The following is a 211,943-nucleotide window of genomic DNA, read 5'->3' as shown; positions in this document are numbered from 1 at the left end:
GCTGAAATTAACAAACAATGAACAATAGTATTACGATAAATTAAAAATAACTAAAGTTAACAAATGCAACCTTAATGTAAGGTAATGGATTTCATCAACGACAATAGCCCTGCCTCTCTCATGTTGTAGATGCAATGGCAAAAATACAGGCGCTACTCTAAATTCAGCATGAACTTCGTAACATTTTGGTTATTCAGTACAATTATAAAAGGCTGCACATATGAGCCAAACAATGACCAATGTGGTCTGGAGCCTGTTTCCTGGGCCTGAGAGCTTTAACCTGGCCAGAAATCACACACAGAAGGCTGGAAACATGACCATGCCTTGCTGCCTTGCATCGCCGTTGCAGCAAAGCTCTCCACACCATTGCACTCTCAGGTTTCCACAATCTGTTAAAACTGATGAAGAGGTCACTTTCTCTCTTGCTCCCTCTCTCAGAAAACCCAGCCCCTTGCTTCGCCGCACAGCTGTCTTTCGTTTGGATTAAGCCAAGAATAAAGCAGGAAGTGGAAATTAAACAAGGGCAGAGGGGGGGAAAAACAACATTGGTCATGTAAGTTAACAGGGATGAAGAAACCTGTATCCACCAGCCCATGGAGTGGGTGGGACAGTAACTGAATTTATAACAAAAAGAAGAAAATTGTGCACAGTAAAAAAAAAATTATTACTACGTGATTATTTACTCATGCTCATTTTACTTTTTTAATTATGTGGAACACAAAAGTTTCTCATTTTGCCAGACTACTACTTGACTGTGAAAGGGGGCATATTTTGTACTAAAGATTGTATAAAGATTCTTGAAATACATACATAATCTATTTGCTATCATTCTATGTCCAGCTGGTATGAAATGCATCTAAAAGTAATGAAGACGGTCATGTCTGAAGCACAAACTTCTGGAAGTGACTGAAAAAAAGAGAACTTTAAAAGATTTCATGAATAAAAAAAAGTACACAGTAGGTTTACATATTAACATGGATCAAATACTTTCACCGAGCTCTACTGCTGGGTGATTAGATTATTCCAAACAATCCAAATCAGATACAGATCAGATGCAAAAAGAAGGCAATTTGTGATTAGGCAAACCGGAGACATGTTATAAGATGTTAATAAGATAATTCTACATCCTCTGGCTCAACCTAAGAATACGTGTGCAGTGTGTTCCTCTTATTCTATTCATTTGCTGTGTTTTCTTTGGCTGGCTATCACTGAAGGAAAAGGATCCTTTTTTCCCCCACAAGTCTGGAGAAGGCCTGCATACTTGTGTCTCTCTCTGCTAAAGTGTGAAGTTGGCCAACACTGCCTCTCTTGTTCTCTCTGCCTCTGTGTTAGCAGAGGTCATGGGATGAGTCATACATTAAGGCAATGTGTAGCGGCAACAGAATATTTTTACAGCCTCTCCAGGTGGATAAATACTACATAAGAGTTATATATAAAATGTATGTGTGTACGTTTGTGGTACTCTCCTTCATAGAACACAGGAGGGTTTAACTATTACAGACGGCAATGTACAGGAAGTTTTTTTTTTCAAACTCCTAAATAGTGATGATATTGTAAATATTCTTTCCCTGCAACAATCTTTAGAGGGACTAATGAGCTTTTAGACATAAAAAAAAATACATTAAGACATATTTCTATGTTCTTCAATGGTTCTCAACTGGTGTGTTATGACCCAAAAATGGATTTCAGGTCTTTTCTGATAAGGTTGTGGACATTAGGGATAAAACAATGCTAACTGCAAATAATAAAATGCAAATAACTATATTATCCTGTACAAGATAATGAAATAAATAGTCATAGGTGAACATTCAGTACAGACCAGTAACCTCATAAAAGCTGTTTTATTCTAATGGAGAGAGACTTATCATGGAGGATGCCATGTTAGGATCACATGACCAGCTGAATTCAACTCGCTTAATCTGAGTAACAACCCTTTTATTGGACACTTTTACTCATGCATTCACATTTTCGGAGTGAATATTCGCACTAGGATTATATAGCACCTGCTACATAGCGGTGGAAACTTAGAAGTTATCCCTATAACGCCGTGTATCAAAAATGATACACAATGTTTGACGGCTCCCATTTCACTCTCTGGTAAAGCTGACGAGCCAAACAACCTATTGTATGTAAGTTTCACACGTTTATGGCACCATCTAGTGGTTGTTAAAAAAAGTGGTTTCAATGTTTATATCGATCTATTTTCACTTACTTGTGTGAAAAGCGACTATAATGTTGGGATAAATGACAGCTTATCATAATAAAGTAAAAGTGACAGAAATGATTATATTGTTACTGATATTTTAAAATGAATATAAGAAACTTGTGCTAAAAAATTTGTGCTTAAAATTTATATAATTATTTATATAATATTTATATAATATATAATATTATATATTATATTTATATAATTTATATAATAATTATATAAAAGGCATATCTCTCAATCACCATTACATTTCATTATTGCCCACCACAAAAAACAATAAAAGAATCACAGAGCTTTGAAAATTCTGACATATACATTTTATAAGATTTATATTGTGAACTAATATTTCTATGTATTTTCATATATGCAGCCTGCTCAGTCATTATTTTACAAGCTATTATGATGTCATCTTACTATAAGTTCCATAAGAGACCCAGCGAAAAAAATGTTTTACAATTTCCCTTTTAAATGTCAATATAGAGTTTGGTGCATAAAATACATATGATAAAAATTGTTTATTGAAAAAGAATATTTTATTCATATTGTATCTGATGAATTGAACTATGATACATTTAAATCCATATCTATAGACCAAGGAGAGGAAGTTGTCATGGCCAAGCTCTCAAACATCTGGTGTCTCTGAAAAGTCCAGGGAGTCCTCTGATAATAGAGGAAGTCTTTATTCTGTCACACATTATACATTTGCATACATACAGTGAAATTCTTTTTTTTTTTTTTTTTTTCACATATCCCAGCTAAGCTGGGGTCAGAGTGCAGGGTCAGCCATGATAGGGTCAAGGGCCCAACAGTGACATCTTGTTGGTGCTGGGGCTTGAACCCCCAATCTTCTGGTCAGTAACCCAGAGCATTAACTGCTGAGCCACCAACAAATGTCCTACATAAAAATGAATTGCTGGGCCTCAGGAGGATAATGACCTTTAAAGCCTAATGTATCAAATATGATACATAAAAAAATAAATAAAAAAAACGTGCAAAAAACGTTTATTTCAGGATTTCTTTTTATAGTTTGTCTAATGGTACTAAAAACAGTTTAAATGTCAAAAAATTAGATTTTTCTGACAATTCATTCATATGCTTTACAGGCTTAAAGACAAACTGTATGCCCAACATTTGCTGCAATGGTGTAGTATGTAAGGATAGTGTTGATGTGCTTATATTGTGTGAACGACCCAGGTTCAATTCCCACTTTTACCCATCCTGTCTCATCTCTTAATATTTCCTTTAATACTATTTATAATAACAAATAAAATAAACATTTAAAGGTGATTTGGTCACGGTGAAGGTTGGGGAGTAGAGAGAAAGGTTAGATCCGGGTAAAATTAACCATGGTGTTACTACAACCCCAATTCCCAAAAAGTTGGGACAGTATAAAAAATGTTAATAAAAACAAAAAGATGTGGTTTATAAATTATATTCACCCTTTGCTATTTTGTAAGCACCACAACTACACATTATATGATGATTTAACTTGTGAATTTCATTTTTTTTTTTTTTTTTTTTAAATGTACAGTAAGTTTAAATCAGATGATTGCAACACACTCACAAAGTTGAGACAGGGGCAATTTAAGACTAATAACAATCTGACGAGTTGAAATAAGGCGATGTGAAACAGGAGATGTTAAACAGGTCAGGCAATTGTGTCATAGTACTGCTGTATACTGTATAAGGAGCCTCCAAAAACAGCCTAGTCCTTCAAGAGCAAGGATCATTCGAGACTTGTCAGTTTGCCAAGAGATGCTTCAGCAAATAATCCAGCACTTTGAGAACAATGTTCCCTAAAGACAAATTGGAAGGATTTTGGGCATTTCACCCTCTACAGTGCACAATATAGTTAAAAGATTCAAGGAATCTGGTCAAATCTCGGTGTGTAAAGGGAAAGACGAAAACCACTTCTGAATGTGCGTAATCTCTGATCCCTCAGACGTCACTGTCTTAAAAAACATCATTTATCTGTAATGGATATAATGAACATGGGCTTTGGATTACTTTAATAAACCTTCGTTAGTCAACACCACTCGCCGCTACATCCACAGATGCAAGTTAAGACCCTACATCAACACTGTCCAGAAGTGCTGTCGACTTCTCTGGGCTCGGTCTCATCTTAGATGGAAAGCAGAACAGTGGAACTGTGTTTTTTGGTCCGAAGAGTCCACATTTAAAAAAGTTTTTGAAAAACACAGCCGTCGTGTTCTCCCGGCCAAAGAGGAAAATTAACATCCAAGCTGTTATCAGCATCAGGTCCAAAAGCCAGTGTCTGTATGGGCCAAGGTTGTGTCAGTGCCAATGGCACGGGTAACTCGCACATCTGTGAGAACACCACGAATGCAGACAGATATGTAAAAATTTTGGAGCAGCATATACTGCCATCCAGCACCATCTTTACCAGGGACATCCCTGCATTTTCCAGCAGGACAACTTCAAACCACATACTGCCCGGATTACAAGTGCATGGCTGTGTAAGCAGAGAGTGTGGGTGCTAGACTGGCCTGCCTGCAGTCCTGACCTGTCTTCAATTGAGAATGTGTGGTGCATTATAAAGCACACCATACGGCAACGAAGACCCCGTACAATTGTGCAGCTTAAGATCTACATAATGGATGATTGGGGGAAAATTGCACTTTTTAAACTTGACAAACTTGTGTCTTCAGTGCCCAAATGCTTAATAAGTGTAATTAGAAGAAATGGTGATGTTTCACAGTGGAAAACATTCTACTGTCCAAACTTTTTTAAAGCTTGTTGCAATCATCTAATTTGAAATTACTGTACATAAAAAATAAAAAAAAAATAATTAATTCACAAGGTAAAACATCATATAATGTGTAGTTGTAGTGCTTTCAATATAGCAAAGGGTGAATATAATTTACAAATCACAAATTTTTGTTTTTATTAGCAATTTTCATACTGTCCCAACTTTTTCAGAATTGGGGTTGTACAATAACATGGTCTTCATATAGTAATCATGTTTAATTTTGTGGTTACTATAATTTTCCTACAAAATACCATGGTGATACTATGGTTACTGTAGTAAAACCATGGTTCATTTTTGTAAGGGAAAGTTAGGGTAATGTTTGGTGTAGGATATCTAAATAAACACAATAAACATTCTGCAGTCATGTCACTATACTATATGTTAGTATTTCATTAGGTGTTGCCATTTACACTTAGTACAAATAGCCTCTGCCTTTAATTAATCATGGCTGACTGTGAATTGTGAAATTCTACAATGGCATCTGTAACTGAAAACATGTCAATGTAAGTCTAAAATGACATATTCAAACATTACTGAGTGCACCTTTAAAAGGTAGAAAAAAAAACACTTTCTATATCTTTTGTTGTTGATGTCAAAAGTCACTGGTAACACTTTCCAATAAGGTTCCATTTGTTAACATTAGTTAATGCATTATGTATCATGAACTAACAATGAACAATATATTTTTACAGTATTTATTAATCATTGTTAATGCTAGTTAATAAAATACAATTGTTCATAGTTAGTTCATAATCCTAATGTTAACATATACAACTTTGAATTTTAAAAATGTAATACTATATGTTGAAATTAACATTAACCAAGATGAATAAATGCTGTAAATGTATTTATTGTTCATTGTTAGTTCATGTTAACTAATGTTGTTAACTAATGGAACCTTATTGTAATGCGTTACCAATTCATTGGTTCAATCAACTTGGTATATTGGTGCAAGATCACCTTTCCTAGGTAATATGGCTCAGTGTTTGTCCCAGGTGTTAGGCTGGTGAATCACACTTCTGCTGTTGTTCATGCATTTACACAATTATAAATGTATTGAGCTGTTAGGCCTACTGTATGCCATTCATAGTTTGATTTAAATAATTATTATTCTTTTTTTTTTTTACTTTTACCCAGATAACACTTTTGTTACTGTGTTATGTCGCCACTTGATGTCCAATGAAAAATCTGCCCTGAAGCAAAACCAGTTGAGATCCTCTGCATTTGCACTGTACAGTATGAATCAAAATCATACAGCCTTCAGCAGCCTTTGAATACAAACAGCACTACACATGGATACATAAGAGACTAAAAACGGCTAAACTTTGACACTTGAACTTGACAGTTCAAATGTAATCAATAGTTTCACCGTAGTTTTACGTCTTTTGTCTGGTACATCTCCTGAGCATAGTTTTAGAAATGAATAGAGCTGGATCTGTGTTTGACTCTGTGCCCTTAAAACCAGGATGAACCAAAAGAACTCCAGTCTTTGGTGAACCCCACCACTCCCCTGACAATTAATATAACCTCCCCGTTCCATGTGTGTCTCAAAGTTCACTGCTAGTGCACCAGAAATAGAAAGAAACAGCATGTGTCTCGTGTGTGTTTGTAAACAGCATTAACCATATGAAAAACAAGACAAACTGGACTTCTTGGTGGTTTCCTGGTGTTTCTTTCATACAGAAGCTGCTGTTATAATTTGGATAGTGATAACATGCTAGTTACAGTTTTCTAGAACTTAAGTTTCTTTGCGTCACTTCATATCTATGGCGCATAGAATAGGACTAGTAAATGCAAAAAAATACGACAGCATTTAAAGGGTTAGTTCACAAAATAAAAATTCTGTCCTTATTTACTCACCACATTGTTCCAAATCTGTATGACTTTGGAACTGTGGAACACAAAAGAGGTTGTTAGGCCGTTTGTTTCTCTCAGTCACCATTCGCTTTCATTGGATTTTTTTTTTTACTATGAAAGTGAATGACACACCTTTTCTGTTCCATGGATGAAAGTAAGTCATGCAGGCTTGGAACAACATCAGGGTCAGTAAATAAATTTTCATATTTTTTAATGATAGTGAATATTAAGTGGTTGTTGCTATCTACAATGTCTAAAGCTGCTTTTTTCCTTGTGAGAAATATTAGAGTGACTCTGAAGGCCAAGTGCAGTGGGGTGTGGGGTGATGGCAAAGGTTGATGAGAATGGGGGGGTTTAATGTACATATATTAGTGTGTGAAAGGGTTAAAGAGGTTTTATTCAGGGAGCACAACCCCAGATTAAATGGACTCTAGAACAATACAACAGATTTAGTTCAGATAACCCATATTAACAAACAGCGAGATGGAACCTTTTAGCCCCGAAACAAAATAATAATTATCTTTACAAGCAGCCTATTAACTGCCATCTGTTGGGCTGCTGACCAGATCCACTGGCTGCAGAGAGCGTGTCGTTTAGCATGAGAGGGAGAAGTGGCTGGAGGGGAAGAATAAAGAGAAGAGGAGATAAAGTGAAGAAGACAATCTGTTTTACAAAGGCGATTTGTTTATAATGCCATTTATATATATAAAAAAGAGCCAAGTATGACTGTCAGTGAAAGCATGTTTTCTGGGTTTCTTTTAAATAGTGCTTTAATAAAGCTTAAATGCAGTAGGTGGGGGAAAATGTATATATAAAGTATTATGATATGTACCTTATATGACTGTATTGATATTTAAAAGCCACATGAATTTTTAAAGATGAAATTATTTTTAGCATGATCTTTCACATGATGCTGGTTAACCAAGGAAATCTTGCTGGTTAACCTAGTTAAGAATCCTATTGGGAACCAACATGATCACACAGGAGGAAATCGACATGTTGCTTTCAAATTTTTATGTACCCTGAAATCGACTCATTCTGCCGAATTAAGGCCACGATATACTTTCAGAGGAGTTCTTCTTCGTTCTTCATTCAGAAGTCAAAAGAATTTAGAAACAGCCAAGCAAAGGTGTACTGTTTGCGAACATTCAGACACCTGCCACACCACTATGGGAGATGTTTAGAGGAGCATTTAAATATGTGGACACTCTGTAAAACCTTAATTAATGAGACATTAAAATGTGTTACCAATGACTTTATGCCTCATTCTATGGTCAGTAAAAGAAGCTGTTTTAACCACTCGAAGACAATTTACAGTAATAAATATGCAGTAAAAAAAAATGTATTTGTCTTGTTTACATTCTGAATTCATGATGCAAATGCGCTAACATGCAATACGCGGCCATAATATACACTGATTACACTCTGTTAATGTAATTTATGATGACACTGACCCTGTTGAAAAGATTAGTGTATAAAAGTGCTAATGTGCAGAATACAGATAAAAGAATGCTGATAGGCATATCTGCCATTGGGCAGATGAGTGAATGGGCACTTGAAAGTATTTGAGTAGATTTGATTCCTTTTGTAGACTAATTAAACAAAAACAAGAAAATCAGATGACATGGTCTTGGAAAATGTCTCGTCTCGAACGATCATACAGATGTAGGTAAATTTGCACCAGCTCGCTAATAACTCCAGTGTGTTCATGTTGACTGATCTTGACTGACTGAACAATGGAAACAAAGTAGGTGGAGCTTCAGATGTTGGCCAGATTTTGTTCTGAATGATGTCACACCCATTCATTCTTCGATTTAGTATGATGTATATCGGGGACTTAACTGACAAGTGCCATCTTTGCTCAGACATTTTTGCATTAGTTTAAGTGTGATCACCTTTCCCTGTGGCTCTACTGATAGCATGTTGCATGGGCAACCTCTGGTCCCATGCCAACCAGGAAGTAATCACGTTCACATAAACAATGGTAAGCACAATTTGAAGGTGCATTTTCACTCTAAAATTACATTTTTACTCCACTGATGGTTAGGTTTAGGGTTGGGATTTGGGTGAGAGTTAATAAAAATATGTATTTCAGTTGACTGTATTACATCATTTACAACTAAAAATACAATTCGCTTTTAGCGGCACTCACCAAGAAACTGGATTTCACATGTGCCCATTCGTTAAATAACACTTCCAGCTTTGGCCAGTGGGGGCAGTGGTTTACATTTTGATAAGTGTGATCAGTGTGTGGGAACACTGGTATCCAAAGCACAACATATGCTGGTGACCAGCTACTTTATGTTGGACATTTCTAGAGGATATTGATATTAATAATAAGAATAATTATTTGTATTTTTTATTTTTATTTTTACAACAATGCTGTTTACAGATGCCAAACAACGTACCAGCTTGGTGCATTACTATACAGTGTGCATCCGTAGGTTATGTTTGTAAGCATTTTATAACAGCTTCGATCACAGCTCATCCAATCACAATTTAGAGTCAGAGCTATCCACTTTATAAGTCTTCGTTAACAACAGCATAATTACAAGTAACAGCCCAGTGCCTGTATGCTTATAAGTATACAATCATTTTGTCATTAACTGAAGGTCTGTGCACTTCATCCCAGGCAGAGATAGTGGGGCCAAATACGGTTTAACCCACTTTTCCAGACTCCCTGTGGTTGTCCACTACCTAGCCCTGTTACCCCATGTTGCCATCTGTCACAGCTTGATGGCCAATCCTGTCCTCTCTCTCCCAATTTATCACTTTCTCACAAACACATACACACTCGCTTTCAGGTGTGAGAGCCTACAAGTGGTAGTGGGGCAAAGGTGGAAAAACCTCCACTCTTAAGGGATGACAAACATCTGTGTAAGCAATCAAAATAGCCTTGTTCTTTCTCCATTGTCTGCGTAAAGCAAGACCAAGCTCAGTGCCTCCACCACTCCCACCGCTGCTTAAACAGCTGTTTGTCTAAAACCCCTGAAGACTTCCATCCAGGCCTCGGCACAGGACAAGAGCAAACGAGAAATTCATCATTGCAGGAAGTTGGGACCGATCAAAGCTGTACACAGTTCTTCTAAGTGTCTTTTAAGTTCTACAATCTAGGGCCCATGTCACAGGGTCCTCCTCAAATCCTTCTACTCACATGAACTCGAGATTGCAGTTTGTCGTAAGGATAATTACTTCACCAGTCATTAATGCTGCTTCTTATAGAGTGAGATTGTTTTAATATTAATGGTCGAAGGGGATGTGGAATCAAAAACGCAGCTCTTCTCTGGCGCTATGATCAGAGGGTCTGACGTGTGGAGTGAGAAGAGTCTCTTTGATTCTCTCCTGAGTTTTACAGTCCAGCGACCACACTGTTATTCCTGAGTTGTTTGCTAATGAGATTTTCAGTCAAGTTGAAGCCATGTTGTTCTTGTTCCATCTTATAAAACTTAAAGGGACAGTTCACCCAAAGATCTTACCCTCATGTTGTTCCAAACCCATATAGTTTTCTTTCCTTAGAAAAAAGGGGATGTTAGGCAGAATGCTAGTCACCAAATACTTTCATTGCATCTTTTTTCATATTTTAACAATTATGCATGTCATAAACTATCGATATATCGATTATTGATTGGCACGTTATTTTATCGATATTTTTGAGTCCGATGTATTAACATTATCCTAAATTTGAATTAGAAGCCTAATTTGCATGCTTTCCTATTCACTCAGTTGGGCTTATGTTAAATGTCTGGCATAATAGCGTTGGGAGACCACAAGGGGGTGATAAAACATTTCATGAAGCAGGTTGCAAGGCAAAGGTATCACAACATAGGATGGGTATTTTAGAGCTCCTTGCACAGGACGCATACACAAAAGTTACAAAGGGAGCTGGAGCTCCCTTAAGCGGGAGCTAAGGGAGCGAATGCTGGCGCGTGTTGGCTGCCGCTGTTCCCTGGGGATATCTGACTTGTATATCTACAGTCGCAATCAAAATTATTCAACCCCCCAAGACAGTAAGGATTTACATAGGTAAGCTTTTCTGATGACCCAGAATTTTACACTTTACATGGGTTTTACATCTAAAACCACATCTTAACTTTACATCTATATCAGTTGAGTGACACATTCAAAATCATAGTGTGAATAGATAACCTAATATTTCTAAAAAGCAGGATTTTTTAAAAATACAGCCATGTCATAATTATTCAACCCCTATTGCATGTAGCTGTTTCTTAAATATGTAAGGCTACACAAGTAATTGTTTTAAAACAAAATTAAGTCATCAATCTGCAATGGAACTTATTTAAGTTTTAAAATGTAAGTTTAGCGTTGTAAGCAAAAATGTATTTCTATGCAAAAAATGCAACTAAAAATAAGATGTCTCAAAAGCTAATAGAGGAGATTATTTCATTTCACAAGAAAGGTCATGGCTAAAAGTAAATTTTCAAGGCACTTCAATTTCCAATAGACAAAGATGGCAGCACCATTCATACATTTTTTAAATATGGTACAGCAGCAACCTTCTTGTGGTGTGGAAGAAAGCAAAACTTCACCAAGGGAAATGTTGACTCCAGTTGACTGAATATTCAAGAAGTAATTAGGAAAGACCTGTGGAGTCCTGGAAGAAGGTTTTATACACATATGACACTAAACTGAAAATGAATATTTAGACCCACGGGTCAGCAGTACGTCTGGAGTAAGATGACAAGGTGATGACAAGAACGACACCATCCCCATAGTCAAGCATGGAGATGGGTCAGTCCTGTTATGGGGGTGTTTTATGGCTGCAGGAAACGGCTATCCTGACTATGTGACTGACACCATAGATTCTTCCAGGTATCAGGCCATTTTGGCATGAAAAATGTGATGCCTTCAGTGTGTAAATTGAAGCTCGGTGATCACTGGATTTTCCAGCAAGACAATAACACCAAAGATACATCCAGATTGTCCAAAATCTGGTTCAGGGATAGGTCATGGAATGTCCTTAAATGGCCCTTTCAGTCCATCATTAAAATCCCATTGCAAACCTTTGTTGGGATTTCAAGGAAGCAGTGGCAGCACAGAAACCAAAGAATGTCAATGAGCTGGAAGCTTTAACTCATGAGAAATGTGTAAAAATTCTGATAGAGACGTGTCTGAAGCCTGAGAACACTTACCTGAAACATTTATTTGCTGTTATTAAGGATAAAGGATGCTCCACAAATGATTGACTTTGGGGGTTGAATATTTTTTACATGACATTTGTAGAGAATTAGTTATTTTTTTATTTTAAAATTTAGGTAAACTGAACTCTTTGTTCTCAAAATCACTCAAATGTGTATTAAAAACTTACTTTGTTTTAGTTGATGTGTTTTAATTCACATCACCAGAATGTATTGCTGGTAAGGGGGGTTGAATAATTTTGATTGCAACTGTATTTTAGTAGTTTTAGTAGAAGTTTAAGTCACAAAGAACATTGGTGGACATTACTAACATTCTGTTTGCTTAATTTTGGCCAAATCTGACTAAATTTGGCTAATTTTGGAGTTAAAAGAAGCGGGCATTTACCTCGTCTGTGGATAACTGTGTCCTCGCCACTTTTGTACGTTGTAGCAGCTTTCTACGGCTGTCTCTATCCTGGTGTTTGGTCCTGAGGTCAGCTAACAATGAGGATCAACGAGGTACTTTCATGGAGTATCCTTAGCTGGATGATTTTTACTATCATTTACCACCCTGCTGCATCGATACTTCAATATACAGCGGTTGAGCTACTTCAATTGCGATTCCATATCGCTGAGTCTTCTCCGGATTTGCACCTCTATACAGATATTTATAAGCCTCGTCGCAAATATATCCACCGTGGGTCAAGACGGAATTACAACTTTGACGATTTAAACTCTATTCGGTCCTTATGATCATCTTCATCACGTCCTATTAGGAAATCAGCATGGACTGTTGACCACACTGTGCTATCTGATCTAGGCAGATCAACTATCACTAGAACTTGTAAGTATACTCTCACTTTTGGATTATTCAACATCTGCTCAATCAACAACAAAGGACCATTAGTTTATGATCTACTGAATGATCGTAAATTTGACTTTCTTTGTCTAACTGAAACTTGGCAGCAACAAAATGACTTTTTAGAGCTTAATCATTCAGTTCCTTGGGGTTTTGTTTATATCTGTCAACCACGTGTTTCTGGTTGAGGGGGTGGTCTTGCAATGCTTTATAATGAGAAATAGAAAGTGTCTAATATATCTGTACCTTCTTATGTCTCATTTGAATCAATGGCTTTACAAGTCAATGGGCCAGTACTTACTATTTTAACTACTATATATCGCCCTCCTAAGGTAAACACTAGCTTTTTAACTGAACTTTCATCTTTTTTAACTTTACTATGTTCAATTACTTAAAATGTGATCATGGTCAGTGATTTTAACATACATGTTGATAAGGCAACCAGCACTGATACAAAAGAATGTTTATCATGCTTAGACAGCTTTGGACTGAAAAATGTATTGATTTTCCAACTCACACCAAGGGTCATACACTTGATCTTATTTGCTGTTCTGGAATAACACCTTTTTATTGTAATGCACTTGACGTGTCAATATCTGATCACAAATTGGTGTCTTTTAATTCCAATTTAGCAGTATCAAAGGTACTATCTCTTTCCGTAACATTAAGAATATTAATTTATCAGCATTTTCTAATGAACTTGACAACCTTCCGAGTAAAGATGAGCTATCTAGTCTGGATGAACTGTTTCTTCACTATTATAATCGATTACAGAATATTTTGGATGCTGTTGCTCCTGTGAGAACATGGACTGTGTCATTTGTTCATACTGCTCCCTGGTTTAATCAAGAATTACGTCAATTAAAAGGAAAAGGACGACGACTGGAATGTTTGCATGTAAAGTCTTACTGTGCATAAGGACATGTATTATGATCACATCAGACAGTATAAGGAAGCCCTTTCCATGGCAAAATCAAAATATTATGCTGATTTAATTAATGCTGAAGAAGACAATACAAGAACATTGTTCTCCACAGTGAATAATATTCTAAGACCACATGATACTTTTATGGCTCATTTTAACGATAAAATCGAAAATATTCACCAACAACTGTTGACACAAAATGATGGGGCATGTAGTGCATTTTATTGTTCAATTAGATTCTTCTTTAATTACTCTCTCTAGTTTCTATCTGCCTACTATGGATGAGATAACTAAGTGTGTTCAAAAATATCTACTACTTGTCAGTTAGATCCCATTCCTACACATTTGGTCAAGTTTTGCTTACCGTCTTTGTTATCGCTAATAACTCAAATTATACATTCTTCTCTTACCACTGGTACTATTCCTTCATCTCTTAAAGTAGCTGCTATTACCCCTATACTTAAGAAACCTGGTGCAGATCATAATAACCCAGAAAATTTCCAGCCCATCTCTAATTTACCTTTCCTTTCCAAATTGTTGCTCAGCAGGTACATGCTCATCTTGTAGATAATAACTTATGAGCAATTTCAGTCTGGCTATCGCCCATTTCACAACACAGAGACTGCACTAATTAGAGTTACTAATGATCTATTGATGGCTTCTGGACTTCTATCAATACTGGTTTTTCTTGATTTAAGTGCAGCTTTTCATACAGTTTCACATAGCATTCTACTGGAGAGATTGGCTTCCATTGGTCTTACTGGTATTCGTTTTACTTGGTTTAGATCATATCTATCGGGTCGAACCCAGTTTGTTCAAATGAAAAGTTTTAGATCACAGACCTCAGAGATTATTACTGGTGTGCCTCAGGGCTCAGTCTTGGGCCCTCTTTTGTTTATTATTTACCTTTTACCTTTAGGACATATTTTTCGTAAAATTCAATCTACAGCCTGTGTCACTATTGGCCTGTTTATCAGAAATTAAATCATGGTTAACATGTAATTTTCTTAAACTTAACAGCGACAAAACTGAGATCCCACTAAGGGGCACCAAATCTAAATTGAAATATTGTGACAACTTCTCACTGACTATCGAAAATTCTGATGTTTTTCCTTCAGTTCATGTTAAGAGTCTGGGTGTCATATTAGATAGTACTCTAACATTTGAAGCACACATAAATAACAGTATTCGGTCAGTGTACTATAATTTACATAACATAAATCACCTTCGACCATCTCTAACGGCTATTGGCACTGCTGTTCTTGTACATGCGTTAGTCATATCTCTCTTCTTAGCGGTGTCCCACAAAAACTTCTTCACAAACTTCAAATGGTCCAAAATTCTGCAGCTCGGATCATTATGCGAACACCTTCAATAGAGCACATTTCTCCAGTACTCCAACAACTTCATTGGCTGCCAGTCAAATACCGGATAGAATTTAAGATTTAACCTTTTACTTACAAGGCTCTTCATAATTTAGCCCCTTCATATCTACGTGATCTTCTTCATGTTTCCTCACCAAACCGATCCCTTAGATCTTCTACTTCCCTTACTCTTACTGTACCCTCTATACGTTTGACTACTATGAGCTTTTAGTTATACTGCTCCTTGTCTATGGAATTCTCTACGACAAGATGTTTGAAATAGCCCTACTCTGCTAACTTTTAAATCACGTCTCAAAACCCATTATTTTAGATGATCTTATTTCTGATTTTTAAGGATTGCATTTGTTGTTCTTTGTGTATTTGTATTTGTTTCTTTTATCCTGTTAGATAATGTTATGCAATTATTGTTTGTGTATTTTAATGTACATGCAAGGTGTCCTTGAGTGTCCTGAAAGGCGCCCACAAATAAAATTTATTATTATTATTATTATTATTATTATTACTACTTCAAGAATGAAAGTGGCATTGATGAGTTTGCAGGTTAGCGTATGAAACTGGTTTAACTGCGCAAACTGAACAATTAGAAATTATTATGCAATTTCTCTGGTTTCATTAAAGCTGTCAAACCACAAGAAGACATAATTGTAACTGAAAATACATAGTATTTAGGCTATAAGAAAGATACATATACACAATATATCATCCAGTGATGGCTAGAGTAAATAATAATTGTCCTTTGATAATGATTTGGGTCGAATTGATTGAAAAAAAATAGGGTTACGCTCAGTGGCACTTAAGATTTTTGATTGTCCTTGAGAGACGGCGAGACCGCACTGTGTATGTACCTTCATAGAAAATAATTATTTCGAATAGAAAATAATTATTTCGAATTTTAGTACGCGCCTTGTCGTCCACCAGATGCGTCCAGTGAGTAACCCCCTTTAATTTACCCTGTCGCAAAGTTATATGAAATATGTTTGAAAACACAAAGACTATTGTGCAACAGGTAGCCCTATTTATACCTAAAAAAATCCATATTATATATATATATATATATATCAATAATCATCATCAAATCTTCAGATTATTGATGCGTGGAAAAGGCATCGACCCCAAGCCAAATAACAATAAATGGTGACTGAGACTAACAATTTTTGTGTTTGCTATGTATTTTTTATGCTTTTTAGAGTACCATGCCATTAGCTTAGCAACATGCTAACATCAAACTCTACTGAAATCAATTGAGAGCAGAGTCTCCCATACGGAGGGCTTATTGTGTTGCACACGGAGTTGTAAATCGTTCCGGATCGGTCGCTTATGAGGTTCAATTTCAGTTAAGACAGCTCACTAGGTTTTGAAACCCAGAGTAGCAGAGTGGCTAGTTCCTGCACTACCAAGCAAATGGGACTCTGTCCCACTCAAGGCAAAGGTTAAGGCAGGGAAGGGGTGTACAAACGGAGAGTGCATATTCCCCAGACTGCAGTTGAGCCACAGTGGGAAGTTAATGAAAGTAAACAGCATGTGGAGGGAAAAATATGCTGAAATCACTTTCTTTAAAAAAAAAAAAAAAGATGTCTGACGAAATTTGGGTGACCTCCTGGCCTTTCCCACAGCCATAAAAGCCCCAGTGTCTGTAGGCCACAGCCCTGCCACTACAGCGGCTAAACCACGATACAGTCTTTTGCTCTTTCTCAGTGACGTGCACAGACCTTAGCAGGGGCAGGAGCGAAAGGACATGGACAGAGTGTGAAGAGAAATAATTGTTGTCGAGTCGGGGTGCAGCAATAGTTGTTGAGCTGGGGGGGGTGGGGGTGTGCTGTAGTAAAGACAACTCCACTTAAATCTCCGCGCTCTTAAAGGCACGTCCGCTTTACATTTGTGAAGGGCACTTTTAGATTTGTGAAAGGGCCACTGTAGCCCCCGTTCTGTGTACATCAGTGCTTTTTCTGACTCTCTCCATCATGCTGTTGCATTCTTTTCTCTTCTTTCCTCCACTACTCCTACATGTCCTAATTACTTTCCTTCTATGAAGATAATGTGTCTTTCTGTACAGCATGAATTTTGGAATATGGTCACCAGTCACAATAAAATGATATAGAACAAAAACGATGTGCAGATGTCGACTAGAACTGCATTTCCTGACGGAAATACCAGTGCCTGCAAAGCAGCAAAATAATTCAAGTTAAAGAGTTAAAGCCATTGGAAAGCTTAGTTGTAGGCTTTGGTTTTGTGTAAATGAAGATAAATTGCCATAATGGCACACACAACTAACTAGGTCAGTTACATTTTGAATGCTGTACATTCTATCAGTGTAAGTGGGAAATTTTCAAACTTTAATCTAAGGCCACATTCACGTTAATACATGCTCAGTAAAAAAAAATGTATTGATTTTGCTATGTTTACACCTCTTATCCAAACTGGAACGGCAGTTTACTCTTAATTAAGACTTTCATAAACGCTGTGTTGTACTGCATACTTTTGGAAAACCAAGTCCATGCAGAAGTCAACAGTATAGTACAGTATCCTGCGGAAAAGCATGCAGGCTTGCAGACTGAAATATTGTGATGGTTATTTAATAAAGCCTTTGACTCTTTAGGCCTATAACCCCAAAGCAGTACAGGTGTACTATAAAAAAACCTTTGTTCCATGTTCACAAAGACAAATTACAAAGTGAGAGAAAGTCCTTGATGACCAAAAATCCATGACGAGTTGTTCATTGGTTGTCGAATCCAAAACATCTGTAACTATGACATCCTGACTGTAGCAAAGGGAACAAAACTAACAAATAGCAAACAGTTGGAGAAAAAGAGTGTTTTTCATATTCAACCAACAGTGACCTAAATGTGCCTGCTTTATATGTTTAATTTGTTCACTCACCTTTCACATAAAAAAAAAGAGAGAGATTGTGGTTAACACCAAACCTTCAACATGACTGTGGGGATGGGGGCGTGGTCATGTGTCTGTCTGCAGGAGAGGGGGAGTGGTAAGGCTTATCACCTGGGTTGTAATTATCTCTAACACCTGTCTCTTGTTATAGTGATGGCGGAGGGAGACTTGAAAAGGCGCACCAATGCATCAGTTGGGGAGAGAGAGAGCAACCCGAGAGCACGGTGTCGACATGTATTGAGTGCATTAAAAGTTTATGCTATCTTATTGAGCATTGTGAAGAATCTACATGAATTGAGTGTCATTAAATACAAGTCGCTGAAGGCAGAAAATAAAAGACTTGCCTGCACTCCTCCATTGCCCGAAGAACTGAACTTTCCACAATGACAAAAAATATTTCCCATTACTGCATCATCTGAAAGCCACAGACAGAAAGAGATAGATAGTTCTGGGTAGAATAATCCTTTGCATTTCATTTCTTGTGCTACATAATTCTCCATTAAATTAGTAGCAAACTTTAGGAGGACTGAATATATCACCCAAACTCCACAATCAAGTTTAAACTAGATTTGGTATATGAATGTTGCATAAGTGATTTTACACCGCCTCCAAGTTAATTATGAAAACAATTCCGTACTGCCTCGTACAGTCATGCATAATCAGATGTGTACTTGAAGAATGCATTTAATTTTCAGACTGAAGTTGATGTTCACAACTACCACAAATAAGTGCATCAGGACTCATGGGGTTCAGGTCAGTTCAGACGGTCTCAGAAAACTTTACAAGCAGACAAAGACTGAACAGAGACAACTGAATTCTTCTCCATCTGATTCTTTTATATTCAAGGCTGTCTGAAATGCAATAGACTATACATGCTCCATTCTACTGAAAGCAATATACCTCTGAACATCTAAATGAATAATACACTGCATATGAGAAAAGGCAGAGGATATTGAGTGTTTCTGTGGCATTGAGCAGAGGGGAATGATGGGAAATTTATGTGACCAGTCAAAACAAAGCAACAGACGTGTCCTCACATCTGATTGGATGTGCCTCCCAGGCTCTCTCTCTCTCTCTCTTGCTCGCTCGCTCGCTCTCTTTCTCTCTCTTCCTTCCCCCACTCAACCCAAAAACGAACAGAAGTGCTCACACCAGCTCTCCCAGATTTCTGCCCTCTTTTCTGCAGTCTAAAGTCCAAAGCTGTAACAGATTTACAACTAGGGGAGAGCTATTGTGTACAGTACAGAACGCTGCTCTAATCTGAGCTGAAAAGGCTTTAGCAAAGCGTTAGATTGTCCTGCTCACAACTCTTCCCAAGGAATGCACTCCTTCTATACACAAGCCCTTTATAAACCTGATTAATGAGAGAAAGAAAGAGATGGACTATAAAATGTCTAGCGCTGAGCAAATGAGCACTCAGACAGCATGTTAGGCTTTCAGGAAGTTAAAGTAGGTCCAGACCAAATTTCTACATGGGGGCTGCTCAAAATGGTGCATTGATCTCTATATTAGTGTTGTGAGATGGCCTAGGAAATGATTATGAGAACCCCTCCATAAAAAGAGTAAAACAACTTTAAAGGCATCGTTCACCCAAAATTAAAACAAATTTATGTGGGTTTGGAACAACATGAGGGTGAGTAAATGTTGACTGAATTTCCATTTTTAGGTAAACTATCCCTTTAATGAATAGAAATGTCTGGCTGCAGTCTGAAAGGAAGGTATGTGGCGTTTCAGGCTTACAGACATTAATGGATGTGTGTGTGTTTGTGTGTGTGTGTGACATGACTCCACTCCCCTGAGAGAATGAGTGCGCACACTTCCCCTAGAAGTTAAGGGTTAGGGTGTGCCACTATCACAGTACATGAACAGTACAGCCAACCCTCTCCATAAGGCAGTTCACCATACACTTAACCTGTCACTGAGTTCATACCAGACACATATGTATTTGCATAACGTCTGGGTCTAATTCATATGCACAAATATTCTTTAAGTACATACCGTGCATTTACTCACTAACACTGCCTGCAACACACACTCAGTACAAAATGTACTGTATTTTTCCTTGGTAATACTTGGTAATATGGCTAATACTAATACAAATTTTAGGCCAGATTTTGTTTATTCAATTTGTTAGGTATTGTGGGTTGCACTGTCATTTTTATAATGCAGTTCATGGTCATTTTAATGCATTTCAATATTTGATTTTAAAGGAATAGTTTAATAAAAAAAATTAAAAATCTGTCACAAATTACTATTCCCATGTCTTTCCAAACCTGAAGAACTTTCTTATGCGGAACACAAGAGATGCTTTAATGAATATCTTGTACCATCTTTTCGATACAATGGCAGTGGACAGTGCCTCAATTTAAAGCTTAAAAAGGGACCCAAAAGTAAAATTAAAGTAGTCCATATGACTTGTGCATCATATTCCAAGTTTTCTGAAGGCATATCACAGGTCTGGTGAGAAACAATCCAGAATTGAAGTCATTTTTCAGTGAAAATCGTGGTGTTGCTCATTCATGAATGCGTTTATGAGAAATAAAGCAAGTTGTGAACAAATTAAAATTTTTGGGCCAACTATTCCTTTAAGGATATTTTTGTTTACTTGTGTACAATAAACAACTTTTCTATTGTGTTGTGTTGTCACTTGATGTCCAATGTAAAATCTGGGTCCTGAAGCAAAACCAGTTGATAACCACTGAGTTAGGCTTTGTCCACATCCAGATACATTTGAAAACAAATTTTTGTTCTTGAAACGCCCTCCATCCACGCTGCCATTTTCAAGCATTTTCCAAAAGTTTCTCAACCACACTGAAACGTATGAAAAGGCTTAAATCCCCTAACTGCGCATGCAAAAAATATATGCTCCATGTACGGTCTGAAACGCAATTGTCCTAATGTTCTGTCGTCGGACAGCAATTCTGAATAAATTCCTGTCGCCTTAGAAGGAATGCCTTGTGAAGGTTGTACAAAGTAACATTTATCTTTAACAATGCTATCAAAGTGAATAGCTGGTACAACAACGTCGCTACAACGTGGGCCGCCATAATGGTTGTTTGGGTTGAATGGATCAAATGACTGCATCCCATCACAAAAAATACATCATAGTTTTCAGATATCTCCATTTTCCCTGTACACAGGGAAAGGGGAAGACGGCATTTTCAAATTTATCCACTTGGGAGAGCATTTTTGAAAACCTCCGTTTTCGCTGTCAAAAATGCCATCTCAGTGTGGATGGAAGGCCAAAACGTAGAGAAAAAGATGCGTTTTCAAACTAAAACATATTTGTGTGGACGTAGCCTTAGAGTAGATCATTTCAGAAACGTTCCTTGGATTTTACGTCAGCACTGAAAAGAGGCCTCTAAAAGCAAGAGAGCCTTCACTTCCTGTGGAGCAGTGTACAGTGTCTGTCCATTCTTGACGTTTTGGAGCTCAAAGCACATCTGCTCTCCAAGCTCATTGATCTGAGAGCTTTTTTCTTATTACAACACAACTAGATGAAACTCCAAAGATGTTGAACAATCATTTTAAAGACTCAAATCTGCATTTGGGCTTTGATGCCAATATAGACAATGAGCATCTCTTTGATAGCTCAGAAGACAAAAAGGAGTCGTCAGATGTAAACTTTGTAACTTTTATAAAAACTTATCAACTTTGTCTCAGATGATTCACCTAAAACTCTTCATGAGAAATAAAAATAGATATGGATAAGACCACTGACTGACTGACTTACACCAGCAAGAATTGGCCAATGATGGATTATGTAGGTTTTGGTTCTGCTTTGGTTGTGGACCAGCATTGCCACCCTGTTCACCAGCAAAACCTAGCTGATTGCTCTGGATGACCAAAAAAGTATGTCTGGTTTAGCTAGTTAAGAAGCCTGGCGGGAATACCAGCGGACAAGCATCCATTCCAAATCACAACTTGTCAGTTGACATACAGAAAAAGTATAGAGCTATAAAAATAAATGTGGATAGCATAGCTTAGATAATTTGTTTTGGGGAAAATTTGAAATTTTTGAGTTTATATTGAAATGTTTGACCATTGGATTGCAGACTTTGGTATCTTGGCAAATCTGAGCACAGTTTGAGACATTGGTTAGATCCCTTATGAAACTCCAGAGGAGACACGTGAAATTACTTTTCTCAGCAAGGACTCCCATTTTGTTCTCCATTTAATCTCATTACTGTCTAGGAGAAAAAAAAGATATATTAAGGAGGTCTCATTTGTGATTTTTCTAAAATAAGACCTCTGACAAGGCCTAATTTGTGATGTGGCACCATTTCACCAGTTACAGATGGCGCCGATCCTGGTAGCATTGTGCAAAGCATAAGGGTTGTTAATGACTCTCTGCACTCTCAAAATAATTCCTGAGAAGAGCCCAGGCAGGAGGGTTGCGCTCAAGTCACCTTGACGTCTAAGTGCTTTCGGAGCCTGTTGGTGGGCAGGACAGACGACAGAAGTGGCAGTTTAATCTGCAGTAGCTAATACAAGATTGACAACTGCCATGCCACTATGCCCTTCCTTCTAACTTGCTTTAGTGACCTTTAAAAATGTGTTGTTTTAAGTACTGTAATATGATGTAAACACAGTAATCTGCTCGGCAAGTTAGAGCCATCTGTCTATAGCTGCGTCCAAATTTGCATACTTCTGCACTATTCTATGCCATTTTGTAGTGTGAGTAGTGTCTTTACACTGAAAATACTAGTAGAAGAGTACTACGAGTGCACAAATGGTGTACTTATTCAATCGAAATAACGGAGTGTGTATTATTGTGTGGCCGCGGCTTACTTTTGTCGGCTTAAGTACTAAATAAACTTTCCATTTGAGACTTTGAAAATTAATTGACGAGATGGCATAGAGTAAGTGTACACTGCATCATTTGCAGTGTTGGGTGTGATCTGATAAAGTAATTAGTTACTGCAATATAATATCTTTTGTTAAAAATAGTGTAACATTACATTTTAAGTTCTTGTAATTAGATTACAGTAACTGACTTTCAATTAAGTTAATTACTTTACTCAAACACATTACTTGAGTCACACATATTTCTAAAATAATATTATGTATGTAGAATACATTTACAACATGAGATGTTCATATGTACGTCTGTTTGCATTTCTGAAGGGCCATATAATGAAACATTGTAAGGGAGAAATGTGTGCGACAATGAACAAGAAGGAAATATAGACATTATTTTTAATTATTTGAATGAAAAAAACTTTTCTGTGAAGTGTTTAGAAAGTAGCTTAAAAGTAATTAGTAATGTGATTACTTCTCAATGAAGTAATCAGTAATCTGTACTCTAGTAAGGAGTACTCAAGTAATCTGATTAAAATTTTTTGAGAAGGAATTAGTAATTTGTAGTGGATTTCTTTTTCGTGTAACTTACCAAACACTGGTCATTTGAGACAGCTCATGTCTGTGGATAAAGGATTGAGCCCTACATCTAAAGTTGCGCTTCAGCTAAGGGTACCTTGTTGCCATGTGGGTAAAGCCTTCCCTCCCTAATCAATGGAGAACTTTTGGGTATTGACTGCTGAGAATGCCATGCTGTTGAGCCTGTGAAGAGAAAAAGACAGGGGCCGATGACGTCAGCACCCATTACCCGTGGCACCACCCCTTTAATTAAACAAGCCTGAGCTCCCTTGAGGTCTGAGAGAAGGAGTCTAAACATCCCAATCTCCTGTCTGCCTCTCTCACACATACACAGTATCCTCATATCCCCAAATCTCCTTTCATTTCCTCCCAGAAAACATCTCTCCCTCTACTAGTGAATCCAGCTACAAATGCTTCCCCATTCTCAGTGTAAGTGAGGGCCTAAGCACTTAACATATGATGCCAGGGCTGTTTATCCACTTCTAGGGGGGTCCACCTAAAGAGGATACACATGAGCGCTGTTCTACTCAAAGTGGGGGGAAGGGATTGTGTATGATGTTGAGAAGGATTGTGTCTATTGGGTAAGGATTAGCCTACTGCTATCTCGTCAACCTCTGGTGCCATCTGCCAGTGACTTAGCAAAAATGCAAATCAGATACTCGCAATGCACAGCAGCCGGATCGGAATAGCCTGTAAAAATAGGTCAGTAGAGCTCTGATCCTTGCATCTTTATTATAGCACATGTCTAGAAAAGATGGGACCGACGAGCAGTCTGGGGTGAAGAGAGAGTCTTGGCTTGTGTGCATGTAAAATGTCACCCGGGATGGAAAAAAGGAGGATAAAAGAGCAATAAGATTTCATACAGGGATGAAAGTACCAAGTGAAAGTAGTCAGGGGCACATTTGAAATGAATCTTGGCAGCAAAACAAAGGTATCGACTGACTATGCCATCTACCAAGTGCACAAGCAGCCAGCGAGAGTGGCACAATTCTATACGATACAACATTCACAATCGCCCCCTGATGCCCGTCCATCAGTCTACTGTGCTTAAGATGGCCATTAACAACCTAAATCAAATCACCAACAATTTCAGTCCGGAGCGTTCAACCATAGCCCGTTCTTTTTATCGACTGCTAAAAAAAGATTAAAGACCTCTAGTCGGTAATATGCGTATTAGCAGAGATGTTCACAAGTCTTTAAGCTGGATTCCGAGTCAAGTCTGGAGTCTTCCGTCATGAGTCAAGTCTCAAGTCACTAAACGTTATATCTTTTATTTTTATTTATTTATTTATTTAAATACTCTGCTTAAAAATGATAAATGTATGATCTTTGAAAAATCAAGGAGACTAATAGGATTCTACCTGAACTTATAAAAATGTTTTATTTATTTATTTATTTTTATTTTATGATTTCACAGGCTTATTCTGTACTGTTTTTTGTAATAAAGGTGCCACAGTTTTTCCTCAAGGTCAGTTCAACAAGGCTCAGAACGTGCACACAAGCAATGCAATATGACATTTGCAATGTAATGCGACATCATTGACAAAAAACTTCCCAGCTGTTTTAAGTCCACAAAAAAACTACACATGCTGAAAACTAGGGCTGGTAGCATCATGGTGACAACTGCCCCATCGCGGTGGTACAGTGCCACCGGCGGTTATGCATGTGACACATCAACTTACATAAAAGACCTTACGTAAACTTGAAATAAATTTCTGAAATAATGTAATTTAATGAGTATAATAAAGTATTATATCTTTATTTTCAGCGTTGTGGATTATTTATCATAGGGACATATAATTTTCAGTTTTTTAGAGATTTTGCGCTACAGAGCGCATTGTTCTAATAACGGTGCATTCACAAGATACTCATAGCGCACAACTCAAGACAAACGCACACCACAACTAGATGTCCCCGACTGAAGTTACAATTCCTAAATTCCTTCAAAAACTGACACGCAGGAGAGTTTATTTGTGATAACATGTCAACAAACAACATTAAAAAAAGGGTTCGTGCCCGTTAATGTGCTCTATCTAGAACTCAAGCTCCGTTGTGCATTCGCTGCCTTTATTCATTGATTTAAGTTATAATACACTGATCAGCCACAACATTAAAACCACTTGCCTAATATTGTGTAGGTCCCCCTCATGCTGCCAAAACAGTGCCAACCAGGCACTATACTTCTCACCACAATTGTACAGAGCGGTTATCTGAGTTACCATAGACTTTGTCAGTTCTAACCAGTCTGGCCATTCTCCGTTGACCTCTCCCATCAACAAGGCATTTCCGTCCACAGAACTGCCACTCACTGGATGTTTTTGGTACCATTCCGAGTAAATTCTAGAGACTGTTGTGTGTGAAAATCCCAGGAGATCAGCAGTTAAAAAAATACTCAAACCAGCCCATCTACTTTGGCCCGCCCTCAAACAAACGTAGTTATAACAGAGGCCAGGATGAGTTTGGTTAGTGTTGTCGCCATGTCGAGAAGATGCTATTTTCTTCACTGCGGAAGCAAAACCTCTTCGTTTGGACTTCCAAAGGTAGATGAATTAAAGTATCAATGGTTAAAATTTATTTTTACCACTATTTCTCAGCAGTACAACCACAACCAATGCCAGATTTTCAAGATGGTTACTCCTGAAAGACAGTGCAGTTCCCAATTTGTTGGGACAATATGATGCTTCAGGATCACAACCTGTAAGTATGCTTGATTATTTGTGGATTTATCTGCTACCGAGAGTTCATATGCAGAGTTTTGTGTTGTAGCTACGGTGTACACCCACTGCACAGCTGTAGACCTCTGCTAACCTGATAGCTATGTTATTGTGGTGAAATAGTTTTGCTAATCACTTTTACCTACAATTGTGTAGAATTATGCAGATTGTTTGTCATTCTTACTATCATGAATAGTGATCAAGTGTGGATATGGATTTATTTTTACAAAATAATCCACGGTAGTGCTCAGCTGACCTGCTATGTAACGTTTTTGTTTTGGTAAGGGTTTACTATTCAGCTGTGGGCCAGCTTTTACCTAAAACTGTGTAAAAAAATGGTCGATCTCAAGAGTCTTATATAATTATATAATTACAAGCTGTAATGTTATGGCCGCTATCCACGGTAGTCCACGGCTAACTTGCTCACTAACTCTCTAATGTCTTTTACTTGAAGCTTTGTTAGGTTCACAATAATCAACAGTGTACCTGAAAAAAAGCTACAAAATTAAAACTTACCACTGTGAAACATCCTGCTCAAGTCGTGCTTGCGAATGTGTTTCAGGTCGATCAGCTTGTTCTTCCAAACTTTCATTATTTCATTCATTATCGGACTCGGGCTAGAGCTGGTATGGCAAAAACCGATGCCACTGTTACCATAGTTACAGTAGTGTTTACAAAGCTGCCCAGGAAGACTCAGGAGCTGAAACTCGGTTATGGTAAGGGCCGTTACATTTCCAACACACACTCTACGTGGTTGACCAATCACAACAGTCTAGGCCAGCTGACCAATCAGAGCAGACTGGGCTTTTCGGAACGGGGGGCTTTAAAGAGACAGGAGGTAAATCAGAGCATTTGAAAATTGGATTACACCAATTTGTGACGCTTCCTTTCGGTAAGTTTGGGGTCCCAGCTACGTTTCTGCGGCTCATGGACCGAATCCTCAGACCACAAGCTGCATACGCCGCTGCCTATCTGGATGATATCATTATTTACAGTAATGATTGGTAGCAGCACATGCAGCATCTGAAGGCTGTCCTGAGGTCGTTAAGATGAGCAAGACTCACGGTAAACCCAAAGAAGTGCACAACTGGGCGGGTGGAAGTATGGTATCTGGGCTTCCACTTGGGCAGGTGCGGCCCCAAATTGATAAAACTGCAGCGACTGCAGCCTGCCCGGGACCTAAGACCAAAAAGGAGGTGAGACAGTTCCTGGGGCTGGCTATTATCGTAGGTTTGTGCCTAATTATTTGACCATCACCAGCCCGCTGACTGATCTCACTAAAAAGGGGGCACCAGATCCAGTCCAGTGGACGGAGCCGTGTCAGCAGGCGTTCACGCGGGTAAAACCTGCACTTTGCGGTGTACCGCTCTTGCATTCCCCTGACTTCTCTCTCCCTTTTTTGTTCCAGACGGACATGTCGGACATGGGGTTGGGGGCTGTATTATCCCAGATAGTGGAGGGGGAGGAGCGCCCCATGCTGTACATCAGCAGGAAGCTCTCAGTGTGGGAGACGAAGTACAGCATGACTGAGAAGGAGTGCCTCACCATCAAATGGGAAGTCCTCACCCTCCAGTACCACCTGCTTGGGAGGGACTTCACCATCTGTTCAGACCACGCCCCACTGGCTGTGGTGGATTTCCTCTCTAGAAATGGGGTGGGAGGGTGTTGGTCACAGGCCAGATGGCTCCCCGGCCTGAGTCAGTTGATGGGGGTATGTGGTGATGTGGGAGTGGCCGAGTAAAGTCTGTACGGTAAGGACTGACAGGATTGAAATTATCTCTAACAGCTGTTCTGTGTTTCAGTGAGAGCTGGAGGGGGATAAAAAGGGTGTCCAGACTGCCGGAGGGGAGAGAGTGAGAGAGATGCAGGACGCTGGCTGTGTCTCCATACATTTTATGTTGTGCTGAAAAGCAAGTTGTTAATGCTGAAAAGTGATTAAAAATAAAACTCACATTGGATTGTTTACCCGACTCCCGCTTCTTCCTTCAGAGAGAACTCAAAGTCAGAGACTTTGTCACAGTTACATATTTAAAATTATTTTCTTTAAATGGTTTCAACATACTGAGCTACTTTTTGTTGGTAACTTGAAGTGTAAACAAATTTTTAAAAGTGTACTGTAGCTCATGAGCAGTTTCAAAGTAGCTTCCCGAACACTGCTCGAGACACCTGTATTTTACTCCATTCAGCATCCTCTAGTTTTTTAAATGAAGGAATTCGTCCTGTGCAAACGACCCCTTACACATACAGACACCCAAACACAAGCAGGTTCTAACTGTTTTATTAATCCAACACAAATCACAGGAGAAGGTTGAGAACACCTGAATGTATACATAATATTTATTGCACTTGAGAAAACTGTGGTTCAAGACTGCATTGTGCTGTTTGCAAGTCCAGTATGAGGCATCAGCCTCTGTCAACTGAACTTGCAAAGTTCTTTAATCCCCAGCATCCGGCACAGACAGTATAATTGGTTTTGGTAACAAAATGCATGTCTACAGACACAGACGAGACAGTTCTACCGTGCTTTGTGCAGTACATCCATCTTCCTGTGGGGAGGGGCTTAAATCTAAATCAATGTTGGCATCCTCAATAAAAACAGCAAAAATAAGTGTATTTCTTCCCAACCCCCTTCAGAGAGAAGACTTCAGAACCTCAAAGACCTTCAGGGCAGACTCGACGCAGCCGTCAAAATTGGAGTGTGTGAAGCCGTCACCCCCACACACCAGCAGAGGCTGGGAGAGCAATGTCATCTGCCCCGGGCAATCAGCCACCGATCTTGTCACCTAATTAGAGAACAACAAAACTGAGTGATTGGACTTCCAATAGCTGATGCAACCTCATTCTTACACTAATATTGAGTTGTTAACCCTCAGAGTCCCAAATAGAGCACATACATTAAATAAGTGCTAGTTCCCTATTTGAGCAATGGGTGGGTGTGTATACAAATGTGTCCATTTAAAGCTGAAGTGTTAAAATACTTCAATCCCAGCGGTATGCAGAAACAACTCTAAGTAAGCCACTCGTAGGTTGATTCCCCAGAAAAGTGTTAACACTGTGGCTCTGCAGCACTATTATCTGTTTAAGCATCCTAACACAGCAACATTGGCGACAATGGCCCGAGTTTGAAGTGGGACTATCTGTTTGTCTGACCAATGGCCTATGGAGGGTGTGTTTGAGAAACCTGTTTAAAAACAGTGATTATTTTCACAAATCACTGCAGAACGAGTTTTCCCAGAGCAGAACCATACTGCCAACACCAACAGATTGCTTCAATTGTCTATAAGTGAAAAAAAGGATTCATTGAAAGAATTCATTTGACGGAAGTGGTCCAGAGTTCAGCTCTGTTTGGTGATGCTATGGGCACAGAAATTACACACCACACCTTTAAATAAGATTTTTTCATTGTCATTAAAAAACATAGCTTTGGTTGTCCTGATGTTAAGGCATTCTAGAAAGTTCTACCTTTCATAAGGGAAATTCTCACATGAGATGTGAGAGGGAGGGGGCTGTTAATTTGGTTTATTATATTATATTTTAATAGCAGTGGAGTGGCCTTCATTGGGTTAACCAGGGCCAAGAATAGACTTTTTGGTAAAATGGGTTAAATTTGGATGACACGTTCTCTCTGCCAGTTCTGGACAGCAAGTGGTATGTGTGACCTGTAAGTAACCCAGGTTATAATGCTCTTGTTTAATCTAGCAATATTTTTAAACCCAAAGCCTGAAATAGAAAATTGTCCTGCCAAATATATCAGGAGACAATGCAAAGCTCTCTTGACTTTAGAATCAGTATCAGAATGAGCTTCATTGCCAAGTATACTTACACATACAAGGAATTTGACTTGTAGACAAAAATAATAAAAAATAGAATAAAGAATAAAAATAAGTGAATAGAAAATAAAGTTTATATAAAAATACACAATAAGACACAAAAATATACATATAAACAAATACAATGTTATATACAGTGCAAGGGAATGTAATGTGCAGAAGAGGTAGGATATGTAAAAAATAATTGACTAAGATTGTTATTGCACAGAATTATTGCTCAGTGGGGCAGTTTTAACTGTTCATGAGATGGATGGTCTGAGGGAAAAAGCTGTTTCTGTGCCTGGCTGTTCTGGTGCTCAATGCTCTGTAGCGAAGGCCAGAAGGCAACAGTTCAAAGAGGTAGTGGGCTGGGTGAGTGGGGTCCAGGATGATTGTTATGCGTCTGTGACTAGGAGGAGGGCGTGGCCGGGCCGTGACGACGCACGCCCGGTGCTGAAATGTCGTAATCAGCTGGGAGGGGGAAAAGACAAGCCGGGAGCGCCAGTTTGAGAGCGAGAGAGACACACGCGGCTGGTGTGTGTGTGTGTGTGTGTGTGTGTGTATATGTTTCTTTTAAGTTCTTTTATGTCATTAAAGTTATGTTGACTGTTCTGCCGGTTCCTGCCTCCTTCTTGCCCATCCTATACCCGTTACAGTGTCTTCATGTTATGTGTCTACTCTGCTGAATAAATGATGGATTCATTGTAACTGTTCACCCAAAATTCTGTCATCATTTACTCACCCTCATATGTTGTTTCAAACCCATATGACTTACTTCCATGAAACACAAAAGGAGATTTTAGACATTGTTAGGCTCAGTCACCATTCACTTTAATTGTATCTTTTTTTTCCATACAATGAAAGTGAATGGTGACTGAGGCTGTCAGTCCCTAACATTCTGCCCAACATTTCCTTTCGTGTTCCACACACTCAAAAAATTTAAATGTTGGATATAATTAACTTTTTTGTGTCAACAGTTTCCACATAACTGGGTTAAGTTACACAGCAGTATCACTATTTACTTCAATAAACCTATGTTAATTACATTTGTTTTACCCAGTGCAATTTAGTAGAGTCAAGTTAAAATATCTACTTTTGTCCAAAACTATTAAGCTGCTTAAGTTCAATTATCCTAAAATCAAGATTCTCACTTTCTGCCGAAGCAAACATTTTGATTTTGACTGTTTATTCAATTAATAATGCTCTAACATGGAAAAAAATAAGTGAAAGTGTGCCTTTACCAACGCAATTGTTTAGAGTACAGAAGAAGAAAAAAATCTTATGAGTTTGTAACAATGTGAGGGTGAGGAAATGAAGACTTTTTGATAAATCCCTTTTATGATTTTTTTTTTTTTTTTGCAATTTCCTTTGTTACAGGGGACACATGTCTAGTACTTCTAATAAATATATGGGTTTAATATTTTTATAAACTGCCTTGGTGTATGCATTCAGCAATGAACAGTATATGATATAAAGTAGGTACTCTCTGCAAATCTCACCAGTCAAAATCAAGAACTTTGGTTGCAGGAACTGTAACTCAAAAAGAGCCACAGCTCAAAACAGCATCTCTGTACAATGTTTAAATGTAGAAATACAGCATGTAAAGGACTACCGAAAGTAAACACATTCTGTGCATGGCCCATTACAAAGGATTCAGCCAGCCACATCGCTCCAGCAGATAAACATTGAGGTGCAACGCTAGGAAACAGTGTCCATTTCCTGGGGCTTTTACTAGGCATCATAACAGACGGAGCTCTATCACCATTCTGTTCAAATCTCCCCCTCCCCCCTTGTATCTTTAAATGGTAATCTGTGTGGAAATCAGTTGATAAACTTTTGGCCTGAAACATGGCCAAGAACAAATAGTTTGGTTTATTCAAGAGGTAAGCCGATGTAAGCAGGACTGAACACCTCCATGTTCCACTGGTGTTCTTTCATTGCACTAAAGTGAATCCAGCATATCAGAACATGGGTTAAGCAAGCTACAGAGCTTTAAATCTCATGTCATTTTTTTCAATGTTGAAATACTTTTTTTACATTCTGCCATCTTATGTGCAGTCAACTGTAAGCAAGCAACTGGTAGGTCGCTTTTCCTGAAAATGTAAATAAAGTGGGTTTGTGGCAAACATTGCTTTGATTGTTTGAGCATCCCAACCAGTCTGAAATAACAACACTGGCTCAACCAATGGTGTGAGATTGGGGTGGGTCTCTCTGTTGTTTCCAACCAATGGAAGAAGGGGTAGTGTTTATTATTTTTACAATTCGTTTGGTGAAGATAGTGATGTTGAAATTACACACTTCACCTTTAACAAGTCTTTGTCACTAAACAAAATTTGGAGAGCATCAAAATTTTAAGGTATGAAACCTTTATAGTACATAGACACTTTCATTCAACTTTCATAAACAATAATTTCATAAATGCTCAGTGGTCTCTAAATATAACAATTGTTTATAGACAGGCTAAAATTCTGTATTCAGCCCAAAATGTATACATTAGCATGAAACTGAAGAAAGCATTTTGTAGGCAGCGTGTTAAGCCAAGCACATCACACAGGAAGTTGCATGATTGAATCACAGCACTTATCAATGCTGTGGAATGAACAGTCGGTGAAAAGAATCCTTGTAAGTCTCTTGATAAATAACAAAACCTGCATATTTATTTGAACTATTTTTTATGCCATTTATTATACACAGATCACACTGGATATTTTGATGGTGGGCACACTTTTCACTATGCCTATTAAGTTCCCCCAAAAATGAAAATTCTGTCATTATTTACTCAACCTCATGTAGCTCCAAACCCATATGCTGTTAGTTTTTATGTGAAACACAGATGTATTTTAAAGAATCTTCACACTGCTCTTTTCTATACAAAAGACTGCCTGTCAAGCTTAAAAAAAAAAAAAAAAAGGACAAAAAAAACAAAACAAAAAAAACAGAAAAGCATGAAAAAAGGACCATAAACTTATTCCATTTGACTCTTGTGCTACATTCCAAGGCTTCTGAAGTCTTGTGATAGCTTTATGTGAGAAACAGACTGAATTTTAAGTCTCTGTTATTCACCAAGTTGTTATTCACTGACAGTTATGTGGACGCTTGACAGATGTGGACACTATTAGCTAGAGACGCACCGGTATCGATCAGTATCGACAGATAAAAGCAGTTATCTCTACTGGCTGATTGTTTAAAAACAGCCGATGATGAGAGCCAATTATTTCCAGACAAAATGGGGTGGAAAAATGTGTTGGACAATTAGCCTACAACTCATGATGTGTGTGTGAAAAGAAAATCTCTCTTGTTGCAATTTGCAAGCTATGCACTAGTATATCACGAGGTGGAACTACCATTAAAACTTTTTAAAACAACTAATTTGATTACTCCTCTTAAAGCTCAACACAGCAAGAAATATGATGAGTTTGTTAAATCTAAAAGGGAGGCTGCTTCAGTTAAAAAAGGCAAGCTTCATCATTCAGAATTCAGATACTGTAATGGGAGTTAATAATGTGCTTTTTGTTTCAGTGTTTTGTTTATATCTGAGGCCAGTTCCTCTGAAACATGCAAAACATGTAGAGACTAAAGAATAAAGTTATTATTAAAATTTATTTTGAAGTTGCGTGATTAATCATCAGTGATTTAAAACAAGGTTGCATAAAAAATGCAGACCCACCAAACTATTAAATGGCAGATGTTGTTTAAATAATCAGATATCAGTATCAGGAGTGCAGTTAGGATTTTTAGGCCCCCTGACAACTTTATACACTAGGCCCCCATCTTATCGCAACACGTAACAGCATTTTTTTCATAGTCTAAACATCATCGTTATTAATACACGTAAACATAAGTATGGTTGCACATTCAATAAGAACCAAAAAAACAATTTAAATTTGAATAATTTATTAAAAATAATCAAATGATGCATTTAATAAAAATAACTGCAGTATATAGCTATAATAAATAAACATACAAATGTTCATTAGGTTTAGCGAGTTGGAACTGTGCTTCTAATGTAAAAATGTTGACTTTTTATGTTTTAAATATTGTATGTCTTAAGAGTAATCTCTTGGAATATCTGATAGCTAACAAAACCAGATTTTCCCCTGCAACCAGAGAGCATTAGAATAGAACAGATGAATAGTCCAGGTTTTATTTTATTTTATTTATTATTTTAATTTGTAAGAATGGCTCGCCATTGAGTAAGTCAATGTAACTATTCTATAAAATAAACTATAGCATTTTGTTATGGAAAAACAAATGAGTCAAAACACATTTAGAATATATATCTAAAACAGCCTTAATTATAATACCAACGGAGTAGACATCTCCTTCCTTATTCCAACTCCGTCTACTCCATATTATATGAATCTATAACATTTCTTTCGAAATACCAGTTATTAGAATTAGAGTTATTAGAAATACAGAGTATTAGAGATATAAAAAATACAGTTTGTTTCTACAGTAATGGCATGCATTGTGTTTTCTCATCTTTTACCTCGTCAGCGCTGTTTAGAACATCTGGGCTGTATGGCCTTATAAGATGTTTGATATACTCCAAAGTGCTTCAAAGTAGAAAATTCTCGGTTTAATTCGAATGAGTCTCACAGGTTTTGTGGTCTGCACCACGCTGTTTAGTTTAATCCGCTCTGCATGATCCAGTCAAGCCTGATATATGACGTGTCCACACAAGCGCGAGGATGCGCACAAGTCCCAGCACACAAATGGGAAGAATTAATATAAAAAGCGTTTTTGGGATAAAAAACTGAACGTCTTGAGGAGCCAACACACTTGATCATCTTTTATCATCAAGTAAGAGCAGTCTTCATTCTATCTTACCTATGGAAAGTGACCATTTATCACAAAATCATGCAGGAAAACATTTGGGGGTTCTGCTGGGCCCCTGTCTGTCCAGGTAGCCCCCCACCCCGGCACCCCTGATCGGTATCGGCATGCAAATTTTGTATCTGTACATCCCTACTATGAACTGTTGTTGTGTGGAAAAGAGCAGTGTGAAGCTTCTTCAAAATTTCTCCTTTTGTGTTTCACAGATTTTTATTGAACTATTCCTTTAAACATGAATGAGGGAATTCACACATTCTGCACTCAAACAATGTACTGCCTGTTGAAAAAAGCAGTGTACATTTGCAGTAGATTGAAAGTCATGACTCATGAAGAGTCTTTCCAGCCATTTGAGAGCAGAGAAGTCAATGACTTTGACATGTGGTGTGTGTGTGTGCTGGTTTCTGCTCAGCAAACTGTGATGTGGCAAATGACTGGAATCAGCCTCAGAGAGATCTGAGTAACACTGACTCCTGCTCTGTGCCCTCTGTGTGTGTTTGACCGGGAGCTGGCACGTGCACAGGTGTGTGTACGTGTGTGAGAGTGAGCGTTCTGTTCCTGCCTGTGTAGTCTAAACGGGCCTGAGCCCACTCTCTGGTGATCTCTGTGCTCCCACACAGATGTTCTATGTCCTCTGACCTTAAACTGAGGCCCAGCGCTGCGTGTTACAGAGCAGCTGAGAGTGTGGGGGCTTCGAAAGAGAACGTCTCTGTCTGTGTGTGTGTGAGAATGCAACTGTGCGAGAAAGGGCGCAGTCCCACACAGTGTGTGAATACATAAAGTACTCCTGTTAGTGTGTGTGTATGAGCCAAGTGAGTGGGGGAAGAGCATGAATTCGTGTGTGCGCTCTGATAGAGTTAGACTAGTTTTTTTCTTCCAGAACATTTCTCCATTCACCATTGCAGTCTGAAGACCTCCATTAGTCCACTTGATTAAAAAAAAAGGAATGTATTTTGCTGTATAGCAGGGAGGCTTTTTATTAGTGGCACTTGCTTGAATAAGCCAAGGCCTAAAAATGTTTCTTTTCACTCTTGTTATACATGATCACATTGATTACTGTTGACCTTCAAGATAAATGAACAATAATTCAGCTCCAAATTCAAAATGTAGTAGAAGGAAACGGAATGATATTTAATTGAAATTCAGAATGGAATTTGAAAGTCTTAGAAAATGCTTCTCCTTTGAATTTTTCTAATATTATGTTTTTTCTCCCCCATTAAATATTATAAAATGTATAATTTCTTGGATGGACTCCACAAGTTTGTGCAAAACCTGATGATCCATGTTAACAAGCATGATTTGAAAATGTTTCAAAGAGCATCTTGTGTTCTTCATTGGAATAAAAGAAAATCTGATCTTTTGCACAAAGAAGTCAGCATAGGGTAATGTCACAAATTTGCTTACATTTGATTACTGACCTAGATATACTGTAGTTCAGAAATATAAATATTTCCTATTAATTTTACACAACTTTTCAGTGTTTGCATTTAGTAAAAAAACAAAAAACAAACAAAACATATACATATGGAGTAATTTTTCATGTTATTAATGTCCTGACTATACATTGTGATCAGTTGAATGCCACTTTGGTGAATAAAAGTACCAACTTCTTTCCATAAGAGCAAAATCTGTACATTATTCCAAACTTCTGGCCACCAGTGTGTGTGTATATTATATATATAATGTAAAGATTTTGCTCTTATGGAAAGAAACTGGTACTTTTATTCACCAAAGTGGCATTCAACAGATCACAATGTATAGTCAGGACATTAATAATGTGAAAATTAACTATTACAATTTGAAAAAAAGGTTCAGAACTTCTTAAACTACTTCAAAGATGTCTCATCAAATAATCCTCCACGTGCAGCAATGACAGCTTTGCAGATCCTTGGCATTCTAGCTGTCAGTTTGTCCAGATACTCAGGTGACATTTCACCCCACGCTTCCGGAAGCACTTGCCACAGATGTTGCTGTCTTGTCGGGCACTTCTCATGCACCTTACAGTCTAGCTGATCCCACAAAAGCTCAATGGGTTTAAGATCCATAACACTCTTTTCCAATTATCTGTTGTCCAATGTCTGTGTTTCTTTGCCCACTAGAACCTTTTCTTTTTGTTTTTCTGTTTCAAAAGTGGCTTTTTCTTTGCAATTCTTCCCATAAGGCCTGCACCCCTGAGTCTTCTCTTTACTGTTGTACATGAAACTGGTGTTGAGCAGGTAGAATTCAATGAAGCTGTCAGCTGAGGATATGTGAGGCGTCTATTTCTCAAACTAGAGACTGTGTTTGATTTAATGGCAAGTGATTTTCTAGTACCAAATTAGCAATTTATCATGATTACTCAAGGATAAGGTGTTGGAGTGATGGCTGCTGGAAATGGGGTCTGTCTAGATTTGGTCAAAAATGACTTTTTTCAAATAGTGATGGTGCTGTTTTTTTACATCAGTAATGTCCTGACTACATTTTGTGATCAGCTGAATGCCACTTTGGTGAATTAAAGTACCAATTTCCTTCCGAAACAGCAAAATCTGTACATTATTCCAAACTTTTGGCCACCAGTGTATATATCATTCTTAATCCTTTCATTCTCATTGACCTTTTTGTCTATGTATTTTCAATCGCTTCCCACTCAAAATTAATCTACAAACGAATAGCAAAAAACAAAAAAAATGTATCCAATCAGAATTTATTCCTTGATGCTTACAAGCAAAGTGTGACAACTGTTTCACAAATCGCATGCCCAAAGCCATGCTTGTTAGCCGAAGCAGCGCGCGAGTTTGAGCTCCACCCCGTCAGGCCTTCAGAATTTCCACAGAATCCCTCAACAGTATAAGTGAATAGGCATCTGAAGTCAGATTGTCAGATTAATCAGCCAATCAGATTGATTTATTTGTTCTTGTGTGTGTGGTCTTTAGGATATGTCCCAGTCCAGGCCTTCTAGCTTGCCTTGAGTGACGCAATTACGCTTTAAGTGATGAATGTAATTTGAAAGCGAAGAGCGCGAGATCTAACTGACGAGTCGGCTGTCACTGCTGTTATTGCAGTTGAGAAAGAGATCCTTATGAATTTAAAAACCTAAGATGTTCTGCATGATCATGCGATTGATTGATTAAACAGGAAAGGAGGACTGATTTTCACCAAGCAAATTGGTAAATGCTTTTTGCATTGTTATAGCAACATCAGGAGTTTTCTAAGTGTAAATTAGGCTGCTTGAGTATTCAGTGTCAGATCAAGTTTTGAAAAGTAACCGTGTACCCTGATGAAACAATTAATTGCAAGCAAAATGTAATTCACAAATATTATTAGAAAGCTTTTTCTTGGTATTAGACCTCCTTGGTTCTGGCTTTCGTGCATGGACATTTTTTAAAATTTCAATTGGTATTATTAGTTGACTGCCACGTAATATATGATAGGCATATGGTGTCTTATTAATTGTGAAACTGTGTTTTCTTAATGGCATGAATCGCACTGAAGGACTAGACTTAAAATGAACGGGCCGCAGCTGGTGTGTGTGTGTGTGTATATATACATATATATATATATATATATATATATATATATATATATATATATACACACACACACACATACATACATACATACATGAGTTTGAATCCAAAATTTTAAAATGTAGACTTTTAAGCCCCACTGTAAATATAATAAAATATTATGTGAACCAGAATACTTTTGGATATCAGGGTTGCTTCATTTGGTTGGTGTGACTGCATTTTTTCCAAACTTGGCTGCACACCAGTGAACCACACCCGACTCTACTTAAAAAAAATTTGGTCTGGGGTATGGTTACTCTGGTATGGTTTGCAATTGGTATGAAAGTAATCCGTCCCTACTCACAAGGTAATCTGTCCTTATTTGCGAAAGTGAACAGCTATAGACTGCAACAGTGCCCACCCACTTTTTCAGCCCCTCTCGGTTTCCGGAAGTATTTTTCCCATTCTTTTTTCCATAGTGATTTCATAAAATCCTTCATAAAAGAGTTCTAAGCCATGAACCAAACCAACCAACTCTGAGGTGAATTGCAACATTACAAACTTTGATTTGAAGCAAAAAGCATTTGAAAATTGGACAAAAATTCAAAAGGTACAAGTACAAATGAACTTCAATCCCATGAAGCGTTGCAAATGAAACAACTGAATTAAAAACAATGGAAATATATAAAACTGTTGATTAAAGCCTTTGATTATAAGTATAGTAGTGTTTTTGGCACCATTCCGAGTAAACTCTAGAGACTGTTGTGTGTGAAAATCCCAGGATATCAGCAGTTACTCTGGCACCAACAATCATGCTATGGTCGAAATAACTAAGATAAATTTTTTTCCCCATTCTGATGGTTGATGTGAACATAAACTAAAGCTCCTGACCCTTATCTGAATGATGTTCTGCACTGCTCTGCTGCCACACGATTGGCTGATTAGATAATCACATGAATAAGTAGGTGTACAGGTGTTCCTAATAAAGTACTGAGTGAGTGCATAAGTAGTTTGAGAGTGTAGGACGACCAACTTTATTGTGTCATTTGCAGTGCGTCATGGGAGAGGGAGATCGTTGCTGGGATTTTTTGGTGCGCTTTGTTGGCCGTGATTCTATGATTAGTGGATTGTTTCCCTTCAGGATTCATGGATAGTTCTTCACCAGGAATTTTGTTATATAACACAATTTTTAGTTGAAATAAGCTGAAATAACAGACTGATGGCTTCAAGAGAAGCATATACAGTACTATCAATTAACAACCTCGGAGCTCACAGTAGGTCTGTCTTTAAAGGTTTATATGTTTTTGTTAAAAATCAATTCACCTATGGAGAAAATTAATGGGATTTTTTTTTCTTCCCAACCTAGGCATGACATATAATTTGCATATTTGCATGCTCTGTCACATTTATTATAAAATTATGCATCTCTTATGGCTGCTTGCCTCAGAATAAATTGCCTTCAAAGAATGGCTTGCATTCTTCAGATTTCTACTAACATCTGAGTTTCTCAGTCAAACCAACAGTTCGCAAATACACTATGTCGTCTCACCTGGGAGTACCTCCACTTCTGACACTTGATGCTGTCTGGTTGAGGTAGTCCTGGCATCACCTTCTCTAGCTCTTCAAGGATGATGGGCTGCACTGCATCCTTCTCCTCTTCCAGGTGCTGGATGCCAAAGGACACACTGGTGTGGACCACCATGGAAGGTCCACAGTCCTTCAACTCTGCAGAGAGATACAGGCATGTTATCAACCTGATGTGTTGGGGCTGCTCATGAGGTCATTCACAAACATACACGATTCACAGATCACAGACTCCAGATCGCAGGCTACAGCACGAGTGGATGAGCCAAGGACTGAGAAAATTCAAAGTAAAGAAATTTCAAGTGGATGGAGAAATGAGGGTGAGATAAACAGCAATGAAAGCTGCAGAAAAATAGTAGATACAAGCTGAAAATGCCACAAATTTAAAGGTGAAGAGTATTATTTTTTTTATTTTATTTTTTTGAGTCAGCTATAAGAGGAGTTTAATTGGCATTTCAGACACACACAAAAAACATGTACCCTCACACATACCCAAAAAAGCATATTTACTTTTTATAATTTAACACAAACTTTTTTATATTTGTAACGTTCGGACAAGGCAGGAGAGGCTGAACACAGGAATGGATGAGGACGACGTGAGAACCCAAGTGCATTTTTAATTACAAAGTGCCGGTATCCAAAAACGTGAATCCAAAGTGAAAACAAACATAAATGACTTGACTAACAGCATGAAGACTAGCACAACATTACACCAACACAATACTTGACAACAGACAATGGAAAACATGAGGGCTTAAATACATGGACATGGGAAACCACATGACAGACAACCAATGACAAGACTAAACTAATGAACATGATACAAGATTACTAAGACACATGAACATGGAGGGAAACAGGATATCACATGACCTAAATTTTCAAAATAAAAGACATGAACACAAAAAAAGAACAAAAACACATTTAAACATGACATATTTGTAACAAGGGGCGGCTCCCGACGCCAAAACAAAAACAAAACTAACAAGAGTACAATAGGGAGCTGGGGGGGTGGGATCCTTGAGGCATGGCCTGGCGAGACAGGGTGTGGAGCATGGCCTGGTGAGACAGGGTGTGGAGCAGGAGACAAGTGCGTTGCCAGTGGCCAGAGAAGTGGCTCCATGAAGGGAGCGGGGTCTGGCGGTTTGGGTGGTGGCTCCAGAAATGTAGTGGGGTCAGGCGGTTTGGGGGGCGACCACAGGGCAGGGACAGGGTCCTGGGCTGCAGACGCTGGACAGGGTTCAGGAGGGAGTGGCTCAGAGAACGGAGCCATGGAAGTCTCAGTGATTGGCCTCAACAGGGGAATGGTCTTAGTGGCTGCGAGCACAGGCAGTGGCATGGTAACAGTCTCCATGGTCATGAGCACAGACAGTGATGAGGGAACGACCTCCGTGGTCATGGCACTGGCATTGATGGGGGAACAGCCTTTGTGGCTGTGAGTACAGGTAGGGACAGGGGAACGATCTCTGTGGTCGTGGAAACTGGCAGTGACAGAGAAACGACCTCCGTGGCCGTGAACACTGGCAGTGACAGGAACAACCTTCGTGGTCATGAACACTGGCAGTGCCTGGGGAGTAGGAGTTCTTCTTCTCTTCCGCTTCCGGAAGGCCGTGAGCACAGTTGTGGGAGAATCGGAAGGTGGAGCCGTGGGAGGCTCGATGAAGGAATGCGGAGCCGTGGGAGGGTCGATGAAGGAAGGTGGAACTGTGGGAGGCTCAGGGGATGGAGCCGTGGCAGACTCAAGGGACAGAACCGTGGCAGACTCAAGGGACAGAGCCGTGGCAGACTCAGGGGTCATAGCGACTTGGCATGATGGGATAGGCGTGCCAACTTGACAAGGCGAGGCCGATGTGGCGACATGGCAAGGCAGGGCTGCTTGACTAGGCATGGCAGGCATAGCGGCTTGGCTTGACATGGCAGGCGGGACAGCATGGCGAGGCAGACGTGGCTGCATGGCATAATGTAGTTGACGTAGCAACAAGGCAAGGCAGGGCCTCTTGACTAGGCATGGCAGGTGTGGTAACATGGCATGATGTGGCAGACGTGGCAACATGGCATGACGAAGTAGAAATGGCAGGTGTGGTAACATGATGTGTTGTGGCATACATGGCAACATGGCATGACAAGGTATGAATGGTAGGCGTGGCAACATGGCATGATGTGGCAGACATGGCAACATGGCATGACGAGGCAGGAATGGCAGGTGTGGCAACATGGCATGACAAGGCAGGAATTGCAGGTGGGGAAACATGGCATGACAAGGCAGGAATTGCAGGTGGGGAAACATGGCATGATGTGGCAGGCGTGGACGCTGGCTCGTGGACCGCGGATGATGGTTTGTGGACTGTGGCAGACGACTCAGATGTGGCAGCCTTTGTGGGAGTGCTGAGTCCCTCATCAGCCACTCCCACAGTAAACGGTGAACCACTAAGGCACAGGGCAAAATCAATGTTCTGTTCCAGATTCCAAGAAATTCCACCTCCTGGTAGCATGGAATACAAAGGCTCATTTACGCCCGCATGGAAAAAGTCCTTCAGAGCCACATCATTAAAATCCACCTTGCTGGCCAGAGCGCAGAAGTCTTCCACATATTCCTCTATGGAACGGTTTTCCTGGCGGAGACGCAGGAGTGCAACTGCTGGGTTCATGTTGAGGTCAAATATTCTGTAACGTTCGGGCAGGCTGAACACAGGAACAGACGAGGACGATGATGATGAGAGAACCCAAATGCAGTTTTAGTTACAAAGTGCTGGTATCCAAAAACGAGAATCCAAAGTGAAAACAAACATAAACGTCTTGACTAACAGCATGAAGACTAGCACGACATTACACCAACACAATACTTGACAACAGATAATGGAAAACATGAGGGCTTAAATACATGGACATGGGAAACCACATGTCAGACAACCAATGACAAGACTAAACTAATGAAAATGATAACAAGATTACTCAAATGTGAACCAATGACATGACAAGGCAATAATCCAATGAAAACAAGACACATGAACTTGGAGGGAAACTGGATATCACATGACCTAAATTTTCAAAATAAAAGACACTAACAAAAACACATTTAAACATAACAATATTTACAACGATGCTGCTCGCGAATATGCTGCCTCTACCAGCGTCCGCAAATGACTAGAGTGAAACATAATGAACTTGAAAGGAAGTCCACTCACTAAATGGAGACGAATGTGTGAAATGAATGAAACATAAACGGAAGCGTACAAGAAGTGACGTGGATTAACAAACAAGCTGCCTCTTTTTTTCTTGTTTGAATCGAAGGTGCCCGAATGCCGTTCCGAACTATTCCAGCCCCATTTAACCCCAGACTACAAGTAATCCATTCTCAGGATGATTAACACTGTGGCTCTGTGGGGCTATCAAAACACTGATCTGTTTGTTTGAGCATCCTAACCAGACCGACACAGGAACATTAAACTCAACCAATGAACTGAGTTTGGGGCAGGAATATCCGTTTTGTTGACCAATGAAAGACAGGTGGGAGTGTTTGAGAAAACTGTTTGAAAACATTATTGTTGCAATTACATTTGGTGAAGTTAGTGTCACAGAAATGACCCCAGAAAAGGAAACCTTCTCAGATAAGTCTTCTTCGTGAAAACTGAACACATGCACATATCAAATTAAGCTTTGACACAATGTGATATATGTTTTTAACAAGGCAAACTAGCTGTGGCATTTTCATTGTTAATGTGACATGATCAACATTATTTTTTTGTCATAATACTCCAGTCAGCCGAGGTTGGTTAGCGTGAATGGAGTTAAGTAACTGTTCCAAACAGTTTACAGCCTTCTCTTCTCCAGACCACGGTTTCTCGGTGATATCATCTATGGGCACACCAAATCCCATGATCTAATACTTTACAGGCGAAGCTGATTGGCAGAGCCATGACCCATGAATGAGACCAGGCCTGATATATTAGCCTTGCACATAGTGTAGTCATCCCTCTAATGACAATACTTTAAAACACATATTTAACAGGATTGGGGGAAATAATGCTTTATTGGGTTCAATAAACATAGGCTGTGATTAAGCAGCTGGAGATGGAGTGACTTGGGTCAATAAATGAAAATGGGATGATGATGTTTTATCTCATCATGGACTAAAACCTGAGAATCAAGGGCTGGGTCTGAATAAGACCAGAGAGACTGGATAAATCGTAATATTAAAGCCACTGGCAGATTCACATGGTTAACACATCGGCTTTATTGTTACTTATAAGGAGGGGCTTTATAGTAAATACAGTCAGTTAAAATATCTATTCTATTCAGTAACATTTTGTGGATCAACAGGGAACAATGAGCCATTTAAATCATGACTACTGGCGTGCACCAAGAGAACATGGTGTTTGAGGATGTATGATTGAAGGAAAATCTTCCAAATATTAGCTGCGAAGCTGGCATGGTTCTAGTGAAGGAAAGAGGAAGTCATTTTTTCAGTTGTAATCATTTGCTTATATAAGAGTTTACTAGCATTTCAGCGAAGTGAAAGAGAGCACTACCTAACTTTCTGATTTCACTTACAAATAATCAGTTATAATCAGCAAAATTTAACAAAGGAAGGAATAATTGGCATGGCCCAAAAAAGTATTGTTTCCTAAGCTAAAATTATTGTTCTAACCAGTCAATATGAGGTTCACTTTTTATATATCAAGTAAATTAACTCTCATTTTGGACGATGGTGGAAGAAAACTTTTTTTTTTTTTTTTCAGAATACACAAACGTCTTTAAGATGGTGCCAAATATACAAAGTTCTCTGAAAACTACAGTATGTGGTGGACATTTTGTTTCAAATTCTGAAAGAGTGCACCACCTATCTTTTTGATTTCACTACAAATTACATAAGCAAAATTTAATGAAAGGATTAACTTTACAATTATGGACATGACATAAAGGTTTAGTGTTGATTTCTATGTGTGAAAATAACTCAAATGAATGCTCTAACCAGTCAGTATTAGGTTGACTTTAGCTGACCAACTCAACAGTTTTATGTATACCAGCATAGGGCCAAAAACACAGAGGCATGGTCATTTTCCATAAGCAGAACATTCAGATTATATGTGGTTGGCACAGGGCCAGGCAAAGAGGAGAAGAAAAGGAGAAGCAGAGGATGTGTGTGTGTGTGTGTGTGTGTGTGTGAGAGAGTGAGAGAGAGACGGACGAAAGAGAGGCCATCCTAAAAAAAAATTATGTATATGTAAGTGTGCATGTGCCAGAATGTGACCATGTGCGCGCAAGAGAAAGAAGCCATGGAGCGTGGGGAGAGGGTTGGCATCGGGCCTGCTGGTTGAGTCACTTATTTCTTAGTGGGCGCAGAGCTTGTCGCAAAGTTCACAGGGTAAATAGGACAACGCATGTACTATCTGACAGAAAATAACTTACATTTCCAGAATTACCACCTAATTATTACATTTGAATTAATTCCACTTTACAAATAAATTGATATTTTATAGCCCCATTTGGAAGGGATGAGTTTTCCTGGTGGTACTTTAAAGGAATATTCTGGGTTCAAAACAAGTTAAGCTCAATCGACAGCATTTGTGGCATAATGTTGATTACCACAAAAATGTATTTTCGATTTGTACCTCCTTTTCTTAAAAAAAAAAAAAAAGCACAAAATCTAGGTTACAGTGAGGCAGTTAAAATAAAAGTGAATAGAGATGGTTTAAAGGTAGAAATGCGAACTTTATCACTTAATAAAATTTATAAAAGCACTTTAATTCTTCTGTTAAAACCCATTCATTATTTGAGCTGTAAAGTTGTTTAAATCTTCATTTTTACAGTCATTTTAGGGTTTGTTGACATTACATCATCATGGTAAAGAAGTTGTAAAATTGGATATAACTTTACACAGAAAAGGTTAATAAGTGAATTTATCACGCTAAAATCATGTTTACATGTATATTGTTTATTGTGGACATATTTTTAAACAGTATTTTAACATTTACAGACTGGCACCATTGACTTCCATTGTAAGTGCCTCGTAACCCAGATATTTGCTTTTTTTAAAGAAAAGGAGGGGCAAGTCAAAAATAATTTATGTAGTAATAAATATTATTCCACAAATGCTATCGAATTAGTTTAACTTGTATTGAACCCAGAATATTCCTTTAAATATACTCAAATTCAATTTTCACAATTCTAGTTACAACCACAAAACCTATTTTTTACATACAAATTAACAAATAAATTAATATTCTATAGCCCTATTCGGACAGGACTATTTTCCTTAAGGCAGTTAGCACATTTTTGTTTTCAAGCCGTACTGGGATTTCAAACCCGTCCGAATCGAAAACTTCTGTAAAAATTGTAAACATTCTGTAAAATTGAATTATTTTCAGCCAACTTGGCCATCCGAGAAATCTAATGCTGTCTGGATAGGACTGTCTGTGACCTTTGTTGAACACCATATGTAAAGCAGATCTTCTGTCTGCCTGGTGCACCTTTCGTATATACAGTATTTATGCTTAATAATATATGTGCACACATCCAGAGGACATGACCTTCCTCAGTAATGCCCACATCCAGATTAACAGATACTCCCACCTCAGTAATAACTACAGAGATCCCGATTCCATTCAAATCAGTACATGAAATAACAGACACCTCTATGCAGACAACTGTAACTTAAAAGTCGTTTAGAAAAAAAATTCCATCTGAATAGATAGAATACATTTTCGTGGTCATTCTAGTATTTTGGCAAGTATTACACTTTTCTAATAAGTTTCAGGTTTCTTTAAGTAATCAACCTCGCATCATTAACGAACCAATTCTGATTTTGGCAAACCATCATCTAGCCCTGATCTAGCTCACTTTCGATTTACCTAACTGCACTAATGTGCTCCTTGCCAGACACTAAGGAACACAATAATAGCTTATCTAGCAGACAGCCAAAAAGTTTTCAAAAAGAGCTTGGGGTGCTCTGTGAAATCAGGCGCAGACCTACTTTACTGGAACTACAAGGTAAACAATACAGAAATGAAAATGAAGATTAAAGTATGGCCGTGTGAAGGCTGAGGAGGGTGGAAGGAGCTTTCTGGCCTGTAAGAACAGCACAGCAGAATGCAAAATTTAACAGCTCTCCTAATTATGATGCTGCCCTCGGAAACACTGGAGTGAATGGAAGGTGACACATGCAGAGGCTGTTTTCATGAGACCAATTCCAGTGGGCTCTTGCAGATACATGGTCGTGAACTGAAACAAAGTTTCTGAGAAAAATATTCGCTAACACAACCACATGTAAAACTGTAACATACACAAACTTTTGTAGAACACATGAGTTTGTTCCATAACCTAGTGAGCTGCCTCACTTCCTACTGTCCACAAACAGCTACTGTCTTTTGTAGCATCCTTACTAATGTGCTGTTTATTTATTGTTAATTATAATGGATTTTAAATAGACTGATAAATGGTTATAATTAAACAATATATCCTTAGAAATCACAAAAAATTACATTAATTATCTGCAATATTGGCCTTGATAGTGCTTTGGATCGAATTGAAAAGAAGACAATGAACATCCATGAGATAAATAAAAACACTACTATCACCTCTAACATTAGCTTTCATATAATCCTTTATTCTCATTGGCTGATGCATGTTCCAAGTGTGTGACAACTGACAATTCTAAATTTCTAAATGAGATACTTAATCAGAGGGTGTAAGGAAATAGGAAAACGCACACAGGAGAGTTTTAAGGATGAAAACCTGAAAAATGTCTTTAGATAAGCACATGTAAAAAAAAAAAAAAATCAGTAATTTAATAGTCTCTCATAAATTACATAACACGCATGTCCCCACACAAACCAGGCAGCTCTATGATAGCCCTAGAGAGCAGGGCTTGTGGGAGCAACTATGGAGGAGAGAGATCGTATCAAAATTTGCAAATGAAAATCACATACCTCTGTTGTTTCTGTGATTTTATAGCACAATAAGAAATCAGTGTCCAGAAAAGTGTGCCTAAATTTATCAGGTGTGAATTCGGTTGTAGAATGTGTTTGTCACTATCTGAATTTTTCAGAGGTTAATTTGGTTGTAGAATGCATTTGTAACTACCTGAATTTTTCAGGAGTGAATTCAGTTGTAGAATGCATTTGTCATTACCTGATTTTTTGGGTGTGAATTTGCTTGTAAATTTACTACCTGTATTTATCAGGAGTGAATTCGGTTGTAGACTGTGGTTGTCATTGCCTGATTTTCGAATGTGAATTCGGTTGTAAATTTACTACCTGAATCTATCAAGAGTGAATGCGGTTGTAGAATACAGTTGTCATTACCTAAATTTTCGGGTATGAATTTGGTTGTGAATTTACTACCTGAATTTTTCAGGAGTGAATTCAGTTGTAAAATGCAGTTGTCAATACCTGAATTTTTCGGGAAGTAATTCTATTGTAAAATGCACTTGTCATTACCTGAATTTTTTTGGGAAGTAATTAAATTGTAGAATGCAGTTACCATTACCTGAATTTTTCAGGAGGTAATTCAATTGTAAAATGCAGTTGTCATTAACTACATTTTTGGGTTTGAATTTGGTTGTAAATGTACTACCTGTATTTTACAGGATTGAATTCGGTTGTAAATTTACTACCTGTATATTTCAAGAGTGAATTCGGTTGTAGAATGCGGTTGTCATTGCCTGATTTTCGGATGTGAATTTGGTTGTAAATTTACTACCTGAATTTTTCAGGATTGAATTCGGTTATAAAATGTAGTTGTCAATACCTGAATTTTTTGGGAAGTAATTCAATTGTAGAATGCAGTTGTCATTTCCTAAATTTTTGGGTGTGAATTCGATTTAAATTTACTACCTGTATTTTTCAGGAGTGAATTTGGTTGTAGAATGCAGTGGTCATTGCCTGATTTTCGGGTGTGAATTCGGTTGTAAATTTACCACCTGAATTTTCAGGAGTGAATTCGGTTGTAAAATGCAATTGTCAATACCTGAATTTTTCGGGAGGTAAGTCAATTGTAGAATGAAGCTGTCATTACCTGAATGTTTTGGGAAGTAATTCAACAGTAGAATGCAGTTGTCATTACCTGAATTTTTCGGGAGGTAATTCGACTGTAGAATGCATTTGTCATTACCTGAATTTTTCGAGAGGTAATTCGATTGTAGAATGCAGTTGTCATTACCTGAATGTTTTGGAAAGTAATTCAATAGTAGAATGCAGTTGTCATTACCTGAATTTTTCGAGAGGTAATTCGATTGTAGAATGCAGTTGTCATTACCTGAATGTTTTGGGAAGTAATTCAATAGTAGAATGCAGTTGTCATTACCTGAATTTTTCGAGAGGTAATTCGATTGTAGAATGCAGTTGTCATTACCTGAATGTTTTGGAAAGTAATTCAATAGTAGAATGCAGTTGTCATTACCTGAATTTTTCGGGAGGTAATTCGATTGTAGAATGCAGTTGTCATTACCTGAATGTTTTGGGAAGTAATTCAATAGTAGAATGCAGTTGTCATTACCTGAATGTTTTGGGAAGTAATTCAATAGTAGAATGCAGTTGTCATTACCTGAATTTTTCGGGAGGTAATTCGATTGTAGAATGCAGTTGTCATTACCTGAATGTTTTGGGAATTAATTCAATAGTAGAATGCATTTGTCATTACCTGAATTTTTCGAGAGGTAATTCGATTGTAGAATGCAGTTGTCATTACCTGAAGTTTTTAGAAAGTAACTCAATTGTAAAATGCAGTTGTCATTACCTGAATTTTTCAGGAGGTAAGATTGTAGAATGAAGCTGTCATTACTTGAATTTTTCAGGAATTAATTCCTTTTTAGAATTCAGTTGTCATTACCTGATTTTTCAGGTGTGAATTCGGTTGTAAATTTACTACCTGAGTTTTTCACAAGTGAATTCAGTTGTAGAATGCAGTTATCATTACCTGAATTTTTCAGGAGGTAATTCGATTATAGAATGCGGTTGCCATTACCTGAATTTTTCAGGAGATAATTCAATTATAGAATGCAGTTGCCATTACCTGAATTTTTCAGGAATGAATTCGGTCATAGATTGCAGTTGTCATTACCTACATTTTTCAGGACTGAATTTGGTTGTATAATGCAATTGCCATTACTTGAATTATACAGGAGTGACTTTGGTTGTTGTCACTTACTGAAAGTTTCAGGAGTGAATTTGGTTATAGAATGCTTTTGTCACTCCCGTTAATAACCAAACTATGCGTGTACACAACGGAATTAAGAACTCAAAAGAGGAGTGACAACCGTGTTTATCTGCAGTGTGTACGTGGCTGGTGAATGAAAGAAACATGAAAGCAAGAAGACACCAAAAAGACAGAAAAACCAAAAGATGTGAGTCAAAGCAGGAGATAGAGATGAGAGGGGGAAAATATAAAGGCACTGACCTAAATTGCGCTTTTTATCATCTATAGCGATGAAGCGAATGCAGGGATTATTGGAGACATACTGGGCCGCCCAAGGGACGTCGATCCGCACGGCAGCTTTGTAGAAGAGTCCAAGTGCATAGCGGGAAGAATAACTGACAGCCTCCAGCTTTCTCCGCTGATTCTCCCCCATCACTGCACAGACACAAACACAGCAGCACAGAATAAAGCCTCTGGGCTCCTGTTAGCTCATCTCATTTACACTTCTCTCTGTTCAATTCAGACAGACACCAGCAACAGTGTTTGTGAAGAACTGGCCTTCAGATCGCACAGATCAAATGAGAGAAACGCTGTGCCACTAACTCACAGAGCTTCCACAGCACCAGGTCTGACAACATACTTCCCTGCTAACAAGACCAGCAAGTTTGATGCTTGAACCAGTGCTTGAACCACAACAGCCATGCTGTTCACCAGTAAAAAATCATGGCCTTGCTGGTTAAGTCAGTTAAAGGATAGTTCAACCAAAAATGAAAATTCTGTCATCATTTGCTCACCTTCCTGTTGTTCTATACCCATATGACTTTCTTCTAAGGAACAGAAAAGATGATGTTTAGCAGAATGTTAGCTCACTATTTACTTCAATTTCATCTTTTTTTTTCATACAATGGACTGAGGCTAACATCTCCATTTGTGTTCCACAGAAGTAAGAAAGTCAAATGGGTTTGGGACAAGTACTCTTTGCAGATGAGGTTTAAACAGACAGTGAGTGATGCTGAAATGAGAAAACAGTGAAAGAATGCCACTTGAGCTTTTGGGATTCATTCTCAGTCTTTTTTAAGATTTTTATTCTGCCCTTGTTTCCCGTCTGGAACATCTGTTATTTATTGGAAATAAGCAGTCACACTAAGGCCTGCTTTAGTTATTTAGGGCCCACAGGTACTGAGTATAGTAACGGTTAAAGGTCACCCCTGTGGAATCAAATGCATATTTCTATGCCAAGATACCCGTTTGCAGTGAGAAAAAAAGGATGTTCAGAGAATGGCAACAAGAGAAAAAGTAGGATCTGATCATCATTATTCTAATAAGCAGTATCTTCCCCTAAAGCAACGAAGATGTTTGGTCAAAAGAGATGAACAAAACGCTAACCCATCATTTTCCCTTTACACATGTGCAATCCAGGAGCGGTTCTAAGGGGCCAGTGCTTGTGTGTCAACGGGTGGCAAATTCCTGGAGATACTGGTGAAAGTTTTGGCTTGGTTTAGCACCTTTGGACCTGAGAGCTCCTGTAACTATGTGCTTCAGTTCTAAAATAAATAAATAAATAAATTATAAAAAATTCTTTACATGTTTGTTGTGAGCTTTTTATTTAATGGTCTTGATCAGTCATTTTTGTTGTCTTGTTCATTGCATGACATTTGATTTATAGTTTTACATATACATCCACTACCATTCAAAGGTTTGGAATCACTATGAACTTTTATTTTTTTGAAAGAATATGATCATTCTATTTACAAAGGATGCTTTAAATTCATCAAGAATACAGTAAAGACATTTTTAATGTTTAACCAACTTACCATTTCTATTTAAAAAAATCCTGTCTTCTTCAAACTTTGTTCATCCAGGAATCCTCCACTTACAGCAATGATACTTCAGGCATTTTAGCAGTCAGTTTATTCTATATCTTCAGGTAAAGTTTAATCTTATGCTTTCTGCAGCACTTACCAAAGATGTAATTGGCCTGTATGACACTTCTCATGGACCTTATGATTAAACTTTTCTAACAACAGCTCAACACCTCAAACTTAGATACTTCCATCCATAATACACATTTTTAATATTTTACCATCCAATCATTAAGTTATTTTACTCATTCTACACTTCTCTCTTTATATGTCAGTTTCAAATGTTTTTTCTTTTTTGAAACTCTGGGCCTTATTTTCGTGACAACGCTAGGCACAGTGCTACACTCAACGCTATGCACAGCGACTTATCCAATTTTAATGAGAGCAGTAACTGTAAGCTAAATTTTCATGCCAGGGCAAATGCAAGTGGCCGTGGGTGGGAATACTTGCACTATATGTGGGAGTATGTGTGCAAAGCATAATTTGCTATTTTCCTGAGAAATATGTCATGGTACAAAGACATCTGAGAACCACGTCTACTCTCGCCGCAAAGTCTAAACTCAGTTCCTGCATTTGCCATTTGGGGATTTCACCAGTAGATGATATCAAAGAGCTATTGATCACTAGAGAACACATACAACACATACATCGTGGTCCAGAGTAGTGCAGCCGACAATACAGTCATAGAGCAGGGGATTCGTTGTGGCAGGAGGAAACAAACATTCTCGGTAGTATTTCACCACTAAACACCATAGCACTGGAACGATGGCAAACAAAACAGAATGGGCTGTCTTCATTTACAATTGTGCTCAAAAGTTTGCATACCCTTGGAGAATTGGTAATATATGTACCATTTTTAAAGAAAACATGAGTGACCAGGCAAAACACATTTCTTTTATTTCTTATGGGATTCATATTCAACTGTAGGTTATAACAGAATGGCACAATCATAAAACAAAACATGGCAACAAAGAAAAAAATGAAATGACCCCTGTTCAAAAGTCTTCATACCCTTAGGTCTTAATACAGTGTATTGCCCACTTTAGCATCAATGACAGCATGCAGTCTTTTGTAATAGTTGTCTATGAGGCCCCAAAGTCTTGCAGGTGGTATAGCTGCCCATTTGTCTTGGCAAAATGCCTCCAGGTCATGCAAAGTCTTTGGTCGTCTTGCATGAACTGCACGTTTGAGATCTCTCCAGAGTGGCTTGATGATATTAAGGTCAGGAGACTGTGATGGCCACTCCAGAACCTTCACCTTTTTCTGCTGTAACCACTGGAGGGTCAACTTGGCCTTGTGCTTAGGGTCATTGTCATGCTGGAAAGTCCAAGAGTGTCCCATGAGCAGCGTCCCATATTGTAACCAGGTTTTTTTTTTGTGGCATTGGCGAAGTAAAGGCTTCTTTCTGGCAACTCGACCATGCAGCTCATTTTTGTTCAAGTATCGTCATATTGTGCTCCTTGAAACAACCACACCGTCTTTTTCCAGAGCAGCCTGTATTTCTCCTGAGGTTACCTGTGGGTTTTTCTTTGTATCCCGAACAATTCTTCTGGCAGTTGTGGCTGAAATCTTTCTTGGTCTACCTGACCTTGGCTTGGTATCAAGAGATCCCCGAATTTTCCACTTCTTAATAAGTGATTGAACAGTACTGAATGGCATTTTCAAGGCTTTGGATATCTTTTTACATCTTTATAAAAGTTCCATTACCTTGTTACACAGGTCTTTTGACAGTTCTTTTCTGCTCCCCATGGCTCAGTATCTAGCCTGCTCACTGCATCCATGTGAGAGCTAACAAACTCATTGACTATTTATACACAGACACTAATTAAATGTAAAAAGCCATAGGTGTGGAAAATTAACCTTTAATTGCCATTTAAACCTGTGTGTGTCACCTTGTGTGTCTGTAACAAGACCAAACATTCAAGGGTATGTAAACTTTTGATCAGGGCCATTTGGGTGATTTCTGTTATCATTATGATTTAAAAAGGAGCCAAACAACTATGTGATAATAAATGGCTTCATATGATCACGATCCTTAAATAAGAGACAGTTTTTTTGCATGATCAGTCATATTTTCAAAATCAATGCCAAAATTTCACAATTTCTGCCAGGGTATGCAAACTTTTGAGCACAACTGTATATCGACATTGCTTGACATGAAATGGAATATATAATAGGATGCAGATGGTGCAATAACTGGAGAAAAACCTTAGACTCTAATTGCACTTAACCTAGCCCATTAGCACTTTGTGTGCACACTATTTAGCCAAACCACTTGCCCCAGACTTAGCACATGCTTGCATGAAAATATTAAAACTTCATGGCCAGGCCCACTGACTGCACATATGACGTATCGCATAGCGCTGCACTTAAGACGTAGCGCTCTTAAAATAGGGCCCTCTGTGTAAAAGACTTCACTGTTGCAGATGAAACTGGTGTTTGGCATGTACTGTTCATCAAAGCTGCTAGTTTAGGACATTTGACGAGTCTGTTTCTCTATACTATAGATTCTGATGTACTTGTCCTCTTGATGTTGTACATCTGGGACGTCTGCCTCCCTCTTTGTCATGGTTAGATCCAGTATGCTTTGTTTTTTAAGAGAGCAATGTATGGATTAACCTTTATCTCTTAAAAGGGATGGGTGGATAAATCCTAATGTATCAATACTTCTGACAGTGATGAATTTATAGAGAATTTTGATCCTCACATAAAAACATAGATTATGTTTTTTTAAACTAGTGATATTATTATTCAGTTACTATTTTTTCTTCCGCTCATCTTAAAACGAGAACTGCTGAAAGACACAAGCAGTCACAAATGACGAATCAGCTCAGTTCTCATTCAAACAGAGGGAGCAGTGCTTAGCTGAGGTAATGACAGAACAACAAACTGCAGCTGGAGTTAATTCACATTAAAAAAGGACAAATCTAAACATGACATTTATTAGATTGTTTGCAAGTTTATTTACATTAAACATTGTTAAAGCATTCAGAATGTTCTGTAATTGTTGTTAATAAATTATACCATTACAAAAATAAACCATGGGTTTACTATAGTTACTTCAGTAACCATGACTATATAAACCATGGTTTTGTGGCGCAAACTATGGTTTTACTTTAGTAATATTGTAGTAACCTTGACTGTACTATCTGTGACTGCAGACATGTTTTTTTGTTTGTTTGTTTTTTGGCCAAAACTATGCTTTTACTACAGTAATATTGTAGTAACCATGACTGTAGTAACCATGTTTTTTGGTGGAAACCACATTTTTGATACAATTAACAATGGTTTTACTATAGTAATACTGTAGTATTCATTAGTAACCATGGTTTTATTTGTGGTGACTAACCATGACTGTAGTAACCATGGTTAATTTTGTTATTATGGTTTTACTACAAATACCATGGTTAAACTATGGTTATTATCACAGACCTACAGTATAATACTGTAGAGCTGAGGAGGGCGGGGCCGGGCTGGAATGAGACACAGCCGGTCCCCAATCAGCCTGATGGGGCGCGCGAGCGATAAAGGCGGCCGGGGACGACAGTTCGAGAGAGAGAGAGAATTGCAGACAGCTGTACTGTGTGTTTTTAGTTGTGTGTTTTGTTTAAATTTTTTATTTAAGTTGTCAAGCCGGTTCTCGCCTCCTCCTTTCCACTGAACCCCCTTACACTGGTGCCGAAACCCGGGAAGGAGGAGGGATTAGCCCGACGGAGTAGCCCGACCACCCGGACGCGGGGAACGGCCGCCGTCCACGAGGCGAGTGGGGACGGGACTCCCCGACCGCCTGGAGCGAGGGAGCCGCTGCCGGGGGCGGAGGAGTGCCCTGCCGTCCCCCGGGAATGCGGAGGGGTCGAGAGAAGACCGCTGTCCGTGGGGGGAGGAGGGAAGCGACTCCCCGACTGCCTGGAGTGGTAGGGCCGCTGCCAGGGGCAGAGGAGAGTCCCCACGGGACACCGGGAACGCGGAGGGGCGTTCTGTCCGCTGGGGGTCGGAGATCTGACTCCGGTCCGCCCGGGGAGGAGCGGCTGCAGTCCTCCTGAGAGGGTGGGGTAGTCATCGAGGACCACGCGACGGCGCATCAGAGAACCGGTGAGTTTCTTTTTCTCTCTCTCCTTTCTCTCTCTCTGTCGCTCCGTGTTGGCCTTTCCCTCACCATTTTGTGTTGTTTTTTCCCCTCCTGTCTCCTCCCAGGTCGAGGAAGGCGGGGAGGACCCGCCGGCAGGCGGGGCATAAGGCACGCCCCCCCCCCCCCGGAGAGGAAGGGTGGGGGGGGGGATGTACGTCATGCCAGGGGCTCCCCGGCCTGAGGCAACGCCGGGAGGAGTGTAGAGCCGAGGAGGTCGGGGCCGGGCTGGAATGAAACACACCCGGTCCCAATCAGCCTGATGGGGCGCGCGAGGGATAAAGGTGGCCGGGGACGACAGTTCGAGAGAGAGAGAATTGCAGACAGCTGTACTGTGTGTTTTCAGTTGTGTGTTTTGTTAATGTTTTTTGGTTAATAAATTGTTATTTAAGTTGTCAAGCCGGTTCTCGCCTCCTCCTTTCCACTAAACCCCCTTACAAATACATATACAGAATAAAGATAAGTGGTTACTGTAGAAAATCCATGCTTAATACAAAGGTTAAAAAAAAAAAAACAGAAGTCTAATAATTTTCCATTTTAGGCCTATAAATGTAAAATCTATGGGTTGTAAAAATAATCGTTTTTTCCAAGAATTTGCAAAAACAAAAAATTCCATCTAACAGAGGTATCGGTAAGGGCGATATTGGCCTTGGTAGTACTTGGTATCGAATTGAAAAGAAGATAAGTGGTATCGACCATCACTACAATAGACTGATGAGTTTCTAAAGGAAAATTAATTCCATTCTTTGGCCATTCTTAAAGCCAAAATTCTACTTCTATGTGTAAAACGACTTGTAATAAATGCAAGAGCACTCAATACTTCAGCAACTGAAAAAAGACTGCATCGCAACTTCATGAAATAACACAACCATTTTTAACTGTTTTAATAATAAGAAAAGTTTCTTAAAAATTAGCACATTAGAATGATTTCGTAAGAATTAGGTGACACAGTGTTTACTGGAGTACTGAATGCTAAAAAATGGGGCTTTGCCATCACAGATAAAAGTTTAATTTTAAAATAAATTAAAATATAAAACATTAATAACGGACAATAATAATAATTTGCAACATTACTAATGGTTTTGGCACTATTTTTATTTATTTTTGTATCATTTTATGAAAAATTGTATGAAAATTATTAGATTTTTTTTTTCAAAAGCAAAAATTACTTCATGATTCCAAACTTTTGAACATCCGTGACATAGGATAGGACATGGTGTAAAGGTATAATGTAGTTGCCCCCTACTAGCACAAAACTAGCCTCAGCCTGAACCAAAACGTTTTGTTTTTGTTCAATCAAAAACTTACGCTTCTCTTGTTCTTTGAAAGTATCAACAGATCATATGAAAATACATGGCCGTGTCGTTTGCCAAATGACAGAGATGCCATGCAATCCCCTCACATTCTTGGTCGCTGTAATTTTGTTGTCACAGCGAACACTTCAGAACACTGAACACTAGTTCAATTAGGAAGCAACCGACTGATGATGATGGAATACGACAACAGAGGTGAAGCAGTCACATGACTATGCCCGGACATGTCCCTTTTATCACTTTCTATGTCACTGCGGAACATCTGGGGAAGATTAGGAACATGTAAATGTGCCCCTTGGTACAGAGACAATCTGGTGCAGCATCTGAGCGTGGAAGGCCCAGGGATAATGCAAACCCTGTCTGCTGAATCCATAAAAAGGCTTTCTTTTTTCTCATGGTAATGGAATCTGGTTACAGAACATGCCATTGTTAATCGGCATAAAAGATCCCGATGCAGGAAGGGTTATCTAATGAAATGGATACGAGAACACTTTTTACCACATTAAACCATTTAAGTTGTCAGAAATCAGTTTCGGTAGAGCTGGACAATGAGTACGGATCCACATTAATGAATCATCCCTTTCAAAAGGTATGTGACCCTATTCAACTTCAATTTCAAGTAAAACGAGACCACCTATTTGGTGGTCTGAATGACTTCAACTTAGCCACAACTATTGAGATTTTTTTTTTTTTATTTTTTTTTTTAAGTATAGCTCTAAAAACAAGTACAGGCTATGTATTTTATGGCTGCAACACTAAGTAAAGCTCTGAGTCATGGTGTAAAGTGGATACTGCCCTACATTACTCCCCCACCCACTTCCTGCCGGCTCAGGTTGGTAGCACAGGTTTGTACAGTGGGTCTTCTTGATTTCAGCTCAAGCACACACCACATGCTTTGTGCTTTCTGTCAGATCAGCTGGTAAGCTCTAAGCCAAAAAAACAAAACAAAAAAAAAATCTACTGCTATTTTCCACAAGAAGGTTGTTGTAAAACTCCATAAAAACTCAGATACATAGTTTAAAATTGTATTATTTATAGGCACAATATTTCATGTTTCAGTAGGCATGTACACAGTGGCCCCAAAAAGTATTTTGATGCTTAAGCCACATTTAAAAATGTTTGACTGTTATTGCATTACATAACATTGAAGCAAGTGTCATTTTACAAAAAGAAGTTTGCTATATTTCAAATTACAAAACAACAGAAATACTGGTCAAAATGAAGACAAAAAGGTTTTTTTACACTTTCACATTGTCAAAAGTGGAACATGTTTATAGTTAATGTGATGAGCTACAGCTGTGGTTACACTTCTAGCCTGCTGAGACCCAAGCGTGACTGCTGTGTGCATTTTCCATTTCCCTTTTTGATTTGTCACTAGTAGCACCTAATAAGCATGCAAAAAAAAAAAAAAAACCTAGAGCAAATAGTTAGTCAAAATAGTCAAAACTGATGGCAACACATGTGGACAGCATGACTAAGTTGAGAAATTTTAATAATACCAAGCTATATAAAGTCTTTTTTTAAAAAAATATTTTATCAAATTGTTTATGTTTCCAGGAGTGTTGGTTATTCATGTTTTTGAGACGTTACAGACATTACATCAGAAATTTTCAAGCCGGCATCTTCCAATCACTACCAACCATGTTAAAATAAAATAATACATTATATATTCTGAATCTGTGTACTGATTACCATTGTCCCATGTCCACCAAACATGTTGAGTGGTCCAAACATCATCTGCAGCCTGAAACTGAACTTTTTATCAGATTTTAGGATTAAATGCACTTGTGTTTACAAGGGTGGTGTTTTGTGATAAATTGCTCAAATTTATAAAATGGCATACTGGATGAAACTAGAGACTCTAATCTTTTAACTCAAACATGTTTCAATGTAAAAACTACCAGATGTAGTTTTGTTGGCATTTCTCCCAAAGACAAACTCCGCTGTGGTCGGCACCATGTTGTTTTTTCAATGTTTAACCATTTACTTTCAACACAGAGTCTCATAAACTGAGATCAGTTGGTTTAAATTCATTTAAATTATGCGTTGCGTTATTATGCGCATTACAAATGACGTAATCTATTTAAAAATGATGGAAAAATATACAACTTTTAAAAGGGTCATCACATGAGCAATTAAATGTTCCTTGATCTTTTGACATATAAGTGTTCATTGTACTATAAAAACATACTGTAAGTTTCAGAACTCAAAACTTCCTCCTCAATAAAAGTGATTTGATTCATTTGTTGAAACCAAGCTGCCAAAACGACTCTTTCTCTACTTCCTCCACAGTGTGATGGCACACTGTTGTGGACATTTACATCTGACCACCTCCACAACAACACATCAACGAACGCTTACTTTACCTTTAAAAACTTCCGTAGCCCAGTAACAGTGAGCAGTGAGATGGCAAGAAGAGAGCAGGTCAGTCAAGAACAGAGAGCCAATCATAACAGTGGCCGTTTACTGTCAAGTCTTAAAGGAGAAGCAGGACCAAAACTGAGCATTTTTGACAGAGGGTCAGAATGAGGGTGGAAAATTATCATGTTTTACAAATATATGACTGGTTTTTGTGCAAAAGAAACTTTACTAATATTATTAGTAAACCTCAAGGGACATATTAAAATAATAAAAAAAGGCATATCATGACCCCTTTAAAGTTGTTGATTATAAGTATATAAACAATATATTTTAATTATTTTGCAAAATATTCAGATCTATACAAATATACAAGTAGTTTTAGAGTGTAGGGAGACCAACTTGATTGCGTCATTCACAGTGCATCATGGGAGTGGGCAGTCCCTGTTTAGCATGATTTGTTGGTGCAATTTTCCAATTGGTGGAAGGTTTTCCCTATAGGATCATGGGAATCTTAGTTCTTCACCAGAAATTCTGCTATTACACATGATTTAAAAAATAAAAAAAATTAAGATAACATAACAGACAGATGGCTTCATCAGAAGAATATATCATATTTTAACAACCTCAGAGCTCATGGCAGGTCTGTCTTTAAAGGTTCATAAGTTATTGTTAATAATAAATTCTCCTATGGCGAAAATGAATGGGATTTTTACTCCGACTGTTGCGTTCTATTAACATTGCACTATTACAGCTCACTGATAAATAGCCGATAAACAGAATTTTACTTAAAACAGATGCTTGTGTACATTTTCTAGAGATCATGGTAGCAGTAATTCATTAAATGATGGAGAAGAGCATTATAAACAGGCAAATATCCAGACCTATGGTGCAGTCGAGCATGCTTATGGCATTTTAAAGAGCTGATTCAGGTGCCTGGATTACAGTAGTGAAGCGATGTTGTACAATCCCAGTAAATTTTGCCGCATCCTCTACAACCTAGCACTAGAACTGACTCACAAGATCAGGAATTATTCCACGCAAACTGCATTCAAAACGACCGTTTTGCACATATTTGCATAGTTTCTTTACTGAATCAAATACCAAAACAATACAAAAATCAACGCTATCAGCGGGCGCAATTAATTTTTAGTGAATTCCACTATGAGAGACATAAGCCTGGATTTCAAGTTACTCCCAGTAAATACCAAAGCTGCATAAACTGCCAGCAAATTAGCCATCACCTGTCTGTGAGCATTTCACTCGTCTAACCTGAAAAAGCCAACCATCTGCAGCTCTACGGCAGGAACCAGAGGCTAGCCATTGACACGTTTTTGGCTGTGAGAGTGACTACATTAGTATCTGTGAGTGTGTGCGTGCAGCTCTGGGATGAGAAGGTTAACTTTTTCCATTTGGCCGCTCGGGGGCATCTGTTAAACTCTGTGCTCGTGGCCCCTGGATCTTTGATGTGGGAGTGGGTGAAATGTTCACTCTAACTCAGCATGTAGACAGACCAATGCTTAATCAATGCAGGCCACAGCAGACAGTGACTCCTACAGTACCCTGTCTTCAACTTCAACTTCAACTCGCCCAAAAAGCGACTGCACATATTCCGGATTCAATACAAGTTAAGCTTAAACGACAGCATTTGTGGCATAATGTTGATTACCATAAAAAATGTATTTCGACTCATCCCTCCTTTTTTTTTTTTTTTAAAGCAAAAATCATGGTTACAATGAGGCACTTACAATGGAAGTGAATGGGGCCAAGGGTTTAAAGGAAGAAATGTGAAGTTTATAATTTTATAAAAGCACTTACATTAATTCTTTTAAAACTTGTGTATTATTTGAGCTGTAAAGTTCTTCAAATCATTGTTTTTAAGGTCTTTTTAGGGTTTTAGGGTTTGTTGACATTACATCATCATTGCAACAAAGTTGTAAAATTGGCTATAACTTTACACAGAAAAGTTTAGTAAGCGATTTTATTACACTGAAATCATGTTAACACACTTATTGCTTAGGACTTATGGTTATACTTTGGAAAAAGTATTTTAACGTTCAAAAACTGGCCCCCATTCACTTCCATGGTAAGTGCCTCACTGTAACCCAGATTTTTATCTTCATGTGAGGAACAGACGGAAATGCAAGCAATTTTTTTTATTGATAATCTTCCCCTTCACCAAAGCTCCGAAATGGACTACAAAAGACATATGGACTTCAAAAATGGCACGCTAACAGAATTGCTGCTAATGCTGTGTTCCATACAACTCAGAAAGTTGGAATTTCCAGCTTCCTACTTGGAACAGTGCAATGAAATACCACATAAATCAGACTTCCAACTTGAACACTTGGGCGGAAATTCTCAACTCTGATTTTGCAGAGATGCAAACATTTCGGCACCCAGAGATATTTACATAGTTATTGATAAACATTAACTTTTAAGCAAAGAGAAAACATCAATGAGTTTAAGTTCCTACATTTGATGATGATAAAACTTAAGCAAACTTTTGCAGAGACAGGTGAGTAAAATTCGGTACATTATACTCACTTTTTATAATCGTACACAAGTAGAACAAATGTTAGTGATGCACAGAATAGTTTATTCTCCGCAATTTGGTCATCTCCGCTGACAGTCAAACACTTACTAACATAAAGGAAGCATTGCAGTTTTGTTTCCTTGTACATAATTTTCAGAGCATAGCATGTATGAATCCAACTTTGAAATGGAATGCAGCATAAATGTCACTGGTTCTCATTTTCATTGCTGTCAAACCATATTTGATTTGAGAGCTATGCAAAGTAAGATTTTAAGTGAATAACAACTTAAATGTCTGTTTTTTCTCACTCAAATCTATGATACTGCTTTAAAATATTATTTTCATTTTGGGTGAATTATTCCTTTAACCAAAAGCAACGACATGCCATGTCATTACCATGAAAAACTTCTAATGTATATTTATTAGAGAAGGGCATGTGAAAACTGTGAATGTAGTGGTTTCAATCTTTTATCAAAACAAGGCTCTCCTTTTTTACACAACGTGCTATATATCAAAAGAAACTTTAGACACAAAATCTAGAACTTAAATGCAGAAGTTGTGTGAACAATACCAAAGCATGAGGTCTGGTGGTCTCATGTTAAAGCATGAGATATGAGACTTCCTTCTTGAGCTTCCTCTCACAAGCATGTGTGCATGTTCAAATCAGGGGGCGGAGAATTACTGAGCTACGGGGTGATTAGAAAAGTAAGGACTTAGGGGAGCCTGTAGGAGTGAGTCTGGCTCAAGCCCAGGTACTTATGCACATCTGCCTTACATCCACACACACACACACACACACACACACACACACACACACACACACCTTTTTTCACATTCAAATCCTTATGTTCAGTGTTTTCATTATAAATCAATGAGAACATATTTTAAATGAATAAATAAATACAAACTTGTTTTCCTATTGGCACAGATATTGGCTATGTTCCAAAACCTAGAAAGCTGCCTAAGGTAGCAGCATTTTAAGGCATCATAGCCACACTCTCGATGTTAAGTGTGTTCCAAAAGGTAGGCAGAATGATCATCCTGCCTTCTGGCCAAATTCTGAGGCGGCAATGTATGTATCCTTCATGGAGAAGGCAATTACAGAGTGCATTGCAACAAGCTATGCACTATTTTTATACTTATCAGAGTATTACTGTGTTAGCTTAGCAACATGCTAACACCATACTATTGGAAACGATGGTGAGTCGAATCTCCTGTGAGTTTTGCAAGTGGAAAGCTATCTATTTGACTCAAGAGTTGCAGTGTATGTAGAGCATTCCAAATCAGTCACTTATGAGGTTTTCAGTTAGGATACTGCCTTAAAGCCAAAGTATACTTAGGTTTTCCAATGTGCCGCTACGTCTTACATTACATGTTACAAAATTAATCACAGTATGCACATAAATGGACTGTTCACATTTACATTTGCGGACAGTCTGCTTTTGCGTGCGACGTCTGCACATGTGCCTGCCATTAACTGTACTAAAGAGTATCACAAAGCAATCACAGTGCGTATGTGGTGAACTCGTCCATACAGGCTTGCGTTCAAAAGTCTATACTTTGAAAGGCTTGGGCACTTAACCATGTGCAAGACGTAACGATATGCAGAAAAACTAAGAATATCCTAATCTTTAGAAGGTACCTGTCTATATAGGCAATAGATAGCAAGGCAGCTCACTAGGTTTTGGATCAGAGCCATAGTTTTAAAAAACACCTCTTGCTTACATCAGGCTTTTATTTTTTAACAAGGAAATGCTAAATTTTCAAATTGATTTTGTTTCGATATAATTAGCACACATTAACACAACGAGCTCAAAAAAAGTGATGTTTGCATTTTGTAAACGTTTGGGCAGTGATATAGCAGAGTTGCATGTCATTTGCTGGACTGGTTACACACACACACACACACAAATTAAACATAAATGCTATTTGACTTATAAAATAAATCCAGTACTATTGTGCAACAGGATCTTGGGTTCACATGCAACCAATGAAGGGTAAAAGGGAGAAGGTGATGAATTACAATACAAGGGCATTTTCTCAATTTCAACAATGCATATTTTGGCTGCTAAATTGTCATCTCTATGAGCACACAAAGTCAGCCAGCACTGTTCCAACAATGGCCATGGATGTGTGAATATTCCTAGGAATGGGTCTTAGGGACTTGGCCTAATTGTAGATATCAGTGGAGGGTGTCGGGGCAATGTGATGTAAGCATTGTTCAGTTTTAGGAGGTGTGACTGTCCCATAGTCAAGTAGAGTTACTAGGTCTTGCTGGTGTTAAGGGCAGAATAAGTTAATCAAAAGAACCTGATATCTGAGACCCTCGTCTCCAAATGAGATACTCTGCTGTGCTTGAGTCTGAGGGGATTGTAAGAGCACAGCAATATCAACCCTCAGTCAAAATCTCTTAACCATAACCAGTGGTCATTTGCCCAAACTTTCAGAAATGTGACAAATAAAGACCAAGTTAACCCTTTAAGCTCTGAATGTGTTTTTACAGATTTCCTGTTTCAGTGGCATGCCCAAAATTGAAGGCTTATAATGCTACAAAAAACCCCAAAGTGATCTTAGTATCATTTAAAAAAAACTTTTCACATTTTTTAATTATATAGATTATGATGAATAAAACTCTCAGCCTAAGAAACTGCAGAAAAATCACAAAAAAATCTGTCAAAAATTTAATTTTTTTTTTCTTTCTTATTTTCTGATTTGACATTATATATCTCTGGGTGTAAATTAGGTATCTCTGAAAAACTAAAGCTTTTGTTTTGTTCCCAATCATGTCAACTGTGAGTAAAATGTTGTGTTGATATGAAAAAGCAATCAAAAGTTATAGCATTACAAAAATTATTTATCCTAGCATACAAAAATGTCTCCACGTTTTCAAAAATCTCTCTAACAAATAAAACATAAAAACTGTACATAATAACTATTTACACATACAAATACAACAATCACCAAGGGTATGTTCTCCACCCAAAGCATGCAGGCATGAGTAACGAGATCTCATTCAGTTCCATTCTGTGTCATTTAAGCCATCATTGAGTCTGTGTCATGTACTTGGTGCCATTTCCTGGTGGCCATATATAATTAGATCCTCTCTGCCCATATTTGGATGACTTTTACCTCTGATTGCAACATTTTGAATACTAATACGTTTGGTTTAGCGTTCCATGACGCTGACAATGTACTACATAAATTCAGATGAAGTTATCTGATCCAGGAGAGCTAATGTGTTTTTAGCCAGATAGCACATTATGTCCATATGTATCGTTTTAAAGATAATTGCCTCCTCCAAGTAACATTGTGATATTTTATGTTCCATTAATTTTTCATGAAGTTATAAGCGAAAACACAGCTTATAAGTAACACCCGTTTACATGTAACATGTATGTCAAAGACATATACTTAACTATTACTCGCTATATTTTTGTGAGTAAAACAAATAGGCTCTACTTTATGAGAGCTTTCCAGCGACATATGACAAATGGCTATTTGATCAGTTTGATATTTTTACCGATTACGATAATATGTACAGCAGAGTTTCCCCTAGGATTGTTTTCAGCAGCGGTGCTGTTGTGCGTGCATCCATGAGCCCGTAACGCCAGACCCGTATTTACACACGTCGGTGGAGAAATAGCATAAAACGACCTTAGAATCATTATAGATGGGTTATTCATTTTCGCCTTGTGTTACAATTCTTACCTCTAGTTTTATTCAGATAGAATGATTTTTAAAGTATATAACCTAATTATGGTCCCCTGCTTCAGTTACTTGTTTCTCAGCAAGATGTGATGCAATCATGTGCTGACTTAAATTTATGTTGCACTTGGCAGATACCTTTAACACTATAACAGGTAGTTGATGGGCAGTTCACCCAAAAATGAAATTTGTCATTACTCACCCCCAAGCCTGTATGAATTTCTCTCTTCTGTGGAACACAAAAGGAGATGTTAGGAAGAATGTTAGTTGCAGTCACCATGCACTGTCACTATTTTTTTCCCCCTATACATTCTCCCTAACATCTCCTTTTGAGTTTCACTGTAAAAAGAAAATCATAAAAGTTTGCAAGTGATGACAGAATTACTATCACTTTAAGAGTATAAGTCAATACTCACAAGTTACATTAAATTGGCTGTTTAATTTTGACAAAATGCATTGAAAATATTAACAGATGAAAACCTGAGAGAGAACCTTGCTTATATTATATGTATATTAATGACAGAAAAGGATGTTTGTTCATATTATGTATATTATTAATATTATAGTGTTTATATTACTATATTATTATTATTTATGCATATTTTTACATACTAATTAAAACTGACTGATTTATAGGGCAGAGAAAATACCTGTACAGGTCAGATTGGGCTCCAGATAGATGGAGATGACAGATGTAACAGGTGTTTAATTGTTTCTCTTCTCCCTGCAGTAGGTTCTCTTCACTCATAGTAGTTCTGGTAGCAGTTTACACTAAGCATATTTGCTGTGTCTGCCTTTCTTGTCAAAGGTTCTGTAATATGATATGAGGGAGCGATATAAAACGCGGCGATATGAAAGGCGCGAAAGCTAGATCGCTATAACGTTGCGCATTTGCAATGTTGACAGCTTTGCTTTGTTGATTTTAAACAGGAGCAATAGTTTTATTACTGCATCGCTTGCTTTCAGAGACACAGTACAATGCCATTTGCATGTCGAATACGAAGTTCAGTAAATATGCGACAAACGTATTTGTGACATTCTCTCTGCGCTTGCGTTTACACAAAACTCAACAAGTGTTCAGTGAGGTGCACGAGAGAGGGAGAGAGGGATGTGGAAGTGCTGATTTACTCGCACAGATTCTGAAATTACAGTTTGATACAAACACAAGATTACTGATTTGTTTATCTGTATGGATTGGTTTACCAATTCGCAGCTACATGTTAAAGTGAATGAAAGTGTGCGGTAATTCCCTGCATTCTGAATGTGGAACATGCGGGAATGATTACATTTGTGCGCAATACATGCAATCCCGTGCTGATATTCAGACCCTGCGGGTATCCTGCTTCTCCATTGCAGGACACGCTCACATTGGACTGCTATACAGTGACGTCAATGTGGTTACATGCGTGTATTTGTGTGGTTGGATCCCTTTCGTTTCATAGTACCAGCGCCATTCAACAGCGTGCAGTGTAAAAAGCGCACAGCTGACTGGACCTAGCAAGAGTTATGTTGCGTAAAGAATATTAACGATTCATACGAAATCTCAGCAGTGGCGCTCATAAATTAGTGGTGCGCTGCTGCTGAATGCATATAGGGGAAACACTGTACAGTGCAAAATGATTAATAAATTATAAAAACAGGGGGCCTGGGTAGCTCAGCGAGTAAAGATGCTGACTACCACCCCTGAAGTCGTGAGTTCGAATCCAGGACGTGCTGAGTGACTCCAGCCAGGTCTCCTAAGTCTCCTAAGCCAGTTTCTAGGAAGGGTAGATTCACATGGGGTAACCTCCTAATGTGGTTTGCTCTCGGTGGGGCGCGTGGTGAGTTGTGCGTGGATGCAGCGGAGAATAGCGTGAGCCTCCACATGCGCTACGTCTTCGCGGTAACGTGCTCAACAAGCCACGTGATAAGATGCATAGATTGATGCGGTGGCAACTAAGATTTGTCCTCCACCACCCAGATTGAGGCAAGCTACTATGCAACCACAAGGACCTAGAGCGCATTGGGAATTGGGCATTCCAAATTGGGGAGAAAAGGGAAAAAAATAAATAAAACAAATTATAAAAACGGAACACTTCTGATTTGTCTGCAAATTTCAAAGAATTTTTCAGTTTTGGTCATAATCCCTACATGCATTGTAAAGTACAGCTTCTAAGCTTTAAAACTATTTTGTGTTGGTCAAGATTGTATTTATTTATATTTTGATAATTATTTTTTCTTTTGCCGGGCCTGCCGGCAGGTCGATCCAAGCTTAAAGCGTAAGCTTTTTACCAAAAAATAAAGATGCCTAATTTCCTTTTGTGTTACATGGAACAAAGAAAGTGGGTTTGGAATGACATGAAGGTGAGTACATAAATGGTGACAGTATGATTCGGAGGAAACACCATTTACAAAATGGAGTTTGTGTCCTGCCTTATCTTCTCCTTTTCTTTTGAGATCAAGCTGTACCGTCGAGGGTGTATTGGTAACTGGTATTTTAATGAGGTTCCATTTGTTAACATCCGTTAACAACATTAGTTAACATGAACGAACAATGAACAATACTTTTACAGCATTCATTCATCTTGGTTAATGTTAATTTCAACATATAGTTATACATTTTTAAAATCGAAAGTTGTATATGTTAACATTAGTTATTTGCTATGAACCAACATGAACTAACAATGAACAATTGTATTTTTATTAGGCAAGGCAAGTTTATTTATATAGCACATTTCATACACAATGGCAATTCAAAATGTGTTATATATAAATGATAAAGAATATACAAGATCAAATTAATTTTAAAACCAATTAAGAATAAGAAATGAGATTAAAAAGTAATAAAATGAATTTAAAAAATAAGTATAAGTAATTATTAAAATGAATAAAAGAGAAAAAGAATACAGAAATAAAATTATGCAGTGCAATCAGTAAGTGCAGCACAGTGCTCAATCAGTAAGTGCAGCACAGTGCTCAATCAGTAAACGCACAGTTAAACAGATGTGTTTTCAGTCTGGACTTGAATGGTCTACTGTTGGAGCACATCTGACCTCTTCTGGAAGCTGGTTCCAGCTGCAGGTGGCATGATAGGTAAACGCTGTCTCACCTTGTTTTGGATGAACCCTCTGTATGTCTAACTGACTTGGTCCTAATGATCTGAGAGGTCTGTTAGGTTTATATTCAACAAGCATATCTGAAATGTATTTAGGTCCTAGGCTTTTGAGCGATTTATAAACGAGTAATAGCACTTTCAAACCAATTCTAAATGTAACTGGAAGCCAGTGTAGAAGCCTGAGGACTGGAATAATATGCTCTGATTTTTGGTTCGGGTGAGAATCCTGGCAGTGGCATTCTGAATGAGCTGCAGGTGTCCAGTGGTCTTTTTGGGAAGGCCGGTGAGGAGTCCATTGCAGTAGTCTATTGCAGTAGTCCACCCTACAGGTGATGAATGCATGAACAAGTTTCTCTAAATCTTTTGTTACTAACAATTTTATCGATTCCAAACATAAAACATACAAACACAACATAAAAAATGGAATCAATTATTCACATTAAACCCCCTCCCCCCGAACATTCCCCACCCGACACAAACACACCCTGCTGTGGTCACCAACAACTAGAACATAAAAACAAGATATACATTCAAACAACATCTATAATACTAATATACAACTAAATTTCAAATCTCTCTCCACAGCCCCTCCCCGAGAACCCTCCACAAATGCCAAATAACCCCTCCACTTCTTGACAAACAAATCCCATTTACCAAGCCTTCCAAAAAACATCTCCTCAAACACCGCCACCTCGCCCCGCACCACTACCTAAATGAGGGTGCCCCAGCCGACTTCCATCCCCTGAGGATGATTTTTCTGCCAATCATGACTCCGGCTTTTTAAATATCTGTCCCCAATATAAACAGCTGTCCCATCACCCAGGATACAGAGTCTGGGGCTAAATGAAAATTCAGTGTCCAATACCTCACACATAAAGTTCTGAACTCCCAGTCAAAATTATTGGATCTTTACACATCCCCAAAAAACATGTGTTGTGTCCCCATCTTCTAATTGGCACCACCAGCAGGTGGGTGTGTCTTTAAGATCCAACCTATACAATCTAGAGGGGGTCCAGTAGAACTGATGCAAAATCTTAAATTGCATCAGACGGATCCTTGCATCTCTAGATGCAGACTTGATGCTTTTTAGAATCCTAGCCCACACTCCCTCCTCCAATACCAAGTTTAAATCTTTCTCCCATAATCTCTTGAGAGAAGACGAAGCTCAGTCCCCCAGACTCTGAATTAACAAACGTATTTAAAATACAAAATATAAGTAATTATTATAAAAAACTGTATTCCACTACAGTTACAGTTTAAATAATTGGTATTTAGAATAAAGTTACATTCAAAAAGTATTTTGATTACTGAAGAGATTACTTTGCATTTTATTGTCATTTGTCTCATTTAATATTTAGTCCTTTCAGATGGAAAAATTTATCCAAAGTGCATTTGAACAGTGGTGAAACACTTTCTTATGATGTGTTACATTCATACGAGCAGACAGAGAAGTAAGTTTGAAGTAAGTTTGGAGCAGAAGAAATCAAAATAAACCTTGTGTAAATTATCAGCTTTACGTTAAGCTAAAATTTTATTTCTAGCCATTTTACATGCACGTTACCAGGCATGATCATATTTTTTTTTATCAAGAAAATTCACGTTAGATCATAATTTCTTTTTTTCTAATAAGACCTTTGATATTAGGGCAAAAATCATATTTTTTAATAATTATTTTTGTATTGTTTTCCTGTAAAAATATCTAAAAATCCTTAAAACAAGATCAATTTGATTTATCTTGTTTTAGAAACAACACTGCATAAGATATTTAGGTTTTTCAGAGAATGTATTTTTAACATGTGTATTTTGTCTTACTGTACTGGCAGAGTTTTTATTGTCAAAACAAGTGAAAAAATCTACCAGTGCTGAAGAAGTAATCCAAAGTATTTAGAATACATTACTGACCTTGAGTAATCTAACTGAATATGTTACAAATTACATTTTACAGCATGTATTCTGTAATCTGTAGTGGAATACATTTCAAAAGTAACCCTCCCAACCCTGCCTAGCCCACCTTTATCAATTGGCCTATGTAACTTGTTGAAATGTAATCTGATACGTTTACCATTCCAAATGAAGGACTTCGCTATGCTATCAAATAATAAGAGAGGGGGACATCTACAGGGAGAGACTGTAGCAGGTAGTTAAATTTTGGAATACAATTCATTTTAATAACATTAACCTTTCCAATCATAGATAAATGTCATGAAGCCCACCTGCCCACATCGCTCAAAAAACTTTAATTAAAGGGTCGACATTAACTAACTAAATCACACAAATTAGCTGGGAATAAAATGCCCAAATACTTAATGCCCTGTTTGGGCTACTGGAAGGCACCCGGTTGAAAAGCCGTTACTGGGCAGTACGCTGTCAGAGCCAAAGCTTCGGATTTAGACCAACTGACTCTGTAACCTGAGAACTTAGAAAAGGAATTAATAATTCTGTAGAGACAAGACATATATCTAATGGTGTCAGAGACGAATAATAAAATATCATCTGTGTAAAGCAAAAGCTTATGCACCACACCTCCCGCCATCACCCCTGGAAAATCATCCTCCTTTCTTATCGTGGTTGCTAATGGTTCCAGGGCAAGACAGAGCAATAATGGGGAAAGAGGGGCCGGGTGCCACTATCCAGAGTAAAATAATCTGAAATTAATCCATTTGTTTATACCGCTGCTACAGGGTGTCTATAAAAGTAACTTAATCCAACCAATGAATGTACTCCCGAACCCATACATTTCTAAAATCTTAAAGATAATCCCATTCTACCATATCAAACGCCTTTTCGGCGTCAAGTGAAATGGCAGCGACCGGAGATTGTTCATTCGCTACTGACCACATGATATTGATGAAACGCCTAATGTTATCAGAAGAGCTGCGGCCCTGAATAAACCCCACCTGATCTATATGTATAAGAGATGTCATAACTTTACTTAAACAATTAGCCAAAATTTTGGACAAAATGTTTACATCTAGCTGGATCAGGGATATTGGACGGTAACTTTTACACACACTTGGATCTTTGTCCTTTTTAAGAATCAGACTGATCCGGGCTTGTGTCATAGTTGGAGGAAGCTTTCCGTTCTTTAATGATTCCGTATAAACTTCTAACAAATGTGGAGCCAGTTCTGTAGCATAAGACCTAAAAAATTCAGCAGCAAATCCATCTGGCCCCGGAGCTTTGCCTGTAGGTAAGGCCTTAATTACCTCGTCATGTTCCTCCAAGGTTATCAAAGTAATGTTTTTGCTCAGTCATCATTTTAGGAAGTTCTAATGGTTCCACAAAGTTTCTAATATCTTCATCAGTGGATGAAGACGTGGAACTATAAAGATCAAGATAGAACTCTTTAAAAGCATTATTAATATCAGTGGCTGAGGTAAAAATTTCACCACCAGCAGATTTGGTAGAAAAGGAATGGTAGAAAAAGACTCTCTCTGCTTTATCTATCTAGCCAAAAGCTTCCCTGCTTTGTCCCCCGACTCAAAATATGTCTGTCTTGCCCTGAATAACCAAAACTCCACTTTCCGCGACAAAATAGCTTTATATCTGTATTTCAGTCGAGTCAATTCTCTGAGGCCATCAGATGACATACGGCGCTTCAGCTCTGCACTTTTAATATTCCCTTCCAACTCCATAAGTTCTCGTGCTTTGGATTTTTTGGTGAATCAGGCATACCGTATGATCCGACCCCTAAGAACTGCCTTAAGTGCCTCCCAAGCCACGCCCACAGAGGATACTGAGGACCAGTTGGTCTCCATATAAACATTGATTTCAGTCTTTAACATATGTTGGAATTCAGGATTTGGCAAAAGGGATACTTTCAAGCGCCAACTATATGATTTCTTTTTCTCCGTATGTGGCAACATCTCCAAACTCACCAGGGCGTGATCCAAGACTAAGATGTTTCCAATTAAGCAGTCAACAACAGATGAAATGAGGGACTTAGATATATAAAAAAAAAATCTATTCTAGAATAAATCTGATGGACTGATGAAAAAAATGTATAGTCTCTACCAGATGGGTTCAAAAGTCTCCATATATCTGCAAGACCAATATTTTTACACATCCTGTGAAGCATCACTGTTGCTCTAGGGAGCTTACACACTTTTGCTTCACTATGATCAAGGACTGAGTCCATCAAAAGATATGTCTCCTCCAATATTATATCATGAGGGGTGCCAGCGGTTTGCAGCATCCCTTCAAGATCTATAAAAAAGCCCTGATCATCAACGTTAGGCGCATAAATATTAGCCAAAATAAACCTTTGCCCCTGAATTTCTGCTAAAACAATAATGACTCTTCCTAATTTATCTTTAATCTGTTTGAGAAATTTGAATTGTAGATGTTTACTTATCAATATAAATGACTCCCTTGCTCTTACTTGAGTCAGCACTGAAGAAAACATGTCCACCCCATATCTTCCCAAATTTTTCAGCTTCCTGCAGGGAAAGATGTGTTTCTTGAAGAAACACTATATCATATTGCTTACGTTTAAGAAAAGAATAACCTTCCATCTTTTTATGGGGTGCCCCAACCCATTCACATTCCATGTGGAGAGAGACAACTTATTCATATTAACATTTGACATTTTTATATAATAACAAAATAAATTGTGTGTCAAAAACAAGATTACACAGACCACATTCCCCATTAATGCAACAATCAAACCCTGAACTTCCCCCCGAACAAAACAAACAGAAAAAAGAAAAGCGTGCGCATTAACCCCGCACACGACAACGCCAACCGGCGTCAATCCCTCTAAACTCAAAGAGTCCATGTATGCCTACGAGAACCCCCGCGACAACTTTGCCATTGGATTGCTCAAGTCCGGTGCTTCTATACAAATTTTGTGAGGCAAAATTACATAACAGAAAATACTTTGTAAAACAGACCCCATTCAACAGGCAGAATAACAGAAAAAACATGTAGACTCATTCACAGAACCGTCTCGAAGGTGTGATTCTCCGCAAAACAAACTCCAGCTGATATAAAGCCGTTCAGTTTCCTTGGACAGACAAACAATTGTTCAGTGAGCCGGCTGTTATGAGTTCAGCAGATGACAATCATTCTACTGTCCCTTAAAAATACTCCACAAAAAACAAACTCCAGCCAACAGGAGGCATAAGCACAAAGAACGAACAGATTTATCCACAGCTGTTCCAAAGGAGTGTTATTCAACAGAACAAGCTCCAACCGCTAGGTGGAGCCAGCACGAAAAACAAAAAACCGGCATTCCGGTTCCTCGGATGATCAAGAGCCAAACAAACTCGGAGGCCGCACAAAAAAACCCCCCAAAAAACACCATAACTTACTTAGCCTGTCAACTTTATAAAAGACATGTGGGCATGTAGATATTTTGCAGTCATCCATAGTGTCCATTCTCGATCTGGCCGGGAACTTCAGTGTAAAAAACTATCTTCCGTCAATGCAAAAGTTTCTTGGAGTCATGCCACAAAACAAACTCCAGCCGCTAGGCGGAGCCAGCGCAAAAAGAAACAAAAATGGCACCCAGCTTCCTCAGATAATAGAGTCCCTGAACCGTGAGTCAGTCCACTAATATAAGAAACATCAAATGGCTTACTCCAATGTATTTATGAAGGAGAGTGCCTGTTTTGGACATGTAAATACTTTGCAACCATTCTTCATTTCTATTCTCAGTTTGGCTGGGAACACCAGTGCAAAAGTGATCTTCTGTTGGTGTAAGAGTTTCTTACATTCCTTGAACCGATCGCATTTCTCTCGTCAAATTCGCAAAGTCCGGGAACAAGAAAATATTGTGATTCTTCCAAGAAAGCTTTCCTTTGCTCCTCGCCTGGCGCAACACGAGATCTTTATCGGTTGATTTCAGAAATTTGGCCAGAATCGATCGGGGCCTGTCTCCATCAGCAGTTCTGCAAGCAGGGACTCTGTGAGCTCGCTTGATTTCCAGTTTATGACCTGTTATGTCGAGCAGACTCGGGAAGAACTCGTCCAAGAATTTCACCATATCTCTGCCCTCTTCATGCTCAGGTATGTTATTCCTTTGGCTCATATTTTCGAAATATTCCAGTTTTTCCTAAATTAATTCCAAATCTGTTTTGGACACGGGCAGATTAGAGGATAATTCCCTTTCTGATGACTCAAGATAATCGATACGTCTTTCAACTTCTGTCACTCTTGTAACCAACTCAGAGAATTTTGTTTCCATCGCCGTAATCGATCGACGTATTACAGCGAGATCCTCCAAGTCAGCAACAACCTTCGTCAGCATTACTGAGATGTTGGACATTTCACGCTGAATTTCATCTACCGACGTGCCATCCAAATCAAGTCCCCGGTCTGCAGGCCCGTCAGAGGCTTCAGCTTGAACACGTAAGTGTCTTATAATGTCTCCAGAGTCTGAGGATTTTGACTTCTTTGCCATGTTTACCTCAAAGAGCAAGTATGTAACTGGGTGTATCGAATCTCACCGGATTATAACATGAAAATAATTAAAAAAACAAAGTTCGCAGAGCTCGTGTCTCACACGTCTGCTTCTCGCATGGCGTCCGTGGACCAACCTGTTTGAGACATTTGAATTGTAGATGCTTACTTATCAATGTAATGACTCCCCTGCTCTTATTGAGCCAGCACTAAAGAAAACATGTCCACCCCATATCTTCCCAAACTTTTCAGCTTGAAAACACTATCATATTTCTTAAGTTTAAGAAAAGAAATAACCTTCCCTCTTTTTATAGGGTGCCCCAACCAATTCACATTCCACGTAGAGAGAGACAATCCACTCATATTAACATTTGACATTTTGACATATTAGAGAAATTAGATTGTGTGTCAAAAATAAAATTATAAAGACCACATTCCACATTAGTGCAACAAACAACCCCCGAACTTTCCGCAGAACAGAAAAAAACAGAAAAAAGAAAAACGTGCGCATTAACCCTGTGCACAACAGCCCCAACCGGCGCCCATCCCTCTAAACTCAAACAGTCCATGTACGCCTACTAGAGCCCCCACGACAACTTTGCCATCGGATTGCTCAAGTCCGGTGCTTCTATAAAAAAATTTGTAATACAGAATTACACAACAGTAGGGCTGCCCCCTGATAGTCGACCAAACGTTGGTCGATGAGAAGAGTCTTGGTTGACCAAGTTTTGATTGGTCGGCTGGTTGCAGAAAAAACTCCACATAAAAACGGCGAACACCGGTATTAGCACTGTTTGGACGCTAGGTGATACTATGGGGTAATTTTCGTTAAGCAGGGTTGGGGTTAAGCCTACACAATAAAGACACCTTGATTTCAAACTTAGAACTTAATTTTGTATTTATTTTAACTAAAAACTTAAATGAAACTGGAAAAAAATAAATAAGTGCAATTAAAATGTGTGTTGTTCAACTTTTTGAATGATGGCTTTACAACATCTCTCTGGCAAAGAACCTATTTCATCTGTGCATTCTCTACCGGTCGGGTATTTCGTTATCCGGAAAATACATCATGTGAGTAAATTCGTTTTGCTCCCTCCTTCACGATATATATATATATATATATATATATATATATATATATATATATATATATATATATATATATATATATATATACATACATACATACATACATACACACACACACTTCCAGTCAAAAGTTTTGAAACACTTGACTGAAATGTTTCTCATGATCTTAAAAATCTTTTGATCTGAACGCGTATGCTTAAATGTTTGAAATTAGTTTTGTAGACAAAAATATAATTGTGCCACCATATTATTTCATTATAAAACTAAAATGTAATTTAAAAAAGGAAGTTTTTGATTTTGATTTTGAAGAAATTGATGACTTGGACCAAATAATAAAGAAAAGCAGCCAATAAGTGCCCAACATAGATGGGGACACCTTCAATACTGTTTAAAAATCATCCCAGGGTGATACCTCAAGAAGTTGGTTGAGAAAATGTCAAGAGTACATGTCTGCAAATTCTAGACAAAGGGTGACTACTTTGAAGATGCTAAAATAAAACACAGTTTTGATTTATTTTGGATTTTGTTTAGTCACAACATAATTCCCATAGTTCCATTTATGTTATTCCATAGTTTTGATGACTTTATTATTATTCTAAATGTGAAAAAAAAAAAAAAAAAAAAAAAAGTATAATAAAGAATGTGTTTCAAAACTTTTGACCGGTAGTGTGTATATATATATATATATATATATATATATATATATATATATATACACATACATACACACACACATACATACTAATATATATATATATATATATATATATATATATATATATATATATATATATATATACACATATATATATTAGTATGTATGTGTGTGTGTGTGTGTGTGTGTGTGTGTGTGTGTGTATGTATGTATATATATATATATATATATATATATATATATATATATACACACACACACACACACACACACACATACACACACACATACATACTAATATATATATATTATATATATATATATTGCAATATCCAATTACATCGGCAACCCCTGGGCTGAGGGATCGGTGAATACTCTTGATTTAGCGATTTTGCATTGAAAATTTAATTTATTTAAAAAACGAAAAACTTAAATCAATTACATTTCTAAATTCAAACTGCACTCCAAACAAAACGTAAAAGCAATTAAAATAATGAAGTGATAAAAGAATAATATATATATATATATATATATATACACACACACACACACACACACACACACCTTTCCATTTACCATCAGGCAAGAATCCGTCTTAACATCACTCTGACCATCGTCGATTCCCGAGATCATTGTCTATCGGCACAACCCTAATGTGCATTTCTCTCTATAAATTAACAAAATGTTCAGACAGTCTCCTTGCTGGTTTTTCCGACACATTCAGAATCATTACCGCTTTTGCACTGCGGATCGCTTCGTGCATGCGCTTGTAAAATTAATTAATTACGGTTTAGTATTTCTCTGTAATGCAGAACAGTGTTAGCAATATTACTTATACTTTCTCAGCCCTGGAACTCAAACCATTTTCTGATGCCCCCGAAAATATATATATTTAAGTAATTAATTAATATCATAAATGTGCGACTAGCAGACTAATGGCTTAAATTAACTCCTACTAGTCGACTAGGAAAATCTTTGGTTGGGGGCAGCCCTACACAACAGAAGATAATCTATAAAACAAACTCCAGCCCATAAGCGGAATAAACACAAAAAAACGTGTAGATTAATCCACTTAATTGTCTTGAAGGTGGGTGCCTCCACAAAACAAGCTCCAGCCGCTAGGCGGAACCAGCAATAAACTAAATGAAAGTGTCACCAAATGGCTTACTCACTCCAATGACTTGATGTAGGCCAATGCTTGCTTTGGGCATGCAAATATTTTACGGCCATCCTTAGTATCTATTCTCAGTTTGGCCAGAAACATCAGAGCAAAAGCAACCTTCCATTGATGTAAAAGATTCTTGCATTCCCTGAATAATTTACGTTTCTCTCGTCAAATTCTCAAAGTCTGGGAGTAAGAAAATGCTGTGGTTCTTCCAAGAGAGCTTTCCTTTACTCCTCGCCTCATAAAACACGAGATCTTTATCGGATGATCTCAGGAATTCGGCCAGAATTGATTGGGGCCTGTCTCCCTCTGTGGATCTCCGAGCTGGGACCCTGTGAGCTCGCTCGATTTCCAGCTTATGGCCTGTTATGTCAAGCAGACGAGGGAGGAGCTCATCTAGGAATTTCACCATATCTCGGCCTTCCTCATGCTCAGGAATTCCAACAATTCGGACGTTGCTTCGCCGGCTACGATTCTCAAGGTCTTCCAATTTTTCCAAAACGCGTTCCAAATCTACTTTGGTCCCTAGTGTATTAGCAGCTAATTCCCTTTCTGATAACTCCAGATATTCGATCCGTCTCTCGACGTCTGTCAATCTTGTAACCAACTCAGAGAATTTAGTCTCAATGGAAGTGATTGATCAACATATTACAGCAAGATCCTCCAAGTCTGCAACAACCTTCATCAGCATTGCCGACACATTTATCAATTCATGCCGGATTTCCTTCAGTTCACCGTCTGAATTGAGTCCGGGGCTTTCGGCCTGCCACTGAGGGGAATCAGCTTGAGCACGTAAGTGTCTTTTAATATCTTCAGAGCCCAAGGATTTTGAATTCTTTGACATATTGTCTTCTTCGAACAATTAAGAATCAGGGTGTATCGAAACTCACAGGTTTATGACACAAATAGTATTAAAACTAGCAAAGTGCGCAGAGCTCGTCATTCACACGTCCGCTCCTCGCATGGCGTCATGTGACTCCCAAGTTTCTCTAAGTCTTGACTGGATACAAAACATCTAATTCTGGCTATATTTTTGAGATGATAGTAGGCTGATTTAGTTATTGTTTTGATGTGACTACTGAAACTAAGGTCTGACTCCAAAATGACACCAAGATTCCTTACTTGATTTTATGTCTTTAGACCCTTGGATTCAAGGTATGTATTCACCTTAGGAATTTCACCTTTGTTGCTAAATACAATGACATCTGTCTTGTCATAGTTTAACTGAAGGAAGCTTTGGCACATCCAACACGAGTGTCATCTATTTCGAGATTAATAATTTGTTCAGCTTATTGAAAACAATCTTTTCAATGATTTTGCCTATGAAAGGAAGATTTGAGATGGGTCTGTAGTTGTTTAATAGAGAGTTATCCAGATTGCTCTTTTTAAGAAGGGGCTTGACATCTGCAGTTTTCAGGGACTTCGGAAACGTGCCTGAAAGGAGTGACACGTTTACTATTTCTAACTGATCTTTTTCCAGACAGTTAAACACATATTTGAAAAATGATGTGGGGAGTGTGTCAAGACAGCAGGTTTACGTTTTAAGATGCTGTACCATTTCTTCCAGGGTTTTGCCATCAATTGCCTCAAAATCAGGCATAGTGACTAATGTCTGAAGTTTTTGTGGTGGGTGTTGTGCAACATGATATCATTGATCTTCTCCATGAAAAAAGATGCAAACTTGTTGCATTTGCTGTCAGAGAGCATTTCACAGGGAACCTGTGTTAGGGGGTTTGTTAGTCTCTCTACAGTAGCAAAAAGAGTGCGGGTGTTGTTTATATTGCTGTTAATAATGTTTGAGATGAAGGTCTGCCTAGCTGTGCCTTGTTCCAAATTTAAAGATTTATGCCTACCTGTGATCATCCTGACCTTTACAGGAGCAATGCCATCAATAGCATTTTTAACTTTTGAGTTAACGTTATCGAGAAGAACATCAACACAGTCTGCAGATATACTCAGCTTCAAAGATATAGCCTTGATAAATTGCACACTAATGTTCTCATTTATGTACCTCTTTTTGACAGAGACAGATCTAACTTCAGTGGCAGAAGAAATCAATATTTCAAAGAAAATACAGAAGTGGTCAGATAGCGCGACGTCCTTAATAACTGTGGAGAAATGGTCAGACCTTTACTAGTGAGCAGACCAAGAGTGTGTCTGCGATTGTGTGAGGGTCCATCCACATGCTGAGTCAGACAAAAAAAAAAAAAAAAAAAAAAAAAAAAAAGTTGTTTAAAACTGTTATGCGTTCTTTGGCACTGTTGTGTTGAGGATTATCTATATGAGTGTTGAAATCCCCAGCAATAACAAAACAGTCAAATTCAGGGGAAGTTGTTGATAACAGTTCTGTAAAATCATCGGCAAAGCCAGGAGAGTATTTTGGAGGCCTATAAATAATTATAAATAGAATGAGTGGAGCACCTTTCAGTACAATACTTAGAAATTCAAAGGTCAAGTAATCACCAAGTGACACTTGCATTGAAAGACATCTTTAAATATTGCAGCTAATCTTCCACCTCTCCTAACAGCTCTACAGACACTCATAAAAGTAAAGTTTGGAGGGGCTGATTCATTGAGGAATGTTGCACTGCAGCTGTTATCTAACAAAGTCTAATTTAGAAACATAAATTCCAGGTTGTTTGTGGTGATGAGGTCACTGACTAAAAATGACCTGTTCTTTAGTGAGCGGATGTTTAAAAGTGCTAACTTGACAGTATCTGTTTTTGGCCCCACAGCAATGTCGTATTGACGTCTAATGGGCAACAGATTAGATCGGTTCCCTACATCTTGAGAAGGCCTTAGTTTTCCTATCACAACATAACAGATATTGAAAAAGCTACTGGCACAGCGGGGTCCCGCTTGTTCTGCAAACATTTGTGAGTGTTGCTGCTACCATAGCGGGGACCCGACACATATCACTGAGAGCTGTTATCAGTTGTTTGTTGTTCACCGAGAGCATAAGGACGATGTGTACCCTTGCATTGCGGCAGTGGCCAGAGAGCTCTCTCAGAGGAAGGATGAGATGGGCCTACAGGCTTTGGTGGTAGAGGGGCCCACTGTTTTTTGGTTGGTATCTGGGGGCTCGCAGCAATGGAGTGGGAGAGCTTTCTTCCAGCATACACTAGTTCCTCCATTTTCTCAGAGAGGCTCTGAAGTTGGGATGTTGATGAGAGGGAGAAAGTGTGTGGTGACAGAGACTGTGGCTCTGGTGTTTCTGGAGGCTGATGTATGTTATCTTGTCTCCTTTGGCTTTTTTCCAGGAAATCATCCTTGGGTCCTGTATCTTGCAGCAGTTCTAAGTCATCACAGTCTGACTGTAGTATGCTGTGTGTGTGGGGCTCAGCCTGGATTGGGGCTCAGCCTGGATTTAGTCCCTGAGCAATGGATGTTGTGTCTTCACTGTGTTATTGAGGGATTTGTCGATCAAATGTCCATCCAGGTGCTCAAGTGCAATCCTGTGGTCATCCTGACACTGCGGTGGTGTTTGTGTGCCATCCAGGTTGTGTGGATTTGTGCACGATTTTTGGGTGGAGGTCATCTAATTTAAACAGTTCTCTTTGCCTCCAGAAAAGATTTAGGTTATCAATGCAGTTCAGTCCTCTCATGTTGCAGGTTTTGTGCAGCCAAGTGTTTAGATTTGGCAACCGAGAAAACATATTTGTTCCTCAGGCTGGGAGTGGCCCACTGATGAATGACTGAACTTTCAATCTCCCAAGTGTTTCAAAGACTTTATTGAAATCCCTCTTAAGGAGTTCTGACTGCTCTTTCTGAATATCATTTTTCCCCACATATATAATAACCTGATTCACAGTCTTATGGTTCATCAGAATGTTCAAAAGTTCATTATTTACCTCAGAAACAGTTGCTGTCCCCCACTATCAGTGCTGGGCTCGGCTGTGATCTCAGCCGAATGCTGCTGCCTGCTCGAACTTGAGCGCCTGCCAGCTGCAATGTTAGCTGCTGGCTGATGTGATCTATGCTTGATCACGTTTGGGGTTTCTTCCTCCACATTCATTTATGGTTCAATTTTTTATGGTTTATTTTCAAGACATATCGGAGGTGGAAGAATACCAGTATTGGTTAGTAGAGTCATAACTGGAGTGGAAGATGCCAATACTGCAATATGCGTTGCCTGTGATTGTCTGATATGTCGAGCACCTTTGGGTCTAGTTCCCTGTTTATGCCATTAATTTTTGCTCTCACTTTCATCGGTCACTTTTGCCACCTGTTCTGCTGGGTTTTCTAAGATCATTATAGCCTGTCGAGGAACAATTGATTCACAGGACTCACTGGCTGTAGGCTGAGGGGGTCCACGGTGACGCTCTCCTGTGTATTCCTTCAAGGGTGGCAGTACTGCAAGTAGTTTTGTTTCAAGAACTGTGATTTTTTGTAGAAGTCTATGGCAGTTTGTGCAGCAAGTGGAGTTTGATCTGAAAGGAGGCATTTTCTTTCTCGTCTGTCTGTGTGAAGGCATCTTGTCCCTTTTCAGGAATGTAAACTGCCAGTAGGAGGAGGTTGGTAGACTACTTTCACAGAAAATCCCCTTTTTGTAGTAATATTTCAGTCCCAAAAGTCTCTGGTTGTAGTGTGGGTGCCAAATTAGGTCGTTTTGAGCACAGTGCTGAAATTCTGATATGAAAATTAGAGATTAAAATGCAAAAGCAAGGGAGTGAAGCGCGGAGCAGTAAGCAAATGCGTCTGAACAGTAGCAAAGCAGGAAGCACAGTAAGTCTAACATTAACTAACATTAACAAAGATTAATAAATGCTATAAAAATATATTGTTCATTGTAAGTTCATGATGCCTAATGCATTAATGTTAATGAATGGAACCTTATTTTAAATGATTAATCTGGCTATATTATATGATAGAAGGCCTACTGGACTGATTTTAATTCAAGCTGAAAAACTGAATGAAAAACCATAACTAACATGTGCATAAATTCAAAACAAGTTTATTTTTGAATGTGGGTGGTACATTTTTTTGGGGTTGGCATTGTTTGATTGTTTGTTGCTAGCACACCAACTCCCATGCATTCATCATTGTTCCCTGGAAGGTCTGGCCTTCACGGCTACCCTTTGGGACTCTGCACAGCAGTGTAGCATACTGGAAGGCTATATAGAGAGCTGAACCATTTCCCAATTTATGATCTTTTAGCCCTTTAAAGGTTGATTTAATATTTGCCTGAAAGGTTCTGGAAAGCTTCCAAAAAAAAAAAAAAAAAAAAAAAAAGGGAGTCGAGTGTTGTTTAGCTAACTTTTAATGCACTTGTTGGTGAACTGTGTCCAACAATAAGAAGTATTTATTAGTCCGGAATGAAGTGTTGCAGTGAGTTGGGAGGGGGCTCAACACCATTCAGCTTTTAGGGGGCTTTGCACAGGAGCGCGAGGTCCATCATTAGCATTGCTCCTAATGGACCCTGTTTCAACAAGCATTTGCTGAGATGACATGTGATGGTGGTGATATACAGCATGTTGGGAGGGAAGAGACCCGAATTGCTTTTCCAACTGCTCACCGAGAGCCAGGTTATATTCAAGTCACTTGGAAAAATAAAACGCTCCCATATAGCCGATGAGATCTGTGTGCACTCTGCCAAGGCAAGCCGAATCCACCACTGCCAAACCACCTGGACACGAAAGCACTTTATCTCATGTATGCAATTAAAGCAGTGAAGGCCAGCAGCGTTATAGATGCCTCCAAGTTGTCTGAAAACATTTAGCAAGCAGCTGATGAATCCAAACGCCAATAAATCACCACTCTTATTTGCCACGTGACTTCATTAAAGGTGACTCACAAATAGTTTGTTAGAGCTTCCATGTAGGCTGGCTTCACTTAAATGCTTTTGATGCTTTGCCCTTCAAGCTTTAGCCTTAACGACAAACCCAGCCTCAACTGATGGCAATTCTGCTTTTAAATGTGCCAAAACCTTTAACACATACTCAATCATTTCATAGGTCTGGCAAAATTGTCAACAAAAGTATACAATTACAAATCGGGGCTCAACATTGTCTATTGGAAAAGTAAAACTAATCCTGTATACATATATTGGCTAGAATAAACTGAATAAATGATCAACTACAAAATTAAAGAATTAAGGTAAGACATGATGCATGCTACAATTACATAACTATGAAAATGTGATTGACCTCAGATTGCTCGTTTAAGGGTGTGTGAATTCTGCAATGAGAGACAAAGTGTTGAGTTGAAATTTTGGAGCGTATGTCAGCGGAGATGTATTAGGAATTAGGAAGCGGCACATTTAATTTTTGCAATTTGATAACTTTGCCTGTAATGTGCACTATTAAAATTAACCAATCCTCCTTGATTCTGGCTTCTAGCAGGTGAGGTTTTTTCTCAGGATAGATAGCAGCAGTGGTGGGAGAGGGCGGAGGTGAGAGAAGTTTAGCACAGAAAGCTGCACGGAGAAAGTTACCCTGTTTAAATTTGCGTGAATGAGCGATTCTATCAGTACTCTCTGCTGTATACTCATGACAGAAAAAGCACGAAGTGCAGCCATTTTTAATTTAAAATGCTTATTTAATGTTATCAAACTACAGCTTAGAATAATTATTGGGACAAAAGGCGGCTTTAACTCCGTCGAGACATGGGACATGGCTTGTAAAATCAAGACTGTCCTGGTTTTATCGGGACGTCTGGTCACACTAATGTCACTTGACCAAAACAATTTCTTTAACAATAGTATGGCTTCAGTACACAAATGTGGTAGTAAAATGAACCCAGAGCATGGTGTACTTCATCTCCAAAACGGTTGGTCAAGATTATGATCAAAGAACATAATAAATCTGACAACACTGGAATCATAAATTGTGCTTCTTTACCTCCAATTACGCAAAAAATAAAAAAAATAAAAATTTCCCCGCTTGTATACCTAATGAACATGCGATGTCTGTATCTAAAAGGTGATTGGCTCTTTTACCTATAAGGCGAGACTTCTTTTTTACATCCGTCGACCATTGGGTATTCCAATTTCTCCCATTCATTTTAATAGAAGTGGCCCATCTCTGCTAAATAGTCTCTGGTTATTTACTAACTGGGCCATGGGCAAAATAACGGTTCTGCACGAGAATCCACAATCAGCATTTGAGCGCGTTACATTGTTTACTGTGATAGTGATTACAGCATAAAAACATGTATGCCACATTGCGATCGGACAACCGCATTGAGGCTGGTCTCATGAAAATTACGTCACTGTGGCAACATTTTTGCTAAACCTTAATCCTTAAACCTAAACTTAGTGTCAAAACAATCAAATGTAAGATGAAAAAAGCAATTGCTAAAGCGACCACGTAATTTTGCGTTGCTTCTATAAGACTTTCGGCACACGTGTCGACTTGTGCTCTTCAGAAATTACTCTCCGGTCCTTTGCAATAGCAATTGAAATGCTTTATCAGTTGAGCTACAGCACAAATCGACTGCACTCAAAGAAGCTTGTCAGTGTAGTTGATAAGTTGATATGTAATGAAAACATTAAAAAGCATCACCAACAGCACTATAGTAAAAGTGTTTTTAGATGCAGTGTTGTGTAAGTTACTAAAAAAACTACTTCTCTAAAATTATAATCAGATTACTGATTACTTCATTGAAATCACATTACTAATTACTTTACTTTTAAGTTACTTTGTAAAACACTTGTCACAAACATTTTTTTGTTTTTCCGCTTGACAAATTCAAAATAAATGTCTATTTTCTCCTTGTTCATTGTCGCACACCCTTCAGCTGTCACAGAAATGCAAACAGACATACATGTGAACATATGAATTCACAGTTTATTTGTATTACACATAAATAATGTTTTAAATTTACCGGAAAACGTACAAGTCAAAAATTATTTTGAAAAAATCTAGGTATAGTAATATGTATCTATGGGACCAGGTTGACCTCATCCAATGTTTCAGTTGTCTGAATTTTGTTTGTGGTTGTCTCAGACAAGCGTTAATATCGAGTCATGCACACACACACACACACACACACACACCACATAGTACCAGAAACTGCACTTAGCCTGTGGAATTAAATGTGCAAAGAGCTGGTGAAATTTATGCCATAATTCCTCTAAAACAAAATGCTCTTGAGAATTTTCTCAATGTATTAAAGAAGCTTAGATAAATATTAGTGATAATGGGGCTACACTATAACATGGATCCACGTTTTCTTTTAAATCACTGGTCCAGAACACTGAGTAATCTGTGGGCCAACTACAGATCATCCATAAACCACAGGCTTTGGCCAAAGCTATAAATGAAAACTTCTCAGCTCTTTATATCCTGAGTTTGAGCCCAGGTCGCAAAAGATGGATGTGATTTCACAGTTGTAGGCCACTTTAAAGAGGCACAGGTTTTCAGGGATGTTTATTAATGTCTTCACTAAAGGGACTTTTTTCGGTTTCTCTGCAAACAGGGCTATAATGAACACTTTTGTGTAGCCAGGTAAACAAAGATGAAGTTGCTCTGATGTCAGCTAAAATATCTGGTGGATAAACAAAGTGACAGTCAGCACGACTGCACGGTTTGTTTCATAGATAGCTCGAGTGTAATTTGGGACCAAACACAGACATTTAGGGCAGCCACCTAAGGGCTTCAGCAATGACGTCAAGCCACAGAGGTTATTTTAAGCAGTGAGTCAAAGGTGGCCTATTTATTTTACAGAATATTTTGCCCCAACATGATGAGTTGTACATCCAAACCTACAGTATGTTAAGGCATAAAGCTCTGTTTTTGACTAATGGGCAATGTGAAAACCTTTCATTATAAACTTGTATAATGTGTGGCATTGCAGGGATGTAGTATAGGAAATCAATATGTCCCATTTCTAACTCCAGACTCATTCAGAGAGCAAATAAAAGCTGCTTTAGTGTGGCAATGCAATACATTTTGTTATATAAATTATAGTAAATTACATCAGGAGTGCAATTACTCAGAATTCTTGATGTAATGCAACATTTTATCAAACTATCTGGATTCATGATTACTGATCTATAACATATTTGATGATGAATTGACCAATCCACAGCAGGATTTGGCAATAATGATGTCCCGAGGCCAGTATGAGAGAGTTTTGGAACAATTGACAGAACTGTCATTACATCTTACTTTGGTTAAAAATGTATACAGTATGTGTTTTTATGCCTTGCAAACTTTAACTTTTCTGTGGTGTATTAAACATTATTGCTGATTTAACCCTTGTGCTGTTAGTTCTGTGCAAACACATTTTGTTTTCTCGGTCAAAAATGACTGGCCCACTAAGATTGTTTATAAATCTCTCATATTGCATATAAACTCAGCAAAAAAGACAAGTCCCTTTTTCATGACAATGTATTTTAAAGAATATTGTAAAAATCCAAGTAACTTTACAGATCATTATTGTAAAGGGTTTAAACAATGTTTTCCATGCTTGTTCAATGAACCATAAACAATTAATGAACATACACCTGTGGAACGGTCGTTAAGACACTTACAGCTTACAGATGGTAAGCAATTAAGGTCTAAGTTATAAAAACTTAGGACACTAAAGAGACCTTTCTACTGACTCTAAAAAACACCAAAAGAAAGATGCCCAGGGTCCCTACTCATCTGCGTTAACGTGCCTTAGGCATGCTGCATGGAGGCATGAAGACTGCAGATGTGGCCACGGCAATAAATTGCAATGTCCGTACTGTGAGACGCCTAATACAGTGCTACAGGGAGACAGGAAAGACAGCTGATCGTCCTCGCAGTGGCAGACCAAGTGTAACAACACCTGCACAGGATCAGTACATCCGAATATCACACCTGCAGGACAGGTAGAGGATGGCAACAACAACTACCCGAGTTACACCAGGAACGCACAATCCCTCCATCAGTGCTCAGACTGTCCGCCATAGGTTGAGACAGGCTGAACTGAAGTCTTGTAAGCCTGTTGTAAGGCAGGTCCTTAACAGACATCACCAGCAACGTCACCTATGGGCACAAACCCACCTTTGCTGGACCAGACAGGACTGGCAAAAAGTGCTCTTCACTGACGAGTCATGGTTTTGTCTCACCAGGTGTGATGGTCGGACTTGCGTTTATCGTCAATGGAATGAGCGTTACACCGAGGCCTGTACTCTGGAGTAGGATTGATTTGGAGGTGGAGGGTCCATCATGGTCTGGGGCGGTGTGTCACAGCATCATCGGACAGATTTTTCACTGCAGGCAATTTCAGTGCTGTGCGTTACAGGGAAGACATCCTCCTCCCTCATGTGGTACCCTTCCTGCAGGCTCATCCTGTCCTGAACCTCCAGCATGACAATGCCACCAGCCATACTGCTCGTTCTGTGCGTGATTTCCTGCAAGACAGAAATGTCAGTGTTCTGCCATGGCCAGCGAAGAGCCTGGATCTCAATCCCATTGAGCACATCTGGGACCTGTTGGATCGGAGGATGAGGGCTAGGGCCATTTCCCCCAGAAATGTCCAGGAACTTGCAAGTGCCTTGGTGGAAGAGTGGGGTAACATCTCAAAGCAAGAACTTGCAAATCTGGTGCAGTCCATGAGGAGGAGATGCACTGCAGTACTTAATGCAGCTGGTGGCCACACCAGATACTGACTGTTACTTTTGATTTTGACGCCCCCCCCCCCTTTGTTCAGGGGACACATTATTCCATTTCTGTTAGTCACATGTCTGTGAAACTTGTTCAGTTTATGTCTTAGTTGTTGAATCTTTTTATGTTCATACAAATATTTACACATGTTAAGTTTGCTGAAAATAAAAGCAGTTGAAAGTGAAAGGATGTTTCTTTTTTGCTGAATTTATTATGACAAGATCTTGCAGTAGATCTTTTTATCAACTTATTTTTTAGTAAATATGACAGGTTTTGTACTTTTTTTTTTTTTTTTTTTAAAAACACAATTTAAACTTATTTTAAAAAATATACATTTTTGTTTATAGAAGGATTAATTGAACTGATTTCATACCGGGCTAGTGGGGGGCATTCCCTGCAGAAAAAAATAAAATAAATAATAAATCACATAATATATTATTAAACTCTTGCATGATCTAAACAAAATAGTTGTCATTTTAAAGCTTAGAAACTGGACTATATAATGCATGAAGCTGATCCTACCAATTCTTAAATAACGCTTTTTAATTTGCTGAGAAATAAGAACTGTTTTGTTCTTATCATTTGCAAATTTGTTATCACAACAATGATATTCAGAGTTGGTAAACCATGAAAAAGATGAGATAGCCATGTGTTATATATCGTTGGGAAGGTCTCAATTTGTAGAATGCAATGAGCAATTTTTTTCACTGAGAGGCCAAAGTACAGTGAGTATTAGTGCATGAAATTCCTACAGACACACATAAATATAATAGACAGGAGTGTCTTTTTGTCATGTTTTTCCTTATTACTTCCTGAAACATACAGATAACAAAGAAAATTACATATTCCAACTTACAGCAGACTATCTTGATTCAAACAAGCCCAAACACAACATAATATGATAATTAGATCTTAAAATATACCTCAAAGAGAATACATGGAAAGACAATGCACAAAAGGGTGCACAGCACACATCCTGAACACTTCATATTTTGTAGTCTAATCCATACATTTCCAATGACCGGTCATTTTTGATGGGGAACACAACAGGTGTAACAAAGTGAAATAAAACCCCCCAAAAAAATGTAAAGAAAATTTGCATTTTTTTGTGTTTTCTAAGATACCATATGTGAACAAAGTCAAGGAATTTGATTCTAATAGGATTAAGTATAAAAAAAAAAAAAAAACACAACATAAGGGTTAAATACGTCACTGTGGAGGCGAGGGCATGGTCGAGCGTTCGTCTGGAACAGTACGGTAAGGGTCCTCACCTGAGATGAATTGCTGGTAATTGCTTGTTTCTGTGTTCGCAGTGAGTGACGAGGGAAATAAAAAGGGCCAGTCCTCAAAGTGTGAGGGAAGAGAAAGTGAGACCGACACCTGAAGCTGTGTGTGTGTTGGCCGCTGCCACTCCACAACAGATTGAAGCTTCTCTGGTAGCAGAGAACCCTCACGTGTTGCTCATAAAGATGGGGCCTCAAGATGATCCGGAGGCCTACCTCGAGCTCTTTGAGAACACGGCCAAATCCCTGAGATGGCCGCAGGAGCAATGGGCTGTGCATCTTCTGCTGCTGCTGACCGGGAAGCCCAGATCGCAGCACAACAAAGTCCGGTCGCCGACCTCCTGGATATGCATTGTTGAAGTAGTCCACGCTGCAACAGGTCGGCTGCAGCCCAGAAGAACTCCGCCAGCGTATCCGCTCCTTGACCCTGAGCGAGGTTGGCCGTCCATTTGCCTTTTCTCAGCAGCTCCGTGACGCCTGCCGGTGGTGGGTGCTGGCTAGGGAGAACAGAGACGCAGACGACATGATCAACTTGGTGGTTTGTCTCCTGGCTGCTGAAGGGGACGGCCGAGTGGGTCCAGTGCCACCGGCCGTGGGTCCTTCCACCCTGTTCCGTTCCCCCGAAACTGGCTCCCTGGTCTTGGGGGTTCCCTGTACCACCATACCCTGTCTCTCCCCTCTTTTCATCCCAGGTGAGGGAACCTGCTGCCACAGGTGTGGGCGGGAAACTTGGGCTGGTCTGCTGGAGTTGTGGGGAGCCAGGTCATGTCTGATATCTGTGCCCAGTAATGGAGGTGGTGGCCTTGATCCGGATTCTTGACACTCCACAGACCACCCCCAATCGAGCTGGGACATACCAGATACCGGTGAGTGTTAAGGGTGGTACATACCAAGCCTTGGTGGATTCAGGTAGTAATCAAACCTCCATTCATCAATGCTTGGTTCAAAACGGGGCACTGGATGCAAATAATCGTGTGAGGGTGAGGTGTGTGCACGGGGATATTCAGGATTATCCTGAAGTGACTGTCACGATAATGTTCCGGGGACAAAAGCATAATGTCGAGGTGGTGGTTAGTCCTCGCCTCACCCATCCACTAATTTTGGGAACTAAATGGCCAGCGATTTTCGATTTTTGATTATTATTGAAGGGGTTGTGTGTGGATCGATCCTTTAAGAAAGTGAGTCAGTGTGAGATGGGCGAAGCGCTGGCTGGGGAGGCGTGGCCTGGCCCATCTGCTCCACGTCAGGCTGGCGCCGGGGAAGGGGAGGTGTCATCCTCCCCCGCCCTTATGGAATTCCCGATAGAGGATTTCCCTCTAGCGCAGTCACGAGACGAAACCCTGAAGCATGCATTTGACCAAGTGATAGTGATTGATAGTCAACGCCTCCAGCCGGCATCGCACTCGCATTTACATATTTTTGTAAAAGATTGGTTGTATAGAGTGACATTGGATGCTCGGACAAATGAAAATACAACCCAGTTGTTGGTACCAAAGAGCCGTCAGGAAATGTTATTCCAGGCGGCTCATCATATTTCTGATGGCAGGTCACTTGGGACAGGGAAACACACTAAGCCGTCTCGTGGCCCGTTTCTATTGGCCGGGCATTCACGGGGATGTTCGCCGGTGGTGTGCAGCATGCCGTGAATATCAGCTGATGAATCCACTGGCTGCTGCAAAAGCGTCATTGTGCCCCCTCCTGTTGATTAAGGTCCCCTTCAAATGAATTGGCATGGACCTCATCAGGCTATTAGAACAGACAGCACGCGGGCATTGCTTAGTCCTGGTGGATTACGCAACTCGATATCCAGAAGCAGTACCTCTGCGCAACATCTCAGCACGTAGTGTTGCGGAGGCACTCTTCAGAATTATCTCCTGAGTGGGGATTCCGAAAGAAATCCTCACTGATCAGGGCACTGCTTTTATGTCACGTACACTATGCGAGCTGTACAAATTATTGGGTATTAAATTGATTCGGACAAGCGTGTAACATCCACAAATGGATGGCTTGGTCAAACGATTTAATCAGACCTTAAAGATTATGATTCGTAAGTTCGGGCACGAAGATGCTCAGAACTGGGATAAGTGGCTCAAACCCCTGTTATTTGCAGTGCGAGAGGTCCCACAAGCCTCCACGGGGTTTTCCCCGTTTGAACTGTTATATGGGGGTAAGCCCTGTGGCGTTAGACGTCATGAAGGAAAATTTGGGGGACGGTAGTTCCGGAGAGGGAGGAACTCGGACTGGAGGTGAATCTAAAAGCCAATCAGTTCACTCCGGTCCCTTGTGGAGACCACCTCTCGCTGTCACAACGTACGGAGGTTGCCAGGTTGCAAAAGGATTTTTTGGATGTGTTCTCGCCTCTCCCTGTCTTATCTCATAGAACACCATACTGAGACAACCCCCAGGGTAGTTGTAAGTAGTCGTCCCTAACGCCTACCCGAACACAAGAAACAGGTAGTACGGGAAGTATTAAAGGCCATGCTCGATATGGGATACTAGAAGAATCCCACAGTGATTGGGTTCTGGTGCCTAAGAGCGATGGCTCGGTCTGGTTCTGTGTGGATTATAGCAAAGTCAATGCGGTGTCGAAATTTGATGCATATCTGATGCCTCGTATTGACTAACTGCTTGATTGGTTGGGCGCGGCTCACGTTTATTCGACATTGGATTTAACAAAAGGATATTGGCAGATCCCCTTAATGCTGATGTCCTGTGAAAAAACTGCCTTCTCCACACCGTTTGGTTTACACCAATTTGTGACCCTTCCGTTCGGTTTGTTTGGGGCACCGGCTACATTTCAGTGTCTTATGGACAGGGTCCTCAGATTGCACGCTGCATATGCCGCTGCCTATTTGGATGACATCATTATTTAAAGTAATGATTGGCAGCGGCACATGCATCTGGGGGCCATTCTGAGGGCGCTGCAATGAGCGGAGCTTACTGTAAACCCAAAGAAGTGCGCAACTGGGCGGGTGGAGGTACGGTATCTAGGGTTCCACTTGGGTCACGGGCAGGTGCGCCCCAAATTGATAAAACCGCAGCGACTGCATCCTGCCCGAGACCTAAGACCAAAAAAGGAGGGGAGACAGTTCCTGGGGCTATTATCAAAGGTTTGTGTCTAATTATTCGGACGTCACCAGCCCGCTGACTGATCTCACTAGAAAGGGAGCTCCAGATCCGGTCCAGTGGACAGAGCCATGCCAACAAGCATTCACGCAGGTAAAAGACGCACTTTGTGGCAGGCCGCTTCTGCATTCACCTGACTTCTCTCTCCCTTAGTTTTGCAGAAGGATGCATCGGACAGGGAGCTGGGTGCTGTACTGTCCAGGTGGTGGAGGGGGAGGAGCGCCCGGTGCTGTACATTAGTCAGAAGCTCTCTATGAGAGAGACTAAGTACAGCACCATAGATAAGGAGTGCTTGACAATCAAGTGGGCGGTCCTCACTCTCCACTACTATTTGTTAGGATGAGCTTACATCCTCTGTTCGCACCAGGCCCCACTCCAGTGGCTCAACTGCATGAATTATGCCAAAGGCTGGATAACCAATTGGTACCTGGCACTCCAGCCGTTTAAGTTCAAAGTGGTCCACACACTGGGGGTGCAGATGGCGGTCACGGACTTCCTCTCCAGAAGGGGTGGGGGGGGGGCGTTGGCAGTCTGGATGGTTGGGGGTATGTGAAGGCAAGGGCATGGTCGAATGTTTGTCTGGAAAGAGAGTAAGCGGTAAGTGTTCTCACCTGAGATAAAGTGCTGGTAATTGCTTGTTTCTGTGTTCGCAGTGAGAGATGGGGGAAATAAAAAGTGCCAGTCCTCAGAGTGTGAGGGAAGAGAGAGTGAGAAGCTGTGTGTGTTGGCTGCTGTCACTCCACAACAGATTGAAGCTTCTCTGTTACGCCTTATGTGAAAGAGTTTTTTTATTTTTTGTGCATTAATAACAAGTGACATTCCTGAGTTGGAATTGCCATCTCCCGCTTCCTCATTCCACTGAACTGTAACAGTCACCAAGGTTATCTAGCTGGCTAACACAGATGAGGTTTTGTCAAAATATCAATCGTGATTTATGGTAGTCTTGGAAGCATCGCTTAGGACAGGGCTCGAAAAGTAAACAAATCATTGCATTCTAGTTTTTCCAGCAAAAGTGTGTGTAAATTCATAGAACTGTTTTGGAGTTACATTATAGCCTATAATTTATTATTGCTTAAAAACCTAATAACATATGTATTTTTTGTGTGTGTAAACTTTCAATTAAAAATATAAATATATTTCTTTATGAAACATATTAAAATAATTTTTGAGGTTGGGCCAGTGTGTGGTAAGATGTGCTTCCTCAAATGTATGACTAAATTAGTGTAAAACACTCATTGTTCCTGTATTTCAGAGAAAAAAATATTTGTATCTCACGGGACAGGCTCTGTATTTTATAAGATCATTGTTTTCGAGGCAGACGTTTCTTTTTTTTCACGCAGTGTGGCTGAAGTTAAAAAAAGGAGTGCATGATGAAACAGATGAAGCAGCGAATTGACACGCAAATGTGCGAGAGCCACTATTACTCATAAAAGATCATTTCAGTTTTAAGATGGCTCGGCAAGGGAACTGCTACTAGGAGCACGATTTAGCCCAAGCCTTTCCTGGCCTTGTCAACAAAGCCTCTTTCTCTCCAAGTCAGAGACATGAATCACAAATTCCTCTTAATTTAGAGGGCAATTCACAGCTCATTCATCTTCTGTTCTAATCCAAATACAGATCATGGCACTACCCAAAAATGGCATTCGCTCTTGGCACAGCAGGGGTGAGATTATCTCGAGCCTCTGAAATCATAGCAAGCTTTCTTGAGGCATGTGAGAAAAGCAAATTTCTCACATGCTTTACTTTGGTATCTTCTTCTCTGGGTGCAATTCTAATTTCAGTAGTTTTGTGCACCTTACCTCTTCCCTTTTTTTCTCGAGATGATACAATCTAGCCAAACACTGAAACAAATGTACTGTATGCGAGGCATGTTATATAGATCGATTTCCCCTCCTCAAAAATCCCAATTTAACCCCTGGCTATACATACATTTTTGCAAAATGATTTTAACGTGGCTCACTGTGGCAGTTTCCTGGTTAAAAAAAAAACAAACAAACAAAAAAAAAAAACACTAGAGGCGCTACAACAACAACAAAGACTTTTATTCAATTTCACACAAATCATGAGTAAAACAGCAGATTATCAGTTCATAAACACATAATATTCATGAGATCAGGATGGTTTTTGCTGGGGTCAAACTGACACCAAACAGAAGCAATATTGCTATACTGAATAAAAATCACCTGTCTAAAAATGTGCATGCCTGTGGTCAAACAGAGGGGTAAAGCTTAAATTATATCAGTTTACTGGTTTTTGATTAGGTCAGAAAACAAAAAAATAATTTGAAGGGAAAATAATTGGTAAATTATTAGGGGTGTAACAGTTTACCGTGGCACGATACATCATAGTTCAAAAATGTGACAACGCGCATCGTGGAGATGAGACTTTTTTTATTTTTATTTTAGCGTCTGTTCTATCCAATATGCACGTCGTCCTACACCTATGTAACACGGGCATACAAATGGAAATCGCTTCATTGCACACAAGGAGCTATAAAATACGTCTGCACACTAGTAGCCACGATAAATTCGGATGAAACTGCGAAAACTGAAACTGAATCTAGCAGTGTGAGAGAGAAGCGCCTTTTCTGCGCTGAGGGATCGAATGTCTGTTTGAAGTGCAAGAATGATCTGCTCTGACATAATTTAAGTTTACAGAGGTTTAAAGGAGCACTCAGTAATTTTTTTCCACATGAAAAAGTTTAACTCCTAAAGACATGAATTGTAATTCTGCAATATATGTAGGAAATCAAGTACTCTTATAAAAACTGCTTTATTCTACATGGAGAGGGTCTACACATGGGGGCTGCCATGTTAGAATCACATGACCAGCCGAAAACTACTCGCTTAATCTCAGTATCCATCCAGTTATTTGACACTTTCACTCACTGATTTAAGCAATCATGGCCGACTGTGAATACTAAATTACTACAAAGGCATCAGTAACTAAAAACTACTGATTTTAAATTATGCTGCATCCAAGCCGCTAGGTGTCAGTGTCCAAGATCACACAAAGACAAAAGTAACTTAGTGCACCTTTAATGAGAGTGCCATATTAATCTACTATATATAATGCTGAATATTATGTATAATAATGCTATGGGGAAATATAATCCTAAAGTCATGTCTGATTTGATTTCATCAGTAAATTATTATTATTAAATGGATAAGCATGCAATTCCATTAAATATGTATTTTTGAAAAAAATATTTAGATGTAAACAGAGACAATACCAGAGACAAAAATAACATTTTTAATGTAAAATATTTTAAATGAATCAGTGATAGTGTGTAAGCAGCATATGTATCTAACATCCATATTTTCAGTAAGTGGAATTATTAGCTAATATTTCCACTTGGTGTCACCATTGCCATGTTCTGGGCGGATACATTTTTAAGGAAACAAACTGTATTGCATGTCTAAAAAGTAATAATAAAAAAAATAAAGAAAACTTTCAATCGAACCGTGAATTCAGTATCGTGAACCGAATCGTGAATCGTTACACCCCTATAAATGATTATTAGCACTATAATTATTTGTACACATATTGCATTGCAGTGGCGCCTGCAGCTGTACGGCCGTACGCACTGTGTGTACCATGAGAGCCCCAACTGGCCTGAGAAGCATTATCTCTGAGAATATTTCAGCAATAATGAAGTGTGTACAAATATTTTGAGAACTAGCAATGCACGGTTCGTGAATGAATCATTCTTTTGAGTCAGTTCTTTTCAGTGAACTGGCCAAACGGGCTTGTAAAACAGTCTAAATCAATTCGTGATTCAGTACAATTCGTTCGGACTGCTCTCTCACGGAAACATTTGGAGCGGTTTCTCACACAGTAAAACAGTATTGTTATATTTACGAACACAGAACAAACAGCTCTGGATAAAGTGGATATTTACCTACAATCAACTAAAAATGAAATGCTGCCTTTTTGAGAGGTACATTTGAGAAACTTAAGCTAGTGCTGTGTCATGAGAATAAGGGGCTGCTCACACCAAACAAGTTTTTGCATCCACTCGTGCTGTTTTTCAACCATTTGTTTTTTTCATAAACATTAGCAAGATAGATGTTTTTGACCACTACATCACTTTTACTACGTTTTGGCATCTCTGCATGTTAAGAAGCCGTGTCAAGTTAAAAGGAACTTCAACTGTTAAAAACAAGTCTCGAGACACCTCTTCTGCTCTTGTCATTGCGCTGCGTCTTGCTTTTGTACTGTTACTCTATTTTAAGTTTTAGCCAGTGCTACACATACTTGAGAAAATTAATAAATGCTTCTCTCAAAGTCACCAGAATTGAATGCTTTGGTGTTGTTTTTGCAAATAAATAAATCAATCAATCAATCAATCAATCTCCTGGGGGAGCATGCCCCCCCCCAAAAAAAAATCCTCCCATTGTTTGGTCTCCTGAGTGCTTTTGAGAGAGCCGTGGAGAGAGAGGACTAAGTATCCATTTAGCACACAACACCCAGACAGTGCAGGGGAAATAAGCATGCATTTCTGTCAGGAGTGAGAATGAGGGATTACATCACACCAGACTTGAAAGCAGCAAACCCAGACAGCCACTCGATGGGAGACAAAAAGAGAATCTCTAACCGAGAGGAGGATGATGTAACTCGACACATTTATTGTATTCCGGGCACGGGATGCAGCTCGAGGTAATTGCTAGCAAAATGATACACTAGGATATTTATGTTTGGTGTTGGGGAACAAAAGGAGCTCCGTTTTAAGTTTAATGATGCATCGTGTCATACCTTTTATCATCAACTGCTCTTAAAAGGCAACAAAGAAAAAAAAAAAGGAAATAATCAGCATGCTACCTATCATGTGCAACCAGACCCCAAATCAAATAACACAGCAGGGAGACTGTTTACCACATGAGAGAGCGAGTCTGTCAAAAATAGAGCTTTAATTTAATTAGAAATTAATCATGTTTTTCAACATCAGCAAAGTTTCAAGGCCATCAGGGGATCGGGGTCGTGGAAAAGATCCACACGAGTGTAACTGGTGGCCACATGGAGGTTAGCAGCAAAAATGCCCTATTTCAGCACAGTGATGTAATCACTTATGGGCACAAAGGCTCACTAAGTTTAGAGCACCCTGATGGACAGGAAGTAAAAGCAGGGACTTTACAATAGGAAAGGGTGTGGGCACACCATCTCTCATTGAGAGTAATGGAATGGCTCAAACTATTATATGCAGATGCCGTTTACAGTGACAGCAATATTCCTTTTTCATTCTCAACTATCAAGCTGCAGCTGGAGATATGCATAAATGCATCTGTAAGTGGCCCATAAAGTGCAGCTGAGTGAATCAGAGGTTATGATTCACAGCTTGTTGGAGGTTTTAGTCTCATATAAAAAGGTTAGATGTGGTAAATTTTGAACTTCATAGATCTGAGGCTCATTTTTTTTTTCTGCAACTGTAAAACTAGAGAAGTGCCTGGAATCAAGAGGAAACAACCACAATATCCAAATGCTGAAATACGAGAAATAATTGTTTTAAAAGAATTTCGATTTCATAGAAGCCACGGGAAAAAAAAAATATCTAAAATGTAATATCGAATTTCCACTATCACAGCAGAGACTGAGCACATTGAAGTACATCATGAAAAATAATAACGTTTGGGAAATAACGATTCTTGTTTTACACAAGAATACTTATTCAGCATAGAAAATCTAAACAGTTTTCACTGGCATCGAGTCAGCTTCCTCTTTTGGGTCTTCTCTTTATTTTAACCACAAAAAGCAGAAATGTTCTTCATAAGGTTAGGCAAGCTTGTCAAAGTGGAAGTGCATTTTGATCAGATTCTAATTTTGAAATGAACTTATTCAGCCTCTCACTGCATAGTTAGATGTTATAGATCACATCCTATGATGCACAGAAAGAGCCAGTGCTGCACTCCTGGCTTGTGCTCAGCATACACAGTGTTTTATGTTAGGCAAGATGTTGGAGGATGTTGGTGTGTGCATGCCTGCATGTGTTTCCTGGGCTAGAAGGTGTCCCTCTCTGCAAAAAGTTGTTTTGTTTATCTGTTTCTTTTGCCTTATTTTTCATTAAAAGTATCTTAATGTGCTTGAAACAATATACAAGTAACACTTTAGAGTAAAGTTACATTAGTTTTTATGAACAATGAACAATACATTTTTACAGCAGTTATAAAAATGTTAGTTCATAAAAATACAATTGTTCACTGTTAGTTCATAATGCATTAATATTAATGTATACAACTATTAATTTACAAACATTATTCATATATTGAAATGAATATTAACCAAGAATAATAAATACTGTAAAATTGTTGTTCATTGTTAATTCATGTTAACTATAGTAAACTAATATTAACAAATGTACCTGAGAAGCTAAATTGATTAAGATTTTAAAGGAACAGTTCTCCCAAAAATGAAAATTGTCATTATTTACACACCTTAATGTCAGTCCAAACCCGTCTGACTGTCTTTCTCCCATGGAACACAAAAGGAAACATGTTTCTTTAAATCTTCACATGGCTTTTTGCACATGGTTTATATTAAAATTACTGTATGCGTTTTGAGTGTAATTTTGTCCTTTGACATCACCTGCCCAGGGACAGCAGATGAAAATTAGCCTGACACATTTACATAAGTGAGATGTTTGATTAATGTTTATTGTCCCTGACAAAAAATAAATAAATGAAATTAGGAAATGAAAAAATAATAAAAGTGAATGGTGACTCATGAAAAAAAAAGAAAGAAAGAAAAGCCACAAAACCAAAGTAAAAGTAACAACTTGGACACTATTTCCCAAGTCTTTAAGGCTGTATTTATACTTCTGCGTCGAACCTACGCCGTAGACGTGCACCTTTTCAAAAACATAACTGTGTGTCACGTCGATGCAGACGACAACTGTGATTGGTCTGCTGTGTTACCAGAGACCACCCTCAGCATGACAAGAAATAATCTGTGGTAGCATTTTCTCCAAGATTATTTTATCTATGCATCTATATTCACTGATCAGTGATTGTGTAACATTGTGTTTGGACCCGTTTAATTTTTTGTGAGCATCTGCTCTTTTTATATTCTGTTTTATATGAACAAGTCAAGTGAAAACACGACAAAAGACACATCTGTTTACATCTAATAAACTTTATGCTTTTTTCTATGGTCTTTTACTCTCTATATATCAGGTATACGAGTGGAATAACATTTGTCATATTCTACTCAAGAACTTTCTGATCTGTATGATGTTTTGACTGTATGTTTTACTGTATGGTATAAATAATCATATTTCATAAGTTATGAAAACGGAACACTTTAATTTGTCAGCAGATTTAAAAAGCACCTGTTAAAAGTTGGTTATTTTGCCTAAATGCAGAGTAAAGTGTTTCAGCTTTAAAACGACACCCATTGTGTGTTGGTCATGCAAGCAGTTATTGATTAATTTGATTATTATTTTCAGCACGGAGCATCAAAATATGCAAAGCATGTAAGAGTCAAAAGCAAGCATACAGTCTAGGCCTGATTTATTGTCTCTCTACATGGCAGGCAACATGTATAATAATAATAATAATAATAATAATAATAATAATATGTACCTAAATACTACATTAACTTGTTTTTAATGTTTCAATAATTTAATATATAATTTGAATACACAAATACCATTGCATTGCCATCGTTTATTTATAAAAATGTACAGTTATTTTAGAAATTAAGGCATTTTTGTCTCAATACAATAGCATTTTGGCTGTGTACTCACAAAACGACGCAGACACAACAATGTAGGACTATAAATACAAACCAAAGTGTTGGCCACTACGCAGAGCATACGCAGTAGGTTTGACGCAGAAGTATAAACTGGCCTTTAGAGTCACAATTCACTTTCATTATATGGCAAAAAGACGTGATGATTTTTAAACAATTTTCCTTGAAAGATAGAAAGATTATATGAGTTTGGAACGACGTGAAGGTTAATAAATAATGACAAAATTTTCATTTTTGGGTGAACTGTTCCTTAAAGATTTGTTTTCATAATATATCTTGATTTATGTATGACTAATACTTAGTTCACTAATACTTTAACACAACATTTAGTCAGATTTATACTTGAAACAAGAAATGTTTTTTGCCAAAAGCATAAGATTAATTCACACAATCTCTGAAAATGTAATATCTCATGCAATTTTGCTTCACAGGTAAATGTATATTGGGTTACACTTTACAATAAGATTCCATTTGTTAACATTAGTTAATGCATTAGGTAATGCATTAGGTATCAAGAACAAACTAAATAAAAAAATATTTTTTACAGCATTTATTAATATTTTGTTAACGTTATTTAATAAAAATACAATCATCAATTTTTAGTTCATGTTAGTTCATAGTACATTAACTAATGCTAACTAATACAACTTTTGATTTTAAAAAATGTATTAGTGTATGTTGAAATTAACATTAAGATTAATAAATGCTATAAAATTATTGTTCATTGTTAGTTCATGATAACTAATGGGGAGTGGTGATGGCGTAGTGGGCTAAAGCACATAACTGGTAATCCAAAGGTTGCTGGTTCAATCCCCAAAACCATCACCATTGTGTCCTTGAGCAAGGCACTTAACTCCAGGTTGCTCTGGGGGGATCGTCCCTGTAATAAGTGCACTGTAAGTCGCTTTGGATAAAAGCGTCTGCCAAATGCATAAATGTAAATGTAATGTTATCTAATGTTAACCAGTGGAACCTTATTGTAAAGTGTTACTGTATCTCGTTTTAAAGGAGGCTTAGACATTTTTACTAGCAAAATTATTCTTTGCATTGCTCTTTTGTGATTGTAGAGTTTCTACAAAGGAAAATCAGAGTCTTGAGAACACTTGAACGTTTTATGTCACTCCAATTCTGATTGTGCCAGTGCTCGCAAAAGATGCATTCCACTCTGTCTGTTAATTTCTGGCAGCTGGTGAAGCATGTCAGTGACAACAGACAGCTAAAATGAAAGAATAAAGGACAAAAGTAGTGCAATAAATAAATGTAAAACATCCAAACATTGAGGGGAATTTCTGTCCAAGAACCAAGCAGAATCTGTTGGCAATTGGCTGCAAGGAAATGAATTAAGGTTTTGGCACCAGAGTTGGCACGGCTTGCTCATGTGAAAGAACACCTCTGCCCTAAACTTATGTAACCCCAGTCAAACCGCTAACCCTAAATGTTCAGTAATATATTAGAGGGAACAAATCAGTCCAGAGAGTGCTTTGATCCACATCAGGCATGCCACAGCCCAGCAGCGCTCATGGAGCTCATTCATCTTTTGCAAATGATACACACTCATATTTCCTCCTCATTTCCCCTGCACAAGGAAAGCCAATAGGGAAGCCAAAGTCCATTGAATGGAAGGGTAAGGCTGTAAGGACATGACTGTTACTGCATTCAGGTTAAAAGAAATATTGCTGTTTGCATGGTTCAGTCCTAAACTAATATAATACTACTACCACTAATAAAAATATGAGCTGATGTAACTGACATGTAAAGAACTATATGTTCCAGGCCATCTTACATGCTGTTCATTTTGATCTATGCAGTGTTTAAAAGAATCAAAACCTGCAATTATCAGCATGATGTAAAAAATATCCCTTTTGTTGCTGTTCTGCAAGATATACTGTATACACAATCCTCACTGAAAGCAATACCAAATATAGCTGCAAGCAGCGATGATGGGCCCAAGCACCATGGGTCCATTTCCACTTGGTGTCTTTTGGAAAACAATGTAATGTGGACACATGCATTTGGCATTTGACATTAAACAATTTTGAAGCAATTTAGTTAAATATAAGAGGACTATTTTAAAGTCTGTTGTAAGAGCCACACTTCCTGCTGCCAGGTGATGGCGCTATGACCGTGACCGAAAATAGTCAAATCCATGTGATTATCCCCCAAGACTAAACTTACATCTCAAAATTGATCTAAATCACACATTGCACACAGAAGATATGAGAACCTTCCAGTTTCCCATTTTTGCCATTAATTTAATGCCTCGCCATGGCAACACCATTCGATATATCAAAATCTGTTCGCAATTTAGCATGTCTTCAATGTTTTGGCATAATGTGGCAACAGTCTCATGAATCCCCAAGGAGGAGTAGAAAAAGCTTTCATATATCTGATCTTTTTGTATTAATATTACCTAACACAAAAATAAAACTTAATATTATGCATTTAATTACATTAAAATAGTATGTAATTACATTACAAGGGGTTTTTAATTAACATTTGAATCTGGCTATAAATTCCTTCTTAAGGTCTGGCTGAAGAACCCTCAACTAACAAATAGGTTTTGATTAACTTTACTTTGAAAATAAAAACATACAATGTAGGGTTATTGTTTATGAAATCTAAGGAAGAATATTTAGACCTGCTTAAGTCTATCTTTGACCATATCAACCCACATAAGAAAACAATGTCAATCTAATGAAGAACTCTTGTTTTACACAAAACAATATAGCCTAAAACTGAAAAAAAGAGCATAATGTCTGTTTTTCCTTTTTATTATTATTATCCTCCCATTCAGTGAGGGGACAATTAGCCTTTTCTTGTCCTGCAAACATGAATTTGCACATGAGCCATATACTTGTGCAAATAATAAATAATCATAAGCAGTGCTCGAACAAATAAGTTTGTTTATAGGCTAGTTATCCTGTCTCTTTAAAATGTAAATGCCCCTCCCCAGATCTAAAGACTGCTAAGCGCATGACATCGTTGACATGACTGCTTGCTTGGTGCCGCTCCGGTGAAGCTAATTTTAGCTAAAAAAAATGGAGAATAATAAACCTCCACTCGTAGTCGGGAAGAGAAAGCTTCTTACTGACTTTTTTGAAGGGTAATTTTCTCTCTCTCTCTCTATATCTTTCTACTATACATCTTATCCACTCCATGTCGGGGCTTTTGTATTCCTTGCATAAACTGGAAACATTTAGGCTTACTCATTTTTTATTATTAATGGGCCTGGTTCTACGGGGGTGCTAGAGATCACGATGAAGATGAGTGACAGCTTTTTAGTGATTATAAAGGGAGTGCTCCTTGTGTGCTTTCTATACTATATATAATCCATTCAGAATTTGTATAAAACTTGTTTTTCATGCTGCTAAGAGGAGGACCAACGGCCACGTACATGCTGCAAAGTTTAGGGAATTACATCCGCATATAAATGTGGGATTCACTTTGAAATAGCAATAATTGACATATTGATAACCATAGCATTGTTTGTTCCTGAATAAAGCAGCCTTTTTGACTGAAATGGTTGAATAGTCTGCTGACTGACTCATAACAGTCCCTTGCTTCCACCTATTGATGTAACAATGTAACTGCACTGAAATCACTGAAAAATCCCCACCAACACTAACACACAGACTGACAGCCTATCTTGTCACAATTTATATTTTTAATATCTAATAAACTAGTTTCATGCATTTAAACAAGTCTTTTGGAACAAAAATTATTATCACAAAGTGTCACATCAATCATCCAGTTGTTTTTAGGGTAGTAAATACTATATTGGTAAATAATGCTAGAATTATTCTGTTGGATGTCAATACTGTTCAAAAGGTCACCAAGCCTGCATTTATTTGATCCAAAATACAGTAAAAACAGTAATATTTTGAAATCTTATTGAGTCTGGAAGCCATCTGATTATTTTCTACTGTTTTTGAGACATTTCAATGTATTTTGAAGTCACGTGATTTTACGGGTTTTCAAGTGCCTTATTTGTAGTCCCCTGGTATATCTGCCATAGTTGCCCTTTTGGGTCTGCTGCTTTGTCACCCTCTAAATCCAGTATTACTTGGAGTAAGCCATTTAAAAGAAGAATAGTAGCTTCTCTCACTTTGTTATATAGCATTGGACTGAAAATGTATCTATTTTTTTATTCTTTTTCAACACTAAAGTCTTATGGTGGGGACCCCCCATAAGACTTGATTCAATTCGAGCACTGACTATAAGAAACGATGAACAAACTGATTTGATGATGTTCAGGATTGTGAAAGCTAACACACCTGTATATAACTAAACACTGTCAGGATTTATGCATAGGCAAGTTCAGTGACACTTCACATAATCTTTTTACGAGCACTACAGAAAATAACAGAATAAAATCCAAATTTCCCTGTGTATTTTCTTTGAAGCTTCGGTTTTCCTCATCGATTTATCTTTTGTGAAAAAAGGTTGTGCATATGAGCTGACATAACTTCTGTAACAGCTTTGACATATTTTTAAGTCTGTAGTTTTGTACGTGACGCCATGCGAGGTTCAGACATGTGAAAACTTTGCTAGTTTTAATACTTTTTATGTCATAAACCGGTGAGATTCGACACACCCCGATCCTTAACTGTTCTAGGAAGACAATATGTCAAAGAATTCAAAATCCTCGTGCTCTGGAGACATTAAAAGACACTTACATGCTCAAGCTGATACCCCTAAGCAGCAGGCTGCACGCCAGGGAGCTGATTTGGCTGGAGAAGTGAGGGAAATTCGGCGAGAATTGTTGAACATGTCAGCAATGCTGATGAAGGTCGTTGCTGACTTGGAGGATCTTGCTGTAATACGTCGATCGATCACCGCCATGAAGATGAAATTCACTGAGGTGGTTACAAGAGTGGGGGATGTCGAGAAATGGATCGATTATCTGGAGTCATCAGAGAGGGAATTAGCTGCTAATCCGCTAGTGACCAAGGTGGATTTGGAACACGTCTGGGAGAAGCTGGAGAACTTGGACAATCGTAACCGGCGGAATAATGTCCGAATTGTTGGAATTCCTGAGGACGAAGAAGATCAGGATATGGTGAAATTCTGCTCAACATAACAGGCCATAGCTGGAAATCAAGCGAGCTCACAGGGTTCCGGCTCGGTGATCCACTGAGGGAGACAGGCCCGATCAACTCTGGCCAAATTTCTGAGATCTTACAATAAAGATCTCGTGTTACGCAAGGCGAGGAGTAAAGGAAGGCTTTCTTTGAAGAACCACAGTGTTTTCTTGTTCACAGACTTTGCGAATTCGACAAGAGAGAAACACGATCGATTCAAAGAATGCAAGAAACTTTTACATCAATGGAAGGCCGCTTTTGTACTGATGTTCTTGGGCAAATTGAGAATAGATGCTAAGGATGGCCGCAAAATATTTACATGTCCCCAGCAAACGATGTCCTTCATAAAGTCAATGGACTGAGTAAGTTATTTTGTGGTACTTACGTTGCAGCCAAGTGGACCGGCTCACTGAACATTCACTTGACCGTCCGAGGAAACTGAGGGCCTTTTTTTTTCTTTTTGTGCTGGTTCCGCCTAGCGGCTGGAGTTTGTTTTGTGTAGCAGCACTCCTTCGGGTCAGTGTTGTGGATGAATCTGCACATTCTTTGTGCTTATGCCTCCTATTGGTTGGAGTTTGTTTTGTGGAGTATTTCTTGCAGGACATTGGAGTGTCTGGGTCATTTTTTGCACTCATGTAGCAGTCAAATGGCCGGCTCAGTGAATATTCGTTTGACTGCCCGAGGAAACTGAACGGCCTTTTTTTTTTTTTTTTTTTGCTGGTTCCACTAGCAGTTGGAGTTTGTTGTGTGGAGGAACACACCTTCAGGACAGTTATGTGGATTAATCTATATGTTCTTTGTGTTTATTCCACCTATTGGCTGTAGTTTGTTTTATAGATTATCTTCTGATGGGAAATTCTGTCTCACAAAATTTGTATAGAAACACCAAACAAGCAATCCGACGGGAAAGTTGTTGCGGGGGCTCTCGTGGGCGTATATGGACTGTTTGAGTTTAGAGGGATGGACACCAGTTGGCGCTGTCGTGCGTGGGATTAACCCTCTGGGGTCGACGGACGTGCCAGCGCGTCCTGCTGGATATTTTCCTCATAACAGTGGAAACAACTTAAAATACTCTGTCATTTTTGGGCATACAGATGTAAGACATCATTAGAAACTATAAAGGGTCTACTTTTATTTGTGTACACTCACAATAACAACAAAACCTTGTGCTTTTGTAAAATAAAGAAAATAAACAGGGTGCGCTTTCAAACAAATATTCTCCTGCAATATAATCTGTATGAAACAAAGCGATGTTAAGGCAAAAATGCCTTAAAAAACATCAAGTTTCATCATCAGATTCATTCACTTTCCTGTGCGTTTGGAAGATGGCACGCTACACAGGTGAGGAAGCTCTACAGATGGTCCTGGATAGTGACGAAGAGTTCACATTATCCTCAGAAGAAGAGCGGGACTCCGACGATGAACGTTTACATTTTGAAGAGCGACTTGATCCAGCCGAGGATACAATTTCGGATGAGTAAGTCATTTAGTTTTACTTACAATAGTTGACATGCTATTTTATATAAACATGTACATATTTTACTAGCGAGACTATTTCCAGACTTGCCAGCCAGTATTCAGAGTATTGAAATTTGAAATATGTCCTAATAGGCAAGTTTTAGTTACATTTAATTGTTGTTTCGGCTAAAGCAGTTATTTAAATTGTATGCTGTATGATATAAATATGATATGTAATATGATATAAAAGTAATATGAATGTTTAGATTATATTTTAACTAGTATTATCATCAACGAAACTTGTGCTCACAAATATCTGTTTGGGTGTAAATGTGCTGTAAATATGCCCGGTCGATGAAGTGCGCGAATGAGTAAATGTTTGCAGTGTGCTATCTCTGGTAATGTACCACTGACAGACATATACAGCACGCGTCTATACCCATTAGTTTTCTGTCATTTATGCATATAGGCTACTGGTATTATACATGTAATAATACTTTTCAACTTTTTTTTTAGGAATGTGGCTGCATCACTCTCGCCTTCAACTGCCATTCGCACTAGGAGGGCACGCAGCACCCCAATCGAAAATCAGAAAGAGTAATTACACATTTACCCACTATTTTACAGATGTTAGTTTAATTTTGTTTATATAATTAGTGATAAAACAATGAAGTGGTACAGAAAGATCTTTCTACACTTATTGGGCATTGCTTCCACCAACGCTTTCATTATGCACAAAGAGCTAGGTGGTAACATGACCCACAAAGAGTTCATGGAACAGCTTATTGCAGAGCTCTGTGGTGTGTCACAAAAAGTAGCCCAAAACAGACCAGTAGTGTCCATGTACCGGTTCCAGGAGCTGAGCTGACATCAGATGCAATGGATATTGCCACTGTTGGTCACCAGAAGTGCATGCTTTGCAAAGTAGAGCACAGTAAAAGGCAGGTAACACCTTGGAAATGCCAGGCATGTGATATTCACTTGTGTGTTCAGTTGAACAGGAAATGTTTTCAAAAATGGCACAAAGACATGTAACTGTATTCTCAAATCTGTGTGCTGTGAACTGTTCACTTCAAAGTTTACAATGCTTACGTGCAATACTATGTGAGCGAGTAGGCTACGCATAGGTGGATGAGTGGGCTCATACAAACCATCCACCTTCGGTAATACTCTCATCTCTCCCCATGTGCAATTTTGGTGACTGTAGGTGAAATGGGGGTGCTACAGAGCCCCCATACCTGCCCATTTTCAAGGGGGCACTACAAAGACCCCCCACCCCCTGCAACTTTGCCCAGCCCTAATGGTCGACGACTCAGAAATGTATGCAAACTTTCAAGAGTTTTCACACGTTAAGTACCCCAAAAGTACAGAAAACCTTGAAAAGAAGAAGAATCCTTAGAAGAACAAAAGGGCCTCCTCATTTTCAGTGCTTGGGCGCTAATAATGCACAACATACATGTGGAATATGATGAAACATAATGTGGAAATTGGATGTCTGGAAGATGTTATGCTGCTTCTGGCACATCATTATATCATTATCAGTATCTCATGCGGCTACACTAAACATGACCAGAATGATCTCATTTCTTTAACTTTATAATCAGATCTTGAAATAAGAGCTTGAAAAACATCTTTATATGTCTGTATGTTGTGTTAAGAGTACTGTATACTGTAGGTCTATCAAAAACATAAAAGAACAGTATAGTACTGTAAGTCTAGTTTCTTTCATTGACAGTCAATGTCCAACATCAAATGGTCTGATCACTGCAGATTCAGGGCAGTTCTGAGGTTCTAATTTCTTGTGATGGTATGGATCAACTAAAATGTGAGACAAATTTACACATGGCAGTTTGGAGTGAAACATGAAAAAATACATTCTCCAAACTTAGGGTAAAGGCTGCTTTCAAATGCTTTCAACACCATTTCAACCCAAAAAGGCATAAAATAAAACTTAAAGGGATCATTTTCATTTTTGAACTATGTCATTTACTCCCTCCTGTCATTCCAAACCTGTATGTCTGGAACACAAAAAAGAAAATGTTACAGACTGATAGCCTCAGTCACCAGTCACTTACATTGCAACTTTTCTTCATGCAATGAAAGTGAATAGTGAGTGAGACTGAACAATCTGCATAACATCTCTTTTTGTATTCCAAGGAGGAAGGAAAGTCAAACAGGTTTGGAATGACGTAGACTTCTGCTGAATGGTATGCTGTGATGAAGCAGCAAGTGTGATGCATTTATTTTTTCAGTGTGCAGTTGGAATCTGAGAAAATTATTTCCAGATTGCATCTCTGCAAGTGGTAGTGGATCATACCTGCCTGCTGCCACCAACTGTCCAGCAGCTGCCACTACAAATATAACACCACTTACATGATGACATCATAACAAACGAAATCTGTGGCCTGCTCATGCCCATACACAATACGGACAAAAATCCAACACAAATTTTATCAAAACTATGTGTTAATACACCATGATTTTTAAGAATAGTATCATAATTTGTAGACTGAATGCACTATAATGTTAGCCTGGCATGCGGTTAAAGCACTAAGTCATGCGAAAATGTAAAACAAATTTCCCTGGACAATCCTGGAATGAATCAGCTCAGTTATATTCCTAAAGAATTCACCATCTCTACATGTATAAATGATCAAACGAACCATAAAAACAGCTGGACCTCTGCTAGATTGTATTATTTAACACAGAAGCATTGAAAACAAGATTCAGTTAGGTCATAAAAAAAAACTGAATATGGTCATATGTTCCATGAAAACAAAGCTGAACGCAGAAAAGAAAAAAATGTTACAAATGAAAAAATGAAAAACATAGACCACTAAAAATGAAAGATCTAAAGGGTTTAAGGAATTTAAAGAAATAGCTCTAATGTGTCTCCCAGGAGCAGTGTTTCTCTGAACACATGGATTTTCTCATAGTAAAACCAGCCTTGACACAAAATAGCATAACACTTCAAAGGGTCCAAAAAGCAATGTCTTGTTGAAGTGGCTTTAAAATAAGTATGACTTGACAGAGAACCAATTGGAAATGAGAACCTACATTGACTGGAGCTTGCCAGACAATAAATCAACTTCATCTCTGTGGAACAAATGCTCATCTCCACTTTTGCTCTGGAAAAAATTGAGACCACTGCAAAATTATCAGTTTCTCTGGATTTACTATTTATATGTATGTGTTTGAGTAAAATTAAAAATTGTGTTTTATTCTATAAAGTACTGACAACATTTCTCCCAAATTCCAAATAAAAATATTGTCATTTAGAGCATTTATTTGCAGAAAATGACAACTGGTCAGAATAACAAAAAAGATGCATTGTTTTCTTTGCATTATTCTAGGTCTGAAAACACGTTCATATTCATTTTTAAACAACACAATACTAATGTTTTAACTTAGGAAGAGTTCAGAAATCAATATTTGGTGGAATAACCCTGATTTTCAATCACAGCTTTCATGGGTCTTGGCATGCTCTCTACCAGTCTTTCACATTGCTGTTGGGTGACTTTATGCCACTCCTGGCGCAAAAATTCAAGCAGCTCGGCTTTGTTTGATGGCTTGTGGCCATCTATTTTCCTCTTGATCACATTCCAGAGGTTTTCAATGGGGTTCAGGTCTGAAGATTGGGCTGGCCATGACAGGGTCTTGATCTGATGCTCCTCCATCCACATTTTGATTGGCCTGGCTGTGTGGAATGGAGCATTGTCCTGCTGGAAAAACCAATCCTCAGATTTGGGGAACATTGTCAGAGCAGAAGGAAGCAAGTTATCTTCCAGGATAACCTTGTACATGGCTTGATTCATGCGTCCTTCACAAAGACGAATCTGCCCAATTCCAGCCTTGCTGAAGCACCCCCAGATCATCACCAATCCTCCACCAAATTTCACAGGGTGCGAGACACTGTGGCTTGAAGGCCTCTCCAGGTCTCCGTCTAACCATTAGATGACCAGGTGGAGGATCGGTGATGATCGTTTGAAAGCTTAGAAGCTTTACTTTACAATGCATGTAGGAATTATGACCAAAACTGAACAAGTACTTTGAAATTTGCAGACAAATCAGAAGTTTTCTGTTTCGATAATTTATAAAAAAATCTGCACTGTACATATTATTGCAACCTAATCAAAATGTGTCATATGTCGTTGGAAGGCTCTCAAAGAGTAGAATTCAACTAGCCTATTTGTTTTACCACAGACAAAAATATAGCGAGTAATAGCCAAGTATATATAACGCTTACAACTTTACGAAAAAATAAACAAAACATACAATATCACATACCATTACTTAGAGTAGTTGAATATCTTTGAAAAACAAACCCACAAACAAGGTAATCGGATGTACACATCATTAGATAATTGACATGAAGCACAATTTGCACAATAAGCACACAGCATCGGATACAGACTAAATGATGAAACGCATTCTGTGAAATCTCATTATTAAAATCATGACTGCATGCTATGCAAACCTTTAGTCACTGTTGTGTTTGCATGTGTTATTAATTCTTATGTACAAATATTATGTTTTATTTGTTTGGAGAAGCTTTTGGACAGTTGACATGTTTTTGTACACTAGGATAAATTATATTTGTAATGCTGTAACTTTTGATTGCTTTGTCGTATCAACACAAACTTTTACTTAATTACAGTTGACATGATTGAGAACAAAACAAAAGCAGTTTTTCGGAGCTACTTTTGCACAGTAATGTGCAAAAGTTTTAGGCACTTGTGAAAAATGTTGCATAGTAAGAATGTCTTCAAAAATAATGACATAAATAGTTTTCATTTATCACTTAATGTCATGCAAAGTCCAGTAAACATAAAAGCTAAATCAATATTTGGTGTGACCACCTTTGCCTTTAAAACAGCACCAATTCTCCTAGGTACACCTGGACATAATTTTTCTTGGTTGTTGGCAGATAGGATGTTCCAAGCTTCTTGGAGAATTCACCACAGTTCAGTCTGAGATTACATAAAGAGACAGAAGCAATTGAGACAGCCTAAATAGATTTTTAGGCTGTCTCAATTGCGTCTGTCTCTTCATGTAATCTCAGACTGACACAATGTTCAGTGGGGGGCTTTGTGGGGGACATGACATCTGTTGCAGGGCTCCCTGTTCTAATCTTTTCTGTAAAATAATGTTTGGGAGTCTAACATTTATATTTCCTATTGACACTAAAGCTGAAGATATAAATAACCATCTTAAGAAAAATTATTTTGTGAAACATCTTATGTGCCTAAGATTTTTACACAGTACTGTATATAATGTAAAATCAGAAAAATAAGAAATAAAATAATTTTCGACTCATTTGATTTTGTTTTTCAGGCTGAAAGTCTCATAATTTATCATAATCTATATCATTAAAATTTTGAAAAGTTTTCTTTAAAATGATACTAAACACTTGACCCTCGTTTTAGTTTTTCTGTCTAGTTATAAACCTTTAATTTTGGGAATGCCACTGAAACAGGAAATCTTTAAAAACACCCTCAAAGCTTATAGGGTTAAGCATGCAATAACGAAGCAAGTGGCCCCTTACGGTTTTGCTCCTCATCTAAATGCATTCAGTTTTTTAAAGTCCTGTGACATTAATCACATGGCCTCCTTTTCCATCCAGACCACTTCAGATTAATTTTTTAGCTGCTCCATTGCAGCCACTTCATAGCATATCAACAGTGTAGAGAACCATGCGGCTCTGCCCTACTTCTGCAGCTCTGTGCGTGACACCACAACCATTTAGACTGCCTTTTTTTTTTTTTTCAGATAGCAACTCCTCCACCATTTTCAGCTGTCTCATTCCATTTTTCATTCATCCTTTAATTTGCGATGCAGCTCTTTTTCTGAGGCTGTGACTTTCTCCTCGCACCATGCATTATTCACAGTTACTCAGAATCTCCAGCACCCAGAAGACCCAGACCTGACTCTCACATTTCCATATTCGTACTGAAGGACTCATGTTTTACCATTTAAAAAAAAAGCATACTGAGTATATCAATTTGGACCCTACTCCAGTGAGACTGTTTAAGTTGAAGATTTGGGGTCTCTAAAGACCATCAGCCAAGGGCAATCCCTCTCTCTACTAGCTGACCTTAGATACTGGCCTGAAACGGAGAGGTGGACCTGTGCATCTGAGACTAATGGAGTCTGACTATTTTTCATTTAAAAGATATGTAAGCCAAAGCATTAGGACACAGAAAATTTTTTATTCTGTCATTTACTCACCCTGATGTCATTCCAATGACTTAACCATCACTACATCTTAAATTCCTGTCTTTTTCTAACACAAAGACTACTTTTATGACACTTTAGTTTTTCTTTTTGCATTGTTTTGAAGCTTGAAGCTCCTGTGCCCATTCATTGTCATCACATGGAGCATAGCGACCAGTATATTAAAAATGTTCTCCTTTTTTATTACACAGAGAAAGTCCTACCATTTTAGAACAACATAAATAATGATAGATTTTTGAGTAAACTATCATTTTAAGTAGGTTATTTACGAAAACAAACAAGTTGGGAGGTAAAATGAACTTTCCTCAATTTAAACACATCAGCCACAATGGGAGACAGCAGACTAAAATCTATTTTATTTTCAACTTTCAAAGTGTGTGTTTTTGTGGTGGTGTGGTAATGTACTCACAAGATCCCACGTCTCCTTGGAGCTGAAGTATTTGGGTTACTGGCATGGTCAAAACCACTATGTCAAAATGCTCTGGCGTTCCGCCTTTGCGACACACTTCCCAGCCAGCGTCTTTCTGGTAAATGTGAGTGACGTGATGGTCGTAGAGCACCTCTGCTCCTGTTTGAGTGTGGAGGAGCACAGTTGGCAATGTTGAACATAGCAAAAAGTAAAAGGAGAGAAGAAGAAATGAGAGAGAGAGAGAGAGAGAGAGAGAGAGAGAGAAACGGGACATTTTGACATTCCCAAAGAAGGTCAAACAGAATTAAAAGTTTGGATTTTATGCCATTAGGAAATCAGTCAAAATTTTGTTTATTGGCACATGCAAATAGTTCTATGTGATCCCTTAGCTTAGAAACAAAGACAACAGTGGAAAGAAACTCGTACAGAAACACCCACAGTTACATAGAAAATAATAGCACATTGTTTTTATCAAACAGGTTGAATGGATAGTTCACCCAAAATTAAAATTCTGTCATCATTTACTCCCCCTCATATTGTTCCAAACCCGTATGCCTCTATATCTTAAGTGGAACACAATAAGAGATGCAAGGCCAAATGACACCCTCAATTTCCATTCACTTTCATTGTATGAAAAAAGATTAAATGAAAGCAAATGGAGACAGAGACTGTCATTCTACCTAACAATACAGTATGGGTTTGGAACAACAAGAGGGTACTTAAAAGATGATTGTTTTTTAGGTGAACTATTCCTTTAAAGAGATGTTGAAGAAATGTTGAAAACAAATCAAAATCTGAAATCAGGTCAGGGCAATGGGCTGAGATAAATAGTGTGCAAATATGCACAATTAACTTTCCATGAAAATCCCATGCATAAAGTGTTGCTGATCTTTGAATACTAGTATTTGTGTTGTTTCCCCAATGTAACTACATATTAATGCACTTCCATCTGACTGTTGCTATTTTATTTTTTTCCTTTGTTCCAGCACATGCAAAATATCAAAACAACTGTTTCTAAAGGGCCAGATTATTGACTAAGTGCCCTGATTTTAAGGGTTCATAAATCAGATTGCATAGTATAGTCAAACTCTTCTGCACTATCCCTCTCTAGGAAATTTGACATATTTCTAAAAAGGTAACATTTGGAAGACGCAACAGCTGGATGACTCAGGCCTCACTGACCCAAAAATAATTCTCTGGCAGCACATTTCTGTCATTAAACAGCTGATGAAAAACAGCTGCTTTATGAACAACAATAAAATTGTTTATGAAAACTGCCTTGCTTCTCTGACTGTGATTAACTACATAAAAGCCATTCTGTGTAAAACTGCCCACTGCAAAAAGCCAAAAAAAAAACAACAAAAAAAAACTAAAAACAACAACAACAAAAAGTACTTTTGTTACATCTAATGCTGTTTTTACAATTTAAATATAAAAATGTAGACTTTTGCATTCCAATATTTGCCCAGCATTTTAGAGTAAAGGTGAAGTGTCATTTTTCCAATGTTAAAATACTTTCTCCTCTCTTAGTTTAGAGACAAATGTAGGCAGGCCATTCGCAGATTGATTTCATTTAAAGGGACAGTTCACCCAAAAATGAAAATTCTCTCATCATTTACTCGCCCTCATGCCATCCCAGATGTGTATGACTTTCTTCTGCTGAGCACAAATGAAGATTTTTTTTTTAAGAATATCAAGGTCAAGGTTTCTTTATTAGTACCCAAAGGTAAATTTGTTGTGCAGATAGGAGATTCAGCAATCCATAGTTAAGACATCACAGCGATACAAATTCATAAGACATCAAAACATACTTTAAAACAAGTATCATTACAATATCAAAATGGTATATAGGGACTCCTAAGAAGGTCATGACAATGTGCTTCTACACACACACACACACCCATCCACCCCCTCAAAAGCTTAAGGTGCCATGCATGGCGAAGTGCATCATCTCATACTAGTTTTGTTTAAAAGTGCAATGGCTGCAGGTACAAAAGTATCGTTGTGTTCTCCACCTAGGGGCCACAAACTGGAATTCGCTATGTAAAAGATGGGAACAGTCTTTAAAAATAGAGCTTGCCGTACGCTACAGCTGTGTGGAGTAAAGAACTGGTAGGTTGAGTTGAGAATCACCTATAAGCTTACTAGCCCACTTGACAATTTGGTTCAGAGAATTTTTGTTTTTCAGAGACAGGTTACCAAACCATGACACAAGGGAAAAGGACAAGACTGATTCAATAAAAGCCCGATAAAAGAGAGTCATCATGGTTTTATCAATGTGAAATCGGGACAGTTTTCTGAGACAAAACAGACGATGATGTCCCTTTTTACATACTGCCTCACAATTCTTCTCGAAGGTCAATTTGGAGTCTATGACTGTCCCAAGATACTTGTAGCTTTCTACACATTCCACAGCCTGGTCTTTAATGATCGTAGTTTCATAGATTGAAGCATGAGTTCTAAAATCTATGATCATATCCTTTGTTTTGGTTATGTTTAGCTCCAAGATAGATTCGTCGCACCAAGTGACAAACTCATCAATGACTGGGCCGTGGCTGGACTCATTGGCGTGTAGCAGACTCACAATGACTGTATCATCTGCAAATTTCAATATGGTCCTATTCTCATGCTTACTTTGGCACATGTTTGTGTACAGAATATAAAGGGTGAGAGAACACAGCCCTGGGGTGAGCCAGTAGAAGAACATGATGAATCTGATAAAATGCCATTTACTTTCACTCTTTGTGTTCTGTTTGTCAGAAAATCCAATATCCAACCCACAAGATTGTGAATCAACTCAAAATGCTCGGTCAGCCTCATGGCTAAAATGTGGGGTTGTATTCCTCAAGGCTGAGGAAAAGTCAATAAATAACAATCTAGCATGTGTTTTATTCCCTCAGATATTTAAACAAAAGGTTAAGTAGAGTGATTGTAGCATCCACAACTCCTCTGTGCGCCCTATAGGCAAACTGCATAGGGTCGAGTTCATGCTCGGTTTCCCTTACAAGCTCTGTCTTCACAAGTTTTTGATTACAAGAGAAGTGAGGGCAACCGGCCTGAAGTCATTAAAAGCTTTATGACTACTGCCTTTAGGAACCGGGGTAATGACAGCCTGCTTCCACAGGTTAGGTACACGTTGTAGGTTTAGAGACATATTAAAAATAACATAGAAGATAGAACTTAATTGCCTTGCACAAGATTTCAGTAATTTGCCACTGATATTGTTGGGACCAAGGCTCTTATTTATCTTTAGAGAAAGGAAGGACTTTTCAACTTCTATCTTTAAGTTTACATCTATGTCCCTCGACTTCATCCCTAAAGTCAAACTGATCAAATCTCAGGAAGAATTTATTAAGAGCACTGGCAAATTCGCTATTTGACCTAAAGCCATCCATAGTAATGTTGGTTCTGTTCTTGCTTTGCTGTATGCCTACGATGGTTTTCATGCCAGACCAAGCTGAGGCAAGGTTCCTCGCAGCCAGTTTCCTCTCTACTTTAGTTTTATACTTTTGTTTAGCCCTTAGGATTTCCTCTTTCATCTCCCTTTTGGCTGCATCTATTTCAGGAGCCCCTCCTTGACTGAAGGACAGCTTCTTCTTCTGTAGACTAGACTATCTCAGCTCTGTAGGTCCATACAGTGCAAGTGAATGGTGACCAGACCTTTCAAGTTCCACTTTTAGAATGAGAAAGTGGAGATTTATAGTAAAAAAGGAATTAAACATTGATCTGTTTCTCACCCAAAGATTGCATCGCTTCAGAAGACATTTATTAAATCACTGGAGTTGTATGGATTACTTTTATGCTGCCTTTATGTGATTTTTGAACTTGAAAGATCTGGTCACCATTCACTTGCATTGTATGGACTGACAGTGCTGAAATATTCTTAAAAAAATCTTTGTTTGTGCTCAGCAGAAGAAAGAAAGTCATTCACATCTGGGATGGCATGAGGGCGAGTAAATGATGAGAGAATTTAAATTTTTGGGTGAACTAGTCCTTTAAAATTGTAAACACTATGTGGCACTATCAAAACATTTGTCTGTTTGTTTGAGTATCCCAACAAAACTGACAGCAACATCGGATAAATCAATGGCATGAGTTTGGGGCGGGACTATGTTTTTGTGTTGAGGAAACCTGTTTGAAAACAGTAATTTATTTAGTAATTCCATTTGGTGACACTAGTGGCATAGAAATGACACACTTAAAACAAAAAATGAAACAGGAAACCCAATTAAAAACTAAAGCAAAACAAGAAGAAATCAGTTATTGTTAAGAAAGCAGCTGAATGTGTAATGACCTACCTGACTCTTTGAGGTAGTGTTTGACGATGGAGGAGACTCCGCTGGGAGTCACATAGTTGACAGTCTCCTCTTCCTTTGACATCATGCCTTCCACAGGTGCAATGAGAGGTTTTAAAATGTCATGTGCTAAGAGCTCTTCATAAAAACTAGAAAATACAAGAAAATCATGACAATGGCAAAGGTGCTTTGTGACGTGAATACTCTGTTGCAATTCATCTTAACACAATGAAAGAAAGCAGTTTCCCTTTTAACCTAAAAGAATAATACCCACACCATACCGATCAAACAGTTCAGAAATGAAGCCTACCTGCTGTGAATACGAGAGTAGTATGGTGTGGCACTAATGTACTGAGCACCAAGATCAAGCGTGCATGACGGATTGTTTGGACTTCTGCTTGTGGACATTCTTCCGCCTACAATGTCAACATTAAAGCATTCTCTGTTTAGAAACATCATCATCTCTTCAAAATATCAGTAGGTCCAATCAATGTGAATTTGATTAATCTTTAGAGGTAAATGAAAACACATTCACCACAGATGCAAGGATGTTTGTACTTTAAAGCATGAATTTTGCCAGCATATTACCATAACATTACTAATACATTTACTTTTACAACTAGTGTAAAATGCAATGTGTACAGTAGTGTAATATAATATATTATGTTGCCTATTGATAGCATCATAATTTGGGTGAATCTGATCATCCACATCCTAAAGACTGTGTAACTTGATTAGATTTGAGGTGTGCGTGTCCTTTAAATCACAGGACAAAGTTCAGGAGTTGTCTCTAGGTGGATCATCCAATTATAAAAGTCCATTGAATAACTGAATACTCTGTCTGGCTCAGTCTAGTCGCCAAGTTTGGACGAATCTAAAGTCAAAGCTGAAGTCAACATACATAATGTATGCTTTCTATCTGACTGACCTCCGTCCCTAAAGAGCAGCAGGTCACCAGTTTTAGAAACATTTTGACTTGTGTTCAACCTTAATGCATGATAATTTGCTGCCAATACCACTAATTCAGTGCTAACGCATGAGACATCCACCACTCGATAAGATGTTTGATATTAGTGCAATAAACATTCTGTGTGTCATTCAAACAGATGCTAACCTGAACCCCGAGATTTATCCCAGACGACTATATTAACTTTGCTTGGCAGCTCCCTCCGCAGCAAACAAGCACATATACTGCCAGTAAGTCCAGCGCCAACAATTAAAACTCGAGACATTGTTAGAAAAGTCAAACAAACAGCTGCAGTACAATAGCAAATCTATCGTGCTTGCTGGAAGATCTCACATGGTTAAAAGCACCTCGGTCCCTTTAAGAATTCTGAAAGGCTAAAGAGTTTTTGTTGGCCAAACAAAATATTCTCTTGGTTAAAGGAATATTCCGGGTTCAAAACAAGTTAAGCTCAGCAAACCGAGTTTGAGGCATAATACTGATTACCATAAAAATTCATTTAGAATTGCCCCTCCTTTTCTTTAAAAAAAGCAAAAATCTTGTTTACAGTGAGGCACTTAAAATGGAAGTGAATGGGGGCCAATCCGTAAACGTTAAAATGCTCACTATTTCAAAAATATAGCCACACGACGTAAACAATAAGTGTGTTAACATGATTTCAGTGTAAATAAATCACTTGCTAACCTTTTCTGTCAAAAGTTATAGCCAGTTTTACAATTTTGTTGCCATGACGATGTAATGTCAACAAACCCCCAAAACCCTAAAATGACAGTAAAAACAACGATTTAAACAACTTTATAGCGTTTTAACATAAGAAGTAATGTAAGTACTTTCATAAAATTGTTAGCTTAACATTTCTGGCTTTAAACCTTCCAAAAATTGGCCCCATTCACTTGGAATAAACTAGTGCCTCTCTGTAACCCAGATTTTTGCTTTTTTCAAAGAAAAGGAGGGGCGAGTCGAAATAATTTTTTGTGGTAATCAACGTTATGCAACAAATGCTGTCGATTGAGCTTAACTTGTATTGAACCCAGAATATTCCTTTAATCAGTATACATGGGTTGTGAAAGAGTTTTCAACTTCAAAACAATAACAATAAAAATCCTGTGTCAGTTTCACAGCAACATTTAAGAGAGTGCACTCAGTATATATGTTTTTGCTTAATTTATTAACTGGAACTACAGAATTTTTTTTTTTTTTTTTTTTAGCTCTTTAAACCTTTCAATCTTAATAAAGTGTCTCAGAGATCTTCTACACTGAGAGCAACCTCCGCGTTTTTCTGAAAGCAGAGAGCGTAACGGTCGACGGTTACGACAGTAAGTCACCGTTTGCGGATACCATACAAATGAATAGGGAGAGCCCTAAACTGACACTTACCTGTCGCAAAAATGTCAGGGTCTTCTCTTATAAAACAGCAATTTTATCGTAGTAAACTCACACATAGTTCATTTCAAAAGGATTGTTTAGTGCAAAACATGTTGAAGATTAGCGGACAGACGGTCAATTAATTAAGTGATGAGCTGTTTCCTCTCAAAAGCAGTTTATTAAGCACACTAAAGCATCTCCTCCATAGACGTACATTAAAAAATGCACCATGATTGCTACGCTTACATTGTAGGAAACCTTGATAGAAGGGCTCTATGTCCTTGACTCATATGACAACTGTAATGGACAATTCATCATCTAGTCTCATTATAAAAATAATATAAATAATTACTTAAGCAATGTAATAATTAGATAAAAATGTTAATAAGGTCAGTCGAAAGATTGACAATAATAATTGACCAGTACTTAAATCAGGTTCAAGGAAGCAGCCAGCCAACAATACAATAATATTGCACAGGGAGACGTGTTATTGTTAAAGTCTGGTTGATTAAATGTCATAACAAAACAGTGATAATCAGTTCACGATGTCATTGTCAGCTGATGTCAAAGCATTTTCAGCTCCATCAGTGTTGTCATACTGACGCCTCGTGCCTGATTTCAGTTCACTCGCTGCTATGGAGACAGCTGAAGTTGGGTGAGTTACGCAAACAGCGCTTGTTTTTTTGTTATAAACAGTTTAGGACTGTACAATCAACACTGTTTGAAACATAGATGTGTCGTGCACGCACCAGCTTAACGCATTTATGTGCTGCAATGAAACGCGAAGAATAGTGACTTCAATTAATCAACAATTTACGTAAATTGATAGTGTTTTTGTACGTGTTGTTTGCACTAGACTGCGATCTCAGCCTGGTGCACAACAAATAGGAATTATTTTAGAAGCACTGTCATGAAAACCATACAGATTAGCTACGTAAACAATACCTTTCTCTTTGTAAAAAGCGTGGTTGAAGAGTGAAACAAACTTGCTTAATAGACTTTTTAAAGTGTATGCCTAAAGTGAAGACATTTGACATTTTATTTAAAGTTTTACAATGTCTTTAGTGGCAAGGGCAGTGTTAATATTGATAATGTGTACATTTGTTTCACAAATCAAACTTCTCTTGTTGGCCAACGTTTACTTTTAAATGAAGCACTGCTAATTTTGGCTGAATAACCTGTAGGATTTACATTGACCTATTAGTGTATCTATGTTGTAAATATCTTGCTTTAGAGTCACAAAATACTTGTAGAGCAGTACCAAACAATTTATTAATGGCTGCTGAAGGTGGGATAAGCATAGCATCTTGACATTGGTTAGATCAGTGTGTTTTGAGGAGACCATAAATGTTAATTCACTATTTGTGAATGCTTCACAGAGAGAAGATGGTGTGGCTCGCATTGTCTTTGGCACTTTTTACATCTGGACTGGCTCAGTGCACACCGTCTGTTGAGGATGACACAGGACTGGACCCTGAAGTCAATATGAACATTGTGAGTAACCAATATAACGTGTAATAACATGTTACAACGAGGGAGGTTTCTTTACTGTACAGCAAATTGTACATGAGTGCTAAAACACCATGATTATAATTGTGAATTGAGGTAAATTGGGCCACTTTCTAGAATTCATATTGGTTAATACAAGTTTTCTTTATATATTTTAGGTTTTATCAGTGAAAAGTGTCTTTTTTTTTTTTTTTGTGGTCCATAACAGCATGAACAGATTTCTCCAGAGTTCCTCATTTTAACATGTGCTCTAGAGAGGGTCATTTATAAGTTGATCCTCTCTATAATAAACCACATTTGAACTTTGTCCTTTATCTATCACATGAAGTCATTCAAAACCATTCAGATCAGCTTTAAGTAATAATTTAAGTAATAATTAATTAATAATTAGTTACATTTATATACTACTTCATATATACTACATGTATACTACTCCTGGCTGAACAAACTATTTGTCAGCTCAAATCCTGAACGTCATGTTACTCCTGCAGTGAACTTTGCACATGCTCTCTAATATTATTTCCAATTCCTCATTTTAACATGTGTTCTAGAAAAGGTGGATTCACAAGTTGCCCCTTTCTAAAATAAACCACATTTTGGACTTTGTCCTATTCTAATCCCATGATTCCGTGTGGCTCTAGGTTGCTGTATACAGAGCACATTGTCATAAGTACTTGTATCACTTGTTACAGTTAATTTTAACTCTTTGTTGTTCAAAGAAAAAGTTTTTTTTAAGGTGAGATAGGGAAGAGAAACTATTTTGCAGTTCAGCAATATTTTTTTATAAATGAGATTTGAGGGCTTTATGTAACATTTTTCCCACAGACTAAAGGGAATTGAATTCTGAGTGACATTTATACACTTTCAGGTGGGATTAGATATGAAACAAAAGTTTTTGTTTCAAACAGTGTGTAACGGGAAAGGATGGGCAAGGAGGAGGCGGGAACCAGCAGTCAACATAACTTTAATTACATAAAATAACTGAAACATAAAATAAAACACAGACACGCGCGCGCACACACACAGTGGCCTCGTGTGTGTGTGTGTGTGTGTGTGTGTCTCTCTCTCTCTCTCTCTCGAACTGGCATCTCCAGTTCCCTTTTATCTCTCTCTCCCGCTGATTAGTTGACTCAGCGCTGGCCGTGCACCCTCACAGCCCGGCCATGCCCTCCTCGTCACACAATGATATCTCATAATCATTGTTTGATGATTTTCACAGGTTAGATATTTGTTTGAAGAAACGTTGATAAGACAGTAATTTGTTAGTTGTCATACAAGAAGATTTAATAGCATTGCAACACTGGGTTGTATGGACTGTGTTTCTTGTACTTTCACATTTACCTTATCATACTCAATTTCACAAGTAGACCATGTAACCTTAAAAAATGGCACTTGGGCTATACTTAAAAGTGAAGTGTGTCATTTTTGCACCACTAGCAGCACCAAACAGAACTACAATCTGTTTGTTTGGGCAGCCTTACTGGGCTGAACAACATTGCCTTAACCAATGCCATGAGGTTAGGGCAGGAATACCTGTTTGGTCGAGCCAAGTGAGATGTGGAAATGTTTTAAACTTGTTAGGAAAACAGTCTTTATTTTTGCAAATCTGTATTGTGCTCTAAGTGGCACAGAAATTACCAGACAGATTACACTGTGAATTTGTTGAGAGTTAGGCAAAGTCTTTCTAGCAAGTTAGTCCACTGGCGGCCATCTCTGAAACGCTCTCGGGAAGCTATTTCCAGTCATGAAAGTGCAGCTCCTTTCTACTTGAATGGGGTCCAAAAGTACAAAATCTCCAAAATGGTTGGTCAAGATTATGATCAAAGAACATATTTCAAATCAGCAGTAAGATCGGACAATATTGGTATCATCAATTGTGCGTTTTTACCTCAGATTACACTAAAAAATTAATTGTCCCGGCTTGTATAGCTAATGCGCATGTGCTCTCAAGTTGATTGACAGGGGATAATTGGCTCTTTTAGGCAGGACTTTCTGTCTACATCCGTTGACCGTTGGGCATTCCAATTTCTCCCATTCATTTTAATAGGAGTGGCCCATCTCTGCTAAATAGTCTCAGGAGGAGGTCAAAAGTTCTGCTGCTGGAATCGCTCTGTGATTACCGAAATTTGAAACCACTACCACCAGTGGCCGAATTTGGAAGTGTTGTTGAGGTCAAAAGTCCACAGATTGGTGCCAAAAGTGAGTTGTATTTTTAAGTGTAAATGACATAATACAGTCAACAGGAATGCATATTTTTAAATTTTACCCCCTAACCCAAACCCCAACTTTAAACCTAACCTCCAGAGCCACAGTGATTACACTTTTCAGGGAAACCATCCAAAAAATGTCTTAGTAATCATAGTTGTCTCTGCACATTAAGCAGGGATAGCAGAAGGTATTTTAACATCGACAAAATTACACATCACCTTTCACACTCTCCAAGAAAGAAATAATACAACTGATGATTTTGAGTGCAGTTATATTTGCTCTTGATTTCAAGAAAAATGCAAGTCTCTATAACATGGCCTTTAGAATTTTTAGTAGTTTGTGACATTCTTCATTTAATCAGACATGTGTTGTTTAGTTATTTCCTCTTGTTGCAGAAGTGCTTGAAACATTTCTTCAGTTCAGCACAAGCTATTTCTTCATGAAGACAGGACCAATACCCCATTTCAGTGAAAGAAAGAGAGAAGTGCATCCCCCAGTGCTTACCCTACCCATAATGTGTGTTGAGCCAGCAGTGAGTTTGGCCTAAAGTAGAATGAGCAGACAGAAGACCGGGGGGGGGAGTGGGAAATTGCACTGCTTTTAATTATGCATGGGGAGATTGGATGGCAGTCCTGGAACTAACAAGCTCACACAACTTCTTTGAAGTCTCTGATTAGGCCTATAATTTATCTCATATCTGGAGGAGGAGGAGGAGCGGTGTGACTCTACACACTGAAATAATTGTGTCCTTAAAAAGACAAATGACTAAACTGCTTTCTGTTATCATTTTTCATTACATTTAAAAAATACTGACAAGCAATACTTCTATGTTGACAAGTAATTGTGTTATGTAGAGGTTAGAATAAAATAAATGTAGTTGTTCTTAAAAATGCTTATATTTCTTGTTCAAACATCTATTTTTTGTCATACATTTATGAAATTCGTTTTTATCAGCACAGAACAGTGCATTTGCTAAATTATTTGGGTCTCTAACCTATAAAAAGCCTAATGCATTAAAAACCAATGTGTATCGGCAGACAAACTGCCCTTATCAGGACAATGCTTTTGCTATTTTGAAAAGAGAATGACTCACTGAATGTGTTTGCTGTTCTACTGTATATAAATACTTTTCCTTTACAAGGAGGTTTGTTTGCATTGACTTCTCAATGCTTGTCTATTTATGCCTTGCCTTGAACTTTACCTATGTTCACCGCTGTGTTTGTTTCTTGTAGAGTGAGATCATAAGACACTGGGGATACCCAGCTGAAGAATTTGAAGTGGTCACCGAGGATGGCTACATCCTGAGTGTCAACAGAATCCCAAATGGGGTCAAAAGCAAGGCCTGGCAAGGTAAGCCTTTGAGTAAGACGTATTTGAATGAGCCTATTCATGCTGCTGTCTGACTTGCTTTTGCATAAATTATTAAAGATGGGAACTTGCTGTCTGCACATTCGTGGCCATCTGAAACAGGAATCTCTTTAACAAGCTGAATCTCTCCGACATTCACTAAATCAAACTGCACCCATACATAAAAACACACTCTGGTTGAGATTTTATATCTTAACGTTAAATTGATAGTTCACTCAAAAATGAAAACTCTATCATAATTTTCTCACCCTCATGTTGTTCCAAATCTGACTTTATTTCTTATGTGGAACACAAAAGGAGATGTTAGGCAGAACGTTTGCCTCAGTCACCATTCACTTTAATTGTATGGAACAAAGGTCTAAGGAAAGTGAATGGTGACTGAGGACATTCTAACATTCTGCTTCCCTTTAGCCTCTTAGCATGCCATGTTTTTTAATAGTCATGTACAAAATAAGGGGAAAGAAGTGGTTGTAGATGAGTCATTCTGGATTATACAGAGGAGGATCTTCTTAACACTCTCTTATAACTGCTGTTGAAAAAAGCAACCCACACATGATTTTCTTTTCATGAATAACCCGATCTCATGACCTCTTATGAGGATGGGGTTTATTAGAAGATCCTGTTTCTTCAATTGATTAGTTTGTTGTTTTTATCTTATCTTGCACATGGGGAAGATACTGTTTTAGCAATGTTGAAATACAGATTGCAACATATAGACATTAAATAAATCAATGGCTTTTAGCTAATTACAAACAGGCCTATTGCTATATCACTTGCTCTGTCCTCAGATATGACATTGTCAGTTTAGAAGCAAAGGAACTTGTGTAATGATACTGGAGGATGACATCATTTCAGTTAGAATGTAACTGGATGCATGTTAATAGGGCTGTCAAGATTATGCAATTTTGGCTGTTGGTTAATTGTCATACAAATAATTGTGATTAACCATTTAATTGTGTCTTTTGTTCATGTCAGTTGATTTACATTTATTACACATATACCTTAAGAAGTCTTTTATTATTAACAACTTGAAAACATAAAATGTTTAAAGTGATAGTTCACCCAAAAATGAAACTTCTCTCATCATTTACTCACCTTCATGTTACCCCAGATGTGTATGACTTTCTGTCTTCTGCAGAACACAAACAAAGATATTTAGAAGAATATTTCAGCTCTGTAGGTCCATACAATGCAAGTGAACAAGATGGCCAGAACTTTGAAGCTCCAAAAAATCACATAAAGGCAACATAAAAGTAATCCATATGACTCCAGTGGTTTAATATATGTCTTCTGAAGCGATGTAATCACTTTGGGTGAGAAACAGATCTATCATATTGCTTCTAAAGACATGGATGAAACCACTGGAGTCGTATGGATTACTTTTATGCTGCCTTTATGTGATTTTTGGAGTTTGAAATGTCTGGCCACCATTCACTTGCATTGTATGGACCTACAGAGCTGAACTATTCATCTAAAAATCTTCGCTTGTCTAAAAATCTTGAAGCACTTTATTAGGAACACTGTGGTCCAAATAAAGTGCCCAACGTGGTCTTCTGCTGTTGTAGCCCATCTGCCTCAAGGTTCGACATGTTGTGCTGTCTGAGATGCTATTCTGCTCACTACAATTGTACAGAGTGAATATCTGAGTTACCGTAGCCTTTCTGTCAGCTCATACCAGTCTGGCCATTCTCCGTTGACCTCTCTCATCAACAAGGCATTTCCATCCACAGAACTGCCTCTCACTAGATGTTTTGTTTTTGTCACCATTCTGAGTAAATTCTAGAGACTGTTGTACATTAAAATCCCAGGAGATCAGTTTGAGAAATACTCAAACCAGCCCTTCTGGACACCAACAATCATGCCATGGTCGAAATCACTGAGATCACATTTTTTCCCCATTCTGATGGTTGATGTGAACATTAACTGAAGCTCCTGACCCATATCTGCATGATTTTATGCATTGCTCTGCTGCCATACAATGAGATGATAAGATAATCACATTAATAAGTAGGTGTACAGATGTTCTTAAAAAAGTGCTTATTAAGCGTATATTAGAATAAAGTATTATTGTTATTATTGTTGTTGTTATCAAAAATATGAATATATTGCAATAGTAATATATTTGTCTAATTTATTACACATTTATTACACATGTAAATTATATTACATACTCAATCTAATAATCACAATAAAAAATAATTATGTAATAATCATGACATATAATAATATTGTGTTAGTGTGGTTAAATCAAGGCTGAACCAACATAGACACATGCCCCCCAATATTTAGAATAGTGGCCGATAAATATGGGTTTTTCAATTGCCTGTTCTCAAAATGTAACATTTGGTGCCACTCCAGTCTTGAATATTTTGGTTTTATGTTTTCAGTCCTGTTATAATAGTGCTTCTGGAATCAGTCGTTTTGAAATTTAGTGCTTCCCATATTTCATTAATGAGCAAAGAGATCTCTAAAGCCCATGCTCTCACACTAATCCCACCAGGGACGCCATTGGAGCGGAAAACCAATTCAACAGCCATACATCAGCTTTCACTCTCCCTCGCTGTGCTAACACAATGTCTCATGTTATTTTAAATGAGAATACATTTCCCTGACACAAATCCCTCTGCTGGAGGATTAAGGGCCTTTGAGAAACTTTGGACTTGTGCATCTTTGCGTTTCACTTATTGTATTAGATTAAGGGCATTGTTGGCTGTTCTTGAGTTGACATTCAGAACACCCCAACATTGACCCCACTCACCATCCTGAACAGCACTGTGACAGCAGTGGAGTCATTTAGGTTCCTGGGCACTACCATCTCACAGGACCTGAAGTGGGAGACCACATTGATTCAGGCCCAGCAGAAGTTGTACTTCATTCGCCAGTTGAGGAAGTTCAACCTGCCACAGGCGCTGCTGATACAGTTCTACTCAGCAGTCATTGAGTCTGTTCTCTGCACTTCAGTAACTGTCTGGTTTGGTTCAGTTACAAAATTGGACATCAGAAAACTACAAAGGACAGTTCGGAGTGCTGAGAGGACTATTGGTTGCCTCCAATAACCCCCCCACCCCCCCCACCCACACACTTTCCAGAGTGAGGAAAAGGGCTGGAAAAATCACTCTGGACCCCACTCACCCAGCACACTTCCTTTTTGAACAGTTGCCTTCTGGACGGCGCTATAGAGCACTGAGCACCATAACAGTCAGGCAGGAACAGTTTTTTCACTTAGTCCATTCACTTTATGAACAGTTAAAACTGCACCATTGAGCAATAATTATGTGCAATACACAGCTTAGTCTATTTATATTTATCCAACATACCATACCTCTTCTGCCATACATTCCCTTGCATCTGTATATAACAGATTTGTATTTGTATTTTAATCAGGAAGCCAGGGGATTTTGAAGCCAACATTTACAAGATGATCATAAGGCTGCATGTGTTTGTGTGTGCTGCTGGGAGCTGGTATGGATTAATAATGAATTCTGATATGTGATAAATAAGTTAAGAGCCATCAAGCTATTTGGTTTCAGTGAATGGCTGGTGCTGAGTGGTTTGACGTTTGGTGTATTCGGCATGATGTGTGCCGGAGCTCTGAGGTGGCACACGAGAGATGCATCTCATTTCCTGCTGTCCCATTTCTTCAGGTCACACGGGACACTGCGCTGCACGACTCAAAAGAACACCAGGGAATGGCAATGTTTTTTTTAGCACCAAGTGAGCTTTCACAAAGAGAGTTGGCTACAGAGGATGTTGAGTCTCACCTGTGAAAGTTCATGTTAATGTAACAAGGCAAAAATGTATTTTGCAATGCATTAAATCTGCTCATTCACTGCACAAAATGTTCATCCATTTAATATATTAGGTGTAAAGCAGTGATTTCCATCCTTTATTTCCCATAAACCCTATCGTGACTTATTGCACAACACTCTCATGGGGATTATCCTGCAGTTATGTAAAATGTGAAGTCTCAGTGCAATTGCCAAAATCTTGCTCTGTGATTTGCAGGGTAGAAGGAATGGCTGATATGAAGTAAAACAATACTATCAGCCCAAGGTCTGTTTGTGCTACTAAGAGGACCAGCTCACATCCAGTTTCTGACAGATATTTGCGATAAAGGTCCCAAAAAAGAAAGGGATGGCATGATGAGCCTAAAGCTAATGCACATGCTCCCTCTGCTGGCCAAACTTTTAAACTTATCAGCATTAAGAAAAGGAAGACAATGAAATTGCATCATTAAATTCACATGAGTGAAAGGTTTTATGACATCTTAACTCATTTATCATTTCAGTAATCCATTAATCTGTTCTCTTGATTTATGTTTATCACAGAACCCAAACCTGTAGTGTTCCTCCAACATGGTCTCCTTGCTGCTGGAAGCAACTGGGTGACAAACCTTCCCAACACAAGCCTGGGCTTCATCCTAGCTGAAGCTGGATTTGATGTGTGGATAGGCAACAGTCGTGGGAACACATGGTCCAGGAAACATGTCAGCCTTGACCCCAAAGAGAAAGAATACTGGGAGTTCAGGTATAAGAAAAACAGATTTATGCAAGTGCATGTGATATTTAATGGCACTTTGTATTCAGTCATTACATTTTTAGTCTGTTTTGAAGCACTCATTAGAAGTACTTATTACATGGCTTTCTGGAATACTTTATTCTGATTGGAATCGTGGCACTGAGCCATGTTTAAATATGTATAATAACAGTGTTGGGTAAGTTACTTCAAAAAAGTAATTAATTACTCATTAATAATTACATCTTCTCCATTGTAATTAGATTACTGTACTTATTACTCTGTCTGAAATGTAATTAAATTACTCATTACTAATGACTTTTTTTATAAAACCCATATTAACTTTGATCACATGGACAATAAAAGGAAAGACATCAAATTATTCTTTTAATTCTTTCAAATAAATCCTATGACATCAAATAAATTATTCTTGAACTTAAACTGTTCCTAAATGGCTAATAAAATCTGTTACTCAAAATCAATCACTCTCTTTATAATTTCTTCTCCAAGCAAGTAAATTAGTTGCAAAAGACTTTATTTCATGTAAGCATCGTAGGCAACATTCGTTACAGTATATTAACAGTAAACAGTTTTAACAAGGCACAGCAGCCCCTCAGCAAACCAGAGCAGAAAGGGAAAAATATTGGCTTACCGTTTATCACGTGCTGAAACTTGGACTGAAACTTTACCATTTAGAATCATGTGTAACGGTGCAACAGTCACATGAAGTCCTTTTTGACACCTGAACTTCTTCAGAACATCGAATCTTAAAGGTGCAGTATGTAAGATTCAGAAACCCTTGTTATTAATGACACCTGTGGCCATTAAGTGAACTGCAGTCAGCTACTTCTAGGTCTGCTTATGTGAGACTGTAGTTTGAAGTAATCACTTTTCTTTGCATGATACATTGACTGCATTTATACGATAGCCTATGTCGGCGTTAGCTAGCTAGCCAGCTTTATCAATAGCTGTTAGCTAAATGTGGTGAATGATGACAGTACCCGTTTATAAAATAGACTGTACATTATAAATATGTTGACACAATTCAGTATTGATGTGATTCCATCATAACTGTCATTTTGATATATCGATGCTCTGTTGTTTTATAATAATAGATTGTATATATTTTCTGTAAAACCAAGTTACGTTACACTAATGAATGGAGCTTTTTGCATTATCTTGAACATTGTCTAGCATTCATTTAATTTGATATTGTAGTTTACCTTGTTGAATAATTACAGATTAACATTGACATTAACCTGACTTTTAGTATAAAGAGAAGATCGTTGAAATTATTTGAAAGTTACGAAGCAAGGCAGCTTGCAATTCGTCAGCGTTAGCAGGCAAGATCAAGTTAGCTAAAATTACACAGATCAATCCTTATGGCACTATAATTCACATGCTTTGCAGTTATGTAAGCTTACCTGTCCAATAAAAAGAATGCCAATTAGGGTCGTTTTGATCCTCAAAACCGAACAAAGGTCCCTCCAGGAATCAAATGCCCTGCCGATGTTCACTCTAGTTTTCACTCGACTGCGATCACGTTCCCGCTTAGCCAGATGGGATTCAGTAGATTTTTTTTTTTTTTTTTTTTTGTCTTACTCTGAGTTTGTGTAGGAGTTGGTGTTGTGCTGGGAGCCAGACGTTTGCTGGATTCCATCTATAAGATAACGTTACCTAGTGTTGCAGACTGTCTGTTGACGCTGTTGAATAGCGGAAGAGAAGCTACTGTCTGAGGCAAGGCTCTCGGGAGCGTGCATAATCATCACATCCTTTGGATTTTCCCGGCAAAAGCGACCCGCTCCCTTCGCATGAAAATCAGCCTACAGGCTTTAATAGGCAACCTAGGAAGTCCAGGAAGGGCTAATTTTTTAAGTTGCGTTACAAGCCGTTCACACATTGGCAAAAAAAGGCGAGTATTACATGAAAAATGTTACATATTGCACTTTTAATGACACCTGCGCTAAAAACAAGCTAGACACAGCGCAACGAATGAAGCAGAATGCAGGTGTCTCGAGGTGCATTTTTAAATATCGAAGCTCATTTTAACTTGAGTGTCTAAAATCCGTCAGTCCTGCGTGAGACTTGAATGAAACAGCAAGATGCGCCTCAGCAGTCAAAGACGTCCATCTAGCACATGATTACATCAGAAAACAATTAAAACACAGTACAGACGTGCGCTTAAACACGTTCGGTGTGAACAGCTCCTGCAATCTCTTAAAAGTGTATATCTGTGTTGCCGTGTCAAGTGCTTCAGTAGGTACTTGGTCTTCGGATCTTCGGATTTGTCTTCTTATCTGCATTTGTCATAAACCCATCGTAATGGGGATATTTCCATTTAGTAAAACAGCCATTCTGTCTTCCGACATCTTTTCACTTGAGTGATTTCTCAACATAGTGATGCAAGCTCAAGTGTGCAGGCATGTTGCCAATGCATTTAAAGGGGCCAAGTTGAATTAGAAAACCAATATTATCATTAGACCTTTAATTTCGATTTTCAGTTCAATATTGTTTTATATAGAATTGTTTAAATTCTAAACAGTATGTAATGCAAGTACATCATAAGTAACTGTAATTAAATTACTACAAAATGAAGAGTAATACCTTTACTTTTTCAAGGAAAAAGTCATTTAATTACAGTAACCCAACACTGTATAATAATGACTGTATACATATTTAATTTTTGTACATGGCAACCATTGTGCTAGTAATACTCACAGATAAATTTCAGTCTATTTTTAAGATTAACACATTTCAGTGGTGTGAACAATTTCCATCAAACTGAATTGATTAATCTTTAAATAATATACATTATTATAAGTTAAGCATACATGTGAAGTATTTAAGTTTAAATACTAATTAAAAAGTATTAATTAACCCTTTAAGCTCGGATGGGTCTGCCGAGAAAAAATAATTATCAAAATTATTACACAGTCTTGACCAACATAAAGTAGGTATCATTTTAAAGCTTAGGCATTATGACCAAAACTGAACAAGTGCGTTGAAATTTGCAGACAAATCAGAAGTGTTTTTATAATTTATTAACAATTTTGCACTGTATGTATTATTGTTATCGGTAAACACAACAAACTTATCAACTAGCCATGTGTCATATGTCGTTGGAAAGCTCTAAAAGAGTAGAGTACAACCAGCCTATTTGTTAACATACATGTTATTTGTAAACCATTACCATTACACAAATCATTACCATACCATTACTTAGAGGAGGCGATTATCTTTAAAACGAGCCTACACACAACATAATCGGATGCATAGATCATTAGTTAATCCACACGAAGAACAATGTGCACACAGCACATAATGTGGTAAAACACGCTAGCTCTCCTGGATCAGATAACTTCACCAGAAATGATGTAGTACGTTGTCCAGCATCATGGAACGCTAAACCAATCCTATTATGATTCTGAACGCTGCAACCAGAGGTGGAAGTCATCCAAATATGGGCAGAGAGGATCGTTCACTCTGATTATATATGGCTACCAGGAGATGGTGCCAAGTACATGACAGATTCAATGATGGCTCAAAAGACACAGAATGGAACTGAATGAGATCTCGTTACTCATGCCTACATGCTTTGGAGAGAGAGCTTACCTTTAGTCATTGTTGTATTTGCATGTGTAATTAGTTCTCATGTACAATTATTATGTTTTATTTGTTTGTAATGCTATAACTTTGATTGCTTTGTCATATCAACACAAAATTGAACTCAGTTACAGGTGACATAATTGGGAACAAAACGAAAGCAGTTTTTCAGAGCTACCTTATTTACACCCTGGATTATATAATGTCAAATCAGAACAATAAGAAATAAAGTAAATGTTTTGCTCTTTTTTTTTTTAGGCTAAGAGACTCAGAATTTATCATAATCTATATCATTCAAATTTGAAAAGTTTTCTTTAAAATGATACCAAACACTTGACCCTCCTTGTCCCCCTTTTCTTTTGAATTAACAAATTCAAAAGAAATAATTTTAAATACTAATTACTAAAGTAATACTAAAGTACTTAACATTATGTTTAATTCATAATGCATGTCCATTTTGGTAAAGATTACTCAGTTCAGTTTGATGGAAATTTGTCATACATTTGAAATGCGTAAATCGTAAAAAAATAAATAAAAAAAAAACAAAAACAAAAAATTCTTAAATGTTCACGATTCTCGTATCCTTCTGTGGTCTCTTTCTTCTCGCATAATAAAACAATTTAAACGCAGATCAATACATTTCATGTCTATTTATTTGTATATTTGGCAAGTAGCTGTGCAATAAGCAGGATGATGTTCAGTTAGCCGATCATTACCGCAAAATACAAGACATGATCACCCAGTTGAAGTTTATTTTACATTATACAACAGTTAGTTCCGGTCCTCGAATCTGATTGGACGAGAGACATTCCGTGAGCACTGATGGTCTGACACCATCATCACTCGGACGCTTCACTGTGTGTATCACTCCGCTTGTGTTCGTGCTGTTCTAAAGTGTAAGAGCAGCGCAGATGTGTTAAGAGCTACTGTTTGTCTTTTTTTACGTTTTTTTTTTTTTTTTTACATTAAATATTTTAGCCAGCAGGTGGTGGCAAAGGATCATTTTTATGTGTAACATGAGCCAGTTAGGTGACGTGAAGTGAATCCGCCTCAGCCAGTGTTTACATACAGCAATCCGTGATCGCTTGTATTACTACACTACTAAAGCTAGGAAATGGCTTTAAACGAACAATTTCAGCATTACGGCACAGCTGAGAGACACAACAGACTGATTAATTACACAAACTGAAGGTGCTTACCTCATATCAGACTTTCCACATTGGATGCATACTGTTTAAAATGGCGGAGGACATTGCGTTTTCTATAGTATATGACTCTTGCGCACCGGCTACTGCGAAATAGGGAGAAATACCCCTGCTTGGACGGCTATTTTACCACTGAGAAAGCTGATCTTCAGAAAGCTGACAGCATCTCTTCTTGGGAGTGGCAACAGGTGATCGCACACGCTCCGTCTCTCTCTCTCCCTCACACACATCCATCCATCCATCCTTGTTTATCCAATAACTTGGTAGAAACAGCACAAGCCGTGATACTATTTCTGAAGTGACATTTTTGAATTACTAATGAAGGCTTGGATGTATCATTTGGTTTGAACCAGCAACGGCAGATTCTGATTTGTCGCGTAAGAAAGTAGTTCCATGCACAAATGCATTTTTATGACCGCACTCAGTTTTCCTAATTTTTTAAAATGTACTTGTTCATTGAACTGTTGTATATAAGCAATATCACACTCGCAATCGTGCTATATGGCCCTAAATCAGCACTGTTGTGATTACCTATGGCACTCGGCCTGCGGCCGAATCACAGCAGTGCTGATATAGGGCCATATCGCACTCTTGCTCATGTGATATTGCTTAAATAATCATTGTCTGATTATACATTAATCCCGTAATTGTTCCTAATTCTCAATTGGATTATTAATGTATCAGCCAGAACCCAGACTTCAAAAACTGTATTTCTCTTTCTGTTTGTTTTTGTGTGTGTGAGGCAGTCATGATGAAATGGCTAAGAAGGATCTTCCTGCAGTGATAAACTTCATTACAAAGACCACTGGCCAAGAGCAAATATTTTATGTGGGACATTCCCAGGGAACAACTATAGGTATTACCCATTCTCTTAGCATTTCAGATTGATTAACTTTTCTTTTTTCTGGAAATGTTATCCAGAGCTGCTATTCATCAAATCACCAGTCTACAAAATATGCTCAGAGATATACTGTGCATGTTATGGCATCCTCTTGTGTTTTCTGTTGGCAAATGCTGAACTGTTATTATGTGGAAGCATGTCACGGATGCATGATACTCTAACAAGAACATGTAATTGTTTATTTCCTCTTTTAGTATTGATGTTTAACTTACTGTTCCTCTCTCTTGTTTCTAAGCCTTCATGGCTTTCTCCTCAATGCCGGAGCTGGCCAGCAAAATCAAAATGTTCTTTGCCCTGGCTCCTGTTGCCACTGTGGCATTGACAAAAAGCCCCATGACCAAATTGTCTGTTATTCCAGAATTTCTCATTTGGGTAAGTAGTTTGTTTAAAACACTGTAACTCTTTGTGGTTTGAAGTACTACAGGCAGGGTGATTTTTCAATTCACATCAGCATATTCACTATGCCTGTGTAATTTGCAGGATCTCTTTGGACGAAAAGACTTCTTGCCTCAAAATGACCTGATCAAGTTTTTTGCTACCGAGTTCTGCAGCAGGAAGCCTTTGAGTGTGCTGTGTGGAAATGTCTTCTTTCTCCTCTGCGGTTTTGATGAGAAGAACTTGAACATGGTATAACATTATCTGCTTCCTGCTCTTGTAATTGCCACTTAAAGCGTAAGTAAATTAGGTCAAACATATTTATTAGAGCATGTTTAGTTTATAAAGATACACCCTGTAAATCAAAGATAGTGCAAATTATTTTCCACAAGTATTTCAAGAAAATCCTGTATTAAGCTAAGTTTTATAAGCTGTGGTGGACTTTAAGTATTGTTAAAGGGATAGTTCACCCAAAAAATGAAAGTTCTCTCATCACCCTCATGCCATCCCAGATGTGTGTGACTTTCTTTCTTCTGCAGAACACAAACAAAGATTTTTAGAAGAATATTTCAGCTCTGTAGGTCCATACAATGCAAGTTAATTGTAGCCAAAACTTTGAATGTCCAAAAAGCACATAAAGGCAATATAAAAGTAATCCATAAGATTCCTGGTGGTTAAAACAATATCTTCAGAAGCGATACGATAGGTGTGGGTCAAAAACAGATAAATATTTAAGTCCTTTTTTACTATAAATTTTCCTCCCTGCCCAGTAGGTGGCGATATGCACAAAAAGTTGCCAAAAACATAAGAAGAAGAATGTGAAAGTGAATTATAGTATATGTACTGTATATATATATATATATATATACAGGTGCATCTCAATAAATTAGAATGTCGTGGAAAAGTTCATTTATTTCAGTAATTCAACTCAAATTGTGAAACTCGTGTATTAAATAAATTCAATGCACACAGACTGAAGTAGTTTAAGTCTTTGGTTCTTTTAATTGTGATGATTTTGGCTCACATTTAACAAAAACCCACCAATTCACTATCTCAAAAAATTAGAATATGGTGACATGCCAATCAGCTAATCAACTCAAAACACCTGCAAAGGTTTCCTGAGCCTTCAAAATGGTCTCTCAGTTTGGTTCACTAAGATACACAATCATGGGGAAGACTGCTGATCTGACAGTTGTCCAGAAGACTAAATCATTGACACCCTTCACAAGGAGGGTAAGCCACAAACATTCATTGCCAAAGAAGCTGGCTGTTCACAGAGTGCTGTATCCAAGCATGTTAACAGAAAGTTGAGTGGAAGGAAAAAGTGTGGAAGAAAAAGATGCACAACCAACCGAGAGAACCGCAGCCTTATGATTGTCAAGCAAAATTGATTCAAGAATTTGGGTGAACTTCACAAGGAATGGACTGAGGCTGGGGTCAAGGCATCAAGAGCCACCACACACAGACGTGTCAAGGAATTTGGCTACAGTTGTCGTATTCCTCTTGTCAAGCCACTCCTGAACCACAGACAACATCAGAGGCGTCTTACCTGGGCTAAGGAGAAGAACTGGACTGTTGCCCAGTGTTCCAAAGTCCTCTTTTCAGATGAGAGCAAGTTTTGTATTTCATTTGGAAACCAAGGTTCTAGAGTCTGGAGGAAGGGTGGAGAAGCTCATAGCCCAAGTTGCTTGAAGTCCAGTGTTAAGTTTCCACAGTCTGTGATTGATTTGGGGTGCAATGTCATCTGCTAGTGTTGGTCCATTGTGTTTTTTGAAAACCAAAGTCACTGCACCCGTTTACCAAGAAATTTTGGAGCACTTCATGCTTCCTTCTGCTGACCAGCTTTTTAAAGATGCTGATTTCATTTTCCAGCAGGATTTGGCACCTGCCCACACTGCCAAAAGCACCAAAAGTTGGTTAAATGACCATGGTGTTGGTGTGCTTGACTGGCCAGCAAACTCACCAGACCTGAACCCCATAGAGAATCTATGGGGTATTGTCAAGAGGAAAATGAGAAACAAGAGACCAAAAAATGCAGATGAGCTGAAGGCCACTGTCAAAGAAACCTGGGCTTCCATACCACCTCAGCAGTGCCACAAACTGATCACCTCCATGCCACGCCGAATTGAGGCAGTAATTAAAGCAAAAGGAGCCCCTACCAAGTATTGAGTACATATACAGTAAATGAACATACTTTCCAGAAGGCCAACAATTCTCTAAAAATGTTTTTTTTATTGGTCTTATGATGTATTCTAATTTTTTGAGATAGTGAATTGGTGGGTTTTTGTTAAATGTGAGCCAAAATCATCACAATTAAAAGAACCAAAGACTTAAACTACTTCAGTCTGTGTCCATTGAATTTATTTAATACACGAGTTTCACAATTTGAGTTGAATTACTGAAATAAATGAACTTTTCCACGACATTCTAATTTATTGAGATGCACCTGTGTGTATATATATATATATAGAGTACATGTATAGTACAAAAGGACGGAAATATTGATCTGTTTCTCACCCACACCTATCATGTTGCTTCTGAAGACATGGATTAAACCACTGGAGTCGTCTGGATTACTTTTATGCTGCCTTTGTGCTTTTTAGACCTTCAAAGTTCTGGTCACCATTCACTTGCATTGTATGGACCTACAGAGCTTAAATATTCTTCTAAAAATCATTGTGCCATCTGGGATGGCATGAGGGTGAGTAAATGGTGAGAGAATTTTCATTTTTGGGTGAACTATTGGGCAACTGCTTACCATCACTAGTGACCACCCAGAACTCATTATCAGCCGCCTAGCAACACCATATATTTCAACCTTCAAATCTCTCTTCGAACTGCCTCAATATTTAAACTACATAAGGCCTATATACCCTTCAAACTGCCAAAGTATCTCTTCAAAATGTTTTCAAACTACAAATGACTCAGACTTCACGGCCTTTTTCAATGTTCAGAGAAGTATTTGTCAAGGGAACTTGGAAAGTTTGTCTGGACGGACTTTTCTTTTCTAGTTAAAACATGTTTTTTTTATGTCAATAGATTTGGGAATGTTCATTCATGAGTTTGTCTCTGTCTTTCAGACCAGAACACCTGTGTACACGACACACTGCCCAGCAGGAACCTCAGTGCAGAACATGGTTCAGTGGGCTCAGGTAATATAATTTCTCTGTCACATGTTCCAGTGTCTTCCTTTCCATCTGTGATACATTTGAAATCAAAGGTTTCCACATGATTTCTTTATTAGACAAACTCAAAATTAGTGACACTTCTAAAAGTACAAACATCAAGAGGTTGTGACAGTTCCTTTCATCTGTCTTAGTGTAAAAAATCAGTGTCAAGTAACAGAGCAGAGAGGCACTGTGGTGTCACAAGAGCGGATTCTGGGTAAGGCCCACAGGTGCATTCAGATATGTTTGATATTTGTCTGGGCCTGTTAGACCACATTGCCCAGCATGTGTTCACTGAAGCACTCATGCATTCGTTTGATTTTTTTTCCCCCATCCTTTTTTACCCTGACACCTCTTTTTCTTTTTTCTTTTTAACTCAAGCAAATAAGACTATGAAATTTGCTAGTTAATCTTGAGTTACTTACATTTTAGATACAATATGGCCTGTTGTTTTTGCTACGATAAAGAAAATCATTCCAAATGAAGCCAAAGGACGATTAACCGTTGCATATCGCCAAGCAACACAGACTGATAGCTGGTCAAGAGCACTGCGAACACAGGCAAGCGGAGTGATGCAAACAGTGAAGCGTCCTAGTGCTGTTTCAATAAATACCAGCACTCTTTGAACGCTGCTTGTGTAATCAGATTTGAGGACCGGAACAAACTGTTGTATAATAGATTTGTTTGTAATTAGTTATGTATTCCCCATTGCAGCTTACCTATATTCTCAATATCTGCTGTTCTAGATATTGCAATAGATCAAATGATTTAGTAACAGACAGTATAATATACATACCATAGCACAGGCGCGGACTGGCCATTGAGAGAACCGGGACTTGTCCTGGTGGGCCGGCCGCGAAATGGGGCCGCATGTGCTGCCGCTTTATGCAGAACGCGATATACGGAAGGGGGCAGCGATATGCAGTCCGCCCCTGCTATAGCAGCAACTACCTAAACCAATATACTAAGATGTAAACCACACTTTACTCTGTTTGTCTTATACACTACACCTACATAGACTGTGCTTTGATAATTATGGCTCAAATATCGTATTGCTTTTCAAATTGAACAATTTTTGTTGCTTGAACAGATTTTTTAACACATTTCTTGTATTATTTTTCCAGGCTGTAAAATACGGGAAGCTTATGGCGTACGATTATGGAAAAGCTGGAAATATGGCACATTATAATCAGGTAATGTTGAGCAGGATATTTTCCACATTTTTATTAACTATAACTACACATTTAATATAGCTGTCAGCATGACCGGGTCATTGGGCCATTTTTGTAATACTTTAGATGCTTGTGAGGAGAAATGTCTCTCGGTTGCTTTGTTGTTCAGAACAAGAGTCAGTAATCAGTAAAACAATTCCTGAGTCGTAAAGTAGAAGACACCTTTAGGGCTCATAAATGTCTTCTTGCTTCGCCCCCTCCAGACGAGCCCTCCTCTGTACAACATACGGGACATGCTGGTACCCACAGCTCTGTGGTCTGGTGGGCAGGACACGCTGGCAGATCCTCAGGATGTGGCTCTGCTGCTCACACAGATACCTAAATTGGTGTACCACCGCAACATCAACCACTGGGAGCACCTGGATTTCATCTGGGGCTTAGACGCCCCACAGGAGATGTACAACAAAATTATTGAATTGATGAGGCAATATGTGTGAAGAGGAGATTTTCATCATAAGGTTTTAAGTTTTTAGCATTAATTCAGGTATGTCTTTTTGTTTGTGCATGTCCTCTGAGCTAACATTTGTTTTCTACCACTGGAAATATGTATTCCTGAATGTAATGGATAACTTTGATCAAGAGAAACAAGGAACTTCTCTTTTTGCATTCAGTTTTACCTCTAACCATGAAATCAAGTGCATCATTGTTTGTTCATGCTGTAAACAAATGAAGTTATGTTTAAGGTGCTGGTAAACCTGGTAATTTTTCAAATGTCAAGAGACCAATCTGAGCTGTCACCTAGAGACTGTTACACTCATGATCAGGTCACTTGTTCAATGTGTTCTTCATTTTAGCTTTTACTAACCACTACTAGTTTATCTTGCTGTACTGTAACATTTCATGACCTGTCTCATCGTGGTCTTGTCATGTAATGAATCATAAGTTTTAATGAGTGTTTTATGTTAATCTCTGATTTTACTGACTTTCTTGTAAGGCTTGTTGATTACACTGACTAAAGTATGCCTTAGATTTTAATTCTTTGAACTAGTTTGTAATGTAAACCATGACTTGAAACTCAAACATTGATGAAACAGATGTGCGCATACAGAAAGTAACTTTTATAGTTTTATTTTTTTCTGAATACAGGGGTCCTCCTTTTTTTTTAGATATTTTATTTGTGACCTTAAACACATGGCATGAATCAAATCATATGAATTCCTACAGTAAAAAACAACATTCACTTATTTCTCAAAAACAGAATCACATATACCCTTAAAAGAGAATACAGAAATCAGTATAGTAACATCAGCAATATCTTTAATATGAGAAATGTAGTCCTATTTTTTTTTTAAAGGAAGTGATAAAGTGCAAACGGTTTTTGTGATAGTTGGTGCAAACCCAATCTAAAAATCGGCAGGTTAATTGTCAAGGATCCCACTTTTGCAGCAAGTATTTGTCCCCTTTTGTCCTCCATTAATACTTTCAACTTGATTTTGTTAACATTGCAGCAATTTTGTGGAATTGTAGTCTCTTAGCAATATCTAGTGGTGTTTCATGATTCTGTAATGGAAAAAATAAATCAGAACTTACATAAACAATATCATGAACTTATATATATTTTCACAACTTCGTTTTAAACCATACTTGAATAAAAAAGCACATGTACAATGTTGGTTTTACAGCACTACAAATCAACTTCTCACCAGTTTCAAAATCCAGTGAGTCTCCCAACCACTGCAATTTGCCCAAGCACTCGCCTGATTTTCAGTTGACATGAATTGCAAATACGAGAAACTTGCTGCTATTTAAAACACCATTAGATCTCCATCATGTTGATTTCAAATTATTTTCTTTGAAAACATAAGTGATTCTCACCCCAACAAATGATTTTTTTTTATTTCTTTTTATTATCTCTTAATTTAACAAGTTGCAACAAATCATTAAACTACAGTATATTAGCAGAATAATTATTTATTGTGAGAACTTAATGTGTTTAATGAAAATTGGTGTCTTATAATCAATGTTACTGCTATTTTATAAACGCAATAAGCTACTGGATGCTGTGCATTGCAGCGATTTAATGATCTCCTAGTTAAAATTTGAAAACAACTGAAATAAGAGATAAGGTTACTAATCCTTCTGTATCATTTGATGTAAAAAGTAATTGTGCAATGATCACATGAAGTTAGAAGTAACTTACTTTGTTCTGTATTGAAACATCTGCATTTTTCATCAATAACAATGGAATGATCCTTTGACTTTTTCTTTGGCAAGCATAGTGAAGTCCTGTGTTCCCTTTCTAAAATGATGCAAAGATACACAGATTACAAAATAAAATACCCCAACTTCTCAAAAAAACAAAAAAAAAAAACAATTATATATACACTATATTGCCAAAAGTATTCGCTCACCTGCCTTTAGACGCATATGAACTTAAGTGACATCCCATTCTTAATCCATAGGGTTTAATATGACGTCGGCCCACCCTTTGCAGCTATAACAGCTTCAACTCTTCTGGGAAGGCTTTCCACAAGGTTTAGGAGTGTGTTTATGGGAATTTTTGACCCTTCTTCCAGAAGCGCATTTGTGAAGTCAGATACTGATGTTGGACGAGAAGGCCTGGCTCGCAGTCTTCGCTCTAATTCATCCCAAAGGTGCTCTATCGGGTTGAGGTCAGGACTCTGTGCAGGCCAGTCAAGTTCTTCCACACCAAACTCGCTCATCCATGTCTTTATGGACCTTGCTTTGTGCACTGGTGCGCAGTCATGTTGGAACAGGAAGGGGCCATCCCCAAACTGTTCCCACAAATTTGGGAGCATGGAATTGTCCAAAATCTCTTGGTATGCTGAAGCATTCAGAGTTCCTTTCACTGGAACTAAGGGGCCAAGCCCAGCTCCTGAAAAACAACCCCACACCATAATCCCCCTCCACCAAACTTCACAGTTGGCACAATGCAGTCAGACAAGTACCGTTCTCCTGGCAACCGCCAAACCCAGACTCATCTATCAGATTGCCAGATGGAGAAGCATGATTCGTCACTCCAGGGAACGCGTCTCCACTGCTCTAGAGTCCAGTGGCGGCGTGCTTTACACCACTGCATCCGACGCTTTGCATTGCACTTGGTGATGTATGGCTTGGATGCAGCTGCTCAGCCATGGAAACCCATTCCATGAAGCTCTCTACGCACTGTTCTTGAGCTAATCTGAAGGCCACATGAACTTTGGAGGTCTGTAGCGATTGACTCTGCAGAAAGTTGGCGACCTCTGCGCACTATGCGCCTCAGCATCCGCTGACCCCGCTCTGTCATTTTACATGGCCTACCACTTCGTGGCTGAGTTGCTGTCATTCCCAATCGCTTCCACTTTGTTATAATACCACTGACAGTTGAGTGTGGAATATTTAGTAGCGAGGAAATTTCACGACTGGACTTGTTGCACAGGTGGCATCCTATCACAGTACCACGCTGGAATTCACTGAGCTGCTGAGAGCGGCCCATTCTTTCACAAATGTTTGTAGAAGCAGTCTGCATGCCTAGGTGCTTCATTTTATACACCTGTGGCCATGGAAGTGATTGGAACACCTGAATTCAATTATTTGGATGGGTGAGGGAATACTTTTGGCAATATAGTGTATATTTACACATACACACATGAAACATTCTACTTTTCTACTTACATAGTCTACAGCGTTTATGTCTACTTTACTGGCCAACACAAGCTCCATCAATTTCACATTTTTTCTTTGTTTCTCCTCCTTTTGAGAAAGAAAATGCAGAATGATTTAATGTAGTACAATTAAAGGTGCTGTAATTGATTTCAGCCGTTCTACTTCCACAAGACTGAGACGTTGAATTAGCCACGCCCCCTCTTTCCAAAACCCCGCACTCCAAAGATTACAAATGAACTTTAAGGCCAACATCATAAATAAATGGTTGTTTAAAACAACAGCAGCAAAATAGCACCCTCAACAGACAACTGTTATGAACAACATGGCTTAAAAATGGCAGTAAGCCTCAATAATTCACTGCAACTACAATAATGTATGACAGAAAAATGACAGGTTAAAAGCGTCAATGTCCACGGACCACAGACACATTTTTGTTTGCTGTTTACAAAGTCTAGAGCTGTCACAGAGACCAGTGAGACATCTCACAACACTTTTTTCATTTATATCCTTAAATGTGTGCATACATTTCCATTAAAAAAAAAAATCACTTACAGCACCTTTAAACACATAAAAATACAGAAACCACAATAACTAATTTCGGATGCATGAACACCATAATTACCACAAAACAATTTCTATCCTTATCCATGTACATTGATTTCAGGGAAATTCCTCCATTTCACATGCCAAGTTCAATGTTCTGGAGTTTCAACATGACCACAAGTCTTTTCTTGCACACACAGTTAGTAGCCTGTTTCAGACCATGACACTGTTAGAACTAGGGTTGCAAAATTCCGGGAATTTTCAAAGTTGGAAACTTTCCATGGGAATTAACGGGAATAAACTGGAAATTTGCTAAATTGCAAGTTAGCCTATAACAGGGAACTTAATGTAGTTGAAAAAAAAAAAAAAAAAAAAAAAAAAACATGCAGCATAATCTTGGTTAAAACAACCAGATTTAATGCAAATTCAGTTGAATTTCTACCCTGGGCATTCCTCAATCACATGCACACAGCACACTACTTACTGCAGGCTACTTGCTACAGCAGGACTATTGAAGCCACACTACTGCATTTGAGCCCAAGGACTACATCCAGTAAAGTAAGTTTTGATGATATTACTAGGGTAAATATATTTGATCTATGGTATTAAAGTTTAACTAGCAAATACTAAATCAAAATGTGTTTATACAGTAGCTAGCTAGCCAGTATATCAGATATGCTAAATGTAAGCTAGCTAACACCATTTCATTGACAATTTAAGAGGCTAGCTATCATGGTGCTAGCTAGCGCAACTGTGATGCTGTTTCTTCTGCCTTCTGCTAGCCAATTTTCTGTTATCATACAAGAATGTAGGTTATAGTTTGATTTAGCATGCTGATTGAGGAGTGTTCATCTAGCCTATTTCTATTCATTTGTAAAATATTTTTTACCATTCCAGAATATTCCAATTGTTTAGCTAACTATTTATATATCTGTGCATGGCATTGCATTAGTGTTTTTTTTACAAGCTTTTTTCAAATCTTATTCTACAGAACAATGCCATGTGCGCCATCTGATGTGTGGATACATTTCACCTCAACCAATGTAGAAGGAAAGGCTGTGTGCATTTGCAAATACTGTGCAAAGACCTATGTTAAGAATGCCACAAAGATGCAGCAGCATATAGCCAAGTGCCCAAAGTTTTTTTCCAATATTTCCAAAATTCCCCAGCTTCAGTTCCCATGGAAAGTTTCTGGAAATTTACTGTAAATTTTCAGCCCTTTTGCAACCCTAGTTAGAACACAGGGATAACTTACCATTATGAGATAGCCAATTAACAGGATAGGCATTAAAATGGCAATCATCAGGTAGTCCAGGAAAGAAAACGTTCTTCTCGTAGCATAGTGCAAACAAGTTCTTTCTTTCTAAAAGAAGAATACACACATGGATATGTTTAAGCAAAACAAGCAATTTGACCACACAATAAACCATAATCAGTCAAATGTTCCCACATTCTGGTCATCAGGGCCGGCCCGTCCTACAGGCGGCTGCCTTGGGCCCCGATGTGCATGGGGGGGCCCCGCAAATATGTGCAAAGTAAATGAACAAGTCATAAGATTAAGAAACATTGATGACTTTTATTTTGAAATTCTCTGCAGTCCAATGGTTTCTATCGCGCGCACACTCAGGAGGGGTGCGATCAACATGCGTGGACCTGATCGTTTAACATACAAATCACAATGACGGTGAAAACTAAAAACAACATATTAAGTATAAAATGATAAAGTCACATCAAATAAAATTACAGCAGTGTATCTAAAATCGGCAAGAAGTAAATCTACATTTATGAATTTGGCAGATGCTTTTATCCAAAGCAACTTACAGAGCACTTATTACAGGGACAGATCCCCTGGAGCAACCTGGAGTTAAGTGCCTTGCTCAAGGACACAATGGTGATGGCTGTGGGGATTGAACCAGGAACCTTCTAATTACAAGTCATGTGCTTTACCCCACTATGCCACCAACACTCCACACAATCTAAGCAGTACACACTAATCTGCATAGTTTATTCATAACGCAAAGCATTTCTGGGTACTTGAGTGCCGCTTCTAATAACAGTATTATTAGACACAGATCGCACCTTGTTGAATAATGCGCACGCCTGACAGAAACGCAGGAAATAAGTTATGAAAAATATTGCTTTGTGGCTATCTGAGTCTTTGAGGCTTATTTTGTGTAAAGAATAGCAGAAACAGTGCTTGACAAATCATTAGGGCTTTTCACGGTTTCTCAAGAATAATCTGCTGGGGAAGGAATTTAGACACTGTCGATATTCAGATGCAAAAAAAAAAAACTCACATAAGAGTGAACATATGAGCAATTAATCTGGAAAATAACCAAACTATCTGCAAAAATCTCTGCTCTCTAAGAGGTATGTGTTTATTCTTTACATTTGATTACAAATATATATTTCGAGGTGTTGTGTTTATAGGCCCGATTTAATTTATTTAATTTATACATAACTGTTACCCAGTAATTATCATACTTATTATTTCCATGCACCGAGCTATACAGTATAGCACTTCTTTTTTTAGTGCTTTCTGATAAAAAAAAAAAATCTGCTCATCCCGTTTGCAGTGGTTCTATGGATGTTTTAAAGTTATGACAATTTTCACACCGGGAGGCCTATTTTCATGATTTCACCTAGGGCCCCACAAACCCCCAGGCCAGCCCTGCAGGCCATGTACACACTGCAGATGATCATGGGTGTCACTCCTCATGAATGCTTCAACCTGTTTTGTTCACACAGACTTCAGTTATTCATGAAAGTGGCATCCGCTTTCTACAACGGTATTCACTAATGAGAAATTTTGATAGTAACAACCATGTATTATAAGCCGAACTGAAAAACTACGTGTTGAATTCTATCTTAATCTACAAAGATGCAACAAGCCATTAAATTATGTCACGATGTGTGTCTTTTTTCTCCTTGCAGTTTACTAAAAATGTCTAATATTATTTGCACTAAAAAACAGTTTGCATCACTACTGTATGTCAACCACCACAAATTCAGGAGTAACTCAATTTTCCCTACACCCACAGAATGATCATTTTGGGGATTCACTCATTGAAGTGCAGTTTGTCACTGGCAAAATTTTGCAGTCAGAGAAACAATATGCATTTAAGTTAATCAACGTATACTAGCCTTATTAAACCCATCTGAAATCACCACATGTTAAAGATTGCCTCAAATGGTCTTCGATGGCAGTACGATAGTAAGATTTGAGAAAGGACTCTTTCTGCCTCCTAACACTCAACACGTATGTACTACCTTATTTCTAATGGACACATTAGCATTGTGATCTAGAAGGTATTTGATGATCCTGAGATTTCCACGCCTACAGGCGGCCATGACTGGTGTGTCTCCAGTACCCTCATCTTGAACATTTACATTTCCAGCATCGGCCGAGATCAGTTCTCGCACCTTGTGGATATCATCTTCATAGGCTGCTTGACACATGGGCTATGGAAAGAAAGCAGAGCAAAACATGATAGCATGCATGTGATTGCACAAAACATTCAGTGATTTCCTGTCTAGTGCATTTAATGAGAGTAAAGAGGAATAAAGCATAATGAGTAAATGTCCGTGGCATGTGATGAGGTGTTTGGTAAGAAAAATGACTTGATATCAGACACGTTGAAGTGCAAAACAGGTCTGGTGACATCCCAGGAATGACAGTTAATACATAAACACACCCTTTCCAAACACAAAATTACAAAGGAAATAACAAACAAAGTAAGTGTTACATTCTGTTTAAATAACAAACATAGCACAATTATTTATGTAAACTACACAATACATTTTTAACGTGAATGCAACTCGAATTATACAAACTGTGATACTGAAAACATGCCAACACTAGTGCCAAACTTTTCAATAACATAAAACAAACATATTTCAAACAACACAGCAGTATACTAAAAACATGATTCTCTTCATTAGTGTCCTGTATATTCTGTGGACTTGTGTAATTAAGTGCCTTGAAAAAGAGAACTGTGTCTTAAACCGGCTGTCTGAGAAGAGAACAGTTTGGCGTCGTCACGTACAGCCAGCTGACTTCAAAATGCAGAAAGATCGGAATAAAGTTCAAAGTTGTAAAAGAAGGCGGGGAAATAAAAGCCCACGTCACTCACCTCTGAGTACAATATACCCATTTGGCTTCCTCTCCCCCTAAAGCGAAACAAAATGATAACTGAAATCCTTAATCCGGACACTAAGAGTTTAAAACTAACATAAACGGCGCAGCGTTTCAGATTAGGGTGTGTCATGACGCAGACGCAAAAGCGTCATCACGCCTGTTCAGGTGTGATGCCTTTACTCCAGTTCACTCAAATGTTTTTAGTGAATCCAGATTATAAGGGTGCAGGATACTGTAAGTATATCAAGTAGAGAATGGAACCCCACAGGGCAGTGTTTGCAGTCCAGTGTTATTTAACATCATGATTAATTATATTTGTGAGCAAGTTGATAAAGGTATAGAGAAATCACTGTATGCAAATGACGGGGCTTTATGGACAAGGGGGCGGAATCTAAAATATATAGAGAAGAAAATGCATGCTGCATTTGAGATGGTGGAACAGTGGGCAAATAAATGGGCTTTTGAGGGGCCGTTTACACGACAACATTTTCAACTAAAAACGGAAAACTTTGTATGCGTTTTGGCTGTTCGTTTACACGACAACGGCATTTTGGGGCCTGAAAACGCATTTGAAATTTTTGAAAACGGGTTTCAAAGTGCAAGTTTTTGAAAACGATGCACTTATCGTCTCCATGTAAACACAAAAACGAATTTGTGAAAACGATGACGTCATGCGCACACGTAGTACGTGTTCAGTCTATAGGCATGCGCGCGAGACATTCAAAACTACAATGGCGGACTACAGGACTGTGTTTGTGCTGCTCAAGATTTTGAGTTTATTGACGCTTCTCCATCAAAGTGTAGATTTACTGCATCACTGCTACAACCAGTGATCGCCATCTTCATTGTTTGTATTCACCGCTCTGTGGAAGAATGCGTATGTGCGCAGGCGCATAGTGTTTATTTAGAAAGTGACATCGCCAACTACTGGCCTGGCATGCATAATACAGCATTTTTAGTCGTTTTCGCCGATCCGTGTGAACAGGGATCGTTTTGACAACGTTTTCGCGAAACTTTTCAAAAACGCAAAGGAAAAACTTCACTGTACATTGTTGTTGTGTAAACATACCCTGAGTTATCTATAGCAAAGACATTTACATTTATGCATTTGGCAGACACTTTTATCCAAAGCAACTTACAGAGCACTTATTACAGGGACAATCCCCCTGGAGCAACCTGGAGTTAAGTGCCTTGCTCAAGGACACAATGGTGATGGCTGTGGGGATTGAACCAACAACCATTTGCTTACCAGTTCAGTGCTTTAATCCACTACACCACCACTGTGTGATATGTTTTTCTAGACGCCATAAGGTAGTATCTTTGAAATTATAAGGCCAAACACTTGAACAGTTTAATATGATCAGTATTGTTAGATGAAAAGCTGACATGGAAGCACCACATTTATAAAGTAAAGGACAAGTGTAAAAAGATAAACAATCTATTAAGGTGCCTGTCAGGACAAGACTGGGGAGCAACCAGAGCATCATTGTTGAATATATACCAGGCCCTTATGAGAGCTACATTAGATTATGAATGTATATCTTATATGTCAGCAGCAGAAAGTCACCTTAATAAGATGGATGTGGAGCAGGCACAAGGACTAAGAATATGCAGTGGAGTGTTTAAAACATCTCCAGTAGTTGCTATACAAGTTGAAATGAGGGAAATGCCATTACGGATAAGAAGAGAAAAGAATATGTCAAAATGTCAAATGTTAATATGAGTGGATTGTCTCTCTCCACGTGGAATGTGAATGGGTTGGGGCACCCCATAAAAAGATGGAAGGTGTAAACTTAAGAAATATGATATTGTGTTTCTTCAGGAAGCTGAAAAATTTGGGAAGATATGGGGTGGACATGTTTTCTTTAGTGCTGGCTCAAGTAAGAGCAGGGGAGTCTTACATTGATAAGTAAACATCTACAATTCAAATGTCTCAAACAGGTTAATGATAAATTAGGAAGAGTCATTTTTGCTTTAGCAGAAATTCAGGAGCAAAGGTTGATTTTGGCTAATATTTACACACCTAATGTGGTGGCTCAGTGGTTAAGGCTCTGGGTTACTGCTCTGAAGGTTGGGGGCTCAAGCCCCAACACTGCTAAGATGCCTCTATTGGGCCCTTGAGCAAGGCCCTTGACCCTATCTGCTCCAGGGGTGCCATATCATGTCTGACCCCAGCTTGGCTGGGATATGTGGGGGAAAAAAAGAATTTCACTGTATATGTGTGATAAATAAATTTATTAATTAATATTAATGATGATCAGGGCTTTTTATAGATCTTCAAGGGATGTTGCAAGCCACTGGCACCCCTCATGATATAATATTGGGAGGAGACTTCAATCTTTTGATGAACTCAGTCCTTGATCATAGTGAAGCAAAAGTGTGTAAGCCCCCTAGAGCAACATTGACGCTTCAAAGGATGTGTAAAAATCTTGGTCTTGCAGATATTTGGAGACTTTTGAACCCATCTGGTAGGGACTATTAATTTTTTTCATCAGTCCATAAGATTTATTCTAGAACAGTTTTTTTTTTTTTTTTAATTATATCTAAGTCCCTCATTTCATCTGTTGTTGATTGCTCAATTGGAAACATCTTAGTCTCAGATCACGCCCTGGTAAGTTTAGAGGTGTTGCCACATACGGAGAAAAATAAATCATATAATTGGCACTTTAATGTATCCCTTTTGCAAAATCCTGAATTCCAACATTTCCAACAAATGTTAAACGTTAAAAAATCCAAAGCACGAGAACTCGTGGAGTTGGAAGGGAATATTAAAAGTGCCGAGGCAGAGCTGAAGCGCCGAATGTCATCTGATTGCCTCAGAGAATTGTTCCGATTGAAATACAGATATAATACTATTTTGTTGCGGAAGGTGGAGTTTTGGCTAGTCATACTTTGAGTCAGGGGGCAAAGCAGGTAAGCTTTTGGCTAAATATATAAAGCAGAGAAAGTCTTTTTCTACCATTCCCTCTGTGAAATCTGCTGGTGGTGAAATGTTTACCTCGCCCATTGATATTAATAATGCTTTTAAAGAATTCTATCTTGATCTTTATAGTTCCACATCTTCGTCTACTGATGAAGATATTAGAAACTTCGTGGAACCATTAGAACTCCCTAAATTGACAACTAAGCAAAAAAATTATCTTGATTCTGAGATAAGCTTGGAGGAGTTTGACGAGGTAATTAAGGCCTTACCTACAGGCAACGCTCCGGGGCCAGATGGCTTTGCCGCTGAATTTTTTAGATCTTATGCTACAGAACTGGCTCCACTTTTGCTATGACACAAGCCTGGATCAGTCTGATACTTAAAAAGGACAAAGATCCAAGCGAGTGTAAAAGTTACCTTCCAATTTCCCTGATCCATATTAGTGGTAATAGTGAGGGTTAAATATTGATTCTGTTTGTATATGTTTTGCTTTTCTTCATTTAATAGATGAATCAATAAAAAATGTTAATCATAAAAAGAAGATGAGCAAACAAAATAAAAATCATTCTTCCAGATGTAAACACACATCAAATAGAAGTCTGGGTAATGTACGTGTGCAATCAGGGTTGTAAATATTTATTTTTTGATAATTTTGTTCTTAATTTCATTGTTGTGGCTTAAATTTGTTGTGGCCTCCCAGAAACGTCTCCGAGTAGTCTTTTTTTTTTAGATCTTTTCATCTGGAAAGCATTCCCTAATATAATAATAATTAATAATTTTCTTTATTTATCACACATTATACATTTGCACATATACAGTGAAATTCTTCTTTTTCACATATCCCAGCTAGGCTGGGGACAGAGTGCAGGGTCAGCCATGATACAGCACCCCTGGAGCAGATAGGGTCAAGGGCCTTGCTCAAGGGCCCAACAGTGGCATCTTGGCAGTGCTGGGGCTTGAACCCCTGACCTTCTGATCAGTAACCCAGAACCTTGCAATAAGTCTATAGGATATTTACTCTCGAATGCCAATAAGACATTCAGCAGATGTCTTTGAGACGTTTATGATTTAAAATGTTTGTAAATTTGATCTTTGTAAGAAGTTTAGCAGATATTAATGAGATTGTGATGCTTTCCAGATAAAAAGATCTAAAACAGACATCTTAGAGATGTACGTGTGCTATCTGTGTCACATTCAAATTACCAACTAAAAAGATCAGATTTAAAAACATTCTAAATCATAAACATCTCAAAGACATCTGCTGAATGTCTTATTGACAGGAAATGTCTAATAGGTGTATTGCAGATGAGCAAACCTAAAAAATACATCTTTATAGATGTACCACACACATTAAATATATACGTCTGGGTGATGTACATGTGTTATCAGGATTATTTCTGTTGTGTTGGCTATTTTGTTGTGTTGTTACTTAATTTCGTTGTGTTGTGGCTTAATTTTGTTGCATTATGTCTTTATTTCTGTGGTGTTGTGGCTGTGGTTAATTTCTGTTGTGTTTTTTATTTGCTTGGCTAATTTGGCTGTGTTGTGTTGTGTTGTGTTGTGTTGTGTTGTGTTGTGTTGTGTTGTGTTGTGTTGTGTTGTGTAGGCCACCGTATTCAGTGACTAAAAACATCACATAAATTCATAGGCTTAGATTTAGGTAGGGATGGTATGGGCATGTGTTAGAAAATAAGAGATGCCCCCACCAACATATGGGCAATTTTACCACATAGAAAATACTTTAAAATGAAAATAAAAACGTAGTATAAAACTAATGGCTATTAAAGTTCCTCGGTATCATAATTCATGTTTATGCTGTCCCATCTCTTTTGGAGCAGCGCAGAAACGATGTTGTCACGTGGTACATGTTACCTTTTTTCAGCGCTGTTCGGGATGCAGCAATCACAGTCATTTTTTATTACTGCATAAAGATTTTTGATTTTATATATATAATTTTCTGGAGATTACATGGGCGAATTTCCATTTTACGCCCACTAGTTGAAATGAGGGTTCTGTTTTTACGGCTGGTAAGCGTCCTTTAAAGGAAGACAACTTTAAATTTAAACAACTGTGCCAAGTAAGGGGTGAAATATTTGCCGTGAGATGTTTGCACCTGTAACTTGTTAATTTAGCCCACCTTTTGTTTAGATTTCCTTTTGTACATTTTATAAAATGTCGCCTTATGTCCCTTGACATCATTGTTTTCTCAGTGTAGATCTAAAAAAAAAAAAAAAAAAAAATGTTTTTATTTTTTTATTTTGCCACATTAGTCTTAGGTTTATCACATCGCATATCGTTGTCAAATAATCCATGTTTTCCACATATGGCATTTTCCCTTTATATCGTGCAGACATAGCGGTCAGGCTGATATTTAATGTGTTTGGCCAGAGAAATGGAAAATAATGTGATTTTGCCTACAGTGTATAACCAGACTGATGTTCTCGCATTTTCTTAAAACATTTTGAATATTTTCCTCCTTGTAATATGTCCCTATCAACTTTAAAACCAAACATACGTCCTTATATAAAATATTAATATATGTATTAATCCCTGTTATAAGCTCTTTTATAGAAATCTTGTTTTATAGCCAAAGTGGGTAAATGGATGTGAAACTAACTGAAAGTGTGTTTAAAGTGTGAATCTGCTTACAAACAGCTCTGCTGAGGTTCTCACCACCACTCACTCACAAACACTTACTGTACAAAGAAATGCAAAGGAAGAATTGACCATTTTAAAACAGCAACACACATACAAGTTTCTGAAATGTATAGTATCACTCGAAGAAATGATCAGCAGTGAACTTTTTTTAAACTTTCATTCACAACATTACATTCAAAGGGCTGTTTGCAGATAGGATGCTTATATATATATATATATATATATATATATATATATATATATATATATATATATATATATCATGCACATACGTAGCTAATGAAGAAATACAGTCGATATACTAAGAACTACATTAATTTAGGACATAACACAGTTTCTGACTGCATTAAAAAAAGAGAAAACAATCAACATTCACTTGCTTACTAATAAAGTGTATTAGTTTAAAATAGTCTAGATTTCCTTTATCTTATTCGTAGATATCAGCAGTCTTCACCTGCGACTGGACAGATTTTAATTTGGCGAATAGAGGAGTCGTGCCCCATCTAGTGGATTAATAATAATAATAATTATTATTATTATTATTATGATGATGATGATGATGATGATTATTTAAACCACTGGTGAAGAATGGAGTTCCATCATGACACGCTCTTTAGAATGAGAATAAAGGAACTGAATAATCCGTCAATGCTTGAAAATAGCATCAATTTGATTATCGGAATAAAAGAGTAAGTGTGTCCATCAGGCGTCGTGATTTGCATTGGTGACAGTATCAACTCGCCCTCAGCTGTCTGTCATTCCCACCCCCTTGAGCTGTCACACTGGCTGTGAATTAAAACCTAGTAAGCTCGACAGTATTTTGGCCATCATAGAAGAATCCTGAGACTCCTGTCTATTCAGCTGAACTGATTCGGTTGTTGTCTAGATAGGCAGCTCACGGGGTTTTGAAACACATCCACTGAATCCACCGCTGTCGCCTGTGCTACAGCAGCATTCATCTGACTCGAGCAACCCGGACAAACCATCTGACATCGCAGGCTTATTCGCTCGGGAACACAGCAATCAGCCATTTTAGCCCTGCGTGTATATCCATGCGAAAGGAACAAAGCTTCCATGAGGCACAAAGGCAAAAGGCCGAGAGTTTTAGAGAATAATAAAAACCTGCTCTTTTATTTACGTGAGTTCCCTGTTTCCGCGCTGAATTCTAGCATGTACCACATGTGACGATTATAGGAATGTGGAATATGGGATCACAACAGCCCATCATTATCTACAGGTGAGTATTTTATTATACTTACACACTAAATCATTACTAAATGAGGCCTGCCATTATTATTATTATTATGTTTTATTATAAACAGTTATTGTTTTAGTTTCTGTACAAAATTCAGCTTACATCAAATTGTTGGAATTTTAGAAGCCACAGATGATTACAGATATAAGTTATTGTATTATTTGATCTTTGATCTTGCTTTAGGCTTTTGGCTTGACATCTTGGTCAAAAGCAATATTGGTTGTCCATTGGAGGGGCTCCAGGTTTGAGCACCGTACTGCCCAGTACAGTACATCAGAGAAAATACGTTTGTATTATAAATTTGAAAGAAAAATAATTTTATAGTGACAGATGAAACAATGCGTCACAGAGGAGTTACTGATGAAGACCATTTATTTTTTCAGAGAACATCTAAAAAAGGAGAGAGAAACGTTAATTTAGTGTAATGCTACAGCAATAGCAATAGATTAATCTATAGCCAGATGTACTTAGTACATACACACATAGTAGGGACAGTGGTTATCATGTTAGTAATCTAAAAGTCATGTTTTGTGTTGAGGTCCACAGTCATGAAGTTTGTATGAGGTTTGATCTAACATAAACATGTTTGCAAATGTAGGTTGCGGATTCATTTACTCAGCTCTTAAAGTATGTTGAAGAACCACTCAATCCCCTATGAAAATTCTTGTGATTTTACTGTATAAACCCTCTTTAGACCTGAACAAAACACTATATATATATATATATATATATATATATACATACATACATACATACAGTACTGTGCAAACGTCTTAGGCACATAAGATGTTTCACAAAAACATTTGTATTAAGATGGTTATTTATATCTTCAGCTTTAGTGTGTCAATAGGAAATATAAATGTTAGACTCTCAAACATTACTTTTGCCAATAGAAAAGATTAGAATAGAAGAACAGGGAGCCCTGCAACAGATGTCATGGTCCCCACAGAGCCCCTCACTGCACATTGTGTCAGTCTGGGATTACATGAAGAGACAGAAGCAATTGAGACAGCCTAAATAGATAGAAGAACTGTGGCGAATTCTCCAAGAAGCCTGGAACATCCTATCTGCCAACAACCAAGAAAAACTATGTCCAGGTGTACCTAGGAGAATTGGTGCTGTTTTGAAGTGGTCACACCAAATATTGATTTAGCTCTTTTTCTGTTTACTGGACTTTGTATGATGTTAATTGATTAATGAAAACTATTTATGACATTATTTTTTTTAAGAAATCCTCACTTTGAAAGTTTTTCACAAGTGCCTAAAACTTTTGCACAGTACTGTGTATATATATATATATATATATATATATATATATATATATATATATATATATAAATATAGTACTGTGCAAAAGTTTTAGGCACTTGTGAAAAACAAGTGCCAGTATATGTTGTGTGTGTACATATATATATATATATATATATATATATATATATATGTACACACACAACATATACTGGTATATCACATATATTATATTGGTGTCTTGTTAGAGACATGGCTATCTAAACATCTAAATTGATTAATAATTTACTGAATCATTCTTTGCTTTCTTGCAAAAGAATGGGTTTCAAATGATGAGTACACATGAAATTGCTTAACTAATTAAAATGTCCTAACTAATTAAATTTGCATTACTTCACATCATGCAAGGCCCTGATTATCATTGATTGTTCAGTGTAAATGTCACAATTTTCTCACATCTATTTTACACTGTGCTCTTAATTTCACAGTGCATCTACTTTAAGTTGCCATGGCAGCATTAACCTGAATATTTCACTCTGTGTGGTGACACTTTTTTATTTGCTTCTGCTCGTTTGCAAAAGTGTGGCATTGCGCTTTCAGCTTTCAAAGAGGAAAAGACCTCAGACAGATAAACTGCCCAATATGTGCCCAGCTTTGTGCTGAGTGAACAAGCTCACCAAGGATATTTTTTTTCACTGCTGAAGATATCCATGAGTCACCATATTTTCCTGCATGGTAACAAGCTGTCATAGCAACTGAAGCACAGATTCTGGAACGAATAACTGCGTTGTTTGGACCAAGATAGTGAAATTAATTTGATAATCCCCATGGAACTGCACTAGGCACAGTAACTTTGTTAATGGAATAGAAAGAAAACAGTAGCAAAGGGTTGTAAGCCAAAGCCACTGTTGAGTAACCAAAAACAGAAAGCATTGTATTATGCTGAGAGACTGTATACAGCCAGTGACCTCTTAATAGCACTTGTCATGATGCCAGATGCAATGTTTCTTGCTCCTCAGATTGGAATCACCTTGGGAGATGACAGATAGATGCATCGGGAGGATCGGAGCCTGCCAGCCAACATCATAAACTCACCATGGACCATAGCTTCAGTTTCAGCACACTGGTAAGTGGTATTGTGGGAGGAAATGGGGTGGGGGTGGTCAAGGGAGAGCTTATCTGAGGTGGGTCATAGGAATGAAATGGCTTTCTCTGACTCCCATCCATTAGCATTTCCACTGCAGCTGCTCCATCATTCAGATCCTTCCATCCTGGTGTGGGAGGGAGGCAAGGAACGGATCTAAGCCCTCTTCTCACTTCACTTCCCCTCTTCATGAATAGATGATCAAACACAGTCTTATTCTCTCCAACCAGAAAAACTGAATGACAGCATTTACATTAATTGAAATAAAAATGAACATTATTGGTAAAAAAATGAAACCAAAATACATTTCCCTCCAAAACGAACTACAAATAAAATAAGAATGACCACAAGTTAATAGTTTTAGTTTTTGATACACAGTAGGTCAGTGGTGTAGTAGTGTCTGAAGAGGTGGGCATACTGTGAAACCTTCATTCCTCAAAACAATGATTGACTGACAAGTTTCTAGAGAAAACTGTTTATTTTTTTGTTGTTGCTATTTTTGACCTAATATTGACCTTTAGACATGCCAGTATATTGCATACTGTGGCAACTCAAAAACAAACACAAAGACAGTATTAAGCTTCATTTAATGACCCAAATAGCTTTCAGCAGTGTTTGCAATAACAGGTGCAACAACATTCAGTATTTTCACAAAGTTTAACTGCATACGTTACATTTAAATGTATATATTTACATTTAGCAGGGAAATCAATTTACAGCACAGATTATGGTTACTCCGGGGATGCTTGTGCATCAGCATTAGATGCTGGAAATGTCCCGCCCATACTGAAACGGAAAATATTATTGGTTGGCAAATATCCAATCATGTCGAAATGAACATTCTGATTGGTGGATCAGCTTAGTCGGACTGTCTGTCTTGCCCATGCCAACAGTTGCGCTCCCTCCTTCTGCAGCTCCGTGCAAGTTTAGAGAGAATCTCTGTACACTCTGTAGAATCTCTGTAAAAAAAAATGTTTTTTTAATAAAAATTTTGCATTAACAAAATTGAAAAAGTTCCTGGTCAAAAGTGTACTTGTTGCTCTGGAGGCCATACGTATCATCACTTATTTTAGGTGAGCATACACAAAATGCGAAAGATGGGTGGACTACACTGCTGCAGTAGGCCTATGTTATAAAATGGCACTATAGCAATAACACTAGAAAACCCTGATAGATTTCACAGCATTATACATATTTAAATGGCAGCCCAATAATACTATGTCCACACTGATACATTTTCGTTTGAAAACGTGTTAATTTCGCCATATTTATGCCTCTCATCCACACTAGAACAGCATTTTCCTGCAGTGAAAAGGAATGTTTTGAAAACTCTCTCTGTTATCACATACTTTGGAAAGAGAAGTTGTAAGGAAACTGAAAGAGGAGTTTTCAAACTAAAGCAGATCAGTGTGGATGTGGCCTAAAAATACAATTAAAGCTAAATATAGGGGAAGATGGGGGAAGAGGCCCCCTTAAGATGAATGTGCATTTACTTTTAAATTGATGATGCATCACCCAGTATATATATAAAAAATATATAAACTTTTGGTAATTTAATTGTCATAGCAAAAAAAAAAAAAAAAAGTGGCCATCTTACACCACTACTGTGGTAAGATGACCCCCCCACCTGGGCCCAGAAGCCCCCCAGGGTAAACTTTTTTTTTTGGTCATTTAATGTAAAATACTAAATCATATATTCCATGTAATTATGTATTTTTACTATTTGTGAGTATAATTGAACAACTGAATAATGATAGACAAATCAAATAATAGAATCCCAGTGAAATCTGTGATTGTTGTTTCTGGTGTTATGTAAGAGATAACATGCAGAGATTTATCTGAAAAGTAAACTTATTCAATGAATTATACTATATACTTTACAGGCCTGTGAATACATACATACTGTATTTAGACACCCATTTTTTTTAATTGAAGAGATGTCATAATAGCAATACTATGAATTTAGGTTAAATTCTACTCTAGCCTAGAGGTTATAAATAGATGAAATAATAAATAGTGAAGATTTTTTAAATGTACAGTACATCTAACACATGGAATTATTTAATAGTAACCACATAAATTATAATAAATATTATATTAAATACTATTATTACACTGCTCTCTGGAATACTTGATTCTGATTGGTCAATGGCGCCATCTAGCAGTCTGATATTTCAGAGTAACAACTGCACATCCACTTATCAGACCGCTCATCCGGGTATTGCGAGCCATCTTTACTGCTTCTCGGATTACTGTGCGATCTCTACAAGTAAGATTATAAAATAACCAACTCAAATCAATGTTTCATGTCCATTTATTTATTTATTTGGCAAGTAATCTTGTAATAAGCTGGATAATGAGCAGTCAGATGGTCATTTTCGCAAAATAAACACCAACAGAGTTCCGATGCAAACCGGAGGTGGATTTCAGCTTTTGAGCTATTTATTTCTTCTCACATAATTACATAATTTCAATGCAAATCAATGTTTCATATCAGTTTATTTATTTATTTAGTAAGTAGTCTTGTAATAAGCTGGATAATGTGCAGTCCGGCGGTCATTTACGCAAAAATAAACAACTTCCCCAAGGGTCTAACTTTAACCTTTTCAATATAAAAACAATATTTTTTATCCCGGGGGACTTCTTCCCCCATCTTCCCCTACTGATACTACAAAACAATGAAAAAGCCAAAAACTAAGCTAAAACTAACATCTGTAAAGTGAAAAATTGTGACAAATGTAAAAATAAAATCTAAATAAAAAACTTTAATAACCCTGACAGGAAACCTCTCTTCAGATGCTAACAATAGTGTAGTATTTTGATGCCATTTTGCTCTCCACTAGCAGTCACAAATTGTGTGTGCATGTGCACTTTTCAAAGTTGAGCAACCCGTGATGTCCAACAAGTGTAACATCTCTGCAGGCCCTTATTGGAGTCCATCAGAGTCCTGCTGCATGTTGATAAAATGCCCACTCTTTTCAGTGACCTTAAAACAGAGGCTCTGTGTTGTCATTAATATGGGAGCTGGAAGCGAACTCAGCGTGGGTGCTGCCGGGTGTTCCGGTTTTGCTCAAGCTAAGTGATGAACAGAGCTTATGTTGTGTGTGAAATCTTGTGGGAATAAATGCTTTGTGCTCTGATGCTTTGCAGAAGAAACTAGCGGCTGAGCCGGACCACACTGACATCACTCTGCCGGCGGTGGAGCGCATCCGGGCCCTCAGCAAAATGGGCTACAACATTGAGATAAATGAAGACATCACCCCACGGCGATACTTCCGCTCTGGCGTGGAAATGGAGCGTATGGCAGCTGTTTATCTAGAGGAGGGCAGTCTGGAGAATGCCTTTGTGCTCTACAACAAGTTCATCACGTATTGTCTTTTAGCATATTATTAGTCTTCACATACACAGCCAGTGAAAAGTTTGGACACGCATGACTCATTTTATGTTTCTCTTGATCTTAAAGACTTTTTAACTTGTAAGGGTAAGCTGAAATGTTCAAACCTTGCTTAGTAGACACATATACAGTACATTATGCCTACGTATGAATTTCGTTATAACAACTAAAATTGCATTATTATTATATTTTATTAAAATGTAATGATCATTATTAGTTTTGAGTTGGACTGGATATTGAAGGAAAGGAGGCAACAAAGGACTGGCATTTATGGAAACTCCTTCAATACTGTTTAAATGCAATCCTAGTTTGACACCTCATGAAGTTGGTTGTGTGAATGGAGTGTGCAGAGCTGTAATCTAGGCAAATGGTCACTACTTTGAAGAAGCCAAAATATATAAGAAAGGTTCAGTTTAAAAAATGTTATCACAGTGTTGGGTGTAATCTGACTACAATGTAATTAGTTACAGTAATATAAATACCTTTTAATCTAAAAAGTAGTATAAAACATTACATTTTAAATTCTTGTAATGAGATTACAGTTACTGGCTTTCAATTAATTGAATTACTTTTAAGTGCATTACTTGGGTTACACATATTTCTAAAAATATTATTGATGTAAAACATTTAAAACATGAATTATGTTAATATGTACATCTGTTTGACAGCTGAAGGGAGTGTGTCTCCTAACTAATCATTATAAGGAAGAAACGAGTGTATGGCTTGGATGCGAGGAGGAAATATAGACATTATTTTGAACTTGAAGAAAAACAGCTTTTTTTTCTGTAAAAAGTGTTTTGCAAAGTGAAAGTAAAGTAAATAGTAATGTAATTACTTTTTCAATGCAGTAATCAGTAATCTTATTACAATTTAGAGACTTAATTAGTCATTTGTAACTTACCCAACACTGATCACTACATAATTCCAATACTCCAATATGTGCTATTTCACTGTTTTAATGAAAATGTGGAAAATAGTAATAGTTAAGAATAAGTCCAGACTTTTGACTGGTAGTGTACATTTGCTCTCATTTAAATGTAATTTAAGTTATTACATTTAAGTTATACAATGCCACAATCCAACAAACAGCGATTGTGTCATATGTAAATGCATTTTTATATTTCGCTTCTCAGTTTATGTAATGCGCCTGTAATTTCATTATTCCTCATATCATCTGTCATGATATAAATTGTATAAATCATTGCCATCAATCCATAGCTCTATTTTCCTGTTTCACTTCGGTATAGTTTATTTGTGGAGAAACTCCCCTGTCACAGGGAGTATCAGCAGTGCAACGTCCCTGAGAAACAAGTGATAATGAAGGTAAGCCCCTGGCACTGATGGAGCCTTGTGGTGCTCAGCTCACTGTAAATCTGATTAGCATCATTCTCAATTACCTTGGCTAGAGGACCTGTCAGGCTCCCAACTGCTTGTTGTGCCACACATGGTCTGTTTGCCTTGTTTAGACACATATTCTGCTTTCATGAAACTGACTTCAAGTCTCAGATCAGAAGGTTATTCCTGGTCACTTTTCATATTAAACATTGTTTAACGGATAGACTTCTAATGAAATAAAGACCCGCATGAAATGGTTTGATGAACGCAGTTTCTTTTCTGTGTTGACATATTTCCTTTTAAAACAGGAAGTTTGGGCAATACATATTCATTTGTATATAGCCAGTAGCCTTTAGTCCTTTTAAGCATATCTAAAGTTGATTAAGTCAACTTTAAGGAGTAAACTAGAATGTAGATGGCTTCAAAGCTATTAGACAAGGACTAGAGGCCACAAAACTCCCAACACATGTTAATATTTATGACATTCTAATTACTTATGTCATCATGGATATTTATTCTAATACATTTTTTCTGTCTATAGTGCCTGATTATCTTTGTTCACATTTGACGTAATAATCCTAATGTTTGCCGAGTGTCCTTGAATGCAAAATATGAGTAATAGGCTTAAATTTCTTTATTCCCAGCTGCCTTGAAAAATCATTAAATTCCCCCTGAGAGCTTGAGATAGCTCGTATTGATCTGGTTCTCACTGTCTGTAACACAATGCCTAACGTTAATGTCCAGAAATTACAGGAAGTGGCTTTTCCGCAAAAGGAACAGTTGAAGAGACTTCTCCATGAGAAATACAGCAAGGAACACAGTGACTATCTGAAGAGTCAGGTAAGATGTAGCAGTGGTATAACTGTTTAGTCATTTCAAATTCCAGTATTGAAGACAAGTTTTTGTGGTTCTTAAGCTTATTCAGGGTTCCCACGGTCATGGAAAAGATGAAAATACCAGGGAATTTTAAAATTGTGGTTTATAGGCAGTGTTGGGTATGTTACTTAAAATAGTAATCCACTACAAATTACAAATTATTTCTCTAAAATTGTAATCAGGTTACTTTACTAATTACTTCATTGAAAAATGTATCACATTACTAATTACCTTACTTATAAGTTACTTTCTAAAACACTTTTCCACTCAACAAATTCAAAATAATGTCTATATTTCTTCCTTGTTCATTGTTACACACAAGTCTTACACTTAGCACCTCACATTTCTCCTTCAAAATGACCCGTTATGGGCCATAATTCATGTATTCTACATAAATAATATATTAAAATTAAGCATAACCCTATAATGTACTTAAAAGTAATGAAATTAATTGAAAGTCAGTAACTGTAATCTTTTTTTTACTAAAAAAGTAATTAGATTACAGTAATTTATTTCTTTGTAGATGGATTACACCCAACATTGCTTATAGGCCTGGAAAATTGGCTAATTGGCTAGAAATTGCTCTTTTTTTTGAGAGCAATCTGAATAAAATGTTTTTTTTAATTTATTTTTTTAATCATTACCTCAATAAGTAATCAGGAAAAACTGGAAAACTAATGGCGATTCATTGACAAAGAAATGTTCAAACCCTGCTCATTATGTTTGGATAATCTTAGAAGACAGGAGTGAATTTTAATAATAATGTGTCATTTTGTGTGAATACTTGTGCAGAGCCAAGCCATGTCTGTTGAGATGTGTGGTGAACGGCTGCAGAAGATGTCTCTGTTGGAGGAGGAAAGGCAGCGTGTGGCACTGCTCAGGAAGATGCAGATCGAGTCCGAACAGTTCCGCTTTTTCGAGGACCAATTGCGTAGACAAGAGCTGGCTAGTCACAGCGAAGAAGCTGTCCCCAAAGTGCCTGAACAAACCGATGGGTCCTGCTTGTCCCAGACCTCGAAAAACCATATGCGCCTTGACCCCAATCGTAACAGACCAGCGGTCCCTGTCCCTAAACCAGCAGCCACCTTAGCAGCTGTGCAAAGTGAGTTCCCTCACCTAGCTGTCTCCCTATTCATTCATTCATGTTCATTCATATTCATGTTTTTAGTGATCTGGATTTTAGCAGGGGTTAAATTGGGATGGAATGCACATGCTTCTAATATACATCCACTAATATGCAATAGCAATTTTGCTTGCTTAATTAAGTTGTATGTGCAGACAGTTTTTGAAACCAGGACCACTCGCATCCAAGACTAGGACCAAAACACTGGACCACCACTTACCATACAGGCTTTAGTGATATTTATTCATATATACAGTGTAGGGTAGCGATGACTGATATAATGCCATTTAATGATGGGAAATTAAATAAGAAATTGCTAAAATTAAATGAACACTGCAATTTGTACTCAATGTAAAGCAATTACCCTGACTTCATTGAATTTGAGAGTTTTTACAAGCAATTTAATTTCTTTCATTCAGATTGTCATTTTCATTGAGCCAACATAACTGAGTTGGATTAGGTCAAATCAATGTTCTATAGTAATTTTAACTTTATTGGTTCGTCAAACTAAATTTACTAATGTTTAATTTAATTAATTTTCTTATGTTGGTCCAACTTTATTTTTTTTAATCATTAGTATATGCCAGGTAAGCAAGTGTAAGGACATTTAAAACGTTGCACTGTCATTTTAAAAGTAACTGCTTCTAGAGCTAAGCAGCACTCAAATCGGCATCCATCCTCAAGCTGAGCACAAGCACCAATCTTCACCACAATGGTAACCCCAAAAACACCAACATAACAGACACTCTTGTTAAATACCAACATAAAAGAACATTAAACATGACCAAATCTCTTTCTATTCTCATCTTGCTCTAAAATGTATAAAATAAAGTTAATTTCAACATTTGTTCACTCCATCCAGTCCCATGCAAAGCATACACTGAAATGGAAATCCCCTGCCAGTTTCATCAATGCTACAAAAAGTATTCATGTAGTCCAAACTCAAATGAATTAAGTAAACTTCCATTTTACAAATTAAAGTGGATAGAATGCAGCGAAATCAAGTTGTAACAAAATGTTCTAGAATTGTGTTGCTTTAGTTCATTTTAATTAAGGAAACTGAAAAAATAATAATAATAATAATAATTTTTTTTGAGTGTTGCTTTTAATATAGCTCATTATGTTTTGTGGGGATGGAGAGGTCATAACAAATCTTACCTACTCTGTAAAATATGTTTTGTCTGGTAACCTAAAAATGTGCCTCAAGTGGTAACATCTAAATGAACTGGTTTTAGTCAAGTCAAAAATGTTATTGATAAATTAGGTAACTGACTAAAATCATTTTTATGGGTTAGATCAAGTAGAAATAAATCCTTAAGATAGCAATTGTACTATGCAGTAGGTTGCCACTTTATTCAGTGTAGGACACCAAAATCAGCACCATATTTTAGGGTTAAATCCTGATTATTATTCGTACTACAATATGTGGCTGTCTGTTTGTAGATCAGCGTGTGGAAGGCCTGAGGCGGGTTTTAATCCCACGAGACCTGACTTACAGATTCCTGCTTTTGGCTGACAGTAACACAGCCAGAGGAATTGAGACGTGTGGAGTTCTCTGTGGAAAGCTGGTAAGCCCTCAGCCAGATCAAACATCCTCCCTGTGGGTGTGAGTGAGAAACTGTTCAAACCCTTTTTTCCCCCAGAACTGACTGAAGTTGAATTTCCAGATTTTATCAAGTTATCTGACCCTTCCCTGGAAGTGAGTGTGAATATGGGTTCGGGAGTGCTTAAAAGTCCATTGTTATTATTCCTTTTTTTATTTATTTTTTATCCCTTTTTTTCTCCAATTTGGAATGCCCAATTCCCACTATTTACTAGGTCCTCGTGGTGGCACGGTTACTCACCTCAGTCCAGGTGATGGAGGACAAGTCCCAGTTGCCTCCGCTTCTGAGACAGTCAATCCGTGCATCTTATCACGTGGCTCGTTGTGCATGACACAGCGGAGACTCACAGCATGTGGAGGCTCATGCTATTCTTCACGATTCACGCACAACTTACCACGCGCCCCACTGAGAGCGAGAACCACTAATCGTGACCACGAGGAGGCTACTCCATGTGACTCTACCCTCCCTAGCAACCGGGCCAATTTGGTTGCTTAGGAGACCTGGCTGGAGTCACTCAGCACACCCATTGTTATTATTCTTTAGCTATTTACACATATGCATCCCAACCCTTTCTCATTCACTGTAAAATTAAGTGAGTGTAGGTGTTGCACATTCAGTGTACATACTAGATATGGACTTTGAAGAGAACTTCCTCATACTTTCACCACACACGGAATAGTGACAATATTCAGTATTCATTAACAGCCTGAGACCTGTTTCACACAGCTTGCGCAAGTGACACTTATTTCAAAGCATTGTAAACCTATTTAATGACACAATCTTGTGCAGTATATGCTTTTATGAAGCAACATAGTATAATAAAGGTAACTACTTGCCTAATGTTTGCCTAATGACAGAATTCATACAATTTAAGCAGTTTATAGATTTTCTGTTGCTCTGCTAATAAAATTGATTTACAGAATTGATTTACAGAACTTCAAAATATCCCATAAAGGGTAGAGCACTAACACACAATAATAAGCAGTTTTGATGGGCTACCATGGCTCATTTACAGTACACTCTTCATCAGACAGGAAAGATAATGCAAAGACAGTTAAAGGGTTAGTTCTCCCAAAAATGAAAATTCTTTCAATTACTCACCCTCATGCCATCCCAGATGTGTTTGTCTTTCTTTCTTCTCCTGACCACAAATTAAGATTTTTAGAAGAATATTTCAGCTCTTTATGTCCATACAGTGCAAGTGGATGGTAACCAAAACTCTGAAGTTCCAAAAAGCACATAAAAAGGCAACAAAAAAGTAACCCATATGACTCCAGTGGTTAAATCCATGTCTTCTGAAGCGATCCAATTGGTTTTGGGTGAGAACACACCAAAATGTACATCTTTTTTCACAGTACATCTTGCCATTGCAGTCTCACGATTTCAAGTTCGATTAGACTTCCTAGTGCTTGATGCATGCGCTAGGACGTGTAATCGACCTTGAAATCAAGATTGCAAAGGAGACTGCTGATGTCAGGATTTATATTGAAAAACAAAGCTCTATTTTCATCTGTTCTCACCCAAAACCATTTGGATCACTTTAGATGACATGGACTAAACCACTGGAGTCGCATTAATTACTTTTTGCTGCCTTTATGGTGCTTTTTGGAGCTTCAAACTTGCATCGAATGGACCTACAGAGCTGAGGAATTTAAGTCTTCTTTTGTGTTCAGCAGAGGGAATTTTCATTTTTGGGTTAACTATTCCTTTAAGTTGGTCTGCTGTACTTTTAAGTTATTTATTAAATGCATATATGTTTGCTTTTTAAAAGACAGAAAGAACGTTTCATAATTTGAATAACTTTTCTGTTTTTGTCACCCCATCTTTGAATGATTCGAAGAGACTGACTGCATGCCTCTTTTTCCAAGTAAATTAAGGACTATTTGGATGCAATTGGATTGTGTTTATGTTCACATTTATTCATTAAGCAGACGCTTTTATTCAGAAGAGACTTACAAATGAGGAATGTGAATGATCCTAATAGTGGGACATGTGCCAATCTGAAATGTGGTTAACACATAAACTGAAATCTGAGTTTTTCCCAACAGGCACACAACGAGTTTGTGCTTACCCACGTGATCGTTCCCAAGCAGTCCGCCGGCCCTGATTACTGTGACATGGAGAATGTGGAAGAGCTGTTTAGTTATCAGGACCACCATAACCTTCTGACCCTGGGCTGGATCCATGTGGGTGGCTCTCTCTTATTGTCATGGAAACCTGGAAATTTGAGACAATTTTAAAAATGTGTTGTCCATGCCTGGAAGGTCACGGAAATTCTTATGGAAAGTCTTATGGTGAACTACTTGGTAGCTTATTATGCCTGTATTTTTGAAAACAAGCTTATATGTCCCACAGACGCACCCGACTCAGACGGCCTTTCTCTCCAGTGTAGATCTGCACACACACAGCTCTTATCAGCTCATGCTACCAGAGGCCATCGCTATTGTTTGCTCACCTAAACATAATGAGTGAGTATGACATTCACAATACTCCCACACCCTTCATTGTGCTAATACAACCGCACAGCTTTTTCATTTCACAGCCTCTAAAGCTCTTCAGCAAATCAATGCAGATTCATTTACTTTTTTAACAAAAGAGATTGTATTGTTTAATAATAGATACATTTAATTATCCATGAAGCATTTTAACTCTCATTAATGAACATTTACAAATTCAACACGACAATGATGACAGATAGATTAGGTTATAAATACTCTGTACAGTGCAAATTAATTAATCACTTCTCCAGAAACATTGTTTCAGGACAGATTCTTATCATCCCAAAGTGGTCACAGCACTAACAAAATGTACCAAAAAGTACTATTGGTCGACTAATATGAGTTTTTTTTTTTTTGGACAATGCTGATATCTAGAGAGCAGGATGGCCAATATAATGGTGAAATACATGATACAATTTAATGATGACAAATGAGAACATTCACAAATGCTGTGTCCGATTATGCATACTTCCATACTACATAGAATGCCAATAGAGTAGTATATCAGAATCCTCACTATTCATAAAACAGTAAGCTGGAAATACTCGGATGACCTACTATTTTCGTGTGGATCGACTGGACAACTATCCTGTAATCCCTCGGGAGCTGAGGAGTCATCATGTTCAAACGCTGGATTTAAAAAAACTGCAGAGAACAGCGAGTCGGATGGCTCTTTTCAACTGTAAGTGATATACACTCACTGAGTACTTTATTATGAACACTATGGTTCTAATAAAGTGCCTGACGTGGTCTTCTGCTGTTGTAGCCCATCTGCGTCAAGGTTCGACATGAGATGCTATTCTGTTCACTACAATTGTACAGAGCGGTTATCTGAGTTACTGTAGCCTTTCTGTCAGCGCAAACCAGTTTGGCCATTCTCCGTTGACCTCTCTCATCAACAAGGCATTTCCGTCCAAAGAACTGCCACTCGCTGGATGTTTTTGGTTTTTGGCACCATTCTGAGTAAACTCTAGAGACTGTTGTTCATGAAAATCCCAGGAGATCAGCAGTTACAAAAATACTAAAATCAGCCCGTCTGGCATCTGACTGGCATCATGTCATGGTCGAAGTCACTGAGATAAAAAATGTTCCCCATTCTGATGGTTAATGTGAACAGTAACTAAAGCTCCTGACCTGTATCTGCATGATTTTATGCATTGCACTGCTGACACACGATTTGCTGATTACATAATCGCATGAATAAGTTGTTGTACAGGTGTTCCTTATAAAGTGCTCACCGAACTTTCATAGAAAGTGTTACCGAATGTTTTTACTTGTAGTTAAATATTGCTTGTTTACCAAAACCAGAGTAAATTATTTACACGGTTGTTGTTATTACATCATATATTCGAATGCCCACATTCCTGAATGTCCAGAATCTATTCATGCTACTCACCTGCATACTGTACCTAAAGAACACATTTTTTTTACCAGCCGAGAAGTTCTGTTAATTGTCTGAGCCAACTCAATTATAGGCAACTTATGAGTCAAATTGGCCAAACATTGGCCCAATTAATCAGTCTCGATGACATATCGATCTATCACTAAAAGTACCATGTTTTTTTGGCTTATGGTTTTCTTTGAAGTACCTTTACCTGGTACAGTAAATGGCACGGGACATGAATGATAGTAATCATTCAGTACCATGGTATGTATCAAAGTACCATTACTGTATTTTTGTAAGGTTGTGTTAGCTTAGTAAGAAGAATATAACATTTTTGAAACGTGTTGTTTTGCTGCTTTAGCACAGGAGTGTTCCGACTCACCAGTGCTGGAATGGGAGAAGTAGCTGGTTGCAGATTGAAAGGCTTTCACCCCCACTCTAAAGACCCTCCTCTGTTCACAGTAAGAACACCCTGTTGCTGCTGTGAAGATGAAAATCAGTAGCTACATAGATGCCATCTGTTATGTGTTAACATCAAAAGTGAAGCACGTTTAGAGAAGTGAAAAATTGCTGTTTCTATTTGCAGATTTGCAAGCACGTTGTGTTAAAGGATGCGAAAACGACAGTGCTGGACCTCAGGTGACAGAGGAAGAGGAGAGATACTGTAGTATGAGAAAACCATTGAGAATATCTATTTATATCTTTGTTTACTTGAAGGCTTTTTGTATTTATTTATTTTACAAAAAAGTGTGAAATAGAATCCCTCAGCTCCACAGTTTGCTGTGAGCAGGTTTAGTGAAGCTGTTGAGATGTTCCAATGGCATTTTGTTTTTTCCAGGCCATCATGCCCTTTTTGTTTATGGCCACGTGTTTTTTGAAAATTTTATGTCAGAGCATAATGCGTCTTATGATCTGACTGCTTTTTTGGTTCTGTGTCCTCAAGGTGGCATCAATTAGCAAGGAATATTACGAGGCTGCTGCAATGTAACTTTTTTTAAGGAAGAAGTGTGTGCGTGCATGTGTGATTTTGCCTTTGATATCAGTTGATATCACTTGCAGTTCTCACTGTAACATGGTATGAACTGAAAAGGTGAGGTTTATGTATACTGACAGTGAAAAAAAAAGACGTTTCTAGGCCTCTTACTGTTATAGACATACATGAGGACATTTGTTATGGTTGAAAATGTTTAATAATTGATGATTATGCTGAAGTACATCTATTGTATCTTTACAGTGTTGCAACACATACAACTTTCAGGCTTAAAAGATATCTGTTGTTTCAAATTTAAATGAGGCAATATATTTGTGTTGGTCATTAGAATGGGCTGACTCTCTCAGCATTTTGAAAGGGAAGTGTCGCTTGAAAGTATAAACAAGTAGAAAAATGTTCCCCTGTACAGGGGATCTCTTAGCCCAAACCCAAAGCTCCCCCAGAAAAATAAGCAAAGAAACCTAGAGGCATTACCAGAGGGTCTCTTACCATCAGGGCCTTGACTGCACTAATCTCAGGGTACCATTCCCTCATTATAACAACCAGATGTGATTTTTTTGTCTCCACTAATTTTTTGGTTTGAGGATAAAGTTCATTTTAATTACCAGCGTAAGAAGATAAAAGGAGAGGTATTCTGAGCTACAGTGACCCCAGAAAATATTTGGACACTTTTAGGCAACACTTAAAATATATGGATGTTTTGCATTATATAACCAAATATCAAACCAATGGAATTTATTTAATATATATTTATGTATGTGTGTGTGTGTGTGTGTGTATATATATATATATTTATGAAACACACAATTTTCAAGCAAAAAATTGCACAAAAAGAAATTAGTTGGGTTTTAAATGATAAAACAGTAGATACAAATAGGTTCAGATTCATGACAAAAAGTATTTGATCACAGTCTGGTTGTCAAATTTTGTAGAACATGTCTAAAGTTAATGTGATGAACTACACATCTGAAAAAAAAAAAAAAGGTCTAGCATAATTTATACGCAGATGCCACTTGCTTTGATATTTTGTATTGAGACATAAGTGTGCTGTGACTTAAGTGTCCAAATATTTGGGCCACTGTATGTGTTCGTCCATGCAATTCAGTAATGGTGTTCAGTATACCATGTGTTCCTTGTACTTTATGTGGCATTGGATTGTGTGTGGTATTGTGTCAGTGGTCTCACTGAAATGTGCTGTGCTGCTGTGGCTCTTCGTGTACTGGAAAGCACAAGGAGGCTTAAATGTCTTTAAGCACCATCCTTCCCTCAGCCCATTTGTTAATAAAAGCAAAAGACCTCTGCTATGATACACTGTGACCGTTGTTGTTGTAGTTTTATTTTTAAATCTGCATTTTGTTTGGAGAGAACAATGTCATCATCATGGGGTTTCCCAGCAAACAATGCATGCCATGTATGATGAAATGTGGAGCAACATGTGTGGATGACTCTTTGCAGATCATTAATGCATTAGTGCATTTAATTATTTTTATTTCAGGGTTTTCCACTGTGAAATTGTATGTTTATGAGTGGTTATTGTTATGATTTAGAGTGACAGTATATAGAAAGATTTATTAGAATTGTAGAATATTAATTGTGAGTTAATGTTTGAATCTCTGATAGATTTACTGGCCAACATAAGATTTAGATTTAAATTAGATTTTGTGCAAACAATGATCGACAGCATAAACTAAACGAGTAGCTACACTCTTAAAAAAAAAATTCAGTCTTATTTTTATGATTTCCGCATTTCAAATGCATGACATTTTTCCATCAAAGTGAATTAAAGGTACAGTTCACCCAAAAATAAAAATTCTCTCATCATTTACTCACCCTCATGTCATCCCAGATGTGTACAACTTTCTTTTGCTGAACACAAACGTCTCGGTTACGTACGCATCCTCGGTTCCCTGAGACAAAGGGAACGAGACATTGCGTTCTGCTAAAGCATAGGGAGTGTCCTTCTACAGGACCTAGTTGAAACCTCTCTACAATAACGCCAATATTCTAATATTGGCTATGGTGTTTGAGCCCTGCCCTTTTAGGCGCAAAGCTGTCTGCCATAAAAGCAGGCACGCAAACACTATTCCTCAGAATTTTCTGACTGAGGGACAAAGAGCGCATCGCTCGTACCTCAAAGAACTCTTGAGTCTTGTAGTGCGGCCAGCATTCGCAATGTTTCGTTCCCTTCGTCTCGGGGAACCTAGGTTACGTACGTAACCAAGATGTTCCCTTATGACTCAGTACACTTGACATTGCGTTTTGCTAATGCATATGGGGAACAGAGTCCCATCACGACACTATATGACATAACCTTCCCAGAGAGGAAAACTGCAGTCTCGTGGGACAGCAACCGACATGAGTGTGCCACAAGTAAATGACCCTCATGGTCAGCCAGGAGGGGAACACTCAGAATATATATATATATATATATATATGAACTATGGACATATAGTATGGATTAACCCCTTCACAAACCCAGTCAGAAAGGAAGTTTATTTATAATGAAGTGCCTGTAACTTTGGGAGCACAATGGTTCTGAATGCACGCAGTTGTGTAAAGTGACAGGGAGCCTGTACTTAAAAAGAGAGGCATAAGTATATATTTGGCCAATAAAATAGCAAGCGCTCTAGACAGAGAGGACTTGTTTTAAAAGAGAGACGTTATTTCTAGGTTGTAAAACCTTGTGAATGTGTTTTGAGAAGACCATCCTGCTGCAAAACATATATCTTGTAAGGACACACTGTTCGTCCATGCCCATGAAAAGGCCATGCCTCTAGTTGAGTGTACTTCAACACCAATAGAGCAATTTGGACCCTGTGACTTGTAAGCCAGGGTGACCGTATCAATGATCCAGTGAGAAAGTCTTTGCTTGGAGACGGACATTCCTTTTGTGCATCCTCTTTAGCACACAAAGTGTTGGTCAGACAGTCTGAAGTAGCGTGTGCACTCAGCGTATGTGTGTAGCGCTCACAAAGGGCATAACAAATGCAAGGACTGTTCCTCATCTGAATTAAATGGAAAAGGAAAAAGTCTTGAAGGTGTCATCCCCAGTCAGATCTGCGAAGCCTACACGTGTGGCCTTTGAACGGAGCACAGCGGACGAGACAGAATTGGCTCGGTCGGTTATGAACACCATATTACAGGCTAGAGCGCCATCCCTTTACGTACAGAAATGGAATGTGTTCACTAATTAGTGCATTTCACATGGCAAAGACCCAGTGAACTGCCCCATATCTGAAATTCGTACATTTTGCTTAAGAGCGATCGGACGCAAGGCAAAAGTGTGCTTTTGCCCAGTTGACATTAGACCAGATTTTCCATATGCAAAGCAGTAAGTCTCTGTGTTCGCTCAGTAGTGCCTCTGATTGGCTAGTAATAACCAGTTGCTGAAGTAATTCAAACCACGTACACCGTTCATTTTCGATGGGGTGAGCGCCGCATCTGTACATTTCGTGAATGTGCAGAGAGCCAGAGACAGACTGAAATGAAGGACTTTAAATTTATACACAGTTCCCTCGAATGCAAATCTAAAAAGCTGCCTGTAAAGCGGTGCAATTGGTACATTAAGTACGCGTCCTTCAGATCTGTTGACACAAATCAGTCCCGAGGACGGGTGTGTGATAAGATCTGTTTCTGAGTTAACATTTTGAATGGGCGCATCACGAGCGCGCAATTCAAGCGTATCAGAACTAGAATGGGCTGAAGCCCGCCTTCCTTCTCCAGAATGAGGAATTAACGGCTGTAAATCCCGCCGTGTATCGCAGTCTGTGTGTGCAACACCGGCTTATCCTGTGGTCGGACCACAGATTGTGCTCGATCGTTGTAAACACCAGCTCTGACACGCCCGTGAGGACATGCCATGCATTCATGCAGCGTGACAGCAGGCTTATTAATTCATATGAAACAACCTCCATCGCGTTCTTTGCGAAAAGATTGTGTATTTCGGCTCATAACACAGGCACATCTTCAGACGGAACCGTGGAAGACAGAACATCGTTGAAACGGGTCGGCCGATGTTCAAATTGGATCGTATAACCATGTTCGATTGTTTTTAGCACCCAGTCGGAATGCCAGTAAGAGCTCGCCGCGTCTACATAACTGGACAGAGGGCAATTTGGTATATTCATAACATGATATAATGCACCGCTCACCATTGGGAAATGGTTGCGCATAATGTGTGGGCTTTGAAATGGGAAAGCTCTTTATTGAAAAAGTGTGAGCGTCTTGCGCGAACGCTGTACTCTTTTTGCAATCTTTGTATGTTCATACATGATATAATGCACCGCTCACCATTGGGAAGCAGTTGTGCATAATGTGTGGGCTTTGAAGTGGGAAAGCCCTTAATGAAAAAGTGCGAGCATCTCGTGTGAGCACTGTACTCTTTTTGCAATCTTTGTATGTTCATACATGATATAATGCGCCGCTCACCATTGGGAAGCGGTTGTGCATAATGTGCAAACTTTATTGCGTGTGATTAATGTGAGACACAGAAAACAACATATTGAACAACAATATTGTTTTCCCGACAAACAGCAGTAGGGAAGAGGGGAACATTACTGTGTGTCAGGAGCACTTCTGCTGTGCTGTGGCTTTACCAGCGGCTCGGCGGCAACATTTGGCGGCGTTGAGGCAGCTGGTGTGAGGTTTTTAGCTGGGTGTTGGCCCGAGACAGAGCGGGAGCTTTTGGCATAAAATGTCTCATAGCCTGTGATTGTTGCTAATTCATGACGTAGCGCTTAGCAAATCTATCCACAGAGCCTCCGAAAAGGCCGACTGGAGACACCGGAGCATCGGATAGAGTGTCTTTTCCTGCATCACGCATTTCCATGAGGGTGAGCCAGATGTGACTATCCAAAAACACCAGGTTGCTCACTGACTTGCCAAGTGCCTGTGCAGTGACTTTCGTGGCTCGCAGCGCTAAGTCCATAGCGGTGTGGAGCTTTTTGAACATCTCTGGATCGTAGCCTTGCTCGCCCATTTGTTTGAGGAGCTTAGCTTGGAAAACTTGGAGCACCGTCATCACGTGGACTGCGTAACCAGTTTGGCCCGCCGCCGAGTATGCTCTTCCAGTGCGGACGTTAGTCGACATGGCTTAGAAAGATGAACAGGGTGCAAGTTCCACGCCCTGCTACTCGCCGGGCAGAGATGTGCCGCTACCACCTCTTTCGGGGGGGGGGGGGGGTAGTTGGGCATAACTTTTGTCTTCCCCATGGTCCACTTTATTGAGAAGTGTGGAATTGCTGTGCAAGCGAGCTGAATAGGGCGCGTGGCAGGATTTTTTTTCAGTTCGTTATAAACTTCCGGGAAGAGCGGGGCAGATCTGCTGAATGCAGTTGCTTGACGGCGTCCGAACTGCACAAACCATTCATCAAGGTGAGATTTTTCAGGTTTCTCTGGAGATTACTTGATTACCCTTGAAAGGATGCGAAGCATCTCCTTTTCAGTGGCACATGCATGCTCCTTGCCCTCGCTGGGGGAAGGGGCAGCAGCGTCATCAATTGACCACTCGCCAAATGCAGCGAGAGACATAACATCATCCCTAGTGTCAGAACCGTCGAATGTGACGAGGCCGTACGCTCCTGCAGAGGGCCGAAGCTCGTCACGCACATACTGTATCGGCATAAACGCAATACATGGAGATTGAGAGTCTCCGGGGCGTGTGCCGGCATGAGGTCCACCTCAAATTCATCCTGATTGACCTCGCGGCCCCGCCATGCCTCCTCGTGTGATCCCTCAGGTGTCATAGAAGAGGCGGTTGGGAGGGCGCGTGAGGCTGAACCATCCCTCAGAACAAGGGCGATTCGTGAGCGAAGCGTCTTGAGACTCATGCCCTCACAGTGAGGGCAGTCTGTCTCTATGAGAGCTGTATCTGCGTGGGTGCAGCCCAGACAGTGAATGCAGCTCTCATGCTGATCTGACGGCAGGATGTGTCCCTCAAATAAGAAAACACTTAAGTCCTTTTTTACTATATATCTCTACTGTCACTTTCACATTCTTTTGTTTTTGGCGATTCACATTTTTTGTGCATTTGTGGGCAGGAAGGATAATTAACATTTTAAAAGGGCTTAAATATTTATCTGTTTCTCACCCACATTTAACATATCGCTTCTGAAGATATGGATTAAACCACTGGAGTCATATGGATTACTTTTATGCTGCCTTTTTGCGATTTTTGGACATTCAAAGTTCTGGTCACCATTCACTTGCATTGTATGGAGCTGAGATATTCTTCTAAAAATCTTCATTTGTGTTCAGCAGAAGAAAGAAAGTTATACACATCTGGATGGCATGAGGGTGAGTAAATGATGAGAGAATTTTCATTTTTGGGTGAACTATCCCTTTAAGTAATCTTTAAATAAAGTATACATTATAAATTCAGAATAAATGTGATAGTTTAACTTAATGAGGAGTATAAACTTTAAAAATCTTATGTTTTAAAGAATATAATTGGTAATTGTATTTGCTTTGCCATTAATTGAACTAATTTTATAATTGGGAAAGTTAAGCATATTTAAGTATAACCATCATTTAAACCATATATTTATTTTAAAAAATCCTATTATTGCTAGAGTGTAAAACTGAGCGTTGTAATTTGTTGCTGAAGTGAATAACATTTAATACAGTTTATTATTGCAGAGCTTTATTCCTTTCTGGAGTTATCATATAATATCCATACAAACTGCCTATAAGCTCACAGCAGTGTAATGACACATGCAGTTGTGTTTCCCCATAGCATTTTAACACAAAAGGGAGAATGAGCTCTGTTCTTCAATTGTAGAACACACTCCTCACCTCCCCAAGGATTCTCCCCAATCTTTCATATTGGCAGCACATTCAAGCTTTTTACTCATTGACAATGATACTTTATCATGACATAATAATATCAAAACATTAAAATAGATGTGGGCAGTGCAAAGACGAAACAATGGAGGCAAGTAAAGGGTACGTTCACAGTTTACAGGCTATGAAGCAATAGCAGAATCAGGGGACCAGGAGGGGGGTTGGAGGTGCCGTTTAGAAGCACTTGCGATGCACGATGGACGGCCCAGCCTCGTCGTACTCCTGCTTGCTTATCCACATCTGCTGGAAGGTGGAGAGGGAGGCCAGGATTGAGCCGCCGATCCACACGGAGTACTTGCGCTCAGGTGGGGCGATGATCTGAATATGTGCAAGAACATGATGGAAGAGAAACTATGATTAATATTAATTCAAATGGATAAACCCTAACAGAGCTTTTCAGGTTGTTCAAGTTTCTAAAATCCAGAAGAGGATCAGCACTTTTGAGCCATGGGTTACCTCGGGAATTTCTATTAGGTTTATACTTTAATTACATGTAATTTACGTGTATGACTAATGATGTGTATTGTTTGGGACAACCCTTCCAACTTTTTAGCAACTTAGATTTTTTAAGCACATAACAATTTCAAAATTCACGTTTGATATATGTCGTTGTGTAATTAATGTTGTAGAACATAATATGAAAGTTAATCAAAGACCTTACATTACTCATAAATTGTAAACTGCTATGCTAAAAAACCATTAAATATTCCTGAAGGAACCTATGGCAAATTAGCTTTCCTGGTTGACCTACAAATTAACATCACCTTGCTCAAAAGACAAGCTTACAGCATGCATTTCCATGCTGGTCTATGCTGGTGACCAGTGGTGCTGGTCTGTTTTACAGAGCATTACTGAACAGCTCTACAAAGCAGAACTATGCTAATTATGTAACCCTGATCAATTCAGATCAATCTGCACTGACCTTAATCTTCATTGTGCTGGGAGCCAAAGCAGTGATCTCCTTCTGCATCCTGTCTGCAATACCAGGGTACATTGTGGTACCACCAGAAAGCACATTGTTGGCATACAGGTCCTTACGGATGTCTATGTCGCATTTCATGATGCTGTTGTAAGTGGTTTCATGGATACCAGCAGATTCCATTCCTAAGGTAGAGTGCAAATCAAAGTTAAAGGGATAGTTCACCCAAAAATGAAAATTCTCTCATCATCTACTCACCCTCATGCCAGCCCAGATGTGTATGACTTTCTTTCTTCTGCTGAACACAAATGAAGATTTTTAGAAGTATATATCAGCTCTGTAGGTCCATACCAGGCAAGTGAATGGTAACCAGACCTTTGTAGCTCCACAAACCACATAAAGGCCACATAAAAGTAATCCATTCGACTCCAGTGGTTAAATCTATATGTTCAGAAGCTATATGATAAGTGTGGGTGAGAATCAGATCAATATTTATACCTTGCATTGTATGGACCGACAGAACTGAGATATTCTTTAAAAATCTCTGTGTTCTGCAGAAGAAAGTAAGTCATAAACCTCTGGAATGGCATGAGGGTGAGTAAATGATGAGATAATTTTTATTTTTGGGTGAATTATCCCTTTAAGTAAAGGTAGAGTTCAAATCAAATAAAGGTAGAGAGCAAATCAAAGTAAAGTTAGACTGCAAATCAAAGTAAAGGTAGAGCTCAAATCAAATATGATATTTGATCGCAATTTGATAGTGTATATCACACCACTCTGTATATAATGAAAAGAACACGGGAGAATGAGAAATATGGATGGAAGAGATACAAAGAAAAAAGAGATCACCGATGAAGGAGGGCTGGAAGAGAGTCTCAGGGCAGCGGAACCTCTCATTGCCAATGGTGATGACCTGTCCATCAGGAAGCTCATAGCTCTTCTCCAGGGAGGAGGAAGAGGCAGCGGTGGCCATCTCATTCTCAAAGTCCAGCGCAACGTAGCACAACTTCTCCTTGATATCACGGACAATTTCTCTCTCAGCTGTAGAAGGCAGATAAGACTGATTCCTTGAGCAAAACAATTAACAAATGGTGTGCAAAATAAGCATTTCTAGTGGTAATGTAAACATCTTTAACCTCGTGCAACCCTGCGTACACGTGTGGATGTATTTTGGCTTTGTATTACGCAATGCATAATTTAAATTCATTTAAACTCACTGATCTCAGTTCAGGAGTCACTGGGCTGTCAGTAAAGCGTTAAACTTTCGATGTACAAAGTCATGTGACAAAACAATATGGCATCGATCACAGCAGAGTTTGTCATTGGGAGAAACGGCAACAAAACTACATCTGGTAAGAAACCTAATTAAGTTTTTACATTGAAACCTATTTGAGTCAAAAGATTAGAGTCTCTAGTTTCATACGATATGCCATTTTTAAAAATTGAGCGATATATCGCGAAACGCCACGCTGCTAATCACAATGTACACTAATGTGTACCTTAGCGCATTTTTCCTTAGAAATCCTGGAATCAGTGGATGCATCCAAAAGCTGAAAAATTTTGCTTTCAGAGGCTTTATAAGAATTAGGATGAAAATAAGGTGCATTTCAAACCGTTCTGAGACCAGTTCAGACAGACAACACACTGGAGGTTAAGTGATTCACTACATATAGAGCAAGGGAGCATCCTATAGCTTTCTATGCAGCTAAGTCCATTCACTCCTAAAATCCAACCGAAAGTTCAGTTTTAGGCTGCAGATGATGTTTGAACTACTCAACATGTTTGGCAGACATGGGACAATGGTAATCAGTACATAGATTCAGAATTTATGATACATTAATTTATTTGAACATGGTTGGTAGTGGTTGGATGATGTTGGCCATTACTTGAATTAAGAATTAATTATGTTAATGTCTGTAATGTCTCAAAAACATGAATAACCAACACTCCTGGAAACATAATAAACAATTTGATTTTAAAAAATCTGACTTTCTATAGCTTGGTATTATTTAAAATTTCACAAATTAGTCCCAAAGACAGACTTTTAGGAAAACTTTTTTCTCTAGAAATGTTTTTTTTATTTTTTATTTATTTTTATTTTTTTTTGCATGTTTATTAGGTGCTACTTGTTACAAATCAAAAAGGGGAATGGAAAATGCACACAGCAGTCATGCTCGGGTCTCAGAAGTATATATATATATATATATATTTAGTTGTGCTCAAAATTTTGCATACCCTTGGAGAATTGGAAATATATTTACCATTTTTAAAGAAAACATGAGTGAGCAGGCAAAACACATTTCTTGTATTTCTTATGGGATTCATATTCAACTGTAGGTTATAACAGAATGGCACAATCATAAAACAAAACATGGCAACAAAGAAAAAATGAAATGATCCCTGTTCAAAAGTCTGCATACCCTTAGTTCTTAATACCGTGTTTTGCCCCCTTTAGCATCAATGACAGCGTGCAGTCTTTTGTAATAGTTGTCTATGAGGCCCCAAATTCTTGCAGGTGGTATAGCTGCCCATTCGTCTTGGCAAAATGCCTCCAGGTCATACAAAGTCTTTGGTCGTCTTGCATAAACCGCATGTTTGAGATCTCCCCAGAGTGGCTCGATGATATTAAGGTCAGGAGACTGTGATGGCCACTCCAGAACCTTCACCTTTTTCTGCTGTAACCACTGGAGGGTCAACTTGGCCTTGTGCTTAGGGTCACTGTCATGCTGGAAAGTCCAAGAGCGTCCCATGCGCAGCTTTTGTGCAGAAGAATGCAAATTGTCTGCCAGTATTTTCTGATAACATGCTGCATTCATCTTGCCATCAATTTTCACAAGATTCCTCATGCCTTTAGAGCTCACACACCCCCAAAACATCAGTGAGCCACCACCATGCTTCACAGTGGGGATGGTATTCTTTTCACTGTAGGCCTTGTTGACCCCTCTCCAAACACAGTGCTTATGGTTGTGACCATAAAGCTCTATTTTGGTCTCGTCACTTCAAATTACAGTGTGCCAGAAGCTGTGAGGCGTGTCAAGGTGTTGTCGTTTGTGGCATTGGCACAGTAAAGGCTTCTTTCTGGCAACTCGACCATGCAGCTCATTTTTGTTATATGTCGTCTTTTTCCAGAGCAGCCTGTATTTCTCCTGAGGTTACCTGTGGGTTTTTCTTTGTATCCCGAACAATTCTTCTGGCAGTTGTGGCCGAAATCTTTCTTGGTCTACCTGATCTTGGCTTGGTATCAAGAGATCCCCAAATTTTCCACTTCTTAATAAGTGATTGAACAGTACTGACTGGCATTTTCAAGGCTTTGGATATCTTTTTATATCCTTTTCCATCTTTATAAAGTTCCATTACCTTGTTACGCAGATCTTTTGACAGTTCTTTTCTGAACCCCATGGCTCAGTATCTAGCCTGCTCAGTGCATCTACGTGAGAGCTAACAAACTCATTGACTATTTATACACAGACACTAATTGCAATATAAAAAGCCACAGGTGTGGGAAATTAACCTTTAATTGCCATTTAAACCTGTGTGTGGCACCTTGTGTGTCTGTAACAAGGCCAAACATTCAATAGTATGTAAACTTTTGATCAGGGCCATTTGGGTGATTTCTGTTATCATTATGATTTAAAAAGGAGCCAAACAACTATGTGATAATAAATGGCTTCATATGATCACTATCCTTAAATAAAAGACATTTTTTTTGCATGATCAGTCATATTTTCAAAATCAATGCCAAAATTTCACAATTTCTGCCAGGGTATGCAAACTTTTGAGCACAACTGTATATATATATATATATATATATATATATATATATATATATATATATATATATATATATATATATATATATTATTATTATTATTATTATTATTTTCTTATTTTTGTTTTTGTACAAAAATTCAAAGATAGTACTTAGTCGTTCAACTGACAATGAAACAAAGTAGCCATGAAAATGCAGTTTTCATTTCTTGTTCTGAAAAGAAAACTGATATGATCCCTGGAAGAGAAAAACTGTACATATTAAATGTCTAACCCTAAATGCACCATATCTACAGTAAGTTAATTTGATCAAATTTAGGAATACAAAATCACAAAAGCCAAATTTTGATTTCATGGGGTCTGTATACATGCTACACTTCCATAATTATGTTTCTTTCCTGGTATTGCTGGTAGAGTTGTATGCAACATCAACTTGCTGATACATTTCTGCACTCACCAGTGGTGACGAATGAGTAGCCTCGTTCAGTTAGGATCTTCATGAGGTAGTCAGTGAGATCACGGCCGGCCAAGTCCAAACGCATAATGGCATGGGGAAGAGCATAGCCCTCATAAATGGGCACATTATGGGTGACACCATCACCAGAGTCAAGGACAATGCCTGTCCAACAACAAGAAGATGCTTGGTCAGGGATGGCCATCATTACTGGACTTAAGTGAGCACTGTGTGATTGACAGGTGAACTGACCTGTTGTACGGCCTGAAGCATAGAGAGACAGCACCGCTTGGATAGCTACGTACATGGCTGGAACATTGAAGGTCTCAAACATGATCTGTAATTTGAGAATTGTAATGAACACAACAGACAATTAACCAGTACTTTTCGGTTAATATGTGGTTATGGAAAATAATATACATTCCTCCTGTTGTATAAACTATGGATCTTTCATACAAACCAGCAAAATGGCAAGGTTTCTCATTCACACTTGAATTAATTTCAGTATAACCTGGGTCATCTTCTCCCTGTTGGCTTTGGGATTGAGGGGGGCCTCGGTCAGCAGAGTGGGGTGCTCTTCTGGAGCCACACGCAGTTCATTGTAGAAAGAATGATGCCAGATCTGATCAACATAAACAGTAGACATTAAAAACAGAAGATATATCAAATGCTCCATTAGAATAATTGATGAGTAAATGAATCACTTTGTGCTCTGTGGTGGTCAGTGAAAGCTGATCCTCATAACTACAGTTTAACAAACAGATTACAATCATAATGGAGGTGCTGTGTGGGCGAGGAGATGAGAGAATAACACCATCTGTTGCGTAAGTGATGAAACTGTGTGGCGTGAAATTCATAACATGAGTCATCTGCAGGATAAATCAGATTTATCTGGAAAAGTGCTTTTGATGGATGTAGGTGTAGATACTGCTTTTGGTGATATTGTAAATGTTTCTGACTAAACCTCCCTGAAGGCTTAAAGGAGGCACGTTGCAATTAAGTAATTTGCATGTCTGTTTCAGAATCAGAATGAGCTTTATTGCCAAGTATGCTTACACATACAAGGAATTGTTCTTGGTGACAGGAGCTTCCAGTGCACAAACAATACAGCAACAAGACAGAGATAATAATAATAATAATAATAATGAAAATAAAAAGCCAATAGAAAATATAAGTATATATATAGAAATACACAATAAGACAAAAAATATCTATATACATATGTACAAATACAAATCTGTTATATACAGTGCAAGGGAATGTAATGCAGAAGAGGTAGGATATGTTAAATAAATATAATTGACTAAGCTGTGTATTGCATGTAATATATATATTATAGTTCAATAATTACACTATAAATCTCACAATGCGCTCTGGTTTGCCAAGATATCTGCAATCAAAAGTCGGAGATTTCAATATGAACTCAAACATTTCTCAATTGTCTCAATTGTGCCTGTCTCAAATCTAAAGTAAGATATGGTGTTATGTAAAATAGGAGAATTGTGACTTATGGGTTCAATTTTCGTGGACAGTTTATACTCTTCCCTCATTCACTCTCTTCTAATTTTGGTTTGTTATCTATTGACTTGGTTGGTATGATCTGCTTACTTTTTCCATGTCGTCCCAGTTTGTGATGATCCCATGCTCTATTGGGTACTTAAGGGTCAGGATTCCCCTTTTGCTTTGTGCCTCATCACCGACATAACTGTCTTTTTGTCCCATTCCCACCATTACTCCCTAAGGACACAGCAAAACTGATCAATACAGTTGCAGACAGTAGACTTTTCATATTACTCTGCCAGAAAGTAAGCGTGAGTTTCAGTGAACTACATCTTAATCTCTGTTATACTTGGAATAAAAAAACTCTGGGCTGCGGTCCAACTTTCCACTGAACATTTGGAATCAGATCAAGAAAAATGAGAGAGGTATAGCACAGGATATTATGCTGACATTCACTGATTACCCACATACCCTTCCTTGAACTTTCAGACCCATTTTGAACCATTTTAAAAATGGGTCAAAATGACCCACAAGACCAAGGATGATACACACAGTGCTGGGTAGATTACTTCTGAATTATAATCTGGTACTGATTACAAATTACATGACAGCAATTGAAGTCAGTAATGTAATCTATTGGATTACATTATTAAAGTAATATCATCTGATTGCTTTTGGATTTCTTTTGAATTACTTTTGGATTACTTCTGACCTAATTCTTGTTCATTTGATGTCACATGCATTTGAGTTGGATAAGCTTTCACCATTTTGACAACATTGCTTAAATCCTTAAATTCACCAAAATATGAGAATATGTATGTTTTGTTTGTGTATATTGTCTTTTACTGAGTGAAATAAAAAAGAAAAGTAAAATGTTCATTCTTTGGCAATTTTGGCATTACAGACGCCATCTAAGTGTGTTAACAGATACGACCTGTTATATTTGTAAATTAACAACAACAACAAAAATGTACATTTTGTAAGCCAAGTACAAAAGCAGTTCACTAAAATAAAACTAACTTTACCTCTCTAATGTAATCAGAATGCATTTATGTGTAGATTGCAATTAAATCCAGAATTCAAGATTTACCAAACGTATATTATCTGAAAGCTGAGTTAGAATAAAACATTTTAAATATTTAAAAATAAGAAAATGAAAGAGAACAATAAATTGTGAACAACTGTGAAAAATACTGCCTTTGCCTGATTATGTAATAATGTAATCCATAATAAAGTAACTTTAATTTGATTCTGAGTACTTTAAAATGTTATTTAATCTAGTTACAAGCACTTAGTTTAATTATGTAATCCAGATTACATGTAATCTGTTACTACACAGCACTTGATACACACTATAACTAGCCTCAAATACAACCTAAAATAAAGTGTCTCATGCTTTTGGACACTTAAAGAAATAGTTCAGCCAAAAATAAAAACTCATCATTTATCAATCCTCATGTTGTTCCAAATCTGTATGACTTTCTTTCATCCTTATGACACAAAACAAGATGTTAGGCAGAATTACACCCACAGCTCCTTTTGTGTAAGTCATATGGGTTTGGAACAGCATGAGGGTGAGTAAATCATGACAAAATGATAATTTTGGGGTTAACTATACCTTTAAATCTATAAATTTTTATTAGTTCATTGCTGTTGGCTTTGAGTAATTGCAGTGTTTATCGTTTATTGTGTGTTAAGGGACGCCCACCTGGTGTCTGGGACGCCCCACTATAGAGGGGAACACAGCCCTGGGAGCGTCATCCCCGGCGAAGCCTGCCTTACACAGTCCTGATCCATTATCACACACGATGGCAGTGCTTTCTTCGTCGTCACACATTTTCAGCTCGGTTTTCCTTCCTTACACCAACAGGAGACAATCACTGCAAAAAAGTTATTCTAATAAGACACTACTAGATTAACATACTGCCATTTCACTTGAAGATCAGATTTGTCTTGAGTTGAAAACAAACACATTTATAGGGATAGTTCACCCAAAAAGGAAAAATCAGTCATCATGTACTCACTCTCATGTTGTTCCAAACCCCAATGAGTTTCTTTCTTTTGTGGAACAAATTTTGATGTTAGGCAAAATGACAGCATCAGTCACCATTCACTTTCATTGCATGGATAAAAGATGCAATAAAAGCGACCGGTCATTGAGGATTACATTCTGTTAAACATCTCCTTTTATGCTCCATGGAAGATGGAAAGTCATACAAGTTTTGAATGAGGGTGAGTAAATGATGACAGAATTTTCATTTTTGGGTGAACTATCCCTTAGTGTGTGTTATAGCTGTAATTGGCAAAACCTGACAAAAAATATCATCCTCAAGGGACATCCTCAATTGGAATTATATTTTTATTATTATTTCTATTACTATGTTAAAAAAGGGTCGGATTAGGTATTGAATTAGGGTTAGTCTATAGTACCTACAATTACTTTTTTAATTGTTTTATATATATATATATATATATATATATATATATATATATATATATATATATATATATATATATATATAAAAAAATAATAATTATGGAATGTGCTCGTGTAGCTATTAAAAGTGTGTGGGTGTTTGTGCAGGTGTGTAGTGAAAAGGAGGTAAAACGTATGGACCACACCCTATTCCTTTGAGAATACTACAAAGGAACTACCTGGTTCTGTTAGTCCATTCATAAACAAATTGATATGTCAAGTTTCTGTTTTTTTTAATCATTATTTCCTGGTGCTTTCTCCAGTGTTAATTTGACAAACACCAACTCTTACTACTGCTGTAACTCAAACTTTGATGCTAAATGGAAGAACTGATACAGCAAAAGATTCATAACTTGCTAAAATGGAGCATAAAATGTACTTTCTTAAAATGAAAAAGATAGATAGATTCTCTAAAGGTCTGCCTCCAGTACCACTTGGTCCCTAGTGAGTAAACATTGCACCATGGGAAAACTTCCTAATTTGGAAATGATGGTGAGGCATGTCTGTCTTTGGACTTCACAGACACTCCCTCAGTCTGTCCCTGCCTGTCCACAACAGTTTATGAAAAAACAGAGTGGCTGATGAAAAAAAGGGGATGGGTTTCGGGTTTCTGGTCCAGAAGAACCATATTTAGTCATAAATCCCACAAATCAAATAGGCTTCCATAGCCTTCATGTTTTCTAAGCTTCATTTGAAAACACACACAAGCCCTCAGAGAGGCCATGATAACATTCAGCATCATGAAATCACATAATAGAAGAAAAAAAACTAAAAAACATCATGAACAGCTTTGTTCGGCTATCAAACTACAGTCCCAGTACATGCATTGTTGTTACTCTTAAACATCAAATGCTTTTAGTAATATGTTGGACATTTGAATGATAACAAATCTGCTCAAGAGTATATGGAGAACCTTTTCATATCAACAATACTTCAGTACTTTCAGAAGGATGATCCTTTGAAATACATCATGTCATGTGATAAGATTACAGTAATATACAGAAATTAACATTAAACTTCTCACAAAACATAGAGTCTGGGATCTAATCAACCACAGAATCAGAAAAACATCTTAAAAACAGCTTGCACCTGTGCAATAACCATTTGCCAAAATTACACATAAGATAAATTTGTTTACAGCAAAAATCTCTTGAATATAAGAGTATTTTGTCTTGTTCCACTGGAACAATTCATATTTATTGAAATCAAGTTAAAACTTTTCTAACAAACCACAGTCGCCACAAAACATTTTCAAACCAGCTTGCACTTTTGCAGTAACTATTTCTCTAAACAATCTGATCAGTTTAAACAGTCTGTTCTTCACCAATCAAGTTTTAAATTGTAATCTATTGTTTTTGTTTAAATCTAAGCCTCATCTGAGTCTCTCAGCATCATCTAAAGCATGCAAATTACAAAGCTGGGTGGACAAGAGACAGAGAGACGATATGAGAGAGTCAATAGCGTGAGGCCAGCTGGATGATACTTACCCTGACAGTGCTGGGCCGGGGGGGATTTAGCCTTTTGTTGATGGTGTGGAACTGACCGACTTGTGTTGTTCTTATGAAGCTCCCATCCCTGCTCACCGCACCCTCCCATATCCCAAACAAGGAGCCTGGGCTGCACTCACATCAGTAGCCTCACTCTACTAAAGCCTTATAGGGATGACTGGGAGAAAACACTCCAATCCGGGCGGCAGCAGGGCGGCCTCCTGCCTCATCACTCGGGGCATTCCAATGGCCCTTTTCCTTTTTTCTCTTCTGAAATTTTGGGGACCTCACCATGCAGGAATATAAACACAGGGCAGGGCCCAACTCTCCAGTAGCCACACATAATGGCCTGCATTCACTTATACCTAGAATCAGAGTAAAACAATAGATTTGAATTAAATCCAGGAATGGGATTACATTAAATGAATAGTTCACCCAAAAATTTTAATTTTCAAATCATTTAATTAACCTCACGCCATCTCAGATGTGTATGACTTTCTTTCTTCTGCTGAACACAAAGAAAGATTTTTAGAAGAATATTTCAGCTCTGTAGGTTCATACAATGCAAGTGAATGGTGACCAAAATTTTGAAGCTCCAAAATGCAAGTAAAGGCAGCTTAAAGTAATCCATAAGACTCCAGTGGTTAAATCAATGTCTTCTGAAGCGAACCAATTAGTTTGGGGTGAGAACAGACCAAAATGTAACTACTTTTTCACTTTCCTTGCCATTGCAGATGAACTGTTTCTTTAAGGTGCTAGGTAACAAAGTGTAGTGAATTGGTTCCCAACCCTGTTCCTGGGGGCACACAACACTACACATTTTGGATGCCTTGCTTTTCAAACAGCTGACTAAGAGATACCAAGACCTGAAATAGGTATATTAAATAAGGAAGACATCCTAAATGTGTCCAGTTGGGGGGCCTCCAAGAACAGGGTTGGGAAACACTTGTGTAGGGCATATACAGTGCATCCGGAAAGTATTCACAGCGCTTCACTTTTTCCACATTTTATGTTATGTTACAGCCTTATTCCAAAATGGATTAAATTCATTATTTTCCTCAAAATTCTACAAACAATACCCCATAATGACAACGTGAAAGAAGTTTGTTTGAAATCTTTGCAAATTTATTAAAAATAAAAAACGAAAAAAAATAAAATAAAATCACATGTACATAAGTATTCACAGCCATTACACTCAAAATTGAGCTCAGGTGCATCCTGTTTCCACTGATCATCCTTGAGATGTTTCTACAACTTGACTGGAGTCCACCTGTGGTAAATTCAGTTGATTGGACATGATTTGGAAAGGCACACACGTCTATATAAGGTCCCACAGTTAACAGTGCATGTCAGAGCACAAACCAAGCCATGAAGTCCAAGGAATTGTCTGTAGACCTCCGAGACAGGATTGTATCGAGGCACAGATCTGGGGAAGGGTACAGAAAATATTCTGCAGCATTGAAGGTCCCAATGAGCACAGTGGCCTCCATCATCCGTAAATGGAAGAAGTTTGGAACCATCAGGACTCTTCCTAGAGCTGTCCGCCTGGCCAAACTGAGCTATCGGGGGAGAAGGGCCTTAGTCAGGGAGGTGACCAAGAACCCGATGGTCACTCTGACAGAGCTCCAGCATTTCTCTGTGGAGAGAGGAGAACCTTCCAGAAGAACAACCATCTCTGCAGCACTCCACCAATCAGGCCTGTATGGTAGAGTGGCCAGACGGAAGCCGCTCCTCAGTAAAAGGCACATGACAGCCCACCTGGAGTTTGCCGAAAGGCACCTGAAGGACTCTCAGACCATGAGAAACAAAGATTGAACTCTTTGGCCTGAATGGCAAGCGTCATGTCTGGAGGAAACCAGGCACCGCTCATCACCTGGCCAATACCATCCCTACAGTGAAGCATGGTGGTGGCAGCATCATGCTGTGGGGATGTTTTTCAGCAGCAGGAAATGGGAGACTAGTCAGGATCGAGGGAAAGATGAATGCAGCAATGTACAGAGACATCCTTGATGAAAACCTGCTCCAGAGCGCTCTGGACCTCAGACTGGGGCGAAGGTTCATCTTCCAACAGGACAACGACCCTAAGCACACAGCCAAGATAACAAAGGAGTGGCTCCGGGACAACTCTGTGAATGTCCTTGAGTGGCCCAGCCAGAGCCCGGACTTGAACCCAATTGAACATCTCTGGAGAGATCTGAAAATGGCTGTGCACCGACGCTCCCCATCCATCCTGATGGAGCTTGAGAGGCCCAAAAATAGGTGTGCCAGGCTTGTAGCATCATACTCAAAAAGACTTGAGGCTGTAATTGGTGCCAAAGGTGCTTCAACAAAGTATTGAGCAAAGGCTGTGAATACTTATGTACATGTGATTTTTTTTTCTTCCGTTTTTTTATTTTTAATAAATTTGCAAAGATTTCAAACAAACTTCTTTCACGTTGTCATTATGGGGTATTGTTTGTAGAATTGAGGAAAATAATGAATTTAATCCATTTTGGAATAAGGCTGTAACATAAATTAAGATGCACATAAAGCACATACCAATTAAGATTGTTATGTTTAAAGCTCTTTATATGGTTTTTTTTGTTTGTTCTAAAAAAACAAACAAAAAAACACTGTGGACTCCTTTACACCTGGCATTAACATACATTTTTGGTTAATCGAAACACAATCAGATGGCACTTGACCACATTAAAAGCCAGGTGCTAATGCACACACTGAAATCACATTTGGAGGTGTTTCAGATTCTGATCACATTCAAAGGAGGTTTATTATCGTTATGCGCATTCAACTATTTACAGCAATTTTGAAGAACATGTAACACAATAAATGCATTGTATTGAATGTATTTTAGTGTTAGTACATAATAGTTAAAGACACATATGCATGTTAATGCTAGGTGTATATTAATTTATTGTATGGTACCAATATTGATAGTGCCAAGGTTCCTAGATATTTTAAATGCGAGAAGTCTGCTTTGAAGTGCACGACTAACTCGAGTTTTAATCTGTATCTTTGTGTTTCTTTCCAGTAAAAATATTAAAATATAAAGTACTTAAAACATGATACCTACTATATATATATATACTGTATATATAAAATACATAATTTTTAACACATGTTTTTTCAATCAAGTTTTTCAGTGAAACTGCTCAATGAGGACTTTAAGACATTGCAAATGTTACAGCATAATTTTCTGTAAAGCTGCTTTGAAATTATTTGTGTTGTAAAATGCACTATAGAAATAAAAATAGCTTGACTTTGTTATATGATATACTATTTAAATAATTATATATACTATTTATATATGTATCTATTGGCAGAGTAAAAACAATGTAAAAAGAATTCTGCAGAACATCATCATTAAAGTGTGACATTCTGTGGCAGAAAGGCCTGTGGAGTTAAAAAAAAAAAAAACAATCTGAAAATTGTCCTGTAGACACTAGTATGTCAGAAGAAAAGATGACAAAATGTACATTAATTGAGTTTTCTGTGAAGAATGGTAGCAGCTATGGTCTGGAGGTGTCATTCAGTTAGGTCTGTCTCTGGAGTTAATTATTAAAGTTGGTTTGGACAGTGACAACGATGAATGCTATATCTTTAGATAATGAAGCCTGGCAAAATTTTCCCACCTTCTCTGGACCTAAATGCTTGACCACTACAGAACCACATTTTTGTTTTCAGTCTCCTTTTTAGGTGATGAGAAAATTACAATAAAGGATATAATCCAGTCATATGACCAAACAGACAAATTTAGGCTCTAAAGCTAATTTAAACCGATATATAAAGGTTGACTTAATGACATACTGTAATAAGACAGCCATGTTGACTTGACAATTCATTTATGAAATGCTAATAAAATACTTATAAAGTAATGCATCATTAGAGGAAAAAAGAATTTGAGTTTCACTGTAAAATACCAAGTTCAAAGACTCTAATTACTACAGCAGTTTCAGTGAATTGTTTATCATGTGAGTTTCTATAGGTCCTCCTACAACACATTCCAGCTCAACTGTACAATGGAGAAAAAAAACAATGGAATGCTTCTCATTAACCAGTAGTAGGCAAATGTGCCATAGCAGGAAGGAAGATTCACAGATACATGGAAAACTAAAAACATTTACATCTTGGTGAAAGGAAAATAGCCCACAATGCAACATACACACCCAGCCAGTTGTACCAGTTCACCTGTGGCAGGGCTAGCTATTTTTTCCTTTTGGATACATTCCTGACTAGGAAGAGATCAGTCCAGATTATTCTCAAGTAAACAGGCACGCAGAATGCGTCTGTCTCTTTTTAGGCGATTTTGTGCCCAGCTGTCCTCATTCAAGGAAAGTGCTTGCTTTTCCCTACCCCTTTAGCAGTGTGTGCTGCCTTGTACTACACCAAAAAAGGAGCTGTTCTGTAAATAAGGAGTCCGCTACTCTCAGAGGCATGTAAGGGAAGAAATGACCCCGCAGAAGGTGCGGTCTAAGAAATCTCACAAAACACGATCTGCTCTAGATGAATACAGTACATGTTGTATACAAATGCCTGTGATTGACTCTGTTCTTGTTCATGTCTTATGTGTAAGTGTGTGTTAGGGAAGGTCCCTCAGAGGGGGAAAGGCCAGAGGAAGAGAACCTGAATAAAAGGGTCGACTATGGACTGCCACTGTAGCTTAAGACATTTTTCATGTGAACTAACTGTGCAGCTCCATTGCCATGTTTAGTTGTGATCTTTCCATGCCGAGACTTCCGTCTCCCATCCCACTCACGTCATATTTACTGTCAACATGCTTTAATTGGACTTGATGAATGTTTTTGAACTTTTATTTTTCACTGCAACACATTTGCATCAGACAAATTATGACTAATTCTAATGAAACTATGACTAGTTCTGTATTTTTGAAACATGTCTCGTCATGATATATGTATACTGGGCCAAGTAGGTTTTGTAGCTTTAAATGCTTATGACACAGCCTTTTGCCCAATAACTATCTCTTTTCCTATTTATCAATGAGCCAATACACCTTACTCCAACACAACTCAAAGGATTAATTTCATTCCTCCATGGCAAACAAATGGAGATGTTAGGAAGTATCTTAGACTTGGTCATTACTCACTTTTATTGTATCGTTTTTCTATGCAATGAAAGTAAATGGTGGCTGAGGCTGTCAGTCATGCAAGAAAGAAAGCCATATGGGTTTGAAACAATATTAGGGTAAGTAAATTATGACAGAATGTTCATTTTTGGGTGAACTGTCACTTTAAATTCCAGACTTATCTAGATTTCTGTTCTCCAGTGCCTCCATTAAAACATCAGTATACTCTTATAATCGTCATTTGTGTCATTTGGCTTTCTGCTATTTCATTCATTTAAAAGTTATAGTCAGGGTTGGGAAGGTTACTTTTAAAAAGTATTCCACTACAAATTACAGAATACATGCTGTAAAATGTAATATTTAACGCATTCCGTTAGATTACTCAAAGGCAGTAACGTAATCGAAATAAAGTAAATAAAGTAAGAAAATTCACATATACTAAAAATAAATATCTAACGTAGTTTTGCTACTCAAGTAAATTAATCTTCTTTTAAGGATTTTTAGATATTTTACAGAAAAACAATATTTAAATTTTCATTAAGAATAAGATTTTTGCAGTGGATCTTTGCTCTAATATTAAAGGTCTTACAAGAGAAAAAAGTTATGCTCCAACGTGCATTTTCAGCATAGAATTCATTATAAAATTTAATTGCACCTGGTAACAGATGCATGTAAAGGCAAGAAATAGCATTTTGTCTTAGCATAAAGCTAAACGTTCACATGACAATGTACACGAGGTTAACTATTTTTGCTGCTCCAAACATCAAAACCCCTCAGAGTGTACACAACGACATAATTTTCTGATCATATGTGGATTCTGTTCATAGAATGAGACAGAAAATATATTATTTGTAGCTTTCTTTACGATGTTAAAGGTTACATTCGTTAGCATTTCTTGTAAAAATACCCTAACCACATAAAAAACTTTGACAAGGCACATAATCATGTATTTATTGGACTCATCTGTCAAAGCATTTCTAACTGTTTTTGTTTTTTGGTTAAGCTGTAAAAACATTATGTAGCTCCTCTATTAAGCTCCCAAGGAAAAGTTCCTCAATGACGTCATATTCACCTTTTCACTCACAACAGTGTGAACTTGTATGAATGTAACACATCTTAAGAAAGTGTTTCACTGTTGTTCAAATGCTCCTCGGATTGCATCTTTTATATGGAAAGTAATCTCTTCAGTAATCAAAATACTTTTTGAATGTAATTGTTTTCTAATTAATAGTGATTTTAATAGTGATTGTAACTGTAGTGGAATACAGTTACTTATATTTTGTATTTTAAATGCGTAATCCCGTTACATGTATTCTGTTACTCCACACCCTGGTTACAGTTTGAAAATAGCCCAGTACATTTCAAGTGATTAATCATAATTCAATTAACCAACTCATTTCAAGGTATTAAATCACTGCATGAATATGTTGAACTGGACCTTAGATTAAGGGAGCCTCAGTTTAACATTGTCCAATGTCTATCACTATTATCAGTAGCAGCATGTAGTAGGGTTTACTACTGGATGCTGGACAAAACCTCTGCTCTTTTGGAATGTGCTTTGACCGAAAATGGCAAAGCAGCTGTGCTTTTAATGGACTGGAGCCTGTGTCTTATTGGACACCTTGCATCAACAAGCATCTCCACACAACCAGCTCTGGAATGTCTTATGGCAGCTAAGTTCAATGCCGTTACTGGCAACTATGCACAATGCCGTGCACTATCATTGTTCCTAAATCCCTCAATCTTTGTTGTGCTATCTCTTCGGGAAAGAACCCAATTGTGATTCATCTCTGTAAAACAGTGTGTGTGTGTGTGTGTGTGTGTGTGTGTGTGTGTGTGTGTGTGTGTGTGTGTGTGTGAGAGAGAGAGAGAGCGAGAGAGAGCGAGCGAGAGAGAGAGAGAGCGAGAGAGAGCGAGAGAGAGAGAGAGCGAGAGAGAGAGAGAGAGAGAGAGAGAGAGAGAGAGAGAGCCCCCTTGTGGCAAAAATTTTCAGGCAGAACTCAAATAGAGAATAAAGAGAATATGTGTCCTGCTCTATCATTTTGAGTCACTTTGTCCCAGAGACACATTTTGATTTTTATGCACTAAAGTAAAAAAAAAAAAAAAAAGCTTTTAAATGATTATATCAGTCAAACTTCAAATTATTATATCTCTAAAAATAATTTTATTTTTAGAGAGCTTAGACTTTCCTTCTTTAGTGCATAAAATGTGTTTCTGGGTCAAAGTGAGTCAAAATGATGGAGCAAGTCACATATTCTCAATTTCAAACATAGTAAATAATCTCACAATGTTGATTGCTTGGTTGAAATATTGATTGACACATTGTCATCTTTTTCATGTTTTAGGTAAACTGTGAAAGGAATATATTACATTATATTGTAGGTAACACTTTACAATGAGGTTCCATTTTTTAACATGTACTAACAATAAACAATACTTTTACAGCATGTATTAACCTTGGTTAATGTTAATTTCAACATATACAGTAGTTATGCAATTGTTACATCAAAAGTTGTATTAGTTAACATTAGTTAATGCACTGTAAACTACATGAACTAAAAATGACAATGTTATTTTTATTAACTAACATTAACAAAGATTAATAAATGCTGTTAAAATATATTGTTCATTGTTAGTTCATGATACCTAATGCACTAATTAATGCATTAAGAACATTATTGTAAAGAGTTACCATATTATATATTATATTATATTATATTATACATTAAATCACTTTAAATTGATAAATTAAATTGTAATAAACTGAAATAATCTAATAACAAATCTATAAACAATGGATAAGAATTAAATATGCATATTTGTTTTTAGTTCAGAGGCTTGTCTGACTCCACCCATTGTTTCCGTTTATTGCATCATGATGTGAAAAGGAAAGACATGAATAGAAAAAAGTTGAAGTTATGGACTTTCCCCAGGGCACTTTCCATTCTAAACACGTGTGTGATGAAAGACACGCAATAATAGTATCCACCCTGAACTGCAATGCAAGTTTTGCTTTACGCATGTGGAGCCATCATCACACTGCAGTTACACTGCCGATATTCAAGGGGCGCTCGTTCATATTTTAATAAATCACTCAGCAGTGTGTCTGAAAACATTGTTTGGGATTTCCAGGCCAGCGTTTCACCCATTGTCGGCTGCAAAGTATTTAGAGACAAAACTATCCGAAAATGATAATAAATATGCTTCTCAAACCACCACCCTTGATGATACAATACTTTGATGTTAAGTCAGATTTTTGAAAATCTTGATTTTTAATGTTTAAAATGTTGTGAAATATTTGTAGCCTAATTATTACAAATGTATCATTATTACATTTGACCTGGATGATCTGAGATGTGGTCTGCTGGCAGGAAATGCATGAATGAGGTTGTGACATGTTTGAAGACACCATAAACTACCATGACTAGAGCAAGATCTTACAAGAAACGATCACACAGAACAAACACACACACACACAATATACCTTAGCAGCACTAAAGAAACAAATTGGCTTTAGGGCACAAAATATTTTTCTAACCATGTATTTTCTCAAAGCTTTGGAGCTGGCTGAGAGACAAGAGACATGCATTATAAAAGGAGGCCTCACACGTAAGAAGGAAATCATTAAAGAGATCACAGAAAAAAATGGAATATTAGATATATTCTGTGGTCAATTTGGGGTGGAGGTGGGGTCTAAAATAGATTTAGCCACAGACGGCTTGTTTTCCTCTCTAGCTGTGTTCCCCTTACATGTAAGGAAGAAAGTGTTGATGACTCATTTAGATTCCAGGTTTGGCCATACAAAACTTTTTCCAGTAGCAAATTATTTCGAAAAATAAATAAACCGATCATAGCTTAAACTGTAAAATCCTGCTAAAGGCAGAAAAATAAAGTGTATTACTAGATTACCACAATTACAATTACATACCCTAAAACAACTTTGACCAACAGAGTTTTAAAACGTTTCACTGAATCAAATAATTGATTAGAAATTAAAATGGGAGCTATAATTTCTTGTTAAACTTTATATATGGGTGAACAGATTACAAATGTTTGTCTTGTTTGTATGACTTGTATGAAATAAAATAAGCTCAATACTTTTGTATTCTTCAACTCACTAACATTTCTCTAAAGGTTTAGCTGCTTTGCAGTAATAATACCAAAGGATTTGGAAATACAACTGCATCACTTTGAAATGAAAAGTGTGAATTACATGATAAGCTCTTTGTCACCTATCGGTGTGGGAATCTGAGCCATGCAATTCAAACAAGTCTCAGGACTAGTACAAGTTTGTACAGGGCAGCTTAGTCATATCTGATATTACACTCCAACCGTTCATTTGTCTGCATGTCTGTTTCCAGTGGCGCCTGAAGCTATACAGCCGTACCATTAGCGTTCCGACTAAGAAATATTTACTCTCAGAATATTTCACCAATCATAGCAATGCCCAATTTGCAAATGAGTCAGTTCTTTTCAGTGAATTGGCCAAACGGGCTTGCAAAACTGTCTGAATCGATTCGTGATTCAGTACAATTCGTTCAGAGCTCTCTCACTGAATCAGTTGGAGCGGTTTCTCACATAGTAAAACAGTATTGGGATATTTATGAACACAGAACAAACAGCGTTGGATAGAAATGTACCAACAATCAACTGAGACAAAAGGCTGTCTTTTTGAGAGGTAACTTTGAGAAACTTGAGCTAGTGCTGTGGCATGTGAACAAGGGGCTGTTCAAAACGAATGTGTTTTTACGTCCGCTCGTGCTGTTTTTCAATCGTTTTCCATATAAACATTCGCAGATGGATGTCTTTTGACAACTGCGTCACGATTCACTGTGTTTTTAGCATCTCTCACGGGAGCGCTGAATTTTTAGATGCTGTGTCAAGTTAAAAATAACTTCTTCAACTGATAAAAACGCGCCTCGAGACACTTGCGTTCGGCTCTATTCGTTGTGGTGCGTTTTGCTTTTTTAGCACGAAATCGTGTCTGTCTGAACGGTTACTGGAAGAAATGCTTTAGCCATTAGTTACATGAATGCTACTCATACTCGAGAAAATATATAAATGCTTAGCTCAAAGTCACCAAAATTGAACGCTTTGGTGTTGTTTTTTGCAACAACAAAAAATCTCCCGAGGGAGCATGCACCCCCCCTAGTTATAAGGTTTTTTTAGGCAGATTTCTGTGCGTACCCTCAGATTAAATCCTGCAGGTGCCCCTGTCTGTTTCTGCCTCTTATTTTATTATAAAAATGTATTATCAACATAGCACCTTTCTAGCACCCAAAGTCATATTATAAATGCATAGGAAACACACTTATTTTTAGTTAAGGCTGCTCTGTATCTGCTCAAAATTCTGTGTAAAGTCACACCAAGGGTCACAATAACCTGAGAGATTTTGACTCAAATTTACAAAGATCATGTTGATTATGAAAGATTACATGGACATTTGGGATAGAATAATAAGGCTCTGTTTTTTTCTTAATAGAGCATAGCAAAGCTGGAATCCGTTAAAAAGTTTATAGAAATAATGCGGGCAGTTCATCAGGGGCGTGGAACAGCTATATAGGGGAACGGAAACTGATACAGTTTCCTGGATGTTTTTTTCACCGGCATAACAACTGGCTACTGGACATGACATGGCTTGTCGGTCCAATGGAAAGCATATAGATTACAAAAAGGATTGTGACAAGTACTTTTCCCTGGGACACATGGCCAGACAGGGCCGTAACCACAATATTAAATATTATATATAAAATTTGAGGGGGACAAGTCCCCTAAAATAATCAGATATGGCCAGATATTATTAGGTAATAATTTTAAATCAATTTAAGGTTTTCTAAATAATTTCTTTATGTCTTTAATTAATTCTGAATTTTGTACAGCATCTCCAAAGAGTCTTTTAAAAGAGACCATTTTATTTTGAGTATGTCTTGTCAGGTCTGTGCTCAAAAAATGAGCCATCAGTTAAAGTAGTTCACCTAAAAATGGAAAATGTACTTTTACTCACTCATTTACTCACCCTTATGTTGTTCAAAACCCATATGCTGGGTTTTTTCTTGGAACATAAAAATAGATATTTTAAGCAGCTTTATCCCATAGAATAACAGTTTATAGTGAGCAGGAGCTGTCAAGCTTCAAAAAGGACAAATACTATAAAGCACTATTAAAGGTTCAGTATAAAGACATCATAACAGTTGTCCATATGACTTGTGCATTATATTCCAAGCGTTCTGGGGCCACACAACAGTTTTGTGTTGGATGGACTACTTTTATGATATTTTTATAATGATTTTTTTTTCTTCTCTTTGGTCCTTTACAGCAGTGCTCAATATGAACTGTTTTTGTATGGAAAAGAGCAGCGTTAAGATACTTGAAGATAATATTGTCTTAAGATTCTACTGGGAGGAAAAAACAATGAGGGACAACTTGAGGGCAGTAAATAATTTTGTGTATTTTCTTTTTTGCTAGCCAGCAGACACAGTCATGTCATTTTACAGATACATCAATGATGAAAAGAAATTCAAATTATATTCATCTTTTCTTTGAGACAGCACACAAAAAAAGAAAAGATGACTGAAACAGGCAAACTGCTAACAATGCAGACACTGTGTGAACTTTAAAAATGCATGTATCTTTTAAAACCAAAAATTATAAAATGTTGGGCTGTTATCGCATGAAGCCTTTATTCAGAAAATTATTGCATTCAGCGCCTTTACTATATTAATGGACCAAAGAGGACCATTATATTTGCGACCTCAACTTTACAGAAATTATAAGCCCATATGGCTGAGACTGACCGGTCTGTGGATGTCACAACAATCTCACACAAGCTTCACACAAACTTGCCTGCATGGCAGGATGGAAAGAAAGAAGCCTTTTCTGAAAAAGTGCCACACTAAGTCTAGTTTGCACTTTGCAAAAAAAAAAAATTTAAAATAATAATAAATAAATAAAAAAAACTCTTCTCTTCATTCTGATGCCATGTGGCAAAAGGTTTTTTGGTCAGATGAGACAAAAATGTAACTTTTTGGACTGAACTCCAAGCGTATATTTGGAGCAAACCAAACACAGCACACCACCCAGAACATGCCATACCTATTATGAAGCATGGTGGTGGCAACATTATGTTGTGGAGGTGTTTCTCTTCAGCAGGGACTGGGCAATTGGTCAGGATTGAAGGGAAAATGGTACACTGCCATGTACACCCAAAGCATGGGTTTTGATTTCAGGCTGTAAGAAAAGTCACTATTCCAAAGGGGTATGATGATTTTCTATAGGCACTGTACATTTTAACATTTTAAATATAATATTATGTTATATTGTGATGAATTATTTACTTAAACCAGAGGCCCTCCCGTGTGACATTTTACATTGATCTGCTGCGTTGTCCAAAAAAAAAAACAAAACATTTATGTGCTCAAAGACTAGTGTGGTTTACAGGCCTTCAATTTCCTGATTAACTCAGCAACAGATTATGAACTGGAAAAAGTGAGATTGGATGTAACCACATTTTAATGTTATTCATTTTGACTAATTTCCACAAGGTCTCTTTGAATTAGTCATGGGCTCCTTATCAGGGACTGATTCATTTCCTCATACCACTGACCAAGGTCAAGTTAAGGGCCGTAGGACCAGCATACCATTTAAATAGGTCTGTAAATGTCTGTAATTTTTTATTGATTATTTATTTTACTTTTTAAGTTGGGGAAGGCATCACAGGGATCTCAACCAGATTAGGCTCCCCTATCTCCAAAACTCCAACGTAACCCTGGGAAACAATTTAATTAAATTGTCTAACATAGTATTGGAACATCTAGTAATTTTAGCAATTTTTTAATCCATTAATTTCAATTAACCAGTTCAAAAAACAATTCAGGGGTTCATTTGATTATATTATTGTAAAATGTGTTTTAGTTTACTGCTCCCAACTAAATTGGAAGTGTCATTGATTGATTCTTACTTTAAAGTTATTTTCTGATCATTAGAAACATGGCTGTGACAAATACTATACAGTAGCTTCGTTTGGGTCACACACACAGATCTTCCATAGGTACTTAACTGATGAATGATGTCTTTCATAACCACGCAAAAGATAAGATCATTGTGTATTTAGCAACTTGGACTTTTTTTATTTCCATTAGTCAGGATTCACTGCTGCTGGAACTGATAACTTGTTCTATTCCATTTTATTTTGGTGCATTCAATGCAAATTACAGATTCAAAAGATACATTTGCAACAATGAGCAGCAGGTGTAACACACAGCTGAAAACACATTGACAAATGACATGTTATCATTACACAAGATTGGTTGTGTAAAATTGGAGAATTTGACTTTCATGACTAGTAAACTGTAAAAAAAACTGTTGACGATTAGGTGAATCCATAAGAATGGAATCCATAAGCCAAAATTAGTTCTTTTTCACCATTCAGGGTTGTCTCAGGGTTTAACTGACCAACTTGCAATTCTTCTTTACATGAAAAGTTTGTGAAATTTAATTGTTAAAAACAATTAACAATTACTAACAATTAATATTACTTTTGCATAAATACTTTTAAAATGATGAATTATCCTACATATCTAGTTGTGGCACCCTCAATCAGAAGCAGAGGAGAACCTTTTAATGGGGGTCTTTGAAACAACGACCAGGGCGATGTTTCATGAAGTCTCTCGCTCCTTTCACTCCCATTTTATAATAAAATAAAAGCCTCTATGACTCACCTGCTGCTTTTATGTGACTGTCTTCATTTCCCACTACAGTTCCTCATAAAGTGACAGTTCTCTCAACAGTGGCAATTCTGTCATCAATCTGATGTAATCTGAAACCTGTATGACTTACTTCTGTTGAACACAAAAAGAGAAGCCTCAGTCTCCATTCACTTTCATTGTATGGTAAAGAGCAGTGTCAATATTCTTCAAAATGTCTCTCCTTTTGCTCCACAGAAGAACGTAAGTCATATGGGTCTGTTATTGTTCAATCATACCACAGTTTATTGAAAGTTTGGCTGTATCCCAGTGTTTTTCCCTTGAGGTCTTTAGTTTTGTTTCCTACTCACAACAAAACCCTAAAATGTAAAAGACTTCAGCTGACATTTTTGACAGGTCACTTAACCAGTTACAGGGAATTATTATGGGTTTTTATCACTCATTACTCATTGATCTGCATCTTGAGGTGAAAAGGTGCCCCATAATCATTTCACAAGGATTTCTCCTTGTAATTTAGTTTGTGTTTAGTGTTTTATTATTGTATCACATGTTGTCCTCTTGTTTTCTGCTTTCATTTTATATTGTCCACATATGAATGTTTTGTAATTAAACTGGGTGTAATCTCTTGGCTCATGTGACAATGTTAAAATCCAGTGTGACCTTAGTTCTATTCTTATCATGTTCCATTTCCATTTGTCTGTTGCTAGTGTCATCACGTCTAGGTTCCCTTTTCTGTTTACAGATGTAAGAAAATTGGTATTTGCAGGTACCTTACACTACTTTACACTAACAATAATAAAGCTGACATTGAGCAAGGCTCATATCCTGTCTTGTAGTAAAATGTTTTATGGTTTAGTTTTTTATACTACAAATTGCCACTTGTATAGTATACAGTACGCATGTGTGTGAAATTTTTCTATTGTGAACAACACAAATTCAGAAGCACATTAAAGTGATTGTTCACCCCAAAATTCATTTATTGTATGGAAAAAAGATGTAAAGAATGTGAATGGTGACTGAGACTGAACATTCTGCCTAACATTTCCTTTTGTGTTCCACGGAAAATTAAAAGTAATACAGGTTTGGAACAACATGAATGTTGAGTTAATGACACCAATACATATTGTACTGTCCACATTTTAGGCTTCTAAATATACATTTGAATGAGTTATTCAAAGAATCAGAACAGAAAAGAGTAAGAACACTTTGGGTCCTGTACTTTACAAGTCTAGTGACTATAGTGAATCATGGCATGAAATATGTTAATGTGGCCCCTAAGCATAAACAATGCATACAAAGGGATTGAATATTTCAGCTAATAACTTAGATCCTTAAGGATCAGGCTGCCATTATTCAGCTTCAAACGGTGGTGTAATCTGAATACCACTTTATAAATTGTATCGCTCTTGGCATTCCATTAATCTCAGAGGCTCTGTTGGGTCATGCAAACCTTTCTCAAGAAATGCTTTTTTCAAATGTGTTTAAACGTGTCATTAAAGAATTCAAATCTTGTATAAAAGTGCCTTGATTGATATAGCCTCCACAAAAAACAAAAAACAAAAACAAAAATCAAAGTTTGTATTAATCAGTTCTTTTCTGGAGGCTACTCTATATCAATCACTCCACAAATGATTTCTCTGTCATTAATCTCATATTGTCGTACCTGTATTCAATTGATTTACTGTGCCTGATGTTCTGCCAATGAGAGTGAAATGTCTTAAGGCCTGGAAGTGAGTATAACATTTCAAATGTGCTCTTTGTGTCCACAATGTTACTTGATTTTTTGGCAGAAAGACTTGTTTGTAATACAGAAACGATGACTGTTATATCTTTTCTTACGTCAAAGGAAGTATGTCATACCAATCAAGAGTTGAAGGCAGCCTTAAAAAGATAGTTTACCCCAAAATCAAAATTCTGTCACCAGTTACTCACCCGCATGTTTTTCCTAACCTGTTTGACTTTCTTTCTTCTATGAAACACAAAAATAGATGTTAGGCAGAATGTTTGTGTCAGTCACCATTCACTTTCATAGCAACTGACGGATATTCTGCAATATCCCACGATTGTAACTCATCCATGGATAAATAACCAATTTTAAAGGAATATTCTGGGTTTATTACAAGTTTAATCAGCAGAATTTGTGGCATAATGTTTATTACCACAAAAATTCATTTTGACTCGTCCCTCATTTTCTTAAAAACCCCCCTAAAAAATCTGGGTTACACTAAGGCACTTACAATGGAAGTGAATGGGGCCAATCTGTAAACATTAAATACTCACTGTTTCAGAAGTATAGCCAGAAGACATAAACAATATGCGTGTTAACATGATTTTAGTCAGATAAAATTGCTTACTAACCTTTCCTTTGTAAAGTTATATTCAATTTTACAACTTTGTCATGGCAACAATGTAAAAATTAAAACAACTGTAAAAATTATGATTTAAAAAATGTAATAATACGAGTTTTAACAGAAGAATGAATGTAAGTGCTTTTCTAAAATTATAAGCTTCACATTTATGCATTTAAATCTTCCAGAAATTGGTACCAATCACTTCCACTGTAAATGACTCACTGTAACCTCGATTTTTGCTTTTTTTTTTTTTTTTTGGATGGTGGTAATCAACATTTTGCCACAAATGCTGTCTTACAAAATTCTTAAAAAATGAAAGTGAAATTAAAATTAAACTAAAATTAAAGACTCAATAAGGCAATCTGGACACTGCTCTTATGTGTCTTTCCATTACAGTAGTTACTCTTAAGAACAATTTTGTGGTTTTGTCAAAACGTACTGCAGTTTGGTAAAAGTTTGACTGTGTGCCAGTGTTTTTCCCCTGAGGCAATGTTTCCTACCCACAATGAAACCCCTTTTACACAAGAAATCTGCATTGACATCTAATGCATATCACATAACCAGTTATAGGGGACTGTCGTGACCATTACCCACTGATCACTATCTAGCAGTGGAAAAAGTCCTCTGCAAACATTTCACAGAAGGTTCTGTCTCTTTTCGGCACCTCTCTGTGTATTAGAAAGATTATGGTTAACATCGATATTGATTTCACATGCACTTTGAACTACACTGCAGTCTTAAAATGTCTAAATGTCAAAGTCTAAAATTTGTCCTCAAATGAGTGGAACTCCTACAATCTTGTAGGAACTTGAATTATTCTTTCCTCTTACAAAACTCAGCCAGTGTCTACTTGTACAGGAAGTTTCACAATGTGTCCTTTTGATTCACTATCCCCAAAGGCATGGAGCATTATGCAAGCTTCACTAAATGCTTGAAAGGGATTTTTGTAGCTCTATTTTTGTGCTCAGAGGAAACCGAATTTTCAGCTTACTCTCACTTCGCTGTTTCTTCCTCTTGCCTTTCATCTTTCACTCTTTATCATCCTTTGATGCTTTGGATTAGCTGTCCATACGCTCATCTGTCTGACTCTGTCTCAGACATTTGAGACTGAGACAATCATTGTGAAACCACGTGCCAAATCATGGGTGCTAAAAAGAAAATTTTCACACTCAAAATCACTGGCAAATGGCAAAATGTTGATATTTAATTGCATTTTTCCAGTTATATTCTCTAAGTAAATACTTTGTTTTGTTCTTTGAAAAAAGGATGTGTAACCTCATGCCAGATTCCCCCATCTACGTATAGAAACCACATTTCTTGCTGTCTTGATACGTGTGTCTCGTATCTAGTGTCAAGAAACAGAGTACCCTGTCTTGTATACAGATAGCAGATATAACTGTCAAGATGTACAAGATAGGCATTCGTTTTATCTTGTTTTCATTTAATTGGTCATTGAACATTTTTTACATTGTAATACAAAATACCTGCCACTTTTAAAGTCGCCATTGAAATATACCCATAAACTATGGAGCTTTATCTTTGAAGGATGCTAAATTTAAAAGTTATGATGAGTACAGTATTCCAAAATTGAAACGTAAATCTGTTAGTTCCTCTTTGAGATTCTTTGAGTGACAAACTAATGTTATGTCAAAGTACTCTTCCCACACATCAAGCAGAAACTCATTGAGTATATTTAGGCCGACCTGTACATCATTTAACAGACTGTTTAAGTGGAAAGGATATAAAAAGCAATTATGAAGATGAACAGGTTACACCAGGTTGCAGTAACTTCTGCAAATTTTTATTAGAGTAAAAATGTGACTGCGCCTATACATGTGCCAAAAACTAAAGGTGTGATAACATCACGGTGGCACGGCTTACAAATAATTCATAACACTGCCTATTAATCTTTACATGAAAAATAAATGTAAAGATTAATAGGAAGGGTGTTCCAATCAACAGTGCGTGTCTCAGATATATATTTATACAAGATCATTTACTGTAATCTCCACAACCCTAATAATGTTAGGAACAGATTGTTTGGCTTGCATCTAAATGACGGGAATTCTCTCATGACTTTGGAAATACTCCATTGTCTTTTTCAGGATGTGTGTTCAAATAAAACACACACATACACTAGAGGTGATCCACTGGAACTGTGAGTTAAAAATAGGAAATGTCTCACTCAATGATTATTTTCCCCTTATTATGAGATTCATGTTTTGTTTTAGCTTTTTAAGATAATATGCATTTTTGCCTCACTGGGAAATCTTTGTAATAAAAATATATTTACATTTATGCATTTGGCAGACACTTTTAACCAAAGCGACTTACAGTGCACTTACTACAGGGACAACCTGTAATAAGTGCAACCTGGAGTTAAGCGCCTAGCTCAAGGACACAATGGTGGTGGCTATGGGGATTGAACCGGCAGCCTTCTGCTTAGTTCAGTGCTTTAGCCCACTACGCCACCACCACTTCCAGGATTTTTTTCACGGGGTGGAAAAGGGGTGGCTTGAGTAGAATAAGGGGTGGCAACCAGTAATGTTGTCTGACCGGGGGTATGGATGCTGTGCTCCACTTGATGTCTAAGCGGGGGTGGGAGGGGTGGGCTCAATGTTGCATGGAACCATGCACGACACGGACAGGTAAACCGTTGTGCACTATCTCCAGTATGCGAGAGGAGTCCGAGTTGGGGTGGCAAAGCTCATTTTTAGGGTGGCAGCTGCCACCCCGTGCCACCATTCTGGCCCCCGCCCCTGATGAAATGCTACTTTTTTATTCCTCATTTCTGTTAACAGAGACAGTATTAGTAAACAGTCCACTGTCAGAAAAAAACGGTACGGTCAGGGTCCATTTGTGATCACATAGGGTACAGCTTATGTGGTTGTACCCTCAAAGTTACACCTTAAGGTACTAATATGTACCCTTTAGGGATAGATTAGGTACAAATACAAATTGTGTTGAAAAGATAGCCTGTGATGTTCATTAAAATCTCTCTTTTTATGTGCTCCTAAAATGTATTTTTGGGTAAGTATTAAAGGGTACTTAAGTTCAAATGAAATGTGTAGTAATATTTTTAAAGCGAAATGGCTAAAACAAATATGTATACTACTGTATTTGATGACAAATTGTGATTCTGAGATATTTAGGGTGTGTTCACACTTGGCAGGTTTGGTTCGATTAAAACTAACTCTGGTGCGATTGCTCTGTTAGTGCGGTTCATTTAAACAAGTGTGAACACTGCCATCCAAACCTTGGTGCGCACCAAACAAGCGGACCGAGACAGCCTGAATAGTGGGTCTCGGTCCGCTTCCAATTGAACTCTGGTGCGGTTCGATTGATATATGAACGCAACATGGACCAAAGACGTTTAAACGGACCAAAAACAGGAAGTAATTTGCCTTATACCGACCTCAAGCATACCTGTTTCTTCTCATCATAGGAGCTATGTTGCCCATTATAGTTCAGTGCAGGCGTCGGAACCGCCGTCAGCCATCCTTGCAGCATAACTTCGCTTGTGTGTGCAACGGAGTAATTCCTGCTGCTGTTTTGACTCCTTTACACATTTTATTAGCACTTCGTTTGTTCTCAGCTGGTAAAAATACCACCATATATACATATATAAATCTAACGAGTGCATTTCGCCCAGCAGTCAGCATTGTTCTGGATGTTCGGCAAGTTCCGTCGCAAAATATACGTCATAAAAGCTGTCCAATCAGGTTGTGACTTTTTCCTGATGCCTTTTGTTTTGTATCTTTATGTTTGGTGTTAAAAATGCCAGTGTGAACGCTAAGTGAACCAGGACTAAATGTATCATTTTCTTTTTTGGTCTGGACCAAGAGGACCAAGAGAACCGAACTACAAGTGTGAAAACACCCTTAAAGTGTTAATTCTGTGACACTGTGAACAAAAATGTGAAATTATTGAATGTTTCATGTTATTAAATAAATGTGATTAAACATCAAGTTGGCAGCTTTTAATATGCTTTATTGAGTACAAATTTGCCATTCATAAGGTACAAAATGCTTGTCAATGGAGCAGTACCCTTAAAAGGCCAAATTTGCACCTTTTCCAAGGGTACATTATAGTACCATATCACTGAAGTCCAAGTTAGTCACCAAGGGTACATATTTGCCTCTTAAAAGGTACAAACTGTAAGGGTACAAAAAGGTACCCACGTTTAAGGGTACATGAATGTACCTTTGAGGGAACTGCCCCAGTGACAAGCTATTGTACCCCTAAAGGTACAAATTTAGCACTTTTTTAAGAACTCAGCTAATTGATCTATTACTATTGGCCGAGGCCACAACTGAAGTCCAAGCTATACTCCAGTTATGTAACATTTCTTCACGCAAGATTGCAAAATGATCGCAATAAATATCAATTTGACTGTTATTTGCCATGGTTTTTCATAATCTGTCTATAATGGACCCTTTACATTACAAATAATATACCTGTATCTGATTTAATTTTGCTTGCATTATTAACTATTTATTGATTAAAATATGTGAGTTAATGAAATAATCATAATACATATTGACAATGCTAAATAAAGCTTGTCATCAAACTGTAATTAAGTCATCATAGCTAACATCCCTAAATCACTTTATTCAAACTTTAGGGCATGCACAGTTTGACTGTACAAACCTCTTTTTCTTAGTATTCTTTTCATGTCAATGAAAGTAAACACAAACACATATTTTAGCATTTACTTAACAGTTTTATTGTTTAGTTTTGTTTTATTTGTTCTTCATGAAATAGGGGTTATAAATAGTTGGGTTAGAGGTGTAATGTGCTTCATATAGTCCATTCACATAGTATATTTGTTCATTTTCATAAAATCACACTTAAATACAGACATTCAATAAATAGAGAACATTAGTATAACACATCTGAGGTACAAAGAAATTTTGTTTTAGAGTTTTTAAGTTAAAAGCGTTCATTCGTAGAATGATAAAGCCACAGATATACTTTTTACAAAAAAGAGAGTTTGTGTAGCTTGTTCCAGTCATTCAGTTCATTCAGTATGCAGTGTACCAAAGAGCTTGTCCCAATGGGTGAAATATGGTGCATAGTTGGACTTGAACTTCTGATGGTGAAGATCATGGTGCGGTGCTCCTCCATACAGTCCAAAAGGCACCAGTCTGTGTGTTGCCCACGGCAGATCATAGCCACAATGGTCCTCTACTGACAACCACATGTTCAGCATATGGAAAAGCATCTCTGTCATAGGATGAACCCCGAGTAACATGGGATTAACTGCAGCAAAGAAACCCAGTGACAGAGTCTCCCAAGCCCCAGAGTACTCTGTAGTCAGGGCAAAGGTAGATGTATGTTTGTGATGCACCTTGTGGAAAGTGCGGTAGAGCCAAGGTACTTTGTGATGCAGAAGATGCCATACAAAGTACTGGAAGTCAAAGAGGAGGAGGCAGGCAGAAAGGTCCCAGATGACTTGCAGGATCCCAGGTGCCGTTGCTGTGTAGCTGACAGGTCTCCAGTACCAATGCAGGACACTCAGAGGGAAGATGTACACGGCATGGTTGTAGAGTGAGAGTGTAAGGCAGCTCCACATCATACTCCAAGACACGCTGGTTTTCTGTTGAATCTTGTATCTCCTTACGAGTGCTACTCTGGGAGACAGGGTGTCCAGCACCAGGAAAGGCAGGCAGAAACTTAAGTAGACTGTGAGAGAGAAGAGCACTGGGAAAAAGGGAGACCGTAGCAAGGTCTCGTACTGTAGTACGCAATCCCAGATGTACTGTACTAGTCCAGACATCTTCTCAAGTTCTGTACTGTTGTGTGTAAGAGTAGTAACACATGCTCTTTGAACACTTATATAGTCTAAATACCCCGCCCCTTAGTACGTTTCTGCCCTTACATGGTTTTTCCACTTGGAATTTCCAGGATTTTTCATGCCATTGTGTGTGAAGACTCCAAAAAGTCATCTCATTTTCATATTGGCCACACAGATAATACTTAACTTTAATCTATTTTATATCCAATAAAGCAATGCTGTAGACATTGAAACTTGTTTTGTACAAACAAATATTATAATATTAACTTTTACATACTACGATAGGAAGAAGTATCATTGTTATCAATGATAGTGCAAATAGAATAACACAAAATAGAGTAAAGTACTTACTTTCAGAAACTGCAAACGTGTTTACCATTAGTCAACGGCGTTGTAAACTCGAGATGGGTGCTGTAAAGTTATTCCTTTGAGATCTTTGTTCTACCTTATATTGACCTGCTAAACTACGACAATGCAAACCAGGCGAAATATTCATAAATCATACAAAATATGATGTTTAACACACATATTCCGTGGCGCTTTATAGCTGCTAAACGGGTGCCTCGAGGACAGATAGGAGGATTTGCTGATCGGTTAACAAAGTTCTTCTGATTTTTTTCTGAAGTAAATACTGCCTCCTTCTGGTAATAATAGGCAAGTGCTCTTGTGACACTGATAAAGGAAAAATATTATATGAAAACGTACAAACAGGGTACAACGGGGCTAAAATGTGCTTTTTTCTGGTCGCAAAGTTTGGTCTTTAATTTTTATTTATATATATAATTGTATTTATTTTTAAAGACCAAACTTTGCGACCAGAAAAAAGCACATTTTAGCCCCGTTGTACCCTGTTTGTACGTTTTCATATAAAATTTTTCCTTTATCAGTGTCACAAGAGCACTTGCCTATTATTACCAGAAGGTGTATTTATATATATATATATTGAAAATTTGTGTAAAATA

General features: G+C 38.0%; 6 protein-coding genes across 7 annotated transcripts; 2 read left to right on the top strand and 4 right to left on the bottom strand.

Annotated features, from left to right (window-relative positions):
• Positions 1-28,381: 28,381 nt before the first annotated feature.
• LOC127423446 (renalase-like) lies at positions 28,382-119,786 on the bottom strand. The gene is made up of 7 exons (XM_051667746.1): positions 119,590-119,786; positions 118,786-118,891; positions 118,479-118,624; positions 114,181-114,339; positions 50,226-50,399; positions 39,796-39,971; positions 28,382-28,902 (listed from the first exon to the last, which is right to left on the bottom strand). Exons 1-7 carry the CDS (start codon positions 119,705-119,707, stop codon positions 28,750-28,752), a joined length of 1,032 nt encoding a protein of 343 aa, XP_051523706.1. The 5' UTR covers positions 119,708-119,786; the 3' UTR covers positions 28,382-28,749.
• Positions 119,787-121,347: 1,561 nt separating this feature from the next.
• LOC127423444 (lysosomal acid lipase/cholesteryl ester hydrolase-like) lies at positions 121,348-143,010 on the top strand. Its single transcript, XM_051667743.1, has 10 exons — positions 121,348-121,459; positions 122,184-122,298; positions 125,754-125,871; positions 130,218-130,416; positions 135,959-136,068; positions 136,349-136,485; positions 136,594-136,740; positions 139,569-139,640; positions 140,780-140,848; positions 141,091-143,010. Exons 1-10 carry the CDS (start codon positions 121,440-121,442, stop codon positions 141,322-141,324), a joined length of 1,221 nt encoding a protein of 406 aa, XP_051523703.1. The 5' UTR covers positions 121,348-121,439; the 3' UTR covers positions 141,325-143,010.
• LOC127423447 (ankyrin repeat domain-containing protein 22-like) lies at positions 142,239-149,296 on the bottom strand. The gene is made up of 6 exons (XM_051667747.1): positions 149,170-149,296; positions 148,307-148,498; positions 146,292-146,399; positions 144,503-144,580; positions 143,028-143,126; positions 142,239-142,387 (listed from the first exon to the last, which is right to left on the bottom strand). Exons 1-6 carry the CDS (start codon positions 149,188-149,190, stop codon positions 142,310-142,312), a joined length of 576 nt encoding a protein of 191 aa, XP_051523707.1. The 5' UTR covers positions 149,191-149,296; the 3' UTR covers positions 142,239-142,309.
• A 6,238-nt stretch (positions 149,297-155,534) lies between these two features.
• Positions 155,535-172,907, top strand: LOC127422945 (AMSH-like protease). Of its 2 annotated transcripts, none has more exons than XM_051666847.1 (11): positions 155,535-155,992; positions 158,278-158,384; positions 161,553-161,770; positions 163,044-163,119; positions 163,876-163,971; positions 164,800-165,109; positions 166,574-166,698; positions 168,783-168,920; positions 169,090-169,202; positions 170,983-171,077; positions 171,203-172,907. In XM_051666847.1, the coding sequence occupies exons 2-10, from the start codon at positions 158,355-158,357 to the stop codon at positions 171,056-171,058; spliced, it is 1,182 nt and encodes a 393-aa protein (XP_051522807.1). In that variant the 5' UTR covers positions 155,535-155,992; positions 158,278-158,354; the 3' UTR covers positions 171,059-171,077; positions 171,203-172,907. The 2 variants fall into 2 exon arrangements, with proteins under 2 accessions (XP_051522807.1, XP_051522806.1); XM_051666846.1 differs by having other exon boundaries at positions 170,978-171,077.
• A 5,323-nt stretch (positions 172,908-178,230) lies between these two features.
• On the bottom strand, positions 178,231-189,214 carry LOC127422947 (actin, aortic smooth muscle-like). The gene is made up of 9 exons (XM_051666848.1): positions 189,052-189,214; positions 186,797-186,968; positions 185,197-185,325; positions 184,100-184,210; positions 183,841-183,925; positions 183,592-183,753; positions 180,216-180,407; positions 179,370-179,551; positions 178,231-178,765 (listed from the first exon to the last, which is right to left on the bottom strand). Exons 2-9 carry the CDS (start codon positions 186,923-186,925, stop codon positions 178,622-178,624), a joined length of 1,134 nt encoding a protein of 377 aa, XP_051522808.1. The 5' UTR covers positions 186,926-186,968; positions 189,052-189,214; the 3' UTR covers positions 178,231-178,621.
• Positions 189,215-209,886: 20,672 nt separating this feature from the next.
• LOC127422948 (cholesterol 25-hydroxylase-like protein) lies at positions 209,887-211,550 on the bottom strand. Its single transcript, XM_051666849.1, has one exon. It carries the CDS (start codon positions 210,961-210,963, stop codon positions 210,205-210,207), a length of 759 nt encoding a protein of 252 aa, XP_051522809.1. The 5' UTR covers positions 210,964-211,550; the 3' UTR covers positions 209,887-210,204.
• Positions 211,551-211,943: the final 393 nt, after the last annotated feature.

Source organism: Myxocyprinus asiaticus, chromosome 32, assembly GCF_019703515.2.
Source record: "Myxocyprinus asiaticus isolate MX2 ecotype Aquarium Trade chromosome 32, UBuf_Myxa_2, whole genome shotgun sequence".
Classification (NCBI taxonomy): domain Eukaryota; kingdom Metazoa; phylum Chordata; class Actinopteri; order Cypriniformes; family Catostomidae; genus Myxocyprinus; species Myxocyprinus asiaticus.
This window is presented reverse-complemented; position numbering and strand designations above follow the sequence as displayed.

What these genes read in the sequence shown, in the direction of transcription:
- LOC127423444 (XM_051667743.1), top strand. Translation starts at nt 121,440, where the DNA reads ATGGAGACAGCTGAAGTTGG. An exon ending in CTGAAGTCAATATGAACATT is followed by an intron (nt 122,299 to 125,753) that starts GTGAGTAACCAA and finishes TGTTTCTTGTAG; the next exon opens with AGTGAGATCATAAGACACTG. An exon ending in TTCCCAGGGAACAACTATAG is followed by an intron (nt 136,069 to 136,348) that starts GTATTACCCATT and finishes CTTGTTTCTAAG; the next exon opens with CCTTCATGGCTTTCTCCTCA.
- LOC127422947 (XM_051666848.1), bottom strand. Translation starts at nt 186,925, where the DNA reads ATGTGTGACGACGAAGAAAGCACTGCCATCGTGTGTGATAATGGATCA. An exon ending in TGGGGCGTCCCAGACACCAG is followed by an intron (nt 185,326 to 186,796) that starts GTGGGCGTCCCT and finishes CTGTGTCCTTAG; the next exon opens with GGAGTAATGGTGGGAATGGG. An exon ending in ACTGGGACGACATGGAAAAA is followed by an intron (nt 184,211 to 185,196) that starts GTAAGCAGATCA and finishes TATGTTGATCAG; the next exon opens with ATCTGGCATCATTCTTTCTA.
- LOC127423446 (XM_051667746.1), bottom strand. Translation starts at nt 119,707, where the DNA reads ATGTCTCGAGTTTTAATTGTTGGCGCTGGACTTACTGGCAGTATATGT. An exon ending in ACACTACCTCAAAGAGTCAG is followed by an intron (nt 114,340 to 118,478) that starts GTAGGTCATTAC and finishes ACACTCAAACAG; the next exon opens with GAGCAGAGGTGCTCTACGAC. An exon ending in CCAAGGAGACGTGGGATCTT is followed by an intron (nt 50,400 to 114,180) that starts GTGAGTACATTA and finishes GTGTCTGTGCAG; the next exon opens with TGATGGGGGAGAATCAGCGG.
- LOC127422948 (XM_051666849.1), bottom strand. Translation starts at nt 210,963, where the DNA reads ATGTCTGGACTAGTACAGTACATCTGGGATTGCGTACTACAGTACGAG.
- LOC127422945 (XM_051666846.1), top strand. Translation starts at nt 158,355, where the DNA reads ATGGACCATAGCTTCAGTTTCAGCACACTG. An exon ending in GCTTCAGTTTCAGCACACTG is followed by an intron (nt 158,385 to 161,552) that starts GTAAGTGGTATT and finishes GATGCTTTGCAG; the next exon opens with AAGAAACTAGCGGCTGAGCC. An exon ending in GTGACTATCTGAAGAGTCAG is followed by an intron (nt 163,972 to 164,799) that starts GTAAGATGTAGC and finishes ATACTTGTGCAG; the next exon opens with AGCCAAGCCATGTCTGTTGA.
- LOC127423447 (XM_051667747.1), bottom strand. Translation starts at nt 149,190, where the DNA reads ATGGGTATATTGTACTCAGAG. An exon ending in ATGTGTCCATTAGAAATAAG is followed by an intron (nt 146,400 to 148,306) that starts GTAGTACATACG and finishes TTCTTCTTTTAG; the next exon opens with AAAGAAAGAACTTGTTTGCA. An exon ending in ACATAAACGCTGTAGACTAT is followed by an intron (nt 143,127 to 144,502) that starts GTAAGTAGAAAA and finishes GCATCATTTTAG; the next exon opens with AAAGGGAACACAGGACTTCA.